Source organism: Aedes aegypti, chromosome 2 (genome assembly GCF_002204515.2).
Source record: "Aedes aegypti strain LVP_AGWG chromosome 2, AaegL5.0 Primary Assembly, whole genome shotgun sequence".
Classification (NCBI taxonomy): Eukaryota; Metazoa; Arthropoda; class Insecta; order Diptera; family Culicidae; genus Aedes; species Aedes aegypti.
Window position 1 is genome coordinate 57,562,021 of NC_035108.1, and position 261,962 is coordinate 57,823,982.

A 261,962-nucleotide genomic window follows, 5' to 3' on the forward strand; every position below is an offset into this window, starting at 1 on the left:
ATCAACAAGCTCGCGAGCGTTTACTCGCGAGTAACCGAGCAAGGTGTGTTTTATTATGGTTTTGACAGACAAATTAATTGTATGACCATCATATCGATAGTAAACTACTAGTTTGTAGTCAAAAGCCCTTGAAAACCATAAATCTCGGAGGGTAAGCAGCTTTTTTCCCAAAAGCACAATATGACTCTGAGCAGCTCCGAACACGTTCGCGAATCACTTTTTGCTTCAGTTACTCGGGAGTTGACAGATGCGAGTAAGCCAGCGTTCTGACGCTCGGGAGCGTTTGGTTTTGTTTTTGTTCCAGTTCAAATGAAGCGTTCGCCACTTTCCATCACTGTCTGACTGTACATCTTAACAAACCAGGTGCCTCCACGAATGTTGTGGGCGGAGATTTGAACTGCATATTGCATGGATTCGATTGTGTGGGTGAGACAAAAAATTATTGCACGGGCCTGAGACAGTTAGTAGATATTTGTGGATTGAAAAATGTTGCGCTATCGCTGAGAAAAAACGAATTCACGTTTCACAGAAACAATTCAGCTTCGCGGATTGATAGATTTTATACCCATGTTTCTTTTATCAGCAATATTAGCGATTTTCGTACGGTTCCGGTGGCTTTTTCTGACCACTGCGGAATTTTGATGAAAATTAGGGTGAACCAAACCGACATTATACCTAAGGGAAGATAAATAGCTCGATTTTGAACAACGAAAATACATCCGAGCAGTATTCCGTTGCTTGTACAGAGTGGAAATTACGGCAAACCCATAATGATGACATCGACCGATGGTGGAAGGAAATTTTTAAAAGTAAAACTAAGCAGTTCTTTAAAACAAAAAGCTGGGAGCTAAATTCAAAAATTCGAGAGGAAAAGAATTATTTTAACGGTAAACTGTATGAATGGATGCATAAAAAACAGAGGGGTGAGGAAACTTGGCTAGATATCAAGATAATAAAATCTAGAATTATTGAAATTGAACATGATCGGCTTAAACATTTGTCAAATTGTATGAATGAGACTTCCTATTTACAAGGAGAGATAATAAATGTTTTTCAAATTGCCGCTCAAATTAAATATAATGATTCCAGTAGATTTTTGAAATTGAAACTAGATAACACGGTGATTGTCGATCCAATGAAGCTCAAAAACATTGCTTTTGAATATTTCAGTTTGCGGTTTAACGACACTGATTTGAACATTACATCCGATGCATCCAATGATCCGATTAATTTTATTACACAGAAAATATCTACCGAAGATAGTCAGAGCCTTGTTGAAGAAATATCCGAAGAGGAATTGAAAAAAGTACTTGCAGATTGTGCTAAAAAGCGTACACCGGGCCCAGATGGCCTTTCATACGAGTTCTACTCCAAGAATTTCAATTGTGTGAAAGACGATATAATCAGACTTTTCAATTCTTATCTTTCGGGAGCCCTCAAGCCTCATAAAGGCTTCTCAGATGGGGTAATAATTTTAATACCAAAAAAAGGAACTCGATCGACTACGTTGGATGACTATCGTCCGATTTCGTTGCTTAATTGTGACTATAAGCTTTTAATGAAGATTATTGCCACTAGAATCATGAAAATACTTGATGAATTGTTAGGACCGGGACAAACAGCTTGTTTAAATAACTCATCATGTATAAATAACTTGAAGGATTTACGAACAATCTTGACGCGTTCATGTGAAACAAAAAGGTTTGAAGGGAGTATTCTGAGTATTGATCTGAACAAAGCCTTTGATCGAGTGGATCATAATTATTTGTGGAGAGTGTTGGAAAAGTTCAATTTTCCACAACAACTGATAATGTGCATTAACTCTCTAATACCCAACCCCGCCTTTAGACGGGGTACACTTTGAAATTTTGTATATTTTTTCGTAGCTCGGAAATTAAAATGATTTTATTTTTGGCTTAAACCTTGACTCGTAATACGCATACAAGAAACGTTTTTTTATGATTTTTGAAAGTTTTTTGTATTATTGAAAATTGTTTGAAAAATTGTATTCTTATATAACCTACAAATGCCTGGGATTCATTTAACGTGTATTATAAAAAATCGTACCTTTTATATTTTTCTATGATCAACCTATCACAGAAGAAGAGCCTGATGGTATTGAAATGATTTCAAATCTGTTTTTCTGTTAGTTACACGGAAAATAAAAAAAATGTTCCAGAAAAAAAATAAAAAAATCATATTTTCAAAAGTATAGTAAAAACTCAAATTTTTATTATTGTCAACAATCAGTAACCAGAAGAGGCTTCAAGAAAAAATTGAAAAGGATAGGGATGTTCAAAAATAAAAATAATAAAAATCAAAAACCAAAATTCATAAATTTGCGAAGAAAAAAAAATCATTGCCCAAACCGTGTTTATAATGATTTTAGATAACGAAAAATAATATTTAGATCGAAAACAAAAATTTGGGTATTAGAGGGTTAAACATATTTATGAAGTGGCCTTATCTAGAGTACAAGTCAATGGATTTTTGACAGATGAAATAAAAATAAGTACTTCTGTGCGACAAGGATGTCCTCTTAGTATGATTTTGTTTGTGTTGTACGTAGAACCTCTTATTCGAGAATTATCCGCAAATTTGACAGGATTCTGGATTTATGATAAATTTATTAAAGTGATAGTCTATGCTGATGACTTCAACATTGTTGTGAGAAATGATAATGATTTTGATTTGGTATTAATGATATTTGAAAATTTCTTAAAATATGCTAGGATTAAAATATTTTTTTCCAAATCAGCCTTTATGAGATTTAATCAGGCGATTTGGACCTCAATTGGTTAAAGAAGTTGATGCACTTAAAATTCTTGGAATAAATTTCCATAGAAGCTGGTATAAAACAATTGTAAATAATTATGATACCGTGATTAATAATATAAAGCTGACATTGCAAAGGCACTCAGTAAGAAACCTGAATTTGTACGAAAGGTGTTGGGTAGTGAATACTTATATTTTGTCGAAAGTTTAATATGTTGCTCAAGTTTTTCCTCCTTTAAATCGACAATTGAGCTAATTGAAATCAGCTTGTGGAAATTTTTTATGGTCCGGGCATATTTTTAAGGTAGAAAGAAATCAATTATATTTAGAATATGAAAAAGGTGGGCTGCAGTTAGTGGACCCAGAGTCAAAAATTAAAGCACTTTTTATTAGAAACATATTAAATAATCTTGATAATGCAGGCGAAAGTCATGAAGAATCCTACCTTTTAAATTTGTCGATGCCCCAGAGGCTCACGAAAAATGCTAGGGTTTGGTTAGAAGAAGCAAATGAACTAAAAACGAGGTTTGATCTACCAAGCATTAAAGTTTTGTATGCTTGTTTGGTGGATAGAAATAATTGTACGCCTAGAATTGAGAATTTGGTAGACGTTGATTGGCCAACAGTTTGGAAAAACTTTAACTACAATTTCATCCCTACCCAGGATCGTGCAAAAGTTTTTTGTTTTGTAAATGACTTAATACCAAACAACAGTAAATTGTGCGCCTACGGCATTTGTAGCGATGATATTTGTAAAAGATGTGGTCACCGTGATAGCAATAAGCATAGGCTAAAAGATTGCCCAGCCTCAAAAAAAGTTTGGGAATGGTGCAGCCAGATCGTTCGAGGTCGCCTAGGTATAAAGTATAGAGATATTGAACAACTGTTATCATGCAATATAAATTTGAACTCTAAAAATGAAAAATCTGCGCTCTGGCTGACAATTCGGGTTGTATCTCACAATCTAGGAGTTTCAGAACCTAATTTGTATGTGTTTAAAAAAGAGTTAAGAGAAATGAGATGGAATAATGGAAAAGTGTTTGCAAAGCATTTCGGAAGTTTTTTGAATATAGCTTAAAAATGCATAAAGACAGTTGTCAACTGCTCTAATTGCTAAAATATAAATGTAAAAAGAAATAGATTAAGGACCTACACAAACATTGCATTTCTAAAACTAAACTCAATAAAAAACAAAAAAAAAATCAAAGAAGTATTTTATTGTTGTAATAAAAAACTGTGATCAATTTTGATGAACTTTTTCACACCAGGTTTCTGCCATCTATCTGAACAAATACTTAGCCAGGTTGAAATTTATTGAAAAGATCTGTAATGAATTAAGCCTTATTTTCCGCCAAAAATGCCGCTATTTATTGTCTAAGAAACTTCTTTTCGTTTTCTCAAATAATATGAATCAAGGTGTTCGGAATATGAGACAGATCGATAACAGTGTTCGGCATTTGAATCAAAATGTTTTTCCATACTTTTACGGAAAAACGCTACTTAACAAGTTTAAACAAACAATTTTAGCAGCAAACTCAACAGCTGACAGTTAGATTTTATGTAGAAATTAATACTTTCACAAATATCAGCTAATTTATGCCTATTAGATGCATTTGAAGTCGCTGTTGGCCTTAAGTGTTCGGGATATGAGTCAAAACGGTAGATGAATTGCTTCAGTGAATTGTTATAATGGAAATTATCTTCACCGGACACCTCGAGCAGGGCATCCTCCATAAACATGGGAAATCACAATGCAGTGTATTGAAATTTAAGCCTCATGCAAAAATTTCAGAAAATATCTTTAAAAGAAAAGAATGACGGGGTGACATTGGGGCTAGGGGGTGACTTTGACCGCCCTTTTCAATGTGTCTCATTATTAGAATAAATGTCAAAAATGTAATCTATGACCATCTAGCAACTATTGATAACGTGATCTTGAAGTTTGTTACATTCTTTGCATTATTACTCTATTAGTTTGCTGTAAAAATAGTGGCCCAAAGTCACCCTTATGGACCAATGTCACCCCGCACGACGGAACCTAATTACAGAAGAGTTTGTTGTCAATAATAAGAGTCATGTAAGTTGATTCAGAAGACTTTTCTTCACGTTAGAATTATGTGAAATGTTTTTTAATACTTATAGGGACGTATGATTAAAATGTAGTATAGTTGAGTTTACTACACTCTCGGTAGTAGAGGTAGTAAACGCTACATGCGGAACACGAGTGGAACATGTTTGTGTCATTTTCCTTTCTACACCTTTCGAACATACTACAAACAACGCGTTGCTATGAGTAAAAGTAGCATTTACTACAAAGCTTCTGGTAGTTAGCTTCAGAGGTTGCTACTCATGCTTTGAGATTGCGGAATTGAATGGAATAATTTACTTTTGCACAAGGGGCCCAGATAGCCGTAGCGGTAAACGCGCAGCTATTCAGGAAGACCAAGCTAAGGGTCGTGGGTTCGAATCCCACCGGTCGAGGATCTTTTCGGGTTGGAAATTTTCTCGACTTCCCAGGGCATAGAGCATCTTGGTACCTGCCACACGATATACGCATGCAAAAATGGTCATTGGCACAGTAAGCTCTCAGTTAATAACTGTGGAAGTACTCATAAGAACACTAAGCTGAGAAGCAGGCTCTGTCCCAGTGGGGACGTAATGCCGGAAAGAAGAAGAAGAATTTACTTTTGCGTAAAAATCATGGGAAAACGATATAAGTTTTGATACTTCGGAAAGAGTTTTGCTGGAATTCTGAGGTTACGACCCGCCAATTCTGAGATTCCGGTAAGACTATCGGTTGTAGCAATTTGTAATATCCGTGTGAATTCTGGCATTACGATAATTATGTTATTTTCTAGGAATTTTGGGATGTCGGTGGGAATTCAGATATTTATAAAGTAATTTTACAGGTAAATTCTGATATCTCAGATTTCCTTTGGAATTCCGGAATTCCTTTAGGAACTTTGGGATTCCGATAGGGATATCGGATTTTTAATAAAATTTAATAATTTTAATTATATAATTCTGTAATTTCAATAGCCATTCTAGAAATATTGCGGAAATATTAGAAATCTGGTAAAAACTCTAGAATTCGGGTGGGAATGGGATTCCGGTTATTAATCTCTTGGAATTCTGTGGGTATTTTTGAGAAGGTATTTCTGTAAGAATCTATGAGATTTCGGTGGGATTCCTGCGAATTATTGTGTGAATATTTGGAATTCTGGAAATCAATTTTTGGAATTATTGTAAAAACCTTTAAGATTCCTTTGGAATTTCAAAGCAAACCTTTCGAATGTCGGTAAATAATTTCTAGATTCCAATGAGATTTTTTGTGAAATCGATAAAAATTTTAATAATTTCAAAGGGAACCCTGGTGTTTAAGGGGAGATCCTCATTGAATTCTAACGACTACCATCAGAGTCACTACAATTTCCATAAAAATCAATGCATTCTACATTCTAGAAATTCCAACGATACTATCAGAAACTCCACCGAAATAACGAGAATATCACAGAAACACTTGGAATTTCCACCCATTGTCTTCCAAAATTCTGGGGGGCCTGCCGTCCTGCCCCCTGTTCCTACGCCAATGCACACTGGTCCAGGAAGCTAATTTAGGCGGACATGAGGTTTTCGTCAAGATTTATTGATTTTAGAGCCATAGTTTCTTCTGAGAATATGTTCAGAATTTTCAGCACTACAAAATGTACGGATCAAAAAATGTTTTACGGTGATCGCAAGAGTGACGTATACGCCAACTTTTTTATTTTAACGAATCGTAAGTTGGTATGTTCAGCAAAGTTGTAGCAAATGATCATAGAAACAACTTTGCCGAACAAACTTTTTCTCGGTTTTGCTTAAGAGCCGAGATAATTAAGTATTTTTAATAAAAAATCGTTTTTTGCTCCTAAGTGTTTTATTTTTTAGTTTTATTGGCCTACTATGTTCTACAAAGTTTTTATACTCATCATTTGCTACAACTTTGCTGAACATACCAAAGTTGTATTTCTTATGGTTTTCATGTTATTTGAGTTTTCCTTCTTAAAATAAGCTATTTTGTATGACTTGTATCTCAACTATGAGCACCTCAAAAAAATATATTTTTCCACTAAATGATTTTGCAGTCTTTCAAGTACCGTCAAACGGGGTGACTTGCAACGGCGGGGTGACTTGCAACACATTGTAATTTACAACTAAATTTCACTATAAAACACAATTTTCAATAGAAAATTCGTTTTAAATCGGTGCTTCAATTCATGTGACAGACAATTCAAGTAAGGGCCACGATTAAAACTGTTATTATAAATATGTTTATACAATAAACATATTTTTTTAAATGTCTAGAAAACTGATACTTGATGGAGGTTCAAAATCGTGACCTGAAAACATGAGATAGATTTAATGTACAAAAGTAATACTCTACATGTTGTTTCTATAACTAATAAGTGATAATATGACGAACTTTATTTTACGAAATTGTAGCAACAACTTTTTAATAAAAATATTTTTTATACACATGTACCTATGCGGGGTGACTTGCAACACTTTATTTCTAAGCAATTTAGAGTTTTATAAAAGTTAAAAACTTTTGTGTTAGGTCTACTTTATAATTAAAAGAGTAATAATTCATCAATCAACTACAAACACTCGTTAAAAATATTGTTCAGTTAAGATATTGGACCTTGATGATTTAACGCCTCTTTTTCCCATACAAAAATAGCTCAATTATTTTCTTACAAAAATGTATTCTAAATGTTCTTGTACTGGTTCGAATGCTTTAAATACATGAATAACAATACTTAACAAGTGTGACTAATAAAAACATCAACATTTTGTTGGAAAAAACTAAATTAGCAGTGAGTGTTGCAAGTCACCCCGCACAAGGACATTTAAAAAATTTCACCTTTTTGATGACTTTTGATATGACAAAATAATTCGATTCAATTTTCTATCATCTCATTCTGTAGGCGAGCCGGCCATTCAAGGTTCTACGAGGAATTTAGATTTTTAGATTACGTTTAGATCATGATTTTGGTTGATTGAAGTTGAAAAGTGTTGCAAGTCACCCCGTTTGACGGTACTTGTGAGCAAAATTTGGAGAAGATGATGTTTTCTATCTCGTTTAAAATCGATGAGTTTGAAATCGATGAGAAAAATCCATATTTATTGAATACTAGTGGTCCCGGCAAACATCGTCTTGCCATCAAGTAGGCTGTTGAAAAACGCTATGGATCGTCTCATACAAAATAACAGTTCCGTTCAAGCTCGTTATTTCGACTTTCCCGGTGATTATCCTGGGATTTTTATACACACAAACACGTCGGAACACTTGACGAACAAAACGGAAAAATAATCATTCAAATCGGTTGACCCGTTCAGAAGTCATTTCGTGACATACAAACACTACTCCATTTTTATTTATATAGATTCATACATGTTCAACTCACAAAAGTCATGACTACCTAAGCACATCAGCCCAGAGATATCACGTGTATTTATAAAACAAGGAAAATTACATAGTTTTTCAATTGGACGTTTCATTCAAAATTCAAATTCAATTTAAAACAACGTTTCCTTGACCCGATGTAAAGTTCAACTAACAGGTTATCGTTTATAATAAAGTTCATATTACAAAAATTGTTTTTGATTAACTTGGAAGCTTCTGCGGGAAATTCATTGTCTTTTTCTCTGCCAGTATTTCGCCTATTCGTAAGCGAGATCACCGGGTCGGAAGTCAACATAAGTCGTTTGAATACATCTTCAAAGTTAACGGTTCGGTTGAATTTTCTGGCATGATTTTCCAGGAATCTTCTGATGGATTTATTCCGCGTTTCCTGCGCTTCTTCACTCAGCATTCCTAATGGTAATGCGGTATGCCGGACAATATCACTTCCATGCAAAAGTAGTTTATGCACCGTTGGAGAGAGTACGTACCAATCGTACAACTGGCGATACAAACAGTACGTTTCTGACAGAAAATGTTCAAATGCCTCCACGTCAATCTCCCGATTAGAGTTGACTACTTTCAAAATGATTGAGAACCGGAATAGGAGGTTTTTGCCAAGTCCCGTTATATCCGCTACTGTATCTACTTCCCGGAAAAAGCGACGTGCCGTGTTTCCATCGTTTGAGTTCCCACCACCTGGAAGAGGTTCGTTCAATCTCAGTCCCAACCGTTCTTTGAAAGCTTTTCGTATGGAAACCTGGCGATCCTTTAGAATGCTACTGCTCTTGCTGACACGCCACGTAGGCTTGGGCAACGTCAATCGGTAGCTTATGTTAAGCAACAATTCCATAGTACGAATTTGAGCATGAAGGGGAGAAAATACACATTTCAATAAATCAGGAGCGTTGAAGATTTGATCCCCAAGGGAATCATTCAATCGCTTTCCTGATCTTAGACAAATAAAACATTGTTGTGTACTTGTCCCTGCTAAGTCAATGACAACCTTTGGGTCAACTATTGATATAATTAGTTTGGCTGAAACATCCACAACAACTCCCTTTACGTTTACTTGAGTTGGGACAAGTTTCTGAATGTGACTGTCCATCTCCCTTGCTTCAGCTCTTGTTAAATTAGTGTTTTCCTTACGGAACAGCAGCTTAACAGGTCGGCAAAGTGACACCGACGATGGAAGCTCATTTCTCCAGATCACATCTTGATCGTTGTTTTCTGGCCGCCGACGTAGAACTTGTATAGGAACCAATGAAATCGCAAATATATGCGAATCACCATCGCTGTCCTCGTTTAGAAACACTTGTACCTTAAGTGATCAAATAGACGTATAAAATATTGAGTTACAAATTTATTATACTTTAATACCTTGAATGATTGCTACTGCCATTGCAACCCCATTCAAAAACCACCTGAATTACATCATCCAAAAGCATGTCGATGTTTAGGAACTTGATGAGTCGTTGAATCGTATGATCAATCAAATTTTGCAATGGAACCTTAGCACCAGAAGCGTTCACAGTGATACCTAGTATGGTTGAAGAATGAAAGAATGAACAAAACTTATATCTTATTTAGACGCCTTTGGCAATTACAATCATTCAAATTGACACATTACCTTCCGGATATGTATCCTGTTTGGCCAGTAGAACTTTGTTGTAACTAGGATACAACGAAATTCCTTTTTCTAACGTAGTCATTCGGACATCTTGATACTGCATTCTTGAAAAATTGTTCCGGCATATGAAACACAAGGCTTGTTCCGGTGAATATTCCCCAAAAGTAGGTATATTTCCGGTAGGCTCTGATGCAGACTTTGACGATTGTGCAAGATGTTCTATTCATTTACCTGTGTTACGAGAACCATCGCGTGCAACACTCATCGCAGATGCCGTAACGAGCTCTTGAGCCGTGTGATTTTCTGTCAATACTTGTACACGCCGCAGTTTGCTCCTCCGGCACAGTTCGGAAAATGCCTTAAGTTTTCTTTTTTCACTTTTTCTTTCCTTGGTTTCCAGCACCACTGTACCATCCAACCAAACTGTATTTGCACCAAAAAAAAACGTTCTTTTGAACGACTACTTTTTCTCCAGAGATTACGAAAATGTAGCGTAAAACATCTGAGCTGTTTTCTAGTATTTTTATTACTAGTGTCAGCCTTCGGAAATCGTTGGCGAACAAAATCAATCAAACTTTGAAATTTTTGTTCTTGTATTAGAAGAGCAGCTAAATCTCGACGTGTCACTTCCATGCTGATAACTGACTAAGACAAGCTTTTTAATGATTACTATGACATGCCGTTTTACCAGTTAATAGTAGAATCAATGCGAAGAGATAAATATATTCTAAGGGCTTTGCTAGAATTCGTTTTTGAAATGTTGACACATAGAGCTCGTGTTCCTTTTGGTCTGATGTGCTTGGGTAGCCATGACTTTTGTGTGTTGAACATGTATGAATACTCAATAAATATGGATTTATCTCATATCGTCTATTAGTAAAATCGATTTTAAACGAAATAGAAAAATATCATCTTCTCCAAATTTTGCTCACAGGTACTTGAAAGACTGCAAAATCATTTAGTGGAAAAATATATTTTTTTGAGGTGCTCATAGTTGAGATACAAGGCATACAAAATAGCTAACTTTAAGAAGAAAAACTCAAATAACATGAAAACCTTAAGAAATACAACTTTGGTATGTTCAGCAAAGTTGTAGCAAATGATGAGTATAAAAACTTTGTAGAACATAGTAGGCCAATAAAACTAAAACATAAAACATTTAGGAGCAAAAAACGATTTTTTATTAAAAATACTTAATTATCTCGGCTCTTAAGCAAAACCGAGAAAAAGTTTGTTGGGGAAAGTTGTTTCTATGATCATTTGCTACAACTTTGCTGAACATACCAACTTACGATTCGTTAAAATAAAAAAAGTTGGCGTATACGTCACTCTTGCAATCACCGTAAAACATTTTTTGATCCGTACATTTTGTAGTACTGAAAATTCTGAACATATTCTCAGAAGAAACTATGGCTCTAAAATCAATAAATCTTGACGAAAACCTCATGTCCGTCTAAATTAGCTTCCTGGACCAGTGTGCAATGGTCACATCTTGAGTTTAGTTCAGGACAATAAATTTCTTACTGTATTTATCTTTAATTGGTGTAACTTGTTACCTATTAGTTTTTAAAAATTATCTTTAAATGTATTTTTTGGGAAATCCACTACTGAAAACGGTTTAAATTAAGTAAGACAATGTAAATTAAAACAAACTAGCTTTTTTGTAGAGTAGATACAGAATTCTAGGTTCATAATAAATATTGTTTAATTGTTTTATACTTTTCCTTATTTTCGAACACGGTGCATCGGTGCGTCGCGAGTGCAAATTTATTGGAAAAATCATTAAATTTGAAGTATTTTTCTAAATCCTAAGAGAAATGCCTCAAAGTTGTCAAGATAAACTAGTTTCTGTAACTACTCGGCCAAAAATTTTTGAATGAATTTGTTGATGCAACAGAAATAACACTTTTAAATGGTCAAATCTCATTAGAAAAATGCAATTTTGCACTGCAAGTGTACTTTTGGCAACTTTTACGTTCTAATGAAATATGACTATCAATTTATTACTCAAAATCCCAAAATAACAGAATAATTTATTAAATGCTATGATAAAACCTAAACACTCATCTTGCCCCGCTAACCCCTAAGTGTTTAACTCCGAAAAATAAGGTTCAATGAATATAGGGCAGCATAAACTTAATATGCTATTAAATGCAACGTAGCCGATTTCTATTAATATTAAGGGGTTCAGTGTTAAAACCTTTTCCAAAAAAATTCGACTCTAAGGACAAGGGGGTTTAACAGTAAAACGCCCATCGTGGGTACACCACTGAGTCACTTCCAACCAAAGGCCGCAGTAATACCCTCCCGTCATGATGATGGCTGATCCTGATATCAGTCCACCCCGGAGCAATGCCTACTACAACTGGGAACTGCTGAAGGACCTGACTGAGATGGAACCCTCCATTCCGAACTCGAAACGAACGACAGCAGCAGCATCCAGATGAAAAGTGTATTGTGTATCCAGTTTGAATATTTTATTCGATTTTATGCATATTTTCTTAATATTTTATTCATCATTGCTCGAAAGGCTGATGCCGTTGTGGTACTGATGCTGGTCTCCCCTCACCCAGCATCCATCCATTTGTCGCTTTGTCTGCAGAGAGGAAGGGGGGTAAATGTATACAGATATTATCCTACCAGAGGGAAGACCCCAATGCCGAAGGAAGTGACATCGAAACCGGAGAGGGAATGTCCTACTGAGAAGCTGGCGCACAGCGTCAAGGCAAATCATCTTTTCGGTAGATCCTTGAAGAAACAAATTGAACAAAATTTTCATCAGATCGATTACATCTTGGACTGCCAAATTAGATATGGTTTGATTTGATATTTGTTCAACACCAGGTCTGCCCAAAATTTTGCAGTAATCTGTCAAATCGTACATTTCAGGTTAATTATCAGAACTCTAAGTCTGAAAGAATTCCTGTAAGAACAGCTGCTCCTCGAGGTACCATTTTTGGACCAATACTATACAATATTTTCACATTTGACTTATTCGAGTTACCTCAGAAATGTCAAAAATCTTTGTTTGAGGATGACACCGGCCTTTCCGTCAAAGGACAAAGCCTGCGTGCCATCTGTATTATATTGCAAAAAAATATTTTATTTTTCTTCTTACTGGCAAAAAAACAGCTATGAGGAGAGTTTTAAAGCTCTCCACGGGCCTGTTCTACCCCATCACAAAGCTTTTACTCGTGCAATTCACGTTTACAATGATGCCACACGACGAATGAAATGTATCTCATTAGGACGTGGCTTTACGTCCTGAATTGCACATTTAAATTATCACTTCAACGAGAAACGAGATTTACTTCAACGGTACAGAAAACAATGTCACATCCTGGAAAGTAACGTTCTACTTTTCCATCCTTACTGTCCTGTTGGAAGTAAATGTGGCAAAGCACGTGAAAGTAGGTTGGCTAAAAATAGCCTTCCATTACACCTTTCCACAGAGATGCCGTATCTAAGAGGGAAATGGCATCCTACCTACAGAAGGGAGGAAGCGGCTCTGAACTGGTTTCCCATTATCGTTGGGTGCCAATTCGACCCAATGCACTAGAAAGGTACCTTCATATCGGGTGAGAGTATAACTGGCATAGGATAACTTGCTCTGGTGTTTGAAATCTTTCGGCTGCTAATTGACGTTTTCGATTGAGTAATTGATGTGCTACTCTGTTGACAGAGATAATAGTGGGTGATATGTTTCTAATTTGTTATTTACAAGAACATTTTACCTCATTTTTTTATATATAATTAAATATAAATTTCATCACTCTTATATTTTACCTTCGATCTCACTGTACCTTTTCGATCACAACTTATATTTATGTAAATCCCAAGTAACAATTCCACAGCAATTTGGCATTCGTGTGAATTTATTAATGTTTTATGACAGTTACGTGAATGCTGTAATAGCTAGAGGTGACATTTAACGTTGCTAAAAGATGATATTTTGTAAGTCAGCTCTCAGTTGTTTTCAAAACCTTTTATAGATGAAACACAAAGTCAAAATGTTGTGGCTACAAAACTAGCTTTTTTGCAGCATAAAATACCTTATTTAAACTGCTTGCCGTGGCTGAACGACCCTTACTTGTGACGGCTATGATAAAAGACTCATATAATACAGCTTGTTGTCATAAAAGCTGCTTTTAAACTGATTAAGTTCCACTTGAATCTTGATAACTTACCTTATTTATGCCTCCCAAATCATTATTTGGGCTCGTAAGATGCGATAACACCGTCAGCATTGCGAATTCATCACTCACCACACCAACATAACATCATAAACATTGCGTTATTAGCGTTAGCGTTAGCGTAGTTACGGTATACTTCGTAGATTGGATACTAGCAACATTCATGATTATTTTTAATAATCTCATCCTGACTACTTTCAGGAACAAGGCAGGAGAATGTACCTTGTTCAAATCATAAACAAGAATACTAAAAGCATGAATATCACTATTCCCGGCCACGCCCATCTTTACCGTAACTTGGGATAGGGGAAGGAAATGTTGATGTAGCACTTACTTAATGAGAGGCCACCGACTCAGCGACACCCTCATAAGTGCTACGGAGTTGGAGGTTGGGGAAGGTATATTGTCAGGATTCGCCTAGAAAGCTGGCGATAGACCATAAACATTTGTTGTTTAAGTGTTTTCAATTTAATCTTTTGAATGCCGGCATTCAAAAGAGAAAACAATAGTAAAATAACGACACGTAAAAAAAAAATCTTTGGCGACAAAAACACGCGTGAAACCGTGAGCAAAATCTATCGGACGACGCAAAACCGAACTGTCCTGCTTGGGCTTCACGAAGCACTACTCAGCAAGACGCTCGAAAACAGGAAAAAAACCTCCGGCGACGAAAACACGCGCGAAACCGTGAGTAAAACCTATCTGACGACGCAAAATCGAACTGTCCTGCTTGGGCTTCACGAAGCACTACCCAGCAAGACGCTCCAAAACAGGGAAAAAAATCTCCAGCGACGAGAACACGCGCGAAACCGCGAGCAAAATCTATCGGACGACGCTCCAAAACAGGAAAAAAAATCTCGGAAATTGTATAAAACAAGCATAATGCCGATACTTATAGTGACGAACCATACAAAGTTTGTTTTAATATTACAAAAAAGTTACGCTTTCAAGAAAAAATGTGTTATCATAAGCATGAAACGAACTCACCAGTTGGTAATCCATACTCGACTAAACACAAATATCTCTTCGCACTCACACAGTGCGAACAGAAAAACTTCTTGGCGTCCCGAAAACAAACCGTCTTGTTTGGGCTTTCCCAAATACCTACCCAGCAAGACGCGCGTAAACAAGGAAAAAAAAGTTCTCCGTTGACGAAAACACGCGCGAAACCGAGAACAAAACCTATCCGACGACGCAACAACGAACCATCCTGCTTGGGCTTCACGTAGCACTCAACATCATAAACATTGCGTTATTACTCAGAAACACCTATTCCGGATAGAAAAACGCAAAACGAACGTCTGTTTTCATTGTTTTTGCATAGATTCTTCAAAACAGCACCCTCAAACTGTCAAAGTTTGTTGAATGCTGCTTAGTTACCACAAAATGCGAAAAAAGCTGAATCATCTTGGATCAGCATTTATTAAGGCAATTTTACATCCACAAATGTCGAATCATAACAGTGTGCCCTTATTTGTGTGTTTATGATGACAAAACAGCATTTGTCGATGAATCAATCAATTATGGTCCCGCCATATTAATTTCGGTTGCCACAATTTCACTTTTTTCAAATCACATTATATCCATGAATTCGCTCATAAGATGCTATGGTGTGATTATTAAACTGGTGTGATGTATTGAACTGTTTTCAATCTTATTTTGTTTTGTTTATTTTGGAATAAATCCGTCAAGATCGACGTTACGATAAAATCATTTTCAAGATGAAGCTTTATGAAGATTTATCTAGAACGGGTGGCCTCAACATAGCTACCACAAATGCTATTTTGCTTTATTTGTGTGACATAAATATGCACTTCATAGCCTCTTTCAGAGTGGGCCAACTCGTCACGTTCTAATCTACAAGAGGTTTTGGGGGATGCGATGAAGGTAGAAGTACCTTGACTGTGGTTTTATGGGCGTTTATTTATAGCGCCCTGGAAGTAATTCGTAAATCTAATATTGTTACTTGGGATACTTATCACGATGTTAGTGCAATCCAAAATCAAGCTAGGTACCTAGTAACAAACTCCTAATAACCTAATAACTTCATCAAATAATAATCGTAGAACAGATTGTTTGTAACCGTTTCAAAAATGCTAAAATCTCGTCAATTTTCAAAACTCGAATATGAAGCCTCAAATCCACTAAATTTTAATAAAACCAGCTTTGACATAAAGTGACATACTGATACTCTTTACTAGTATATTCGTTTTGCTAAACTGATTTACAGAATATATGTTATTTCATTTAGCATGTTGCGTATCCCGAACTATCAAAGTTACCCGCAACTGAACTTTTGCCCCACCTCACTTAAACTGATCAGAACTGATTTATTTTCAATAAAAATCCCGTTTTACAGTGTTTATTAAAACAAATGTTTGTAGAGTAAGGTGGGGCAAAAGTTCACCATTAGTGGAATAATCAGTATTTCCATGAAAACTATAACAGTTAAAAATAAATAAATACCACACAGTGAACCTTCAATATATTGACTGCAATTTTGCTGAACAAACTTATTTCAAAACATTTACCCATTTTTAGATATAACAGTTTTAAAGTTGATTGTCTTAAACATCATACTCGGTAAGTAGGCCTTGACCTGGCTAAAAGGTTTTTTTCTTCGCTTGTCATTTTTTTCCCGTTTCAGATTCGAATTTTCCGAGGCTTCGATTTCCGATTTTGACGAGTTGGTTTGTGGATTTTCCCAGTGTGGTTGCTTGAAGAGTTGCTGTTCAAGTTATTTGAATTCAAGTTTCCACCTTTTTTTCCGTCCCTGGAGTTTGGCGCACTGGAAAACCTTGAGTATAATTTTATTTTATTAATTTATTTCTTTTTTTTTGTTTTCTTTTGTTCATCTCACATTTGATCTTGTTGTAATATTAATCTTTTTGTTTCCGTTGTAGAAATTGATAGGGATGAGGGGGGATCAAAAGAGAATTCTGTGCATTCTGCCACCACTTCAATGACCAAATCTTTTCGAGTGAAGGTTTACCCTTCTAGTTTCTCTGGACCCTTTGTTGTCTATTTCAGGAAAAAAGAGAAACCTATAAACGTGTTGCTTATTTCCTCAGAGATTTATAAAAAGTATAAATCTGTGAAGGAAATTAAAAAAAATTCTCTAGATAAATTAAGAGTAGTTTTTGGATCACGCGATGATGCGAATGCTCTTTTAGAATCCAGATTATGTTTTAATTCCTATCGTGTGTACGCACCTTGTTATGCATGCGAAATAAACGGAATTATTTATAATGAGTCTTTGAACTGTGATGTCATAAGAAATCATGGTTCAGGCTTATTTAAGAACAAGTCCATTTCTCCAGTTAAGACTTTGGATTGTGTTCGTTTATCTCAATTATTCATTGATGGAAACAATTCAAAATATGTACATTCTAATTGTATCAAGATTACGTTTTCTGGATCTGTACTTCCAGATTATGTAATGGTTTATAATGTTTTTTTTTCACGTGCGGCTTTATTATCCAAAGCTTATGCACTGTGATCGATGCCTTCTGTTCGGTCACACTTCTAATTTTTGTTCAAACAAGCAAAAATGTTTGAAATGTGGAGAACTTCACGATTCTTCCACATGTAAAAATCAATCTGAAGTTTGTATTCATTGTAAACATAAACATAATTCTTTAAATGATTGTGTCGTTTATATTGAGAATCAGTCGAAATTTAATCAAAAAATTAAAAACAAAAACCTTATGTCTTATGCTGAAGCTATGAAATCTTCAGATAACATTGCTTCTCTTAACACTTTTGGAATTTTATCACATGATGATAGTGATGAATGCCAGGAAAATGTTGATAATTATATTTACAAACCTCCTAGCAAAAGAAAAAGAACCACCAATAAAATGCAGAACCAAATTTTTGAACCTCAACCATCTACCTCGTTTGATTTAAATTTTCCCCCTTTGAATAACTCAGCTTCAACTAAATACATTCCTGGATTTCGTAAAATAGAAGTTGACGCATCCAATAATAATAGCCAAAACTCAAACAATTCGCCGAATGAAAGACCTAAGGAAAATTCTGATAATTCAATTCTAGACATTTTAGAAGAAATAGTAGATTTTTTAGGATTAAATGATTTTTGGAAAAAGTTAATCAAATAGTTTTTACCCATTTTGGCTTCCTTTTTAAATAAGTTGAATTCATTTGGACCCCTCATTTCGTCATTGTTTTCGTCGTAATGGCTTCTATAACCATAAATAGCATGAATATTTTACAATGGAATTGCCGCAGTATCATTCCCAAAATTGATAGATTACAAGTGCTTATTAACCGTCATAATATAGATTTGTTTTGTTTAAATGAAACATGGCTAACTCCATCAAAATTCTTTTGCATTCCAAAATTTAATATAATTCGAAAAGATAGGGATTCTTCATATGGAGGAGTACTCATTGTAAATCACGATGATATTGAATTCAAATATTTAGACTTAGCATTGCATTCGCAAACTGAATACGTTGCTATTTCTATAACAAAAAAAAATTGCGAGTTTTCTATTATTTGTTTTTATATCCCTCCGAATGCTAGTTTTTTTTGTCACAAATTAAAAGTATTTTAAATTAAATTCCTCCTCCATTTTACATATTAGGTGATTTCAATGCTCATAATTTTGCTTGGGGTAGCGAAAAAACAGGTGGTAGAGGTTCATTAATTATGGATTTAATTGATGATTTAAACTTACATACCGTAAATTCGGGTCAAATTGATCAGTAGGGTGAAATTGATCACCGTATCACACGATTTGATTTCTTCCTAATGGAGCACAAATATCAATGCAACCTGCTGTAAATGAACGTTGTTTGTCGGAATTATTGTCGAATTGTATGCTGTGATGTTTTTTGCGTTAAAGAATGTTTATTTCAATGAAAATACTAAAAAATTTCAATATCATGTACGGTGCAGTATTGACAAATATCCATAAACTTCTTGTTCTAAACAAGGTTATAAACATGGTATAAACCTGAAAGTTTGTAAGGATGCTAAAAATATATTCCCAAACCAGATTTTATCATCAAAACTGGTACCAATTTACTCAATCGTTTGAAATAATTGAATTTCTGTTCAATAACTGAAAATTCCATAAGAAATTGCCTACATTTAGGCGTTTTCCGCATAATTCTTCAAATTTAATCATTCATTATTTCTATAAATATTGTATTGTTTAGAATTTGGCAAGCATATTCAGATTCAGAGAACTCAAGTTCAGTATGTGGAGTTGTTTTAGAAACTAACAATAATCATATTGACAAGTGATCAATTTCACCCCAAAACGGAATCCGCCGATTTTTTTATTGTGGAGATGACTTTTAGCACTAAAATCATATATGTTAAAAAATTTCGGTACACGAGTTAATGAACCTCACCGTCGTACTTGTTTCTATATACTTAGTTGTTTGTAATTATCAACATTTTGGAAAACAGACAAGGAAAACCGGGAAAAATGATCAATTTCACCCGAAATTACGGTATTCTTAATGATGGATCTTTTACTAGGATTGTTGTGCCACCAAATCATCAATCTTGTATTTATTTATCTCTTTGTTCTAATAGTTTGTCAACGAAATCTTCTTGGAAAACTATTGATGATCCTAATGGTAGCGATCATTTACCAATTTTAATTGAAATTTAAAATTCAGGTCACGGTAATTTATTACATAATTCTTATGTTCCTGACCTTTGCCAAAATGTTAATTGGACAAAATTTTCTGATCTTGTTTCCTTTTGCTTAATTAATATAACTAATCTGGCTTCTACTATTGAAAATTACAATAATTTTTCAAAATTACTAATTGATTGTTTGCACATATCTCAAAATAAAAAAAAAAGCGAGTCATAACAAAAAAAAGCGTCTTTGCTTCTGGTGGGATAATGAATGTTCCATAGCTCTAAAAACAAAATCTGATGCTTTTAAAAAATTTCGCAGATCAGGCTCCAGAAATCATTATTTTTTATATTGCAAAGCTGAAGCATTGTACATAAGACTAACTAAATCCAAGAAGAGAAATTATTGGAAAAATTTTGTTCAAAATCTAGATCAAGAAACATCATTATCTACTTTGTGGTCAATTGCAAGAAATTTAAGAAACTATGATTCGACTGTTTCTACTGTTTTGGAATATTCTGAAAAATGGATAGACGAGTTTGCATCTAAAATTTGTCCTGATTTTGTTCCTAAATCCATTAGGTTTAAAAATAGAAGTCAAGATCATTTTCCTGAACTTTGTAGTCCACTTACATTAGCTGAATGTAATTTAGCATTGTCAATTACTAAAAATACTTCTCCAGGAATTGATAATCTTCTCTTCTTCTTCTTTCTGGCGTTACGTCCCCACTGGGACAGAGCCTGCTTCTCAGATTAGTGTTCTTATGAGCACTTCCACAGTTATTAACTGAGAGCTTTCTTTGCCGATTGACCATTTTTGCATGTGTATATCGTGTGGCAGGTACGAAGATACTCTATGCCCTGGGAATCGAGGAAATTTCCTTTACGAAAAGATCCTCGACCAGCGGGATTCGAACCCACGACCCTCAGCATGGTCTTGCTGAATAGCTGCGCGTTTACCGCTACGGCTATCTGGGCCCCACCAATTGATAATATTAAATTTATTGTTTTGAAAAATTTTCCTGGTGATGGAAAGCTTCATTTACATTCAATATAATGATTTATTATCTCAAAATATAATTCCCTATGAATGGCGTTTCATCAAAGTCATCAGTATTCTTAAACCTGGTAGAGATCCATCATTAGCTGATAGTAGGAGACCCATTAGTTTGTTATCCTGTTTGCGTAAAATTTTAGAAAGAATGATACTGAATCGTCTAGAATTGTGGGCAGAGAACAATAACATTTTTTCATCTTCTCAATTTGGATTTAGAAGAGGTCGTGGTACTCGTGACTGTGTTTCACTTTTGGATTCACAAATTCAACTTTCGTTTAATAAAAAACAGGATGTAGTTTCCACTTTTCTTATTCCTATGATTCTGTACTTATTGAATTACTGTTCGAAACTTGAATTATCTAAATCTTCCAAATTTAATGTCCATTTTCATTTATAATTTATTTTCTTTTAAAATTTGGATTTTTTTTCATAATGGATCCTCACAATTATCAAGATATAGTTATTTTGGACTTCCTCAAGGATCTTGTTTGAGTCCATTTTTATATAACTTGTTCACCATCACTTGCATCAATTTTTCCAGATGGTTGTTATTTGCTTCAGTTTGCCGATGATAATGTCATTTCTATTAGCGGCAAAAATAGAGAAGTCATTAGACATTTTATGCAATGTGCCTTGAATAATATTGATTCATGGGCTCATGAGAATTTTCATTTCAGTTCAAAAAACTAAATATATCATATTTTCAAGAGAACATTCTAATATAACCATTGATTTGTACCTCAATGGAATTGAAATTGAACAAGTTGATGAGTATAAATATCTTGGTAGGTGTACCAATTATGGCCATAGTGGTTCTCTAATTGGCCATACGTAATAACTTGAATGTCTCCACATTTGGAAAGTTTTGTGTGTTTTAGCTGTAAGATATAGGATATATCTTGATGTTAAAACATTCAAAAAGATTAAAAATGTGAAAGTCATCGAAATTTCAAATATGACCAAATAGGGAACCACTATGGCCATAACTGGTACACTTTCCCTATATGGTTTGATTCTAAATTGACTTGGAACATTCATATCAAACGAATTCAAAAAACATGTTCGAAAAGAATTAATTTTCTTCGCACAATCACGGGTACTTGGTGGGGTGCAAATCCATCTGATTTAATAACGCTTTATAAAACTACTATCCGTTCAGTTATGGAATATGGTTGCTTTACTTTTGGAAGTGCTGCACAAACATATTTTGTTAAACTTGAAAAAATACAATTTCGTTGTTTAAGAATTTGTTTGAGACTTATGAATTCAACTCATACTCAATCCACAGAAGTTCTTACTGGTGTTGCTCCACTTTTGCAATTCGTTTTCAAGAACTAAATTGTAAATTTGTGATGAATTGTTTCTCAACTAATCATCCAATTATCAATATTTTGAAGTCACTATTTGAAATTAACCCGACGAGCAAAATATTGGAACCTTATATTCTTTGCTCCACTGAAAATATAGTACCAGTTCCATTGAATGGCTTTTGCATTTGTAAAATTGATGTTCATACTAATCAACCTTTGATTGACTTGTCTTTGTTTTATGAATAGAAACAATTTCCAAAACATTTACATCCTTATTTTGCCAATATCTTATTTGAGCGTAAATTTGATGGAATCACCCCTGCACAATTTTATTTTACAGATGGTTCGTTAATTCAAGATACCGCGGGTTTCGGAGTATATAATGAATTTTCGGCCCACTTTTTTAAATTGCAAGCTCCTTGTTCTATTTTCTTAGCAGAATTAATCGCTTTATACTTCGCTTGCACCTTAATAAAGGAGTGTCCACCAAATATTTACATTGTTTGTTCTGATAGCTTGAGTTGTCTTCATGCTTTGAACACCATTTCTTTCAATTTCAAAACTCATTATATATTATTTATGTTGAAAAAACTTTTATTTGACTTACACTCTCAGGGATTTATCATAAAAATAATATGGATCCCTTCCCATTGTAAAATTTACGGTAATGAGCAGCCTGATTCATTGGCCAAACTTGGTGTTGCTCGAGGGCTAATTTATAACCGTCATTTTTCCTTCTGAATATTATCCCAAATTAAAACAATATTCCATTAGTAAATGTCAAATGTGTTGGAATTCAAGTGATAAAGGAAGATGGTGTTATTCAATTTGTCCAAACGTCAGTCTTTTTCCGTGGTTTCAGAATATACCAGGTAAGAGATATTATATTTGCTCTTTTTCACGACTGATATCGAATCATTATTCATGTAACAGTCATTTATATCGCATCAATATTAAGGATTCCAATTTTTGTGAGTGTGGAATCTATTATGAATGTTCAAGATCCAAGAGAAAAATTATTTAACAATATAATCAATTTTGGTCATCCAATTCCTGTTTCAATTCGGGATATATTGGGTACAAAGCACTACCCTATACTTAAACATTTATTTAAATATTTAATCGTTATTTCATATATTGTTTGATACTCGCTTTTTTTGTATTTTTTTTTTTTATTTTCAGATATTAAGATAGCGTTTGGATGCTTAGAACAACCCCCCCCTCCCCCTCATCCCATTTTTTCAAGATATCAATGGTCACTCAAGTCTAGATTATGTTGCAGTTTTCGGTTCTGTTATGGTTCTTTTTTGCCGTATGAGCCTATAATTTAAGTTTTTTTTTGTTGTTTCGTAACGTTATAAGAAAAGATATAGAGGTTTTGTGCCTTTTTGAGAAAGATTTCGAAAGGAAATCACTCAAAGGGGCTTTTCCCTCTTTCAAAATTATCAGTCAAAATAAATAAATGTCTTAAACAAACTTTTGATCTTATGGATTTTCGATGTATTTGATTATTTTTTTCGCTATATTTTTAGTTGATTTAGAATTTAAAAAAAAAATATTTGACGCTTTAATAATGATGTCGCACAAAAAGATACAAAAAGATGAGTCCTCCGAAAATTACGCTTGGCTTGACCTCCTCCTTGACCTTGATTTGTGCATGACCCCTTAGTACCTTTGAAAACGAAAGCTATTGTGGCAGCCCCTTTGAATTCCGAGATGTTTCACCTTAAAGAAATGAATTAAGACTTTTTTGATTCAGAGATGAACATTGGCGTAGGAACAGGGTGTGCCAGGGGATGGGGGGGCAGAGTCATCCAGGCCCCCCTCCCCAGAAATTTTGAAGAATAATATATAACAAAATAAAAATAATAATTTACTTGATTCCACCATGAAGAAACATTTTCAGAATCAATTCACAAATTCAGTAGTTAGGGTGCTGAGCTACTTGGGCACTTCCATGATTCACTTTGGCATGGAGGGTTTTTGTCGGTCGACTTGTCTGAAACTTTGCAGCCGAGTGCTAAGGACGATCTTTGGCGGCGTGCAGGAGAACGGCGTGTGTCGGCGAAGGATGAACCACGAGCCCGCTCAACTCTGCGGCGAACCCAGTATCGTGAAGGTAGCTAAAGCTGGAAGGATACGCTGGGCGGGGCATGTCGCAAGAATGGCGGACAACAACCCTGTAAAGATGGTGTTCGCTACGAATCCGGTCGGAACAAGAAGGCGTGGGGCGCAGCGAGCTAGGTGGATTGACCAGGTACACCAGGACCTGGAGAGCGTGGGTCACAGTCGAGGATGGAGAGAAGCGGCCATGAACCGAGTGAATTGATGATGATTATTTAGCCACCATCAGCGCAAGGATTACCTATGGCTGCAGAATCATACCGGGATGGAATGATCTACCTGATGGTTTGTTGTAGCAGGGCTAGTTAATATCTTTGAAGACCTTTGGAAGACAACACTAAAGGCTCAAACGCAATGATAGCGGAACGGCAACGGAATGCGGAACCGGTTCTCCAGCATAAACTATAATCAGCTTGTCGACTCAGTGTTGATCCAATTTCATTCGTTGTCAGCTCAGTCGAGATGTTGTGATACATGCTGGCGAACCGGTTCCGCATTCCGTTGCCGTTCCGCTATTATTGCGTTTGGGCCTTAAGGCTGTTTTCTCATGACAAAAGGCTGGCGACCCCACGCACTTTCATCCAGTCAACAGTTCAATTAACTCCCTTATGCTACCCCTCCCCAATACCCAATATATAGTAATATATCATATATAGTGTTATTAAAGTATCTTACCTCTTTGTACCCATGTTCGTTGGCTTCGTATTAAGATTCATCATCCGTGGTCAGAAGTATATCATAACAAATCTTACTGTTTGGTTCTTGGCAGTAAGTTAAATCACATTCAATTATTTGTGTACATATGTTACTCTATATTTATTCTTGTATATCGTCTTCTTTTCTAACAATGCTTCCCTGTCATCACATATCTACTCGCTATCTTCTCCATCCGAAATTTCACTATTGCTGTCCTTATAAATTTCTTCTGCTTTCTTTTTAAGTTTTTCTCTATCCGTTGCTAGTTCTTTCCACTTGCTATTTGTCATGTCTCGATATCTTGAAAAATCTTGCTGTAACGTATCTTTCCATGTGAAACTAGGTCTTCCCTCCTTTTTAAAACAGAACTTAAATTTAAAAGCAGATTTCAGTGGATGCTTATTTGGCCTCCTGATAATGTGCCCATAGTAATTCAACCTAGCCACTCTAACTCTTCTATTGATAGTTCTTCCGCTCATCTCTTTCCTCACATTGAATTTTCTCTTTACTACTCTACAGTTATTCCATATCTCTTTCAAAATTAGTTTCTCATATTTGGCTAATTGTAATCTACTACGTTTTGTAAGAGTTGATACTTTTGTACCGTATTGTATAGCTGGAGCAATAACAGTTTTGTATATTAGTTTCCCAATATCCCATGACGGTTTGAACGTTTTGCAAAATTGTACTATGTTCTTAGCCGATTTTATCGCGTTTATTGATCGTTGTCTGGTAGTTGCTGGTCGATTTAAATCACTAGTTAAAGTGACTCCCAAGTACTTAAGCGATTTGCACGTCTTATATTCCTTTCCGTTCAACATAATTTTTTCAGGCGGAGGTTTCGTGGCATTCGGTATTCTTATAAGAACCTGACTTTTCTTACTATTTATTTCTAGACCTACTTCACACAAACAGTCCTCTAACGCTGCAATGATTTTCTCCAACTCATCCTGATCCTCCGTCAATATAAGAATATCGTCTGCAAAAGCGAGTATAATTGGTAAGGTGAACACTCCAACCTCCAAAAGTTTTAGGTTTGAGACTTTCTCAGCTACTCTCTTCAATATGTATTGTATGACGAGATTGAACAAAAAGGGCGATAATGGACACCCTTTTTTTATACCTTTTCCCCGCTTAACTGATTCCGAATACTGCCCTTGCCATCTAATCATAGCTCTATCTTCCTTGACACAGAGAAGAACTCTATCAATCACATGAGTCGGTACTTCCAGATCCATTAAAATATCCTTCAATTTGTTTAGATCTACATTATCGAAGGCTTTCTTAATATCAACTGATGCTACAAACAATGTTTTCCCCGCATTCCAATACTCATCCATGACTCGTTTTGCAATAAACACGTGATCATCTGTTGAACGTCCTTCAGTATACGCCGCCTGATGCAATTCCGGTTCTCCAGTAAACTGCTTTAGCCTATTCCGCAACCATTTTGCATAAGGCTTATACACAGCATTGCATAAGCTTATTCTCCTGAAATCATCCACTGATTTCGGATTGCCCACTTTGGGAATAGGTACCTGTATCGACTTTGTCATCTCTTCAGGCATTTTGTTTTCCATCCAAATTCTTCTCCATATCTGTACAAGACTTTGAAACGTTTCTTCATCTGCATATTTTATATGCTCCATTCTTATTCCGTCAGCACCTGGTGACTTCCCATTACAAGACCACTGTATTATACGTCTCATCTCCTCTGCTGTTGGCGGTTCCGTTATCGGACAAAAGTCTTGCTCTTCAATAAGCGCGATTTCTGGTCCAGCACTACTTTTTAAAATTTCATTCCATATTTTTGTAGTCACTTGAACCTTTTTTTGGGATTTTTTCTTTGCATACTTCTTTAGAAACGCATATGACTTTCTTATCCTCACTCCGACATCAAAATCATTTAGGTTCTGATAAAAGCTTTTTATGACTTTTTCTTCGTGTTGATTAACAGCTCTCCGATACTCCTCTTTTCTGTTATCTACTTTCCATTTATAGGTCAACATGTATGGCTTTTTCCTGTAAATTGACAATGCTTTGTTTAATCTATTCAATGCATTTTTCCTTTTGGGCGTCAACGGTTCCTTGGACGATTTTAATGCTTTTGACGCTGATATTTTCATTATTTTCGTTAGTTTGTCATAACTCTGGTCTAAATCTAATCCTTCATCATGCTGGAACTTCATAAGCTCATCGTGGTACTTTTTCCTTACCACGTCATATTTAAGAGCATTCGCATCTAAGATTTTATGATCTCGATTTGTTCTTTTCTTAACTGTTGTATCTTTCAATTTTACATCCATCAACATAAGAAGATGATCAGTACTTATCGTAGTCCAAAATCCTTGAATAAATCTTATTCTTACATCGCTACAAAGAGCTTTGACAACATGGTCAATTTGACTTCTCCTGTTACCACTCTTCCAAGTAACCTCTGTGTTACTTCCAATTTTTGAAGATAAGTTTTGAAGATTGTGTAGTTGTAAAAATAGCTTAAATTCCTCGCCATTTTCATTGCATTGGTCGAATCCTAGCTTTCTGCCCACATGTTTATAATCTCCTTCTTCTAACACCTCCAGTCCGATTTGAGCATTCCAGTCTCCTAAAATAATTAGTTTCCTTTTTATATGTTCTATGTCGATTTCTTTACTCAACGTCGAGAAAAAGTTGGATGCTTTTTTATTTGGACCATGAACATTCACTAGAATAAGCTTTGTTTTCTTGTTGATTTTAACAGCAGTCGATATGGTAGCGCTTCCAATGTTCCTAATTTCTCCTAGTTCTATACCCGTACCTTTTCTGAGCAGAAACGCTAGCCCTCTAGCTTTGTTGTTTGTGTCCCTCTTTACAAACCATTTATAGTTCTTTGTCTCAACTATACTACCTAAAACATTAACCTCTTGCAATGCTGCTATATCAATGTTTTGCTCCACCAACAAATCGTTTATTTCTTCTCGTTTTTCTGTCTTCATGCAACCTCTCACATTCAGTGTGGCAATTCTAATGAATTTAAAGTTGTTCTCATCTTTTCCTACATTTTGATTTTGCATACAATGAGAAGTTTTTTCTAAATTCCTTTCCATATCGCCTATGCTCTTGTCCTTTTCCATTCGTATACGACTGTCACTTCCATCAGTTTCTTCCCCTACAACCAATTTTTCGGTTTGCTCTTGATTATCAGTATGCTTATGTCCTTCCATTCCTATATATTTTCCGTCCAAAATCTCTACCACACTGTCATAATGATTTTTAACGTTATTGTCACCACAATACCAAACTCGCACAACATTATTATTACCCATGTCATCATTTTCTATTCTTATAACTGGTTCATCCTCCTGATAGATTTCTACCGATGTGTTATGCATTCTGCCAAAGGCAACCATGGCTTCATGGCCTAAGTGAATGCCTAGTGTTCGGATTTCCTCCACAAAACGTTCAAAACCTCCTTCCTCTAGCCCTTCTACCAAAAATGGTTCAAATTCGTCTCTGTGATGCAAAATATAATTCGCGATTTTATTTCTAGTGTCTTTTACGTCTTGAAGTGTTAATGAATTAGTTTTATTCTTGTTGATTTGATCAAGTAAGGCCCATACCAAACAATTCCCGTCGCCTAACATTCTCTTTATTTTGAGTAATTTACTTGAATTAAATTCTTTCTTGTATATGACATTTTCTCTTTTAAACTTGTTATTGTCCTTTGTTTTGATGATATTAACCTTTCTTTTCTCTACATTTTTGGTTTGTTCCGTGTTATTCTCCAAAGCATTAGTATTATCATCTAAAGCCAATACACTACCATAATGTGTTTTTTTACCCTTATTTAACCATAGAATTATGTTGCCTTTCTTTGCATCATTTTTCGTGTATTTTATCTCAACATTTCTCACACTTTCTGTTACTAATATTACCGTTCTTTTTAAAGTACATACTACTTGCTCCCAATATAATTTACTTTGCCCTAGTTCACTTTTATCTTTGATTTCAATTTGATACAAATCATTCATAATCTTTTCGATTTCCGACTCATTTTCATCATTCCAAAATAATTGATGATATATTGCCTCCTCGATACAATCGTTTTCTGTCCTGTTACGTATCAATACTCGCCTGTTCATTTTTACATCATGTTTTACAGTGTATCTTTCGACCAAACCTGATAACCCCGTTATATCTGAATCTTGCACATGGATCATACTACTGAACTGTACACTTTCATCGCCAATATTTGCATAAATGTTCAATTCCTTATTAATCTCGTTTCCAGGTATAATTGGCTTTATAATAAATTTATCTCCATCATTATCGAAAACATTAATGATACTATTCACTAAAGCTGCAGTTGCTTGCAATATCTCCATCTCTACACATTTCTCTCCTGTTTGTATTAAATTAATGTATGTTTCCAATTTATTACCCCAAATACTTTTGAAAACCAATCTGTTTTGATCAACATATTTCGCTATTTCTATTCTGAATGTATTTACATCTTTAAACTGCCGAGTATTATTTGGGTAATTGTATATTTGATCAATTAAAGAGTGTGCTAGTGAATTATCGTCAAAAAATAGAAGTGAGTAATTTAAATCCATCGTGGTAATTGATAGTAAAATAATGAGATAAGAATATTATAATTATATATACATTGATTTACTTACGCTAAATATCAAGAAAACAGTAAAAAGAAATCATCAATGGATAATGATGGTGAATATAGATGACCCAATGTAATTGAGTATAGGAATAAAATATAAATAAGCAACTTACCCTAGTGTCTTTAAAAAGAAATATGAATTCATTCAACTTTTCAACTTTTGTGCATTGAGACAAATTCTCTATATATTTATACACAGCATACAGCAATCCATCTTCGATACTTACAGGAATTATCATTCAAGTTTTCCACTTTTTTTTTCTATGCACAGTTTTGTCACCACACCATACCCCTCACCATACTCTAGTGTGTGATCCTTTGACCATGACGCTTGCTCCTGCGGGGGCGGGTGAAGCGATCATGTTATGCGCGTAGTGCAGTGAAAAAGTGTATAGTATTTTGCGGTAAGCTCAGTGTGGCGACGGAAAAAAACAGCCTTACATCCAGGTAAAATCGTTCTTTATTCTTTATTATTATTTACTCACCTATTACCACTTGAAACTAAATACGTGCCAGGGTCGAAAATTTAATTTTCGATTCGGGAAGTGTAAAAACATTTCATATATCCATTTGATATCTGGGTGTTTTTATGCGGGGCTTACTGTAAATGAAAATGACCTCAGAATGTGTGTGTATTTACTGCCATTCTTGAAATGGGTCGTTGGAATTTCAGTAGAGCTATCACCTTTCATCTCCCGGGCTAAAATTGTCTGCATATATAAAGATATCGAAGGGTATCAATAAATACATGCATACAATTTTCTTCCATAAAAGCACTGCCGGTCAGTGGGAGGTGGATTGTATACACACACACACACACACACACACACCATACCCCTCACCATACTCCTCACCATACCCCTCACCATATCCCTCACTTCCTCCTTTCACTCAAAAATGCCTTAGGCCGAGGGCATAGTTACGCCGCGCGTCAAGCGATGCGTAACGCGACGCGTTTGCGTCTGAACTGTTCTGGCAGGCGTCGATGCAAAACGCATGGTGCAGCGCGTATACATGACAAAGTGAACGCGATGCGATGCGCGTGCAGTCGCGTCGAACCATTCCGTGAAGTGGTTTGACGCGCGTCCGATGCTGTTTCATTTTGTTTATGATGGCGTTCGCTGCAAAAACTTTAAGTTTATGGTTTTGTTAGCTAAAAAGCTTATCGTGAAGTATGTGTATATAAGCAGGACCATCGTTTAAATCTCGTTAATAAAGATAATAATAATAACCATCGTGTACAATTTCTGGAGATAGGTTTCAGCGGAATTTGATACTATTGCAGGTCGCATGATATAAGAATCATGGTACACCAAGTGGCGCATCAGCTACAAGTTTTATGGGACAGACCCCCCTGTTGTTAGTTGATAGGTCATACTCGGCACTATTTTTTTTACTTCCGTACAAAAATCTTACCATGGGAGAATGTCAAAATAGTCGTAAGTACGTGAATTATGACCGGCCTGAATTCTATTTTTATTTAGTTAAAATGTTGTTAATGATAAAAAATGTTGAGCTAGCTTGCCAAGACATTTATTTCTTTGATTTTTCTGGTGGATATTCGATTATGTAGCTGTGCCCCAAGCGATTCAAAACGCGTCACTATGTCATACTTCGCGTCACACAACGCCTATCTGAAAATCTTACAAAAACGCGTCACGCACTGCTTGACGCATCGCGTTACTATGCCATCGGCCTTACAGTCGTTACCACTCTTCTCAATTCTTTATTCACCACTTTATTCCTTCTCGCATTGTACCCTCCACATCAGCAAAATTCACATCTTCACAACTACCCCTTTACAGCAGCACGGCACGCAGTAATCATTCAAGTTTCCATTCACAGTTTATTTCGATACCAGTCACATACCTCAATTTCCCATGTCTCACTGTTACAACACAACCACATCAGCACACTACACTAACCCTCTCCAACGTGTCAAACACTCTCACCATATCCATCCCCGATTCACCCTTCCACTCTGTGCACGCTTTCATTCTCCCGCATAAGGGCGCTGCCATAGTAAACGCGTCGAGCGACGCGTCCGCGTGTGCGAGCCCACAAAGCAGAATATCAACAACAGGAAATCCTTTGATCGCATCGCGTTCGCGGACGCAGACGCGTTACTATGGCCTCACCGTAACTGTTTCATACGTTTTCCCAGCTCTCCCTTCCCAGGCGGCAAACAGCAATGTTGCATCCAACACACAACTACCCACACCAAAAACCTAATGGTTTATCGTCAACACACCCCGACAAAAACACACACCGCAATGTTGCATCACATCCGACGACATACGAAGACCAGACACCCATCTCTCCCCAGCCCACATCCAACAAACATTCGTTGATCACCGCTTCATCCAACACCAACACTAGCAATCACAACCAGCAACCCAGCACCACCACTGCCGTCCAGGCAGTCGACTGATCACCCCTTATTTCCTCTCTCCGTTCTCAACTCACACCCCACGCGCTTGTCTGCTCCAAGGTTCTCACTTAACGTTCACCTACCTCGTTCTCACTCAATCCAAGCAACACAATTCTCTCTATTTTCTCTTCCCTACCACTTCAACATCAACTGCCATTTTTTTTTCTTTTCCTCCTCTTGAGCCGGATCTTCCCAACAGAACTTTCGGACGCAAAATTTTCACTTTTCCAAGTTCCCCAGCTTCAAACAACCGAAAATAATTTTTAACAACCGTCAGTACACTCCGGGAGACTGACAAAACCACTCAAAACCGGCAATCGACAACACGAAAAACGAATCAAACTCACGTCACACTCGACACTTCCGTTTCTCACCGCGTCTCAGAGCCAAATGCGGCCATGAACCGAGTGAATTGGCGAAATATTGTTAATGAGGCTTAAGCAAGATAATTGATGTAAAGCCAAATAAGTAAGTAAGTAAGTAAGTGATCAAACATCAAATTATCAAAACTTGTATATTGTCAATTTGTACACTACTAAGTACTGCAACTGATAGCAAACGCCTCGAAAGACATATTTCTATCGTTTGTGTGGTACGAGGCACGTTTTTAAGCATTATTTCAATGCAATCTAACGTTTAATATGATTTTCACCCCCAGCAAACCAATCAAAAAATAAATAATACCCAAACCCTCTTCAAAATCTTCTGTTGTATACCTATGGTCAATAAATGACTTAATAAATTATGATAATTTGACTAAATGCTGAACGAAACGACAATTCGGTTACATGTCGAAGTGTTGCAAGCTACCCCGTTTGACGGTAACACTGCTTCCTAGGCGGGTCCTGTCGCGCTCGGTTCCGCCTATCAGCATGTACTTCATTTTTGGCGCATTCACCACCAGGCCGACTTTTGTCGCTTCACGTTTCAGGCGGGTGTACAGGTCTGCCACCATTCCAATTTGGAAATTTGTTCTGCCGACAATATCCATATCATCCGCGAAGCAAACAAATTGGCTGGATCTTGTGAAAATCGTACCTCGGTTATTGAAACAGGCTTTCCACATGACACATTCTAGCGCGATGTTGAACAGCAGACACGAAAGTCCATCACCCTGTCGAAGTCCTCGGCGGGATTCAAACGAACTGGAATGTTCGCCCGAAATCTTCACGCTGTTCTGCACACCGTCCATCATTGCTCTTATTAGTCTTGTGAGCTTCCCGGGACTCGTCCATGATTTTCCATAGCTCTTCGCGGTCAATGCTATCATAAGCCGCTTAAAAATCGATGAACAGTTGATGCGTTGGGACTTGGTATTCATGGCATTTCTGGAGGATTTGCCGTACAGTGAAGATTTGGTCCGTCGTCGAGCGGCCGTTGACCAGCTTGATAACTTCCCACAAACTCATTTGCTATTGGTGATAGACGACGGAAGAGAATCTGGGATAGCACTTTGCAGGCAGCATTTTTTTTTTTAATTTCTTTATTAGTATCATTCCAAACATTACATTCATTATTTCTTATATCTAGGTGTTCTGTGTTAGGGGTCATGCACAAATTACGTCACGCTCCAAGGGGGGGAGGGGGTCGAGCCAAGCGTGACAAGCCTTACAAAATTTTCGGAGGGCTCATACAAAAAGTTTGACAAAGGGGGGGGAGGGGGTCGAAAAAGTTGAAATTTAGCGTGACATAATTTGTGTACCATCCCTTATTAGACAACACTATCATCCTAATTTGGTAAAACAATTCTAAGATTTTATTAACATTTTATTAATAACATATTACATTTCATTTGCCGTAGCAGTTCAGATTTTTTACAGGTGAGTTGATTTCACCTGCTTATAAGAGAAAAAAAAACGCTTGTAGGCAGCATTCAGGATAGTGATCGCACGATAGTTTTCACATTCCAGTTTGTCGCCCTTCTTGTAGATGGGGCAGCTCTAATGCCATCCTTACCAGCGGCCTTGTTATTCTTGAGCTGGTTGATGGCATCCCTAACTTCCCTCAATGTGGGGGCAGGTTGGTTTCCTTCATCCGCCGTGCTGACGTAGTCACTTCCTCCGCTGTCGTGACCCTCTGCGCCTGTGTTCTCCGAGCTATTCAGGTGTTCATCGTAGTGCTGCTTCCACCTTTCAATCACCTCACGTCCGTCCGTCAAGATGCTTCCGTCCTTATCCCTACACATTTCGGCTCGCGGCACGAAGCCTTTTCGGGATGTGTTAAGCTTCTCGTAGAACTTTCGCGTTTCTTGTGAACGATGCAGCTGCTCCATTTCTTCACATTCCGCTGCTTCCAGGTGGCGCTTTTTGTCCCGGAATAGGCGGGTTTGCTGCTTTCGTTTCCTTTTATATCGCTCCACGTTTTGTCGCGTTCCTTACTGCAGCTTTGCAGCCCGCGCTGCATCCTACTCCTCCAAAACCTGCCTGCATTCCTCGCCTCCTTGCGGCGGCGACGTTCGGGTGTTTCAGCCGCTCGAGATTGTACCGGGGCGGGCGTCGGTACCGTACATGGTTGATGACGAATAGTTTTGGACGCAGTTTCACCATCACTAGATAGTTGATCAGAGTCAAAGTTAGCGCCACGATTCTGACGTCGGTTATATCGGAGAAGTGCCGTCCATCGATCAAAACGTGGTCAATTTGTGATTCTGTCTGCTGCGGTGATCTCCAGGTGTATCGATACGGGAGGCTGTGCTGAAAGTAGGTGCTGCGAATGGCCATGTTCTTGGAGGCGGCAAAATCTATCAGACGTAGGCCGTTCACGTTCGTCAGCCGGTGGGCGCTGAACTTTCCAATCGTCGGTCTGAACTCTTCCTCCTGGCCAACCTCAGCGTTCAAATCTCCTATGATGATTTTGACGTCGTGGCTTGGGCAGCGGTCGTATTCGCGTTCGAGCTGCGCGTAAAATGCGTCCTTGTCATCATCAGTGCTTCCGGAGCGAGGGCTATGCACGTTTATGATGCTGAAGTTGAAGAACCGGCCTTTGAGCCTCAACTTGCACATTCTTTCGTTAATCAGTCACCACCCGATCACGCGCCTTTGCATATCATCCATTACTATGAAAGCTGTTCCCAGCTCACGTGTGTTGCCGCAGCTCTGGTAGATGGTATGATTACCTCTAAACGTTCGCACCAATGCTCCTGTCCAGCACACCTCCTGCAGCGCTACGATGTCGAAACCGCGGTCCTTCAGTACATCGGAGAGTATGCGAGTACTTCCAATGAAGTTGAGAGATTTGCAGTTCCACGTACCGAGTTTCCAATCGCTAGTCCTTTTTCGTCGCTGTGGTCTTTGCCGATTGTTCCTGTCCGTATTCTCTCGTTGACGTTCCTGTGCTGGTGTATTTTTACGGCTGGCTTGCAGGGCCTGACACCAACCCCATAGATTTCCGGAGGACCATTCCCCCTAAATGTTCGGAGGGCCGTAGTGCGCAGTTTAGCTTAGAGTCCTTTTCTGGCACTCGTACGATGATCAGCCGCCCCTGACATGGGGAACAGACGCTGTTGTGAGCCGCTCCTAACATGGAGTACAGACGCTCAAGGTTTGCAGAAGCAGAAGCAAAAGCAAAACCCCCCTTCCCTGACATCATACGACCAAAGTTCCCACCGGGGGTTGGTTACCCGATCTTACCCAAGGTTACTCGTACCCCGGCCAGCACCACGAGGAGGTAGGGATAGGAGTTGCTGGGCAAGAGGCTAAGGACCACACAATGGGGTCTATTTTATTCCTGTAGGTACGCGAGGTAGCAATGGTACGCCATGCCCAGCCATTTATCGCGCCCACTACGTAGCGTTTTCTTATATAATAATTCAGGGAAAAATCTAAAACTAGTGATGCATAACAAAAAATGACTCCAAAAATTATGTTTGAAAATGTCATGTTATGGTCGCCTCGTTATACCGTTCTATGACACCATTTACCGTGCACACTAGTGCATCATTCACCGTGCGTATAGTTTTCGCCAAGATTGAATTTAGTATCTTGAAGAAACGTTGTTGATGGAGGAACTATGTTGCTAGTAGTGTGCGCACTCATTTTTAAGAGTATTCAAATCTTCACTTATAATAAAACCATAAAAAGTTTAAAAATTGGCTAAATAATTATTTTTTTATTTAAAATCGTTATAGGAGGTTTGACCATGCCATATTCACTCAAAAACTAAATTTGAAGTATTTTAATGACGTCATAACAATAAATCTTATATGACCGAATAATTGCATGCCTTTTACACTAATGCACGGTAACAGGAACCATGTATATTGAAAAGGATCCATTCACCGTGTATTTGGGTTTCAACTGAAACAAAATAAAAAAAAAATCTAATTTGCATGAAATCTCATTGCTCATACGATGAAATACATCTTACTAATAGTATCCACGGTGAAAACTTTTTGAAATTTTGAAAAAATTTCATACTCTATCGTTAAAATAAAAAATGTGAATTTTTGACGTTTCCACTAAGAATGTTGAAAAATCTCATTATCAAATAGAATTCACATGATTTTGACTACATAAACTAGGGTTTTCAAAATGCTATGTGACAAAAACTACTTCATTTCATCAGTTTTATCTTATTTTGCTGACAAAAGAATAATTTGTGAAAATTGTATGGATATTCTGTAAGAATTTGTATATTTGCACGGTGAATGGAGGCCGCACAGTGACTGGTGACTTAACGGTACAAGAAAATAAATTCGGTTTTTTTAACCAGAGTTGCAGTATTTATTACTAGAAATATTATTTATTTGACAAGGTTGGCAATATACTTATGACTATATTGTGTGGTACGGTGGATGTCACAGATTGAAATACTATGCTTGGTAGTGGATGCTACTATGGGCATGGTCACAATTACTGCAGTACTCAGTGATTTTTACCAGATTGTAGTAGACTTAACAGATTTTTGTAGTCGGTTGAAAATCGTTGGTGCAGTTCTTAATTCTACCATGCATTCGGTAGATTATACAACAAAATTTGTTTGCGTGTATGCAAATAAAACCAATTTCATTGAGGAACAACTTCGAAGACAGGACATGTTCCGATGTAAATGTTGTGCCAAGAAATAAAATATGTATTATATTGTATGTAACTGAAATGGTAGTTTTCGCTGAATACAAGATTAATAATTGATAATAGTTTAATATTTAATTGTCAGACGTCCCAACTGTACTGGGAATAAATGAATGTTTGACTACCCTCGACTATTAACAATCGCTTGCGCTAGACTATAAAAATAATTGACTTTTGATGGGTCGCAATTATTTACTCACCACTTACGGTAACATCTGATTTCTCGCGGAGGTAAAATACATCAGACATGGATTCAATCACACGTACCTGGAGGCAGTGCTTCCAAACGTTCCACTTCGATTCCGACTATTTCTGGTTAGCAGATGCTCTCTGCTTGATATCTGGTAGGCATACATAGAATCTAACGGTTTGGACACTAAAACGAAATTGTGCGAATTTCAGAACAACGTCCTCCTCAAACAAAACACTTTTCAATACGAGTTCTATGGACAACTCTGAGCATACTCCACGCCTTTCAATACAGTTGCTTCGCAATCCAGTTGATCAAATGCTACCAGCAGTCCCCGTTGGTCAAAAAAAAAATTGCGGCGATCGTCAATCTGATGATCCCACTTGGAGTTGCCGTTCGGCGAGGAATGTGTCTGGCCTATCACCGTGAGGCGGTTCTGAAACTGAAGAAGTACATTAATTCAAAATCTTGCCAACGAGAGGACGTCGGTTCGTTGGAGTTACGAAGCCAACAATATCGAAAGGTCAATCGGAACTTGGCAGTGTTACATTGTGTAACTACAGCGAGCAGCGTTCTTTGGGTTTAACAACTACCGAAAAGCTAAACATTACATATAATTTGCAATTGGATTAGATGGACAAATTGATGTGAAGATTTGCGAAAAAGTTACACGTCTTCTCAGTGAGAATCGAACTCACGACTCCCCGATCTCTAGTTGGGGCGCGTTAACCACTACGCCATGAGAGGACTCATGAACGCAGAAGTTAACCTGAATTCGATTTCAGCTCAATAATCACGTGGTCCTCTTTCGCAAAGTGCACCTCTTTCGGAAGAATTAGATGCCCATCGGTAGTTGTTAAACTTCCACTCGGCTGGTTGGCCGTAAACCACGATTCATAATTAAAACAAGTATTTATCGAGCAACGGACTCATGTTCCGTAACCGGTCGTTTGAGAACGTCGCGACCCATTGGAAGCCCACACAATAGAAACCTCAGCCAGCGCAGTTGCTGGCTAGTGTAGTGTTCTATTCCTATACCTAAAAAACAATGCGCTCTCGGGCTAGGCATTGGATATATATAGAAAGCGTTGTGTTTGGATGGGCATCTAATTCTTCCGAAAGAGGTGCACTTTGCGAAAGAGGACCACGTGATTATTGAGCTGAAATCGAATTCAGGTTAACTTCTGCGTTCATGAGTCCTCTCATGACGTAGTGGTTAACGCGTCCCAACTAGAGATCGGGGAGTCGTGAGTTCGATTCTCACTGAGAAGACGTGTAACTTTTTCGCAAATCTTCACATCAATTTGTCCATCTAATCCAATTGCAAATTATATGTAATGTTTAGCTTTTCGGTAGTTGTTAAACTTCCACTCGGCTGGTTGGCCGTAAACCACGATTCATAATTAAAACAAGTGTTCTTTGGGTGTTTTCTACGGGATTCGACGGAGACCAAGTCCATTCAATGCCTTTAAAAATGACAGAATGGCCAGGTGATTAACACTGGCTATGCCTTGGATTCGGCCCACCGTTTATTGCGGAAGTTGTCCACGAGGCTGACCCTTCATTGGTCGAAAGAGGCAGTCGTTCACCAGAATGTGCGTAGATGTTACCGGACTCCCTGGATTTCTGATTTTGGGAGAATGATTTTCATCATAATTGACACCGTTTAAGCATAGGGGAGCTAAAACTTCAAAATTTGCATCAGTCTATTGCAAACATTGTAGGTGAAACCGATCAAGATTTTCAAATTGTCATAAATTATTAAAGATCACGTTCAGCCGCCCTAATGCACACATACTGCCGTTCTACGCATATTTGTCCCGCGGTTCATAAGGTTCACATAAAACGTGGGACTAGTAAGCGTAGAAAGGCAGCCTAGCTCTAAGGCTAGACGAAGCAAATTACGTCGATTATAAAAAATAAACACTCGATGCATATTTTATTGCATCAATTTATTTAATCATCGCATGGTCCGGATTATAAAAATCGCCCTTCGGTAGATCGCAACTATTCAATCGTCACTAGTCATAGAAAATCACTTCTTGTGGAAGCTAAGTAAGCTTAACAGCAATCCCATAAACATGAACCCAATCTCACGTACCTGGAGACAGTCTTTTCAAAAGTTTCACATTGATTCAGATTACTTTTGGTTGGCAGATGCCCTCTGCCTAATATCTGGTAGGCATGTATAGAGTCCGATGGTTTAGACACCTAAACGAAATTGCGCGCATTTCAGAACAGCGCCCTCCTCAAACAAAGCATCTTACAATTCATGTTCTATGGACAGCTCTGAGCGTACTTCACGGCTTTCAATACTGTTGCTTCGTTATCCAGATGATAAAATGCTACCAAAAGTCCCCGTTGGACAAGGAAATGTTCACGTCAATGGTGAACCTGGTGTTCCCCTTTGGAGTTGCCGTACTGCGAGGAATATGTCTAGCTTATCACCGTGAGGCGGTTCAGAAACTGAAGAAGTACATCAATTCGAAAACCTGTCAACGAGACGACGCCGGTTCATTCGAATTGCGGAGGCAACAGTACCAAAAGGTCAATCGGAACTTGGCAGCCTTTCATTGTATAACTACAGCGAACAGCGTTTCTTGGGCACTAACCATTGGATTGCACGGGGATGATGTGTTCAAAATTCCTTTCAAATCTTCAGGATGGATCGGGAAAACGATTGATGTTGTCTATGCATTGCTGTTGATTCCGTGGTGTTTCACGCTGTGGTACAGTCCGACACAATTTGTGCCAATTTTGAGCTTTTTCAACACCGAGCTGCAAATAGTTGTGGCTCAGTTTGAAAGTCTGTTCGGGAAAGTTGTCGCAAATTCCTCTTCTATCAGGTAAATTTTTCAGGCTGCTTGGGCACGTCAGGAGTTAATCATCAATATTAACCTCCTTTTCCCGAGCAGCCTAGATAGCCGCGTAGTGTCGGTAGCGGTTGTTTCAACTGGCTAAGAATTAACACTACGGATTGCCTGTTCCGGTGGTAAAAGTCCACCTCACAGGTGACCCCTAATTTATGGTGTGATGCGTACCGTGCCTAAGAATGAATGGTTAGGGGGGTCTAAATAAAACCTAACCGCAAACGGAGCCTGTGGGGTACCAGGGCGCCCTCCACAGTATTGAGTCCTTCCTGTGCTACCCGGAGCAATGGTGCAGGTGACCTTGTGTTTCTCCGAGATAATCGGCTGCCCTTCTTCAGTCTCTATCTTGAGGCTTAATAAGGGTGGGATTATGAATATGTTGACATCTAATTTACTGCCCATACTCGCATAACAGTCCCATTTGTATAGGCAATTCCATAGAATATGGGACTGTTATGCGAGTATGGGCAGTTTAAATTATCACCTATATGGATTCGCATTATGCGTTTTACACAGTGTATTCTGTGCTCTTTCGCCTTTGGCGACTTTAAATAGATACCGATCTGGTTTTTTCGTTGCTGGTCTTTTTCGTGCTGAGATTGCAAAAAGCTTAATCCTGCCTAGTTTGGGTAGTGGCTACGGTTAGGTTAGCTCAGATCAATCTTCAGCATAAAAGAACAGCAACGATCAATCTTTGCAGACTCATGCAAAATGGTGCAGCCCAAGTGGCGCTAGTTCAAGAACCCTACTTTCGTAGAGGGAACTTCTATCTAGGTAACCTTGTGGACCTAGTTTTTGCTACTTTTAGCAAGCTTGAAATGGCAAACTCGCGCTCCATGCCCCGCGCATGCGTGCTCGTTAATAAAGCAATCGTTGCTACACTCATTTCTGAGTTAACTACCAGAGATGTATGTGCTGTCACAATCGATGTTTCTGTTGGTGACCTCAACAGGAAATACGTCTATTGTTCGGTATATTTACCACATGATGAACCATCCCCAACGGATGACTTCAAACGAGTTGTCGTACACTGCGTAACAAAAGGCCTTCCGCTGATTGTGGGCAGTGATGCCAATGCTCATCACATCATCTGGGGCAGCTCGGATATCAATTTGAGAGGCTCCAGTCTGATGGAATACTTAAGTAGTACAGACCTTGGATTACTTAACATAGGCAATCGCCCAACCTTCATGGTTTCTAATAGAGAAGAAGTGTTAGACATAACGCTCTGCTCGAATAGAATCAGTCACGAGTTGACGAATTGGCATGTATCAGATGAGGAATCATTATCTGATCATCGCTACATCTTCTTTGAACATTCAAATGTAACTGCGCAGACTTTGCGTTTTAGGAATCCCCGGTCAACAAACTGGGAACTCTACATTGAATTGGTTGCGACCAAATTTCATGGATATTCTCCGTCCATTGAAAATCCAAGTGATCTGGATGATGCCGTTGATACTACAACATCCTACATTATGGAAGCTTTTGAAGAAGCATGTCCTCTGCGGTCTGTAAAGACTACAAGAGGGACCTCATGGTGGAATTCCGATCTGACTAGACTCAGGAAACAATGTAGAAGGAGTTGGAACAGACGCCGTTCAGCTGGATCAGAGTCGTTCAAGTCAGCTCGCAAGGCTTACAAGAAGGCTCTTCGTTCTGCTGAACGATCCGGCTGGAAAAACCTTTGTACAAATGTTTCCAGTTTGAGTGAAGTCAGTCGGTTGAACAAAATTCTTGCTAAATCTAAGGATTTCCAAGTGAACGAAATTCGCTTACCTAATGGTGACTTTACTTCTTCCGATGAAGAAGTTTTAGAATGTTTATTCAATACACACTTCCCCGGATGTGTGGACATAGCATCTACGGATGAACCAAATGTCTTTTCATGTAGTTACGAGTCTCTGGCCTCGGCTCGCAGTATCGTAACTACTGAATCGATTCAATGGGCACTTAATAGTTTTGCTCCTTTCAAATCTCCAGGTGCGGATGGGATTTATCCTGTTCTGCTCCAAAAGGGGTTTGAGTTTATCAAACATGTTTTGAAAAAGCTACTTGTAAGCAGTTTTGCTACCGGGTATATTCCCAAATCCTGGCGTGATATTACTGTAAAGTTTATCCCGAAAGGAGGACGTGCGTCGTATGAAGAAGCGAAGAGTTTTAGACCAATCAGTCTGACCTCTCTTCTTCTGAAATGTCTGGAACGCATTATCGATCATCACATCCGTGATGTTTATTTGGCAAACATGCCTCTTCATGTGAATCAACATGCTTACCAATCTGGAAAGTCCACTGTGACTCTTTTACACAAAGTTGTATACGATATCGAAAAAGCATTCGCTCAGAAGCAATCCTGCTTGGGTGTTTTCTTGGATATTGAGGGTGCCTTTGATAACGTGTCTTTCGATGCCATATTGGAAGCAGCACGAAACCATGGGCTACCTACAATGATTACCAATTGGATTCATCAAATGCTCAAAAACCGACATTGCGTCAAGCAGCGATTCGAAAATTGAGTGTTTGCGGATGCCCCCAAGGGGGAGTCTTGTCACCACTTTTGTGGAATCTCGTAGCAGATACGCTATTGAGGCAACTCAATAATTGCGGTTTTCCAACTTATGGATTTGCCGACGACTATCTAGCTCTGATAGTTGGTATGTGCATAAGCACCCTATTCGACCTGATGCAAAGTGCTCTTCAGGTAGTCGAGAGTTGGTGTCGCCAATATGGCCTTTCGGTTAACCCGAATAAAACATCTATTGTTCTTTTTACGGAAAGACGAAACCGCGATGGAATTCGACCTTTACGTCTTTTTGGCACTGAGATTAATGTGACTGATCAAGTAAAGTATGTCGGAGTCATTCTAGATTCCAAACTTTTATGGACAGCTCACATTGATTTCAGAGTCAAAAAAGCTTGTATGGCCTTCGGTCAATGCCGGCGAACCTTTGGTAAAACTTGGGGCCTCAAACCCAAATATATCAAATGGATTTACACAACAGTTGTTCGACCAATATTGGCATATGGATGTCTTGTGTGGTGGCAAAAGGGCGAAGTGAGAACAATCCAATCAAAATTGGGCCATCTCCAAAGGATGTGCTTGATGGCGATGTCTGGTGCGTTCTCTACAACTCCCACAGCAGCGCTCGAGGCCCTTTTCGACGTTGCGCCACTACACATACATCTTAAACAAGAAGCACTTTCTTGCTCTTACCGTTTATGGGTACTGGATCTACTGAAGAAAAATCCAGTGAATCGTAGATCTACACACACTTCGTTGTTTCCACTTTTGGTGAATTGAGACAAAATTGTCCTTGCTCCAAGTGATCTCACAATTGCTTGTCACTTTCCTTACAGGACATTTACCACACAATTCCCTTCACGGGAAGAGTGGACGTCTGGCTATTTGGAAAGAAGTATATCAAACAATGTAGTATGTTACACTGATGGCTCCCTTCTTGAAGGTAGAGCTGGTGCAGGAGTATATTCTCGTGAGCTAAGGCTGAATCAGTTTTACTCACTTGGTAGAAACTGCACCGTTTTTCAGGCGGAAATATTTGCTCTTATGTGTGGAGTGCAATCAGCACTTCAACAGCGCGTAATGGGTAAAGTCATATACTTCTGTTCAGGTAGTCAGGCTGCTATAAAAGCTCTCGCTTCGGCCAACTCAAGGTCGAAGCTTGTTATCGCATGTCGAACTCAAATTGAGGAACTGAATTCAGTCAACTCTGTAAACCTTGTATGGGTACCTGGCCATTCTTCCATCGCTGGAAATGAATTGGCTGATGAGCTAGCTCGCGATGGAGCATCGCATGACTTCATTGGCCCTGAGCCGGCTATTCCTATTTCGAAGTGCTGGGTGAAGCTTCAGATAAACTCTTGGGCGGCAACTCAGCACAAGCAATATTGGAATAGTTTGGAGTCGTGTCGTCAAACAAAATTGTATATTACTGAGCCATCTCCAAAGGTGGCGAAGTATTTAACAAATCTGTCAAAGCAGAATTGCAGTCTCTTGGTCAGAGCGTTGACAGGCCACTGCCGACTCAACTATCACATGGCAAATATTCAGCGTGCTGACTCATTTGTGTGTGATAGTTGTGACTCCGATTATGGAACTTCGTATCACCTGATATGTAACTGTCCAGTTTTTGCGCAAATGCGATTCCAATTACTTGGTAAACACTTATTAAGTGAAACTGAATACAGAAGCCTGAATCTTCAGGACATCCTGTTATTCTTAACCCGCTGTGGTAATGAGCTATAGGCTCTCTTTACGCTCATGCGTTTTGCAGTGCCCTTTTTAGGGCGCTGTTCGAACCCATTGTGGTATGGAGCTACATGCTCTCATTTCGCTTATGCGATCTTCCCTCTTCAAGGGACCCCACTCCTATTTCCTCCCATCTTTCCCTTCCCTTTCCTCTCCCATCGGGTAGATGATGAAATAGGCTCAAATATGGCGATGGCACAAATCTCCCAACTGGTGGGGAACGTGCCTTTGGAGCCGGCCTTCTGATACCTGATACCTTGGGCACTAACCATTGGATTGCACGGGGATGATGTGTTCAAAATTCCTTTCAAATCTTCAGGATGGATCGGGAAAACGATTGATGTTGTCTATGCATTGCTGTTGATTCCGTGGTGTTTCACGCTGTGGTACAGTCCGACACAATTTGTGCCAATTTTGAGCTTTTTCAACACCGAGCTGCAAATAGTTGTGGCTCAGTTTGAAAGTCTGTTCGGGAAAGTTGTCGCAAATTACGCTTTGGATCCAAATGAAATAGATGAATTGACGCTGGAGCATCGCAAACAATTCTGGGTAGATCTGGATACCGCTTTTAAAAACGCTATTTTTCATCATTCCTCTTCTATCAGGTAAATGATATGCAATGGCACGTGCAATTCACATAAGAATAACTAAAATTTCTGATAACCAGTCATTTCGAGCTACTCAGGAAAATATCCGGGCTTAATTTCTTCGTATTTCTTTGTTCGAGCGCCGTTATCATAACCATCAACATCATTCCCATTATTATGAATCCTTCGTTCGAACATTTACCGATACTATTATGTTCTATAGAGTACGCATCCGAAACCTACCTGTGTTGCACAATGTTCGAAAGTTTACGAAATGAGGTATGTAACATGAGATTATTTCATAAGAATTTAGATGACATCGGTCATTTTGTCCCCCACAGAATCGTCGAATCGCCAGATACGTGTATGGAATCGATTGGCTTTGTGCGGTACGACATGACAACGAATCCGACGAAATTCACCGCAAATCAATCAAACAAAACGCCCTTATCCTTCACCAAAGGATCAACAAAGATTTTGCCATCAAAGCTGGAGGCATGTTCCCCCTCACCGTGGAGATGTTTGCCACGATGATGAAATCGGTGTACTCGCTGCTAACGTTGCTGCTGCAATCCATAGATTGAGAAATTAATCCAAAAAAGGAATTTCGGAAGGTTTAGAACTATTATTGGAAGCCGATGTTTTTCAGTACATTTATTTACGTGCTAAAGACAATTCACTGTTGCAGTGAAACTCATAACGACACATTGATTTTATTAGCAATTTGATATATTAGAAAGGCCACTCTACAATTGTTATTGCCTACGTCAAACAATTTGAAAAACGTTAATTTCAATTTTAAAAAGAACGCGAAAAAGATTAAATATGCAACAAATTTGTACTGTATTTCACATCTTTGCATGCAAATGTAATTTATAAACAAAAAATAATTAACATTTAAAGAACACAACATAGTTTTATTAATAATGCCGATTTTTTTTGTATAAAGCTGGATGGGTGTCTGCTTGTTCTTTCGCACTCTTTTTATGATCTTTACGTTTAAATGCTTCACCACAAGTTTAAATTTCAGAATGAAGGCATTTTCCGGTAATGGAAATCCTACTGTTACTCTTCCTTTGTTCAGAACTTCATACAAATTTGTATAAGAATACCTTCATAGATTTCCCAAAGGTTTCTTTCTTCCAAGGATTCCTCTAGATATTCAAGATTTTTTTCCTCTAGTTTTTTTTTTTTTGAATTACTTCAATTATTCTTCCGTAAATTCTTCCAGGATTGTTTTCCAACATTGCATGTAATTCCTTCAGAATTTCTTGTTCGGGAATTCTATTCCTCAACGGATTCCTCTAGGAATAGTCTTCCAAGGATTTTTATAGGAGTGGTAATCAATCTCCAGAGATCCTTCAAGGAATTTCACAGTAATTTATTTTTAATTTTTTACAAGTATTTTGCTCAAAGGTTCTCACAAAGATTTCAATAGAAATTATTAAAAAGATCACGAAGCAGGCTCTGTCCTAGTATGGACGTAACGCCAGAAAGAAGAAGAAGGATTCCCTTCAGGTATTTCTGCAAAAAAAAACATTAGGAATTTCTCCAAGATACCGTCACAAATTCAAACAGGAATACCTCCACGAAATGTTCATTGAATTCTGCGAATTTCTACTGCCTTCGTTATTATTTTTCTCGGAATTCCTTCAGGACTTTTCCCAAAAATCCCTTCAGGAACTAATCCAAGGTTTTTTTGTAGGATTTCTCTAGAGGTTTCTACAGATTTTCCTTCAGATATTTTTCCAGATGAGTTTCCTCAAACTCTTCCAAGAAGTTCTCCAAAAACTTTTATTTCTAGGCGTTCTTTTAGGAGTAGCTCCAAAGATTCCTTTAGAAAGAAAAGACTCGATAGAAATTCTTGAAAGAATTGCTTCTAATACATCTGCAGTATTCCTTCAGGGATCTCAGCAGGAAGGAATCCCTTCATGTAGTATTTCAGAAATCCACCCAGGAATATACAGGGTATCTCAACCTTCAACTCTCATATAAGGGGAACTCTGAGAAATGGCGTTTAGAGGATGCCCCGTGGATATTTAAAAAAATATTCCAATTTTCGTGAGTTATGTCAAACAAATATTTCTAGTTCAGCAAAAAAAAAACAAATTGCATAGTTTTTTTTGCAAATCCCTTGGGGTCTAAGCTATCTTGGAAGAATCACTGATTTTTTGAATGGCATGATTTTTTCAACATACTTTTATTTTATAACGTCAAAAGTGAGTACCGACGCTAGTATTATTTTTCATTTACGGGAAGATGGGGAATTGTCCAAGGAAAAACTTTGCCGAAGACCACATACCGCTAATCTTACGCGTTTTAGAGTTATTCACGATTTACTGAGGACAGAAATGTAACTTTTTACGTGTTTTTGCAGAATATCATACAAATGTGATCCAATTTCCAGCATATATCTCCATAAACTGGAGAACGCATCGTATTTCACATATAATTGTTGTTAAGTAAGGCTGGTTTATAATTTGGTGGACATGTTTCAGCTATTTAGTTTCGTACAAGAACTGACTGTTGAAATAACATAAAATTCATCTCTTTCACTTTATGTTAAACGACCATCATGTCAAATGTATTATGCAAAACGGTCTCGTGTAAATATGTTAATTCGAAAAGGGTTACCATTGCACTGTTTCCATTGTTTCGAATACTTAGGAAATAATTTTACAGCTATTGTACAGCATAGAGAATAGTGGCTTAAGCAATATTTACTCAAAAATTCAATTTAAAAAATTAAGGTAAAATTAAACGTAATAAATGCAGTGTTCTTGCGAAGTTTATTAAAAATATTTTTTTTGTTGACTTATAATAATGTTATGAGATTTTGTGCTAAGGCATCATCCACAAGTTACGTAACGCTCTAGGGGGAGGAGGAAAGTAGGCTCAAGCGATACAGCTCATACAAAATTTAAATTTTTTCATTAAGAAAGCGTTACGGAGGGGGAGAGGGCAATACAAATTTTAATGTTGCATAATAAATGGACGCTGCCTAACAGCACTACACTCAAAATAATCCAAACGTCATTGTTACGTGAAAACATACGTGGTTTTTTTCCATCGCACTTTTCACGTAGCTCTTACGTTAATCATAGGTAGCCCAGAATGAACGCATGAACTTTTGATCTTCGTCCATTCCACCGGCGCTACAAGTAAGAGCTACGTGGATTTTCCGGTAGCCTTTACGAAGCGTTTTAATAGGACCTAGATGGTTTTGCATTGAATTAACTAGAATATAGACCAACCTTATCTTTAATAGGCTTTGGAAGAAAACTAATTCCCAATTGGAAAATGTAAACAAATCTAAAAGATTGTGATATTTTTATATTCAATCTGAGCATTGTGAATCTTGTTTCCCAAATGTTGTGAGTATGTTCTGTTTTGTTGCAGCCTTCGCGTGCTGTAATTGATAGAGGTTATAAATCAGGTGTAAAATATGAAGTAATGCAGGGATTCTTCGGTATTCAAAGCATATTTACCTTAAAATCAATCTAACACAGGGTTTAAAGTTCAGCAGCTTCTGAAGTTCTGCAAAAATCAAGCGAGCGCCATCTTAGGATTTGAGTTCAACACCGAATGTAGGGAGTCGATGCCGGTTATGGACCCTTTGCGTATTATGGACCCCCTACAGAAAAACATAAAATTAACCATAAAAGCAACCTTATTCCTATGAAAATCCACCGGGGGAACTTCGATTGCATTGTAAGTCAGCAGTTTCAGGCAAAATATTTGGTTTGAGGCGCATAAATACAGATATTTGAACAGTTTTGTAAATGAAACCACACAAGAGGGTCCATAATACGCATTTCCAGGTGGGTCCATAATAGGCACGTCGGCAGCGAGCCGGATTACATGGGAATCAAATGGAGGGTCCATAATACGCAACGTCAAATTTGTAAACAATCCTATTATGGACCCCGGGAGGGTCCATAATAGGCATTCGGACAACAGTTTTCCAAATGTATATTTCTCTGGGAAAATCGTATGATTTTGTATGTTGCATGGGTGTACTGTGAAGTAAAGACATTGAACTTGTTATTAGACTCTACAAAACGTATATCTGCCTGATATATAATTGTGGAAAGGCGTCGAGAATGAATTTCAGCTACTAAGGGGTCCATTACTAGCATTGACACCCTACGTACAATATGCAGATGTCAAAATGAACTTAGGCACCTACATGAATTTCACGTAAGTGCGATAGGTAACCTCAGTAACAATTATCGATTCACTATTTGATGGTTATGAATGGCTTAGTGATCTTTATCTTAGTCAGGTGAAGTGAAGGCAAAATGAATTTGGAATGATCTACGTGATTTTTCACGTAGCAATGACGTTTGGATTTTTTTGAGTGTACAACACCATTAAAAAATCGAGCATGTGGAAGAAAAAAATCTAGATACCTTAAGGTGAAACATCTTGGAATCCAAAGATGGCCGTCACGATGGCCGACTTGTGCCCCCACTCACGTATTTTCAAAGGCACTAATATGGAGAAATACTAGGCCAACGTTCCTGATCTTATAAGCTTTCTGCTAGTGCACAAAGCTAAAATAAAAAGTGCACTTTCGTTGGATGCTTCCTTCGCGAGATTAGTGGCTTTGAAGTTTTGGTGCAATCTAAGAAGTTTGATTCCAAACTCTTTCACATTACAAACGTCTACCAAATAATAAATCCAGTCATAACAACAATCATATGCGAAATTTGGTGCGCCACTCGATTTTCTTCGGTTTATGAGAACATATGTTGTAAATTTTTAAATAACATTCTTCGAAAAATATCAAAAAAGTCTACTTTCTGCCCGCAGTAAATCTCGAATAACTCTAAAACGCACAAAATTAGGGGTATGATGTCTTCGATCAAGTTTTTCCTTACAAAACTGTCCATCTTTTAGTAAGCAAAGAATCATTCTAACGTTAAGTTTGATACTTACTTTTTACGATATGAAATGAAAATGTACTGAATATTCGAACATTCAAAAAATCAGTGTGCAATATCTTCGTTCAAAATTTTTTAATGATTTTTTCCAGATAGCTTAGACTTCAAGGGATCTGCAAAAACTATGGGTTTTACGAAATTTTTCTAAACTAGAAATATTTGTTTGACAAAACCTTTTTTTCAAAAATCTCGACGGGCAACCTCTAAACGTAATTTCTCAGAGTTCCCTTCATACAAGAGTATGATTGCAACATCCTCCGTTACCATATGGAGATTGAGCCCCCAAGTTTTCTGACAAAGTGAATTTTTGGGACACCCTTTGATTCTGCAGATATTCCTGCAATAATTCTTCAAGAAAAAACATCAGCAGTTACTCTAGGCATTTCTTGGAAACCTTACAAAATACTGCCAAAGATTTCTTTAGAGAATCTTTTTGAACTTCCCCTTTGAAATTTTTCAAGGATTCTTTCAGGCATTCCTTACAAAATACTGCCAAATATTTCTTTAGAGAATCTTTTTGGACTTCGCCTTTGAAATTTTTCAAGGATTTTTTCAGGCATTCCCTCAAAAATTCCTTTAAATATTCTTCTATCAGTTCCACAGGAAATAAGCAATTAAAATGAACAACTCGCTTGAGTGGAAGTTGTGCTGAGTTTACATAAAGCAAGTAAGATCCACATCACAATTGAAGGAATCTGAATTCAATGCAATTTGATTGCTTTATATATTTCGATGATGAGGATTCGTTCAATGATCACTTTAATATATTCCAGTTGAAGCATGAGTTTTGAATGATGAATCCGGATTAGTAGCACAAAAAGTAACAGCTGACTTGAACTCAGATGAACGACCTGTTTAGATTGAGCAAGTGAATTAAATTCCTTCGAGTTTTTCATTCAACAACGTGTTCAACTATCATTAAATTCCACAAGTTGTTCATTTGAATTAGACGAGAAGATTTACACGTTCAATTCGTATTCAGTTCAGATCAGTGTTGATAGACTCACACTCAAATCTCAATCAAATCGCTCTCCCGTGAGAGCAAACTCATTAGAGATCTGCTTCGCAAATCTCACGCTTGGAATTTTGATGCAAAATCACTCAATCAACTCAAACTGTAAAAAAAATTATTCAGTCACAAAACCCGTAAAAAACTCTTGAAACCCTAATGTTGTTGTTTTACGTTAGAAAGGATTATTATGATTCTACCAAACTAACAATAAATTATTGCCGTGTGCGAGTAAACTGTGGAAATACGAGACAATGAGTCAAACAAGTGAGCAACACATCCATGATTTTTTTGACTGCTGGGTTGCGTGATTGACAACTCAAGCATGAAAAATCTCAAGCGTGAGTTATGAGAAACTGAGTTTTTCACAATACTGTTTCAGATGCTCATTTTAATTGCTCTATATAAATTCCGCATTGGGCATGTTCCACTTCTTCGTTCAATTCGTGATGTATTGAGATAATGAGAATCAATCGAACGCTCAGTTGAATACATCTCAGTCAAAACAAGTGTTAGATTGCTCAATTCAAACGGTTCCCGTTTTCAGGCAAGCAAGTTGAATTCATTTAGTTTGACAACTCAGATGAACGACGTGTTTAGATTGAGCAATTGAATTGAATTACGTCAACTTTCTTTCATTTTAACTAAGTTGTTCTTATGAGTTGAACGGAAGCGTTTACACGTTTAATTAACATTCTACACAAATGCATTCAACTGAGTTTCACTTGTAAACTGCGCCTTAGAACCTTTCAACACAACACTTGAGGAAATTCCTCAAGAAGCTTCCTACAATTTCTAACGAAGTTACAAACGAATGAAATTATCTTTATTTGCAATTTTGAAAAATTGAACAACAAGATCAGCCCATAAATTCCTGAAGGCATTCGAGGAGAAATATATGAAAAAATAATGATAGATTTCCAGGACGAATCTTTTAAATATAATCTTTTTTTTTTGTTTTTATCTTCTGATGGTATTACCAAAGACAAATTGAAGACCCCCATGTCCCTTGCAGTTGCCCAAAATTTTATGGCTCATAAGGTAATCTAGAATGCCGTTCAAAGTTTACTGCGATCTGTCAAACTTGGGTACCTTTTGCACTACCGAGGGACCAAATGCAGTACTAGAAGTGGTACCCAATCTGAGCCCGAGTGGGACGGACCTGGTATTACAGAATGAATCATCTTCCTAGACAAGTGTCAGCGCGATATGCCAGAATGATGGAAAAAGCTTATAAACCTTTAGACATTATTATTGGGATTGGCTCTGAATATGATTTTGTTTGCCTACCTGATATATGCTACAAACATAAATTTTCTGATAAGGCTATGCAAATGTAACTAGTATCAATTCGAGGATCCCTTAATAATATAAGTTCACAAAGCCCTTTGTATTTTCAAACGAATAAAACTTATTTCCGTAATAGGCTCTTACAGTATCGGCGACTTTAGGGGGGTCTGTAGCCTTGAGGTTACACTTTCGCTTAATAAGCGGAAGGTCATGGGTTCGATTTCCAGCCCCTCCACAAAAAAAAACCCGTCCAGCCACCAGAAGACGCCTCACGGAGGACCGTGCTTTGGGGAGCACATCCATCCTCCGTCAGTATCAGATGGTGACTGAGACAAACTGACCCTCTTCGCAGGCAGCTAGCCTCACTAACAGCAGAGCTCTCTCCTACCTGCTCGGTGTGAGAGTAAAAGAGTAGGAGAGAGTGAAAGCATATGTATACTGCTTCGCGACTAAAAATGGGTGAACCAACGTGCGAAGTTCGATTTTTGACCAACTTCGCCGCTTCGCAGCTCAATTCTCAATAGTGCGCATAATGCACATGGCGGCCGGCATAGATGCGCACTATAGCAAAGCGACTCGCGACGCGGTGAAGTTGGTCAAAAATCGAACTTCGCACGTTGGTTCACCCATTTTTAGTCGCGAAGCAGTATATATAGATAAGTTGAAAATAGATCTGTATCGGTAAAGAAGCTACAGATCAACTGATTCCGGCACAGTAGTGGCCACGAGCACAGAGTGCCTTAAAAAAAAAGTATCGGCGACTTTGGAATTTATTTCGGTAAGTATCGGGTATTGGCAATCTAGTATCGCTGCGCTTGGATGGTTCTTCCTAACCTAACCTAATCGTAGTGGTAGCTTAACAACACAAATTACAATATTTCATACTATCTACATGCAAGACTTTCATCGACAAAGAAATATAAACTAATACTTACTGCTTATTCTTAGGGTAAATGAACTGCTTTCAGCCTGAATAATGTTGTGTGTATAATACAGTTTACGTGGAACTTTAAGCAGTAAATGGAAAGATGTTAGTGCAGCGTGGAAAATTATATTACTACAGAGAGCCGAAATGCAAATATGAAAAAAAAAATGAAAATGATTTAAGCTCTTCATGACATAGTGGGCGCAAACATTCATAAAAAATATAATAAAGTTTACATTCCCATTCTGCAAGCAGCTATATAGAAAAACACAGCGATTGGGAGGGTGTTGGAAAAACTGCAACTTCGAATAACAAACGTACACTCCCGTGCAAAAGTTTGGGTTCACTCTCTCAAAAACATACCAAAGTGTTCTGTCCATATCTCTGTGATAACGCGTCCAATTGAAACTCTCTAAGACGCATTCGAAAGGCAAAGAGTTATTCTTACTTCGTATGTATTTTTCCAAAAACATTTTTTAATTTTGTATAGGGGAACTTACGTATTCTCGGCAGTCTAAGCCGATGCCGCGCTTCTTTTATAATATTCTCGGACATCAGCAGATGAATTCCGTGTTTGTCTGTTAACATTAATGCGTTGCTCAATTTTCTATCGATTCACACCGACAGACTTGTCAAAATGCTTTTGGAAACGTTTTTACAATGCTGCGAACATCTCTTGTCAGTGTGACTATTGTCGGCAGCCTCATTCTGTTCGGCAACTTTCCCATAACAACTGCTGGTGAATCGCTTCGGCAGCTCCAAATCAGTCGCATTTTGAGGCGTGTTTATTTGAATTGATGACATCTCTGGTGGTATTGTTTGTTTGTCAGTCTCGGAAATCTCGTCAGTGGGAAGCGGACAGAACCAAGAATCATCTGAATGGTTTCAATGACGTGTTTTGATAGAATAATACTGTTAAGGCCGCACGGGACGTCATCATAATCACCCTATCCATTTGAAGAAGCAAATCCCAAGAACCACTCCATACATCGATGCGAAAAATGTATCACTATGATTCTATATATGTAGTGCACAACCTAATACATTTTCAGCTTCATCGGTTCACTAAAACTCGAGATTTGCTTTCACAAAGTTTTGATGATGATTGTTAGAGCGAGACAAAAGATAGGGAAAATAACACGGTCTCCCGTGTCCCCTTAATTTTGGCGTTTGAAATTTGGTTGCCGAAAATAGTCGAATGGTGCCGAAGCCGTAAGTCTCCCTACTAAATTTTTACTTAAGTCGTGACATATTTTTAAAAAACACACTGAAAAAACATAGCTAATTTCCTCAGAATTGGGGATTTTTTTTTATTACCGTACGGGTTTGGGCCGAAGGGTCTCAAAATTGACCATGGATCAGGAACTAAAGAAAAGTACATCCTAAAAGTTACCAGAATTGAAGTTTATAAAGTTTCTTTCTTTAAAATATTTTATTAAAAAATTTCCGCGAGTTCGGGCATAGATTTTCCAGCTTTTCTTTATTAATTTTCCCAAAGGTGGAAAATTTTGTGGAAAACTTTTTCCAGTTCATATTTTGTTTTGGATTTCTGAAAAAAATTTACTTAAATTTTCATATAAAAACTTTGTTTCTACAATGTTTCGTTCTTGAGTTATGATTTTTCAAAAAAAAGTCTTATATGGCACATCTGGACATTTTTCACAAAATTGGCCATAACTCAAAAACGAAAAAAAAAAGTGCATTCTTTACGATTTTCCCAACGGCGGAAAATTTTGTGGAACACTTTTTCCAGTTCATATTTTTTTGGATTTTTGAGAAAATTTTCTTAAATTTTCATATAAAAACTTTGTTTCTACGATGCTTTGTTCTTGAGTTATGATTTTGCAAAGTAAGTAGTGTCAAAGGAAAACAAAAAAAATCCACCTGAGTTTTCCGGAAAAATAGGCGACCCTGATTTTTTTTTTTCATTTTTTTTATTCATATACCCATGAGCCCTGCCTGTGGAAAAAGTTTCATGAAAATCTGAGACCCTTCGGCCCAATTTGTACGATAATAAAAAAAAAAACCCCAATTGGATCATTTATTCCGCAAAAAATTCGTGAGCGCCCTTCAAAGAATATAAGATTACGATTCTAATGACACCTTGTTTTATTTTTTTCACAACTTTAAGAAAAAATGTAGTATACAAAATTCAAAAAATGTTTTTGGAAAAATACATACGAAGTAAGAATTACTGCTACCCCAACGTGCAGCTGGTTCCAAAATGTAAACAACCATACAAAATTACGATCAAACAATGATGAAGGCGTAATAAATTTTCGCGAAAACGTCTCTTTTATGAATTGAGCACAATTTGCTGATCAAATCGCCAGCAGCGCACTGCAGTAGCACGTCGTACACGACTGCTTGCAAAAACTATCTTTCAATCGCATTGATTAGCTGAAATTTTGCGAATAAATATTTTTATTATTATATATATAATATAAATATAAATCCGCAGTAGACCGTTGATTAATAGACCGTTAAGTGAGAACCACAGAGCCATGCCCCATGTGCTTCCCAGATAGCCGGATTAGAAGTGCGAAAATTCTATATATAAAAAAATACATATAAGCTGATGTAAGAGTGGGGTCATAATGGTGTCTAAGGGAGAGGGGCATAATGGACTTCAAGACGATTTAAGAAGGAATTTGATAATAGAGGGATTCCACGGAGGCATGCAAGTCGATTCTGATCGACCATTTCAAAAATATCTGAAACTTTGCACAGTTTTTCAGTTCCATCTAAATCGTCATTTTCCGATATCAAATCTTCAAGTTGAGTCACGACTAACTTTTCAAAAGGGTGTATGTGAAAATGGTTCAAAAATATTCAAAAAGCTGCACAGCAAAAACGGTTCGTTCGATTGTTAGACAACTAAAGAAACAAAGTTAGACAACTAAATAAAGATTCAAAAAAAAAATACACAAAGTAAAAAAAAAAATTTTTGCATTAAAAAACATCATTTTTGTCACAAAAACTCAAATATCTTAAAACCAACGTAATTTTTTGAGGGAAAACGGTCCATTATATTAGCTATCTACCATAAAAATTTGGTGATGGTAAGCCAATAAACAAAAAAGTTATGACATTTCAAATATTTCACAAATTTGACACTTAGTGAAAAAAAAAAATTTTTTTTCATTGTTAATTTTTTTTAGGACCGCAGTTTGTTGCTGAATTTTTTGTTAAGGGTACCACATGAGGTTAACAAGTTGTTTTCATGATATTTTATTTAATTATTCATAACTATTATAGCATCTATTAGAAAGTTAGACGCGATCCAGTGTTGTGATCTAAAGTCTTGATAGTGTCATATTTTTTATTGTACGCAACTGAAGAAAAATTCTCTCAATAGTGTTGAAACCTTTTGATAAAAGAAACCTATAAGAAATCTAATATTGAAGACAAAAACCACAAAAAAAGTTTTCTATACAGGTATACGACTAGTTTACCTGCAAAAAGTTTACCTCGTAGAGAACAAGGCGGGTCTATACCCAGGTGATCTAGTATACGTAAAGCAGGTCGGTTTTCTCGGCGCTGGTTTTCTCCACAAAGTTAAAATCTGATTACACCTGGGTATAGACCCGCCTTGGTAGAGAATAGACTTTGTTAATCATATTTGGGAGAAAGCGAGTAACTTCAACAACATCAAAAACATGATAGGTACATACCATGAACATACTCACGAAAAAGCTAAAAATATACTACCACTATGGTTATAAAAGATTTAATTGTAAAATTTTTCTTCAGTCAAGCAAACGACACCAAACTAGTCAGTAAAAACTTAAAAGTGATTTTGTTTATTAAAATCTAACGAGCAACATGAGTAGTCGCTTTCTCAACTGTTGCAGGCCGTTTGCAGAAAAAAAAGTGTTCGAAAGAGCTACGAAATCTCACCGAAAGCACCATAGATAAACTGAAAGCGGCTGGTTATGCTCCAATGTCTACATTGAATACAAATTTACGCATTTGTACGTCCTGCCGTTTAAACGTTGACAAACGGGCAATCTGTACATCATCGGTGGATCAACAACTGAGGAATTACTAGATGCACCGACAACAACTGAGGAGTTACCAGAAGTACCAAGTGCAGATAGTCTTGCCACGGTACCATCAGCGACATCTGTTTCAACAAATCAATCAGAAGATGAGTGCATCCAGAAGGTCAACATCGAACGCTTCAACGAAGGGATAGCTGGAATAAAAGTGACTCCGATTAAATGGACGAAGATGGGTTACGTCAATTATCCCGAGAAAAAATACCGTGAAATCAACGAAGCTGTACGAAGAAACCTCTTCAAATTAGGACCTGAGGATGTGGAAAATACAGACTACGATGAGGTAATTATGAATATGAAGGAAAGGTTCTCGAATCTAGCCACGACAAGGAAAGAAAAATTATTGATTTTGTCGGTGCTGCCAAGCTCGTGGTCTATTCAAGACGCCATTGATGAGTTCAAAACCAATAGAAATACAGCAAAAGAGGCAAAACAATTCAAAAATAACTGTCTTGCAACCAAAAATGCTAGGTCGAGTACTTCATTAACAGAAGAGACAAAAGAAAAAATAATTCAATATTTTGAAGACGATGAAGTAAGTAGAGCTATGCCTGGCCAAAAAGATTATGTATCTGTAAAAAAAGATGGAAAGCGTCAAGCAATCCAAAAACGATTAATGATGACTACTTTGAAAGAAGCGTATACACGCTTCAAGGAAATTAACGAAAATATTAAGGTAGGTTTTTCCTCATTTGCAAGCCTTCGTCCAAGGCAATGCAAGCTTCTATCCAATTCAGGAACCCATAATGTTTGTGTGTGCACAACACACGAAAATATTAACCTAATCTTACATAGTTTGAAAAGAATCAATTTATCAAAGGATATTAAAATGTTAACTGGTAGTCTTTTGTGTGAAAATACAACATCAAATTGCTATCTACGATCTTGTTCGGATTGTCCAGATTCTTCATCATTGGACTTTATTCGCTGAGTTTGAAGAAAATTATATTGATCAGTTATCATTTGAGCAATGGGTGACCACGGATAGGTGTGACCTAGAAACTATTGTAAAACCTGTAGATGAGTTTGTGTCATTTTTTTGCTTGAAATTAGAAAGTTTAATTCCTCACGACTTATTAAAACAGTGCAATCCCGCTTTTTAAAAAATACGAAAAATACATTACAAGATGGTGAATTTTTAGTCATTTGTGATTTTTCTGAAAACTATAGCTTTGTATTGCAAGATGAAGTGCAGTCCCATCACTGGAACGTACAACAAGCTACAATTCATCCATTCGTTATTTATTTCAATGGAAGTACGCAAATTGAACATTCTAGTTTTATTGTAATTTCCGAAGATTTAAGACACGACTCAGTATCTGTAAATTTGTTCATTGCCAAAATGATTAACTTTTTACGCGTTGATAAGGATAAAGAAATCAGAAAGATATATTTCATGTCTGATGGAGCAGCATCGCAGTACAAAAACCGTAAGAAATTTTCGAGCCTATGTCAATTTAAATCAAAGTACGGAATTGATGCAGAATGGCATTTCTATGCTACGTCACATGGCAAAGGTCCTTGTGATGCTATTGGAGGAACCATAAAGCGCATGGCCACAAGAGCAAGTTTAGCCAAAGAACGTGAGCATCCAATTAAAACTGCAAAAGAACTATTTGATTGGGCGAATCGCAGAAAAGAAGAAGATTTAACAAAATTATTATTTTGTTTTACTACTACTGAAGAGTACGAATTAACGGCATCAGAGCTCAGCGAGCAATATAATAACGCGAAAACGATCCAAGGAACCCAAAAATTTCACTGTTTCATTCCATTGTCAGAAAATAAAATTAAAGCAAAACTATACTCGAACTGTACTGATAATGATGCAAAAGTGTTCGATATTGTAAAAAATTGAATAACAATAAATAAATAAATAAGTATTAATAAAATGTTTTCATGATCTCATAACGCATACCCAAATCCAAAACTTTTAAAGTTTATATATAACATTTAGAAACTCATCGATCGTACTCTAAAAAAAATATCCTGGTAAAAAAAAATTTTATTTTCGTGTAATCTGTTAATTCATTTTAATTTATACATATATGCATATACATATAACATTTATACATATACATAATATTTATACATATAATATACATAATACTAATGAATACATGAAAACGACTTGTTTAATTCACGCAAGGCCCTTAACAATAAAATCAGCAACAAACTGCGGTTCCCGTAATAATTTACACCGAAAAAAAAAAATTTCTACTAAATGTGAAAATTGTGACATGTTTGAAATGTCATAACTTTTTTGTTTATTGGTTTACCATCACCAAATTTTTATGGTAGATAGCTAATATAATGGACCCTCAAAAAATTACGTTGGTATTCCGATAGAGTTTTGAGATATTTGAGTTTTTGTGTCAAAAATTATGTTTTTTAATGCAAAAAAATAATTTTTTTTACTGTGTGTATTTTTATTTTTTGGTAGATAGCTGATATAATGGACCGTTTTCCCTCAAAAAATTACGTTGGTATTCCGATAGGGTTTTGAGATATTTGAGTTTTTGTGTCAAAAATTATGTTTTTTAATGCAAAAAACATTTTTTTTTACTGTGTGTATTTTTTTTGGAATCTTTATTTAGTTGTCTAACTTTGTTTCTTTAGTTGGCTAACAATCGAACGAACCGTTTTTGCTGTGCAGCTTTTTGAATATTTTTGAACCATTTTCACATACACCCTTTTGAAAAGTTAGTCGTGACTCAACTTGAAGATTTGATATCGGAAAATGACGATTTAGATGGAACTGGAAAACTGTGCAAAGTTTCAGCTCAATAGAAAAAAATGAATTAAAAAATTTACCAAATTTTGGTGCTGTTGCTTGGAATCACTCAATAATAAGATGGAAGATTTGACAGGGAAATTGAATATAAAGACCCATTTATAAATTTCGTAACGCTGAAGGGGGTGGGTGGTTTTCCTTAAAATGTTACCATCTCGTATGAAATTGATAAGTAAAATGTTTTATTTTTTAGCGTTATGACATTTGTAAATTAACCCTAATAAGATAGTGGGTGTCAAGGGGTTACACAAAAATGTATAATCAACCCCAAAGCCACTATGCCCCCTACTGGAATACTGCTTGTCCCCTGAAAAGTAACGTAAATGGCATTGGATCGCGATGTTGACCTCCCCTAAGACCCCCATGGACACTTAGTCTTCTCCCGAAACATATAAGCTAGTATAAACGGAGGGTCATAATGGGGCAGGATTTTAATGGGTTATTAGGCGATATGAGAGGGGAATTCATTAAAATAAGATGGAGGATGTGCCGAAAAATGTATACTCAACCCTAACCCCGCCTACATCTCTACTGGAATCGTGCATGCTACCCTGAAGAGTACTGTAAATGGCCAAGAAATGCGAATTTGGTAAAATTTTGCAAAAACTTTGAAACTAATATAAGCTTTTTTCAAATTTTACCAAGTAGTTAGCCAAGCGTACATCAATTATGCTGTATAAATTGTATAAACATCATTCCGAGCACCGTAGTTTTACAGATTTTCAAAACCATTTTACCAAAGAGTTTACTCCTGAGTAGCTGAAACATATGAATCTGAAATTGCGGAAGGCTGAAACATTGAAAGGCAGATTTTTCTTATTATAGTTGGTTCTTAGCCTTAGTTTGAAAACTATCATTTCGTAGCTTTACCGGATTTGGAAGATGAGAGTCTTCCCAGCATTGAAAAATAATGGTTTTCTTTAGTAAATTGCATCTTTTTATGGGGGTGCCCATCTTGCCCCGCAGTTTTTTTGATCGATGATAAAAAAGCTATTTTTTAACGTGTTATTTGGAAAACTATTTATCACTTTTTAAAACTTTTGATGGTTGGAGGTCAAAGTAATAATGTAAAAGATAAGGATGGTTACCAATTTTACCAAAATAAGAAAGTTTAAGTAGGCTTTAATTGTGCTTATCCTTAGGGTGCTCATCTTGCCCCGCCTGACCCTATAATCAATTTGTTCAACCACCCCAATTGATATGATTAAAAGTTAACAACAAGCACTCACATTCGAACGACAGCCTTTGTATCACAACCGTATATTTCCCCACAACCGAGCACATTTTTCGCGTTCATGCACAAACTAAACAAAATCTAAACGATGGATCTAGGCTTTAGTAGTTAGTATGAAGCGATATGGGTGCAAATTAGTAACAGAAATGGTGCGACGATGATCAACGTGATTTCGTCAAACTGGACGAAATCATTGATCATTAGGTAGAAAGCAGTTCACTCTAAAACTATGGGTTCTTAAGTAGCTAAACATTTGGTTCCTGACTGCGGCGTTTTTCTTACTACTCTTAATCTTTATGGTAAAATTATTGCACCACTGTATCATGGTCCCCTAATCTAGCGGTAATCTTAAGTAGTAGAGCTTATATTATAAAAAATAAAATCGATTAAAAAAACAACTTCCAATTCCTCAGAATCGGAATAAGTTAAAAACGTTACCATCCTACCTTAGTTAGTATTTACAACGGAACAAACGGAGCACTTACTCCCTCCGTCTCGCTACAATTCAAGCCCTCTCGCCATGCACCCGGAACCGGTACAGGCACGTGTAGCGCGCATTGCCGTGGTTGGTCTCGATGCGAAGCTCCACGATGCGGAACGTCCGTCCCACCAGCTCCGGTCGCGTCGGATCATCCACCGGGAAGTACTGCAGCGCGGCGCCATTGTCCAGGTACTGGTAGTTACCCAGCTGGATCGGTTCCTGATCGTTTTCGGTCGCGAGACCCTGTGCACGAAATGGGACGAGATTAAATGATGATTAAAAATGGTTAAAGCGCTTATCGATTGCCTGGAGTCATTTCTACACTGAAGAAAATCGTTACAGCAATTCAACGAGAAATGCGTAGCAGTTATCAACTTCGAGTCTTTAAAAGTTTTCGCACATCTGAATGTATTATAAGGCTTTTATACTCCGGTGAAATGGTTCATAATGAGTACGAATCCTTTTCAGTGTAGTTGATGAATCACAATAAAGTAAATAATTTCACTAAACGATTACTAAACGCGTTCATGCGACTCCTATTAAATCATATCGTTTTTCATCAGACGTACGACGGCAGTTATAATTGTTATTAGATTGACATGCAAATACGATTTACGCTACTTTTTTTCTACTCGGCGACAACGATACACATATAGATAGGACAGCATGCATGTCCTCAATGGTCACTTTTTATCAATGTTTCTTCTCTATCGATGTGTGATGAATGCGTAGATAATTAATAGATGCACGTATGTCATGTAGTGGCAAAAAGGAACGGTGGAACCTACCCAAACGGAGAAATTCTTCGGGGCGGAATCAATTTGTCCATTTGGTGCAAGCAGTTTAGAGATATGCTCCAGCGAGAAGCCGGTCACGACGATGTCGCTATTCAGCTGGATGACTGGGGAAGAGATAACGGGAGAAAAGGAGAAAAATAAGAGAAGAAATTTGGAAAGCGTTACAATATTTTAAATCTTTATGGGGATTTTTTATGTGTTTGATTTCTATGAATGACGAGTAAGCGATGAGATGATGAAGCACATGGAGTGACACTTATGGGTTTATACTACGAGTGGGGTGCGGTGAGTATTGTCGGTCTCGAGGTGACAATTCTCGACTCGAGTGAAGTGACTCACCGTGTAAATCAAATGGAGAGTCACTTCACTCGAGAATTGTCAACTCGCTATACGATACCGAAGACAATGAATAGTCGTTAATTGATAGGCAAGTTTAAAAGCTCATGTATTATCTTATGATTGATTGCAAAAACATCACTACCCGAAACTTTTACGAAATTGTGCTATTTAAAAATAAACTTAAACAAATAGATTTTAAATATATGCAAAATATGCCAAAATACTGTTATTTTTTATCATTTCTAAATAATAATAAATATTTATATATGGGTATATAAATTGTTCTATGTATCTACACAAGTATCTACACTACTCATCAAAAGTGTAGAACGTATTGCAATACTCTTACTAAATGTACCCTCTGCTGTTTGTCGAGCGGTAGAATGAATATCAAGAATCATAAAAAATGTGGAATGAATATCGTCTGTCACGATTACATTTTTATAAATCATAGAATGTGCATGAATGTTAGAAATGTCCGATCGAACAGTTCTCGCTTAATTTATGATCTCGCAATAAAAGCCATTGATAGGTAACTAAGTAAGTAGCTTGTTGTTACTGAAAAAAAGAATAAATTTACACGTTATTTACCAATGCTACGATAATGAGAAGATCTTACTCTATCCAGAAATGGCGATAGTTTTTATTTTTATTCATTCATCTGCCTAAAAACACTGGATTAGCAATGACTTTAACCCTCTCTTTCCCATGGTAGCACAGGTCCACTGATCCACTGATTTTCAACGAACGCGGGCTAAACCGAATTGGTACGAGTAGCTCAATAATAATTAGAATAAATGTATACGCTCATTTGTCTTATTAAACATCGAAATAAGTGACCTAAAGGTCAAACTATTGAAAAACAATCAACTGACTATTGAAAAACTATCAACAATTTTTATTGTGGTTTTGAATAATATAGCTTATTTGGAACAAATTTTGTTCAAGCATTTTTTTTAGAAACGCCATTTTGATAGTTAAATTGTCGAACAAAGCTGTGGGAAAGAAAGGGTTAAGGGCGAGATCATAAGTTATGTGTGTCACAGAGAAAGTGACTCTTATTACGAAAAAAGTTAGAAATTAACAAAACCGAGCTGTTTTCTAACCGTGGTCAGCTGCATTCAATTTAATTTACATTTGTCTTTAGCTGTGATGTTAAAGTCACCAAAATAGCTTTGGTGAGCGAATTTGACGGATAGCGCCGACAATTTTTGTCGCATAGGATTCATCGAATGTAGCGCGGTTGTTGCACCATGGCCAGATTCATTTCCCGAGCGCGTGCACGGAAAGAAATAACAATTGTGATTTAAAAAAAAACAGTAGCGGAAAATCAACTGATGATCATTGTCGTTCTACTATTATCAAACATTTTAATAAAAATAAAATGCTTTTAGAAGTGCGCAGCAATGGTAAATCGGTCTGATGTATTCTGCGCAGTTCATATGTATTTTCCACACGTTCTCCTATAATTGTTTTTAATCCACTTCGATACCGTCAATCCGCCCCCAAACTGGATGGCGTACACTCAGCTTAACGCAATTTATAATTAAGTATTGAGTTGTATATATTAGTATATATTAGTTGTGGTGCTAGAGGACATATTGAAAATTCACTGAGATTCTTTCAAAAACCCTTCTGAAATTATTATATGTAGTTATTTCTTTGATCGCTCTGATTTTTCCAATAACCTCCTTGGGACTTCCTATTGGACTATCCCAGAAACCCATCTTGGGTTATTATGGAAATCCTTTCAGGATTCTGCTGTAAAATTCTGGAATTATGTCGTAAAATTCTGGAATTCTGCCGAAAATGATTTAATGATTGCTTTCCAGTGTTATGGAATCTATTTTAAAAATCTGGGTTCGGGGATTCTCACAAAATTTATCCAGAATTTTTCCGGAAATTTCTTCGTGATTCTTTAGAATTTTTTTCTAAGATTTTTCAGAAAAAAAAACTCTGTGATTCGTCTGGAAATTCAAAAGGAAGTGTTTTTGATTTTTTTCGTGATTTATCATTGATTTTCCTTGAAAATTTTCTTAAATCCTTGGCAAAATTTTCTAAAAATCCCTCTTGACTTCAAATGGAAATCCTCCAAGAAAACTACCGGACAGCCACTGGGACTTTAAAAAATACCTATGAGATTCTTTGATTACTGATTTCTTTTTCTGAGCATCTTTTGAAAGTGACTTTTAAATGGTTCTGGAAATTCCATTTGAAATTATTTCGTAAATCTTTCTGGAGCTCTTCTGGACATCGTAATTAGGGTTTATTCACAAATTTCATAACGCTAAAAATGGCCTTTTTCGACACCAACCCACCCCTTCGTAACGCTTTTTGTATGAATATTTTACAAATTTTGTATGAGCCATAACATCACGAGGACACCCACCCACCCCCTTCAGCGTTATGAAATTTGTGAATGGGCCCTTATTCTGGAAAATATTCATGAAATCGTCTGGATGTCTGTGACTTTTCATTGAATCTTCAGGGATTCTTGCGAAATAACTTGTGGGATTCTTTTGGATATCACTGTAAAAAACATTCAAAATCCATTCGAAATTCTTCTGAGATTGTTTCAGGAATTTACGAGAATCCTTAAAATAATTCCTTTAGAAATCTCCCTGATAATATTTTAGTGATTTCTCTGTGGTTCTTCTGTAAATCGACCTGGGATTCTTCCGGAAATCCTCCTTTAATTCCAAAGCAATTTCCAGAAGAATTTTCAGAAGGATATTTTTAAGAATCCTGTATATTTTTCCCTAAGAATCTCAATGTAATTAAACAAAATACCAGAACAATTTACGGTTGAATCCCATAAAAACTTCCGGTGGAATTCTTGAATGCTTATTATTCAAGCAGAATTCCAGTCGTATTTCCGGACAAATTTCGGCAGGTTTTACGGAAGAATCCCAGCAGAATTTCTTGAAAAATTCCAGTAAAATTTCTGGAAGAATCTTTGAAAGATGTTTTGAAGTCCTCCAGCAGGATAACAGAAAGAAATCTGGGGGTATTGTAGAAGAATTTCCGAAAGAATCCTAGAGAGATAGTCGAAATAATAACAGTTTTCTTGAAAAAATCAGGATACTCCCAGAGTCTAGAGGTAATTCGGAAAGAATTTCTGCAAGAATCCTTAACAGAAGGATTTGAAGGATCCTCAGAAAGATTTTCTAAAGTATCCCAGAAGGCTTCCCGAAAGAATGCTAGAAAGATATCTGGAAGATTTCCTACAGTATTTTTGGAAGAGTCCCAGACAAATTTCAAGAATATGGACGTAAAAATCTCAGTGGCATTTCTAGAATAATTTCAGAAAGATTTTCGGAAGCATCCTCGAAAGTATTCTAAAGGGATTCCGAAAGCATCTCAGGTGATTTCCGGAAGAATACCAGAGGTATTCTCATAATAATCCCAGAAGTATTTCCGGAAAAAGGCCAGAGTTATTTTCAGAGGAATTCTCGACAAATTTGAAGTAGAGTCGTAGTACATTTTTTGGTAAAATCCTCTAAAAATATCCAGAAGAATTGCATCAGGATTTTTGTTAGAATCTTCCATTGAATTTCCGAAAGAATCTTCGAGAATTAAGATTCGAATTTGATTTCCAGGATTTCAAAAGTAATCCTTAAGGAGATAACCGCAAACTCACATACAGATTTATGCAAATATTCCAATATGATGTCCAGAAGAATCACAAAGGATATCCGAAAGAATCTCAGATATAGTACCGGAATGCTAACGATTTTTTTTAGATGAGTCCAAAAGCGATATCTGGAAGTATTCTGTGATTTCCAGAAAAACTTAGAGAAAAATCAGAAATAATCTCAAGATTTCCAGAACAATCCCAGAGAGGTTTTGAAGCATTCATAAGTGATTTAACGAAGAATCCCAGGAGGGAAATTCCATAGAATTCTGGAGTAATTTCTGGACCAATGTCTTTTTATATGCTGTATCAATATTTACAAGTAATTATAATAAATAAGTATTTATGGAACAGTAACAATTTTAATTTATCGCCATAATTGAACGACAATTTTAATTAGAATGTGCATCCACCACATCATCCCTCTCAGAAGGATTGTGATTCTCAATATTTTTTTTTTTTTTTTTTTTTTGCGGTGATTCAGAATTGTAATCACATACTAGTTTAATTGTATGTGGTGTCATTCAATATTTAAAATAAGATTCGTTAAGCCGAACATGTTGATCCTTCGACATGAACCAACGAGTATTGCTTGAAATAATGAGACTGTTTCGATTACTTTGATTACTGATTTCTTTTTCTGAGAATCTTCTAAAAGTTACTTTCAAATGATTCCGAAAAATCCCGTTTGAAATTATTCCGTGAATCTTTCTGCAGTTCATCTGGATATCGGAATTATTCTGGAAAATATTCATGAAATCTTCTGGATGTCTGTGAATATCCTTTAAATCTTTCAGGGATTCTGGCGAAATAACTTCTGGGATTCTTTTGAATATCACTGTAATTTGGATTTAGAATTTTCATGGGATTATTTCAGATATTAACGAAAATCCTTCATACAGAACTGATGTTTCTGTGAATCGCCTTGGAATTGGGTCCTAAAATGTTTAATGAAATCTTGTTTTTATTCAATAACACGAAAGAGCACCTTACTGCAACTACTTTAGCAATTTTTTCCGCTCAAATAACGGCTATATCATGTTTAAACTTTAATTTAAAAATTGGGTCCATAAATGAACCTTGACACTTAAGATCAAAACCACCACAGGGGTTTTAGTTCGACCACTGGGGTTGTTCCTATCTGACATTTCGGAAGGGACACGGAAAACAAAATACACCCAAAATTTGAGTTTAAGCCAAGGGGTGCGACAAAATTAAAAAAAATGTTTTTTGGGCTCAAATCAACGGAAAACATTAGAAAATTGAGTAAACATGTGTTATTGGCCTAAACTTAAGCGTTTGGCATTAAAATAGGGACAGGGCTTTAGGACCCAATTCTTCTGGAAATCCTTCTATAATCCCAAAACAATTCTCAGAAAAATTTTCAGAAGGATATTTTTAAGAATCTCAATGGAATTTCTGAAAAATACCAGAACGATTTACGGTTGAATCTCACGAAAACTTCCGGTGGAATTCTTGAATGATATCCGGAAGAATGACAGTCGTATTTTTGGATAAATCTTAGCAGGTTTTACAGCACAATCCCAGCAAAATTTATTGAAAAATATAGAATAGAAAGATATCCAAAAAAAAAAAAAAAATCCAACAGGATTTTTGGAAGAGTCCCAGGAGTATTTCAAAGATATTGGCGTAAAAATCTCAGTGGAATTTCTTGATCAATTTCAGAAAGATTTCCGAAAGCATCTCAAGTCATTTTCGGAAGAATACCAGAGGCATTCTCATAAGAATACCAGAAGTATTTCCGGAAAAAAATCTAGAGTTATTTTCGGAGGAATTCTCGAAGAATTTCTAGCAGAGTCGTACATTTTTTGATAAAATCGTCTTTAAATATCCAAATGAATTGCATCAGGATTTATGGTAAAATCTTCCATAGTATTTCGAAAACAATTTTCAAGAATTTCAAAGAATTTAATTTCCTGGATTTCAAAAGTAATCCTTAAGGAGATACACGCAAAATCACATACAGAGTTCTGCAAAAAAAATCCAAAAAGATGTCCAGAATAATCGCAATGGGATATCCGAAAGAATCTCAGAAGTAATACCGGAATGGTAAAGTTTTTTTTGGATGAATCCCAAAGCAATATCTGGAAGAAAATTCAGAAATAATCTCAAGATTTTCAGCAGAACAATCCCAGAGAGGATTTGAAGGATTCATGAATGATTTAAGGAAGAATCCCGGGAGACGCTCCCAAAGAATTCTAGAGTACTTTCTGGAACATTTTTTTTTTCATATGATTTATATATAAAAATACTTTGATTCAAATATATTTCTTGTGTAGCATTAAGTTTAACTACAGACATAGCTCGTAACATCAATAATAAATTAAATTTATAAATCTTTTAATCACATCCAAATTAAATAACAGTTCAAAGAGTAAAATACCATTCTCATGAGTTGTTGAGAATCATATGGTCGGTGTTTAGACAGACCAGACTAGATGAATTTTGGAGCTCTAAGGATACGTAAAGAACTCCATCAATTTTAAATCTTCCATGTTATTTGATACAAATGTATCATCAAATAGATAAGTTCCATTATTACAGTAAATATCTATAATATTTTGATGTTTCACATGTTTGGGGTACATTTTTCTTACTCGATTGAAAAAAACACTTGGTTCAGTCTGTCTGAACACCGACCATATCTATGTTTGCTATTTGATATTTAAATACTTGAATTGTGCTGTATCAATATTTACAGGTAATTATAATAAATAAGTATGTATAGAACAACAACAATTTTAATTTATCCCCATAATTGAACGACAATATTAATTAGAATGAGCCTCCCCCACATCATCCCTCTCAGGAGAATTTTGATTCCCAATATTTTTTTTTTGCGGTGGTTCAGAATTGAAAATATCAAAAGTCTATTGTAATCACATCCTTTTTGTTCAATTGCATGTGGTGTTATTCGATATTTAAAATAAGATTCGTTAAGCCGAACATGTTGATCCTTCCACAAGAACCAACAACAAGCATTGCTTATGTTAAGAGATTTTATCGTAATGCACAACCAGCCTAAACGTTCTTCCCCTTTTGTATATGTACTAATTATAATTTCAAATTATTTTAATTAAATTAGTTGTGTTGTCTACTATTGTACACGGCAATATGTTTCAAATAAGTGGAGCTGCTTTTAAAACAAACTTTAACATCGATCAACCACACCATAGAATATCCAATAGCGAAAAAATAATAATAATAACCGATCATTGCAAATCGAGCCGAACTGGCGCTCTTTCCGTGCGCACGCGCTCTGTCCGTGCGCACGCGCTTTCTGCAGAGCTGTCAAACAGACTTTTGTGCCTTCCTTCTTTCGCTCTCCTTCAACTCAACAACTCAGCACGATCCACCTCGCGGTGGATTGGTGTGCTGTCTGGTTGTTGCAGATGAACACTTATCGTGTAGCGTGACATCATCATTGACAGTAAGCTTGCAACTCACCAGACAAACGATAGGTGTAATTAACAACTGGACTTTTCATACACTCGTTTGACCGGTCGTGCTATGAATGCTGAAAGCAAAGACTTCGAATGTCAACGTTAACGTGTCGCCTACCGTGGTTACTTACAACACTGATCGCAGCACCTTGAATAATTTTCATTTAAAATTAATATTGTTTCTGGATTTTAAAGAGCAATTTCAATATGATTTTGAAGAAGATCTTTTAAAATGCGGCCTCGAGAGCCAATTTTTAGCTTTAGTTAAGAAAACTTCTTCCACTATATGTTTAGTGATACTCAACTTAGAATGCCTGTGATACTCCGTATTGCAACGATTTCATATTTTCGGTGGGTAGTGTACATAAATTCTTGTATAATTCACTATTGAACTAAATAAAGTTATTAGATTGTTTAAGGTGAAACAGTTTGAAATCAACTTCTAAGATTACACTAAAACTTCAAAGGCACAAATCTCACGAAGAAAGGATTCAACAACAGTGCACTTTTTATTTTGGCTTTGTGCACTGACAGAAAGCTTAAAACAAGAAGATCAGAAACGTTTTTCAACTATTACTCCTGTTGTATGCCTTTGAAAACGAGAGTAGAGGCTCAAGTCGGCCATTGTGCCGGCCATCTTTGTATTCCGAGATGTTTCACCTTAATTGTTCAATATAGTATGTACATGTCTTGAATTAGAGGTCGAGAGGTTAGCGGGGCATAGTAAGCGAACATATCAAGCATTTCGTCATGGACAGCAGGGTGTCCATTCAAAATCAGTTTTCCAATTCCCGGATTTTTCCCGGGTGTCCAAGAAATTAAAAAACAGATAGCAAAAATCCTGCGTTTTGATATTTTTGTTTTTCTTTTTTTTATACGATGTGGACAAATTTGGAGGACATAATCTAATTTATTTATGAATTGATTTTAATACAATTCAAAAAACGGTTTACATTTTAAAAGGGTTATGGACAAAAGATTTAAAATATTTCTGCACATCTTCATCGATCCTCTCTTCCGCTAATAACGTTGCTAAAATAAATCTGCAATATTTCTTATTAATGAAGAAGATATATTGATTCTTCATCCTACGACAACAGAATCAGTTTCCTGCAATAACGCAAAGGAAACAACGATGAAGAGAAATCGATGAATGCAGATAGGCCCTTATGAAAAAACAATGCTGATTTTCTGAAATATCTAAAACACCGTTGCCTCCTGGAATTCGTAGGAAGTTCAGAGAAATTATGGAATAATATAAATGACTGCTTTGTGCATCTAAACTTCCACAAAAGGGCAAAGTTCAATAGCCAACCTATTGATTTCTAAGAATGCCTTAAGAATTATGCGTTAGACATGGCTTATGCCTGATTTATGGAGAAATGATTGATCTGTGATGAATCTCATGTTGGATCCAAGAAAAGATCTTTTAACAGAAACAATATTTCCAAATACATGTTATTGTTCTCCTATGAAGCTGGCTAAAACTTATCACATGAATCCAAGATTGCATCTTCCAAGTAATCTTCAAAAGATTTAATGAAAATATTAATAATCTAGTCAAATACTTTACAAAAATCTCACCAAGAATACCTAAAGGACCTCTTTATTTATTTATTCATCAAAGAACTAGCCATGACATTTGTTTTGGATTATTGAAAGAATTCGCTGTCAATCTGCAGAAATCTATACAAAATCTCGTCAGAGGCCTTATAAGAACCGTCTAGGCCAGTGGTTCCCAACCTTTTTGGAGCTGTGGACCCTTTCAAGTTCTACAAATATCCCGCGGACCCCTGCAAACAAAAATTGTAGAAATCTTCTTTTGTTAAATAAATAAAAAAGATTTGATTGGTTTTTGGTTTTTGGATTGGTGACTTAAATGCAGATCAGAAAAAGGAACAGATTCAATTAACTATAATTACAAAAAACATATTCTTTCTCGTTTTTCCCAGCATATCTAAATAGATCTCACAAAGGATTTGTCTATGATCAATGACATTGAAAAAAAAAAAACTGTAAATGAACCAGTGATAAAGGTGGTGAACATGTCTGCGGAACCAGAACAAAACAAAGCAAAATACTCGCGAGTATAAAAGTGCTGTAATCTGTCGATGATAAATCTTTTCGTGTACGTATTCGGAGCTGTTCGAAGTCAATTGGGCTTTTGGTAGAAAAGGCTTCTGAGTTTTCTAGACTTCAAGGGACTTTTATTACAAACTTGTAGTTTACTGTCGATTTGATGGATGTACACTTGATTTGTCTGTCAAAACCATAATAAATCTCACCTTGTTTAGTTGCACGCGAGTAAATGTTCACGAACATTTTAATATTTGTTCTGGTATGTTCTCCCGAGCAGGCGGGTGCAAACCTACTCTCATCAAGTTTGTTCGCGAGTCTGTCGTGTTTGTTTTGCGTTGGTTTACACGCGTAAGATGCTTTGTGATTCCTTGGCAAGGAACCTAATTAGCGGTTTAGGGAAATCCTTCGAAAAATTTTACATTTATCAATAGATATCCTTGACAGGGTCTCACACAGATCACGTCTGCGTTCCATATAACATCTTCTATGGTCTTCTGTATGGATCTACCCGTGAATATATTTTCGCCAGGCAATTTTTGGAAGATATTGTATGGAATATAGCAAGCATCAACTTTGGCGGCTACTGTGAATGTTTCAAGACACTTTCTAATGGGTTTCATAGCCCATTGTATACCGTGGGATGAATTTCACCTGGAACTACCAGAAAAGCTAGTCAGATAACCTTCAAGAATCAAGAATCCCAAGAAGTACTGCTGCAGGAATATATTAAAATATCACAAGGAATCGAATAGAAATCCAGTTAACTGTATGCGAGTTGCGCCAAGAATTTGGGTACAATAAGTAAAAATCCACCGAGGAAAATCAAAAATATGTCAGTAATTTTCTGCGCATTTCTCAAGAAAATATCTTAGTGTAAATTTTTAATAAAACTATTTTAAATCATATAAATTTGTTTGTTTTTTTTTAATTCACAATGAATTAAAATGACTTTTCTCAGAAAACTGCTGTTTAAAAAAATATGTATCAGCATTTATGCAGTTTGAATGAACATTTACTATGTGGTTTGTGATTGAAATTTTGAGTAAAAAGAGCTCCTGTGAGAAAAACATTGAACGGATAATATTAAAAAAATATATTTTTATCCAAATGTCAGAGGGAAATTAACTTCTAAGAATTTGAAGCAAAATTAGCCAAGGACCTTTTCTAGAATCTACTGGAAATCTTATTAGCAATCTACTAATAATACTGGTCGAATATCGGTTCGATTTTTGTTAGGATTCCCGCAAAGATTTCATATGCCATGATATCTGTTGTATATGAGAATGGATATGAAAGTACTCCTTGAATACAGCCCTGTAGCTCTCAAGTTGGGTTTGGTTACCATCATGACGACGCTACACAGAGGCGCGCAAATAGGTACTTTTATCTGTTCTCTTTGTTGTTTCTAAACATTGGATATTGTTTCTCTTATGTACTTCAGACGATATTGTTTACATCTGTATAAATAGTACCTTGTAGGATTGGGCAATCAGTTAGTTGTACCGACAAGAGTAGCATGCAGTAATCAACGTCAGCAGCGGACGCTGCTGACGCGCGTCCGTACCAATTTGTACATTAGTGTAAATAGTTACATTTTAAATAAAGTTGTATCATTGATGTCCGCGAGTGTTCATCAGTTAATCGACCACCAGAAACTCCACGTCAGGACATAAAAATATCAAATGGAAATCGAAAAAGGATCTCGCCAAGAACATTGTCAGAAATCCTTAAGTACCCCTTTAAATTTTTTTCAAAGGTCCTATTCTATAAGTATCTCTCTATCACCTCACCAAAAAATAATCATGATGCGAAGTACGAAATACAGACGGTGGTGCACCCCTTGTTAAAAATTCTAGTTTTACCCCATAGTACTTAAAATTCTAATAAACCGGTAGTCTTATGTTTTGTTTTCCCGGAGTGTTCACCAAATTCCCGGGTATTTCCCGTATTTTTCCCGGTCATTTGTAATTCCCGGGTTTTTCCCGGTTTTCCCGGATGGATGGACACCCTGTGGACAGGCACGGTAGACACAACAAGGTAGGCTATTCCCACGTGTAAACAACGGGTTTCAATCAAAACATGTATCGTCATTCCTATCGTCAAGCATGAGGCTTACAGGATAGTAAAAAAGAGTAAGCCTTGCTTTCTTTTGCACTCCTTCGAGTTTGCGACGTCACTGCCAAATGTCATTTTTCGGAGTGTAATACCTTGCTTCTTTTTACCGTGATAGACAGGGATTTAACCCTGAGAAAATTAAGATAATCTCTCACTCATCGCTCTCTGAAATAATCATGATGTGCAACACATTATGCGAGCCTATTTATCGTATAGGAGGACTGGGAGCATTTTTTTTTTTTTTTGAAAACAGCGTTTTTAGATGTGAAAAACCTTATTTTATGCTTTTTTTAAACTATGATCGGAAACAAACATGCTTTCTATCAAATAGTATAAACAGCTATCTATTTTCCGGAACTAGGATCGTGCCTATTACGGCTTAAACCAACCGACATGTTTTGAATAAAACCAGAAGTTATTATTATTATTATTATTATAATCATTTATTACGCACCTTAAGGCATCTGCCTTTTTAAATGTTACATTGATGTAGAAATATTGATGGTAGATAGCTGAACATAATTTACAAATAACAAATGATACGATTAAAAAGTTAGTAGACACAAAAGTCAATTTGAACAAATTGAGATGTAAAATTGTAAAACATTATGAAATCTATACACTTCTTCTTCAGTTGTTGTGGAAGCGATGTGGGTATGATAGGTTAACAGTTTCGACACTAAATAAATCACACTCGCTCTGCGCGCGTGTGTAGTCTACATGAGATGGTTGGATATGAGCCGAGAGAGAGGAGATAGCTGGCTTAGATCGCGAGCTCTCAAAAGTCAAGGGAACCTGTCACCAACTGTCACTGGAAAACCGCACATTCGTAGAGCAGAGCGAAAAAAATCGTCAAAATTAAAGTGAACGTAATTAAAATTTCTAGGTGTTTTTCACATTCAAGTTTCACATTTTAAAAAGTTGAATACCTAAATATAGTTGTGTGTTGGCAAACTGCTATTGATTTTTTATACTCATATCCTTTTTCATAATGAAACGAAATATCATATCCTCATATCCTTGTTCATAGTTCAAACGAAAAGAAGTGAATATGATTTTGACCAAAATAAGTTATTCCGACCGTTGTGCGCAACCCAAAAATTAAAAAAGAAGTCAAAGAAAGCAAGAAAACATGCCAACTATCAGTGAGCTGTCTCCTCTCTCTCAGGATATGAGTTTCTCTGCATGATCTGTGGGGATGTGAATTCGAAACTTGTAACCTTCTGAGTTATTGTGACCAAGTGGCCGGTAGCTTAGTTGGCAATACAGTTGTCAAGCATACAAGAGTCCTGGATTCGAATCTCAGCTGAGCGCGTGGATTTTTTTTCATACCTTCATCCATTTTTTTTTTCATCTTTACCATGCGTATGAGTTAACTAATTTACAAAAACTAGGTGAGCAATGGTATTCTCCCTATGAAATGAACGATTTCATTTCAATCAATGCAAACATTTTTTGTACAACAAAGAAACAAAGAAACAAAGGGGTTTTCTTCGAAATGAGTGATGAATAAGAGTATTGATTTAAGCCTAATTTGCTGCTGAAAAGGTGTCGCTGAAGAAATTTTACACCGAATTTTTGCAGAAATTTTCTACAGCCACTCCCATTTGAACTAAAATTTCTTTTCAACTGCGTACCGCGATCAGGAAAAAACGTTATCTTGATCGATTCCTTACAGGAATTTCCCATGCATCAAGATATGCCAAGAAATTACTTTTCAGCAACGAATCTGGCAGCCATCTTGGATGTTGATGCCATTTTGATTTTAAGTAATATATGAGTTTTTCAGTTTCTTAGCACTTGTTGAATTTAAAGGCTACCGTAGCGCTTACTCTTCTTGTTTATCTTTTTCCTGGCGTTACGTCCCTACTGGAATCGAGCATGCTTCTCAGCCTTATTAGTTATAAAAACAAATTATTGAGTAGGAATTTTTTTTTTTATAATGCTTATTTTTGGACAAACATTTCAAAAGGGCACATCGACATTGGCAAACAATGGCTTTGCAAGACGCTGTTGAACCCAATTCAACTCGATCGCGCTCAGCAATACCACTTTCAGGAAGAGCTAACACTAATCTTCTCGATAGTGGTGTTAGTTTGCGTAGGCGGGCCAAAATGGGCTCAACAGCATTGTTTCCGAAAAAAGGCTCAAGACCTCTTGAGCCCTTTTCAAATATTTGTCCAGATTAGGTGTCAGAATAATTCTTTGATATCAGGTACATTATTCCGTATAACTTAAAATGGTTAGGCTTCAAGGTAATCACTAAAAGGACAGCTTAGGGCATGATCATTTTGGATACCCACCCATCCCCTCGTGACGCTTTTTGTATTGATACTCTACCATTTTCGTACGAGCCTTAACAACGTTAGGTCACCCATCCACCCCCTAAAGCGTTATGAAATTTCTGAATGGGCCCTTATGACCATGTTTCAGAGGGTCTACCCCCTTTGGCATAATGTCATTTGGCATACACTCTTTTGGCATAACAGCCGTTTGGCATTATTTGACAAAAATGCTACTGCAGTGGTACAGTAATATCGGGAACCATAAAGTGCGTTATATAATCTCATGTGCCTTCATTTTTTAATGTTAAATCTTAACTGACGGAGTTTCTTTCCCATGGTAGCTCTAAATCGAATCAGATAGATGCTATACACAAGCATGGGAAACATTCACTCGAATATTGCATTTCTCTCGCTCACATCCACAAGCGGTCAAGAGCGAGACTGCCGTTTCTCCGACCAAGCTGAGTGTTTCAATTTCCAATGCGCAACAGAATGATTCACTACCGACTCCTTGTGCCGAAGGCATCCGATTGCTGTAGCGAATGATTCTTTACATTCCGATTCCGCACGAGTGGCATTCGTATTTGAGAGCTGAAGAGCGTTCACTGACTGGTAATACACAAGGCGAAATGTTTCAGTGAACGCAAAATCTGTACATTTCGCAGGAAGCTTTCAGTGATCGAATGGCGAACGCGTTCTTTCGTGTCTCCAATTTAAGAGAGGATAGGTGCTCTCTCCACTCCGTATATCTTTTCATTTTCGGTTTATCTCAATCGTTTACGATTCGTCGGGATTGCGCTCACCGTAGTAGCGTTCGGCAGTCATTGAACATTCGGTGGCAGCAGATACTTTGCAGATATTTTATCGGTAGCGTTCGGGTGAGTGAGTGAATTTTCCCATGCTTGGCTATACATAATATGTATTACATATAGTTTGCTAGAATATGATTCCTTACCCATCTAATTAATTCAATAGTCAAATAACTGTTTCAATAATACATATACTTTTTATACAACGCTTTTTTGTAGTTTCTTTACATTTGATAAAAGTCGTCGGAAAAAGAGGGTTAAAAATGTGCCTAGATGACTCGGCAGTAAAGTGCCCTAATTCAGCGCATTTGGTCTAAAAATTGTCAGGGTGTACATTCAAAACCAATTTTCCAATTCCCGGATTTTTCCCGGTTGCCCAAATTATTGAAAAACTGATTTTTGAACCTGATATTTTAGTTTTTTTCTCATGCAAATTTGGACGAATTTAACTGACTTATTTATGAACTATTTATATAATTATTATAAAATAAAATATATATATTATAAAATGCTATAAGCTTCAAATGGTTTAGATTTCGAAAACGTTTGGGATAAAAAGATATAAACTATTTGTTGAAATATCTGAAGACCGTCACCTCACTAGAACTCATAGACAGGGAATCAGACTTCCCATGAACATTACCGATGTTCAACTTAGGTTCGCATCTTTCTACTTGTGTTTAACAGCAAACGCACAACGGCAAAAAACTCGCGAAAGAAAGCAGTTCGAATGCACGCTGATAAAGTTTAACTTGAACTTTATGATACTTCTCGTGACGAGAATCTCATCACATACCACAGATTATAGCTTTAGATAGAAAATTGTAAGCGTGCGTACGAACTGACTAAAGCCGAATGCAAGGCTTACTACACTCAATTAGCACTAGCAAACTGAGCAAACAACGCGTTGCTACGGGAGAAAAAAAAAACAAACAAAACACACTGATGCTGCTGCGTACTCGTGGTTGTACCGAATTCTAAACATAGGTTTGAACTTTGATACTCCAAACATAAGTTCGGGTTTAGGTACTGGTTCGTGAGCTGCTTCGTGGTTTCGGTTTGAACACGATGATAGGGTTCGAAGCGAGTACGAAAACAACAGTACCCAACGTGTTTGATGTTCGTTTGGGAAGACTGGAGGAAATCATATAAACAAATTTCTCTGTTTCTAATTTTAGACTATAGAAGAAAATAATGTCGACACTTGTAGTGACGAACTATTCAAAGTTTGTTGAACAAATAGCTAAACGTAACATTCATACAGCTGTCAGAACGAAAGCATGTGTTATCATATTTTACTCATATGACAAGAAAAATAAACTTGAAAGGCTGGACCATCACAGAAAACTCTTATGCCGACAGTGACGAACTACTTATACACTTATAACTGGTGTCGAACCATTCACAGTATTTTTATTAATTACAAAAACAAAGGTAAAAAGAAAGGGGTGTTTTGAAAAAAAAAATGTATGTGAAACTTGAATAATTTATGAATAAGAGTATGCCGACACTCACTGTGACTCACAGTGAAAAATCATATTTTCGTCCAACCGTTGTAAGGATTAAAAGTGCAGTCATATATATATTTACAGATTTGAAATAAAAGCATGAAACGAGCTCACCAATTAATCCTTCATCTTGACTGAGCAGCCACAATCCCCTTTCAGCTTCACTTACAGCATACAGACTCCGCTCGGAAACAAACGAAGCGTCAACAAAATAAAACAATCACCGGACGCTCGGAGGCGAACTCAAGCGCTCGGGATGGGAAAACACCCAACCGACTCATTTGCTCGGGCTTTTTCGAGGCACTGTCCTGAAAATTGTGCGCGCATATCGAGGGAAAAACACGAAGCACAAAACCGACTCGCTTGCTCGGGCCCTTTCGACGCACTTTTCCACGAAAGGGCAAAGCTCTAGAGTCAAACTATTACCTTCTGAGAATTCCTTCGAAACTACGTGTAATACATGGCCTTTGAGAAGTTCTTGATCTGGTGGAACTCATGTTGAATCCAAGAAGAGATTAACATAAACGATATCCCCAAATACATTTTTTGATCTCCTATGAAGTTGGCTAACTTTTTTGACATGAATAGCATCTTCCAAGAATCGTGTGAATTAAAAATCTGACTAAGAATACCTAAAGGACCTCGCTATTTATTTATCAATCAAAGATCTTGTCATGATTTCATAAAAGAATATTTCAGGAAATTTGTGGAGACGATAAAAATAATTCGCTGTAATTATGAAGAAATCTATAAAAAATCTCTTAAGACCTTTATTATAGATCAAGGACTACTCCAATTAGTAATCGAGATAGGACTTTATCTAGAATCACTATCATCAATAATAATCAAAGAAATCCTCAAGAAAATAATTGGCAAGAAATTTGCCAACTGTTTTTTTGGTTCAGATTTCTACTTAAATTGCAATGCAAGCAATATCAGCCAAGGGTCTATTCTAATACTCCACTGCACTGTGACGTCACACATCAATTTTGACAGGTACTGGTCCTGTTGTTTACAGTTTGGACTTAGTACTTTTTTCGAATCATTCTTAATTTCGTGAAAGTTTGCTGCGAGGAAAGGTCAAATCCACTGCAGATACCCACAGATCGTATTATTCTATCTTCCTACCGTGGAAAATCGTCAGCATCAGCATGCTGGTGATAGAAATGCGAAGATGAAAAAATGACTAAGTCCGAAACGTAAACAACAGGACCAGCAGCTGTCAAATAAGTGAGGTTAGGCTCGTCATACCCACTTAAAATCATGATAGCAATCTGCTGATATTCTTTTCAGTGATCTCTCAGGAAGAACTTACAAGAAATTCATCAATTATCGGTTCTATATCCGTAAGGATTCCAGCAAAATTGGCTATGAATCTAAATGAACATCTACTTAACAAGAATCTCGCCAATAACATTGCCCAGAATCCCTAAATACCCTTCTTGTAATATTTCGAAGAGTTTACCAAGTCACCAAACGTTAGACATGGTGCGAAGTTCGTGTGATAATCAGTCGTACACTTTGTGAAAACAATCTAGTTTCGTCCATAGTGCTTGAAATTCAAACAAATCGGTTTTCCGGAAATACCCCAGGGATTCTTATAAAGTTTCCTCTGGAGTTCTTTCGGATGTTTCTTAAGGAGTCTGCATAAAATCCTATTGGAATTCTTCCGAAAATGTTGATGGGGCTTACTTTTAAAATTGTTCTGAATATCCTTCTAGGACTTTTCCTCTTTAGCTCTTCCGAAAATCCAAGATCAAGATGTCTTTCGAAGATTCTTCCAAAAAATGTCTGCGATTCTTCAAGAAATCCGCTGGGAAGCTTTCACAAAACCTTCTGAGATTTTTTCGTAAATGTCTCTGCAATTCTTGCGTAAATTTTCTCGAATTCTTTCGAAAATCCTGTTAAAATCCTTCAGAATATCTTTCGAGGGGTTTTCCGGGCAACCCTCTGGGATTTTTCCGGTAATCTTTTTAGGATTATCCCAGGCTTCTGCTGGCTTCAAGTTATTTTTAGAAGATTCTTGGAACTCCTCCTAAAATTTCCTACTACAAGAATACTTCTGGAATTTTTCTGAGATGCTTCCGGACATCTCTCTTTGACGTATACTTCCAGAATTTTTTCTAAAATTCATCCGGAAATCCCTTTGAGATTCGTTCATAAATTTCGTTAGGATTCTACTGGAAATTCATCGAGAATCGTTCCGTAAATCCTCCTGAAATCATTCCTCCAAATCCCTCGATGATTGGTTTCCCGGTGTGTTTTCCCAATTCCAGAATATTTCCCGTATATTCCCGCTTTTCCCGGATTTCCCCGATGGATGGACACCCTGAATTGTCAAAGTATTGTATTGAAAATACACTTAAGGCCGGAGCACAATGGATACGTTGCGTTTTGCGTTTGAGTTTGCGTTTATCAATCCGTTTGATCCAGTTTGTACTAAAATGGAAAACGTACGCAAAACGGATAATGAACGCACAATCAATACGTTTGGTTGCAGTTAACCAGTTGAGATCAATCTCTTTTTTTTTTCATTTTTTAAAGATTTGCATCAAGTAGATGCTGAACCGAGTCGAATTAAACACCATCATCAAGGTTCCAGAAAAATCACAGTACAGTTTTGATTGATGCCTTGGAAGGTGTTAGGTGGGATTATTTGATAACTCCTCAATACTTCCAAGATCCCTGAAACAATGCGCAAAGAAACATAGACGAAATTCTGGAGGACGAAAGATTTCTAGAACCGATCCGTAAACAGGTTCTTGGCCAACAGGTTAGATACCATCTTTCGGGTGATATTGACCCACTCGGGGTGACTTTGGGCCACTATTTGTCAAATTGAAGTTTCGACGTTCCATGAAGTAGCGATGCAGATGAATGGAAATTCAAAATGCGTGAATTTACGCAGCGTCGACGCCATGGTGATCTAGCAAGCTCTTGTTTCTATATTTTCCACTAGCGTTTTCCCACAATCTTTAACTTATTTCTTTACCAAATCCACCAGCAGTTCTATCTGTTCATAAGTTCAATAAGGAATTCCTCCATGGATTGTAACATGAATTCCTACAAGGTATTTCACCAGAAATTCCTCCAGGTAACGCTGCAAGAATTTCATTAGTAATTCTACCAAAATTTCTTCTTGAATTTCATTTGTAATTCCAAGTGTTCAATCATGATTTTTACCAGTGATTTAATTAGGAATTTCTGTAAGGATTCCTTTTAGAAATTTCTTCCGAAAGTTCACATGGAATTCTTCACGGGATGCCATCAGGAACTACATCAATATTTCCTCCTTCATCAGGAGTACCTACTGAGATTCCATCAGTAGTTCTTCTAGGGGTCAGCAGATTTTGTGGGTATTTAAACACGAGTTCGTCCAGGAATTCCATCAGGAGTACTTCTCATCATTCTATCATGAATTCCACGAAGGATTTCATCAGGAGACCCTATTGGGGATTCATTGGATGTTCCTCTAGGGATTAAACCGGAAGTTCCTCTAAGAATTCCATCGTAAATTTCGCTAGAGTTTTTTCTGGGGATGTCATAAGCAGTCCTTCGAGGGATTCCAACAGGAGTTCCTTCAGGGATTCCATCTGGAATTCCTCCAGATATTGCATCAGAAGTTCCTTAAGGAGTTTCTCCAGGGATTCCATCAGGAGTACCTTCCAGGACATCTTAAGGAATTCCTCCAAGGATTCCAACAAAAGTTCCTATAGGGATTCTATCAGAGTTCTTATTGGGATTTTATCAGGAGTTCCTCCAGAGATTCCGTCAAGAGTTTCATCGGCGATTCAACTTCCATCAAGAGTTCCTTCAGAGATTCCACCTAAAATTCCTCCAGAGATTCAATCAGGAGTTCCTCAGAAGCTATATCAGGAGTTCGTCGAGGAATTTCATCAGGATGTCTTCTAGGGATATCATGAGTAGTTCCTATAGGAATTCTTTTAGGATTACCATCGGGAATCTTATCAGGAATTCCTCCTGGGATTGCATCACGAGTTCCTTTAGAGATTCCATCAGAAGTTCATTCGAAGATTCCACCTGGAATTCTTCCAGAGATTATATTAGGATCCTCCATCAAAAATTCCTTCTGGAACCTTATCAGTAATTCCTTCAGAAAGTTCAACAGAAGTTCCTACAGAGTATCCATCAGGAGTTCATCCAGAGATTACATTGAACGTTAGTTCAGAGATTTCAGCAGGCACTCCTCCAGAGATTCATCAGGAGTTCTTTTGAAGATTTCATCAGGAGTTCCTTCAGGGATTTCATAAGCAGTTTCTTTAGATAATCCACCAGGAATTCCTCCTGAGATTCTATCAGAAGCATCTACAGTTCCCTTGAATCTTTCAATATCATTTCTTCCAGAGATTCCATCAGGAGTTCCTCCAGGGATTCCATCAGGAGTGACTATAGGCATTTCATAAAGAATTCCTTCATGGATTCCATCAGGAGTTCCTTTGCAGATTGCACCTGGAATTCCTCTACAGATTATATCAGGGGTTCTTCAAGAAATTCTTATAAAATCCTCCTTGGATTCCATTATGGACACTTTTTGGGATTCTATCAGAAATTCTGTCAAGGATTCTATCAGGATTTTTTCTAAACGTTCGTTCAAGAATTCCTCTAGGGTTATTCTGGGCCCATCAGGTCATTTACCACGGATTCCTCCCGGAATTTATTGAGGAATTCTATCAGAATTTTTTTCCGTCGGTTTCTCTAGGGCATCTCTCAAGAGATTACTCCAGGAATTCTTCAATGGAGTCCTCACAGAATACCTCAAAGGATTCCTCCTGAAAGTCCTCAAGGGATTTCTCCCAGAATTAATCAAGGGATGTCTCCTGAAATTCCCCAAGGAATTAATCTCGGGAGGCCTTAAGAAATTCCCCCCAGAATATTTCCAAGGATTCTCGAAGGTTATCTGGAATTCTCCCAGAGATTTTACCAGAAATTTCTTATAAGGATTTCATTTAGAGAATCCTCCCGGAATCCCTTATAGAATTAATCCCGGAAATCCTTAAGAGGTTCCTCCCAGATTTTTTTTAAGGAATTTTCCGTGGAATATCTCCAGACATTCTTGCGGGTATTCAGGAGTTCCTCCAGCGATTTTACTGGGTAATATAAGGATTTAACTAGTGATTTGGGAATCCACCAGTATATCCTCCAGTAACAGTCATATCGGGGATTTGACACCGTTTTCTTTAAAGATTCCACTAGTAATTCCTTCAGAGATTTCACCAGTATTTCCTATAATTATTTCATTATTAGAATTTCCGCCAGAAAAATATACCAGAGTTTCACCAGTAGTTCTACCAGAAAATACTTGAAAGGTTTTAACAGGATTTCTTTTCTTTATTCGGGGGGGTTATCCTCCAAGGAATTCATTAAAAAATGTCCAAAGAGTCCACAAGAATTTTTTTTTTCTGGAAAACCATAAATATTTCCACGAAAGAATCTATCAGGAACTCCACGAAAGATTGAACTATAAATTCTTCCTTTCTTTACCCTAGGTATTCCGGGAATCTTCTACAAAGTTCCAAAAGATAATTCCTCCAGGGATTCCACTTATATTTATTCAGAGTATTAATCAATGGAGCAATATCTTGAAAAATCCTTGGAGGAATCACCAATGAAATCACTGGAGAAATTCCCTGGAGAAATTCCCAGGGAATTCCCTGGAGAAATCCCTAATATAACTTTGGAAGAACTTTAAAGCAATCCCTGAAGGAGCTCCTAAAGGGTTATCTAAGTCGATTCCTGGTGAATTCCTTGGACAAATCGTGAAAAAAATACTGAAAGAAATTGATGGATAAATTCCTTTGGGAATCCTCGGAAAAAATTTTGGTAGATCCTTGAAGTAATTTCTGAAGGATTCCCAGGCGAATGCCTCGTAGGGTTTCTTCAGGGGTACAATGAGGAATTTATAAAATAATTCCTGGTGGGATTTCTGAAGCAACTCCTAGCGGAATTTAAGAGGAATCCTAGGAGGAATGCGTGATAGAATCTCTGGAACTAACTTCTAGAGGAATTCTTGAAGAAATTGTTATAGCAATCTCTTCAGAAACTCTTGGAGGCAGCCTTGAAGTAAACCCTGAAGAATTATTGAAGAAATCACTTGAGGTTTTTTTTAGATTGATCTTTAAAGGAATCATTGGAGGAAATACTGAATAGTTTGTAGAGCAACCTTTGAAGGAATCTCTGGAAGAATGCCACCTGAAGATATGCTTGAAGTTTTTTCCCCGGAGGAATTTCTGGTGGAAACTTCCAGTGGAAACTTTTTAAGGAATTCCAAAAGCATCTTCTTTAGGAATTGCAACAGAAACTTTTGAAGGAATTTCAGAAGCATCTCCTTGAGGAATGCCAGGTCAACTATAAAGTAAATTGAAAAGCAACTTTGCGAGAAATTTCAGAAGAAACTCTCGGAGGAATTCCGAATGAAACTCTTAAAAGAATTCGATAAGCCACTCTTTGGGAAATTCCAGAAACCATCCTCTGAGGATTTCGAGAAGGAGCTCTTGAAGGAATTCCAATACAACAACAACAACTTCATGAGTAATTCCAGAAGCATGGTAGAATTCGAAGAGCGTTAACGTGAGGAACTCCAATTTGAGAAATTTCAGAAGCAACTCCTGGAGGATTTTCTAAAAGGATCCTATAAGTAATACCATAGGGAATTGAAAAAATCCAGGGGGATCTCCAGAAGAAACTTTTGAAGGAATTCCCGAAACGACTCTTTGAGAAATTCATGAAGCAACTCCCACAGGTATTCCAAGACGAACTCCAGACAGAGTTTCAGAAGCAATTTTTGAAGGAAATTTAAGAACAGTTTTATTCAAGCAGGACGGCCAAATGCAACTTCCTGTGAAATTCCAGGAATATCCACTAAATTAATTCCAGAATCTACAACTTTAAGATTTCAGAAGCGGTTTATAGAATAAGTGTAGAAGGAACTTCCGGGAAAATTCCAGATAAACTCAATTAGAGATATTTAATTTTTTAAAAGAACTCTTCAAGGGTTTCAGATAACCCTCTAGAAAGAATTTCAGAAGCAACTTCTGAAACAATTACAAAAGAGTTTGTTTAAAGATTCCAAGAGGCAATTTTTACAGAAGTTTAAAAGCAGCTCTTGGAGGAATTTGAGGACGAATTTCTTGAACAATTGCAGAAAAAACTCTTGAAGAAATTTCTCGAGAAATACCCAAGGACGCCTTAAAGGAATTCCAGGAGACACTATTAGAGGGACTCCAAGAACAACTTTGTAAAATATACTCAATGCAACTTTGTGGGAAGACCTTCAGAAGGACATCCAGGAGCAATTATCTAAGGATATCTAGGAGAATCTATTTAAGGAATCAAAGAGGCAGCACTTGAAGGATTTTCTGGATCAAATTCGCAAAAAATATACTTCAGAAGAAATTTCTGGAGGAACTAATTTTTGAAGGAAATGCAAGAGCACTACCGGTAAAAATTTCAGTAGCAACACTTGAAAAAGCTCCAGAAGCAACTAGTTGCGATTTTTCAAAAGCCTTTTCTACAGGAATTCTAGATGTAACTCTCGGAGAAATTCCAGTTGGAACTCGTGTAGGACTTCCAAAATAAATCTCGGAAAAACTCCAGAAGGAACTCTTGAAATCTTTTACAAGCAACTTTTTACAAATTTTCAGGAATTGAGGAGCAACTCTTTGTGAAATCCCAGAAGCAACTCCCGGAGGATTTCCAATGGGAACTCTTAAAAGAGTTCCAGGAGCATTTCCTTAAGGAAATCCAGTAGCATCTATTGATAAAATTCTAAGAACATTTCCATGAGAATTCATAGAAGCAATCCTTGGCGGAATTCCAGGGGAAAATTTGGAAGGAATCCCAGAAGCAACACTTTGAGCAGTTATAGACAATACCTTCTGGGGAATTCCAATATAAATTCTGGAAGAAAGTGACTGTCTTGAACGATACCCAAAAGCTACTATCGGAGGAAATCCATAATCAAAGAAATTCTTAGAGCAACTTTCGGCAGAAATCAAGTAGGAATCAACTCTATGAGAAATTACAGAAGCAACTCTAGGATAAATTCCAGGATGGTTTCTTAAAGTGATTCTAGAAGTAATTCCTTGAGGAGTTTCAACGCAACATTCGGGGGAGTCCAGGTTGAACCCTGGAAGGAATTTCAAAATCATCTCCCGAAGCAACTTCTGAAGGAATTTCGATAGCGTTTATGTGAGAATTCCCAGACGCAACTCCTTTAGAAATCCCAGAAACAATTCTATGATGAATTCCAGAAGTAACTCCTGGATAAACTCCACTAGGATCTTCTGAAGGATTTCAGAATCAACAGTTGAATTTATTTCCGAAGGAATTTCAGAAGTAACTCTTTCAGCAAGCAATTTCCGGAAAATACTAGGAGAGATTCTAGAAGCAAGAATTCCAGTAGTAGAAATAATCTAAAAGCGACTCGTGGAAAAATTCCAGAGGTTCTCATGAAAAACACCCAGGATTACCTCTTTGGAGAATTTCTGTAGCAACTCTTGTAAGAATTTCAGAGCATTTCTTGATGAAATTTTCGGATATAATTCTTTGAGGAATTCAAGAAGCATCAATCCAAGAAATTGCCTCTGAAATTTGGACTGCCAGAGAAATTCTAGGAATTACAGAAGAAAATTCTGGCGAAAATTGAAAGAAAAAATCAATGTTTGATTCCAGAAAAAAAACTCCTTAGAAGCATTTTAGAAGAAATACTTGAAGCATTTTCTGAAGCAGCCACAGAAGGAATTCTAGTAGAAACTTCTGAAAGATTTCCATTACAAATAGGAGAAATTTTAAAAGGAGACTCTGGAGGATCTTCTAAAATAAAATCAGAAGTCATTTATTGATGAATTTTTAAAGCAACTCCTAGGAAAACTCTTTCACAAATTTTTGAAAAATATCCAAAAGAAATCACAGAAAGACCTCATGAAGAAATTTACTAGCAATTTCAGAGTCAACTTCTCTAGATTAGGTCAGAAGTAACTTCAAGAGGAACTTCTAGAGAAATGAGAGAAGCACCTTGTTGGTGAAATCCAGGAGCAGCTTTCGAATAAAGAGGCATTTCAGAAGGAAACTCTAAAAAATAATACAAAAGGAATTCTTAAAAGAAATCAAAGAGATTTTATTGAAAGGAATTAAAAAGAACTCCAGAAAAAAAACTTCTAGAGGAACTCTAGAAGAAAATCTAGAAGCAATTTCTGGAGTTATTGTAAAAGGAACTCCTAGAGGAATTCCAGAAACAAGCCCTTTTAGAGTTATAGAATACACTTCAGAAAAAATAACATTAGCAACCCCTGGAGGAAATCCAAAAGTTATGCCTATAGGAATTTCAGAAGAATCTACTGGAAAATTTCCAGAGAAAACTCAAACAGGGATTCCACACACAACTCTTGGAGGAACTTATAAAAATCCTGTAGCACCTCCTGTAAAAATCCCAGAAGAAACTCATGAAATAATTTTAGGAGGAAATCATAGAAAAATTCCTGAAGTATCTCCTGGAGGATTTACGGAACCAATAGTATTGTTAATTACGAAGTATGACCCTCGTTGCACTTCGCTACATGGTCGTTTCCTTTATCGACCAACGATGAATAGAACAGAAATAGATTAGAAGACCATAGCTATCCGCAACATCACCAACAGCAGCATCGACTCCATGCAGGAAATGTTCTTCAAACTTCACGGTTAAATTTCACTGTGATGTTCATCACCGCTTTTGTTGCAGCCGAGATTATGCATTGCCCACCAACGAAAATGCTTATCTCACCAGCTCCACAGATCCGGTTGTATTTTAATAAGTGAAAATTGAACTAATTACGTACAAAAATCACTAAACTTAACAACCGTACACTGTAGAAACCGATAAAAACAAACAAGCTTTCCGTAAACTCAAGCGCAAGATTTGAAAATTTTCTATTCTTCCGGATGACTATGCGGTTGAGTTTGCGTTTAGTACAGTTTAGTACCAAACCGCAAAGTCAATCCGGATGCATTGTGCGTTGGCGCATATGATCCCGTCCATTTAAAATAGCTGTCAAAAAAACGGATCGTCAACCGGATCCATTGTGCTCCGGCCTTTAGCGTTAGCGTTAGCGTTAGCGTAGTTACGGTATACTTCGTAGATTGGATACTAGCAACATTCATGTTTCTTTTTAATAATCTCATCCTGACTACTTTCAAGAACAAGGCAGGGGAGTATACCTTGTTCAAATCATAAACAATAATACTAAAAGCATGAATATCGCTATTCCCGGCCACGCCCATCTTTACCGTAACTTGGGATAGGGGAAGGAAATGTTGATGTAGCACTTACTTAATGAGAGGCCACCGACTCAGCGACACCCTCATAAGTGCTACGGAGTTGGAGATTGGGGAAGGTATATTGTCAGGATTCGCCTAGAAAGCTGGTGATAGACCATAAATATTTGTTGTTTAAGCGTTTTCAAATTAATCTTTTGAATGCCGGCAATCAAAAGAGAAAACAATAGCTTATTTATAGTATAAATAGTATTTCGCGAAATGCTTGTCGATTGTGCAGTAATATTTTTGCTCAATAACCAGTAAAAAGCAAAACCGATCCCTCCAGGGTCATCGGATTGTATAAAATAACGATACGCATAAAAAAATCACGCCTATTGAAAAACTGTACTGTGCCCATTGAAAAACTGTACTGGGTGGTACTGTATTTTTAGATAATCGAAAAGCGAAAGGAAGTGCGTTCGAACTAAACACCCTAGGATAACACAGTCGGTTTTTCTGCTCAAAATTATACGAAAAGCAGAATCGATCCCTCCAGGGTCATCGAACGGTTAAAAAGCATCCACAACCGATTGTTAGTTGCGTAATACCCGCCCGGACAGAATGCGCAATCTGAACATAATTATCAAACTCCGAAAATAACATTTTCCGTTCAAGAAACGATCAGAAGTTTCACGACGCGGACAAAAACGATCCGGAAGGCTCACAAAAGAAAAAGTATCATACTGGAACAAACTCACCGGATTGATTCTCTAAATTTATGTGCAGCCTGTCACTTCCGGATGGTTCGGTGAACTTAGGGCAGCCAAAAACCAACAGTACTGAGGACACAAATTAAACAAATCACTTTTTCATTTTTCACTTTTCACTATTCCATTTCTGAATGTAAAAACTGTCCTGCTTGGATTTCACGAAGCACTACCCAGCAAGACGCTCCAAAACAGGAAAAAAAATAAATCTCCGGCGACGAAAACATGCGCGAAACCGTGAGCCAAATCTATCGGACGACGCAAAACCGAACTGTCCTCTATTTAAAAAAATATGCTCTTTTAGCACCATTAACATATTATTAATACATTGGGTTCTAAATCAGGCTAGAATGTGTGCAAGTTAAGGTCTTTCAAGAACTCTTTGAAGTTTGGGCATATGATTCTACATGAGTTAACGAAGATCATTTTATCATTTCTATGTAGAATGAATCCATTTGATGTTTTTTTGATATGGCACAGGCCCTTATCTATCCATAGAAGTAAAATGAGTATTTTTATAATTTGTGCCGATGTCCTAGGTCCTCCAAGAACTCCATTGAGTATAGGCCTTGGAATCTACGACCGTAATAAGAAATTAGAGGTTACTTTTCAATTACTCCATAGGCCTCTAGCCATTCATGTGAGTAAACGGTGTATTGTAATAATTTGTGCGGATGTCCTAGGTCCTCCAAGAACTCCATTGAGTATAGGCCTTAGTATTGTATTGAAAATACACTTAAACCTTAAACTTAATAACCTCAGTCAGCAGACACTAGTTATTTCTAATGTCTACTACATTTGCTGGCATGAAAATTCACTCAAAAGGCAATTTATGCTTCGGTGTGATGCAAATGCATTTTTTTCTGTTTCTAAGATGCTCTCGTGAGGGTTTGAACAGCTTGCGCATAATTGATTTTGTTGGGAGGACAACCCTAGTCCAATAACGGACGCAACCGAAACAACAAGCAAGGCTCTTCCACTGATAGACCCAGGTTGGAACAACTCTGATGGAGTACGATTGGAAAAAGTCGTACTACAAAGGTAAATAAATCGTGTTTATTTCACCATTCGGTAGATTCTACTCAGCTTAATATGTGGATAAGTATCATTTTGATATTAAATTTCTTCAAAAATAAATAAATAAATAAATGACACTTAGGCGTAATCAACACAAACTATGAACTGTAAAAATTTGTTTATTCGTCCTATTGCGCATAAGGTCGAATGCAGCTTAAATCAGAAAAAACGCGTGTTCGACCTTTTGTCTTATATATTTAAGTTTACAAAAACCCCCCAGAATCTAACTGTGTCGTTTTCTAGGAAATAATGTTTTCTTCTTCTTCTTGGCATTAACGTCCCCACAGAGCCGGCTTCTCAGCTTAGTGTTCTTATGATCACTTCCACAGTTATTAACTGAGAGCTTTCTTTGCCTAAGTTGCCATTTTCGCATTCGTATATCGTATGGCAGGTACGATGATACTCTATGCCCAGGGAAGTCAAGGAAATTTCCATTACGAAAAGATCCTGGACCGACCGGGATTCGAACCCAGACACCTTCAGCATGGCTTTGGTTTGTAGCCGTGGACTCTAACCACTCGGCTAAGGAAGGCCCCTAAAAATAATGTTTTAGTGTTCCCGATTATTGAAAATCTTAGGGAAAGGAAACACTCGGCGACACTGCTCTCTTCGTACAAATTTGGTTTAATCTTCGACCGTTATCCTCCATCGTAACTGTAAGGAGGAAAAGTGTGAGCGAAAATATATGCTCACGTTAGGAAGCGAAAAAGCATTCTCCTTACGTGCGAAAAATCGTAGATTTCGCATCATGGATACGAAAATTCAGAACCCTGATGTGAATTAAACTTCGTTCGAGAAACTTCATGAACAGTTGTCTCAGATAATCAAAAATGTCACATTCGACCTTTTCAAATCGAACTCGAGATTCCATGCATGTGAAACAACTATCTTGAAACTTGTGTCAAGAGCTTTGACCATGGAGTGCTTTAACCCAAACTTAAAGGAGTATTTTTCTAATTTGAGATATAGTTCGAATTTACTTAAAAATGCACTCGTTAATCGTCGTATTTGTCAAAGCAAATTAAACATTTTATAGGAATGGCTGAGCAATAACAGCACTCCACATCGATTTTCTAGATTGGAATAAGAAATTACATGAGCATAGACCAATCCAGTTGCCTGCGTAGTAGTGCAATGTTGACAAAATTTTCTTAGTTTGCTGTGAGAACTGTCACAACTTTGCTTTTGTTTGCTGTGAGAATCCAAATATAAACAGAATTGCTGCAAAACAACCACTTCCTTGTTGGCCTGCTGTTGACCGAAAGCTCAATAACGTCAAACAAACATTGATACGTTTTCATTCTGAGGAAATCGACTTGTGTAAGATTGATTGTGCGTTGGTGTTCGTGGTAGTTTGCTTGGGGAGCTCTATACGTCTAGTACCTACGGACCACCACCAGCATAATTCTACTCATTTTATATATCTACGATTAATAGTCTACTTACGGCTGTCATTGCATATAACTTACCAAGATATCCCGGGAACCCGGCGAACGCCCAGCACTGTCCGGGCTGCATGGTCGGCGAAATCACCGTCCGCGGCGTGTTGGTCGGGTACCACAGCGGTATCCCGAAAATGGACATCTGCGCCGAGTGCGTCTGATAGTTCTCCGTACACCTGGTCGACAGAATTTGTCCACCAGCGGACTCCAGGGCATAATCAACCAGCCCCGTTTTGTCCGCATCGTAGATGCGCAATGCATCCCGCACGATCCTTCGAACGTCATCTTCGTTGAGACCACCTCCACCGCTCTGCGATGAGGTTTTTCTTGCCGTGGCATCAACATTGGATTCACGAGACTGTATTGTCACCAGCACTTCCTTCTGGATCTTTTCGCTGACGTCCCTCATCAGCGTTGCAGCAGATCGTTCCATTTCCTGTTGTATTAAGGCACTGACACCCTCCTGGTACTCCTTCAACCGGCTTTCCAAGTAATCCTTGGCCACGAAAAGGTTACTAATCCAGGCCTTGAGATCCGCATCGGAGAAATCTTCCTTCACGTTCATACCCAAAATGGTAACAATGTTCTTCTTGATGATCTTATTCAACCCAGCGAACTGCTCCTGCTTGACCGCTGCCAACCGAGCGTCGATATCCGACATCAGTTGGACGTACTTTTCGTCGTTTTCTATCCGATAGCTGTTGACCTGCTCCGCCAACCGACTCTGATCCTGCTTCAACAGGTTGATGTTGTCCTCAATCATCAAACTGCTGGTGGCCAACTTCTCGGTGAAGTGCATCTTGATCTCGTTGATTTCATTCTTCAAATTCTCAACCAGCGCTGCTTGCGATTCCTGCTGCTGCTGTTGAGGTGCTTTCATCTGAAGCAGCACTCTTGCGTCGATTAGGCCCACAAGCTGACTAGAGGAAAGTATTTTCTTCAGGATGTCCTCCAGCTGTTGATCGCTTATTACAAAATTGTTATTCGTAATACTGATTTGCTGCTTCACCAGCTTTTGAATCTCTAGTAGATTCTCTTGGGAAATTCCCAACGCCTCGGCTTTCTTACCTCCTTCCTCCATCTTCGGATTGAACACATTTGGATAGCTGGCCAGCAGCTCTAGTCGTACCTTCTCGGCCACAGCGTCGACGTCGGCCTGACTCAGTCTATAGTTGTACGCCTGGAGATTCTCCCGCACTACGCTGGCCACATGGACTGTCACTTCCGGACTTATCACCTGCTTTGCCCTCGCTTCTTCCTGTTCTTTCTTCAGATACTTTTCCGTTAACAGTCCTTCGATGTACGCATCGATATGTCGCATCAAATCGTCGTATTCCTGTTTGCTCAGCGTCTTTTGCAATCCGCTTTTCAGGTGTTCGTAGTCCGACCCTCCATTTCCACTGCCGCCGAAGCTCAAACTAAACGATGGCAACAGGGACCGCCAGGAGAAGGACGTTTCCCGGAAGTCTAGCTTTTGAAAGAGACTGGTTTTGATGCTGTCCAGGTCTTGGCCGTCCATCGATGGCAGCATGTGCGAGAGCGAGGCAAGAGCTATAGTGGCACGTTTCGATGCCGGCAGAACGATGGTTTGGTCCTCATCCGCTAGGAGGATAGCTGGCAAAAGAGAAGAATTGGAATAAATATGTGAGGAATTTATGAGAAAAGTTAGTGTGGGGGTGTGGACCACTTCTCAATTTCTTCAAGTCTTGCATTACATTTTACATAAAGTAGGAATTCTCTTTTAAAATTGCAGCTAAAATATTTAGTGGAATGAATGAATTAATTGATGAATGGAAAGTTTTCCCTAAAATTGCAATATCTCATCTTTCAAAACATTCCTCTTACCTTATGCCGAATGACTGTTATCACATGTGTCCTTTATGTGCGATATGGCCTTATGTCAAATGACCCGTACCCCAATATTTCAAATATTCGCTGATATATTTCATACTATGATTTGACCCTATGTCACCCCCAATGACGGTATTTATACGCTTTGACATGTGTGCAATATCAATGCAGTATCAATCAGAGCTTAAAGCTTTAGGAATCAATAACCCCCAAGAATCTTATGAAACAACCCCTTCTTGTAGGATTTATAATTCAGCCATTTCTGAAAAGATTCACTTTCATTTTTCAATCATTGCTGTCAAATCCCTCGTTAATTCTACATTTTACGAACAAGATAAATCCATACACTATAGCGCCCACAGAATTAAAAACTTTTCCCTTACGAATTCTAAATCATTTGCGTTAAGCTGAAATGTCTAGGGATTGATATCTGACACCAACCATCATTTAAAGGTGCAAGGTTTAAAATTTAATTTACAAATATGTCAGATTTAACATTTGAAACAATACAACCTACAAATTTGTTCTCTGCTCAGAAAAACTTAAAAAAAACTTAAACGGGTGCTCTAGAACACCCAAAGGAAAAATCCATAAACGAATTCATGTAAGAATTCCTACATTATTTAAAAACAACTATAACATTTCTTAAGATTTATTACAGGGTAGCATTTTGGAAGAATTGCTCATAAAATTCTTTAGGAATTTCTTCATGATTATAAAAAGATTTAATTCTCTTCCCATGATAGCTCCAGAGCTCCATTGATTTTCGATGAATTTAAGACAACCCGAATCAAATCACTATGCAACAGTTACTAGAATATGATTCCAAACTCAACAGATAAAGCCATTAATAAACTAACTGTTTCAATAGTAGAACTATTGATGATAAATCAATTTACTATTGCAGGGTGTCTACTTATTTACAGAAATGAAATTCCCTGAGTTTTCCAGGTTTTAAAAAATAATTCTAGGTCAAAGAAATTCCCCAAAACATATGTATATATGTATATGTATATGTATATACGAATAGTTCATTTAAGATGATTAAAAACTTTTTTTTATCAAATGAAAGGTATCTTCAAAAATAAATTTATCTAGAAAAATATTCAAAAAAATTGGTGATTTTTGTTGTTTACCACGAAAATCAAGAATGTTTATCCAATGATCTGAAAGGGCCTTTCTCATATATCCTTTCTCTTAAAATGGGATTCATATGTACAGGGTGTCCGCAAATTATCCGAACAGCAAAATATTGAAGCATTGAAAACAATGAAAAGGTCAATGTCCATGTACCATTTATGATTCAACTATATGTTAACACAAAACACAACTTTAAAAAAATTCGAAATAATTGCCTGTAACTGAGATAGGCAAATTTAAATTTTTCGGAGACGTTTTTCCTGAGGGCCACTAGTCATACTGGAGATATGTTATCCCATATTGCTGGAAATTCGTTCATATGTACCCAGTCTACAAGAAAGGTCGCCGCTATCATATCAACAACTACCGTGGTATAACATCATTATGCGCAGTATCAAAATTGTTCGAACTTGTCGTTATGGAGCCACTTTTTTCTCATTGTAAACACTATTTGAGCGAAGAACAACACGGTTTTATGCCTGGCCGATCGACAACCACAAATTTGCTGTATCTTTCGTTCCATATCACTACAAGTTTGGCAGAACGAAATCAAACAGACGTTATCTACACCGACCTATCCGCCGCTTTCGACAAGATAAACCACGCTATAATGATCGCTAAGTTTCAGAAGCTTGTATTACACGGTTCGTTTCTGAGATGGATTGACTCCTATCTCACCGATCGACGGATGCTCGTATCCATAGGGGATTCTCAGTCGGATGTTTTCGTAGGAACTTCTGGAATCCCACAAGGAAGCCATCTCGGACCTCTATTTTTCTCGATATACTTCAATGACGTGAACCATGTGTTGAAAGGGCCTAAGCTCTCGTTCGCAGACGACCTGAAAATATTCCAGCAAATCCGCACGACCGCCGATGCAATTACGCTGCAAAATGAGTTAGATCGTTTTGCATGGTGGTGCCATCTAAACCGGATGCTAGTGAACCCAAACAAGTGCTCGGTGATTTCTTTCTCCAGGAAAAAAGAGCCTGTTCGTTTCAAGTACACCTTTTCTGATGTGGAGATATGCCGGGTTAACCATGTGAAAAATTTAGGAGTAATCATGGATTCCCAGTTTACCTTCAAACAGCATGTAGCGTACGTCGTCGATAAGGCCTCGAGAACATTAGGCTTCATTATGCGATCATGTAAAATTTTTAACAATGTTCACTGTTTGAAATCGCTGTACTGTTCGTTAGTGCGTCCTATTCTTGAATTCAGTTCACTCCAGTTTTTATGGAGTCCAATTTACCTTAATGGTGCGGAACGCATCGAATCGGTTCAACGGAGGTTCATTCGATTCGCATTACGCAGATTACCATGGCGAGATCCTTATCGTTTGCCGAGCTATGAAAGCCGTTGCTTGTTGATCGACATCGAGACCCTTCGAACACGAAGAGACATCTCGAAAGCGATGTTCGCCGCCGACGTTCTACAAAATTGACCTCAACGTTCAACCTCGAGCACTTCGGAATAATTTAATGCTACGACCTCCATTGCGCAGAACGAACTACGGGATGAACACCGCTATCGATGGAATTCAAAGGACTTTTAACCGTGTCTCATCTAAGTTCGATTACCACATGCCCCGGACTACACTACGCCGCCTATACTCAGATGTTCTGACTGAAATCAGAGAAATTTAGTAAATCATGCTCTCTGTTTATCGTTACGTTCATTTTAATTGTTGACAAGCAATTTATGTTTCTTTTAAGTATTTTAATATTAGGGCAGAACCATTGGGGCCACTGTCGGCCTGTTAGTATATCTAAATAAATAAATAAATAAATAAATCCTTAAAACCTAAAAGAGATGAATCCAAATGTCCTATTATTATTTGAAGTAATCTGCTAGTGGCTTCAACTTAGACTGGAAATAGAAAATTGTGCGGTTCAAATCCAGTGAGTTCTATAAACTTTTCTCTTATGTCATAAAGCTCGGAAAACAGCTCCTTTTAAAACATCTCAATACATTTGGGTTTGTTTTGCAATTATTTGAAATCGGAAATGTGTCAAACTTACTTCTTAAGAATATAATAAGCCAATGTTTAAAACAATGCAAAAATATTGAATATATTATGCTTGATTGTATAGAGCCATGTCTTCAAAGTTTGTACGGATAATTTGCGGACACCCTATATGGACTTCATTGACGTACCCACAACATTTTTCTGAAGAGCGTTTTGCATTTTTTCTCTGGGGAAATTAAGGCTGGTAGTATTAGAAATAATTACTTTAGAGAACTTGTAATCAGAAGACACAGTGTGTTTGTTTGACAAATTGAGACATGAATTTGCGAAAAAATACGCTAGACCGGCGCTTTAACCAACTAAGCTTATAGGTATGCGGCTGTAGAGCGTAAGAACTCAGTATCCATAAACAATTCGCTCTCACTTGCGATCGGGAGATACAAACGTGAGCGTGTTGGGGGTTTGGCATCTAAGTCCGAAAGAGACATGAATTTGCGAAAAGAGATGCGTTTATAGTTAGTACTCGGATTCAGTTTGGCTTTCTATTCCGCAGAATCATAAGGTGTTCTGTAGCTTAGTTGGTTAAAGCGCCGGTCTAGCGTACACGGAGTCGTGAGTTCGAGTCTCAATAGAACGCGTATTTTTTCGCAAATTCATGTCTCAATTTGTCAAACAAACACACTGTGTCTTCTGATTACAAGTTCTCAAAAGACTATGTTTCCGACATACCAGCAAAATCTGGTTTATGCCAGTATAGGGCAAACATTCATTAAGGAATTACTTTAGACACTTCTAGTCAAAAAATAACGAGACCATACATATATTATGGATAATAAGAGATACTTAACAGGAGGCACGAGATGAGAGTTTGATTGCTACATTGGACAGACATTTTTCTATGTATAATTCTAAGGGCCTTTTTGGAATTTCTTATGACATTACCAGTATAACGCTTGATTTACTATAGATCTCTTTCACGTATTACTCCGCAGATCTCGTCAGGAGTTTGATTTGATTTTTTTCATGAAATTTCTAAATAATTATTCCAACAAAAATGTTATATACCTTCAATAATTCAATCTGGATTTTTTAAAAGGTAACATCAGGAATCATCCATCCAAAAATTATTTCATTAATTTCTCTAGGACTTCCTCCAGCATTTCCGTTTAGATTATCTTCAAAAACTAATACAGTAATTCCTCCAATTTTCTTTTTGAATAATTTTCATTGAATTCTTTATATATTTTCCAGTCATTTATCAAAATTTCAAGCAAAATTTTAAGATTGTTTTGGAAAAAAAAAATCTGCGTTATTTTTGAAAGAAAATTATGGAGTAATTTTGTGTGAGTTCTAAGTACGACTTCCTTGAATTCCTTCGAGGATCCCTGAAAGACCTCCTAAATGGTTGATAAAGTTCTTCCGAAAAAATATAAACAAATATTATCTCCAAATAGTGTTCTACAAGACGTTTTGATGAAAATTATTGAAGTGTTTGGACCGAATCCCTGAACCTTGAATAAAGTTTTAAAAAATCTATGGAGATTGGGAGATTTTACAGAAAAAATATCAAAGGAATGTTTGAACCGGAATATATTGATGATATGCTGGAGACATTTCAAGAGAAACTTCTGAAGGAACTTTATGAGGAATCCTAGAAACAAATTTATCGAAGAGTTCTTTGAAAAGTTTATAATAGATACCATCGAATAACGCCTGAAGAATTTTTTGAGCAATTACTGAAAGTAATCGAGGATAAATATTTAAAAAAATCCTTATGAAAATGCCTGGAATAAATGAAAAAATCGGCTTAGGAATTATTGTAGGTTTTTGTGGTAAAGTGTAGAAACGAATAAACTTTTGTGGAATCGCTAGAGCGCTCTAAGATTTTTGGATCAAATCCTGAAGAAATCTCTAAGAAATCCTCTAAGCATCCATTGAAAAATCGCAGGTAGCATCCCTGAAGATGTTTATGAAAGTATTCAAAAAGAAATCACTGGAGAAATTACTAGAAGCATTCTGAATATATGAGATAAATATCATTAAAAACTTGTGGAATAATAGGTTTCGTAGGTTTCTCTGAAGCCTCTAGAATTTTGCACCAGATGTTTATTAATTTTGTATAATAGGCGAAAAAAACAATTTTGTATTTTTTTTTTAAGTTTTCAGCTTAGCAACTGCTCATGAACTACACCCAACTGGAACTGTACTTGCCTTTGCCAATTTAGCAACCTTAAGTTCTGAATCCTTGTCTAAACATGTTTTACACTGATTAATTAAAAATCATTAAAAGGACTGACATGTTCGGCGTTTTGCTAGCGATGCAGCCGACAAAATTTATGGTTGAGGAGATTTTTTGTCACAAAAAACACATATTCTACCCAGAGCCGTAGCGTGGCCTCATGGCGCCCTTGGCGAACCAGGATTCAAGCGCCCCTTGTTCAAAACCCTTTATTTGTTGCAGGTTTACGTAAAATTCTAAGAAACGAAGATTCTTTTCAAAATGCTAGAGCATTCCTTGTAAATACTGTTCATTGTAATTAAAAAAGAAAAGACATGATTAAGCTCAAGTGATCTTTAAACATTAACTTACATTGTTAAAACTTATTTCAAAAGGCATACAAAATCTTTCAATTCTCTTTTGAAGATAGATTGTCAGGATAACCAGAGGTTGTTCGAAGTTGTCAATAAAATTACTGTTTATATGGCCAGAGATGAATTTGAAGAAAATACTGGATTCAGTGACCAGAACCTCGTGTCGTGTCTTGTTTGTGCCTCTGATGAAATGCATACTCCTGAAAAGATTATTGTAGACATTGCTGTTTAATATATTTCTCCATAATTTTAAACATACGGTCCAATATTTTAAAGGAAATGTTTAAGAAATCTCGTTGATTTGTCATATTTTGTTGACTTGAAAAACGAGAGGTAATTTCAGAATATATATATATATGCCTTGAACAGGCATTGCAGGATTCGCTCTCATTTGAGTATGAAGCACGATCAAAGCAAGCAAAGAAAAACATCCCATCTGTTGCGGTCCACGATCGTCATTGTATCGCAAGGTGTAACAAGTCTGATAAATGGAAGCAGCGAGCGAGAGCCCCAACGAGAGAGCGATGATAAAATCCATTTTTCTCGCTTGTTTACCGTTGGGGATAGGTGTTTTTCTTTACTGGAACGATAAACAATCCACGAACTTCCAATAGCAATAGTGTCCCCCAGGCTTGGAGCATGTTTAGAGGGGTTTTATCATGCACTACTATCCCCCCAATCTGATCAAAGTTGTAGCAGTATACGATAAACAGTCTCTCATAACGTGCAGCATGTTATGATAGTTACAGAGAGCGATACGTGAGAGATTCTCTCAATTTTCTCAGGATTCAATCCCTGGCCTTGAATAATACAAGAATATTTTCAAAGAATTTTGTTCACTCTAGCGCAGTGAATTTCTATAAAAAGTTTTAAGATTACGCAATGAAATTGAGTAAAAAAGTTTGAAATTTTATTATTAGGAAATATTCAAAATAATCAAAAGAAGATGTTTATGGAAATCATACCAACATATTCTATAGAAGTTTCATTAAAATTTGCAAAAGAGAACTGAATACCAAATATAGACAATCAATAAAATCGATGTTACGAAAAGTTCTGTACGGGTTCAAACATTAATGAGACAGGTCTGATCATTGTTTTGGAGAAACAAAAAAAAATTTTGTTACAAAAATACCTTATTTTATTGATTTTTACTCATATTCTTATTTCAATGTTAAATAACTATGTGGTAATCCTCTTCGGGAATATTTTTAAATCATCAGGGCGATCAGGGTTGAAACAAATTTATCGATTTTTTACAAATCTGGCTTGAGGTTCTGTGAAAACACCAATTCTGCTAAAAATTCTGCCTGGAACTCGCCTTTGAACATTAATAAAGGACCTATGTATGTACAAATAGAAGATTCTCTCCTCTCTCACTCTCTTTCGATTATAACAGTGGAATACTAAAGCTTTTGGGAAGTTTTTCACTATAGATCAATTTCCTTGACTAGCGTTCCATACAAAAAACGCAACAGAAGAGGTTGATGTGACTCAGTTATTGATTCAAGAGAAAGTAAACAAAGAGAGCCTCTCAATGTTAGATAGGTCCTTTTGATACGTTGCGCGAGTATTCTTTAATATATGGGTTATTAACGGTTGTTTAAAGTTTTTTTTTTTAAATTATTTGCCGAGTCGTGTGAGAATCCTTCCAGCAATTATTTTAACCAGCAGTTGATAGAATCTTCGTTTTGTCGATGTTTTATAGATATTTTTAAAATAGGCATCGCGCATAAGCCAGCATCATTGTTATGGAGAACTGTTTTCGTAATTATTGAAGAAATTATTATTCATAAGTCCGTATCAGGAATTTTCTACTGTCAAATTATTCAACACCTTTTAGTGTTTGGATTTTGAGTGTAACAGTTCGCGGACCATAACAGTTTGTGGCACATCACAATCGAAGAGCCCTATGAATGTAAACATTCACTCTCTCGTTTGGTAGGTGGCACGAGAGCGAATGTTACAAGTGTTCATCAGTGAAATGTTACAAGTGTAGACACACAGTGATCGGCGCAAAACAGTGGGTGGTGTATGTCTGTATTGTTTTCGTTCATGGCTCGTTATCTTGCACGAACGATAAATGTCATGCGTGTTGTATGAATGCAGGCGGATAAATTAGATGAGATTATGGCTCGTGTGTCAATGATCGTTAAATTTTCCAAAGCCTGACACCTTTCAAGATGCTCCCAAAAATTTATTCGTAAGATCGTTCCAGAAATAGGTAGTTTAGATCTACCATGTTTATGGATAGAGCTACAGTCAGGTCTCCAATTAGAGGCTACCAACCACTTTCTTCCCACCGCAATTTCTCATCGGTTTTCAATGGAATGAAGCTGATTTTTCATTGATGGCTGGAACATAATATAAACTCCTTAACTACAGTATTTCACCTGAATCCATTGAACGACAGCTAAGAAATTGCGGAAAGCGTAGAGTGATTGTAATAAATTATATAGGACGAATAACGCAACTTTGTCTGTGACGCATTATTAGTCCTCTCCTGTTTATTTCTAAGATTGTTTTTCTAGATACTGTAATTCCACAACGCTATTACTAAATTTGTAGCTCCAAAAACTGTTTCAGATGCAACACGCATTTTGGCGCCCCCTTAGGCCTGGCGCCCTTGGCGGGTGCCAACCTTGCCAACCGCACGCTACGGCACTGATTCTACCATCTATTACTGTTTCAAAATAATTTCCCTGAGTGTAGTCAAAATTCCCTGAGAATTCCAGGTTTTTCCAGGTTGAATAAAATTCCCTGAGAATTCCAGGTTTTCCAGGTTTTTCCAGGTAGTAGACACCCTGTATTGGAAAAAAAACTAAAAAATCACTGGTATCGAAAAAATAGCCCATTTGCAACATTGTTTGTTCAAGTATTTTTTATAAAAACACTTGTTGTATAAACAAATAGCCGATCAAAGTGTTGTGAAAACTCAATTTCTCATAACTCACGCTTGAGATTTTTCATGCGTGAGTTGTGAATGTATTTCCATGGTATTTGTGGATGTATTTCCATGGTATTTCCACAGTTTACTCAGACGGGGTTGGTGGTCTGATGGCTACCGCTTGTGCTTCATAAGCAGAAGGTCATGGGTTCAATCCCAGGCCCATCCCTTTCCTCGTACTTTGTAGTTGTATATCTCTCACTTGCTTCTATCTTCCATTCTAAATCTATCACACTCAAACTATTCGTTCATAGCAAACGCTAGAACCAGAGACGGACAAGAAACCGTTTCCATTCTTCCACAAAAGCAAACCTCTCTGCGTAGATGCGTCGGACTCCACGGTCTACAGTGGGCCAGTATCAGGGCAACATCATTTCCTCCCTCTTCCCCACATTGGTCTGCATTCTGACGTGGCAGGCACCATTGTCGCCTTGAAATAGAAGATCACCAGAATTTATACACTGAGGTTGACTGTTAGTCCCAAGCAGTCATTCGGTGGGTTCTTTGTGTAAGTGCAGCTGATCTGGCGATACTGGAGTAGCATCCACGGGCGCCCAATCAAGCTCAAGGTATTTCCACAGTTTACTCACACACGGCAATAATTTCTTTTTAGTCTGGAAAATTATAGTAATCCTTTAACAACAACATTCGCGTTTCACGAGTTTTTGACCAGTATTGCGACTGAATCATTTTTTTTACGGTTGGAGTTGATTAAGTGATTATGCATAAAAATCTCAAACGTGAGATTTGCGAAACAGTTCAATAATGAGTTTGCGCTCACGGGAGAGTGTATTGATTGAGATTTGAGAATGATTCTATCAACACTGGTCGTAGACAAGGTAGAGTCAATAGGCCCTAGGAAGAATTTATTGATTAACTCGTGTTCATGTACTTCTGCGAATTGGTAGAATATCTGAAATAAATCCGGGAAACCCTTCAGCATTTCATTACATTTCACATTGCAAGAGAAAAATAAAAATAAAAATTGCACAATTATTCCCTTTTCCAAGGAGTTCACTATCCTTCTCTTAGCCTGGAAACGTAAAATTTTAACCCATAATCATCGAACGACAACCATTGCCAACACAAAATCACGTCAAGAGAAGGATAGAGACATCACAAGGAAACTTATCAACTATTAGTATACATTTCCTTACCTGCATTTCCTCTCGTCTAGCATTGTCTTCTCGAAAACTTCTTTAGATTCATCTATTTCAGTGAAACACAGTACAACAACTATATGTTTTTTTAGAAGTTAATCATTTTATTTTTCTTTAAATCTACCTTACAGATGACGTTCACTACGGGTTTTCTTCGAAACTTATTATAAACTTTCCATTTGAAATCGAACAATTTCAACAAGCTAAACGAAAACTACTCAATTCGAACTTGACGATTTACATTGGCAAAACAACACGGTGACTAAATTAGATCTAGATGCTATGGACGTAGTCCTCTCTATCCTTCTCCGACTGATTTGCGGCATTTTAAATGGCAATATGTTGTAATTATATTATCATCGATGATTAAATATTGTTTGTAAATGCTGAGCTTATTTCAAAAGAGAGTCGCACTTTCCCCCTTTTTCGGCTAACAGTGTCCCATCTGGCATGGTCTCATTCAAGCGATTGAAGGGTTGTAGCTAGTGGCTCCATCGTGATGTGAGGCAAGTACCGACTCTGTTACGGACGTTGCGCTTTTTGTTCATGTGATGATTTACTCGGGATCAGAGAGGAGTTTGGGAAGGGATAATAGGAGGGAACGATTCCCCTCAAACGGGAACGAATAAGAAAATGGCACTCAAATCTTGAAGATAGCCAAGTAACCACTAGTCTGCTAATACGTGAGTTTGTGCTTATAGTGCTATTATACTGCTAGTATAGGGCCTGTCAGCTGTATAATAGCACTAAAGTGCTATTTGGTTACTTGGATAGAAGCATATAAGCCCGCTACCACGTGATGAAGCGGTTAAAACAAAACTCTAGAAGGTTCATAAAATCAACTCAAATCAGGTAGGACCACCACCGTTAACCGAAAAGATGGTTGACGTTCTCCTGCCAGATTTTACGAGCTTCCTCAAAACCGTTCTGGGAGGCGAGCTTTAAAGCATCCAAATAGTGCTCAGTGAAAAGGCGTGCCGAGTCCCACTTTTCCAAGACAAATGCCTTGGCCGGTTCAGCGTCGGGAAGATCGAGTTTGAAATCGAATTTGGGGAGCTGGAAGGTGTTTTCTGGGAACCAATGACTGAGATCTACGAAAAGTAAGGTTCCTGTTTCGAAAATTGCAAGAGTCAGTACATGTTGAAAGATTGAGAAAACTGATTGTAGAATGTTTGGTACTTACCACCGCATACAAGGAAAGGCAGTAAAATCAGAAGGAAGCGCAAAAATTTCCTCCTGCGTTGTGGAACGTCACCGGAAGCGCTCTGGAGCAGCCAAGTGTCCATGAACAGCACGGATGAGATCAGGAGGTACACTTTCTTGAAGATACTCGTGACCAGCATATTGAAGAAGGAGTAAATTTTTGCGAAGAAACCTAGAATGAAACGAATTTCAGTTGAATCATACTGAATATACAGTCAGGTTTCCTATAAGACACATGGTTAGAATGCGTTATTAGAATCCGCGTTGTCGGAGACCCAGGGTTTCTGGAATTTCATCGTGTCTTATAGAAGTAAGAATACGCGTTAGAATGCATTTAATACAATACCCAACTGTTACTTCTTCAAATTTCACTCACCTCTCTCATCTTCAATCCTCGTGTAATACAAGTTGTGTTCCGACTGGTTGAATACCCTCGAAACCGAATGCGTCGCACTGTAGAACAGGTTCACAATGGACAGGAAAAAGCGACTCACAAACGAACGATGTTCGTCCACCTGTACATGCGAGGCGGATCTCTTACTGCGGTAACTTTGCGATGCTCGGGAAAGTTGTGATAGATCCAGCGTTTCCTCGCCGGAATCATAGGGGTCAGCCCGGGCGAAACTCCCTCCGGCCACTCCTGAGCTGGAATACTTGGACGCAGCATATCGCTGCCGAATGTACGACTCTTGGGTGGGATTTCGCTCAATCATCACGCTTATGCGCTCGGCATGCTTGGTCAGCCCTGGCCGGGACATGTTCGGCATGGCAATCATCCCCGGGGCAAGCTCGCGCCGGAACGGAGACAACTCCGAATAGGTGTAGTCTGTCTTGGGGAACTTGTTCCAGTACTCTCCGGCTTCTTTGTACTCTTTGTAGGCAACATGCTTCTGCAACTCCTCGGGAGTCAGTGTAATTTTCTTGGACACTTTGGAAGTGGCTTTGGGAGTGCTGGTCCGGAGAACAGCCTTTTGACTGTCTTCCAACGTTCGACTGATCTCACTCTGGCGGATTTCCTTTTTCGAGGGAGACGTCCGCGATGAGGAGGAAGCTGATGTGGTAACAGTGGTTACTGTTGTCTTTGTAACCGTAACGGATTTGTCCTTTGCTGGGTTGGAGGAGACTTCCTTGGTGGTGGCGGGTCTTTCAGGCGATACACCATCAGAAGAATAGTCTGACGTAACGGTGCGGGTTTTGCGGACGGAGCGGGAACCTCCCGAGGCGGAGGTTGACTTTTGCGAAGAGTTCAACTCTTCCTGGATTGTGCTGTAACGGGAGGAGATGTTGATAATTAATTGAAGGCCTAAGGACTGTGCATTTTATAAAGTGGGCAGCTTGTTTATGATAATCTTTTTCTCGTACTTTTTATCTTTCACTTGCTTATATCTTCCACTCCTAATCCATCATACTTAAACTATTCGTTCATAGCAATAGCAAGAGCTAGAACTTGGGACGGACCTGGTATAGTGGTTAGAACACACGCTTCTTACGCCGAATCCCATCCCCGAGATAGTCACTTATGACAAAAAGATTATATTGACTACTTTCTTCGGAAGGGTTGGTCCCGAGATGAACTAGCCCAGTGCTAAAAATCTCGTTAATAAAGATAAAAAAATAGCTAAAACTAGAAACGAACAAGAAACCGTTTTCCTACGCTTCAATTATTCCATTATTATAGCACGCCTTTCCTTACGCCTGATACATGAGCAGTCGGGATTATCACAGAAGGCCGAATTAAAGTTATAAATCTAAAGAATATAGGTAGCTTGGATATGAAAATAACAAGTCCATGCTTTGTTAAATGCAGTCATGTCAGTAAACAGTGCAAATCCAAGCATTTGCCCTGTATAATGCAAACAGAGGATGTTTTTCCATTTTTAGGTCCGACGAGCGACAGCGAGTTCGGACAGCAAGCGTTTGCCCGGTATAATGCCAACATAGTCTTTTACGCAACAAGCAGGAGAATAATTACTGAAATATAATAAGTGTTTAAGTGGTCATGAGAATACTAAGAATATTTTCACCGTACAGTGCCCGTTCGATTTTGACTCGGTTTGAATTCGGCAACACGGAAATCCATGTACTCAAAAAAGGATCATGGTCAGTCACAAGTTCTGTCAATCTCAATGTTTCTGTGGGCCTTCTTAAGGCTTACCATATTCAAAATAGGTAAATTTAATTCGTGGTCATTATTACGGTGATAAAAGTTTTAATAAAAACAGTTGTTATATGTTGGAACGGTTCAATTTAGGCATGTTGTCAAAATTGAACAGGCACTGTATACCCTTCCAGTTTTCGCGAGGTTTCTACACTTATGTTGTACAAAATACAACAGCGCGACTACTTAAGCTCCAATTATAGAATTTTATTAGGGTGTGTCAGCTGAGAATAGACCAGCTGACACACCCAAAAACATTAACCAATGTAATGTTACTTGTGCATCTTGTCCCGCCTTAGCCTACTGTAAAAATGTCCATAATATTGTAGAAACATTTGCTGAATGTGTGTGGCTTTCACTAAAATTTATTTTGAAATTTTGGCCTTTTGTGTTTTCAGCCTTTTGTGTTAGACCCGAGCAGTCTACTGACCAAAAGCAAGCATCTCTGCCATAAAAAAAACACCTTACCCCTATTCCTTCCCGCATGAACTGGCGTATATGCAGGGGTATATCCGGTCTACTATGCACCAGTTTCAAGGGAGCAGGATCCGTCATTGATTTTGCAATTTTCAAAAGCAGTTTTTTCGTTCAAAATCAAGAAAATGTACACGAAAATGTGTTCTATTATTAAAAAAAGCACAGTGAATATATTTTGAACTATAGTTTTAGTTTTGAAGAGATAAAATGCTTATGAAGTTTCGATGATGACGATGATTACGATGACGGATCCTTAAACGTTGAATGCAACATCAATTGCTCCCCTTCCTCACATTGGTTTGCATTCTGACGTTGCAAGCGCCATTGTTGCCTAAAATAAAAGATCACCAGCACTTACACACTGAGGGTGTCTGTTAGTCCCAAGCAGTCACCTGGTTGGTTCCTGGTGTAAGTGCAGCTGATCTGGCAATACTGGAGTAGCAACCGCGGGCGGTCAATCAAACTCAAGATCATATGAGTAGTAGTAGCCTCGTAACTTTTAATGGTATTGGGAAATATTTATAGATATTACTTAGCCAAGCGTTATTTTAATATGAAAATATTGCATTAAAATTCACTAGTCGGTAGTACAGTCAACTCTCCATAACTCGATATTGAAGGGACCATCGAGATAGGGAGGTGTCGACTTACAGAACACAAAATCAGTGCAACTACGATCCAAGGGACCATCGAGTTAGCCATGAAAACCAACTTTTGCTATGGTTCTCTAACTCGATATCGAGATACGGAATATCGTGTAAGGGAGAGTAACTATATTATTAATATACACTAAAATCTCAATTTACAGTATTTTTTACGTAATTTCAATTTACGTTACTTTTTTACGAATTTCGTAAATTGTGTTCAGACGATTAAATGGAAAATTATGTATTGGAATGATAGATTATGCGGAACAAATCTGATTTGTTAGCAACTCATGTTTTGCAGTTCAGCTCAGACGTGTTTAACTTTCATAGGTTATTATATTATAACACATCTCGCAGAACTTGTGATCTCGCCCTAAAACCCTACACCGAGTGTGTAGCTCCTTGTTTCCAAGCAAATGAATGAACCACGATGAAAACAATCACCACTGAGATAGAGGAGGATCTTCTCTTCATCATAGCTTAGTTGATTAACGTGTACCGTAAAGTGCCCTAATTCAGCGCATTACCTAATTCCACGCATTTCATACAGAATTATTTATATATGGAAATACACATTAATACTGCAGCAACTTTTAACGCCATTTAATGCTACTTTGATTTAGAATAAGTTTGAATCACAAATAAAAGCAAATAAATCAGTTTTTTGCGTCAGTGGAGGCCCGTCTAAGTAGACGCCATTTTTTCAATTTCCTTAGCGTCCGTGCTAGGACTGTAGGACACAAACAAACGTGATTTCTTTATTGAAAATGTTTTATTTTTTATGCAATATTCTATGGAACTACTTGCTACAGATATGTTTCATGATGCTTCTATGAAATCTTATCAAATATTTTGAAAAGTTACGCGAGAAATGTTTATCCTTATTTCATGTGATAGTCAAAAAATTATAAAAAAGTCTACGTTACGGCTCATACAAAACTTTACTTTTTTCATAAATACAAAAAGTGTTATGGAGGGGGGTAGGGGGTTGCAAATGTTCAATTTCAGCGTTACGTAATGAATGGATACTGCCTTATACAAAATTAATGTTAATTTGATTGTTTCGCGAGTGTGCGGAATTAGGCATTCTTCTGCGCGGAATATGGAAAAGCGTGTAAAAAAATGCGCGGAATTAGGCAATTTCAACGAGTGAACTGTTTCAAAAAAAAAATCTCAATTGTAACGTTTGAATACAGTCTAGTTTATATTTTTCCCATAATCTATATAAGATTTACTAGCGATTCACCCATAAAGCTTTTTTGTTGATGCAATACTAATTTTTATTTAAGCATTTGAAATGTTTTATTCGTTAACTGCGCTGGATTACGGCACTTTACGGTAAATCCATTCGTTTGCTCGGTAACAACAACCTACACTCTCGGTTACCAATGGTTTTTCGGGCGAGATCACAATTTATGCGATACATTATTGGTCACACCGTCAGAATACTTTGGAATATAGTCTCCAGGCCAAAATAGCCGTAGCGGTAAACGCGCAGCTATTCAGGATGACCGTGCTGAGGGTTTGAATTCCGCCGGTCGAGAATTTTTTCGTAAAGGAAGTTTTCTCGATTTCCAGAGCATACAGTATCTTCATACCTGCCACACGATATACACATGTAAAAATGATCAATTGGCAAAGAAAGCTCTTAGTTGTAAGTGCTCATAAGAGCACTAAGCTGAGAAGCAGGCTCTTCCCCAGTTGGGACGTAACGCCAGAACTAAGAAGAAGAAGATGATCTACAACCATGATCTATGAACCTTTGAAATCTTAACATGTGCAAAGAAGTGCAGAGTAATATGTTAATTTATTTTTGTTGTTGTATTGTTGTATCTTAAATGAAAAGATATGCTCTGAGTCATCCAAGAACTTCTTGGAATAAAGTCCTTTGAATCAACATATGTAATAAGTAATATAGGGGATGATTAATGTTGCAGTGCGTGCTCGTAGTAATTCAATAAAGTATGTTTCATGGAATCTGAATAGAATTCCTTTAGAACAATGTTTGTGGACAATCACGGTCATCCAAGAACTTCCTGAAACATAGGTCTTTAAATCAATGAACATAAGTTGTAATCAAAAACTATTAATGCATCACTGGTTACACTTATAGATCCTGAGGCCTATATTCGATGGAGTCTTTGAAGGACCAAGAACATCCGTACAAATTAATGCAATGCTCTGTTTAGTTATACAAAGGGTTAAGAGTCTAAGCCATTTTTAAAAACCATCGATATACAACTGCTCAGGTTTGTAATCCTAAGGCATATATTTCATTGAGTTCCCTAGGGTCTGTGCCATATTGAAAAGCATCACAAAATTGCTTACTGCACTAACCAGTTGATTAAAGGCCTTCTGAAATCTCCATTTACTCATGTACACACGGTGCTCCCCTGACCGTTATTATCAGAAAAAAATCTCTATCAAATCTGTGCTCACCAGTCGATTTCTATAGCCAAGCTGCATGTCTGGGCAAAATTTTAAAAAAATCGTAGGGCCCGTTTTGGAGTTAGGCCCTTTTGAATGAAGAAATCCGAGATATTCAAACGAGTTTTCATTGGCCGTGATTATCAGGATAGATATAATGTTAAAATTTGAATCAAAGTTGGATTATATGGTTATTTGTAAATTCTGGGGAGAGTTTTGAATGAGAAGATAGACGAAATTTGGAGTTACGTCCTTTTGGAAGTGTAACCATTGAAAGCACTAATTTCCAATACATTAATTAGGTATTCTTATACCTTGAGCATGTTCAAATGTTTCCAATGGCACATTGCACTTATATGCCGCCAAAGTATTTCACATTCAATTGGTTTTCCATAGGCTCAAGTGTTTTAAGGCATTACGGAGCTAATTTCATCATGTAACCAAATTAGTTTTTGTAGCACAATATTCTGGATAGCTTGGTGAATCCATGTACTCACGATTCAGTTTATTTTACATGCAATTATTGTTACCTGTTGTATATCGAAGCGATACGTCAAGCGATCGAAGTATACGTCAAGGAATACTTTACGAGTTAAGTTTTCGATTATAGATAGCAGTGTACACACTTAAATTATTTTACGGATTCCTGTGAAATCTCAACAGCTGAACAGTTCGGTGGAATAAATTAACGGAGTACGTTGAATTTTACAGTATTCGGTAAAAAATCACCGTAATCCGTTAAATTCCGACGAAATACGGTGTTTTATTTCACCGAACTGTTCAGCTGTTGAGATTACGGTGAAATTCACCGTAATGTGTTTAGTGTGTATGGAATAAAATAAAATTAACAACGTAGAAAGCAGCGATACAAAATGGAAGAAAACAATGCAAAGTTTAGAACATCCGTTATTATTTTGTTTAATGGAGTTCAAAATTGTAGCATTTACAGAGCTTAAATGTTTGTCTTTGTCAATTTGGAAAACTTTGTGAGGCTCCCAAAGTATGCTTTTTTTCGTTCGTGATGAGTCATACCAGCTCTTTACTTCACAAGCACAGTCTGCGATCGAAAACAAATAAAAGTGTACATGGAAATCTTTAGCTTGTGTAGGATTGAAACCATATTCTGGTATATAGTCCAGCAGGTTATCAACAGGGCCACAGAACAATTTACGATTTTCCGGTAATCATAACTGGAGTTTACGTAAAATCCATGAACAACTCTGTTATAACCATATTTTATATATCTTTTTAAAATTATACCCCTTGACTTTGAATTCCATTACCCCGAATACTCGCGGACCATCTTCGCAAGTTTTAGTTTCTAGAATGGCATTACTTCGCATTCCATTATCACGGGACAATGTCATACAAGGTAATTATATATACGGGACAATAGCATTCAGTGTAATAGTGCGTTCAGAGTGATGACACTCGGGTTAATGAAATTCGGAGTGAAGGTATAGAATCTTCTCAAGAGAGTTTGATTTTCAAGGAGACATAACATAAAGCTCTGAAAGTGTTATGATTTTAAATTCAACAAAACCAAATAGTAACGAATGTTTCTTACTTTTCTTAAGCATATTTCAAGTACTGAGGCTTTGTTTCACAACATACCATGAGAATGGACTGTTTGACTTATACAATTCTTTCACTATTGTATTTATACAGAGCTCTTACGTGTTTGTGAAATCGAAAAGACCGAGAAACCCAATGGTAAAATTGTAGATTTTTAAAAAATATAAATGCAGTAATGTATGCTACAACTGATCACAAAACTATTGACAGTGGTCTAGAGTTCTATTAGGTCCGTCACACTCGGCCTCAGATTGGGTACCACTTCTAGTACTGCATTTGGTCCCTCGGTAGTGCAAAAGATACCCAAGTTTGACAGATCGCAGTACACTTTTCACGGCATTCTAGATTACCTTATGAGCCATAAAATTTTGGGCAACTACAAGGGACATGGGACATATCGTGTGGCAGATACGAACATATTCTTTGCCCAGGGAAGTCAAGGAAATTTTCATTACGAAAAGGTTCTGGACCGACCGGGAATTGAACCTAATCACCTCCAGCATGGCTTTATTTTGTAGTCGCGGACTCTAACCACTCGGTTAGGGAAGGCCCAAGGTAGCTAGTTGAGCCATGACAATATTTTATGAATAATAATGACACGAAAATTGCTCCGTAATGCCTTACAGCGCTTGAGCCTTTGAAAAAATAATCAATTGTGAAATACTTTGGCGACATATAAGTGCAATGTTGCATTGAAAACATTTGAACATGCTTAACGGAATGCCTGCCTAAAAGAATACCTAATTAATCTATTGGAAATTAGTGCTTTCAATGGTTACACTTCCAAAAGGACGTAACTCCAAATTTCGTCTATCCTCTAATTCAAAACTACTCTCAGTAGCTACAAATAACTATATAAACCAACTTTGATTCAAATTTTAATGTTATATCTATTCTGATAATCACGGCCAATAAAAACTCGTTTAAATATCTCAGATTTTATTAGAATAAGTGGACTTACATATTCAAAAGGGCGTAACTTCAAAACGGGCCCTACGATTTTTTTTTTTTTTATTTTGCCCAGACATGCAGCTTGGCTATAGAAATCGACTGATGAGCACAGATTTGATGGAGATTTTTTTCTGATAATAACGGTCAGGGGAGCACCGTGCGTACAATTATATGCCGAAACTCAAAGGAATTCTTGAAAAACCATAACTTACACACATTTAGACCTAATTAACCCTCTAATACCCAAAATTTTATTTTCGATTTAAGTATTATTTTTCGTTATCTAAATTCGTTCTAAACACGTTTTGGGCAATTATTTATTTTTATTTGCAAATTTTTAAATTTTGGTTTTTGATTTTTATAATGTTTATTTTTGAACATCCCTAGCTTTTTTCATTTTTTCTTGAAGCGTTTTCTAGTTGTTGATTTTTGGCAATAATAAAAATTTAAATTTTTACGGTGCTTTTAAAAACATTAATTTTTTAATTTTTTTTCGGAGCGTATTTTATTTTCCGTGTAACTAACAGAAAAACAGGTTTGAAATTATATTAATTCCACCAGGCTCTTCTTTTGTGATAGGTTGGTCGTAGAAAAATGTAAAAGGTACGATGTTTTATATTACACGTTAAATGAACCCCAGGCATTTGTAGGTTATATAAGAATGCAATTTTTCAAATATTTTTTAAAAATACAAAAAAGTTTCAAAAGTCATAAAAAACTTTTCTTATATGCGTGTTATGAGTCAAGGTATAAGCCAAAAATAAAATCATTTTGATTTCCGAGCTACGAAAAAATACACAAAATTCCAAAGTGTACCCCGTCTAAAGGCGGGGTTGGGTATTAGAGGGTTAAGAACCAAATAAATCAATAATATGTTAAGGATGCTGAAAGAGCATAACTTCTGGAAATAATAAAAACTAATGTCTTACCAGTAGACTCCGAATGACAAAACCTCGTTTTACGAACTAAACTCTCTCGTTTTACGCACTGATTCAATTTACGAACCCTCGTTTTAGTTCATAAATAAGAAAGTACTAAACATATTATTTTGAATAACCCCTGGACACCTGAAGGAATTGGAGCAACCCCTGGGGGTCAATGTGGATGCATTCTATATAAAAATACCTGGAAACATAACTGGAGAAATTAACTTATGCAAATTTGTAGAACTTCCTGGACAATTCCCTCTAAACGAATGCTTTAAAAAACTGTGGAAGGATTCGTTGTGAATTTTCTGGAAAGAACTCCTGAAGGAGTCGTTGCAAGATTTCCTAGTAACAACAGGGGAAATCAGTGGAAGAACTAGTCGAAACATATCCGGAGAAAACCTTGAGAAAGTCTATTGGAAATTTGTTCTTGCTTAAATACCTCTGTAAGTCGATACCTCTCGAACTCGATGTTCCCTAACTCGATGCTATCTGTTTCAGTTTCCCATGTGAGTTTACCTCTCTAACTCGATATTTTCATGAAAAGTTCCAAATGAAAATAAATTTCATGAATTTGAATATTATGATTAAATTGATAGTAAAATTAAGATTTGCTGCCCATTTCAGGGCGATAAAATTTTTAATTTTTGCAGGCCTTTAAAAAAGCACCACGGAGGTAAACGTAATAATTGTATTGTATTATATTCACGGTATAATTACTATTTTGTTAAAATTTTGTTAAAATAATGATAAATTTAAAATTTGGAAAATACGTGTTCTATATCTCGATAACTCCTTAACTCGATAGTCCCTTCAATATCCAGATAGGGAGAGTTGACTGTATTACTGTATGCATTTCAATGTTTTTCGCATGAAATTTCATCGGAAATTATTTCAGGTATTTGCCCAAAGATCCAGATATAACTCCAAACATTTCTTCAGGTTAGATAGATGGATACATATTTTAATTTGAGAGATTTGTATTCTTCAGGAGTTCATTTAGTGATTATTACTCATTTTAAGAATCTTCCTAAGGAATTCCTCCACCAATTTGTTATCGATATCTCAAAATGTAATCTGGATTTTTTCAAAAAATAACCACAGAAATTCTATCGAGAATTACTAGATATATAATTTCAGATATTATTCGAGAAAGCCTTTAGTTCTCAGGGATTTTTCCGGTGATTCTCCCAACGGTTCTCCTAGAACATCATCCAATGCTCCCGTTTCAAACATGTTGGAATATTCAACCAGAAACTTCTCCAGAGATTTCTCAGGATTTCCTGCAGAATTGTCCTTCAGAATTTCTTTCAGATTTTGACTAGGAATTTCTTTAAGGATATTTTCAGGAATTATTCCAAAGATTGTTCCTAAGATTTCTTCGAAAATTCCTCCAGTTGCTCTAAGAAATTTCAAAGATTTGTCCAAGCATACTTCAAGGAGTTTTTTTTGACGAATTTCTAAAGAAAATCTTAGAGTAACCTCTGATAAAACTATGTAAGTTCTTAAGTCATTCTGATAAACAAGGATTTCTAGAGGAACCCTTGACAAAATTTGTTGATTTTCTAGATTAATTGCTAAGATAATTGGAAAAAAATCAATTTTGAATCCCAGTTAAGAAACTCTTTCAAAAAACCTCCAAGAAATTGTGTAGGAATGATCGGAGGGTTTCTTGGAAATATAGCTGTACCTAGTACTAACTGGTGTGGAATCTTAAATTAACGTTTGAATGGAAATTTTTTTCGACAAATTCATTGAGAAATTTTTGGAAGAACTGCAGTAATTCCAAGGAAAAAAAATCTAGAAACACAGATCAAATTTAAAATGTTCCTAATACATTTACTCGAATAACCACTAGAGAATTTGTTGTAAAAATTCTTAGGAGTGAATGTGGACAAAATGGTAAGTGAAAAAATATCGCGAGGAAACTTTTTCTATAGAAATATGTTAAGAAATTCTTTAAGAATTAGTTGTATAGTCTAGTAACAGTTTCTGAATGTTTCTTGAGACCCTGTAGAATTTTGCATCAGAATTCACTGCAAGCAAGATAAGGAAAAGAGATCCTTTTCAGAGACCATTTTGGTTAAAATAGGAACCTTAGAGACTTTTCATCAAAAATAGAGACCAAGTCTCTAGAGAGAAACCTGCTACCAGTCTTTGATATGTGAATCCTCTACCTATCAAATATACCTAGATATATTTGATGTTTTGATCAGTCGATGAAACTTACCCGAAAAGATCCTCACTGAATAGCTCAAGTAGCATTTTGATAGCGAGGCACCAGATTTTTTTCTTTTTTTTTCGAAGAGTTTTTTGGCAAATAGTAGCTATCTCTGGAATTTGACGCAACAATCCATTGTAGTGAACATATTCTACCATGAGCTGCCTTAAAATATTTTCCCTGATTGTAATTCCCTGAGAATTTCAGGTTTTTTTTCCAGATTGAATAAAATTCCCTGAAAATTCCAGGTTTTCAGGTAGTAGACACCCTGTCAAATACCAGGACGTAGAAGCGTTGGGAGTGCTCAAGGGTTTCCTGGCGCAAATTCTGAAGAAATTCGTATAGGCTTCCTTTGTAACATCACTGGAAGAATTAATGGGAGATTTGGTGGTGGGATCACCAGAAGAATTTCTGCATGGATCTGTGGAGGAGTATCTGAAAGTATTTCAGAACAAATTCATGTAGAAATGACTACCTATAATAATTCCGGAAGATTGAATTGCAAACAGCAAAATTAGACCTTATTTCAAAAATAGAGATTTTTAAGAGATTTGCATTACAAAAAAAAGACCAAGTCTCCAAAAAGAGACCTACTACCATCTCTGCGATTTCATTGAAAATTAAAAAGATATAACACGCACAAGGGGTCCATTTTATAAAATGAACAATCCCTAATTTTTGACCATACAAACTTACGTAACGTTTGGAGGTTTCTGGACCTTTTCCGGTTTTGGCGCTTCCCCGCCATTCAAGTCACGTTCGACGCTGACGCGCAGATTCAGCGGGGTTCTCGACCGGGAGCGGGTGGCCCGCACTTCCGGTGGCCCTTCCTTCGCTTCGGATTCCATTGGCGGCGGCGCGTTTGTCTTGTTGTTTGGAAAAGCGAGTGTCACTGTCGATGGTGTTGGATGGATGGTGAGCCGCGATCTAATACATCTGTGATGGAAGGTTTATGAAATCTGAAAGAAGCATAAGAGAAAAAAAAAACGAGAAAGATAAATAAACTGAGAAAACGCTGTGTTCGGCAAACGATGTGCTCGGAATGCGCTTATCTCATTGCGGCGAAAGGTTTGATCCACAACTTTTGCTTAGTAAGAGATATATTACGATTTGTTTTTCCATAGCTGCATTGTGGTTTGGACATGTTTTTAGGTTAACCATTAAAGATAGGAAACATTGTTAAACATGATTATACTGTTTCCAAAACTAATAGTAAGTACCACGCTTCATTGGCAAACCTCGCTTGCAGTTTACTGCCCGAGCGAGGTGATAAAAGCGGTGGATGTGATTGCTACCGCTCTTGAGATAATAATATGTATTGTAATTCGCGAAACAATCAACATGATTGGATCGTGTAGAAATTATTCGCCAATTGGATCCATTGCATTGTTTAATGTGTCACTTTTTCATGAAATTTTCACCAGGTTGGGAAATGTATAATACATTAATTGTTCTTGGTGTGCAATCTCTCAAAATATATGATATTTTTTGCAACAGATTCTGGCACAGAATCGAAATAATGTTTTTGAGCCATCAAGTTATTTCGAACCACCCTAGCACGTACACCATCCGACAGGTTCAAGTCTTGGGGAAGATCAGCTTTCAACATAAAAACTGAGCACCATCGTGATGTAAAAATAGGTGTGAGTTATGATGATGATGCAGCGAATGCTGTACATAACTTAGCGTGAGCGTGACACGAATCTTCAACATTGCCCGAAAAAAAAGCGTCAATAAGGGAAACCTTGGGAGAGACGCACCTTGTTTACACCGGTGTTGAAACCTGACTGCCTAAACAAATCTTCTGCTGCCAACCACCATTACATGAATAACCAAAAAACAAACAATCACGGTGATGTGAGATATTTATCTCCTCTCATCTCTATTTGTCAGCTAAAGATTCAATTTAAGTGCGAGGAAGTTTCCTACGCAAATTGATAACGGTATTATAATAAATTAAATTCAGTGATTCCAACCGACAACGACCCTGGTCACAAATCTCACGTGCTCGACTCGAGAGCCGATATTTAATCTGGTGAATCAAATGATTGGCTGCTGCAAGCTGGTCGTTCTCGGCATCATGCGTTGACGCTTGGCGGCATGGAGCAAAGCGATTCGCATCTATTTATTGCATACCCGGGTAGAGGAGAATAGCAAAAGAATAACAAAATTTACTATTAAAATAGAATGTTCGAATAGCAAAATTTGTTCTTTGTTTGTTTGAAATAAGAGATAAAATAACAAAAATAATAACTAAGTTTGTATGGCATAAAAACTAAATAATAACATATTTTGCCATTGTATTTTTTTTTTTTTTTCGGTAGCGATAGGGGTAGTACTGGCACTCTTGATCTGCCCTAAGCTCCTTCCCAGCATTTGCTTTTATAAGCCTCTATTGCGTTCATCACACAGACGTTCCTAAGCAATGTTGCTCAAATGGTCACTGTGTACGCTAGCAGCAATCAGCCCTTGCCGTAGTTTTGCAGTGTAGTACTAGAACTTCAAAATACTATCAAACTATGATAAGGCCTGAAATGCTACTAGAGTGGTTAAAGTGAAGAACGAAATAGTTTTATTAAAAGGTCCTCATTCCCCATTTCATTTCATCACTCAATATCGTCACTTTTATTTTCGACACTATCACGTATATCACCGATTATCACTCATAAACATTCGTAATACACTTCAGATATACTTTCTATTATATCACTTTTCACATCACACCATTTTCATATAAATCTGTTAGCATTACCATCTGTTAGCATTACTAAGTAATTTAAAAATATTCAATTTAAATGTATCATTATTTTTGTTGCTGTAGAGTCATTACTATTCAAACTACGATTTAGCACTATGATCAAGAAAGTTACATTAAAAAAAATCAATTCGATCCATTCTTCTGCACTCGCTGTCATTATGTATTAATACTTTTATCATGTACGTTTGAAGAACTAGGCAATTGAGTTTATATTCAGAAAAATGATTGCACAATGTATTATGGCCATTATTAAATTAGTAGAGTTCACATCATTATTATTATATTTTTAACAAAACTATCAGAATCACTTCACCTTAATTTTCAAATTTTCATCACTATAGATTTAATTATAAAATCACTATTAGCACCTTCACAATCACTAAATTTATATGTTGCATTATAAAACGATTGATCACACGTTGGCTTCGAAACTTAACCACCATTGCTGATTAGTACAAAGGATGCTACAGCTCGTGTAAACGAATTGAAACATCAAACAACCAGCACTGGTTTATAAGTAACTAATGAGCCCTGGCGGTCCCTCCGTTCGAAGAGGACCTGATAATATGCCGAAACATATTAACAGATCCTCCGCCTGAATGCAGCCGTTTCATGATAAATCATGAACCGTTGGAGGTGTGCCAAAGTATTGGGAAGGTGATATGTTTCACAGACGGGTATTATTATGGTGCACCTTCTACTTTGGCACCGTCAAACCCTGTGATCGTGGCCAGGGAATAACATATTTTGCCATTGTAATAACAAAATAATAGCAAAAATATAGGCAACTGTAAATAACAAAATATGTTATAATTTAGATATTGATAACAAAATAATAACTAAATAAGCTATTCACAAGTAGATCAATATAATGGTAATTTAAGTTCTTTGACTTTAATATCTTAATTTAGCATGATTGAAAAATGAACTTTTTGCTTTCCTGCTAAAAAACTCTTGCTTTTTTAATCTTCAATGAATATCATACGAATAGTAAAATGAGCTATTATGGTAAAATTTGATATTGGTTTGTTCTCATGAATTATTTAAATAAAGTTTTGAAATATCAAAATAATGACATATTTTACTGTGATGGCGATATTTGTTATTCTTTAGATATTTATTGTTTTCTAGTATTTTTTGCACAAATAACAAATTTTACCATGATAGTATATTTTGTTATTGATTAGTTATTACATGACTTTCAAGAATAACATATCAATGATAAATTTTGCTATGATTGTATGTTTTGCTATTGATGAGATATTTAATGTCATATATTAATAACATAATAATGGTTAAAGTATATATGAATGCAAAATTTGTTCTTATTTTACCATTATTTTGTTATTCACCTCTACCCGGGATACTGCCTGTTGCCTCCTACAAAGTGGAGAGCATGTGGGGGCCAACGTGCCTATAGTGCAGTGTAACATGATTTGTTCAGAAATGCGCAAGAGGTTGTTGCAAAAGCGCGAGCAGCCTGGATTAGTTATAAGAGGCTACAAGCTATAGGGGAAATAGAGTAAGAAGATCCACATAGAAAAACTACGATGCGAGCGATTCTAGCGACCTAAGTAACAATAAAAGATTTGTTTCTCTCTCGTTCTCTTTTGTTTATAACAATGAACTACTGAAGCTTTTGGAAAATTTTGCATCTTGTGCATAAATAACTATTTTCTCCACACCGCACTTTCGATTGTAGATCACATTCAGGAGTCCTTCCAAAATTGAGCTTATTTCAATGAAAACTGAAACTGCACAAGCCCTTCATAGTTTGTATGGGAATTACTATTGGAAAATCAAATTTTTGACTATTTTCTATCTATCTCCCTTTCATTCTGCTGTGAATTTTGACACTAACTGTCACTTCGACTGGGTTGAAGCGAATTGACAAATAGCATAAAAATGCTTGCAGAATGAAAGAGAAGCAGGTAGAAATAGTCATAAATTACTAAAATTTAGTAATTATGTGATTTACATCCTATTATGCGTACATAATAAGTGTATCGTTAAGGCCCAAGTAAAATGGTACAAATGTTAAAACTTAAAGAGCAGTTTTACACCTCCATAATGGCAAATCGAGAAAAACAGCTATTTTATTTGGCAAATAAAACGACTGTGTTTTTATTTTTTTCGATTTGCGAAATTGCATTTTGAAAACTGCTTTTTTCAATGTTGACATTTGCTCCATTTTCATTTGGGCCTCAAATCTCGCATTACTTGTGATCTCGCCCTAAAAGCGATTGGTAACCGAGTAGACGAATGGATTTACACGTTATTTAACAATGCCACGATGAAGAGCAGATCCTCTTCTATCTCCCAGTAGTGATTTTTTTTTCCTGTGTTGGGTGTATAATCACTGCGACCATTTGTTTGATCTATTGTGATACACCACCCATTTTAATGTATAACCGTATTCAAGGTGATAGATTACTATGATTAGTTATCCTCAACTCATGATTTCGGTATTTTCAAAATGGGGAATAATATGTCGTATAAACCGAACTACTTTGAATGGAGCTAAGGACCATATATCAGAGGGCTGTGGAAACCCTTGATCAAGATACTTTAATCTCACAGCAAAAAGTGCAACGCAGTTACACAGAAGGTGTTCAGAGGTTTCTGTTTCCTCACTACAAAAGCGACAAACATCATCTTCAATTCTTTTGATCAGTCGTAAATGATATTTTAACTAAACAATGTCCTGTAATTAGTCCTGTGTATGCACACAGGTCTTTTTTTGACAGGGCAAGAAGTTTTTGTGTATTTGATTTATTGGGTGTTATAAACTTTTTAGATTGGCGGGCTTCAACAGTTTTATTCCAATTGGTATTTACCATGGATTTTTCCCAGTTCCTGAGCTCCATTTTAATGGAGCATGGTGAGACTCCACAGAAAGGCTCTGGCCCTTGTAATTGTTGAGATGATCCAACTCTTGCCAGCTCATCTGCTTTTTCATTTCCTTCTATTCCCTGATGCCCAGGCACCCAGTAAAGAACTATAGTATTATTTACCGATAATTTTTGAAGTAAGAGAGTACATTCCCAAACCAACTTTGAAGTACATGTGTATGATTTCAAAGCAGCGAGCGCTGCTTGGCTATCAGAAAAAATGCATATGTTGGAATGCTTGTATTTTCTTTTTAAGCAAATAGAAGCACATTCTAGTATAGCTTGTATTTCAGCCTGGAAGACGGTTGGCCATCTACCCATTGAGACTGATAAACATACACCGGGACCAGTAACACCAGCTCCCACTTGATCGTTTTGTTTGGAACCATCAGTATAGAAGACTATTGAACCTGAGCGAATTTGTGGTCCTCCCACATCCCAGACAGAGCGATCCGGCTCTACTACATTGTACCTACGATCAAAATTAAATGTCGTTTCCATCCAGTCATTGTTTGACTGTAACTAATGGATTAATTAGAACTTTTTTCAAAATTTCCAAATGACCTTTTATGTCACCATCATAAAAAACCGTAGTTCGTTTAAGCCGTAGTGCGGCTTTTCCAGCTTCTAGTTGAACGAATTGATACAGAGGGAGTAGATTAAGCATTGCATCTAGTGCTTTTGTAGGTGTGCTGCGCATTGCGCCTGTTATGGATATAGTAGCCAGCCTTTGTATTTTTTCTAATTTTTTTATTGCACACTTTTCCATAGTCTTCGGCCACCATACTAATGAAGCATACGTAATTCTGGGTCTCACAATTGCCATGTATATCCAGTGGATCATAGCTGGCCGCAATCCCCATTTATTTCCAAAAGTTCTTTTACTTATCCATAGTGCATTTGCTGCCTTATCGAGTATGTTACTTAGATGTAGACTCCAGTTTAATTTACGATCTAAAATGACTCCCAGATATTTAACATTCGATGAAAGTGTCATTAAAGTCCCTCTCATACGAAGATCAGATATCTTGAATGTTCTTTTCTTAATAAACGGAATGATGCTTGTTTTTTGAGGATTGATGTCCAGTCCTTCAGATTCGCACCATTTAATTGTGTAGTTTATAGCTGCTTGCATTCTGCTTGCAATGATATTGTCATGTTTTCCTCTGACTATAATAACAATGTCATCTGCAAACCCAATTACTTCAAATCCCTGTGCTTCTAAACTTGCCAGTAATTCATCAACAAGTGACCAGAGAAGAGGCGAAAGAACGCCTCCTTGTGGACATCCTTTCACTGCTTTAACAGATATTTATGAACTACCGAGTTTTGCTGATATTTCACGTTTTGATAGCATTTCATTAATCCATTGAACGATACATATGTCAAACTCTCGCTTTAACATTGTCCTTGTCATGGATCTATGAGACGCATTATCAAACGCTCCTTCAATATCTAGAAAAGTTGCTAGTAAAATTTCTTTTGCTTCATACGTTTTTTCTATTTTAGTTACAAGTGCGTTTAACGCAGTTGTAGTTGATTTACCAGTTTGATAAGCAAATTGATTATTATTTAGAGGATACTTTCTCATATAAGTAGATTTAACATATTGATCAATAAGTTTTTCCATAATTTTGAGCATCATAGATGACAAACTTATTGGTCTGAATGATTTGGGAGAAGTCTTATCTTTTTTGTTAGCCTTCGGAATAAAAATCACTCGAATCTGTCGCCATGATTTGGGTATGTATCCAAGTATAATACTTGCTTTAAACATATTACAAAGATATGGGGTAAGGATACCATTACTTTTTTGCAAAAATGCTGGAAATATTCCATCTACACCAGGAGATTTGAATGCATCAAATGAATTGATTGCCCAATCAACCTTAGATACAGTAAAAATTTGTTCAGCTATATTTTTTGCGTCACAACAAGAGGTCGAGAAGTTATTACTATGTTCACCATGACTGTTCATCTCGGTTGTTTCATTACCGATAATGTTTTCTAACATGTTTTCATCATTATTACTAATCAGTACAGAATCAGGAAAATGTGTCTGCATCATAACTTCCAACGTTTCTTTTGCGTTCGATGTTAGGCAGTTGTTTTCTTTCTTTACAGTACCTAAACCATTTGTATGATCTTTCGATAGGACTTTTTGTAGTCTTGCAACTACAGGAGTGTTTTCAATGCTTTCACATGTATGTCTCCAGTCCAGTCTTTTAGATCTTCTTATTTCTTTATTATATTCAGTCAGAGCAATTTTATATTGGTCCCATTCCCTGGTCCTCTTTGCTCTATTGAATAGTTTTCTAGTATTTTTTCTAAGAATTTCTAGGCGTTTATTCCACCACGAAACATCTCTGTTTGTGGAACGTACAGTGATTGGGCAACTCGCATGGAATGCCTCTTGGACTGAATGTAACATGACTACCGAAACTTGTTCAAGTTCTTGAACTGTGTTTATGTTCTTGTCAGGAAGTTTACACTCAGTCAAAAGTTTTGAGTAATATAAATCCCAATTTGTTTTACGAGGGTTGCGATAAGCTTCAGTTTGAACATAATTTACTTGACATTCAAACAATATTTGTCTGTGGTCAGACAGGGAAGTTTCGTTTGATACATGCCAGTTTTTTAAATTTTTTGAGATGTTTGCACTACAAAGTGTCAAATCCAAAACTTCTTTCCTGATGGAATTAACAAAGGTTGCTTTACATCCTTTGTTACAAATGTCAATGTTATTGTTGATTATGTATTCTAGGAGGTTTTCCCCCCTATCATTTATATCGGTGCTACTCCAAACTGTGTGATGAGCATTCGCATCACATCGTATTATGAAGGGCTTGTTTTTACGTTTGCAAAAAGAAACAAAATTTGAAACGTCATGGGGAGGAATGTCTTCTGCATCTCCAGGAAAGTAAGCGGATGCAACATACATTTCCGCTACTCCACGAGAAGTAGGAATTTCCATTAAAATTGCAACAATATCTCTTTTGATGAACTCTGTTACCGGCAAAAACTTAATCCTACTATTGACTAGAATAGCAGTTCGGGGGACAGTTTGATTTTCATCATAAATAAGTTTGCTAGAAGATACTGGTATGCCTAATACTCTACTATTATACGTCCACGGCTCCTGAATCAGTGCAATGTCCAGTTTGCTGTGAGTGAACGTTTTGTGTAGTACAGCAGATGCGCCTTTCGCATGGTGTAAGTTTATTTGAACAAATTTAATCTGCTTATTTGCTTGATTATTGAGGGTTGTGTCAGTATCAATGTTGGTATTTGTTATACTAGTATTATTGGTTCGCGTAATGTTATTCCTCAAAATATGTTTATTCAAATTATTGCATTCATTACTTTTCACTTGCATTATTCTTAGAAGTTTCACTTTCTTGGGGTGATTTTAGCCCCCCTATGTTGGTTTCGTGATTACCCAAACTTTTTATGTATTTAGAAATATATTTGTTTTTATGTACAGGGTCTTTGTTGTCTAAAACTGTTTTTGTTTGACCATGATTGACAGGGGAATTTTTAGCATATCGTTTCGATCCCAATAGAGCTTTAGGTTCTGAAGACTCTTGGGAAGTGTTTTCTGATCCTACATCAACGCAGCGAGGTTCTTTAGAGATTTTTGGGTAGCCCAGATTACCTGTACTCCCAATCCCACTAGTACCAGGTTGGTTTAGGTTTGGATTCGATTTATTTCCTCGTGCAGAGTCTCCAGTATCCTTTAAGTGTTCTGTAGGGATCTTCGTCTGCTTATTTTCTCCTACCCCAGACAGAGCAGTGTGCTGCTCTGCTGGTTTCAAATTATCACCAGATTTGTCAACACTTTCGTCCGAGTTATCGGGCGTTTTGTGTTTTAGAGGAAGTTTACGGCGAAGTGGAGCTGTTCCGAACTTATAGTCAAGAAGGAATTCACACTTCTTGATCGTGTCCATTGAAGCTCCATCTACTGTAAAAATTAATTCAACATGCAATTGATTGATAATTCTTCTCTCCTTTATTCTCCATTCGTCAGTATTCAAACCGTCATTTTGGCTTTCCAGGAGAGCTAGAATCTCATCAGTGCTGTCTTCAGCACTCACTGGGAAAAACCCGATAATTATTTCAGGACGAGGAATTTTATTCTCGTCTAAAGCAACAAGTTCTACTTCTCCAGCAATAGATAGTGTGGAAGCTATACTTTTCAACCAGTCAGCTGTTTCCTGGTTTTTGCAGACTAGAATTAAATGCCCGGTCCTGAATGAACATTGACCAAATTTAGGTTTCACCGTTTCTTTGCGTTGCTGTACAACCTTTGCCAAAATAGCTTTTCGTGTTGCTAGCAATTGCTGGGAAGAAAGTTCTACGTCGGGGTAGTCCTTCGGAACGATTCCTACCCTAACGTATTGTACAACGGCACTAAAAGATGGATTGCTTCCGCTCTGTATCGTTTCAATTCGTCCAGAGCGTGCATTTGTATTTATTTGTAAACGATTTTGAACCGAAAATTTTCCTGAGATTGGGCGGTTCAATCCGTGTTTTGGTTCAAGAACAGGACACAATTTTTTCTTTTTACGAGGATTTCCATCACTACTGTTAGAACCGTTAAGATCGTCATTACGTGACCGCTTTTCAGAACTCGGCGGCTGACACGGAATTCGAGCGAGGCGATATGCTTCTTCTGGATCAACTCCAGCATCAATCATTCGCTTATACCGCTTCCGTGCAGCTCCATTCAACTTCGTTTGCAAATTGGGTCTGTCACACTAGTCTTAACAACTGGATTTTCAGTTGTCGAACAATCTTCGAGAAGGCTTTTGGTAGTAGTTGACAATATGGTGACGTTGATACCATCTTCGAAGTCGTCGTCGTCTTCATAGTCATCGTCACCATCAATCGGAGTATCTAAGATAGATGATGAGCATGCTGGAACACTTTCAGCTGAGCAACTATCGACTGCTCCCTCTGTTTCATCAATCTCCATCAGTTTTGCATCGGTAGCACTCATTCTGTTGCTGAAAGCATAGTGTTTTAAACAGAGTTGTGAAATCTAAGTACATTGGATCAAAGAAATTCCACTGCCAGTAGTGAAACAACATATATCATATGTAAACATTGATACTCGTAGAACAACAAATTTTGTTCTGAATCAGAGCCAAGAATGATGGAACTAAGACATGTACTAAACTGTATCCATTTATTGTAAGGTTGGTGGTATTCTTTTTCTCCACAACACAGAAACGACTTGCATGCAAGTAGACGATAGAGAGGGAAAGTATGTTCAAGGTGGAACGCATAACACTTATTTACTATTGTTAGCATCAATGTATTGTGCACAAAAGTATCACTATCAGAACAAAAACTCACTGTCAGGAAAAAATAAGAAGCGTATTTTGTCGCAAAATAACTTCAAACCCTACCTTTTAAACACACTTTTCGTTAATCAGTTCACCAAATAGTATGCCAATAGTGCACTTGCGATTAAATCTTTCGTTTTTCAACGGTAAATCGAGGATAAACACGAGCCGATAAAAATCGCCACTATATCACGGCAGGGTTGCCAAACTAGGATATTTTGATAGTAGTGATAGTTTTCATCCTGGTCCATTCATTTGCTTAGAAACAAGGAACTGCACACTCGGTTACCAATGGCTTTTAGGGCGAGATCACAGGTTATGCGAGAAATATTATTCATCTCAATGCAATGAGGAATAAGCTCAATAATTATCTCCGAGGTAGCTTTCAACCCAACTCTCCTCCATGCAAATTTCGAGTCGCTTCACCCGATCCCCTTCGCCGTGCTTCGTTCCCACAACAAACTCCGTGCGGTTGGTCGCATTCGTTTGTTTTCGTATTAATAGTACGACTACGTCATCGATCCACCAACGGACTTTTTTTATGTCTTTGCTTTTCCTTCCCATCGTGGTATATGTTACGATAAGCCGTTGAGGTGGGCTGATCGTAAATAGTGACCAGGTAAATTGTGACCGCCTGAAGTAGATAAGACTTCGATTTGGAATACAAATCACCACTAGATGAGCTCAAGTGCTCTAATTTCAAACATGAATTAGTCAATACGCATCGTTATGTTTGCAACAGTTCAATCGACTTAATTGATAAGTCGAATCCACTTGAAGGCTTGATGGATCGGTGATAGAGTTGGCCAACGGTTTTAAATGCCCCGATTCGTTGGGACTTTTAAAATACGCTTGCGAGAACATATTCGCTTCTAAATGAAACTATGTGTAGATAGGTACTCAAGGTTATTTTTAGACTTCCCACCGCTGCACTTCACTGGGAAAGCAACCAAACATGTCAAACATGGCGAGCTGGATGAAATTAACAGCGATTTTAACTTGCTCATAGAAAATATTAAAATACACAGGCAACATATTCCGAGGCATCTGCATTGGAATAAGCGTGAGCGGGAAAGAAGAAAAACAAATCATCTTCCCCTTCGTTGTTTCACCACGATGGGCAGACGAACGCTTCTACAGGGTTGGTAGCGACTACCTAATAAGACGGTACCATTCAATTTTTTCCAAGATTTTCTTAGATTAATTTCCAGGAGATCAATGGAAAAATATACCAATCGAAACCCTGAATATGTGATAAACCTCTGGTGGAATCCCAGGACCAATTTGCAAATGAATAATTAGATGTATCAATGGGAAAATGCTGTACCATTCCTTGGTGGACGTAATGTAATGTGCACATAAAATTCAATCTTCTTTTCACTATCTTTCTCACATAAAATCTGTAAACAACAAGGCCAGTAAATGTCAAAATGAAAACAGTGCAGAGCCCTATCCACTCATAAGTTACCATATACATTAGAATCCTTATTGAAGGGCTGAATTCAATATTTACTTGAGAATTTAAAAAGACTGAATCCCTGTATGAAATATTAGAAAATTCTTTAAAGATCCTGAGAAAATATCAGCAACACTTTCACAAGTAATTCGTGGGAGAATCCGTGAAAGAATTTTTGTAGGAATCCCTGTATTTTGAGGAATTATGGAGGGTTTAGAAATTCCTGGAGAAATCTTTGATTTGAGATTTTTTAATGAGATTCTTTCAGAAAGTACTCGGGAAATTCTTAACCCCCTAATACCCAAATGTTTATTTTCGATCTAAATATCATTTTTAGTTATCTAGAATCGTTCTAAACGCGTTTTGGGCAAGGATTTATTTTAATTCAAAAATTTCTGAATTTTGGTTTTTGATTTTTATAATTTTTATTTTTGAACATCCTTATCCTTTTTCATTTTTTCTTGAAGCCTCTTCTAGTTATTGATTGTTGGCAATAATAAAAATTCAAATTTGTACGGTACATTTAAAAATATTTTTTTTCTGTTTTTTTTTTATTTTCCCGGTTATTAACGGAAAAAACAGGGTTTTAATTATTCTTATACCACCAAGCTCTTCTTCTGTGAGGTACGATTTTTTATAATACATTTTAAATGAACCCCAGGCATTTGTAGGGTATATGACAATACATTTTTTTCAAAAATAAAAAAAAGTTTCAAAAGTAAAAAAAAAATTTCTTATAAGCGTGTTATGAGTTAAAAATGAGCCAAAAATAAAATAATTTTGATTCCCGAGCCAAAAAATATACACAAAATTCAAAAGTGTACCCCGTCTAAAGGCGGGGTTGGGTATTAGAGGGTTAAAGAAATAATTAGAAGAAATTCTGATAAAACATGCATCAGTAAATCCTTACACGGAAAAATCAGTTTACCTAATTTTTGAGTTGACTTTACCCAAAATTAAGTATATCGATTATTCTCTCAACCCAAAATCTCTCGGTATTCTCTCTCTTCCCCACCAATGTTGTCAAAAACAGAGAGAGCTGCACCTACTCAATGGGGGTAGTTTGGCCCAATAAGCCAAATTTGGGTAAAATGCATTATTCTCAAGCTTGGGTTGAATGAACTTAATTTTGCGTTGAATCAAACCAAATTTAAGTAAATTTTTCTTATGGCTTCAAAGGCAAAGTACCTAATGGAGGCCTTGGAAATTTAGCCAAATTTGGGTTATTGGGCTCAACTACGGTTTTGCGTTAAAACAACTCAGATTTGAGTAGATCCGAGTTGCCGTGTAAGTAATATTTGATGACTGGTAAACAAAAACTGAGGAACACCTGCAGAAAAATACCATTCAGAAAGTCCTGTAGGATTTCTTAGATTAATTTCCAGCAGAGTAATGGAAAAATACCAAACGAAATCCCAAATCCTTGATAAACCTCTGGTGGAATCCCAGGACAAAATTGCAAGTGAATAATCAAATGAATTAATGGCAAAATGATGCACCATTCCCTGGTGGAGGGACGCTTGCTTGCAATGGAGCACTGCACAAAAATCTAGTAAATTAGTAAATGTCGAAATTCTATACAAAATGAAAACAGTGCAGGTGAGCAGGGTCTCCTATTCACTCAAAAATTACCATATTACAGTCATCTCTCCCTTACTCGATATTGAAGGGACCATCGAGTTAGGGAGGTATCAAGTTACAGAACACAAAAGCAGTGCAACTGCGTTCCAAGGGACCATCGAGTTAGCCATGAAAACCAACTTTTACTATGGTTCTCTAACTCGATATCGAGATACGGAATATCGAGTAAGGGAGAGTTAACTGTATAATAAAATTCTTGTTGAAGAACTGAATTCAGAATTTACTTGAGATATTGGAAAAGACTGAATCTACCTATCCCTGTGTGAAATATTGGCGAAGTCTTAAGAGGAAATTCTTAGTAGAATTTGAAGATATTTCAGAAATCCTGTAGGAATTTATGTAAGAATTCCTGGAAGATCTGAAAGAATTTTTTGAGTAATTTTTTAATAAGTAAAAAAATCCTAAAAGAGTTTCAATGCATTCTCTAGGAAAATATTAGCAAGACTTTCTCGAACAATTGCTGGGACAATCCGTACGAGAATTTGTGCATGAATGTCAGTATAAATGGCTGGAATAATCGGCAAAGGAACATCAGAAAGCATGGTGCGTAAACTCTGATTATTACATCTTTATGGTTTACTGCAGAAATGTGTTTCATTCCTCCAAAACGATCGTGGAAAAGTTATTCTAAGAGTACTTTTCGTGAAAAAAAACTCCCAACAGGAAACTCTTATAGCTTCCTTTCATCATACAGGTTGATCTCGTGCCCGTAACTGGTCAATGCGGTAGATCTAGTCAAGTGGACGTGTCCCTTCAAATTAAGACCCGGTAGAGACGCAAACCAAGATTAAGTCTATTGGAACCACACTAACCTTGTCAAGGACCATTCAACATATCCAAACCGATAATTTGTCCTGTTATTGTAGAGACCAGATAGGCACTAGAGACTGGTTTAGACAAACAAAAACCAGAATGTAGTTTTCCATTTTTTGTTTAAGTAATTCGACTAGACAACTCTCCAATGATATTTGCAACAACGTTTGGAAATGTTTTATGACGTTACGACAAAAATTACTGCTCCGTTGTTTTTTTTTCTGGTTTTCTTCAGTAGTTCATATACAGTTAAACCTCCATGAGTCGTTGTTCTATGACTCGATATCGACTCATGGAACCGTACTAAAAACGAAATTGCATGGTTACTAATGATGGTTCCCTGAAACAGCTTTCCAAAGGATTCCTGTTCCATGTCTCGATATTTCCATAAGTCGATGGTCCGTTCAATATCGACTCATGGAGGTTTGACTGTAGTGATTTTTCACGGACTTTCTAAGAAATTCCTCCAACGCTTTTGTTCAAGATACGTACATAAATTCGACCTGGTTTTGCTTTTTTCCAATGATCATCCTAGGAATTAGTCCAGAGAACGCATCGGAATGTCTTAAGCAAAACCTCCAGATTCTTTCAGAAATTTCTCAACGAATTCGAAAAGCCCTCCAGGAAATAATCCATTGATTATTTTATCAATTTTTCTAGGATTTCCTCTTAAAGTACCTTTTGAAACCCTTGTTTTAATTTTTTTCAAAAATGTTTTACCAACTACAGAGATTTGTTCGTAATTTCAGCCAGAACTTTTTGTGAGAATACCTTCAGGATTCCTTGCAGATATCTCTTCAAAATAAATTCAAAGTATCGATCCAGTGACTATTGCAGGAATGTATCTATTAAGCAAATTGTCAAAGTTTTTTCTATCGAGTTAGACTAATTAATTAACACTTTCCTTTCATCATTATAAAAACACGTTTATTCTTCCCAAAATACTTCAACAAAATGATTTCTATTTTTCTTTCGTAAATCTGTGCCTAATACGATCTTGATTGATTTCATTTTTAGTACTAGACTAGCTAAACAGATCGTTGGTTCACGAATTTTTCTTGTTTCAACTATACTCTGTTTCTAGCTTCTCATAATCCCTGCACGGTATTTGTTCAGCGTATTTCCTGATTAAAATACTAAAGGAAGTGACATGGGAATGCTGAAGATATTTTGAAGAAAATTCCTCATAGAATCCTTTAAGAAATCGCTAAAGGAATTGCTGGCTGCATCCTTGGGATAATTGGCGGAATGATCGATAGAAATCCCTGAAGGAGTTGTTGAGATACTAGAAGAAACCTTTGGAGAAGTATTCTTAAATCATTGCGTAATGCGTGTAGAAATTCTTGAAGAATCTGTGGAACAGTCGTGTAAGAAGGTATCTCTTTGGCCTCTAGAATTTAGCACCAAGATTAAAGCCTGATTCGCTGCTGACAAGTAATTTCTTGGCCTATCTTGAAGCATGGCAGATTCCTCCAAGGAATCGATCAAGGAAGCGCCTTTTTCTGATCGCAGTACGCAGTTGAAAAGAAATGTCAGTTCAAACGGGAGTCGCTGTAGAAAATTTCTGCAAGGAATCGGCGAGAATTTTCTTTAGCGATTCCTGTTCAGCAGCAAATCAGACTTAACTCCAAATAAAAAAGAAAGACTATTTGCCTCAAAAATGAGAATGAGACCATTGAAAACAGACTTGCATTAAAATAGAGACTAAGTCTAAACAAAAATGACACGCTACCAGCCCTGCTTCTATCGCATTCAAATGGAGGAAGTGTATCGGCGAGACGCCGGCACGAGTGGAGCGACGGGAAAAAGCCGTTGAACGAAAGCGGGAACAAAACGGCACGCCCTATTTCTCACTCTTCGTCGTATATCTTCATGTTTATGATTGTTACTCATTGTTGTTTTTGATAATCTCTCCTGCTAGATGGAATATCCTCCGGCAAATCATATCCAAGTAGACGCTTGCAATCCCAGGCAGTAAAATGCCTCACCACGAACATCCATTGCTTCCGCCCATCCAACTACAACCCTGGCAGTGGCACTAGCATCATTCAACACACTCAACCGGTCTTCTTCTTCTGCAGCGCGCCGGCTTCTTGTTCCAACAACAAAAATGCACTTTACTACCCGCATGAAATACTGCACTTTTACCCCTAAAATCAAACACTTTTCCAGCAGAAAACACTTTAATTACCTTGCCCAAACACCAGCCACACGAAACGTACACTTTTTACACGATATTTTGGCGGTTTTTGCCGCTTTTCACGCAAGACAACGCGGAGTGAATTTTTTCCGATACCGATCCGACCAACGAACAAGAACGAAGTGTGAAAACCGTCCGTCGGTCGTCGAGTCGGTGGTGTGTTGCGGCGATTACGAATGCGAGAGCGAGATAACACTATATACGAAGAAAGCCGAAGACGGTTGGTCGCATTTTTGTTGATGCTTGATGATGGTCGATGATGACGGACGACGGTTCGGATAATGACTCACACGCTTAATTATTTTCACACATTGCGATGGATAGGGTATCCGTTAGACTGATGCAAATTTTGAAGTTTTTGCTCCCCTATGCTTAAGGTGAAACATCTCGGAATTATGAGTTGACAGCCTATACTCATAACCGTCGGACGCGTTTTGAAATTTTCCCGTGCTTCATATCAGCAAAATGAGTGGTGTTCGCAAAAACACTTTGGTGATTGATTTTAGTGTCGTTCCTGCGCGACCTGAGGTTCGAAAAGTCGAACAATTTTTGGAACACGAAATCAAACTGAATCTATCCGATGTGTATTCAGCTACACAACACGCGTAACTGTGTATACATCGAGATGGTGGACAGCAGTACAGCGCTGCGCTATGAAAAAGCGCACAATATCAAACGCGTTATTGTCTATAAAGATAAACAGTTTAAAATACCGGTATATGTGGACAGCGAGGCAGTGACTGTGAGAGTGCATGACCTGCCCCCATCCGTCCCTCATGCGACTGTCGGTGACTTCATGATGAAGTATGGGGAGGTGTTTTCAATACAGTCCGAGCGTTGGAAACACTACTTTGCCGGAATACCTAACGGAGTTCGAGTGCTTCAGATGCGAATAAAGCACCCTATCCCGTCGTATCTCACGATAGCCAATGAGGTCTGCTACGTGGAACACCCGAACCAAATCAGGACCTGTCGACGGTGCTCCAAGCCATCGCATCCTAACCAAAAATGTTTGGAGGTGTCCTTAACTGGACGCGAACCTGTTACAGCAGCACCAGCCGCTTCATCAACCGAACAAATTTTCAACCAGGCGGATTTTCCGCCGATTAGCAGTGAGCAATCGACCCCATCTTCCCCTGAAGCGAGTGATCCGTTTGCCAAAATATTGGCAAAAGGTAAACGTGCGCTTACCGAACTGGACAACAAAACACCTATAGAACAACAGAGCTCAAGTGAAAGCGACGACGACAACGACGGGAACGGCAGTTCATCTTCTCCATGCGAGAACAACGATGGCACAAACAAGAGACGGCTGTCAACGAAACGCGGGAAGGAGAAAAAAAAAGTTGTGTGCTATTCAGGGATCACAGAGTAGTTGTGATTCCAATTTGTCAAATAAATGATAATTATTATCAAGGATAATCGGCCCCGTAAAGCCTTTGGGCGTTTGGGCCTGCCAAATAAATAATTTGAAAAAAAAAAAAATCTCGGAATCCAAAGATGGCCGGCACAATGGCCGACTTCTCCCCCTACTCACGTTTTCGAAGGCACAAAACTGGAGAAATAGTTGGCAAACGTTCCTGATCTTCTTATTTTAAGCTTTCTGCTAGTGCACAAAGCCAAAATAAAAAGTTCACTGTTGTGGGATGCTTTCTTCGCGAGATTTGTGCCTTTGAAGTTTTAGTGCAATGTTAAAAGTTGATTCCAAACTGTTTCACCTTGAGCCGGTGTCAATTATGATGAAAATCATTCTCCCAAAATTTGAAGTGAGTGCACAGGCCATATGAAGTTTCTATGGAAATTACTATGGAAAAGACCAACATTTTGTGTTCAGTCCTCTAACCGTTCGAAATAATAATCTATGGAAAAGTGAACAAACTCTAGTCATGTTAAATTTTCCCAGCTACAACTTTGCCGAAGACCACATTTTGGTGGGACTTAAGGATAATTTGTTATTATTGATAACAAAGTGTAAATCATGCCGAGATGATCATTCAATTACTTTCAGAGCAACACTGCTGTTTTGTTGTAGAACATATAGTAGCCTGGATTACTTTGATCTATTCTCCCCGCTAGGAGCACCACTGTTGCCTGCCGAGCAGTTGGTTACACACTTAAACCAAATCACCGACTTCGGTAATTCATTTCGCTCCCAATACGACAATTCGTCCGGTGGGGTGTGCTGCTGTCGTCATGATGATGGTTGACGAGAGCAATGTCAAACTCATTCATGGTTTCAAAACATTCGGAACAAAATATGTATTTTCACCGCTTACTTCACTTATGTATGAAATTGAATGAGATCCAATGGTAGAGAATTCATTTATCTATCCAATGGTATTTTTAGGGGCAGCGGAGAATGTCCCGAAGCGTGTTTTATTCAAGCGCAAAAATCGCTCAGGCGAAAGTTCCAATGAAACTAACCCAAGGGGTGGATCACTTCTTCAGTGTACATCAAACGTACATTTATTTGCATCAAATGCATTTTTTCAACATTCCCATCAACTTAGCTTTGACTTTAACTAGAACAACTTATCAACGTATCCTTCTATAGAAACGCATAATTGTTTGTTGTGAAAGTTTCAAAATGGTTGGTTCTTTCTAATTGAAATTCAAAGCTAAACGTTATTTATTTCAGAATATCAAGCAAGTAGCCTATTGAACCAGAAAAATACTTTGCAATTCGCATTTGATGCCTAATCATTACGCAAATCTGATATTTGAGACATTGTGTTGAGGAATTCTGTAAACATGAACATTGTCTTGCTTCCATACGGAGAGGAAACTACATTGTTGCAAGCAGGAGTAGTCAGAAACCCATTTCCGGCAAGGCCACAGTCTGCTAGGCGACTTGCATGGGCCAGCAACATTTGTACTTGATTGGACAGATAAAATTTCTTATCGAGTATGGAGCCAGCATCCACTCTAATAAAAACATCTAAATATAAATCGAAAGTTTTGACAAAATAAATTGTTTGCTCTGTTGGAAGTACGAAGGACACTTGAAATCAATAATTTTCTTTCCCATTATTCAGCAAGTTCTTGTGTTTATTAGGTGGGCGGATTGAACATATTAAAAATATTATTTAAAAGATTCGGTTTCCGCATAATTTCAGCTAAGGCAGAGGTCCGCAAACACCCGGTTGGGAAACGTGCGCTGGCTTTTTTGCGCTTGCTACTATAGTTTGCCCAGTTTTAAACCTAGAATATACAATCAGTACAGATCAGAACGAGCGGCATCTGGTGACTCTGAAATGAAGCATTGACACAATCTGGAAAATACGGTGATTTACTTTCTACTTCAAAGCGGACACTTACACAAGAGATATCTTCGAAGGTACCAGATTTAGAACTTTATTTCACTAGTATTCGAATTCGATACCCCAACGTCGATAATCTGGAAGTATACGAAATCTATTGTAGATCAACTCTTGGAAAGGGATATTAGCTCTTCGTAATTTCAGGAATAATAAGTTTGACACTTTGACAAGGACAACATCAATTCGTTTGAGCAAGCCATGATTTGCAAATTTTCTGAAAGTGTGCATTTAAATGCATTTGAATGCATCATATTTCCTCGATACATCAGATGCATCAGGAGTGATCCACCCCTTGAACTAACCTCACATATCCTGGTTTTCCAACCTCAAACTAGTGCTCCTACCAGCCGGATCTCAATTTTTATGAAAGTAGTGCAATAATACAAAAAACAAACGTATATAGAACATAGAGAATGGATATTCCTACCTTTTCCGCCTAAAGGCCCAAACGCAATGATAGCGGAACGGCAACGGAAAGCGGAACCGATTCGCCAGCATGAACTACAACAAGCTTGTCGACTCAGTGTTAATTCAATTTCATTCGTTATCAGCTCAGTCGAGATGGTGTGATTCATGCTGGCGAACCGGTTCCGCATTCCGTTGCCGTTCCGCTATCATTGCGTTTGGGCCTTAACTGTTTCACTGTGAACCGTCTTATATCAGGAAAATAAAACATTTTTCCCCACAGCGGCATGTGATGGATGCGTGAAAAATAAAATCTCTCATCATTTGACTACCCGGATAAAAACGTATCATTCAGTGAATGGAATAAACCATTAATGTACAATATAACGTATTGGATACAATACAGCGTATTGTAATTGAATGTCGAAGCAATATTATTCTTGTTTGGATATACAATTCAAAAACAATATAATATATTGTAACAGAACATTGTATTGTTTTTAATTGGTTTTATACCTTACAATTTTGGTCAAATTCCTATTTTCGCGTAAAACAACTGTTGCTTTTTTCTATGTAGCTTTGCTGAAAGAAATAAACAAAACAAGTTCAGAAAGCAAGAAATGCTGGGTGAAAAATATTCAAAAAGTAAAAATTAGTAGTTTTTTAGAAGTCACTTGACATTAGCTGTAACGACGAATGCAACCATGATACAGTTCGTTGAATTGTTTTTGTATTGTACAACAATACACGAATTGCTAATCAAGACAATTCATGAACATTATATCGTATTGTATTTTCAAAATGTTTGTATGAGAAAATATCTATATTTGTATTGTTACGATACTTAACCACCCATACATTATATTGCAAAAATCTCATATACCATACAGTGAACTGTTCAAAACAATATATTGTACTGTAATTGTATTATCATTTTACATATACTGTATTGTATTTCCAATATATTGAATGGTACTGTTACAATGCGTTATATTGTTTTTGTATTGTATTTTTTATTCGGGATAGTTGCGCTACCAAAGTATAGATGGCTAACAGTATGTTGCGTTTTTCGATTGGAAGCGTTTTACCGAAATCTCAACAGCTGAATGATCGGTAACCAGTTCGGTAAACGAAAAAATTACAGATTGTTCGGTAATTCCCATTTTCAAGCTCATTATTGCAGTTTAATTCATTAATGTTTAACAGTTTAACAGTTTATACATAAAAATAACACAATAAGCCATTTTATGAGACGTTTCAAATCATATGGTTTTCGTTTGTTTACCAGCTTTGAAAGTTTCTGGCGGGCCGATTTATTTACGTTTCTTCTAGCGTTACATTTGGAAGGAGCATATTCAACAATGGCGCTGGAGGTAATTTAACAAAGTTTTAAATTTTCGCATGTAAAATTTAAATCAGTATGCAGGGAAGATATTTTTCATCTACGTTACCTCTAATACATGTAAACCGGGTAGAAACATGCGCTGAAAGAGACGGGGACGTCATCGCCAACAAAAATGTGACCAGCGCAATTCAGATATTATGCTAGTTTTTTGAACAACAACAATGAGCGGCCCGCCAGAAAACGTCATTCGAACGTCTCGTAAAATGGCTTATAGTAGCATTAGTAGACAGAGCATTGAAATTGACGCACGCTAAGTATAGAACAGACACGTTAAAAACTGTTAAAAAATTCTTGCGAATAATAACTACCCTTGTTATCTTGTGGAAAATGTTATAAGGGAAAGACTACACAAAATGTATAACACGTTACAAGACAATCAAAACGCTACTAACAACTTTATAACAATACCATACATTGAAGGTTTAGGAGAAAAACTGTCTAGATATTTACGACAACATGACTTTAAAATAGCTTATAGACCAGTTGACAAAATTAAAGATAGACTATTCACAAAAACAAAAGACAAAATAACCAAAAATAGAAACATAAACCTGTGGAGTATGGGAATGGTGAAATACATTTTAGTTGATTTTTAATATATGAACTCAGTTGTTATTACCATTGCAGTTACATTGGCCCTTTTTAAATGTTTTTCTCGAACAAATATTGAAGGTTCGGAGAACGTGCACCTTACGTTCTCATAATTTTGTAGACATTTTCAAACTAGTCGATAAATGAATTGAGAGAAGAGAGCAGATTCTCAGTCATTCGTTTTATTCTCAGAATCATTATAATACAATTGAGTATTTCTCTCACAAGATTTTGTGGCGAGAATAGGTTCGGCTTCAGGTTGAAAGTCTAAGCTGAGGCAGTTTGAAGAGTATAGCAATCGACAACGGACGCAAAATGAAGCGCGGTTTCGACGAGTCAACCGGAGATGGTTTGGCGGGAGCTTACGTGGTTTCGGCCGATCACCACGATAGTTCGGAAGAAAGGGAAACATTTATTGTTCCCTCCGGACACGACAGTGGCGCAGCCGGTAGCTCTACCGGAACATCGAAAAAGTAAGTGTATCTCGAATCCCCAAAATATGAAGAAAAAAAAAATTAAAGTAAAAATAATTGAACATTTTACTGAAAGACAAAAATAATAAATAAAATTAGACTCCGGTGGAAATAGACGGAGATCTAACAAAAAAAAAAACGCGTACGACTCCGGTGGAGATATACGGAGCTCGTCAAAAATCAGACTCCGGTGGAAATAGACGGAGATCTGCAAAAACTAAATCAGACTCCGGTGGAAATAGACGGAGATCTGCAAAAATGACAAATCGGACTCCGGTGGAAATAGACGGAGATCTGTTAATAAACCAAAAACAGTGAAAATTGAGATCATTTCCGGTGGAAAAAACGAAGTTGTTTGAAAAGAATTCATAAAAAAAAAAAAATGGAAATGAATCACAAAAAAAAAAATCGAAAATAAGAGACAGAAATGGAAAAAAAGCAAATCTCTAAGCAAAAATAAATTGTACGGTGCGAGCAAAAAAAAAAATGGTGAAAACAATATTTTGTTAAAAAAAAGTAATGAAATACATTCCGGTAAAAACAAACGGTTTGTTAAAAAAAAATATTTATATATAAAAAAAAAAAAAAAAATTAAGCGGCAAAAAAATTAGGAATGAAAATTTTTGAACCTCAAAATAAACACAATCCCAGCAACGAACAATAAAATTTGATAAAATTCTTTTGATGAAAACTAAAGGTAATAAAAGCCAATATCCATGTAATAATATACAAAATTAAAAAAAAAAATACAATTATGAAATACAATCAAAGAACGAAAAAAAAATACAAGTGGATTTTTGTTTGCATTTCAGGAAACTATCAAAGAAAAAACTTCTAAAAGAACTAAAAGAAGCCGTTGAAAAAAACAACTCCTTACGGGAGCAGGTGACACGGCTGTCCGCTGAGCAAAGTTTGGCAGATAACCTTCGTCAAGTTCGATCAAGCACGATGAGAGAGGATATCTCCGATTCTAGAAGCGAGTCGGTGCTTGTTTCAACAATGAGTAACTGGACATTAGGGACACTGAATATACCGGAATGTGTTCCGGCGGACGGAGAAACGGAAATCGATAAACGCGCGTATGAGTTCTGGAAAGAAACGCTCGTTGCCTCGCTGCAGTTGGTCAACTCGGTGGATGAGCAAGCAAAATTCGGAGTATTCAGAATCAAAGCTGGGGCCAAATTGCGCGAAATCTTCAATACTACCGTTTCAACCGCATCAATGCCAGACGAACGTACATCACCTTTTTCAAACGCTATGGCCCGTCTCGATGACTATTTTGGTTCTCGGACCTATATTTTGTCGCAAAGAGGGAAGCTGATGAATTTACGTCAATTGCCGTTGGAGTCAAGCATTGAATTCGTTCGTCGAGTTGCCTCTGCGGCTAAGTTGTGCAACTATGGCAACGACGAAGAAATGGAAGCGGTCGTAAGAGTAATCACGGCTGGTGCAAGTGAGAGCAGAATAAGAATCTTGGCGCGCAGAAACTGGGTTAAGCAGGGTAACATGAAGGACCTGATTGATTTAGTTCGTGAATATGAATTGGAGAAAGCAAACGAGGAGGACTTCAAAAGGGTTCATCGTCGTGGTGAAGCAGCGACGGTGGCAGTGGTTGCCAAAAACCCCCAAGAAATGCGAACGCAAGGAAATTATCGTACGAATTGGCGAGGAAATTGGCGCGGTAGAGGAAATGCTCGAGGCAGTCGTGGCTCAAGACGAGGAGTAAGAGGTTTCATCCAAGGATTATCGCGAAACCAACGTGATCTTACCTGCTGGCGATGTGGTAGTATTTATCACCAACCATTCACATGTCCAAATGCCAGTAAGGTATGTCACAACTGTGGACGCACGGGCCACATTGCTAGAGTGTGTTCCTCATCAGGCCAAGAATCTCAGAACAGGCCATGGAAGCGTCCAGCTGATTGGGAAGATCGAAGCGTACCTAAGAAAATTGCGGCCATCGAACATCCAGTAGCGGATGAAGAAGTTATCAACGAGGTACGCAAATGCGAGGAAGATCCGGAGTAGATTACTCGTACTAATTATATCACATTTACCATTTGCTTGTTGGACTGAACGGAATTTATAGTCGATTTTTTTTAGCTATGGATGGAATTAAAAATCATTGGATGTTGAAATCCAAACCAAATCAAAATAAAAATGAAATGAATTTATAATTTTTTTTTGACTTTAGATCAGCGACTCTTACTAATTGTATACATTGCATCACATGATTGAAACTAAAATGATGTATACTTTCAAACAGAACCACTTTTTAAATAAATGCTTCGAATGTGACACAATTTAAAACGAAAATAATGTTATGACACTCGTACTGAAATCAATAATCGTCGAACTGAGAAAATGCAGCCGATGCACAGTGGTTCACCTTCCCCCCCTTAGGTCATAAATGCATAAATTCGACTTCAATGAATTAATGATATTGTTCTATGATATCATGTTGAATACCTATACAACAAGGGCCCTTAGTTGTTCTGCTCATTTTTTTGTTTTCACGTTTCGATATGGGTCATTTAAGTGAAATGCGTTAAGCGGAGGTAAAAAAAAAGTCATAAAAATTTAAATATTTTTCAACACCGTTAGAAATGTTTAAGTTGCTTTACAAATACGTTATCAATGGCACTTGTGTTGTCAATAAGAATTTACTTAATTTCTACAAAAAAAAAAGGTTCTCCGTCGAATTCTTTTATGCATTTTCTACGGGACTTGCCTATACAGTTGTTACATTACATTACTTTTGACAAAAGAATCAAATAACATGAATTTATGACTAATTTGTCGACTTTCGTTTTTATGACCGTCCTCCTATGTAGCTGGAACCACTGTGTGACGTTTGAGTTACTGATAACGTTTCATTGTAGTTATTGAAAACAGTTCTCTATTTACTTTTAAAATCTATATTTTAAAACTACAGTTTAAGCAAAACAGTCAATCTAGGTTCAGCGTTTCAATAGAGGATAGTCTAATATCTGTAATTATTTAATTATCAATTATGCTTTCTAGTCATCATTTTGCAACTAGCAAACATCTAATGCATAACAATCATTGAATTGTTCTAAAACTAGAATTTGTTTATTTTATTAGTTCCCAGAAGTTCTTCACTAGTCATGTGGTCTAATGTGATACATCCTTAAAAAAAAAAAAGAAAGAAAAATAAAATAAAATTAATGATTAATTATGATATTTGCAGGAATTGGTTCAAACGTTACCGAGTGAGTCGAATGATTTGAAAATTGACAACGTACGCTCACAGAATACACCAGCATTCTCAGATATGAGCTGTTTAATCAACGCCAAAGTAGCAGGCATAGACATTGAGTTTATGATTGACTCAGGGGCGCAAGTGAATACGGTTACGAAAGTATCGTTCAACAAAATCGTAGCTGACGAGATATCATCATCCAAAATTTTTACGATTAGTAACTTCACTGACCAACCACTTAAAGGCTATGCTTCAAATGATCCCATTGAAGTAGTTGCTGTTTTCACAGCTGAGTTGTTCATATCTGAAGAACGGCCCATAACGCTTGAGAAGTTCTACGTTGTAGATGAAGTGCGAGCACTATTAGGTTTCAATACTGCCGTCAGATACAGTATACTAGACATCGGCCTAAACGTACCTGTGCGGGCGCAACAACTTTTCAATCTAAGCGGATCTAATATTGCTCATATTGAATCTTCAGCACCGTCAGCAGAATTTCCCAAATTCAATGTACCCCCTGTTACGCTTCGTTATGACCATAATATGCCGCCCTCGCGAAACGTTTATACCCATATTCCTGCAGCATTCAAGGAACTAACCAAGCGGAAGCTCAGCGAGTTACTAGCTTCTGGAATAATAGAGGAAGTAACACCTAACATGGACCGGTCATTTTGCTCATCCTTACTTGTTGTGCCTAAGGGCAGGGATGATATACGCCTCGTGATCGATTTGAGGGGTCCTAACAGAATGATTTATAGAACGCCTTTCAAAATGCCAACGTTTGAATCAATTTTGATGGAGCTCCATGGCGCGGAATGGTTTTCTACCATAGACATGAAAAACGCCTTTTTTCATATAGAATTAGACCAAAACTCACGCCATCTCACGAACTTTTTTGCGGGCGAAGGAATATATCGGTATAAGAGACTACCATTCGGGCTTTGCAACGCTCCTGATATTTTTCAGGAAGTGTTGCAAACAGTTATTCTTGCCGGATGTGAAGGAGTTGTCAACTACCTGGATGATATTATGATCTTCGGCAAAAACAAGGACGAGCACGACAAAAATTTGGCGAAAGTGATGGAATGCTTGAGAAATCACAACGTTTTGATTAACGAAGAGAAGTGTAAATTTGGGCAACAATCGGTAGATTTCTTAGGATTTCTTGTGTCTTCCAATGGATGGAAACTGGCAGACGAAAAGATCACAGCACTCAAAAACTTTAGGAGTCCGGAAACCCTTGCGGAGATTAAAAGTTTTTTAGGGTTGATCAATTTCATTGAGAAATTCATTCCCCACCGGGCTCAACGTACGTGGAGACTTCGTGAACTGGCAAAATCTGAACATTTTTATTGGGACCAAGGATTGGAGGAAGAATTTGAGTATTTGAAGAATGATGCATGGAGAACGATAACCACACTTGGTTACTACAGTAGGTTCGACCAAACTGAACTTTACGTCGATGCGTCTCCTTATGGTTTGGGCGCCGTTTTTAGTTCAATTCGACAAGGAAAATACTCCACGAGTGATAGCCTGCGCTTCAAAAACACTAACTGCTGCGGAGCAAAAGTACCCCCAAACTCAGAAGGAAGCGTTGGCGATGGTTTGGGGCGTTGAAAAATTCTCAATGTATCTGATGAGTATATCGTTCACAATAAGGACCGATGCTGAGGCCAACGAATTTATTTTTGGTGGTCTACATAGAATCGGCAAGCGAGCAGTAACCAGAGCGGAATCCTGGGCCTTAAGGTTACAACCATACAACTTTACCGTGAGAAGAATTCCAGGAAACCTCAACCTTGCTGATGCTCTCTCCAGACTGGTAGTCCAGAGCCCACCGGAAAATTCATTCGACGATGAAGCAGATGATAAGCACCTGCTGTACTTACTAGATGTAGGTGCGATGGAGCTGACCTGGGACGAGATTGAAACGGTTTCAGAACATGACATAGAGCTCAGTAATATTAAAACAGCTATTGAAACTGGCAAGTGGGAGAGCGGGCTACGAAAATATGAATCACAAGCAAGCAGTCTTCGAACTATCGGATGTATGATATTTAAAAACGATCAAGTGGTGTTGCCACATCCGTTGCGCAAAAGAGCTATAAACTCAGCTCATCAAGGCCACATGGGAATTTCATCCACAAAGCGTATAATGCGCGAATACTTTTGGTGGCCGGGCATGAGTAGCGATATTGAGGCGCACGTGAAAGGCTGCGAAACGTGTCTTTTGCTCTCTAGGAAAAATCCCCCAATCCCTCTGACCAATAGAGAGCTTCCAAGAGGCCCATGGGAGATACTCCAGATCGACTTTTACACGGATAAAGAATTTGGGCATGGCGAATTTCTCGTGGTGGTAGATGTGTACTCTAGATACCTTCACGTAATGGAAATGAAATCAATCAATGCCGAATCGACAATCGATGCGTTGAACAAAATCTTTCTAGTCTGGGGGTATCCGTTGATCATACAAAGCGATAATGGGCCACCTTTTCAGAGTGATCTGTTCATCAAGACGTGGCAAAACAGAGGCATTTCGGTTCAAAAATCAATCCCAATGAGTCCTCAATCTAACGGCGCAATTGAAAGGCAAAACCAAGGTCTGAAGAAAGCATTGGCTGCATCTAAACTGGATAACGTTAACTGGCGAATGGCACTCGAGAGTTATGTACACAGCCACAACAAGGTAAGACCCCTATCGCGTCTAGGAGTCACTCCATTTGAAATGCTCGTCGGGTGGAAGTACCGTGGCACCTTTCCTTGCCTGTGGGATGCCTGCTCGGGCAATGAGCTGGACCGTGAAGAAATAAGGGAAAAAGACGCGTTCTCGAAGCAAGAGAGTAAAAGATATGCAGATTTAAGACGTGGGGCTAAGGAATCCGATCTGATAGTAGGAGACAGAGTAGTTCTCTCACAACAGAGACGGACTAAATCCGATCCCACTTTTGGATCTGAAAAATACACAATACTGGCCAGAGATGGGGCAAAAATTGTTGTAAGGAGTGACCGAGGAGTAGTATATTCGCGCAACGTCGAAGATGCCAAGAGGGCTAATCTGAATTACGATGAAAGCATCCCACAGGAATCTGGTGTTCTTAGTCCTAACGTTGGTTCAACAGGAGGTACACGTAAATGTCAGTAAAATGTTTCAGAACTTCAATTAATTAAGGGTTTTCTTATAGGTGGAGTAAAAGAAACGAGAGTGGAAAGAGTACAGCAGACAGCAGATAACTTTTCACGATCGAGACCCAAACGTGACATCAAAACACCGACTAAGTTTAAAGACATGGTTCTCTATCAATTATACGATTAACAGCAAAGATCGATGTCTCATGTTAATTTATCATTCATCGAATCGCCGTTTTATCAATCACTGGCAAAAAAGATCAATAAATTGTATCAAACTTACATTTTTTGGCGTTTTGCATTACAGTTGGGAAACTCGAATTTTCCAGATCCCCTTAATGTTCGCAGCTGTTGTTGTCGATTGTAAATTGGCGTCCCAGCTCATCTTCAAACGATGTTTTTGGACTGTAGTTTTTAGGGTTTCGTTTGTCCGCCCGAATGAGCATAACTTCGTGACGTGGATGAAACGGATTGTCCTCTCCCTCTGCTCGCAGTTCCTCCAACAAGTTACTATCCGAGTACGGCACAGCATCTCAGCAATCTCCCGAAAACAATCCGCCAACTGTTCAGAAAGTTACGGCCCAACAGTAACAGCTACCCAGCTACGATAGTTTTCATTTGTCAACAAAGTGAAGTTGGCTGAACGTGATGTTCATAAATTGTACACGGAGAAATCAGACCAACAAAAAAAAAAGTTCCTACTCAAATTTGGGTAAACTGCATTTAGTTTTACCCACGGTTGGGTTGTTTTGCCTCTCTCTCGCAACAGCAACGTTGTCAGAAACAGAGAGAGACGCACCGACCCAGCATTGAAGTTCAATGGAATAAGCCAAAATTGGGTTCTTTCGAGTTTACCTGACTTAATACTTAAAGTTTAAGTTGATTTAACCCACTATGGAAACTTCGTAAGCTAACTCTGGGTAATTTTTTTTTTGGATTGAGTTTTCTCTTTTTCTTTCGCTGTTGTCAAACGAAAACTACCTAATGATAGCTATGCAAGCTAATCTAAAATTGGGTTATCCCGTACACTGAAGAGCCGAATTAGATTAAAAAAAAAGTCAAAGTTGGGTTGATTTGTGGCTCCGTGTAAGGGGTTATGCCGCGGGGGATGACGATGACGCACTGCGAAAAATCCACACGCTCGATCTGTGTGTTTAAAATTATGGATCGATTCATGAACGTCCATATCGATTTGCTATGATTTTCTTGCAAACTTCGTGTGTGTTACACATTAAATTCCTTTGTTTTGCTTCATGGATTGATTCATCAACCGACAACAGGGATTCCATATTTTTTCCACATAAGTTCCCGATGTTTTCTCTTCAGATTCGTATGTGTCAACCTATGGACGCATAGATCATCACTCCAACACGGATTCAGTGTGTTTTGCTTATGGTTATCTTGTGTTATAATCATCATGTTCAAGTTGGTCGATTCATTGATATGCGCAATGAGATTGTTATGATGAAATCGATGAGCTATGCTATCAATTTCCATGTTCAAAGCTTCTAAATTGTTTGTGATCAACCCATGGGATGCATAAAAACTGAATTGCGGTTGGACCTCGTGTCGAACGACAGTCATCATCATGATTCCAAAGAGAAGAAGCAAATTTTGAAGCTGAAAGTGTTAGATGAAAATTTGTGAATTCGATTTTTCTTTTATTAGTGAAGTTGACCGATATACGAGAATTCTACCTTTCTATAAGAGAACATTGATTATAATGTATAGTTTAGTAGAAAAATCGGATTCCAGTAACAGATTTTCCTGGCTTTCAGTTTCGAAAATAATGGAATATGCTTATCCCTGGCTTCCCAAATTATGGATTTGCGGCGCCCCGCTTGTTGCTGGCTCACTGATTTGAAAAAAAAAATCAAGAGAGCTTGCGACAAGCAGAGGAGCCTCGGATCCATATTTTGGGGAGCAAAAGTTCTTCTACCAAATTTCTTCTTTCAGTCCCATGACATTCATGTTCTATCACACATGACTATCTAAAGCTACTACATTTCGAATTCAATAAGCAAATCAGTTGGTTTTCATGATTTAATATTTGGAAATTCATGTTTGTTTCACATGACAACCTTATGTTGATACACATGTTATTATACCGTGAAATCAATGATGAAATCCATATGGCTACCACACTCAAAACATGTGGTTTTCCTCATTGCGCAAATCTATAAGTAAAACACACGACCTTGACGTGTAGATTTTTCTCAGTGCGCTTAAATTTTATACACGGAAACAAACAATGTATACACGCAGAGAAATATATTGTAAATGCAAACGAAATCTGTATAGATTCAACAAATTTTATTATTGACTCACGGCTTATCGGCAATTTTTGTTGACTCAATGATAACTTCCATTTATTCCTACAAAATAAATTGTTGTTTCTAAAAATGTCTCAAAATAGCCAGCTGTCAAAAACAAAAAGAAATGCAATTGAAACAAAAATATAATTTGTTGATTCTAAAAACACCCCATATTGAAGTAACACAGAATGTGTGTTGAAAGAAAAACCAACTATTGTTGTTTCTACAATTCTGTTCATTGATATTAACAAAGCATTTCATTGATTTAAGAATATTTTTTTATTAACATTCCTACTAATTCAATGCGTAAGCTTTACAGATTGTTACGAAACCCCCCTCTCGTAGTGCCGCACCTGCTATCCAGCACCTTGCGCATTAGATCAGAGTGACAGCGACGACAACGGATTGGGTGACATGTATGGCATCAGACAAAGGAAGGAGATTTAAAGATAGATGTTTGTAGCGCGAGGTTAAAATAGTGAAATCTTTTCCAGTATTTTCGGTTGTAATTGCTAATATTTTTACTAAGAATCTTTATACTTTGCTATTAAACTAATTGAACTCTCAGGTGAGAACAAATTTTGAAATTATAATGAATTCATACAGTATATGCCGATTGTTCTCAGGTTTCCCATTTATGAGGTTATCCCTTGAATTTGCTTCGTCACTTCGTTTACTGACATAACTATCATTAAGGTAAAACTACAATAATTATACCCCTGTAAATTCTAAAAATAACTATTCAGTCAGGTCATATTCGCCCTACCCGAGATTCAGTTTGCACTGAGTAGCGAGACAATAATTAGAGTGCTTAATGCATAAAACGTAAGTCTATCTGAAATTGTACCAGAGCAACAAATCTAATAATGTAATTTGTTTATAGGAAACTTTAACGTTACCCGAATAAATTCGTTAAAAAGTTCGTGACGTCTCTGACTCTGTGGATAAGGCCACAATTTAAAGTTTCGTTTTCTCGGTTGAACTGGATCTGGAAATAATGTCGCGTTCGTGTCAAGTTCACGACGAACACAGTTTGGAGCAGAGCTGCTTTTTGTGTGGACAACCGGACACCAGCCAAATGGTTAGCTGCGATGAATGTCAAAGGTGGTACCACTTTGCTTGTGTGGGCGTAACCGACGCTATCGCTGATTATGACTGGAGCTGCCAGAGATGCCAAGGTGCCAGAATCTCTGCTCCAGCGATCACTACGTCCGCTGTTACGTCAATAAGCCATATCGTGCCATCTACAAGTGCAGAAATGCTGCCAGAGGTAACTTCGGAGTCTCATAACACAGCTGGAATCGTAAATATAGCCTGCTCAGTGCCGCCTAATAATCTATCGATGAACCAACGTTTTTGCAAGCGTCTTCATCGAGTATTACATGTGATCCCACACGCACCTACACCAGTTTTATGTCAATTCCAATGATTGATCCGTTAACGACAACTGCACCCTCAACACTCCCGCCGTACGCTGTGCCCCCTCCATCATCACATTCAGTACAGCCTACACCTGACTCTCCTGTGTCGTTAGCTCGGCAGAACTTTATTTCCCGATTGCCGAATGAACTCCGGCTGCGGTTCTTAGAAGAAGAACAGGCTCTAGAAATGAAGCACCTCTTTGAGAGATACCAATTACTATTAGATCGCGTCTCCAATTCGACGACCAGCAACCCTCCACCTGCGGCATATTATAGCGGTACTTCGAGCACAGCTGCGCAGTGTCATCTATTTTCGGCTCATCAACCACGGATGGCAACTGTCGGCTTACCACCTGCTCCCGTTCTACCCAATCCGCAATCCCATTCTTCCCCGGTGATGAATTCTCAGAGCTTTAACAGACCGTCTCGTGGTGGCATTTGTTTCCAGTCACATTCTCCACCGGTGCAAAATCGAGTGAATCAAGAATTTCTTAATGCCAACCCACTACAAATGACTGCATTTGGAAACGACTCAACAGTGCTTAACAGAAGCCAAATCGCTGCTCGCCAGGCCGTGTCCAAGGACCTTCCGGAGTATAACGGTGATCCGGAACAATGGCCCTTGTTTTTCGGTACCTTCGAGGGCACAACGCGAATGTGTGGATACACTGCGGAAGAGAACATGATGCGTTTGCAGAAATGCTTAAAAGGAAAGGCCCTTGAAGCGGTGCGTTCTCAATTGCTCCATCCAGGAAACATTGACAGTGTATTAGCAACACTAAAAATGCTCTTTGGCCGACCGGAGATAATAGTACACTCGCTTATACAGAAGATTCAATCATTACCAGCTCCAAAACCCGACAAGTTGAACACATTGATCGACTTCGCCATTGCCGTTAGAAACATGGTAGCTACGGTTCAAAACTGTAACCTGGATGAACATCTGTGCAATATTTCTCTCCTACAAAGTCTTGTAGATAGACTGCCACCCATGATACGATTGAATAGGGCGACCCATCGACAAGGATTGTTTCGTGTAACCCTCACGGAATTTAGCTCGTGGCTGTACACGCTCGCCGAAGCAGCAAGTACCGTAACTATACCGCAAATCCAGAATGAGCCGGAAAAACCACGACGCCTACGAAGAGACGACGGGTTCCTGAACGCTCACTGTGAGCCTAGCCCAAAATCATGTGAATATGGAGCAAATTCGAGCGAGTGCATAATATGTCAAGGAGGTTGCGAAAGTGTAGGAGATTGCAAACAGTTCTTGATGTTAGATCATCCGTCGCGATGGAACCTACTCCGCGAATTCAAGCTTTGCCGAAGTTGTCTTGCGAAGCACCCCGGACCATGTAAATCGACCAGGACATGTGGTAAAAATGGATGCACATTCAAACACCACAGGTTGCTGCATAACGATGCAAAAGATAATCGACCAATGACCTCTGGCGCGATAGCAGCTGGGAATCATCATGATAGCGGGTGTAATCGGACCAGTCATAACGACGCTGGACTCAACTGCAACACTCATCAAGCAGATAGTAAACCTGTTTTGTTCCAGTATGTCCCTGTTACCCTGCATAACCAAGGGATGAAAATACGAACCTACGCTTTTCTGGATCTTGGATCTTCGGTCACCTTATTGGAGGAAAACTTGGCTTCCGAGCTGCGATTGGAAGGACATAGCTATCCACTATGTCTTCGTTGGACTGGTGATACATGTAGATATGAAGATTCAGCCAAAATTGTTGCTGTGGATATTTCTGGGTCACGCGATGAATCAAACCTACATAGACTTGCCGAAGTCTTTACTGTGAAGCAATTGAAACTACCGTATCAGTCCCTCCGGTTCAAAGTGTTACGATGGGAAATAAGGCGGAGAATTATGACTCGTAACAAACAATAACTTTATTCAATAATTAATAATTAAACGAATTAAAATGTACATGCTCTGCACACAGGTGTACTGCTACTCGTATATGTACGAACTGATGACAGACTTCTTCGGTGACGTAGCAGTTGGCACTGCCGATAGGCGACAGTGTAGAAGAATGGCAGAGTCGGCGATAGGGGTGCCCAACACCTCCCCTGTTTAATAAAGCTGATACGGCTCGTAGCGGATCGGTGCACGTCGTTGCCTCGATGATCGTCGCTGAATAACTTCATCTAACTCAGGTTGCCTAACCGGAGTTCTCTGTCGACGTTGCTGCTGATCTGGTTGCATCAGGTTCCGTAGGAATTCCAACTGTAACTCGTTCAATCCATCAGGCTCAGTTGGCGGTTCTACTGCTTCTACAGCAGCTTCGGAGTTTGTTGGATTTAAACTCCACGTGTCGAGCAGAATATCGAGTGGAACATCTGGATTGGTTACTTCTGGGTTGCTTTTGCTGCCGTAGCGGTTTCGTAACTGGTTGCTGTGACAGCGGATGAGCCGTTTACGATCAGGCAGCCAAATGTTGTACATGACTTGCCCAATACGTTCCACTACTTCTCCTGGTATCCAGCTCCACTCGTTTCCGTGGTGTACTTGCGCATACACTTGTTCCTTGACATCAAAATACTTGGCTTTTGCTCCATGTTTTTCGTTGTACTGGCTGTCTTGTTTGGAGTTCACATCCTTGAAGAATTTGCTTGGTGGTTTCATGAGCTCAAACGATGTTCGAAGAGGTTTGCCGAAAAGAATCTCGGCAGGTGATTTTCCTCCTGGCGCATTTCGACTGGGTGTAGAGCGATAGCAGAGCAAGAAAGTGTCTATGGCTTGGTCTATATCTTCCCCTCCTGCTTGAATTTTCTTAATTGTCCTTTTGAAGGTATCGACAAACCTTTCGGCTAATCCATTGCTCTGTGGATGGAATGGAGCAATTTTCAGATGCATGATACCGTTGGACTCGCAAAATCTCTCAAATGCATCGCTGGTTAGTTGGGCTCCGTTGTCGGAAACTAAGACTTCCGGCATACCAAACCGGCTGAAGATTTTACGAAGAATAGCTATGGTGGCTGCTGTCGTGATTCGCTTTGTTGGAACTACCTCGGGCCATTTGGACAGTGCATCAACCAGCAGAAGATAGTAAGTATCGTTGACGGGACCTGCGAAGTCCACATGAACCCTCTGCCATGGCTTTTCAGGCACTGGCCATGATTGCAATTTAGTTTTGGTGTCTGTTTTGGCCACCGCTGCGCATTCATGACAATTTCGAACCAGAGCGGTGATGTGGTCGTCGATATTTGGCCAATAAACGAAATTTCGAGCTAAGGAGCGCATTCGTTCGATCCCCGGATGTCCCTTGTGCAGCTGCTGAAGCACCTTTTGTTGCAGCTTCTTGGGGATAACCACTCGGTCGCCGTACATCAGGACCTTCTGCGCTTCATACAGCGAATCTCGACGTGCGAAAAACTGTTGTACGCTTGAATGCTCACTGGTTGCTTCGGTAGGCCAGCCTTTCCTGATGAAGCTCGTAACTTTACGCAGTGCTTCGTCCTGTGCTGTCTCTTCCGCTATCATTTTGTATGAAACGGGAAGATGTTCGATGGACTGGCCTACAACATTGCAGATAACCTTTTCGATCTCGATGGACGCAATTACGAAATCCTCATCTGGCTTGATGTGAGAATTTATCAGGCGTGACAGAATATCTGCGTGACCAAAATGGTCCGTAGAAATATACTCGATTTGAAAGTCGTATAATAACATGGTGAGCGCCCATCTCTGTAGCCGGTTGGCTGTGTATGGTGGAATACCTTGTTTCGATCCAAAAATTGCCAGCAGCGGTTTATGGTCGGTCTGGAGAGTGAAGCGTCTTCCATAGATCATTCGATGAAATTTGGTGACCGCGTAAACCAATCCCAACGCTTCCTTTTCAATTTGGCTGTATCGGGATTCTGCTGGTGTGAGGCTTCTTGATGCGTGATACACAGCCTTTTCGGAGCCGTCTGGAAATCGATGAGCTATGCGGGCGCCAATGCCCACATTTGATGCGTCGGCTGATACTACTATATCCAAACGAGGATTATAGTGCGTCAGCATGAGAGGAGATTGCAAGATTTCCTTAAATCGATCAAACGACCGTTGGCACTCATCTGTCCATTCGAAACTGGTTCCTTGCTTCAAAAGTTCGTCCAGAGGGTGGCGAAGCTTTCGCATTTCTCGAATATACTTCCCGTAATAATTTATCGCACCTAAGTACGACCGCAGCGTCGAGACATCGCTAGGAGGTGGCATGTTCACTATCGCTTTCACCTTTTCAGGATCAGGGCGGATGCCCTCCTTGTCTAGAAGTTGCCCCAGATAGTTCACTTGGCGCATGAAGAATCGACATTTATCGATCTTAACGGTGAACCCATATTCTTGAAGGCGTTCGAGTACTTTATATAGGTTCTTCCTATGTTCCTCCTCTGTGCGACCCCCAACGAGAACGTCGTCGAGGTATGGGCAAGTGCAGTCCAGCCCAGCTAACATCGCATCCATAATTTGTTGGAATGCACCCGGGGCGCTTTTGATACCGGGTGATAACCGGTTGAACTGGTAAAGGCCCTTATGCGTATTGATGTTGATCAACTTCCTGCTTTCGTCATCCACCTGGACCTGAAGGTACGCATCTGATAAATCGATATGGCTGAACACTGTACAGTTAGCCATTCGATTGAAAATATCCTCCGGGAGAGGCAATGGGTAATTGTTTGCCTCAAGTGCATTATTCAATCCGGTGGAAAAATCGGCGCAAATTCGAACGGTGCGATCTGGTTTACGCACCACCACAATTGGTGCGGCCCAATCTGCGTACGTTATTGGCGTGATGATACCTTTATCTTGCAGGCGTTTCAATTCATCTTCAACGACGGCCTCCATGTTGTACGAAACCGGTCGCTTTGGCTTGAATACCGGTTGAACGTCTTTTTTGAGCGACAAATGCACCTGCATCTTTGAGCACAACCCCAACTGATCGGTGAAAACGGTCGGGTACTTGGCTTTCAATGCAGCGACTTGGTGGTCTTCTTGCTTGGCGTCAACCAACTTGCAGAACGACGAGAATGGTACGTCCCACAGCCCAAACTTATCGAGTAGGTCTGAGCCTAGAACGTTAAGAGATAGATTAGTTCTACATACGTAACAGTTACCTTCTCTTTGATCGCCGCTGATGGAAATACAGGCACGGAACATAGCAGCGATTCCCAATTTATCGCCAGATGCGGTCTGAACTTCACAGTCCGGTGGCGATGTTTTCGGTGCTCCGATTTTGAGCCAGTTTTGTCTGGATATAATGGTGATATCAGAACCGGAGTCTAGTTGAAGGTTAACCGGAACTCCGTTGATGGTTGTCTCGACGTATCTTCTGCTCCGTGTGACGTTTTTCACGACGACAATCTTGCTTGAAGGTTTGTTCCGATTCGCTGGCTTTCCTTTTCCTGACTTTGGACGTGATTTTGACGAAAAACAGCTGCAATAGCCTTCCTTGTGGCCCGTTCTACCGCAATCTCGACACTTATGATCCTTGAAGTTGCAGTGGTTGGCAAAGTGCATGCCACCACAAGACCAACACGGTGTCTTCGGTGCCTGGTCTTTTGAACGGTTTGATTTCTCCTTTCGATTTGGCTGAGAGTGCGTTCGAACGGCATTTGTTGCAGCCACGGCTGGCGTGGGGGGTTTTCCTCCAATGAGCACCGTATCCTGCTTCAAATTGATCAGACTCTTGCACTCTTCGACGATTTTCTCCAGGGTCATATCGCTGGTCTCGTTCATTCTCGAAAGAAGGCGCATTCGTATGTCCGAATCCTTAGGTGATTTGAGCCCACATACGAAGATAAGACATTTGAATTGATCTTCCTTTAGCTCTTGGAGCTTAAAATCAACACATGCTTTGTTGACTTTACACGAGTAGCTGATAAAATCCTCATCTTCGTCCTTCGTCGTCTGAAGGCACTGATAACGTCGATGGAACGTAGATACCGGTGTACCGAAGATGGTCCTCAGTTTGGCTACAGTTTCCTCAAACGAAAACTCCTTCGACAGTTTGGGGAGGATGAATGACGTGTACCGTTCGTGCGCAGAAGGACTCAGTTTTCGCAGTAACAAGCGCACCTTGGCATCGTCCTCCAGCTGGGCGGCATCCTTCTCAAAAAGATCCGCATACCGTGAAAACCAAGCATCGAACGAGTAACCTTTTTCAAGGTCGTATGCAAATTCCGTGATATTCGTCGCTAAGGAATCCAATATCAACTCGTTGCGGTTTGCGTTTTGGATATTTCCTTCGATTGCCGCCACATGCTGCGACAGCTTTGTCATCAGCGCCTGCTGATTGCTGAGAATTTGCAAAATTGTGTCTTTGAATGGTTGTTCACCACTGCCGGCCAACGAAGATGGCGCCTGTGGCTGCGACATTCTCACACGCGGTTTTCGGCGGCGCGATACTTTCGACCCGAAATTCGGTACTCCGCGAACTTCCGCAGACTCGTCGCCACTTTGTTACGATGGGAAATAAGGCGGAGAATTATGACTCGTAACAAACAATAACTTTATTCAATAATTAATAATTAAACGAATTAAAATGTACATGCTCTGCACACAGGTGTACTGCTACTCGTATATGTACGAACTGATGACAGACTTCTTCGGTGACGTAGCAGTTGGCACTGCCGATAGGCGACAGTGTAGAAGAATGGCAGAGTCGGCGATAGGGGTGCCCAACACAAAGATCTTTTAAAGAAGCATAAACATCTTCAAGGTGTACCGGTGGACTCGTACTCAGAGGTTCAACCGCGAATACTTATTGGGATGAACAACGTTAGACTAGCGCATCGCTTGGAGAGTCGGGAAGGAGGAGAAAATGAGCCCATTGCAGCCAAAACGAGATTGGGATGGATGGTGTTTGGAACGTGCTCTACAGGTGGACACTCCAGCTCGACAACGATTCCACATAGCTTCCATGTTTGCCACCACTTGATAGAAACAGACATGGAGCTCAACTCTGATGTAAAAAGCTATTTTGCTCTGGAAAGCGTGGGCATTTCAAAGCCAGAGAGATTGCTTCTCTCAACCGAGGACGAACGTGCTATGAATATGATGCGTTCTGTGACAAAGTTTGATAATTGAAGGTACTGTACCGGATTATTGTGGAAGTACGACGACGTCCGACTCCCTGACAGCAAGCCCATGGCACTTCGACGGCATGCGTGTCTAATGAAAAGAATGCAGCGTGACCCCGATTTAGCTTCAACGTTGATGAATAAGATGGACGAGTACATCATGAAAGGATACGTTCGTAAAATGTCTTCGGAAGAGCAGCGAAAACAAAGCAACCGTATATGGTATTTACCGATGTTTCCCGTGTACAACCCGAACAAACCCAACAAAGTTCGAATTGTATGGGATGCGGCGGCTGTCGTGGCAGGGACCTCTCTCAACGCTGTCCTGATGAAGGGGCCAGACCAGCTGACAGCTCTACCGTTTGTATTGTATCGATTCCGGGAGAAACGTATAGCTGTTTCCGGCGACATCGCGGAAATGTTTCTTCGCATTCAAATGAATGAAGATGATCAGCAGTGCCAGCTTATTTTATGGTGTGATCGAAATGGCACGATCGGTGAGTACATAGTAACGGTAATGACCTTCGGTGCTAAATGTTCGCCTAGCTGCGCCCAGTACGTAGTTAAACAAAACGCGAATCGGTTTCAACCTGAATTTCCAGAAGCCGTAGAAGTTATTGAGAAGGGCCACTATGTCGACGACATGCTAGCGAGCGTTTATACGGAAGAAGAGGCTATAAAGTTAGCGAAGGATGTGCGTCACATACATCAGCAGGGAGGTTTCACGATGAGAAATTGGATTTCGAACTCAACAGTCGTTGTAAATTGAGGAATCGTAACTTGTTTTTTATTAATCACCGTCGTACTAATTATGCAAAATTTTCTCCTCTAAACCGAATGATGAGTTTATATAATCAACATTGCGAAACAATAGACTTAACAATGTCGCGTAGTAACCTAAGAATATACTTTAACTCTGTAAGATATAACAGTATATATATTTAAGTGTTAACATGTAGTCTACTTTGATTGACGATAATAAATAAATAAATAAATAAATGCTTTAGGGGATACCCACACAACAGAGAAAAGCCTGGATGTGAACAAGGACACGGTATTGGAAAAAGTCCTTGGTATGTGGTGGGACACAAAAACAGATACATTCCGCTACAAGTTATCAACCGAACGGAATCAGAAATTGCTTACTGGTCAGAAACACCCAACGAAACGTGATATTCTGCGCGTTTTAATGTCGGTCTACGATCCCCTTGGCCTGTTGTCCAACTACATGATACTTTTGAAGTTGCTCTTCCAAGAAATTTGGCGAGTGGGTATTTCATGGGACGACGAAATTGGCAGGCAACAATTAGAAAAATGGAACCACTGGCTCGATCTTCTCCCTACGGCCGAATCTGTCCGAATCCCTCGATGTTACCACCTGTCACCTTCGCGAGGAATCGAAAGAACCGTAGAACTCCATACGTTCGTTGATGCTAGCGAACTTGGGTATGCTGCCGTTTGCTATTTCCGGTTCACTGAAGGAGAAAATATCTCATGCTCATTGGTAGGTTCTAAAAGTCGAGTTGCACCAATAAAATTTGTGTCAATTCCACGTCTTGAGCTTCAGGCTGCCGTTATTGGTACCAGGTTAGCCAAAAGCATCGAAGAGGGTCACTCCATAAAAATTACACGTCGCTATTTTTGGACAGACGCACGGGACGTCATGTGTTGGCTCAAATCCGACCACCGAAAATATTCGCAATTTGTTGCTTTTCGCGTCGGGGAAATATTGGAAGCAACAGATGTGTCGGAATGGAAATGGCTGCCAGGTAAATCCAACATTGCCGACGAGGGCACAAAATGGAAGAACCACCCAATTTTCGACGTAGACTCTCGATGGTTTTCTGGACCGCCTTTCTTATCAAGACCGATTGAAGAATGGCCAACAACGTGTATAAACCAAGAAACTAAAGAGGAATTGCGACCAAGGTTAATGCACCACTCCATGTATGGAGGCAATAATATGCTGCGACCTGAATTTTACTCTAGTTGGAGACGAATACAACGAATTTCTGCTTCAGTTCTGCGTTTTCCTGCTAATGTTAGGCGTAAAATGAAAGGCGAACAACTTCTTCTAGGTCCACTCACTAGCGAAGAGTTATTATCGGCTCAAATTTTCCTCTTCAAGCGTGCTCAATGGGAATGTTATGGTAACGAGATGACAACGTTGTCGCGTCACGAGGAATCAAGAACGCCAATCCTACCTAAGACAAGCTCTCTCTACAAATTAGGCCCAGCTCTCGACTCAACCGGCTTGATGCGCATACACAGTCGTATCGATGTGTGTGACTTCGCTGGTGAAAATACACAGTTTCCAATTGTTTTACCACGAAGCCATCCACTAACTAAGTTAGTGCTCCAAGATATCCACGAAAAATACCACCATCAATGCAACGAGACGTTCGTTAACGAAGCACGTAAAAGATTTTACATACCAAAAGTGCGTGTCGAGTGTAATAGAATTCGCAGAGATTGTCAACGTTGTAAAATTCGCCGCGCAAGACCGGAGCTTCCAATGATGGCTAACCTACCCAAGGAGAGATTGGCGGCGTACGTGCGCCCATTTTCTTATATCGGCGTAGATTACTTTGGGCCTTATCAAGTCACAGTCCGAAGACGCCCTGAGAAACGCTGGGGAGTCCTGGTGACCTGTTTGACGACTAGAGCTATTCATATAGAAATAGCTAATTCCCTATCGACTGATTCATGCATAATGGCTCTTCATAACTGCTTTGGTAGACGGGGAACTCCAATAGAAATAATAAGTGATCGTGGAACCAATTTCGTGGGAGCATCCAAGGAGCTGAAGGAAGCGCAAGCTCTCATCGATAGCCATCAGTTGGCGACAGAATTCACAACACCAACTACAACTTGGAGATTCAATCCTCCCGCGTCACCACATATGGGAGGCGCTTGGGAGCGATTGATACAGACTGTCAAGCGGATTCTGACGGAACTGAAACTCAACCATTCGCCCACCGACGAAGTTTTAAGGAACTCAATGATCAAAATTGAAAACATTGTCAACAGCAGACCTCTCACTCACGTCCCCATCGATGACGAGTCGTCACCGGCCTTAACACCGAACCATTTTTTGGTCGGTTCTTCAAATGGTTCAAAACCCCTTGTACCCTATAGCTGTGAAACATTCTTGGCAGACTTCAGACATTCTCGCAAACTATTTCTGGAAACGATGGGTCAATGAATACGCTCCGGAAATTACTCGCAGAACTAAATGGTACAGCCCTACAAAATCGATTGTTTTGGGAGATGTCGTGATCATAGTGGATTCAACCCTTCCGAGAAACTGTTGGCCCAAGGGCAGAGTAATAGCTATCAAAACTTCGAAGGATGGTCAAGTGCGCTCAGCTACTGTCCAAACCATTTCCGGAATATATGAACGACCAGTAGTAAAATTGGCGGTACTGGACATCGCAGGAAACAGAAGCATGCTGGACCAGGGTCCACCTGCTGGGGGGGACTGTTACGAACACCCCTCTCGTAGTGCCGCACCTGCTATCCAGCACCTTGCGCATTAGATCAGAGTGACAGCGACGACAACGGATTGGGTGACATGTATGGCATCAGACAAAGGAAGGAGATTTAAAGATAGATGTTTGTAGCGCCAGGTTAAAATAGTGAAATCTTTTCCAGTATTTTCGGTTGTAATTGCTAATATTTTTACTAAGAATCTTTATACTTTGCTATTAAACTAATTGAACTCTCAGGTGAGAACAAATTATGAAATTATAATGAATTCATACAGTATATGCCGATTGTTCTCAGGTTTCCCATTTATGAGGTTATCCCTTGAATTTGCTTCGTCACTGCGTTTACTGACATAACTATCATTAAGGTAAAACTACAATAATTATACCCCTGTAAATTCTAAAAATAACTATTCAGTCAGGTCATATTCGCCCTACCCGAGATTCAGTTTGCACTGAGTAGCGAGACAATAATTAGAGTGCTTAATGCATAAAACGTAAGTCTATCTGAAATTGTACCAGAGCAACAAATCTAATAATGTAATTTGTTTATAGGAAACTTTAACGTTACCCGAATAAATTCGTTAAAAAGTTCGTGACGTCTCTGACTCTGTGGATAAGGCCACACAGATTATATTTGATCATTGAATTTGTGTTTCGAATTAATAGGTGTAAGATGATATAGTCCCGTACAATCACCGCTGCTAAACCGACCGGTCGAAACAAATTTAGTAAATTCTGAAATAAACAAAATTAAAATAATCAACTTGTCTTGCAATTTAATCAATTGTTTTTAATTACCTATAGCTTTCCTTCCTTTCGAATTTACACCGTCATAACCATCATGAATAGTAAAATCATCTTTTTAATATGATTACTAAAAGAATATTGTATTTAACTACGACGGAAAATATATACTCACCAAAGATATTAAAATTGACAGCTACCGAATATGCCATGGACACTTCTTTTTCAGCTTTAAACAAAATTTAATTTTTGCCTTCAACTTTTCTGTTTATTTCTTAAATACAAAATAACGACCAGAAAAAAAAAGTTGATTCAACAAAATGATATTGTTGAAATAACAATTGTTATTTGTTGAAATGAAAATCGAGCATCAATATTTCATTCGACACAGAATTTTGTAGTTTCAAAAATATGCCGGATTAGAAACAAACCACCAGATGGATTGATTCAATGCAAACAAGAATTGTTGGTTCTAATAGGCGCGTTCTTAGATTCAACCCTACAATATTATTCTGCGTGTAATACTCGTCATAGTTTTTATTATTAATTTTCCAGAGTACTTTTAGAATTAATTTTCATAACAGACAATTAGTGCATCGATGCATCTTAAAGAGTAGATGAGAGAGTGATTGTGGAGTATGGGAATGGTGAAATACATTTTAGTTGATTTTTAATATATGAACTCAGTTGTTATTACCATTGCAGTTACATTGGCCCTTTTTAAATGTTTTTCTCGAACAAATATTGAAGGTTCGGAGAACGTGCACCTTACGTTCTCATAATTTTGTAGACATTTTCAAACTAGTCGATAAATGAATTGAGAGAAGAGAGCAGATTCTCAGTCATTCGTTTTATTCTCAGAATCATTATAATACAATTGAGTATTTCTCTCACAAGATTTTGTGGCGAGAATAGGTTCGGCTTCAGGTTGAAAGTCTAAGCTGAGGCAGTTTGAAGAGTATAGCAATCGACAACGGACGCAAAATGAAGCGCGGTTTCGACGAGTCAACCGGAGATGGTTTGGCGGGAGCTTACGTGGTTTCGGCCGATCACCACGATAGTTCGGAAGAAAGGGAAACATTTATTGTTCCCTCCGGACACGACAAAACCTAGTTTACGAAATACCATGTGGTGCATGTGAGAAATCTTACATTGGCGAAACGAGTCAGTTTTTATATAAGCGTTTAAACCAGCATAAGTACAATGTAAAAACAAGAAATATTTCCGGCACTGGTCTGACACAACACGCTGTAGAAGACGGACATGTTTTCGATTTTGACAAGACAAAAATTCTTGACAAAGTTACGAACAGCTACACTAGACTAATAACAGAGACTTTTTACATAAAGATAAGGGGCGATGAAAATGTTGTCAACATACAAAGAGATTCCGCAAATTTCAAAACAGCGTACAACTCTATTATCAATAAGCTTAAATCCACCCCTAGCACCTAACGAAAATATGTATGTATGTAAAAGATATGTTTGTATGTAATGTATGTAGGGACTGTAATTAGTGTAAAAGTAATAGCCGTTGAATGTAAGCAAACGGCTGGAAGATTGTGAGTTTTTATTTTTGATGTGTTTTATGTGTTTTTTAAATTAAAATATATTTTAGAGTCCGCAGAAGATGGTCGAAAGCCAGTAAATCGACGAAACGTCCGGACAGTCTGGCAAATAAAATTTGTGTTTATTTCTCGCCGAAAACCAATCGATGAACCAATGGAGAATCAAGTTCGCGGCGATTGAACCATAGAAACCACTTTTCCAACATTTGGACGACACCAAGCAAGAATTAGCTAAATCAATTTCCAAATTTTCAGAAACATAACCTCAACTGTTATACGTTAATTGCAGTAGTGCAGTCTTGCACTACATTTCTCGATTACTTTTTCAAATCGACGTAAGTAACTTCCACAATTAAAACAAATTAAATCAGAACAATCACAACCTGTCTTCTAAAACTGTTTTAAAATGAATCACCTTTTTAACATTTTTTCGACGTGTACATTGCTCAAATTTTGCATACAATGAGCTCGCGTTCAAAAACTATGGAGTTCCTTTTATTTCACACAAGAATTTTATGACAAAATGATAAGCCGTTTCATTCAGTTACTTGCGACATTTTTCTACCAGTATATAATCGACTCAAGTAGTGTTTTGTTTTGATTCGTGGTTAAGTCACTTTGTCTCTCCATATATGTATACAGCGGGGCGGCGAAAGTAGTGGTTAGGTTGCGAAAGTTGAAAATCTTACTTTCGTCGTTTTGTAAATTGGAAATTAAACGTTCAAAAAGTGAAAAATCGAGTTGGTTCAGAGCGAAACGTGTAGGATTTCGTCTGCGAAACACGTAGGATCGATAAAGTAAGTTTGTATAATTTTTTGACTTGAGTCTATATGAATAAGTTTTCGAGATTTGTTTTACATTCAACATACATTTAATGCTACACAATGTTTGAACATTGAAATTACAATCCCTCGAAGAACCCCACTATGATTAAAACTATGATTGTAGACTTAGTCATGAGTTTCGTCGAAGTACAGTAAAAAAAGTTTATTAACACAAATTATTTTATGTAATACAATTATGAGTTGGCTTTAACCTAGATCTCACTTAAGCACCCTTCCAGTTAGAAAACGTTTCTTACGGCGAATCGCCGGTCTTGTGCTTGATCGGCGACTTCTTGTTGCTCATGTTCTTGGAGTTCTCCTTCTCGTCCGAGCTGGAGGAATCAATTGAGATTACACTGTCCGCATCGTCGTCCTTCTGTTCTTCCCCATCTTTATCGTCACCATCGTCCTCCTCCTCTTCCTCCTCTTCCTCCCCCTCGCCACTTTCCGATGACGAATCGGACCCCTCATCGTCCGATTCCTCTCCGCTGCTGCTGCTGTCCTCTTCCTCGCTGGAGCTATCGTCATCGTCACTTCCCTTGTTCTTCTTCTGCTCCATGATCTTCTTGTACTGGCTGACGGTGATCTTCTTTGGCAGGATCTGCTCCAAAAACTCCAACGATCCCTCCGACTCCACGTACGAGGCCAGGTGCTTGTAGTTCAGCAGCTGGGTGCCCTTCTTGTACGCGTTCTTGGAGATGAATTGGATGAACATTTCCTGGAAGAGATTTTCGGTTTCCGATTGAAACGGTGATGCGTTCGCTTTGAAAGAAACAGTGACAGTGATTCATACCTATTCGCAAAGGGCGCTGTTTTCACATCAAGTTGGTAAAAACTATCATGGTATATTTAATATAAAATACAGTATCAATAATAAAGGTAATAGGTAACAAACTGTTTCCATTTATTTAAATTTACACTGAAAAAAGTCAAATCACTATAAATCGCTGAATAATAATTCTGGAGGAAACAGATGAAAAATCACTGAAGGGATTTTTCGGAAATACCTGTAGAAACTTTTTTAGAAATCTCTGTAGGAATCTTTTGAAAAACACTGGAGGTATTAAATGGATTCTTTCCTAAGAGCATCACTGGATGCATTTCTATGACAATTCGTGATCAAATCTTCATAGGAATACCAAGAGAAATGTCTAACCCCAGAGGTGTCACTTGAAATTGTTGAAAGTTTTCATCTAGAATCCTACGATTAGCGGAGAAACTTATATGTCCGGACACTAGACTTTCTTCAGATTAGTTTCTGTAATTTCAAAATATATGATTTAAGTATAACTCAACTTTGATGCAGTAAGCAGAGATTGAATCCTGAGAAAATTGAGAGAATCTTTCACGTATCGCTCTCTGTAACTATCATAACATACAGCACTTTTTGAGAGACTGTTTATCATATACTGCTACAACTTTGATCAGATCGGGGGGTTAGCAGTGCATGATAAAACCCCTCTAAACAAGCTCCAAACCTGGGGGCACTATTGCTATCGGGAGTTTGGGGATTGTTTGTCGTGTCAGTCAAACAAAACACCTACCCCCAACGGAAAACAAGCGAGAAAAAATGATTTTATCATCGCTCTCTCTCTCTCTCTGGGGTTCTTGTTCGCTGCTCCTATTTATCAGACTTGTTACAACTTGTGATACATTGTCGATCATAGACCGCAACAGATAGGATGTTTTTCTTCGCTTGGTTTGATCGTGCTTCAAAATCAAGAGAGCGAATTCTGCAATGCCTGACAGTAAGTTAGTCTTCATCAATAATCCAATATCAAATAACATGACCTCGCCTAAGCATAAAATGTAAAAGGTTTACGTATTTTCTAATAAATTAATAAACTTATAATGATAGTTTACCAATTCGATGTGATAACAGCGCCCTGTACGAATATAAGTTATGAGTCACTGTACTTACCGCTGCTCGGCACACAAGGAAGAGTGCGTCCTGATTGATGTGTCCGATGGATGGCGAGGTTTTCATCACCGTCCGTATCCGGGACATGGGAAGATGCTTCGACTTGTCCTGGTCCATTGTTGCTCGTCGTCGGCGTGAAGCGGAATGTATTTCAACAGACTATTTTTGATTGAAACTGAAGCGCTTGTAAATCGCGAACAAGAAGCGTTTAACGTCCGGCGCGCAAAAACATTGTTTTGTTTGGGTGGCTCCGCTGATGCGGTGACGTTTCTTCCATCCGGATGGGGATGTCGAAAATTATGCGATTAATCGAACAATCGTATGACATCGATTAATTCACATGTAGGGTAACGGTCGTATTTTGGACCCTCTAAGGAAGTGATTTTAGTTATTTTGTCCCAATTAAATAATAAATTGCACAGCGTTAGCAAGTTAAAGAACGTATCAAAATGTATAGAAAAACTTCCTCTACGAGATAAAAATGCCCAAACGGTCATGTAGGATCCAAAAAACGTCGAAAATAATTGAATTGTGGAGCACTGTTTTTCATTATTTTGGACACACCACTACATTTTGGACACTCAAAGTATATATTTTGGACCCCCGGCATTTTTTATCGTTTGGCGACAAATTCCATGACACTGGTTGTACAATATGCTCGTCCATAGTTTAATCAATCGATTGACAATTGAAAACCAAAGAAATTCTACGCTTTTAGTCCAGAAATTAGAAAAAAGTTTTTGTTTACATTTGAAAAAAATCTGTAGCTTCAATTTCTGTGTGTAACGTGTTGTAACGGTTGCATGGATGAACCGAATTTATTTAATTATTTTCAGATAAAATAAACACATTTTCTTTGTACAAACGGTTGATGCAAGTGTGGAACAGTCCTATCTTTCCAAATGGCATGCGAATTGAGTTAGTCTTTCGATTTCAACTGGGGAATTTGCAGGAAAATGGCCCAGGGGGTCCAAAATATATTGGTTACCCTATAGAGTGTTTTATGTATTTTGGACAGTTAGTTACGCTTATATATTCTTTGAGTGTTGCCGCACCTTTGCCCTCCAACATAGCCAGGTTCAGAGCTATCCAGGATTTCACTCTCGGTCTGGATAATGGATGGCGCAAGGATACACTGTGACCAAAGACAAATTAAAGACCCCCATGTCCCTTGCAGTTGCCTAAAATTTTATGGCTCATAAGGTAATCTAGAATGCCGTTCAAAGTGTACTGCGATCTGTCAAACTTGGGTATCTTTTGCACTACTAAGGGACCAAATGCAGTACTAGAAGTGGTACCCAATCTGAGCCCGAGTGGGACGGACCTGCTGTGACGCCAACATCATCAGGTATCTCCGGTCAATCGGAATCATTTCAATATTCCTTCCTGCGTACTGCCCTTTCTTCAACCGCATTGAAGTTATATTCGGGAAAGCAAGGCTATACCTGAGAAGGATTCATCGTGAAGGCGATCCTGTTCGTTCAGATGTATGCGAAGCAGTCAATCATTTCAGACAATAGTTAACTCTCCCTTACTCGATATTCCGTATCTCGATATCGAGTTAGAGAACCATAGCAAAAGTTGGTTTTCATGGCTAACTCGATGGTCCCTTAAATTGCAGTTGCACTGGTTTTGTGTTCTGTAACTCGATACCTCCCTAACTCGATGGTCCCTTCAATATCGAGTTAGGGAGAGTTGACTGTATATTCATGCTACAAATTGTTCCAACACTGTGGTTATTTCCCTGGAGAGATATTTTTGCTAGAAAAGGCGCTTGAACAGAATCAAAAGGAGTTTAACTTCGATATTGTTCCTGAATAAACATAATCCATGTACAAATCAGCCCACGTGTTAATCGAACTGCCATACCTGTACCTGTATATGAATAAGCATTAATAATTAAAATCCAGAAATCGTACCAATAAATTAAAGATATTCACATAATATCTTTGAAATATTTTTTCAATTTTTTTTTTATTTGTCCTTGAAAACAAACACTATTTCTCTTTATTAATATTGTGATTCTTATCTCGACATAATATTTGTCTCTGGAATTTTACGAATGGTCCACATCCTGGCAATCCGTTACCTTCTCGGCTAACTCTCGGCTCAGTTCAGATTCTTCAGGGCGAACAGCATCTTCCATCGCTGTAAACAACTAAACGGGCTGCTACCGAACTAATCCTTTGCCGAACGCTTTGCATAATGTCGAAGGTACGGTCCACATCACTTTTCAGTTCCGCAAGTTCTTGCATCCAGCTATCGTTAACAGTGTGAGCAACCATCAATCCTCCGTGGGCTGCATGTAATCTAACAGACTCTGAAAGCCTGAAACCGCAGTCCACCGAAAATATTTTGATTACTGAAGTGGGGGTGCTTCCTCTGCCTTCAGCTTTTCATGTGTGTGGGCTGGAGAAGAATGAATCACATTTGCCCAGAGAAGCCACGAGCTTTGGTGACCCTCAAGATGTGGATGTGTATCGCGAAGTGATTGAGCTAACGCGGCATCATCGCACACAGAGTTGGCTCCAGCACGGTCTTGTGACAATGGTGTAATCAGCTGACGCAATACCAGCTGATATTGGGCAGCCGTCTCCACTTTAACAGAATATGCATAAGCGTAAATCTTTATGCTTTTTTTCTCTCCATGTGGCAAGAACTCTGGAAGTCACAACTGAAGGCGCGTATGTCTTCTTCTTGGTCTCGTCGTACAATGATATAAACAGATCAATATCGTCCGGATCTGGGTGCTGTTTCTCCGACCACTGTGGCATTTCATCGTCGAACACAATCTGACGTTGAATTTGAGAATTAGCTGCAATCCAGATGCATTCGAAAACATCATTAATCGAATTTTCTTTTACGTTGCGTTTAGCGAATTCCCTTGGTCGTAATTGACCGCGATACAAGCGTCGAAAGAAAACTCCCGTGAAAACAAAGAGGTAGTCGGAGCTCTGTTTGGAGGATCCTTCCCCGGCATCACAACTAGTATCGATTTTTTCATTTTAGCATATATATATACACTGAAACAAGCATTGAAGTAATGAAAACCATGAACAAGTTTTTAAATTCACTATTCCAATCACGATTGAGCAAAAAAAAATATTTGAAGTAAATGCAAATTTAGTCTGCACAAATCAAGTGGCGTAGTGTATTCAATTTAATCCTCTAATATAGTAATTTCAACTGCAACGCTGTTCTCAGTGCAGTAACAGATCATTTCAGTCCTGACTACCGTCCAAAGATACACTATGGACTTTCGGTATAAGCCATTTTATGAGACGTTTCGAATCATATGGTTTCCGTTTGTTTACCAGCTTTGAAAGTTTCAGGCGGGCCGATTTATTTACGTTTCTTCTAGCGCTACATTTGGAAGGAGCTTATTCATCAATGGCGCTGGTGGCAATGCCACAAAGTTTTTAATTTTCGCATGTAAAATTGAAATCAGCAGGCAGGGAAGATATTTTTCATCTACTGGTAACATAATACATGTATACCGGGTAGAAACATGCGCTGAAAGAGACGGGGACGTCATCGCCAACAAAAATGTGACCAGCGCCATTCAGATATTATGCTAGTTTTTTGAACAACAACAATGAGCGGCCCGCCAGAAAACGTCATTCGAACGTCTCGTAAAATGGCTTATGATACGAACGTCTAGTTGGCCGAACTTGATTTTCTAAATTTCTCGATTACTTTTTCAAATCGACGTAAGTAACTTTCGAACGGTTTTGAAAAAACTAATTCAAAAGAATCACAACCGGTCTTCTAAAACTGTTTTAAAATGAATCACCTTTTTAACATTTTTTCGCCGTGTACATCGCTCAAATTTTGCATACAATCAGATCGCGTTCAAAAACTAGGTAGTTTCTATTAATTTCAACAAAAATAATTATAACAAAATGATAAGCCGTTTCATACAGTTACTTTCGACGTTTTTCTACCAGTGTAAAATCGGCTCAAGTAGTGTTTTGTTTTGATTCGTGGTTAAGTCACTTTGTCTCTCTACACAGCGGGCGGCGAAAGTAGTGATTAGGTTGCGAAAGTTGAAAATCTTACTTTCGTCGTTTTGTAAATTCGGAAATTAAACGTTCTAAAAGTGAAAAATCTAGTTGGGTAGGAACAAGTGGAATTTCGCCTGCGAAACACATAGGATCAATAAAGTAAGTTTATTCACTTTTTTGACTTGAGACTATTTGAATAAGTTTTCGAGATTTAACCTGTATGGACAATAATTTGGCCGCTTCCGATTTTGCCGTAAATGGCCAAATTATAAACGCGTAACGGTCTGTCCAAAATACTTTGACCACCCTACTATAGAATAAAAGCGTAATTAAGGGGGCAGGATCCGTCATTGATTTCGGAATTTTAAAAAGCAGTTTTTTCGTTCAAAATTAAGAAAATTTACAGGAAAATGTGTTCACTGTAGGGTAAAAGCACCGGTTTCAGCCAGCCTAAGAGAAAATGTCAATAAACATTAAATGGGAAGCCGTATTTATACTACAAATATGTCAAATGCAAGCTTTCAATCCATATTATATGTGTATAAAATCAAAACTGAGATAAAACCATTTTTTCGCTTTTAAAATCCCGTTGGTTTTCTAAAGGCCAACGGAACCAGTTTCGGCCAGAGATTTAACTTCGGTTCCTGAATTGGCCAATTGCATTGATTTCTCATGAGAGTGGCCAAATTAGGAATGCCCTGGCCAAATTAGGTGTATGGAACTTAAAATTATAAAGAAAATGAATTGTTTTCCTTATGTTTTAAATAAATTGGGACGAGTAAATGAATGTAGCTCTATCATATGAATGTGATCTACTGAACACAAAAGGTTTCATGCTGATTGACTTTGTAAAATGGTGTATAATCCACTATGGCTACAACTGGCATATGGCCAAAACCGGTGCTTCTACCCTATTCTATTCTCCAACCGAAACACAGTGAACATATTTTCATCGAATAATTTTTAGTTTTGAATAGAAAAACTGCTTTTGAAGTTTCAATCGATGATTACGATGACGGAGCGTTGATGGTTAACATGACCGATTTCTCTTCATCAATAGTCCATTTTACGAGAAGATTTTGAACAGATGAACGCTTATTTTGGGTTCATTCACATATTTCATAACGCTGAAAAAGGCCGTTTTTGACACCCACTCACCCCCTCGTAACGCTTTTTGTATGATCATTCTGCAAGTTTTGTATAAGCCGTAACATCAACAGGACACCCAACCATCCCCTTCAGCGTTATGAAATTTGTGAACAAGCCCTTTATGACTGAAATTTTGACATTTTTGCTGTTAAATTGCGTCGTACATTGTTTTTCTTACACATAAAAATGTTTTGCAACACTTGTGACATTGTACACCTTTTGAGTATTATAAAATTGTAAAATATGTGATTGTAGCAAGTGTATGAATATCCAAACAATTTTAATTCCAAACATAAAAACTGACATCACTTCCAATCAGTGAGAGCTGCGCATTCGATTCATAAACAATGTTGCCTCAGTGAATTCGCGTTCCGGTGCTGTTTTCGAGCACAATATTGATTTATTGCTCACAGGAGCATTATGCGTGAAAAATCAAAGTGTTTCAAGTATCGCATTAAATTTTTGAATTGCTACGATGAGTAGAAATGCTTATGCTTTAAGTTAAGAAACCACCCAAGGGGTGGATCACTTGTTCGATGCACATTAAATGTGCATTGATTTGCATTAAATGCATTTTGTCGTGATTCCCATCAACTTAGCCCTGATGTTGAAAATTTCATTTTGTTATCATAGTAACGCGTCGTTGTTTGTTTTGAAAGGATTGTACGGAAAGTTGACGGTCTGGTAGAAGGATTGTTTTTGATGACCTGCAGAGAAGAATGGAACAAGAACAGTCGGTATCACCTTCCCAGAAAGTATTAGGCTGTAAAATGTCTCACTAGTAGTTGACTGGGACTGCGTCGTTCGGCTGACAACGCGTTTCAGGTAATAGATCTTCACCTTCCAAATTGTTCAGAATCTCACGTTTCTGAAATTGTATTAGTGTGAACAAATGCAGTTTACAGGATCACTCATATTTTACGTAAAAGATTGTGGAACTATACACTGAACCAAGGAATCATGTCATATTTATCTGAAAACACATATAGTTTTTTTCCATGTAGCTTTTCACATAACGCTCATCAATTTATCACATAAACTTGTTCGATTTCTTTTGAATTAAATTCGTCTGATAAAACACATACATTCAATGCAAATTTATCATACGAACCATTGGATTTTGCCAATGAGTTTTATGTGAAATTCAGATGACAGTTATTGATATTGTTAGTGATTTTTATAAGAAATTATAATGAATTTGAAATGATGCTTTGTCAGTTTTTTTTCCAGTAGAATTGATGAACAATATAATCATAATTTAAAAAAAATACTTTATTGATACATTATCGGCATTTGTGTGAATAAACGATGCATTAATTACATTGGATAACCGATTAATTTAGATATGAAAAATTAATTCTTCTGGGTAGTCTTCTGGATGGTCCTTCCGATCTTGTTCCATTGACTTCAGCTTGCAATGAAGTTTATGTATTCTGTAAATTCAAGTCCAAAAGGATTAACTTAAATTCAGCTTTTTTGTTTATGTATAATCAACTTACCTTTTACTATCCTATACAAAGTTTTATGATTCACGTCTTCAAACTATAATTTATTTCCAAATACACCGATGATTTAAGAGTCAAACTAGCCATCACGAGGATTCCGCTATGGAACAGTGGCTAAATTTTCACATCTGCAAATCCCATAACATTCATCGGATTAAATACATAACTTTTGTTCATATATGTTTCACAGGGTTGATAATTGAATATTATGAGGTATCATAATGAGATTTATGTGTTTTTTACATGACTATCAATGGACACACATGATGTGAATCGGATTTCATTTATCGGGAGAGTATGTGACGTTTTTAATATTTTTTATGATATTTGTTGGTTCAGTGTAGCATAACATTGAATGAGACCTACACTCAGGCAAATGGACTATCGATAAACATAGGAACCCCTTATGAAAATTCGCCACCAGAAATCGGATTGAAATTCATAAATTTGCCCTATGAAACCAAAAGTTGAAAACAAAAAACGTTTTCGCGGCAACATGGAATCCAACCAAGAACCTTGCTATCGATAGCCCCAAGCATACACCACGCGCCTATCGACGCCTTGATGTGGAGTGATGCTAAAACGAAACATAAAGCGTTCGTATTGCAATATTCGTTCCACCTTTCATAAGGCAAAATGTATGAAATTCGATAGTCCAGTTCGATGCGTGTAGTACACTTCAACAGCATATGGAGTTCCTTTTTGGAACTTGAAGCGTGAAACCATCCTCTGAGAGATTTTACACTGGTCCACATTGAAGGACCAACCTTTTTTAAGACCTTATCTATCTATATAAATAAAAATGGAACGGTGTTTGTATGGACGAAATAACTTACGAACGGGTGAACGGATTTGAATGATTCTTTCTCAGTAATTTGAGTCCCCCTCCCTCTTCCATGAATTTTACTTCATAAATACAGAAGTTACAATCAAAGTTATGAATAAAGATTTAGATCCATGTCCACTGGAGAGATTCCCGAATAGTCTCCTGAGGGATCTTTCACAACTGTTTCCATCCATAACAGCACCCTCCGCCAGTGTTGATTCTGGTTAACTCATTCCGGTTTACAATTCATTATTAAATGATGGATTCAGATATTTTCCTTAATGAGTTCGCTAATCATGCCCTTTATTCCACTTTCCCCATTTTGGGTCCTTTTCCCCATTTTGGGACAATTCCTTCACGGTGGACCGTAGTTATATGCGAATCAGATTTATAACCGCTGCGATGAAATATCCTGTTTGATTGAACGATGGATTCTTGAGCCTTAATATTGGATTCCCCTTGAAACCACTCCTCTACTATAAGGTTAGTAACTTTGAATAATCATTTTTTGTGATCGCTCTCGAAAAGACTGTGAGAAGCGTGGGAGGAGGGAGCGGAAAGTGAGTAAGGTGCCATATTGGAGGCCATTTTGGTACTCAAGGAGATATGTCCTTAATCGACATCGATTATCGGACTGTTACCGTTATTATCAACGATTTTGTAGCATCCCTATCCGACGCAAAGCAACGGTTGTTACCAATGTGATGGATTTTACTAAGGTGGCGCAGATGATTGAAGCGTGCCATTAGTTCTCTCTTTCATTCTCCCGCTGTTCTTATTGACGTCACTATTTGCGCTGCATAAGAACAGCGGGAGAATGAAAGAGAGAACTAGTGGCACGCTTCAATCATCTGCGCCACCTTAGTAAAATCCATCACATTGGGTTGTTACAACTGTTGTAATTGTCATTTTTATGAATGAATGATGATGACAATTGTAGGCGCCGATGATGATGATGTGTTTATATTCGTGACGACTGGAAGAAAGATTTGCAATGTTTTGCAAAAAGTCTGCAAGCAATTTCTAGATAATTTTCGTGTGGAAAATCCGTGTTTTTGTGAAATTTGTGTTCTATAATTACACCCTCACCACACAATGACGATCGAGGACCGGGTGGTGGCCCGCCTGAACAAGGAATTGGGCCCAGATTTCGACGCCCTCAAGAAGAACGAATCCGTACTGCAAAACTATCGCACCGATTTGGACCGACTGGCCAGCAGGATTACCCTGCCGGATGAGAACTGCATGCCCGAGCTGAAGAATGCAATCCAGTCGTGTTCCTGGAAGCACACGGAACTGGAGGAAGCAGCCGATAATCTGGAAGCGTTCGAAGAAAAGCTGATGGAGCGAATCGAACGGCACCAGGAAGTTCTGGAACGGATCGATGGCCATCTGAAAAAGATCAAGAAGTTAGATAATATGAAGGAATATTTCAAAATATTACTGGATATCCAGAGTATTGGCCAGGAATTGACCGTGTCCATCAATGGGAAGGACGAGAACAAGACCATTAGCTTGTACGTAGCCTTGAGTGGCCATTCTAATAGCATTTTGGATCGATTGAGTAGTTTAGAGTCCCCACACTTGAAAATGTACGCCAGGAATACGGCGTTCTACTGGCACGACATTCTAAAAGAGAAATTCTCGAAGGAATTCGAAGCAATACTCAAGGCCATCAAATGGCCCAACTTGAACCAGACGCTGGAAGTGTTCAACCCTTCCAAAGAGAATCTACACAAACTGTCCATCCTGGCGGAATACCTATTCCTGGTCAAAATTCCCGGCGATCAAAATCTGCTGAGCGTGAAGCTCACCCCGTCGATCATTTGTCCTCCGATAGCGGCGCCGAACGAGCTGCTGTTGAAACCATTCCGGCACCGGTTCACGTTTCACTTTTCCGGCAACAAGCAAACCAACCGGCTGGATAAACCCGAATGGTACTTCACGCAGGTACTTTCCTGGGCCAAGGAGAACCACGTATTCGTGGGGCAGAACTTCCAAACGCCGGCCATCAAGGCGGGAGTGGTTAATCATAACGTTCGGGTAAGTTCAATGCCTTTTTCATTCAGTTCCTATTTTTAAACCCTTAGTCGCAACTAGCTCTGCTTCTATCGATTTTACCTAAATTTACTAACATTTCACCAATTGCAGCTGGAGTTCATCCGAGGCCTGGTGCAACTGGCCATCGAGAAGCTGATCGACGATATCGATTCCATCTGCCAGGACGAGGCTCTGTTCGGTCATCTGATCGACGAAATCCTTTCGTTCGAGCAGGAGCTCAAATCGACCCTCGGCTATCCGTCGAGTTTCCCGAGTGCCGTATCGGTCCTCATCCAGCCCAAGTACCATGTCAAGTGGATGGCCATCGAGGAAAAGTTCACCACCGACAAGATGGACGCCATGCTGAAGAGTGAGGATCCCTGGAAGTTCCTCGACCCGGCCAACCTGGACGACATGAAGATTCCGCGATGTGCCGATCAGTTCATCCGATTGTTGGATGCGATTCGTGAACGGTACTGCTCACTGCCCCAGCCCGGTCAGCAGTTGCAGTTTCTCGATCTTCAGCTCGAACTGATCGACAACTTCCGGCGAAGGTTGGTCCAGTTGCACAACAGCCCCGGTCCGGACTGTGTCAGTTCGACCAAAATCCTCAACGCCATCAATTACATCACGTCGGTCCTGAGGGAATGGGGCGAAAACGTGCACTATCTGCACCTGCATGCCGCCCGGTATGGACCCTACGCGGACGAAATCAGTTCTGTGTTCGACAAAACGATCGAAGAGATGGACCATTGGCAACGGACGCTGGTCAAGGATCTTGCCTCACGGGTGGTGGACGATTTCAAAGCGAAATCGCGCCCCTACCGTCACGACAACTGGCCCTCGATGAATCAGCTGGATACGAAGGAAACGTTCATGCTGTCGGCCAGCGCCAGCGAAATGTTCCAGATATTGGTCAACCACCTGCACAGCTTGGAAACGGAACTGTCGGCCAACGTGTTCTCGATCGTGATTCGGTTGATCGCTCTCCAGCTGGACGAGTGGTTCATCGATGGGATGGTGATGAACACGAAGTTTTCCACCGGTGGAGCGCTGCAGTTCCAGTTCGATATGACCCGGAATCTGTTCGCTTTGCTGGGGCAGTATGCCCGGAAACCGAGCTTATTGTTCAAGAGGTATGTGGAATTACGGTGACCGATAATGATCAAACTACAAAAAAAAATTAAGTAACACCCCAAATTCGTCCATTTGGACACCCAGAAGCTAAAGTCACCCCACAGTCAACTAAGGGTCATTTTTCAGCAAAAAAAAAATGATCTCAAACCATGGTGACGCTGTACAAAACAAAATAACCTCCCTGGGACTGCAGAATATAGTTGTTTTTGAGAATACATCTTGAAATTCCTGGTTATTTACAATTGCAATTACAAACTCTAGTGGAATTAAATTCGGTTTTCTTTAAAAAAATTTATCGTATTGATGGTATGGAAGATCAGATATTCAAACTATTTCAAATTTTCACCCAAATGAGCATTTCGTAATCTCCAACCAACTATCTTTCTTGATTACGTTCATTCCAAACAGAATAAGCGACACCTGCGTCCTGCTGACGATGCCCCTGGGATCGGCCATGCTGTTGCACGAAACGCTCAGTTCCTCGGCGGAGCAAACGGAGGACACCGTGCGGTCCACCTTGAAGGAGGTTGGCCTGTCCATCTTGAGTAAAACGGCCGCGCTGGAAATCTTGGAGAGGCGGAACGATATTGTTATTTCCTAATCGCGTTGGGCGGATGCACGCACGTTACATTTCGATTGATTCCAGGTGATATTGTGTTGTTTGAAACAGTAAAGCTTATAGTTCCGATTATTCTGTTGAGTTAGCATTAATATATGATTTTAATAAAGTTTTCTATGCGTAAATAGGGTTTTTTGATTCCTATAGGGTGATTATGATTCAACTAGCCTACGAATGGTATTGGGTAAAACTGTATGTAAGAAGTCCATTTAAATCCACTAGAGTATGTATCCTTTGACAGATACGCGTATTTCGACCTCAACACTAAGGCCGTCTTCAATGTTGTGTACTAGACTCGACAGTGAAGACGGCCGCACAGTTAAGGATACATACTCTAGTGCAGTGTTTCCCAAACTTTTTTGACTTTCGCCCCCTTGAGACCAACATATTTTAGAATCGCCCCCCAGATTCTTCTTCTTCTTGGCATTACGTCCTTACTTGGACAGAGTCTGCTTCTCAGCTTAGTGTTCAATGAGCATTTCCACAGTTATTGACTGAGACCTTTTTTTTTTTTTTTTCAATTCGTTTATTTAAAGGCTCACACGCCGTACCCAGCTTAACAGAGCCGATTACTGTTTTCTAAAGGTTCAGAACCTCTATGATCAGATTATGCTTTTTTCACCAGAAGATGAACCGATTTCCGTAAGACCAGTGTTTGGGAAACACTGATCAGCGCAAGTCTTTTTCATTCCACAAACTTTGTTCGCCCGCCTCGATCGCCGTCGCTTGTTTGTCGTTTTATTGTTCTCGGTGGATGAGCTCGATGTATTGTCATCATCAGTCCATTCGTCGTTGTTCGTTTGGTTTTCTTCATCTGGTCCGTCTACGTCAACAAGAGTTGGTGACGTTTGCCGATCATCGTTTATCGGTGGGAAATCATCCTGCGTAAACAACCCGTCGGAAGATTTCGATGATGTTGCTGGTGTGTTGTTGGTTTGGAATGTTATTGGTGATGTTGCTGTTGTGGAAACCGGACATTTCCTGCCGGGATGAGGCGTTTGGCCGCATGAGTGGCAGGATTTTGGCTGGTTGATGTAAGACACCATTGTTGTCTCATTTCCAATGGTAATGACTGAAGGAACATGGCGAAGTAAATTCATCCTCAAGACTCGCACTCCATTTGATAGTCCGGGAAAATAGTGCTTCCACTTTTCATTCCTGATGGAAATCACCTCACCATACTTCAGCATATGATCGGCGATTTCGACGTGGCTCATTGACGGTGGGAGGTCATGGACTCGAACCGTCACCGCGTCACAATCCACGAAGATAGGAATCCGAAACTTTGTGTCTCCACAAAGCATTGTTCGCTTCCAATTATGTTCTGATTGGTAGCGAACGACGATTTCATGAGACTTCATTTCAATGAGCACACAGTTACGTAAGTGATGCAACTGTATGCTCTTGATATCCGCATATTGGAGCTTTAAATCGTTCTCCAAAAATTGTTGCACTTTGGCCACTTCAGGGCGCACTGGGAGAACACTGAAGTCGACTACTAAGGTGTTTTTTCGTGCACCGGGCATTTTCGCGAGACTGCAAACTAGAGTGGAAAAGGCAAAGAATACGTCTGACGCGCGCGGTGTCTGGCTGGCAACTGACTGAGACCTTTCTTTGCTAAAATTGGCATTTTCGCATTCGTATATCGTGTGACAGCCGCCCACTGATACGCAGGGTTGCCACATATACAGATTTATCTGTATTTTACAGATTTTTGCGAATGTTTTATGACCAAGAATCTGTATATACAGATTACAGATATTTAGCAAAAATACAGATATACAGATTCTGTATACAGAATTTTGCAAAAAATATACAGATTTATACAGATTTTTGACCAAATGTGTAAATAAATATTTTTGAAATCCTTAAAATTCAAGCTGAGTTGCGACCTGTTGTGTGTATTCTGCATTTAAGTTACAAATGATTAGTATTTTCTTGAATTTCTTGTCAAATCCCATGATGTAATTACAGTCGCCTCTCCACATCTCGATATCGAAGGGACCATCGAGATAGGGAGAGATCGAGACAAAAAACAACTTTTGGATGAATACTAGATTGAAAAACACTCCGTTGCCAAGAAAGTAATACACAAACAGACGTCATTTTGCGCTCCTAATTTGTTTTGATTCCCAAAACTTTGGTCTAGTAACCTTCGATGTTGGTCATATCGACATATGGAGAGAAAATTGAGAACGAAAAATGAACAGAAACACATCGACATATGGAGATATCGAGATAGGGAGGATTTCGAGATATGGAGAGTGAAAATGTATGCAGACTGAAGGGACCTATGAAATCATCGACATAGGGAGAGATATTGAGATGTAGAACATCGAGATGTGGAGAGTCGACTGTTATTTACAGGTATATAAATTTAAAATACAGATATTTTTCAGACACGAATGCCATGACAAATGGTAAAATGTCATAAATAAAACAAAATAATAATAACAGATATTTTTCTCCAGGATACAGAAATACAGATATTCCAGGGAAAAAAATACGTATTTTAATGTGACAACCCTGCTGATACGTAGTTTAAATATTTAAATTAAAAGCTATGCTATGTTGAAGTTTTTATCAATATCTTAGCATAAGTGTACCGTAAATTGGTCAAAATGTAAAGTCGACTGGTGTAGTACTTAAAATGTGATAAACATGTTCTCGACTCGCATATCTATAAATGAGTCATGTAAAAACTATCACATTTATAGACTTTAAAAAATCAACAAATCTATTCTAATACTTTACTAATTAATATCAACCAAATCTGTCCGAAATACGTTAGCAAAAGTCCGTAGTTTAAAGGCTTTTCACTAAACAGCGATAATCGAAGCAATGTTGCTCTACTTCCTGCTTTTCAATTTCAGGAAATATAAGCCCAGTAACATTGAATCACTGAATCATGCTTCGTAACCTTCGTAACGAAGGCATTTTGCTAGCTGAATCTCGGATGAAATTAAAAATCCGAGATTTACATAGCCAAGCTTGTGCAAATAAACTTAGTGTGACGATTATGATTATGCTTTTAATGATATCTGTAACCATGAATTATTGAGATCAACGTTATCGATCGGGAAAATTCTTAGATGCACATTCGTGTTTTAGAAGTGGAAAAAAATGAATGGATAATACTAACGTATGGTAGCCATTTTTTAAAAAACACCACACCAACACGTTAATGTTTCCAGTGGACGGTAAAGTCATTAGAAGGAAGCACCACTTCTTTACGAAAAGCGGAAATCGAACCCACACTCCTTGACACGATATGGTCAAATGCCTGACGACACTAACCGCACGGCCACGAAGCCGGCATTTTGTCTATGATGGATATCCTAATAGTACCAAATTTTTCGCCCCCCTCTCTACTGTTTTCGCCCCCCAAATTCAGAATTACAAATTATCGCCCCCCTGGGGGGCGAATTCGCCCACTTTGGGAATCACTGCTCTAGTGGAATTAAATTGCATAGTACTAAATTCGGTTTTTTATCTTTCAGCTGTTTTATTAGCGAGATAAAACGGCTGTACTTTTACTTTTTTTATATTTGTCAATTCATTTAAGGAAACTGTTTTTTTTCAGTTTTGACCTTTGCTTCATTTTTACTTGGGTCTTAAATTCGTTTTTCATTGTACAATATAACTAAGAATCCTTCGGGACTACGGACATATATAAAAATGGATCATGTGTCGGTCACCTAATTGGGTTTATTCTACGAGTGGCGTGAGGTGAGAATTTTCGGTGTCGTATAGCGAGGGGACAATTGTCGACTCGAATGAAGTGACTCGCCGTGCAAATCAAATGGATAGTCACTTCACTCGAGTCGAGAATTGTCATCTCGCTATACGACACCGACAATTCTCACCTCACGCCAGTCGTAGAATAAACCCAACTTCTTCTCTTCAAGATGGTTGAGGAGAATTTCGCGATCTTTAAAAGTTTCCGGCTAAACACGACAGTCTCCTTTCTTTGCTATTTGGAAGAAAACCTCTATTCCCCTAATGGAGTTCAAGATATCCTGCCTAAATCCTCCAAATTCGGAACAACTGATAGGCGGCACTATTTGTTTCTTCACTTGAATCAAAGAGTTTGGGCATGATTACTGCAGTATTTGATGGTGTTAAACATCATATGAACTTTTGAAGAATCCATGAAGTTTTTCTGAGAAATTACTCGAGAAATGTTTGGAAGAACTGTAGGAGTAATCTCTGGATGAAATGTTGAAGAAATTCATAGTGAAATATCTAAAGGAACATCATGAGTAATCTCTAGTCGAGTTTATTGGGAAATCCCAGGAAGACAAATTACACCGTCTTCAACCAAAGGCTGCACAGACTGAACAATCACGAACATTAGGCAACGGACAACCGTAACACCCATGGCCCAGTGCTGAATTTTTCGTTTGACGAAAAGTTTCCACCGACTGGAGCGGGAATCGAATCCGCGCTTCGTGGCACAATACGCCTAAACTACTGACGCCGCTAACCGCACGGCCGACCCGTAACGCGGGTAGATCACCTTTTCGTGGTGCGTTACGGCGTAAGATCTACCTATTTGAACCCTAGTCTCATCTTGTTTGTCGGGCTAGGGTAATATGTTCTTGTAATTCAAGGATTCGCGGAACAAAGTCCTTGTTACTGACAACAGTTTCTGAAAATTAATTTATTTTACCTAGCAGATGGTTAAAGACTCGGAGTTGGTCAGCCCCGAGACTACACTTGAAGCCAGGATAACAATCATGAGTATTAACTCAACAAGGACAAGTACTGGTAATTCAAGGACTCACGTGAATTCTGATTACTAAACAAATTTTCTAGCTTGATTCGGTTTTGCTGCTAGCAAAACGCCTCTTTTTTCTAGTATTTTTTTGGGACTAAACTAAAAGCGAAACAAGGATGAGACTAGAGTTCCGTTGCATGGTCAAATATCAGTAGTACCGATTTGGTTTCTCAGAAATTTAATCGATTATGTTTGCTAAGGGGCGCGCCTTCGCTGAGATGTACATTTCTATGAAGGGTGTAAATAACGGGACCTTTCCATCATAGTCGATTTGTATCAATATCTGAGGAATCAAAACAAGAACCGTACAGAAATCGATGCTTCATTACCAATCAATGGAAATGGAGTAATGCGACATGCACTATACACTAAGGATACGGGTAGGGGAATGTGGGGCAAGATGAGCACCCGGGGCAAGATGGGCACCCTTAGTTTGTGTCGTTCTTACCAATTTTGTTCAATAAATTATTTGGGATTCTGATGAATATCATTAAATTGATATAATGGCCATAAAGTTCAGCTAAAAAATCAACAGCACAACGTAAATATTGTCAAAAATACATAGAAGTCCAAAAATTTACCTTTTCATATAAGAGTTGTTCATTTAAAAGTGATATTTTTGTTGCGTAAACAAATTAATTTATACGTTTTTGGCCGTATAGTTATAGAATAATCTTCTGTAGATAATCAGGAGCAAAACTTTAATCAAATTTAAAAAATATTTCAATTGTTTTGATTATATTAATAATTTTACACCCTTGGGGCAAGATGAGCACCATGTTCAAAATTACGTAAAAGTGTGAAATTATAGAACCACATTTAGCTGTAGGCTTGACTTAAGGTATCTTCTATGCACAAAACAATTTTTCTAAAAAATATATAAACAAACAATAAATTTAATCGTTTTTAAGCAAAATCTTAGCAATTTATGAAAAGTTATTTATTTTTTGATAAAAGTTTCAAAAACTAAGCTAGTTGAAGATAAATATTATCAGATATTGAAGATAATATCTTGGGATATTGCAAGCATTGAAAAATAATAGTTTTCTTTAGTAAATTGCATCTTTTTATGGGGGTGCCCATCTTGCCCCGCAATTTTTTTGACCGATGATAAAAAAGCTATTTTTTAGCGTGTTAATTGGAAAACTATTTATAACTTTTTAAAACTTTTAATGGTTGGAGGTCAAAGTAATAATGTAAAAGAAAAGGATGGTTACCAATTTTACCAAAATAAGAACGTTTAAGTAGGCATAAATCGCGCTTATCCTTAGGGTGCTCATCTTGCCCCGCCTGACCCTAATGCCACAATAGATCTAAATACTGGTCGCAGTGGCGCACCCAAACAGAGAAAAAAAAAAAACGCACGGCCACGAAGCCCACAAAGCGTTCTTAATAGATTTCCTGGCATAATCCTTGGATGAAGTATTGAAGCGACTTCACTGCAAGCAGAACAACAAATATTTTAGAGTCTATTTTTAGTTTTCATTGAAGATAGAGACTTGCATTGACTAATTCTCTAAAAAGAAACCTGCTACCAGCCCTTTTGAGGGGTCGCTACTCGTACCGTTGGTTAACGCAAAAAAGCCTTAGAGTGCTTCTAAAATTACCTTCAAGATCGTTTCAAGATTTTTTTTGGAAAGTTCATTAGTCTATTAAAAACAATTTTTCAGAAATTTCTCCATTAGTTCTAGGTACCTCAGGAAGCTGGAAGGACTTTATGAAAAAATCTTTGAAGAATTTATTTTAAAAAACATTAAAGGAATGTCTGGAGTTATTCTTCATGGAATTATAGCTGTTTTCAGAGGAATCGCTGATCAGTTTCTTGGAGTAATCTCCGGATAAATTGTTCTTCTTCCTGGCATAACGTTCCATTCGAGACAGATTAGTGTTGTTTATGAACTTTTCCACGACTGATAGCTTTCTTTGCATTTGTTTACAGTTTACAGCACTAATGTATTCTACATAGAGTAGAACAGATGTTCCAAAAAACATCACAACTAGGAAAGATATGCGACTGGCTTGATTCGAAACCGCATGGTCTCGCTGAATAGCTGCGCGTTTGCCTTTACAGTTGATATTCTTGGGAATATTTAAGCTATTTTTTTGTGGAAATGTTTGGATTGTTGAAACATATCTTTTATACATCTTTAGAGGAATTCTTTTAAGAGTTCGTAACTATCAACGAAAAATTGTAAGGGAAATCTTCGGAAGAAATCCAAGTCAAGAAGTCATATCAGAATCAATGAACAAAAGATTTATTTGTCAAATCGTACACTGTAGGTTAATTATCAGAACTCCAAGTTTGAAAGACTTCCTATTTCCAGCATTTTGGGACCATTATTATACCATATTTTTACATCTAACTTACCTGAGTAACCTCAGGGATGTCAAAAATCCTTGTTTGCGGATGACACAAGCCTCTCCGCCAAAGGACGAAGTCTGCGTGTCATATGTAGTGGATTGCAAAAAAGTTTGGATATTTTTTCTTCATACTTGCAAAAATGGAAGATTTCTCCTAATGCTTCCAAAACTCAACTAATAATATTCCCACATAAACCAAAAGCTCTTTATTGGAAACCTTCAAGTAGACATGTTGTCACGATGAGCGGGGTTCCAATAAATTTGTCAGATGATGTTAAGTATTTAGGGCTCATGCTAAATAAGAATTTATCTCTAAATCAAATTGAGGGCATTAATGCCAAATGTAAACAAAAATCGTTGCAATCTTCTATTTCCACATTCAATGCGTTATATATTTAGGTAAAGTTAGGTTAAGTAAAGCTTTTTTTTCTCTATTAAAAGCAGGTGAAATCAACTCACCTGTAAAAATTCTGACTGATACGGCAAATAAAATGTAATATGTTGTTAACAAATTTATAAATGCTCAATTTAGTTTTACCAAATTAGTATGATAGTGTTGCCTAACACAGAACACCTAGATAGGGGCTGTCCATTAATTATGTAAGGGTTTATGGGGGGAGGGGGGGTTTGAGATTTCTTACGCGCCATACAATTTATTTTTAATTTTCATACAAAAAATCTTACCATGGGGGGAGGGGGGGTTGAAAAATCCCGAAAATTGTCTTACGTAATTAATGGATCGCCCCATATAAGAAATGGGGTCTACCCCATTCATGATTTTATTCTAAGAGTTTTATTGGATATTGGTTCCCTTGAAAAATGTATTTTTTTCCTATTTCGGAGCGTCTTTCTGGGTAGTGCTTCGTGAAGCCCAAGCAGGACAGTTCGGTTTTGCGTCGTCCGATAGATTTTGCTCACGATTTCGCGCGTGTATTTGTCGCCGGAGATTTTTTTACGCGTATCGTTATGTTATACAATACGATGACTCTGGATGGATCGGTTTTGCTTTTTACTGGCTATTGAGCAAAAATATGACTGCACAATCGACAGGCATTTCGCGAAATACTATTTGTGAGATATAGAATCCACTGCGTTGAAGTATGGCAATAGGATTGATCACAGCAATTGGTTTCCTAAGTGAAAAGCAACTGTCACTTGCACACTTGCATTCGTTCTACCTCACTTGTGAACTGGCACTTGCCTGGGTAAATTGTGCGTGCATCGCGTGGAGGGTGATTCCTTTTCCGCGGATAAGTTAAAACTCCACATTGGCGATCCTACCAGTTTTCTGCTAATTTGCGGAAGGATACCTGGTACTTATTTCCATATTTGTGTAATGGAAGGAATCATCCTTCCGCGCTGCAAGAGTGAAAAAATATGTGAAAAATTAGTAGTACAGCGTCATGTGTGCGGAGTTTAGTTTTCACGTGTGAAAAAAAATATCTAAAGCAAAAATAAATGGTTCCGGCACAAGCGAAAAACCGGGGGTTGACAGTGAAGTGTGAAGTGAGTGAAAAAGTAGCAGTTATGTTTGCCGTGGGGAAGACGAGATCCGGTAATGTCCGCTGCCAAAAAAAAGCTTCAGCGTGTTGTTTGCCTTGGGGAAGAAAAGCCCCGGCAATGTTCGCTGCCACAAAAGCTTGAGCGTGTTGTTTGCCGTAGGGAAGACGAGCCCCGGCAATGTCCGCTGCCAAAAAATCTTGAGCATGTTGTTTGCCTTGGGGAAAACAAGCCCCGGCAATGTCCGCTGTCAAAACGTTTAAGCGTGTTGTTTGCCGTGGGGGAAGACAAGCCCCTGCAATGTCCGCTGCCAAAAAGCTTGAGCGTGTTGTTTGCCTTGGGGAAGACAAGCCTCGGCAATGGCCGCTGCCACAAAAGCTTCAGCGTGTTGTTTGCCGTGGGGAAGACGAGCCCCGGCAATGGCCGCTGCCAAAAAAGCTTGAGCGTGTTGTTTGCCTTGGGGAAGACAAGCCCCGGCAATGTCCACTGTCAAAACGTTTAAGCGTGTTGTTTGTCGTGGGGAAAGACAAGCCCCGGCAATGTCTGTCAGCAGGTCAGACAGCGAAAATATTATAATTATATTTTACTAGTAGGAACGTGCACGTAGTAAAAGAAGTTAAAAATATTAGAATACGAAAATTACTTTGAAAATTGTGAAAATCTATTGTATTCCTTGACTTGTTTTTCAACAGTTAGATTGAAGTATAGAAGAATAAATGAATGAAGAAAAGTACTTCTACAGTTAAAAAATCAAGGGATATGGCGATGTGTCAACCAAAATATAACTGTAGAATGAAAATATATATATTTTTTTTTCAAAATAGTATGTATGACCAGCCGACATATGGTATGAAAACTTTATTGTATGGACCGATGATATGCTTAGTGAAATAAAGAAAACTGGAATTTGAACAAATTAAAAAAAAAAATGATGATCAAACTAACTGAATGATTCTTCAAATCCATATGGATCAGTTTCAATGCAATATTTTGTAATAAGTGTGAAAATTTACTAAGAGAAACTTTATTAAAACTTTCAATTAGGTACCATCGAATGAAACAATGCAATTTCTTTGGAGTAGAGGGAGAATGTGAGATATAGAATCCACTGCGTTGAAGTATGGCAATAGGATTGATCACAGCAATTGGATTCCTGAGTGAAAAGCAACTGTCACTTGCACACTTGCATTCGTTCTACCTCACTTGTGAACTGGCACTTGCCTGGGTAAATTGTGCGTGCATCGCGTGGAGGGTGATTCCTTTTCCGCGGATAAGTTAAAACTCCACACTATTTATACTATAAATAAACTATTGTTTTCTCTTTTGATTGCCGACATTCAAAAGATTAAATTGAAAACACTTAAACAACAAATGTTTATGGTCTATCGCCAGCTTTCTAGGCGAATCCTGACAATATACCTTCCCCAACCTCCAACTCCGTAGCACTTATGAGGGTGTCGCTGAGTCGGTGGCCTCTCATTAAGTAAGTGCTACATCAACATTTCCTTCCCCTATCCCAAGTTACGGTAAAGATGGCCGTGGCCGTGAATAGTGATATTCATGCTTTTAGTATTCTTGTTTATGATTTGAACAAGGTATACTCCCCTGCCTTGTTCCTGAAAGTAGTCAGGATGAGATTATTAAAAAGAAACATGAATGTTGCTAGTATCCAATCTACGAAGTATACCGTAACTACGCTAACGCTAACGCTAACGCTAACGCTATATTGGTTCCCTTGAAAAATGAAGATTAGAAGTATGGACGAGAACAGCTTTCCCGGGAAGCTCACAAGATTGATCAGAGCAACGATGGACGGTGTGCAATCTCGGGCGAACACTCCAGTACGTTCGAGTCTCGGTGGGGACTACGACAGGGCGATGGACTTTCGTGCCTGTTGTTCAATATTGCGCTTGAAGGTGTTATGCGGAGAGCCGGACTTAACAGTCGAGGCACGATTTTCACGAGATCCGGACAAATTGTTTGCTTCGCGGACGACATGGATATTATTGGGAGAAAATTTGAAACGGTGGCAGATTTGTTCACCCGCCTAAAACGCGAAGCAACAAGAGTCGGGCTAATGGTGAATGCGTCGAAAACAAAGTACATGCTGGTTGGCGGAACTGAGCGCCACACGACCCGCCTAGGAAGCAGTGTTACGATAGACGGAGATACCTTCGAGGTGGTGAACGAGTTTGTCTACCTCGGATCCTTGTTGACGGCTGACAACAATGTTAGTCGGGAAATACGAAGGCGCATCATCAGCGGAAGTCGTGCCTACTATGGGCTCCAGAAGAAACTGCGGTCAAGAAAGATTCACCCCCGCACCAAATGCACGATGTACAAAACGCTCATAAGACCGGTAGTCCTCTATGGGCATGAGGCGTGGACTATGCTCGAGGAGGACCTGCAAGCTCTTGGGGTTTTCGAACGCCGAGTGCTAAGGACGATCTTCGGCGGCGTACAGGAGAACGGCGTGTGGCGGCGAAGGATGAACCACGAGCTCGCTCAACTCTACGGCGAAGGCGTGGGGCGCAGCGAGCTAGGTGGATTGACCAGGTGCACCAGGACCTGGAGAGCGTGGGTCACAGTCGAGGATGGAGAGAAGCGGCCATGAACCGAGTGAATTGGCGAATTATTGTTGGCGAGGCTTTATCAAGATAATTGATGTAAAGCCAAATAACACAAGTATGTCCTATCAATAACTGACAACGGAATGTATGATCGCGAGCAATTTATCCACACTCCTTTGCTTAATGGATGGAAATTGATGAAAGTCAATGTTTTTCACAATTATGCTAAACGGCTATTATGCCAAATGGCGATTATGCCAAATGGCACAAACATCTATTATGTCAAACAACTGTATGTCAAACGGCATTATGCCAAACGGGATAGACCCTAAGAAATGAATGTAATGTTTGGAATGATAATAATGAAGAAATAAAAAAAAAGAAGTTTCCCAAAACATATACATGGGGGTGCCACACCTTTTTCAATCTATAAAAATCTTTGGAATTTCCTCGAGAAATTATTAGAATAAATCGTGAAGAAAATTATTAAAATCATAGAGTTTGAATGATTTTTTTGGAGAAGTTGATGTAGATGTGTTTTAAAGAATTCCAAGTGGAAAATAACAGTTAGTATTTAAACATTTTCAAGAGAAATCTTTGAAGAAATTCCTGGACGATTTTTTGCGATCTATAAGATAGTTTAAGATCTTTGGAATAGCTTATGTTAATTCTGGAAACAGACACAAAAGTTATGCCTGATAGAATTCCTGGATAATACCATAAAATAATTCTAAAAATATTTACAGAGGTACTTCTACACGATTTTTGTTTGAGAAACCCTTCAACGCATTTAGTCAAGAATTTGAAAAGAAATTCCTTAGAGGAATGATCCATGCAGGAATTATTGATATAATTTAGGGAATAATACGTATAGAATTTCATGAGAGTTACTAGGAATAGTATTCAAGGAAATGTTTTGGATTAAAAATATCAGATTTTCAAAGGAAAAAAAAATTGAGGTAAATTCTACAAAAGTGTTGGAATGCATGCCAGAAATAATAACTATAGATATTCCAAAAGATATTACATGAATTGTAATTTCTTTAAAATGTATTCAATGCTTAGACGCTACGAGTAATTCATAGATACATTTTATAGAGTTCCAGAAAGAAAAAAAAGGATTCCTCTACACGAATCCCGAGATTGTTCTGGGTGTAAACGTCTATGGAATTTATATTGGACTTCTAATACTGTGAAGAACTCAGATTGATCACCAAGGGCTGAAAGTCTCTCTAATAAAGAAAATTCTTCCATTCAGATTGATCCCAGCTCTCTAACTGGACAGGGCAAAATCTACAGTAAATGAGACTGCCAGCAACTGATTATTCAGACTTTTTCACCCAAAAAGGTTACGGAGAGTAACATAAATTATTGTTTTCTGTTGAAATTCGTGGATGAAAGCTGAATTCGTGATGTATTATGTAAGAAATTCTTGAAAGCATCTCTATCGGAATTAATAAAAATAATTTGATGGAATACAGCCAAACATTTTTAGTAGGATTTCTGGTAGAACAAATTTTGAAATTCTAAAATTTGGATGACTATAACTAGCGGGGTTACATTATTTTATAACATTGTAAGCCAAAACAAAAGAAGAGATAAATGTCTGTCAAGCTCTCTGAAGAAATTCTACCAAGATTTTTCATAAAATTCCTTTAGAACGCCTGTTACAAATTTTTCCCAATTTATATGAACGTACTTTGGAGAAAGCTGAAGGATTTTGGAGGAAAAGGTACATTCTCCCCCATATGTCTACGCCAATGCTCTTAATCAACATCATCTATGAACAGTAGAAGGGATTTTCGGCATAATTAAGTTTATCCAGTGACATTCTCCAAATGTGGTATATTCCCTAGGAAATCAGCATCCTATCCCCTTTCAACGAATTTCACCCAAATCCCATTTTTAGACGCCAACAAAAACGACTTGCGAGAAATCTCCAGCGGTAGCTCCTGTTTGTCCGATCCCACCACCCGATACTTACTGAGCAGCGTTGCAATACCAATCTTGCTCTGAGTCAGTCCGAATTTCATGCCCAGACAAATCCTAGGACCCTCACCGAATCCCAAGAACGCATACCGATGGCGCCCCTTACGGTTCTCGTCCAAAAACCGATCCGGCTCGAACCGACACGGATCGGGATAAATCTCCGGGTCCAGGTGGATGGCGTGCACCGGAATGATGGCCGACATTCCAGGCTTCATCGTAATCCGCTTACCAACGTCATCCGTATACTGAGGCGGCAGCTCATACTCTTTAGTACATACCTTCGTCAGGGTGAACACCGGGGAGTGCATTCGCAACGTCTCGTACATGGCCCGTTCCATGTAGGTCAACTTGTTGACGGCTTCGTCCGTTAGCTTGCCGTCGTACTCTTTCAGCACGCAGTCGATTTCGTTCAGCACTCGATCCTGGATGTGCTGGTTGGAGGCCAACTCGTACAGGAAGTAGCACATCAGCGTACTGGACGTTTCGAACCCTTCCGTAAGGAACGTCACGGAATGGCCAACGATTTCGTCGTTCTTGACATCTACGGTTCCCTGCTGGGTGAGCGTGTCGTACATGGCTTGAAATAGGTCCTGCCGCTTCACCTCGCCCTCCTTGCGCTGCCGGATGACTTCGTTGACCAACTTGCGGAACCATCGGTCCACGTATGAGGGAACGAATCTGTATAAGGAGATGGAGACGTTATAAGGAGGATCATATGAGAACTTTTTATTCTGATACCTAAACCGTTTTAATTTAAATTCATAACAGACTCAAATTACTAACACTCGAGTTTTGTATTGAGATTTTGTTGAAACATTTCATTGAAATAAATTTAAAAAAAATCCAGCATAGGACGGTAATTTTCATGTCAACGCTAACGCTAATTTAGACTCTAGCAGTCGTGACGATTCTCGAATCCGTAACAACAAGCTCAGATGATTGTTTTACTATACTTATTACTAATTGAATATGTAATAGTTTGCTGTTCGGATAATGAATCGTAGTACTATAATATCAATATGTTAACTTAATACTTTTTCGTGTTGTCAACCTATTTTAAGCTATTTTTAAGGAAACGTTTTCAGTGCATTGAATAAGTGAAGCATTCAGGCATTTTAATTATAGTGGTCCATGCATGATTCATTTTACGCAGTACGATCGAAACCTGTAAAATTATGACGGATTGAATGAAACAAAAGGCATCCATCATATATGATAGACATTAGAGGGATTCCACGGAGGCATGCAAGTCGATTCTGATCGACCATTTCAAAAATATCTGAAACTTTGCACAGTTTTTCAGTTCCATCTAAATCGTCATTTTCCGATATCAAATCTTCAAGTTGAGTCACGACTAACTTTTCAAAAGGGTGTAAGTGAAAATATTTCAAAAATATTCAAAAAGCTGCACAGCAAAAACGGTTTGTTCGATTGTTAGACAACTAAAGAAACAAAGTTAGACAACTAAATAAAAATTCAAAAAAAAAAAAAATACACAGAGTAAAAAATTTTTGCATTAAAAAACATCATTTTTGTCACAAAAACTCAAATATCTCAAAACCCTATCGAAATACCAACGTAATTTTTTGAGGGAAAACGGTCCATTATATTAGCTATCTACCATAAAAATTTGGTGATGGTAAGCCAATAAACAAAAAAGTTATGACATTTCAAATATTTCACAACTTTGACACTTAGTGAATTTTTTTTTTCATTGTTAATTTTTTTTAGAACCGCAGTTTGTTGCTGAATTTTTTGTTAAGGGTACCACATGAGGTTAACAAGTTGTTTTCATGATATTTTATTCAATTATTCATAACTATTATAGCATCTATTAGAAAGTTAGAAGTGATCCAGTGTTGTGATCTAAAGTCTTGATAGTGTCATATTTTTTATTGTACGTAACTGAAGAAAAATTCTATCAATAGTGTTGAAACCTTTTGATAAAAGAAACCTATAAGAAATCTAATATTGAAGACAAAAGCTACAAAAAAAGTTTTCTATACAGGTATACGACTAGTTTACCTGCAAAAAGTTTACCTCGTAGAGAACAAGGCGGGTCTATACCCAGGTGATCTAGTATACGTAAAGCAGGTCGGTTTTCTCGGCGCTGGTTTTCTCCACAAAGTTAAAATCTGATTACACCTGGCTATAGACCCGCCTTGGTAGAGAATAGACTTTGTTAATCATATTTGGGAGAAAGCGAGTAACTTCAACAACATCAAAAACATGATAGGTACATACCATGAACATACTCACGAAAAAGCTAAAAATATACTATCACTATGGTTATAAAAGATTTAATTGTAAAATTTTTCTTCAGTCAAGCAAACGACACCAAACTAGTCAGTAAAAACTTAAAAGTGATTTTGTTTATTAAAATCTAACGAGCAACATGAGTAGTCGCTTTCTCAACTGTTGCAGGCCGTTTGCAGAAAAAAAGTGTTCGAAAGAGCTACGAAATCTCACCGAAAGCACCATAGATAAACTGAAAGCGGCTGGTTATGCTCCAATGTCTACATTGAATACAAATTTACGCATTTGTACGTCCTGCCGTTTAAACGTTGACAAACGGGCAATCTGTACATCATCGGTGGATCAGGTTGCAGGAAGTTCGAAAACAACAACAACTGAGGAATTACTAGATGCACCGACAACAACTGAGGAGTTACCAGAAGTACCAAGTGCAGATAGTCTTGCCACGGTACCATCAGCGACATCTGTTTCAACAAATCAATCAGAAGATGAGTGCATCCAGAAGGTCAACATCGAACGCTTCAACGAAGGGATAACTGGAATAAAAGTGACTCCGATTAAATGGACGAAGATGGGTTACGTCAATTATCCCGAGAAAAAATACCGTGAAATCAACGAAGCTGTACGAAGAAACCTCTTCAAATTAGGACCTGAGGATGTGGAAAATACAGACTACGATGAGGTAATTATGAATATGAAGGAAAGGTTCTCGAATCTAGCCACGACAAGGAAAGAAAAATTATTGATTTTGTCGATGCTGCCAAGTTCGTGGTCTATTCAAGGCGCCATTGATGAGTTCAAAACCAATAGAAATACAGCAAAAGAGGCAAAACAATTCAAAAATAACTGTCTTGCAACCAAAAATGCTAGGTCGAGTACTTCATTAACAGATGAGACAAAAGAAAAAAATAATTCAATATTTTGAAGACGATGAAGTAAGTAGAGCTATGCCTGGCCAAAAAGATTATGTATCTATAAAAAAAGATGGAAAGCGTCAAGCAATCCAAAAACGATTAATGATGACTACTTTGAAAGAAGCGTATACACGCTTCAAGGAAATTAACGAAAATATTAAGGTAGGTTTTTCCTCATTTGCAAGCCTTCGTCCAAGGCAATGCAAGCTTCTATCCAATTCAGGAACACATAATGTTTGTGTGTGCACAACACACGAAAATATTAACCTAATCTTACATAGTTTGAAAAGAATCAATTTATCAAAGGATATTAAAATGTTAACTGGTAGTCTTTTGTGTGAAAATACAACATCAAATTGCTATCTACGATCTTGTTCGGATTGTCCAGATTCTTCATCATTGGAAAATACTTTATTCGCTGAGTTGGAAGAAAATTATATTGATCAGTTATCATTTGAGCAATGAGTGACCACGGATAGGTGTGACCTAGAAACTATTGTAAAACCTGTAGATGAGTTTGTGTCATTTTTTTGCTTGAAATTAGAAAGTTTAATTCCTCACGACTTTATTAAAACAGAGCAATCCCGCTTTTTAAAAAATACGAAAAATACATTACAAGATGGTGAGTTTTTAGTCATTTGTGATTTTTCTGAAAACTATAGCTTTGTATTGCAAGATGAAGTGCAGTCCCATCACGGGAACGTACAACAAGCTACAATTCATCCATTCGTTATTTATTTCAATGGAAGTACGCAAATTGAACATTTTAGTTTTATTGTAATTTCCGAAGATTTAAGACACGACTCAGTATCTGTAAATTTGTTCATTGCCAAAATGATTAACTTTTTACGCGTTGATAAGGATAAAGAAATCAGAAAGATATATTTCATGTCTGATGGAGCAGCATCGCAGTATAAAAACCGTAAGAATTTTTCGAGCCTATGTCAATTTAAATCGAAGTACGGAATTGATGCAGAATGGCATTTCTTTGCTACGTCACATTGCAAAGGTCCTTGTGATGCTATTGGAGGAACCATAAAGCGCATGGCCACAAGAGCAAGTTTAGCCAAAGAACGTGAGCATCCAATTAAAACTGCAAAAGAACTATTTGATTGGGCGAATCGCAGAAAAGAAGAAGATTTAACAAAATTATCATTTTGTTTTACTACTACTGAAGAGTACGAATTAACGGCATCAGAGCTCAGCGAGCAATATAATAACGCGAAAACGATCCAAGGAACCCAAAAATTTCACTGTTTCATTCCATTGTCAGAAAATAAAATTAAAGCAAAACTATACTCGAACTGTACTGATAATGATGCAAAAGTGTTCGATATTGTAAAAAAATTGAATAACAATAAATAAATAAATAAGTATTAATAAAATGTTTTCATGACGCATACCCAAATCCAAAACTTTTAAAGTTTATATATAACATTTAGAAACTCATCAATCATACTCTAAAAAAAAAAATATCCTGGTAAAAAAAAAAATTATTTTCGTGTAATCTGTTAATTAATTTTAATTTATACATATATACATATACATATATAATTTATACATATACATAATATTTATACATATAATATACATAATACTAATGAATACATGAAAACGACTTGTTTAATTCACGCAAGGCCCTTAACAATAAAATCAGCAACAAACTGCGGTTCCCGTAATAATTTACACCGAAAAAAATTTTTTTTTTCTACTAAATGTGAAAATTGTGACATGTTTGAAATGTCATAACTTTATTGGTTTACCATCACCAAATTTTTATGGTAGATAGCTATTATAATGGACCGTTTTCCCTCAAAAAATACGTTGGTATTCCGATAGGGTTTTGAGATATTTGAGTTTTTGTGTCAAAAATTATGTTTTTAATGCAAAAAAAAAAATTTACTGTGTGTATTTTTTTTGGAATCTTTATTTAGTTGTCTAACTTTGTTTCTTTAGTTGTCTAACAATCGAACGAACCGTTTTTGCTGTGCAGTTTTTTGAATATTTTTGAACCATTTTCACATACACCCTTTTGAAAAGTTAGTCGTGACTCAACTTGAAGATTTGATATCGGAAAATGACGATTTAGATGGAACTAGAAAACTGTGCAAAGTTTCAGCTCAATAGAAAAAAATGAATTAAAAAATTTACCAAATTTTGGTGCTGTTGCTTGGAATCACTCATTAGGTATAGTAACAGCAACACGCCCGAGCTCTCTTGACTGTCCCACCCTCTCAATAGGCAACTGATGGACAAAATCTACCCAAAATGAATATATTGTAAGTTCGCTCAATCGCTAAAAAAATCCATTCGTTGAAAATGGATGTTTCTCGGAATGCATGCGACATACCCTACTTCTGAAGTATGACGCATTAGAGCGTATCCGGATGCGAATCGAATGAATTACTTCCGAAATTAGGTAGGTATATCTGGAAGATTTTGTGAAAAATAGTTACGTTTCTGAAAATTTGAAAATTTAATTAGCTCATTCAGACTTGCTGTCGCCTAAATGATGCTAAATTTGTCAAGATTCAAATAAAAACCACTTCTACATTTTGATCTATACACGCAACGAACTATACTATCGAATTTCATACATTTTGCCTTATGAAAGGTGGAACGAATATTACAATACGAACGCTTTATGTATCGTTTTAGCATCACTCCGCATCAAGGCGTCGATAGGCGCGTGGGGTACGCTCGGGCCTGTCGATCGCAAGGTTCTTGGTTCGATTCCAGGTTGCCGCGAAAAAGTTTTTTGTTTTCAAATTCGGGTTTCATAAGGCAAATTTATGAATTTCAATCCGATTTCTTGTGGCGAATTTTCATAAGGGGTTCCTATGTTTATCGATAGTCCATTTGTCTGAGTGTATTAAAGTTTATCTTTATTTTAGTGGCTTTTCGCCCTTGGCGAGCTCGCCACTGAAATTAGGAGCTGTTGAATGTGGCTGGATTTATTTTGTGGCAGACTCATGTAAATTTATAGCGAATTGAACTGAAAGTATAGTTGGCCCTGATTGATTGACAGATGGTCAGATTTGCTTCAGCTGTTAGTCAGCAGCTTGCTAATTATTCAAATGCCTGCAACAATTACACAGCGTAACAAAGATGACATTTTTGCGTGTCTCAAGGATCAAATTATGTGTCTCTAGTAGATTTGGGGTTGCTGAATCTGGTGCCATTCTCAGAAATGTTCCAGCACGTCACAATTTTTAGCTACAGGTAGCCAAAGTTGTATAAAACACTGGTTTTATTAATGTTTACATGAAATTTAAAGTACAATTTATCAAACTTTTTTGTAATCTAATCCACCAAACATGCAAAATAGAACTTGAACTTTCATTTCAGACATAATTTGATTGAAATTGCGCGATTAAATTTCGATTAAATTGATTTCTTCAACATGCTTGCAGTCTCCATACAAAATTCTTCGTTTGTTCTATATGGAAAAATAAAACAATTCTCAAAACCATCAAAAAATAACTTTTCCGTATCGAAAGTATTACAAACTTTAATGATAAGTATTGTTATACACATAAAGTTTGAATTCTGTTGCAAATTAATCCAATATATTACCTTACAAGCTGGCAAACTTGCATGCAAGTTGGCTGAAATAGTCATTTTTTGCATTTTTAACAGTCGATATCTCAAAAAATAGACGTGCTATGATATTTCCAGGGCTGTTACAAAAATCTTAAAATCGTATCCGCGAAAATCGCGACTGGAGAAATTCGATCCGCGCCTAGAAACACCAATTTGCGCCGAAAAAAAATCTGTTACATTGACATCTTTACTATTCATTATAAAAAAAATGCGAAAACGTGCATGATCAAAAACTAGTTTTTAATGGTACTTAAAGTGAATATTTTCGCCTTATCTTAAAGTATCTACCATTGAGCAAAACAAGTTGTAGAAAAATCCAATAATTCGAGTTTTACATCGGAAAAATCGTATTCAACAATATCACTCGAAATGTATTTGTCATCAACATTTCAATATATTTTTTTGTAGAAAATCGTGCAATTCAATAAATGGTAGCGTCACTACAAGCAGAGAGGAGGCCTAGTTTGCAACTATACTTAACACAATTCGATATGATCTTTGCATACAATAGGAGATGCAAAATGAAGTTATTAATGATAACTTAAGAAGAAAAACGTACACATTAATTTTACAATTTTCTCTCATCTAAGTTCACACTATATTTTAAGTGGTTATGTTATCGAGAGCGAAAAGATTGCCATTAATAAAATTAGATCGTCAATAGTGTATTTTTTTTCATGCAATACATGGATAGGCAAACACCATCATATTGTTTAAGAAAATAATGTTGCAAAAATATTGTTTTATTTATGAGATGTGGACTGTTTTTATTTTTATAAAACTTCAAGTCTTAATATTCAATCAATTTGAGGTAAAAATACTTAAGATTGTTGTGATAATTTAATATTTTTAACCATTTTTTTTATGAAAATTGGCATTTATGTGTGCGTTTGTAATGCAAATATCAAATGCGGAAACACCAAACGCGGTAAGATTATTCATAAGAAATGCGATGTCAAAGATAGATTTTTCTTGCTAGCAGTGATGCCACATACACAGATTTATCTGTAACTACACATATTATTACTTGTTCTTGCCTACAAATATCTGTGATCAAAGATCACAGGTTTTTTAGATACGGATTTTAGGATATTACACAAGTTTGGGACATGGATGTGGAAGATATTGAGAAAAAATGCCATTACTCTGATTATTTTTTTCTTGAATTCTTTAGAATTTTAAATTTTTAGGAACAATTATTTCCTTCTTGGTTTTAGTAGAATAACTTCAAATCAAAAATTGTTGTCATGCCAAGAACAGCCATAATTAGTTTGTAAAGGTTCTTTTTGAAATAAAAAGTTAAATTTCAAATTTTTGCGCAACACAGATTTTTACCAAGATTTTTGGAGGTTGATTTAAGATAAAAAAGATTTTTTCAACCCAAAACACAGATGAAATTCGAAAATAATGTGTCAACACTGCTTGCTAGGGCGGCGGTGATTTATGTAATCGTTGCTAAGTGTCCTTTGATTACTTTGTGCTACCGCATTTGGAGGACGTTTACTCAACATTTGCATCTCAAATGCAAACAGCAATACATTTTTTTTTCAGTAATATTCATTAGTCATTGGTAGTACATTGGACTATACATACCCGTTCACCTTAACATGCACTTTGAAGCACAAAACTAAAAAAACACTTCTTTAAACTATGTTGAGTCCATATCACGCACAATGTATGGAACCTTAAATGTCTCTCACAGCTTCAGAAAATCTTTCTGCTTTTAAATTTGTTTTTAATCCGCCATGAAACAATTTTCCTTTCGCGTTCACTTTTCAGCTCTTCTGAGTTTAATTTTTTGAACTGATCAATGTTCAAGCCTACTTGATCTCTCCTTCAAAAAATTGAACTGGAACGCAAACTGAACACGTTCAAATGCAACACTGTTGCTTTCTATTAACTTCAAGTAATTTTTATCTTCTAGATTTACAATGCTCTTCACTGACAAAACTCCTAATTTGACTGCGGAGCTATATATTGTTTTAAACTTTTCTATTGATGATAAGATTTCATAGGGTAGCCAACTATGACTGCAGCCCCAGACAACCAGAAGTCGCATGAAAGTTCACGTAATAACTCGTTTATTCATACAAATTACATCAAACCCGCAACACACGGTGGGTAAAATCGTCAGATTGATGAGTTTCCTCGCATAAAACGATGTTTTTCCGAGTTCATTTGTACATTTTGTTTCGTCTCGTACACTCGTACAAAGTAAGTCGAATCCAGGGTGTCCATTCAAAATCAGTTTTCCAATTCCCGGATTTTTCCCGGGTGCGTAAACATTTAAAATTGGACAGCAAAATAGCTCTACGACTCCATAGTTTCCAGATGCTTTTTGATATTTGATTTGACTTTAAAAATATTCGTTTTAAAATTATGGGTTTAAGCTACTGCTAGCATAGTAGCTAGGGGGATGCGGTGGGTGCGGTCCGGACTGGGCCCCGAGTTCATAGGGGCCCCCAAATTGTGGTAAAAAAATCATTTAATAATATGATATTGATTTCTAGAAAACTAACACGTAAACAAGCAGATAAAAAATCAGTTTGAAGGTGACCTTGAATGGAACTTGGCAGGGGCCTCATAATCAATGTTATTAGTGATTAGAATAGCCTAAATACCTATTCTAAATTTATTCTTGATAGCTTGGTTTAACCCGTATAGGCCTGAGTGAAATCAAAAATACTGAAACCCTCACCGCTCAGAGAATTCTCAACGGATTCAAATGATTTTTTGCCAGTTTACTGGCCCACATATCTAGTTTCTAGAAGTGGCCAGAGGAACTCGGAAATATTCCTGTGGCCGGAGTTATTCCGGTGGGTCACTGGGTCAAGTCGGACATAAAAGGGCTATTTTTGGGACATGCCAAGTTACCTTCATTTATTTGAAATGACAATAATCTTAATTTGCATATATCATTAAGATTTGACATTCAACATTATAAATGAAGAAATTTGCACCATTCGGACGTAATTCCCGGAAAAAACCGGCTGTAGATTTGTTGCATACTAATTCGTTTGAATTCTCGAAAAGTAGAAATCAAATACAGTACTGGACAGAATAAAGTACGCATTGGCCGTTTTCCCATACAAAATGGTCAAGTTTGGAGATCTGAATCTCAGCTTTTAGTGTTCCGATTGATCTGAAATTTTCACCACAGCCTAGATATAACATAGATTTTACTCAATTAAAATATCACTGCATTTGAAACACAATCTTTTAAATTATTGATAATCTCTCAATTTGCAAAAAATTGCAAAATTTAATTTTGAAAATATTTTGAAAACAATCAGTTTTACCGAAAAATGATGTTCTGCAAATTTGTGTGTCTTATCAAATCGTACATTTTTGCAGAAGGACATATTGCTCTAAATATTTTCATTTAAAAATTATTTTTACTTTAAAATTTTGTCATTTTTATCAAAATTTGAGATTTGCGATAACTTAAAAGTTCGTTAATGAAAAATTATGAATTTCTAGCCTAACAAATTTGAGGTTACTTTCAAGCTGCGGTGAAAATTTCAGGTCAATCGGACAACTAGAAACCGAGATATAAGACTCCACACTTGATCATTTTGTATGGAAAAACGCCAATGCGTACTTTATTCTGTCCAGTACTGTATAATTGTGCATTGAAATGCGTTACCATAAGCTTGGCACAGATGTTCAGATACAAACCGGCAACTTTATCGTAAATTTGAGGTGTCCCGGGACCCGAAAATGGTCATTTGTAGGATTAATCAAATGCAAAACTCATAGTTATCCAATTCAATCGTTTCTCAAAAGGTTTACACTGATGCAATTTTCTTAAAATTCTGTCATGTAGTGGCCACATTATAACCAATTCTGGAAATTATCTGTGACTTGAAATTTTCCTACCTCCAGGGGCACAAACGCACAGTACCCTTCTCACTCGACTTGACCCAGTGATCCACCGGAATAACTCCGGCCACAGGAATATTTCCGCGTTCCTCTGTGCACTTCTAGAAACTAGATATGTGTGCCAGTATACTGACAAAAAATCATTTGAATCCATTAAGAATACGCTGAGCGGTGAGGATTTTAGAATTTTTACTTTCACTCAGGCCTATACGGGTTAATTTTTTTAATTCAGACGGATCTACCTAAATGTGCGGGGCCCATAATTGTATCTAGAACTGATTTGGAGCAAAGGCGATTCCCTAACCTTTAACCTACCTGTTCCACGAATAGAAATTCTTGAATTTCAGCAACAAATTTGCATGTAATGAATAGAGATTTGTTAGAAAGGACGATTTCAATAATTAACTGTTTTGTTTTATAATCTAAATTTGTCGAAATAGTCATTTTTAGAGTCGTACAACAGGTAGAAAGTGAGGTTACGAGTCGCCACGGATTTGGAGGTATGTTCTTTCTTAAAGTAGCCGATTTTCATTGCAATCATAGTTGAACAAATAAATCAGTTGCCATTTTTGGGACATGTTTTGTACATATTCAAGACTAGTAGTAGATTTCATTTCAGAAGTCTAGTCTCTATTTTAGGTAAAATTGTCTTTGAACTCACTTTTTTTCTTTATTCTACATACAGTGAATCTTGCTTCAAGAGGTTTCAGAGTTACCTTCGGAAACTATTACGCGTTTTTACACAGGTACCTACTTCAGAAATTTCTTTTCAGATTCCTCGTGGAAAAAATTAAGGTATTCTTCTAGTGATTTATTCAAAGATGTCTTCAGGTATACTTTTGGAATCTCCTTAAGAAATATCTCCATTCATTCCACCACCTCCCAAAATATCTACCAGTTCCTTTGTTTCAAGGGATGGTTAGAGGGTATTTTTCGTAATTTGCTCCAGGAAATCCATTTGCACTACTTCTCTTGACTATTTTGATTTCCCCAGTTGTAACAATAGAAGATCTTCCAAAGTTTCCTACAAGAGTTATCTTATAAAAAAATAAACGCATTTGGGGATTTTTCCAGGAAGATCTACGAGAATTCCTATGCCAGTTCCTCAAATCATCTTCAATCAGCAATTCACTTACGAAGTCCTTCGAGACTTCCTCAAGAGCCCAAGAGCTCTTTCAGAAAACTTTGTGCGAGTTTCATCAGATGTCACTTTCAGATTTCCTTCTAAAATATCTCCCGGATTATTGAAAAATTTCACCAATAATTTCAGAAAAAAATCTCATTCTGGAGATATTTCTGAGAAAATGACTGGGGAAATTTTTGAAGAAATCTTTGGAAAATTTCTCTATATTTTCTAGAATCACTGGAGTAATTCCTGAAGAAATTTTCTGGTTGAAATCTGAATGATAGCTTTGATGGAAATTTTAGAAAATCTCTGGAGAAAGTAATAGTTGAAATCTCGAAGATGTTGTAAACGAGAATCATAATGGAAGCTTAAAAAAAGATGGTAAAATCATTGGATGCATTTCTTGCGCAACTATGATTTACTTAAAAATATTCTGAAAGAATCTTTGAAGAAATTCATGATGGAATCTCTGAGGTCATTTCTATGGTTACCCTTAAAAAATTCTACGTTGAATTGTTGAAAATCTAAAATGAACTCTTGAAGAAATCATTGGAGTTCATTTGGTCATTTATTTTAAGCAAACCTTGCAAATTTGTCGACCTTAAAGGCATTTCTTTCATCGAGAGCTTCAAAATAAATCCCGACTCAAAAACACAAAATTGAGAAAATATCCAAACTTTTCTTTGAATACCTAATAAAAGCTGTAATGAATCATTGTTTTCTAGCGCTACTTCGCCAGCTAATATTTCCACTCCCATGTCAATTCACTGCAACTCCTCTCAATAATAAATTAAACAAAGAAGAACTGTAGAGTCTTCAATTGCAATTCTGCCAATAAACTACTACAAAACATATCAACATAAGTTCCATCTCTTTAGTCATAATTCTACATAAGCTATTTGTTCAATGTTTATTTCAACATTAACATCGTGCATTTAGATGGCGTTCACCTTAATTTTGAGGGTCTCTTAATCGAACTCCGCACCGGGCCTCAAGAACACTATTTCATTTTTATGAAATTCTGAGATTTTGGAATTATATAAAAAACTCTGTGTATTTAAATTGAAACAATTGTTCCTAAAAACGGCAATTTATAATAAAAATTGTCGATCCATTTGCTTCTCAAAAGCGCCTTCAAAGTTCTGCATGACATGTGATCCATGGCTGATTTCTGTAAAAAATTTTGATCTCATTGGACCCAAGGAGAGATCTTTATGACACTATATTGCCAAAAACACGTGATTGCTCCCTTGCTCAAAAAATGGAATAAAAAATAACAAGCATCTCCTAGGAATCCTTCAAAGATTTTGCCATGAATGTACTGAAAACTAAACAAAAATTAAGGATCTCACAAGAAATTCGCGAAGAATTGCTTGAAAAATCCGCTGTAAATTTGCAGTGACGTATACAAAATCTCGCCTTAAATATCACAAAGACTTCACCATACATCACGAACTAGTCAAGTTAGTAAAGGCTTCTTCAGGAATTAGTATCAGTGTACCCAGGAATCTGCCAAAAATGAATTCTCAATTAATCTGTCCTTATTTATCATCAACCACTCAGATAACCCACAAAATATCTAAAAAAAAAACTTTAAGCTTAACGTTTTACCAATCGCTAGGAATCACAAAGATGCTTGAGAAAAATCAGCAAAGTATCTTTGATAGAACCCAAACAAAATATTATTAGCAATCCACCCATTACCTTTTCAGTGTTTTTTTTTTCGAAGAACTAACTACCTAGTCTAATACCTGGATAATTATCGCCTTGATTCCCGATAAGATTCCTGCGACATCTCATCAATAATATGGCATGAATCTCAATAGGTATCAGGTATCCCTAAGTACCCAATTAAAAAAATAGGATCCTGATGATCTGATCAAAGCATCTTATGCACAAAAACCCTGCCAAAGATCTCTTCTGGAAAATAATGTCAACAATTAATAATGACATGAATTGCAAATTGTCTTCTTTCGCCCATATAGGTTTCCCGGTACGTTTTACAATTTCCCGGGTATTTCCCGTATTTTTCCCGGTCAATTGGAATTCCCGTGTTTTTCCCGCTTTTCCCGGATTTCCCGGATGGATGGACACCCTGCGAATCAATCCGTAGCAGCTGTCAAATCAACATTTGTTATCATAAGTTAAGTCGCTTAAGATCACAGGTTAGTTCGGAAGAAAATTTATACACTAGCATTGTATGTTATTGTTCATCACATAATATATGCACGTATATCGCCTCCACTTTTGTACGTAGAAGGCCTTTTCGCAACATCTCATAAGTGAAATTTTGCACATACAAGGCCTTCAGGTGATTTCGTTACGTACATTTTGGTTGTCTGGGGCGCCAAAACTCAGCCAGAGTGTCCGCATATTATCCCCACAAATTCCTACATGGTTTAATGTCTTGACATATTATATTCATTCATGTCTGATTTCAGATATTTGAAAAACTAAGCCAAATGAGGGCCATTTTCTAAGATTTTTAACGAGAAAGAAATGAAAATTTTCTATTTCCAGTTTAACCTATTTAACCAAAAACCTACCGATCGCCGTAAACACAAATAAAAAATTTAGATTAGTGTCATTAAGAATTTAGGGAAGGACGATCTCTTGATTGCCTAGCGACCCTCGAGAAATATGACTTCAAATAAAATGAGAATGGTTTACAAATAAAATGTTACTGTTTTTTATATTTCCCTGAACAACATTTTCGATATCAGTGACTATACTAACTGAACTTTAGTGCTCTCAAAAATTCATGCCTCAATTTTTTGTTTTAAATAGAAATTTTCTAATTATGAAATCACGACTGTATGTATATAACTGCAATTTTTGTTGCATGATTTGGGAAATCCGCGATTTTCGCGACAGAATTTTATCCACCCGCGATTTTCGCGCTTGGCTGGCCAAATCCGCTACAAATCCGCGAAAATCGCGAAATCCGCGAGAATCGCGAAATCCGCGCCTGTTGTAACAGCCCTGTATTTCTGAAAACGGCAATGGATTCAGCAACCCTTAATTAAGTAAATAGCGGTATGTTGGTGCTGGAGATAAAAACGTGTTCCGCAGTGTTATCCGTCGATGTCCAAATTGCGTGCTACTTAAGGTAACACGGGAGACAGTGTTATTTTCCCTATCTTTTGGCTCACTCTAATAATTTGCATCAAAAGTTTGCAGAAGCAAACCTCGAGTTTTAGTAAACTAATGAAGCTGAAAATATAATGGGTAGTGCACTACATATATAGAATTATATGATCAAATTTTCACATCGATATATGGAGTGATTCTTGAGATTTGCTTCTTCAAATGGATAGGGTGATTATAATGACGTCCCAATATTCAATAAGTTTCTGCTGTGTACCTTAATATAAGGAGAACACATTTCAATCTTTTTAGACTCTTGCAAAATGGAATAGCTAAGTGGACCAAGTGTCATTGATTGTTTTTAGATTCTAAATGCTCCCGAGATCTCTCCAGGAATTTGTCCATACATTTCTTCAGGAATTATTCTCAAGAGTGCTTCCAGGGATTGTTATAATGATTACACTAGGAACTTTTCCAGATCTGTCTTCAAAAAATTTTCCTAAATTCTCACATGTAAGTATCATGGAATTGCTCTACTTTTTTCTATAGATCCTTTTCAGAAGATTCTATACTCGAAAAAAATACTGAAATTGAAATCCTTCCATTCCAGGAATTTCTGCAAAAAAATATTCTCCAACTACCTCACTATTTGTGTTTAAATCTTTCGGAAATTGATCTGATTTTATTTTAACCCGTATAGGCCTGAGTGAAAGAAAAATTACTAAAACTCTCACTACTCAGCGAGTACTTAACGGTTTTTAATTATTTTTTGTCAATATACTGGAACACATGTCTAGTTTCTAAAAGTTGCTAAAGGATTTATGGAATGTTCATGTGTGCCGTTCACCGAATGAGCGTTGAATTCTGTCATAAATCGGTTGTTCATTATTTTTCCATTTTTTTTTGCGCTGGACGCAGGATAAAACATTTATTTTTGTTGGAAAAAAGTTAAAGTGTCAAAAATGTGTATTGGTACCGAATAACATGTATGCCAATGATACAAATTTAGGACGCCTTTCACCGCTCATACTAATTATGAGCATGAGGCCCTGTATATAGCACTAGTTGGAATCAATTTACTTTTTAGCTTCCTTGTGCTGTAGTACGACAACATATTAAACCGTGGCAGCTAAGGAGCATTTTTTGATCTGCCGTGATAAAATCATTCCTCATGTTTGTTTACCGTCTCAAACAGCCAATTTTTCTTTTAATAATATTCAATCTAAAATCATATGAATTTCATTCTAATTTTATCCATTTTGGTATATTAATACATGCTGATTGCTTTTATTGTGAAAAATTGTTCAGATTTTTTTAAAAAATTACACGTCCTTACAGGGGCCCAGATAGCCGTAGCAGTAAACGCGCAGCTATTCAGCAAGACCAAGCTGAGGGTCGTGGGTTCGAATCCCACCGGTCGAGGATCTTTTCGGGTTGGAAATTTTCTCGACTTCCCAGGGCATAGAGTATCATCGTACCTGCCACACAATATACGCATGCAAAAATGGTCATTGGCATAGTAAGCTCTCAGTTAACAACTGTGGACGTGCTCATAAAGAACACTAAGCTGAGAAGCAGGCTCTGTCCCAGTGGAGACGTAACGCCCGAAAGAGAGAGACACGTCCTTACGTTACCTTCAAATTTATCCGATACCACAATCAATACCGCATAAATTGGATAGTGAACTCGGTAATAATAAATCAAAGCACTTTCGTCATTTTCACATAAGATGAATTGGTTAAGCTCAGTGAAAATGACCGGAGCCTTCATTAATGTTTATCTGTTGTTAAGTGCAAGCATGGGAAAATTCACTCACTCATCCGAACGCTACCGATAAAAGATCTGCAAAGTATCTGCTGCCACCGAATGTTCAATGACTGCCGATCGCTAATAGGGTGAGCGCAATCCCGAAGAATCGTAAACGATTGCGATAAACCGAAAATGAAAAGATATACGGAGCGGAGAGAGCACCTATCTTCTCTTAAATTGGAGACACAAAAGAACGCGTTCGCCATTCGATCACTGAAAGCTTCCTGCGAAATGTACAGATTTTGCGTTCACTGAAACATTTCGCCTTGTGTATTACCAGTCAGTGAACGCTCTTCAGCTCTCAAATACGAATGCCACTCGTGCGGAATCGGAATGTAAAGAATCATTCGCTACAGCAATCGGATGCCATCGGCACAAGGAGTCGGTAGTGAATCATTCTGTTGCCGTTTTTGTCTAACTTGTCGCTCGGCGAACAAGAAGAAAGCGCATAGGAAATTGAAACACTCAGCTTGTTCGGAGAAACGGCAATCTCGCTCTTGTCCACTTGTGGATGTGAGCGAGAGAAATGCAATATTCGAGTGAATGTTTCCCATGCTTGGTTAAGTGTATGTTACGTTAATCAGGTGAAGTCAAGCAAAATTCTTTTTTTGGGATCTACCTGTTTTTTCACGTAGATATGACGTTTGCATTATTCATTAGCAGACTTTTGAAATCAGACATTAAATCTAACTTAAGCGAGAAGTTTCAAAGCAGTTTTTACAAATAGATTATTCAAAAATATGCTTCTCAATCGACTATATTTGATACATTGAAAAACATTCACAAAAAATTTTATTCAATTCTCAAATTTATATGAGTTTTTGAATTTTTATCAACAAATTAGTTGTTTGTGTGCAGATTTTTGTTACACAAAATCTCTGCTATTCAAATAAACAGACAGGGGGAAATCTCTCAGTACCGGACAGCACCCAATATTGGATAAAGTCGAAAAATGAAGAAATCATGGTCCAATCAAGATGATGTATTAGAAGAGAAGAAAGCTATTATGGAAAGTAATGTTTGCGTAGAATAACATATCCTTGAAATATGCATACGTTTACAAAAAAAGAGATGTTCGAAAATCGTCAAAAAGTTGACGTATCGCCTTAAATTTGAGCCTAATTTGTAATTAATAATAATTACTAATTCTCGAAAACTTATGCATATAGACTCAAGTCAAAAAAGTATAAAAACTTGCTTTATCGATCCTACGTGTTTCGCAGAGAACATTCTACAGGTTTTGCTCTGAACCAACTCGATTTCTCACTTTTAGAACGTTTAATTTTCGGATTTACAAAACGACGAAAGTAAGATTTTCAACTTTCGCAACCTAACCACTACTTTCGCCGCCCCGCTGTATGGAGAGACAAAGTGACTTAACCACGAATCAAAACAAAACACTGCTTGAGTCGATTTTACACTGGTAGAAAAACGTCGCAAGTAACTGAATGAAACGGCTTATCATTTTGTCATAAAATTCTTGTGTGAAATAATAGGAACTCTATAGTTTTTGAACGCGAGCTCGTTGTATGCAAAATTTAAGCAATGTACACGTCGAAAAAATGTTAAAAAGGTGATTCATTTTAAAACAGTTTTAGAAGACAGATTGTGATACTTCTGAATTAATTTTCTCTAAACCGTATGTAAGTTACTTACGTCGATTTGAAAAAGTAATCGTGAATTATTTATATTTTATGGCGTGGAATTGTTGACGCGGTTTTATTGTAATATCAATGTAATACCAATAAATGTTGTAATTATTTTCAATATTGCAACATGGTTTGGATCACGCAAGCATGATCGAAAAAAATCATAATTTGAAAATGAAAATGAATATATTTTATACCTTGTTCAAACTAAATGAGGACAAATTACTACAAGCACCCTCAGTTTCGGACAGCTTGATTTGTTATATGATGTCTTTGTAATTTTTGCACATGCACTGAAAATAAGAAAAATGAACATTCAGAATATCACATTTTTTATCACATATGGAAGAGATTTTTGATGGAAAAACTTGCAAACTAAGTAAAACTTAAATTGTTCTTGTAAATGATGCAAATGTATTAAATTGGTTATGACATACCATGACCCCCCAGTTATGGATCAAATAGTGTGGAATCCAACCTATAAAATTCAATAAAACGACATGGAAAACGTTAAATTGTAATTTAAAAGCACGAACTCAATCGTTTCAAACTGGAACTTCGATTAGTAAACTGTTTTGAGTATAATATTTACTCAGGACTGCATAAAAATTAAAAATTGTATCGGTATCTGAAAACCATATTATGGATCAATTTTCATATTATGGATCAAATTGTGACATATTACGGATCAGTAAAATGCCCTTTATTTTGTGATACTGCATTGTAGTAACTGAGACATGAATTGTTTTCGTTCCACACCAAGTTTTCCACCCATTTTTGTCTGCTTAAAAATTAAATTTACAAACCTTGATGTTTTTTCAGTTTTATGCTAAGTGTTATTGTCCGAAAATGACGAATCCAATGTTTAGAATGGCAGAAATCTAAATTCTTTGGAAGTGATCCATAACCGTGGTAAACATTTCCTGGTCCATATTATGGATCACTAGTTAGAAGTGCTAATATTCGGTAAGGTACCGTGGGGCAAGTGGGTAATGGAATTCGCATAGTTGAGATTCTTCAATTTCTAGAGACTTTAAATTGAAACAAATGAGGTGGTATATATTTTTTAGCTTGACACCCACCAAATATAAGCAGCATGCTGAAATTGATTTTTATGAAAAATTGAAGAAAAAAATACAGAAAAAGTTTTTGAAAAATGTTTCCTTACTTTTCACTTGCCCCAAAAGTGGGGCAAGTGAAAAGTTTGCCGTTTTGAACAATAATTTCAAAAACAAACAGTTATATTCACGATTTCTATTAGCTTTAACATTTGTTAATGCTTCCCAATGAACAATAACATAAGTAACATGTAAACAAAGAAAATGTTATTCTTTTCACTTGAATTTTCTTCTGTTCAGTTATGTTAGTTGAAATGATTCGACAACATTATAACTGCAACATTTCCAATGTTAGTTCTTACAATATAGGACAGCAATCGCATTTCTACTTTGTAGAATTTCCACCGCTCGTTATTTGTTTTTGAGAAAGTCGGATATGACGTCGGATAACTCTTCGGGAGAAATCAAACGGAATCCTTCAATAACGTATTTAAATTTTTTATGTAAATAGACCTATACCCCATTTTTATGTTTTGAACTAGCTTTACATAGACATTCCACGAGATTTCCGTGTGTTCTCTAATATTGCAACTTTTCAGTCAAAGTCTCCTTTTAATTGGCTGCCCGAAGTAGACATATTAATATTGTAATGTTTGGCAACATATTTTAGAGAAGTTCCATGATTTCTAATAGCTTTTAACGCTTGAGTATAGTGTTTCTTGAATTATCAGCTCGTTATGTTTTTCTATGATAATTGCGAACCATGTTTAGTTATGGCTACTTAAAGAGAAAACACAAATTCAATCTCTAATGATAAACTTTTCACTTGCCCCACCTGATAAGAAAATTGACGGTGTTTAAATTTAGTTATTTTTAGGTCTACGTCGAATTAATTCTAAAACTTTTTTTATTGCAGTTTGTAACTGTCTCAGAGGACAACTAAGAAGTGGTACAGGAAATTATTTTCCGCAACTTTTTTCCACTGAAAATATTAAAATAAGATTGTACGCCGCCAACTTGTTACGGAGTAACAGTTGACAGGTTAACAATTTTTCGCTCTATTATGCAATAATGGCTGAAAAATCTCAGAAATTTCTTACCTATCGTAATGTTCTCAATTGCCTCGAAGGTTTACGCATGAGTTTAAAACGTTAATTCACATATTCAGTAAAATATATCAATTGTTTTCACTTACCCCATTTACCCACTTGCCCCGCGGTACCTTATTTAGAATCAACAACCAAGAAAAATGTTTTCCAAAGGTGAATTCATACTAAATCGAAGGGAACGAGCAAATTTTATGCTATAACATTTGAATTTTACCACCTGTGGGAGCTTATGAATGCTGACGGCACTTCTTACAGAAAACGACCATATAATGATAGCTGTGTGGTAGCAACTAAACATTTGTCAAAAACACCGTTATTTAGTGGTTGAATGTTGTGCTTAACATTATAAATGGTAGAGGACAAATAGTATAATATGGGAAAAATATGTTTTACGTCAACATTTATGTTTCGAACGAGTTATCCGATGTTGAACGCCAAAGTGATCCGTCACTGTGGGTGATCCGTACCTGTGTGGGCATGGTACCACTTTTAGAGTAAAAACTTTCGATGACATACAAATTTACAGAAATCCAGCCATTTCCAGATTATGTCCGGTATTAGGAATCACCTTTTATTATTGGTCAATTTGGTACTAGAATACATCATCAAAATTTAATGTCAAAATCCATTTTTACATATTGAAATTTATTTTTGTACGTTACAAAAATGATAATAGGATCACAGAAAACAAATATTTTTTTTGAATTATGAATTTCGTGGTTTAAGTGTCCGTTACTAGGGAACTCCCCCTACAAATATTTTTAAGCGTCCAGTACTGATCCAATATTGACAAATCCAGCGTTTCTTCTAATTCGGCACATTTGTTAAAAGTACCAAAAATGTTAGAACGCTGTATTAAATTACGGAACTTAACGGTGCTCTCAAGCCCATAAAAATAAGTATTCTGCTCAAAGGTTTCACTTCAACTTCGCCTCTCTTATTCATTGTACCATCAGTGCACCAGTATCCGCTCATGCCCCTATTTCCGCTCACTAGTGTAAAAATTGATTTTTCGTGTCAAAAACCAACATTTTTCGCACGGATATACCGTAAAGTGCCGTAATTCAGCGCAGTTAACGAATAAAACATTTCAAATGCTTAATTAAAAATTAGTATTGCATCAACAAAAAAGCTTTATGGGTGGATCGCTAGCAAATCTGTTTTAGATTATGGCAAAAATATAAACTACACTGTATTTACACGTTACAATTGTGATTTTTTTGAAATAGTTCACTCGTTGAAATTGCTTAATTCCACGCATTTTTTTAACGCTTTTCCATATTCCGCGCAGAAGAATGCCTAATTCCGCGCACTTGCAAAACAATCAAATTAACATTAATTTTGTATAAGGCAGCATCCATACATTACGTAACGCTGAAATTGAACATTTTCAACCCCCTACCCTCCTCCACAACACTTTTTGTATGAAAAAAAAAGTAAAGTTTTGTATGAGCCGTAACGTAGACTTTTTTATAATTTTTTGACTATCACATGAAATAAGGATAAACATTTGTTATAGTCTTTTCCTGAGACGAGACTCGCGAAGACGATCTTCTTATTCTGTCATTGCTGAGTTTTTTACTTATTCCTCTGTGTTTGTATCAATCATGCGCAAACCCTCACATGGGATGTTCCAGCAAATATGCAATTGCGATTGCATCACACCGAAACATAAAAAGCCTTTGAAGTGAAATTTTATGCCAGAAAAAGTTGCAGTTATTTTAAATAACTATAGTCTTGTGTTTAGGTTTATAAGCAGCTTTGGAAAAACTGCTCCGAACACTGAGGTTTTTATAACAGTTTATTCAGTTTATTTGTATTCAAACAATACTTTTCAATTTTTCAGCATTTGGACGTTTCGCGACTGCGGAGACGTTGATATTTTTTCCTTTTCCTTGTCAGCTTTGGGGTTGCATGTTATTTCGGAAGAAATTTCAAAAAATAGGCAGTTTGGCGAAATCGCCCCGACTACCTCTACACACTTAAATTATTTTACCGTAATCCGTGAATTTCACCGTAATCTCAACAGCTGATCAGTTCGGTAAAATAAAACACCGTAATTCCGTCGAAATTCAACGGATTGCGGTGAAATTTTACCGAAAACTGTAAAAATTTACCGTACTCCGTTAATTTATTTCACCGAAATTTTCAGCTGTTGGGATTACGTTGAAATTCACGGATTCCTGTAAAATAATTTAAGTCTGTATATTCGTATTCTGCACTGTTCATACAATAACAAATGTTTATGGACCTTGGTTTTGGACAAACTTTTCCTCCCACCATGAATGACCACGTGGTTTCTGAACGGCCGCTAGTTTCCCTGTGAGTGGGCTTTCCCGATATTCCGGTTGTTTGCGAAACGTATTTATGCATGAAAATACTTCCTCAGATAAATATTCAGCTGTGAAGACCAATAGCATGTTTTACTTGTTTGTTGTTCTGTAAATAGCAGTGCGCGGAATTAGGGACTTATGAAAAATGACGTGCCCTAATGCCGCGCAATACTTTTTGGGATAAATCTCAATAATTATGCTAATATTTGATAAGATTTCATAAAAGCATCATGAAACACATCTGTAGCAAGTAGTTTCATAGAATATTGCATAAATAACAAAACATTTTCAATATAGAAATCACGTTTGTTTGTGTCCTACAGTCTTAGCACGGACGCTAAGGAAATTAAAAAAATGGCGTCTACTCAGACGGGCCTCCCCTGATTATTTTTTTACGCCGCGAAAAATTGCTCTATTTGCTTTTATTTGCGATTCAAACTTATTCTTAATCAAAGTAGCATCAAATGGCGTTAAAAGTTGCTGCAGTATTGATGTGTATTTCCATATGTAAATAATTTTGTATGAAATGCGCTGAATTAGGGCACTTTACGGTATTCTAGCAATATTAACAACTTTCAAAAAAAGTTGTCTGACATAATTTTCATTTAATAAAAAAATCTTTATATTGAAAACACAAGACCTCGTGAGCGGTTATTGGGCCACTAGGTATTTTTGTGTGTTCCAATAACCGCTCATGCAAAAAATTAAACAAAATGTTAAAGAAATGTCGATTTCAGTATACAACCTTCTTTATTGCAGTAGTAGCTAAGGTTTTACCATAAAAAATATCAGGATAAATAACTAAATTCGAAATAATGCATTTTTAGTAAGTTCGTCACGAAATCTGTTTACCATGAGCGGAAATAGGAACACTTTGATGCAGTAACAAATGCAACAAAATATATTTTTATGAAAGTATTTCAAATTCTTTTTATTTCGATGTAGATTATCTATACTTGGAGCTACATTGTGACATAGAAATAGTATTGATAGACGCAATATTTATTTTATAATAAACATATGAACACACTACTTCCCTTAAATGAGCGGAATCTGGTGCACTGATGGTATATAACTCAACAGTCTATTTACTCAATCATTACGCAATCAAAAACAAATTCAAAAGTTTTGGCAGTGCTTTTCTCTTAACAAAACAGAAAATAAAAATACTGCAATTTCATCCAATCAACGTGTCTTAACCAAATGTGTATATATTTGCATTAGATAGACCCATATTGTCATAGATAGCGGAGTGCCTTATCAATTGAAGATGCCCCTTCTCACGCCAGTTATAACCTGTTATAGCGAGGCGAGAAAGCCTCAATCAAAACCGATTGATATTCAAATTTGAACACCATAACTAATTTGAGAACATGTGTAGATACTTACGGTATCCGCAGCAGGGAAGCCAATTTCGGCGCAAACAGGGCCAACAGCGAGCGCACCGTCGCCATGATTGAACTCGGGTTGAACAGCTCGAATCCCACCCGGCGAAACTCGGAATTCGGATTGGTGAACGATTCGGCATCGATGCCGAACGCACAGCTGGCCACCGAATCAATCGTAAACCGGGCGCAGATCTGAAAATTGTAGTACAGTTTGAAATTTTCCATAAATTTTCATTTAAGACGGACGTACATCCTTTGCCTCAAAGTCGGGACTGGTCTTACGCGTCTTGGTGACGTACTCCAGGAAATTATCCGCCACGTTCTTGATGATCGGGAAGCATGATCGGATTTTCGTTTGGGAAAACACCGGCACCACTTGCGAGCGTCGTTCCTTCCACAGATCACCGGATTGGGTGAAAGGATTGATCGCCACCAATGGATCGATGGTCTCATCTACCTCAAAGGAGTTTCTATTGAAGTGCTGAAAGCTGCCCACCAGAATCTCTTTCACCAATTCCAAATCCCGCACGACGATGGCAGGTTTGTTGAACAGCTCGTAGATTCCCACCCAGGCCGCTGTCGGGTATGTCCTGCAGCGTAACGATATTGAATGAGATGTTAAATAATCTAACATTAAATCAATCTTACCGATAGACCTCCTCGAAGATTTCGCCAAAGTGTTTCGCACCGGTGATCTGCTCCAAGCCGTTGCCAAAGATGGGCAAAGGTTGGGGTCCATCTACGTTGCCCACCCGGCGCCAATAGCTGCAGGACCATTTGAAATAAAGACACACGGCGAGTACTGCCAGAGCGATGTACAGTTCTAACATTTTCCCTCCAGCTTCTGCGTAGAGTTTCAAAAGACTGACTTAAAAAACGAAACGGCGATCACCTGAAGGCGAAAATTCAGGATGGTGTGGGTGTGGATGTTCGCTTCGAGTGGATGTGAGTGAAGAGATAAAGTGCCGCTAGCCGGTATTGCATGTGATACGGGCAGGCTATATCAATCAACACTATTTTCGAGACTTAAACGATGCGCACCGCGAGGGTGCCAATGTTTATTTAGAAGTTGTTTGTTTGGGTTCTGATACGGGCATGGCAGTATGAGTGAATTGTACATAGAGGGTAAAATTAGGGTTGGTATCAATTCTTTGTGGGAAAATACAGTATAATAATAAAGTACATAGACACTGTTTTAAATGGAAACATTTTCGTAATTGAATTTTGGTGTTCCACATCAAAGAAATAATACTTTTAAACAGCATGCACTTATTTACATGTAAGTCGGCTGTTTGGGCACGTCAGGAGTTAATCATCAATGTTAACTTCCTTTTCCCGAACAGCCTAGATAGCCGTGTAGTGTCGGTAGCGGTTGTTTCAATTGGCTAAGAATTAACACTACGGACTGCCTGTTCCGGTGGTAAAAGTCCATCTCACAGGTGACCCCTAATGCATGTCGCTTTAAGCTTACCGTGCCTAAGAATGAATGGTTAGGGGGGTCTAAAAAAACCTAACCGCAAACGGAGCCTGTGGAGTACCAGGGCGCCCTCTACAGTATTGTGCCCTTCCTGTGCTACCCGGAGCAATGGTGCAGGTGACCTTGTGCTTCTCCGAGACAATCGGCTTCTCTTCTTCAGTCTCAAACCTGAGGCTAAATAAGGGTGGGATTATAAGGATGTTGTAAATTAGTTTAAATTTTTCACCCTTATGGCTTCGCATTATGCGTTTTTTTTTTGTTGGGGCAGCAGGGACGACAGTCCAGGGGCTTAACGGACCCCCCCCAGGACCTCTGCGAGTTGGGGAGTTGCCCAGGATGTGGTGCAGTTCGCAGTGGGCTCTGATGAACCTTCATAAAAACCACAAAAATCCGAATGCAACTCTGTCACAGCGACCGGTGCCGCTTAAAGTACCCTAGCCCAAACTAACAGGAGTGCCAACCGGCACATCAGGATTGATACCAGTGAGATCCTGATTATGGCATACTGGTCGCGATACAAACGGACAAGGCATGGAATTACGAGTAGGAGTGCTTCGAGCACATTGGGACCAACGCCAGTACGGCCCCAATTATGTATACTGGCAGCGAACGATAAAGGACAAGTAACGGTATATGTACTGGATAATATGCTTTGAGGCTGACAGCGGCGACATTCTACTCCCTTAGTAGGGTCGGGTGACACTGGCCCGAAACGGCGAGTGGGTTAATGGCGCAGGCTGCCCCCGTCCCGTAAAACCGTGGCAGGCCTTAGAGTACGTTCCAAATCCGTCGCCTGGTTGTTCCAACTGGGCGGGAGTAGGCTCAGATGCCATTACCTGACCTGCGCCGATCTGGCTCTGAACATAGTACCTCATAAAGGACTATGTCAACCCTAGCATGGCCTCCCTGCTTGCATAGATAACCATGGGATCATAAAGGCGACTATTCCAGCGGAGATGGATAGCGGCTCTTAGGGGGACCCATAAGAGATGATCAACCAAAACAAACACCCAGCGGAATGTGAAGGAGAGGCTTCTGGACCTATCAGTAACCGGCTAAGGTTCCCGCCAAGGAAGGAGGCGACCAACTTTATTGAAAACAGTGTGGGCAAAAGCCTAGATACTGTGACGACGGCAGGCACTGGCCGCTCCAGTGCAACATGTGTGGTGACCGATGGCCCGGGACTAATCGAGGCCATGGATCGCAATAGGGAGTACCTCCCTAAAATGCAGGTAGCTGCTGAGCAACTTGATGTCATCATCGAGTATGTTAAGAGCAAAACAAATATCAGCAAAGACTTGAAAACAAGTCTACTGAAATTGCGACAATCAGTCCTAGCTGCAAAGCAGGACTACGAGAAAGCCAAGGAACAACTTGGCAAGGTAGAAGGCCAAAAAGACACTAGGTCGTGTCAGACCGAAGTGTTTTCCTTCACAGGCAACGCGAATATATCTGATGATATTATTCGATATGCGATGCGGAAGAGGGAAGCTTCCGGGGATGAATACGTGGCGAAAAGACGTATGGTTGCTAAGGGAAAAGTGACCTACGCGGCCGTCCTCCAGAGCGGAAAAGCTGGCACGAGCCAAGCACCGCGATCAAGAGGACATGGCAACAAAGGAGAGGCCAACACCAAGCCTAAGGCCAAGAAAGCCAAGAAAAAGGAGCCACGGGTTAAGGTGAAGATGAATCGAAGCCAAACCTCGAATTTTCAGGAGCACAAATCTGCAAAACAAAACATCCGTTTGAGCAGAAAACTTAATCGATTAGTCACTAGCTGGTGGTGACCAATCGATTAAATTTTCAGCTCAAGCGGGTATTTGGTTCTCCAGATTTGTGCTCTTGAAAATTTGAGGCTTGGCTTCGATTCATCTTCACCTTAACCGGAACCAGGCAGTGCATCCACAGGAACCACGGGCGCAAGGCAACAGCAACCCGTGGATACGAGTTGGAAATAAGAAAAAACAGAGGAAACCGAAAACGGAGCCCAAGGAGAGCGCTAAACCGAAAACAGCGAAACGTAGGAATTTAGGCGAAGCCCTCGTTAACAAAACGGAGGAAGCAAAATACGCCGAGGTTCTGAAGGCGATGCGAAGCACAGAGAAGCTATCGCCATTGGGCGCAGACGTGCGAAGCATAAGGCGAACTAGGATTGGTGAAATGATCCTAGTCTTAAAGAAGGACGCCAAGGAAAAGGGTGCAGTCTATAAGCAACTGGCACAAGAAGTACTTGGTGACGAGGTTGATGTAAGATCCCTTACTGCTGAAGCGACTCTCCAGTGTAAAAATCTGGATGAGGTCACCGATGCAGCGGAGGTCTCGGCTGCCCTCAAAGAGCAGTGTGACATCGACATAGCCAGTAAGGCCATCCACCTTAGAAAGGGCCCGCAGGGCACCCAGATGGCGGCGATCAGGCTGCCGGTCGCAGAGGCCAACAAAGCGAAGAACTTGGGCATACTCAAGGTAGGCTGGTCGGTTTGCCGGCTGAGCATACAACAGCCTCCTGAAGTTTGCTTCAAGTGTTTCGGGAAGGGCCATAAGTCGTGGAATTGCAATGGTCCCGACAGAAGTAAGATGTGCAGAAAATGCGGCGCTGAAGGCCATAGGGCAAGCGATTGTAAGCAAATCGCTAAGTGCCTAATATGTGTCGACAGAGCAGACAACGGACACTTAACGGGCGGACCCAAATGTCCGGGCACAAGCGGAGTATCAAAGCAGCCAAAACGGAAGTAACACAGTTAAATTTAAACCACTGTGATGCAGCCCAGCAGCTGCTTTGGCAGTCAGTCTCGGAAACCAAGACTGACGTGGTGTTACTATCGGACCCATACCGCATACCAGCCAACAACGGGAACTGGGTGGCGGATAGGTCTCAACAGTTAGCAGCTATAGGGACGACAGGACGATACCCAATCCAAGAAGTAGTCTCTAGCTCAAATGACGGTTTTGCGATAGCAAAAATCAACGGCGTGTTCTATTGCAGTTGTTACGCGCCCCCAAGGTGGTCGATTGAGGAATTTTCCCACATGGTCGACAGGATGATAGCCGAACTAGCTAATCGGCAGCCAGTAGTGATAGCTGGCGACTTTAATGCATGGGCAGTGGAGTGGGGTAGCCGCTGCACCAATCAAAGAGGCCAACTATTGCTGGAATCCCTGGCCGCTTTAAATGTAGAGCTGGCAAATGTGGGTACAGTGAGTACCTTCCGCAGAAATGGTGCAGAATCGATTATCGACGTGACGTTTTGTAGTCCTAACCTTTTAGGTACCATGAACTGGCGCGTTGATGACGGTTATACTCATAGCGATCATCAATCGATTCGCTATAGTATAATACCAGGCGGGCGGAAGGCAGCGCGATGTAACTCGACCCAAGCCCGAGGATGGAAAACAGCGCGCTTCGACGGCGAAGTATTCACTGAAGCCCTGAGGCGCGAACGGAACACTCTGGACCTAAACGGTGAAGAGCTAGTTGCTGTGATATCACGAGCGTGTGATGCTTCCATGCCGAGAAAAGCCCCTCCTAGAGAGAACAGGCCGCCGGTGTATTGGTGGTGCGAATCAATTGCAAATCTTCGAGCAATCTGCCTTCGGGCTAGACGAAGAATGCAACGCGCACGCACAGAAGCACAAAGAGAGGAACGCGGTGCAGCATTCAGAGAGGCAAAGTTGGCTCTCAAAAAGGAAATCAAGAGTCGGAAACGGGCATGCTTTGAAAGCCTATGCGAGAGTGCCAATTCTAGTCCATGGGGTGACGCCTACAGAGTGGTAATGGCTAAGACCAAAGGAGCCTTAGCGCCCCAAGAGAAATCGCCCGAGTTGCTGCGATCGATAATCGATGTACTTTTCCCACACCATCCCATAAGCCCATGGCCCCCAGCGCCGTATGCGGCAGATGAAGAAGAAGAAGTGGCGAGAGTGACGAACGAAGAGCTGGCAGAAGTCGTGAAATCATTCGCGTCAAACAAGGCACCGGGACCCGATGGTATCCCGAATGTTGCCTTAAAAGCGGCAGTGAACACGGATCCGGACATGTTCAGAACCACGATGCAACGCTGCATTGATCAAGGAATCTTCCCGGATGTATGGAAGCGACAGAAATTGGTGCTACTACCAAAGGCGGGGAAACCACCAGGTGACCCGTCGGCGTATAGACCTATCTGTCTACTAGATACGACGGGCAAGTTATTGGAGAGGTTGATTCTCAACAGACTAGTACCGTATACGGAGAGTGCGGACGGCCTGTCCAACAACCAGTTTGGATTCAGAAAAGGTAAATCTACTCTGGACGCCATCCAGTCGGTCGTTCAAACAGCTGAGGTGGCAATCGAGCATAAAAGGAGCGGCATCCGTTACTGCGCGGTTGTCACTCTGGATGTGAAGAATGCGTTCAACAGCGCAAGCTGGGAAGCAATAGCACACGCGCTTCACCGCCTCAAGGTACCGGTGCAGTTGTGTAAGCTTCTAGAAAGCTATTTTGATGGTAGGATTCTACTGTATGACACAGAGGAGGGGCAGAAAAGCGTTCGAATTACCGCGGGAGTACCTCAAGGTTCAATCCTGGGCCCGCTGTTATGGAATGCGATGTACGATGACGTACTGAGGCTGCCCCTTCCGACGGGTGTTAAGATTGTTGGCTTCGCCGACGATATCACCCTAGTGGTCTATGGTGAATCGATGGAGGAAGTAGAGTTGACAGCAGCGCACTCTATTTCCCTGGTTGAGGAATGGATGAAGTCTAGGAAACTAGGACTGGCCCGTCATAAGACTGAGGTGGTGGTGGTCAACAACCGCAAGTCCGAGCAACGGGCGCTTATCTCGGTAGGTGATTGCACCATAGAGTCCAAGCGATCCCTTAGGCATCTTGGGGTAATGATTGATGACAAGCTGAGCATCGCTAGCCACGTTGAATATGCCTGTAAAAGGGCATCTACGGCTATAGCGGCGCTTTCGAGGATGATGTCTAACAGCTCTGCTGTAATTGCCAGCAAACGCAAGCTGCTGGCAAGCGTGGCGCTATCCATACTAAGGTATGGAGGACCAATCTGGTCAAAAGCGCTTATAACGAGAAGAAACCTAAAGCGGTTGGAAAGCACGTACAGGATAATGTGCTTAAGAGTAGCAAGTGCATACCGGACGGTATCTAAAGAGGCCGTGTGCATCATAGCCGGGATGACGCCCATCGGGCTCATCATCAAGGAAGATGCTCAATGCTTCAACCAAAGGGGTACCAGAGGAGTCCGCGACACGTGTAAAGAGGAAACGCTCAGAAGCTGGCAGCAGGAATGGGATAACTCCACTAAGGGTAGATGGACCCATCGGCTAATACCAAATGTGTCAGATTGGTATGGTAGAAGCCATGGGGAAGTGAACTTCCACCTGACGCAGTTTCTGTTAGGACATGGTTGCTATAGACAGTACCTGCACAGGTTCGGGCACTCAGAATCTCCTGCGTGCCCCAATTGTGCTGGTGTAGAGGAAACAGCGGAGCATGTCGTGTTCGATTGCCCCCGTTTCATTGTTGTGAGAGGTCGCATGCTCACTACATGCGGAGGGGACACGTCCCCCGACAATATTATAGAGAGAATGTGTGCGGATGCCGAGTGCTGGAATGCAGTAACTACGGCTGTCACTCACATTATGTTAGAATTGCAGCGTCTATGGCGCGCCGACCAAGAGTTGGCTGCAGAGGATTAGCCCTGCCGAGGCTGGTCCCTCGTAACATTGTTTAAGTCGGCTAGGAGAAGCAGTTTGCCTAAGCTACTTCTGCTACACGTGTTGTGCTATATGCACTGGTCCCTTCCCGAAGAAATACCGTAAGGTGGTTCCGGGGAGATGAGGGTCTGAGTCCAAGGGTCATGTCGATGCACTGTTCACCACTTGAGCAATTCTAAGTGCATAGGCTGGTTTTAGCGGGTCGTCGTTGGTGCGTCATCCCCGCATTCCCTGAGTTATCTTCTCAGGGGATCTGTTTGCAGATTTCCCCCTTGTAAAAAACAAAAAAAAAGCTGCCGTGAATCGCAAATCAGTCCCATCTGCATTTTCGACAAAATTGAGTTGAGTTCAGTTTTCAACATCTCTTCCAATGCTCTTTCAGCTGCACTAATAAAATAATATGATTTGTCCGGAAAAATTAAGAAAAAACAGCAAGTCTAATTGTCCCATAATGAAAAGTAATCGCATATCAGTCCCACTACAGACTTTTGCACCGTGGAACACAAAAATATAACTTGTTTTGATCATCTTTATATTTTTCTCGGAAAGATATCGTAGTGAAAGTTTCTTTAAGATTGGAACATATTCCAATCCTCTGGAATTTTTTGAATATTCGTATGGAGAACGAGTTTGAAAACTTGACAGCCCATTTTCTCAATGCCTACTTTTTACAGATGGGACTGACTTGCGATTCACGGCAGTAAGGGTTTTGACCTGGGAGGGAGAAACCAATACAAAATTTCTGTACGTCATAGTGAGCCGAGATTCCGCTGTCACGAAGTGTCACTGTGAGCCCAGATCTCAAACATTGGACTAACATGAAAAAAGCGCGTAACTGATTAAAACACATTTTCGTATTTCTTCAAAAGTGATAAAAATCGAATGAAAATCAATTCATGCACATAACGTAAGTAATGTCACGTGAGCACCATTTAATCTGATTGAACATAAAGCATTGAAAAACGCATCGTTCTACTTTTTCCAATGAAAATGAATATTTAGTGCATAGAAAACTGTGGCCCTTTTTTCAGAAAGGTCGAAGGTGCACAACAAAAGGAAACTACCGATTTTCTCGAAGCCTGCCTTGATTGTTGTTGGCAAGCTGGAGTTATTTTGCAGTTCAAAATAACGTTGTCTTATATTTCGTGTGTAGTATCGGTGCCTCCCTCCCAGGTTTTGACCATTTAGGGAGGGAATGAGAGGGAGTATCTACAAGTTGTCATGAGGATGGAGAATTTCCAATTCAATCGGAATCTTATATGTGTCTTATAAGAATGGACTGCACATACAAGGATAACCATACTTCTACATTTCCTGGCTACCTGGCGGTGATACGTCGCTTACGCTATGTACGACTAGCGAGGTTGCGATCTTAACAGCCAAGATAAAACCTTCAAGCAAGTCAATTTCAAAGTTGTTGAAGCTGTTACATTTTTTATTTTGCAAAATTTGAACAAGTCAGAGATTCCTAAAAATAGACAATTAATTAATTCATTCATGACATTATATTTTGTTTAAAAAGTGTTTAGGCAAAATTTGGAAAAAATGATACAATTCCATCTGTTAAGGAATAAAATCCAGATGATTGAGTCAAAAGTTTCATTAATATGTATGGGATAGGTATACCAGTAATTACGTAAGGGTTTATGAGGGGAGGGGAGATTTGAGATTTCTTACGCGCCATACAAATCAACTCGATTTATGGGCATACAGTTACATAAAATGAGTTTTTTCAATGTTTATTTTTGGTAAAATAAATTTAGGTGTTTACATAATTTAAAATTTCTTCTCAAATATGGTCACTGAACTTCTACAAGTATGTTTACGCCAAAAACATATGTGTCATTGCTTCAAGTTTATTGATTTTTAGTAGAGATGTACCGAATAGCACTATTCGGCCTTTGGCCGAATACCGAATAGTTAGAAAATTATTATTCGGCCAAACGAATATTCGGCCGAACATTCGGCCGAATAATGACCTAATATTCGGCCAAACTAAATCTTCATATTCGGCCGAATAACCCCCGTATATTCGTCTCATTTCTCTAAAACTGTATTTTTATCCTGGATAAGAAGTAGGGAAAGCTTCTACGGTGAAAATTTGAACGGATTATGAATGAAAATGAATGAACCGGTTGTAGAAATCACAACAATAGTAAATTTCAAAGATTTTTCGTATTTCTAAAGTAAGGGATCTGTATTCTATTGCTAGCACTTTTTATCTATTTCATGTTTTGTTTAAGAATAACCCAATATACGTCACTAGATTTCTCATCCGACTTTTGGAAGTGTTCTAAAGAAATTGGAACAAACAGACTGCAGACCACTGACTAGCATAATAAAGGAATAATGTGAGCAGGTGTCTCAAACCAAACAATATCAAAAGAATGGAAAGTGCTAATATATGTTAACGATTAAAATTAAAAGCATTGAGTTCATACGCATCAAACTAGTCTAGTGGTACCTTACAGCCCCAGAAAAATGATTATGAAGCTATCAGTTCACTATGGCAAATATTTGGAAGGGTTGATACAGAGCCAAACAAATGTTTGTCATCGCATAGATTTGGTTCATGTTGAAACCTATGTTTGTCTGTTGGTTTATGTCTAGCGAAATATTTGCACATTTAGCAAAGCTTATAATGTTAGCTTAAGGCTAATTTGCAGAGAATGCCTTATGTATTGAGCAGCACCGTAGTCAGCTTAATTCCATAGATCGGAGAAGTTCTCACTTCTTTTAAATATTTGGCATCAAATTCCTTTCATATAATGCATGAAACGAAAATTTTAATATATCATCATTTAAATAAATTCTTTGTTTGGTTTTAACTTTTCTTAATTAGTTAATTTTGTTACTATTCGGTCACTATTCGGCCTATTCGGCCGAATAACAGTATTCATTATTCGGCAGACCGAATATTCGGCAAAATCAAAATAATCAAGATATTCGGCCCGAATATTCGGCCGGCCGAATATTCGGTACATCTCTAATTTTTAGGCAACGAGGTTATTATTATTTATTATTTATCTTTATTAGAGTGGCTTTTCGCCCTTGGCGAGTTCACCACTAGGCAACGAGGTTGTAAATCTATTATTTCTTGTAAATTTTTGGTAAAAAATATTTTATGTGTAATCCAAAATAACTATGTCTGTTCAAATACGTTTGTTGGACATGTACAAGCAAATTTATACTGAAAAAGCTCGATATCATGGCTATGAATTTTGATTTACAGTGACCCCACGCAGTTGAATCACCCACAATTTATGAATCAGCAGACTCCAAAAGACAAAATTATTATCAAACTTGTCACAAAACATCACAGAATTGTTTTTACTGATAAGAAACTAAGTGTAAAAGTAGTTTCCAGAGTAAAACACATTTTGAGTGTAATCAATAATTTATATTTCTACCAGAGGCGCGTCCACGTTCGGAACCATGGGTAGGACAAACATTGTCAAATATTTTGTGCGAGATGAAGCAAACAAATGTTTTAACCCTATGGAATCTTTGGTTGGAAATAGAAAGTCACTATATTTCAGGGGCCGAAACGCAAAGAAGTGTAAGTGACATTTTGGGTAGTTTTTCGTTGAGAATACTAACAAAAATCTACTGTTTCCTAGCTTTTCAACAATATCTTCAGGTGATTTTTCCGAACAACAGGAAAAAAACATAATTGTTAGAATAAGAAAATTGGTGAAAAGGCTCAAAGTAGATTTTCTCGAAATTAGGTTTTTGTCCCTGACGCCCCTTTGCTTCTAACCCCCTCATTATCATGTCAGTCATTATCACAAGATAAATAAAGCTTTTTCAGGGTGTCTTTTCATGAACATAATTGAAATTCCCGATAATTTCAGGTTCTTCCAGGTTGAATGAAATATAAACCTAACAGGAACCACGACATATTGTTTTTGAGTTCCATTTGACATTATGACATTTATTTTAAATTCTTTGTGACATTACGACAAGTATTACTACTCGTTTTACTGTAGTTTCCTTTCACATATTACTCCGGATATGTCTTTAGGGGTTTGATAGTGATTTTTCAAGAACTTTTTAAGTAATTCTTTCTAGAATTTCGTTTTCTATACCCTTGAGAATTAAACATAGAATTTTTCCATAAATGGCCACAGAAATTACTACTGATTTTCCTATGTTTTCTTCTAACATTCCCGTACTTCAAGAATAATAAAAATACTTCTATAATTCTTCCAAATCTTTTGATACATTTCTCAATTTTAAGAGATTTACTCCTGGATTATAGTTGTAATTCTTTCTAGGATTCTCTTAAGAAATTGCTAAAATTAGGTCGATATAAAGTTGACTTTGACTTTTTGTCTCCCCCTTTCAAAATGTTGGGCCCAATTTGGTTTTTTGGGGGGGGGGAGGGGGGGTGGTTTGAGGAGGCAGTTGAAAAACTATTTATCAATATCTGTAGGTTTCCACAAAATTTCATAACAAATCCGATGAGTTTCGATATTGGAGAAACTTCTGGAAGAAAATCGAACAGATTTATTTTTAGAAATTTATCTAATGAAAGTTTGAAAAATCCAATGGGTTTGGAAATTTAATTTATTTTTATTTTCTAAGGAAATATTGCTGTGGTAATAATATTTTAAATAAAATGCTGGAGAAAAGCCGAGAGAAATTTCTGAAGTAACTAAATATCGAATCCCTGATAAATTCTTGTAAAATTTAATCGAATAATGTGGCGAACTTTTGACCAATTTCCAAGAGTAATCGTGGATGAATATCTGAAATAATCTTTATGAAAATGCTTGGAATAATGACAAAATCGGTGCAAGAATCAGGTCCGTCCCACTCCGGCTCAGATTAGGTACCACTTCTAGTACTGCATTTGGTCCCTCGATAGTACAAAAGGTACCCAAGTTTGACAGATCGCAGTACACTTTGAACGACATTCTAGATTACCTCATGAGCCATAAAATTTTGGGCAACTGCAAGGGACATGGAGGTCTTTAATTTGTCTTTGCAAGAATCATTGTAGGGTTTCTTTAAAAATTGTCGAAACATTTTTTATTTTCAAGGAGAAAACGGTGGAAGAATTAGTGAAAAAATATGTGTTTTATGAGAAAATAACTGGGGATAATAGCGTTGGAGTGATCTGGTTTGCCTATAAACGCGTTAAGAGAAATTGGTTCCGAATAGTCATAAACCAACGAAATTTCAAACATATGACAGTTAAAGTTAGACCAGACACTAGACAAAAACGATAAATTAATTTACCCTGAAGAAGACACAATCACCTTGTCGAAACGTTAGGTTAAAATAGTGATAGTTCTCTATGGATGTTCCAGTAGCTTCTCAAGAATTACTTCCAGGAATGTTCACGGCAATTTGTCCCAGAACATATAAAGGATTAGTCGTAGATTTTTTTCTTAAAGCATAGCATTCAGAAATGCCCTAGAGGAGTATTCCATTTGTTTTTCTAACCGTTAAAGAAGTTCCTTGTAACGATTCTTAAAGTTAGCTTACCAGGATTTTCACGTCATGCACAAATCATGTTACTAGGCATTAGAATACAATGAAAAACTTTATTGTGTCATCCATACTCCATAAGAACAAGTATCGAGTTTGTATGTATATTGAAAAGGTGCTAAATAGTTTCTTCTGAACATTTTTTGTTGAATCATGGGTAGGACAATCCTTTGACTGTCCTACCTGTGTATGTGCGAAAGAGTTCATTAGTGTGCTCTGAGCTTAACTTCCAGTGGATGGCACTCAATATGAGAGCCATCACAGTAGGCCCTTGCATGCAGCAAATATCGTCGGCTCACTTTCTGCTGCTGACTGATCCAGGTAAGACGTGCTGCGCTTTGGTGCTAAGCTGCGTGCTTCCTTTCCGGCTGATATTTGGATATTCACAATGGCGATCCTTTGCCAGGTGTTGCTTAATTTGAGCAACGCAATTGTAAAACCTACATTTGATACTTTTAACAGTTTCGGAAAGGAATCATCCAGCGTAAAACCAATCTTATGGCTGTTTTAAACGTGCAAACGTGAAGAGCGGATTGAAAAAAAATCGCGCATAGAATCAGCGGGTCAAAATGGCCGCGCAACAAAAAGAGCAAATGACTGGAAACGGAGCGGGTCGAATTGACCGCGCATTGAAAGAGCGGGTCGGTAAAGACCGCGCATTGTAACTAGCGGGTTGACAACGACCGCGCAGAAAAAAAGCGGATCCGAAAGGCTCGCGCATTTGAAAAACAGGTCGAAACAGATCTCGCCGTCGAGAAACAGTGGCTTGAAAAAGCTAGACGGAACGGACCGCGCATTGAAAAAGCGGGTCAGGCAGATCCACAAAGATCGTGCATTGCAATTGCGGGTCAGGAACGACCGCGCATCGGGTAGATCGCGCATTAGAAAAGCGGATCGAGAATGGCAACGAAAAAGTGGAAAAGTGAAAGCTACATAATGAAAACGGATCAAGAGGGCTCGCTTATCTTAAATTGCGTACCACAATGGACAGCAAGTTATACAAGGGAGTCAAAATATCTGCGCAATAAACAAATATGAATCTATTAGTTGCGAAACAAAAATCACTAACAAGGGAAGGTCACGATGGTGTTACACAGGATTTTTAACCGGACTATTTTTGTTAGATTCTACATGTCGAAATATGAAAAAAACCCCAAAGCCTTTCGGGTGATGGACCAGTGGTGTGGCCAGGAGGGGCTCTAAAAGGGGCAATTTTGTACGTACATTATATTACTAAGCTAATTGTAAATTTGACAAAAATATTATTTTAGTATTTATTGTGATGGTAGAGAACAGAATTGACATTAATGTATGTTTAAAATGTATTTTTTTTCCATGCCATGGCTGCAGTAAATATTTTGTTTTCCTACAAAAATAAGCATGTAAAGAAATATTCCGTGATAAATTTGTCACGCAAAAAAAACTGTTCATGTCACATGAAGATTGCACAAAGATGCAGAAACTTTCATGTTTGGTGAGAACCTGTGTTACTCTTTGGTAACTTATGTAAAATATTTTAACTTATATACAACTTAAAACCATTGAATTCAGTTACTTTGATGAGCTAATTACAGGGAAGAGTCCGGCGCCAGAGCCGTTACAAAGAACCGACACCCGCAGTGTGAAAGTAATGGAAAAACTTTCCCACTTTCATTGAAAGTACGTGGTTTTCGCAGAATGACAGAAGTGTGTCTATGTATTCGTGATAATTATCAGGAGCAATTGAACACGATGAGTGTGCTGGCTGTCTAGTCCATAGAGGTCTACAATCAAGATGCTGTTTTTGTGCGTAGTACATGTCCTACCTGCCCTACCCACTTCCCGCGCCACTGATTTCTACCCAAAAATGTTCACTGGACTACACCACTCTATTTCTGCTAAAACTTTATGTCATCGCTTTGAATTTCGTTTTATTGTTGAATGTATTTTCCAAAATGCTAGGAAGTGTCTATTGCTAAATAACTTTGTGTAGACGCATTTATCAGGAACCAACTAAAATGGACGTTGATCTTGCATGATGCTTGGTTCCATTGCTGAAAGAATTTTCGAAATCGCCTCGAAAACAACAAAGATATGCTTTGTCAAAGTTGGATTTCCGACTTTTTCAGGGGGTTGGATGCGCAGAAGTAAGGTAAATTTGATCATGCTGTGGCACCACCTGGTGAGTGAATTCCAAAATATAATTACCACTGAGTGGAAGATATTAGGTCTATGAAGAAGTTCTCCAAACATTATATCATTTTATTTTGAGTCATTTTCAAGTTATTTGCGAAAATCACTGTCCTCAATTGAGGACGCTGGGCGTTAACGGGTTAATTACGTAAGATATTTTTGCGGTTTTTAGAACCACCCATAGTAAGATTTTGTATATTAAAATTAAACAATTTGAATGACATGTAGTTCTTAGTAATAAATTTGATTGTACGAGAATAGTGATTATATTTGAGCAGAAATAGACATTTTTGATTGCACTCAAAATTTGTTTTGCTAAAAAACTACAAAAAAACATGTTTTGAACTTATTAGCATATAAAACGAAATTCAGAGCGATTACTTTTTTTTGTATTTATTTTCTAATAGAATGAGTTTCTTGACCAGCCCACGGAAACGGATGAAATGGAACTAAACGACTCTAATATGTATGAACTAGTGATCCTTTATATGAGACATAAGCGGAACTAAAATGGAATTATTTGGCCAGCAGTGCTGAGTTTGCTCGGCACCGAGAATAATATTGTAACACGGACATGACTTTCTCATTGCTAAAAAGTGTATTTTGTTTCGTTATAGATTTTCGGGCAACATTTCCGAACAAATAAACAGCGGAAAATCAACAACTAAATATCGCATTGACAAACATTCCAAAAACGGAAAATATTTCTTATTTTTGCTCTACGCAAATCAACTTTCACCGAAATTATTTCAAGCGGATTACATTACTCCTCAATAAAAGTTCAAAACAAACATAACGCATGTTCGTTTGGCTTACGCTTTGACAGAAATGTCAGCTTCCGCGTATCTCTCTTATAAAGGATCACTAGTATGAACCTACTTCAGAGAAGGAAACGCAGCAGCAGGAAAGCATGGAGAAATTGAAGGTGGTTGCCAAGCTTTTGAGAACAAAACAGCTAGTAGAGTAAGGTGGAGCAAAAGTTCGACCTTAGTGGTATAATCAAAGTTTCCAGGAAAACAGTAGCAGTTGAAACAAAACAAATACCATACACGGAGAAATCAGACTACCCAAAAAATAAGTTCTTTTTACTCAAATTTGGGTAAACTGCATTTAGTTTTTACCCACGGTTGGGTTGTTTTGCCTCTCTCGCAACAGCAATGTTATCAAAAACAGAGAGAAATGCACCGACCCAGCGTCGAAGTTCAATGGAATAAGCCAAATTTGGGTTCTTTCGAGTTTACCTAACGTTAAGTTGTTTTAACTTATCACAGAGACTTCGAAAGCTAACGCTGGGTAGATTTATTTTGCCTTGAGTTGTTTGTTTTGGCGCTGTCAAATGGAAACAACCTTATGATAGGTATATATCAGTTAACCCAAATTCGGGTTATCCCACGGAAGAGCCGAATTTCGTCAAAGTTGGGTTGATTTGTGGCTCCGTGTACAGTGAATCTTCAACATATTAGCTATAGTTTTGCCGAACAAACGTGTGTCAAAATATTTACCTATTTTTAGTTAAAACAGTTTCAAAATTGATTGTCTTAAACGAACTTTTGCCCCACATTGAGGCAAAAAAAACTTAATAATTTCTTAAGGAATAATTATGATCTGGCGCCATAACGATTATTGTTGAAATTCTTAAGTTTTACTTATGATTTTGGTGAAGAATTTCATTACTAAATTTCATAAGTCAACCAATAAGAATCTGTAACCAATTCAATGAAAATTGCATAATTTAATTTATCAAATATCAATAATATATGCCTTTCATTTTGGGCATGCTCAAAAATTGACATATTTTGATAACATGTGACTTACTTTCGACTAACTTGTACCCAACATCGATAGCGGGGCAGTTTCCCTAGCGATTGCTAGAAAACATATTTCGAGTGATGGCTTATAAATAATTCAAAGCTCTCACTTATGGAACTTATGATCCCATATTCGAAATGGTTAAGCGTTCAATGAAACCATAATTTGGCTGGTTCATAAGTAATGATTTATGGAAAACCTAAGTATTTTTGCCTCAGTGCACAGGTGGGGCAAGAGTTCGAATCTAGTGTGGGACAAAAGTTCGCTGTCTAAAACACAAAATATCGATTTATGACAGGCATACTTTATACCAGACGTAAACTTAAGTTTGTCGAAAAATACACACAAAATTTTCATCAAAAAATTGCCCAAAACAGGGTTAATTGTAATATACTCAAAAATAGCAGTTTTTCGCAAAACTAAGTGGAAATGTTAAATTTTGGTGACATTATTCGCATGATCAGGCAAATTTAGCTAAATTTGAAAATAATGTGTGGATTGTAGACAATTTGCAAATTTTTCCGTGAGTTTATACATGAGTCGAACTTTTGCCCCGCTGATTCGAACTTTTGCCCCACTATGGGCCAAAAATTGTTTCCAAGCATTTGATTCCATGCAACGAAAGTTTGACCGAAAATTACAATATTCACGTCGAAAAATAACAAATAGCCATAACTTTTCCAAATCTCAATCAATTTTTATGATATTTGGAGTAAAAGTCTCTTACTTAAATAAAATTCGAACCACCATGACATTTATAAATTTTGTTTTGTTCAAGTTCTGGTTCCCAACCAAAGAAGAAATCTTCTCGTAGGTCTTAGAATAGAATTCCATTGAAAACGTGTAAAATACTGTTGTCAACATGATTTTCTGCACCGTAGAGTTTGGTATTAAACAATTGAGCCTCGCAAATAAACGATTTAGAAAAAAAAATAGAAAACCCTTATTGTTTTAAATACCGTCAAGCTACCATTTACCGTGCATTTAAGAAAAATCTGCACTTCAAAAAAATATATAACTTTTCCAAATTATTTTAAGCGTACTAGAATACCACTACGCAGCGTGCAATTATATCATAATTCAGGGAAAAATCTAAAACTAGTGATGCATAACAAAAAAATACCTAAAAATTATGTTTGAAAATGTCATGTTAAGGTCGCCTCGTACCGTTCTATGTCACCATTTACCGTGCACACTAGTGCACCATTCACCGTGCGTATAGTTTTCGTCATGATTTTATTTCGTATCTTGAAGAAACATTGTTGATGGAGCAACTATGTTGCTAGTAGTGTGCGCACTCATTTTTAAGAGTATTCAAATCTTAATTTACAATACAAATAATAAGAAGTTTAAAAATTGGGTAAATCATATTTTTTAATTAAAATCGTTATAGGGATTTGACTGTATTGTCCAAACCATTCCATATTCACTTAAAAACTAAAAGTAAAGTTTTGTAATCACGACATAACAATGAATCTAATATTACCGAATAATTTCATGCCTTTTAAACTAATACACGGTAATAGGAACCATACATATTGAAAAGGGTCCATTCACCGTGCATTTGGGTTTCGATTGAGACACAATAAATTTTTTTAATTTGCTTAAAATCTCATTGCTCATACGATGAAATACATCTTACTAATAGTATCCACAGTGAAAACTTGTTGAAATTTTGAAAAATTTCATACTCTAACGTTAAAATGAAAAATGTGAATTTTTGGCGTTCCTACTAAGACTGTTGAAAAATCTCATTATCGAACAGAATTCACATGGTTCTGACTACATAAACTAGTTTTTTCATATTGCTTTGTGACAAAAACTACTTCATTATATCTGTTTTATCTTATTTTGCTGACAAAAGAATAATTTGTGAAAATTGTATGAATATTCTGTAGGAATTTGTATATGTGCACGGTGAATGGAGGCCGCACGGTGACTGGTGACTTAACGGTAATTTACTTGTAAATCTAAACTTGAAGCGATGACAACCAATTTTTTCGACATAAACTTAATGCTAGAACCAAACATTTTATTTTCTATTTAATTTGTTTACCGGCATATCGGTCTATTTTGGTCGAAGTAAGAGGGAGCATGGAGAAGAAAGCAATGAATACTAGATGGATAGGTACCGTAAGGGAACGGCGAGATAAATTGGATTAGATGTTGAAGAGGGCATACCATATGAAACAGTATTACTTTAAACGTCATTCCTTGTGGCTACCGTCCACTATAGGAACGGTTTGGCGTGTTGTTAGAATAACACTACTAAGACAGCCTGAGCTAAAATTTCAACAAAAAACAAAAAAAAAAATGCTGGAAAATTCTATTTAGCAAAAAAAATGGTGATCCAGCGAAAACAAATGTTGGTGTGTAGCATCCGATATGAAGAAATGACGTGTTTTAAGAGAAAATTAACCATCATCGTTCTACAAATTTTCCTAAACAGATTTTTTTGCTCAAGATAGAAAAAAAAATGTTTACAAAAATCTGTCATTGCATTTCACATGTTATGAAGTGAAATAAATTTCCAAAAGCACTTTTTGAAATTACAACAAAAAAAATCTATTTCAACCCGACTCTCTTATTTCTTATATATTCCTAAGAACATCACAAAAAATTTAGTTCAAGATTTCTTCATAAATCAACCATGGGGGTGGGTATGGCCAAAAACACCCCAAGAAATTCTTCAGGGATCCCTATAGTAGTGTCTCTAAATTCTCCCAGAATGTTCTTGAGATTTCTTGGTAAGCTTATCGGGGAAGGAAATTCTCTAAATTCTTCAAGAAATTTCTTGGTAAGTTTATCGGGGAATTGTTCCTGTCATTTCTTTATTAGCCCACTAACTGGATTTTCCTTAGAATTTTCTACGAAATTGAGTTCGGTTTTCTTTTTTTTTTAATTTCAACTAATTTTATATACAACTACGTTGAGTACTCCAGGAATTTTTAGAAGGATATGTCCATTAATTCCTTCAGGGAAGTATCAATGGATTTCTTAGGAAAACTCTACAGTAATCTCTGATTACTTCGATAAATGTACAACTTACAGTCGCCCAAAAATTAGAACCACTCCCCAAAAACCAAAAATTTTGATTTATTTATTTTTTATCAGTATATCATATTTTTTAAGGGATGTTTTCTAGATTTTTGTTGAGATTTTTTTAAGGAATTTTCCAGGATTTTTTTAAGATCAATTTTGTATAGATCAATTTTCTCCAAATTTTTCATTCAGGGTTTCTGGATTTGAACAAAAAATTTCTCTAAGGATACCTCTTCATAAATTTCCTAGTTAGTAGCCATCCTCCATAGTTTCTTCAGGTGAATGTAAATTTTATTTTAAGAAATTATGCAAAACCCGGGAGGTATTGCTAACGGAAACCCTAAAATAATATCTGGTGAAACTGTTGAAGAAACACTTGGTGAAATCCTGTAAGCATAAGCCCTGGATAAAATTCTTAGAATAAAAATCATGATGGAATACTGTAAAATTCCCAGTAAAGTTTGTTTGAAGAACTTGGGTAGGAATAATCGGAGGAATTGCTAGAATAATTGATGCAGAAATTATAATTGCATTTTTCAAAGAATCCTTGGAGAATTTACATTGGAATAATACTTGGATAGGACCAAATGCTGGACAAGCGCATAGAAAAGTTTCTGAACAAACTTAAGAACAAATAGCTGGAAGAATTTATGTAGTAATGTTGATGTTTTCGATGAAGTTTTCCAGCAAATCAAGGGCTATCTGGCAATGAGAATTTAGCCGCTAGGTGGCAGCAGTAAAAAGAAACATAAATCATTTCTCTATTCTTCTACAGTGAGAGGCAAAATAAAGTGCCCACCTTACCAGTTTTCGAATTTCTCTCATTGATTTGGTTCAAATTAAAGTTAACACACCTAAATCTTTTGTGATATTTTATTTTTGATGTTCTTTTAAAGTTGCACTTACGAAATTTTGATTAAAAAAAGAATTTTACTTAAAGAAAAAGAAAATCAATTTGTATTGAAAAAAAAGTAGTGACAAAAATAAGTGCCCACTTCCTTCTTGGCCCCAGAAAAGATGATTTAAGAAAAATAAAAAGCAATTTAATAGTTAATGTGTCCTCCTTTGGCCTTAAGGACTTGCTGGAGGCTCTTCGGCATGCTTTTCACCAGGTTTTGTAGGTGTTGTGGATCTAGTTCTTCCCAGGCGCGCTCCAAGGCTTCAAAATAATTATTTTTGTTGGTAACACCAGTTTTTTCAACCCTAGCATCGAGAATCGCCCACAAATTCTCGATGGGGTTGAGGTCTGGGCTTTGTGGAGGCCATTCCAGCGGTTTAATCCGACAAGACCGGAAGAAAGACTTGGTCTTCTTTCCAGTATGCTTCGGGTCGTTGTTCTAGAGAAATATGAATTTCTCTTCAAGGCCCGTCTGGATCAGCGAAACCTCCAGATTTTCCAGCAAGATGTTAATGTAGGAATCTGCCGTCATTATTCCGTCGATTTTCACGACGCTTCCTACTCCACTCCATGAAAAACACCCCCAGACCATCACATTTCATCACATCACACTTCCATGCGTCACCGTTCCTTGGATGTGGCGCTCCTGAAGCTCGAGCTGTCTAACCGAGAGCGGCGGGCTCGTGTGTGATGCAGAGCACCACATCCAAGGAACGGTGAAGCTGTTGAATATTAGTTTCAGTGTGTTCAATCGACACCTCTCGCACTCGAGACTACCTTTAAAGTTTAATGGACACACCATGATTATTTTGTGTTGTCAAATCGATTTGTTATTGTTTTTATATTGTGAATAAATATTATTCGTTCGTGTATCGTCAAGCAGTACACAAGTGTTTGCTTTTGCTCCGGTCCGTAAAGTTCCTTTCTCGTCCCGCTGTTGTGTAGTGTGTCCACTGTGGTGAAATTCCAACAGGTTATGGGCCCAGGGATGGACGAGAAAGTGAAAGTTGCCGCGTTCGACGGTGCCGGCTTCCACAACTGGAAGTTCCGGATGGAGACCGTCCTCGACACGTACGATCTGCTCGATTGCGTCCACCGGGAGATCGCCGAGATCGACGAGTTGCGTGAGATGGCCACCGATTCCGTGGAAATGAAGATCGAGAAGAAAAGGCAAATGGTGGAACGAATTGCCGCTGAGAAAAAGTGTAAGGCGATTATTATTTCGGCCATCGCGGATAATCAGTTAGAACTTGTGAAAGACTGCGCGAATCCGAAGCAGATTTGGGACACGCTGAAGGCTGTGTTTGAGCGTTGCGGTGTTGCCGGGCAATTATTCATTCGGAAGCAGCTCCTACGGTTAATGTATGAAGAGGGGGCTGCTGGTGGTTTGCCGGAACATTTGCTTACGTTTGATCGGTTGATTCGCGAGTTGAAGGAGAGTGGTGCGGCAGTGGAAGATTCCGACGCGATTTGTCATTTGTTGTTGACAATGCCGTCGTCGTTTGATTCGGTGATTACCGCCATAGAAACGCTTCCAGGTGGTGTGACACTGGCGTTTGTGAAGAAGAGGCTGCTTGATGTTGACATGAAGAGGAAGAACTTTTTGACCCCCGAAGCCGAAAGTGAAGATGTCGCCATGACCAGTTGGCATGTGCGGAGAAAGTTGCGGTGTTTTCGTTGTGGAAAAATAGGGCACAAGCAAGCCGATTGCCGAGTGCGTTTGCCCGTGAGTCCGAGTGAGAGCGAGCTTGTGAAACGACGAAACAATAAAACAGACATGGTAGTTGAAGAAGATCGTTCCTCGGATCGTGCCGGCGTTTGCTTCGTTGCGTCGAAAGAAGAAGAAGAAGAGCTGGTGAAGGTACAGTGGTTCCTAGACTCTGGTGCGACGGACCACATTGTGAAGGATCCCAGTGTCTTCAAGGAAATGCGACGATTGGAGCAACCGGTGCAAGTGAGTGTTGCGAACGGAGAAAAGATGTTGGCGGAATTCTGTGGCGATGTGGTGGTGCACGCTGTCGTCGGCGAGAAAATGAAGAAATGTGAAATGAGAAATGCCCTGTATCTCCCCGGTTTGAGCCACAATTTGTTTTCGGTGAACCGTGTGGCGAGATCAGGAATGCAGGTGAACTTCGCCGGTGATAGAGCGGAAGTAGTGAAGAATGGGGCAGTAATGGCTGTCGGGCACTACACAGGAAGACTGTATGAGTTGGAGGTTTGGTGTGAGTGCAACCGGCGAAAAGTGGTAGAGGCCATGCCGGCCGGAAGAAATGCAGGATCGGAGAAGTGCAACATGGCGGCGAGGAGTCCGGAGCTACCATTCAACGGAGAAGAAAAAGAAGATAAGAATGTGATGAATCCAGGAGAATTTGTAGAACTGATAGTGCAGAGTAGAGAAGACACGAGAACTGGAGCGAAAAGAAGGCGTAGAAGGAGTCGCCGTAGGAAGAAATGTGTTTAGACAATGTAGTTGACGATTTGCTAGATGTGTTTGTCAGACAAGAACTGTTTTGTTAAGAGTAACTTTTTTTGACGTTTTGAGCGTGTACGAAGATGTTGTAAATGTGCCAATATTTGGCGGTCTGACAGTATGTAGATTGTTTTGACGAAATGATTATATGTAGACTATCAGTGATAGGTTCTGTGATAGATTTGCTGTGATACTCGAGTTGTCGACTTGAGAGGGGGTGTTGAATATTAGTTTCAGTGTGTTCAATCGACACCTCTCGCACTCGAGACTACCTTTAAAGTTTAATGGACACACCATGATTATTTTGTGTTGTCAAATCGATTTGTTATTGTTTTTATATTGTGAATAAATATTATTCGTTCGTGTATCGTCAAGCAGTACACAAGTGTTTGCTTTTGCTCCGGTCCGTAAAGTTCCTTTCTCGTCCCGCTGTTGTGTAGTGTGTCCACTGTGGTGAAATTCCAACAGAAGCATGGAGGAGGAAATGTGATGGTCTGGGGGTGTTTTTCATGGAGTGGAGTAGAAAACCTCGTGAAAATCGACGGAATAATGATGGCAGATTCCTACATTAACATCTTGCTGGAAAATCTGGAGGTTTCGCTGATCCAGACGGGCCTTGAAGAGAAATTCATATTTCTCTAGAACAACGACCCGAAGCATACTGGAAAGAAGACCAAGTCTTTTTTCCGGTCTTGTCGGATTAAACCGCTGGAATGGCCTCCACAAAGCCCAGACCTCAACCCCATCGAGAATTTGTGGGCGATTCTCGATGCCAGGGTTGAAAAAACTGGTGTTACCAACAAAAATAATTATTTTGAAGCCTTGGAGCGCGCCTGGGAAGAACTAGATCCACAACACCTACAAAACCTGGTGAAAAGCATGCCGAAGAGCCTCCAGCAAGTCCTTAAGGCCAAAGGAGGACACATTAACTATTAAATTGCTTTTTATTTTTCTTAAATCATCTTTTCTGGGGCCAAGAAGGAAGTGGGCACTTATTTTTGTCACTACTTTTTTTTCAATACAAATTGATTTTCTTTTTCTGAGTGCTTCGTGAAGCCCAAGCAGGACAGTTCAGTTTTGCGTCGTCCGATAAATTTGGCTCACGGTTTCGCGCATGTTTTCGTCGCCGGAGATTTTTTTTTTTTCCTGTTTTCAAGCGTCTTGCTGGGTAGTGCTTCGTGAAGCCCAAGCAGGACAGTTCGGTTTTGCGTCGTCCGATAAATTTGGCTCACGGTTTCGCGCATGTTTTCGTCGCCGGAGATTTTTTTTTCCTGTTTTCAAGCGTCTTGCTGGGTAGTGCTTCGTGAAGCCCAAGCAGGACAGTTCGGTTTTGCGTCGTCCGATAGATTTGGCTCACGGTTTCGCGCATGTTTTCGTCGCCGGAGATTTTTTTTTTTCCTGTTTTCAAGCGTCTTGCTGGGTAGTGCTTCGTAAAGCCCAAGCAGGACAGTTCAGTTTTGCGTCGTCCGATAAATTTGGCTCACGGTTTCGCGCATGTTTTCGTCGCCGGAGATTTTTTTTTTTTTTTTCCTGTTTTCAAGCGTCTTGCTGGGTAGTGCTTCGTGAAGCCCAAGCAGGACAGTTCAGTTTTGCGTCGTCCGATAAATTTGGCTCACGGTTTCGCGCATGTTTTCGTCGCCGGAGATTTTTTTTTTTCCTGTTTTCAAGCGTCTTGCTGGGTAGTGCTTCGTGAAGCCCAAGCAGGACAGTTCAGTTTTGCGTCGTCCGCTAAATTTGGCTCACGGTTTCGCGCATGTTTTCGTCGCCGGAGATTTTTTTTTTTTCCTGTTTTCAAGCGTCTTGCTGGGTAGTGCTTCGTGAAGCCCAAGCAGGACAGTTCGGTTTTGCGTCGTCCGATAAATTTGGCTCACGGTTTCGCGCATGTTTTCGTCGCCGGAGATTTTTTTTTTTTTTCCTGTTTTCAAGCGTCTTGCTGGGTAGTGCTTCGTGAAGCCCAAGCAGGACAGTTCGGTTTTGCGTCGTCCGATAGATTTGGCTCACGGTTTCGCGCATGTTTTCGTCGCCGGAGATTTTTTTTTCCTGTTTTCAAGCGTCTTGCTGGGTAGTGCTTCGTAAAGCCCAAGCAGGACAGTTCAGTTTTGCGTCGTCCGATAAATTTGGCTCACGGTTTCGCGCATGTTTTCGTCGCCGGAGATTTTTTTTTTTCCTGTTTTCAAGCGTCTTGCTGGGTAGTGCTTCGTGAAGCCCAAGCAGGACAGTTCAGTTTTGCGTCGTCCGATAAATTTGGCTCACGGTTTCGCGCATGTTTTCGTCGCCGGAGATTTTTTTTTATTTATTTATTTATTTATTTATTTTTTTTTTTTCCTGTTTTCAAGCGTCTTGCTGGGTAGTGCTTCGTGAAGCCCAAGCAGGACAGTTCGGTTTTGCGTCGTCCGATTGATTTGGCTCACGGTTTCGCGCGTGTTTTCGGCTCCTAAGATTTTTTTTTCTGTTTTGGAGCGTCTTGCTGGGTAGGTATTTGGAAGGCACAAGCAAGACGGTTTGTTTTCGGGACGCCAAGAAGTTTTGCTGTCAGTATCAGTTTTGTGTTCAGTCGAGGATGGATTACCAACTGGTGAGTTCGTTTCATTCTTGTGATAATACATATTTTCTTGAAAGCGTAACTTTTAAGTAATTTTAAAACAAACTTTGTATGGTTCGTCACTATAAGTGTCGGCATTATGCTTTTTTCTTATACAATTTCAATATACATATATTTGTCTCTTTTATACGTTATTAAAAATTATCTTTTGAATTGTTCGACATTGTGAATGTTGACGTATTTTTTAAAACTTGTACCATATCGAGACAAAATGCAACGTAATACTCATATGTAATTTTCAAACAAACTATGTATAGTTCGTCACTACAAGTGTCGGCATTATTCCTGTTTCATATAATTTAAAATATATACATGTAATTTTCAGTTTTCGTCATTAATAAAAACATCTTTTGAATTGAGTAGTGTTTGATCCTTCGACCTTGACACTTGCTCCTGCTGGGGCGGGTGATGAGGGCAGGATCAAAAATGTCGCGCGTCGGTAGTGAAGCGGTGAAAAAGTGATCGGTTCGTAAGTAGTGTTTGATCCTTCGACCTTGACGCTTGCTCCTGCGGGGGCGGGCGATGGGGGCAGGATCAAACTTGTCGCGCGTCGTTCGCTCAGAGAAATGAAAAAGCGCCGCGGATCGCTAGTAGTGTTTGATCTTTTGATCGCGTCGCTTGCTCTTGCGTGGGCGAGTGACGAACACTTGTTCGGCGTTTAATGCGATTATCGAATTATTTCGCGAATCCGGTTAGGCGTGATTATATCATGGCTCGCATCACCAAACATTGGTGACTCCCAGATCTTTACCTTATCCCACTAACCCAATATCCTCTCCATGACAACCGTGGAGATGCAGAGGTGATCTCGGTCTCTAGTAACAACGGTAGTCACACTAACATTCCTTCCCTTCCCCGATGACCGTAAGGACGTGGCCGGCGCCGTTATTGACTTTTAAATTTGAGCTCTCGATTTGTGCACATTGAAGAATGGTAAGCTAATCCCAAGCCCCATTCATTAATTCCCTGTGCAACTTCGATTGTTCTGGTCAATCACGGAGTAGCAACTACGAATTGTACAGTCATTTATGCTTATGCTTATGCTTAATACAAATTGATTTTCTTTTTCTTTAAGTAAAATTCTTTTTTTTATCAAAATTTCGTAAGTGCAACTTTAAAAGAACATCAAAAATAAAATATCACAAAAGATTTAGGTGTGTTAACTTTAATTTGAACCAAATCAATGAGAGAAATTCGAAAACTGGTAAGGTGGGCACTTTATTTTGCCTCTCACTGTATATCTCAAGAATCTTTATAGCGAGAAGGTTAGTGTCTAGCTGATAAGGATCTTGAGTGAGGACGGACCTGGTATAGTAATTAGAACACACACTTCTCACGCCAAGGACCTGTGATCGACTCCCATCCTCGAGATAGTCACTTATGACGAAACGTTATAGAGACGACTTCCTTCGGAAGAGAAGTAAAGCCGTTGATAAAATAAGGATCTTGAGATACTGAGGATTGAAGCGAATTCATATTAGCGCCGCCTACCAAAATAAATTCTCTATCACTCTCTTCATCGCCAGATAGCCCTTCATCTGCTGAACAGTTGTGCCGAAGATACCAATCTTCTAGCTGTTAAGGATCTTGAGATACTAACGATTAAATAAATTTTGTTACTAGCGACACCTAGCGAATGAATTCCCAACCACCAGATAGCCCTTCATGTGCAAAAAAACTTTGCCGAAGACACCAACAACCCACTGATTTTTTAAAGCAAATTTTATAGAAACGGCTGGGGAAATCGGCGTATTCCTTGGAAAAAATGCAGAAAGGATTTTTTGTTTTCAAAGTCTAAGAAATAAACTTTTTCTGGGAAAATTTCTGTTATAGTATTTGGAATAGTATCAACCGGAAAAAAATATTTAGTAGAATGTCTAGAGGAAGATGTCAGGTCATTAGACCGAAGTTTGTCCAACTGAAAAAAACTGAATTTTGTGTTTTATACTTTGGCAAGAATTATACTGAAATCCTCTCTGGAATTGTGTTCTGACGGTGATTGTGAAAATATGTGTCATTTGTTTATTAATTTTTGAAGGAAGATGTTTTCCTAATTTTTTAAATCCAGGGCTGTTAACATCAAAATCGTACCCGCTAAAATCGCGACTTCTGAAAGTAGATCGGCGACTGGAAGCACCGATCCGCACCAAAAAAAAATCAGTCAAATGTACTTCGGCCTAATAACCCAGCAGCACCCTAGAGGAAGACGCTGGAGGAAACCCAAGAAGAATCCCTAGGGAATCTTTGGAGCAATCCCAGTAAATATAACTGGTGTTATCAGCGTAGGATTTCCTGAACAGAAGTTCTAAACAAAATTCCTTTAAACATCCATTGAGATGTTCATGAGATGTTCAGCAGAATGGCCAAGATTTCTTGACTTAGTATCAGTAAGTTTCCTAGTAATTGCTCTTATGATTTCTATGGAAATACATCCAAGGATTCCAAAATCGTCCAAATGTTGCTTATGAATTATACTCATAGTTTATACAGTAATTGCTTCTGAAATGTTTCCACAACTTTTACCAAGAAGATAGGTTCAGGATTTCGAACAAAAAACATTAGAATAAAATATCTAAAGATAGTTTTTTAGAATTCATAGGAATATATCAAAAGTTGTAATGTCCTCGATCGACAGACAGTGAACCAGGACATAGAAGAAATCAAAACGTTCGAGATAAATGGTAAGAAGTACCCTAATAAATAAATAAGTTCTCTACAAATACGCAATGCTATGAAGCGATGATATTAACTACCGTAAAACGGGGTAACTTTGATAGTTTTTTTTTCGATTGCACTTAATAGATTGCCAAAAGATTTATTCTGAATGGATACATTATTTTTCATATAATCGAAAGTCGGTTTTCTGTTTTGGGGTAACTTTGATAATGGAGTATAAATCGAACAAAGTTGAACAAGTTGAATGAATTACGGAACATTTATAGGGCGTTGCATATCTCTAGGCGTTTAACGCTATATGGAAATTTCTGGCTTAGATTACAAAAATGGTTCCAGTTTGTAAAAATGGTTTTCGCTAAGAGATTTGAGACCGAATTCATGTTCTACTATGACCAGACTGTCAAGGATAAGTGCCGAACTCATTATGACTCCATCAAATAGTGATGGTAGAACATATTAGGGGTATTCACTTAAAGTTGCGTAAAATTAAATTCTGCGTAACTTCATATGAAATATTCCTTTTCTGATTCTAGCCGATGTCAAATCAGAGCATTTTAATCTAGCTTTCCATAGCAAATAACACCCGATCACCGAGGGTCACCCAAAATTTTGTTGTCCGAATTCAGAGTTGTTTATTGTTTCGTTCTAAATTCAGTAACAATTTAATAATTTTGTTCCAATGTAAATCTTTTCCAAATCAAGGAGGATAATCCTCCAAAGCTTATGTATAGCATACCGTTTTGACCCATATTCCGAACACTTAAGGCCAACAGTGACTTCAAATGCATCTGATTTGCATAAATTAGCTGATATTTTTGTAAATTTCAATTTAGTCGACTTAACTGTTAGCTATTGGGTGTGCCGTTAAAATTATATGTTGAAACTTGTTAAGTATTGATTTTACGTAAAAGTTCAGAACAACATTTTGATTCAAATGTCGAACACTTAATTGGTTCTGTCTCATATTCCGAATACCTTGTTTCAAATTCCGAACAGCATAAATCAAACGTATTCAAATGAATAATTTCGCAAATAAATTCAATTGAGCTAGTTTTACTGACCACGAACTAGATAATCATCACTACTCCCGAGGTATAATATAGATTTGAATTCGTTAAAATTGAGATGCAAATAACTGCCATTTTCTGATAATTTGATGATATATTTCAGCGAAACATTTCAATCAAATCGCCATACAAAAACCGAGTGTTCGGAATATGAGTATGTTCGGAATTTGAGACAAAACGGTACATCAAGTTTCGTCAATTACACCAGAATCCTAGCTAGAATCCCAATTAGGCCGGAACAAATCTTAAAATCTTCTTTTGTCACCTTTCATCAAATTGTGTCGAGAGGGGGGGGGGGGGGGGGGGTGATTTTTCATAACAACAATCTCAGGGTTTTGCCGTCTTTTTTCTGGAGTTTTTATGGGAGAAAATATTAAACTTTTAAATTGTGTTTAAGCTAATCAAAATTTTAAGAACATTGCACAAATGCTGCACATGGATGCAACTTTAAATTAAATTTAGATTAATTAGATTTAACATATATGCAATATTTTGTTTGTAATTTTCCACTAGATTTGAATAAATTTGAAGAAAATTGGTTCTGTGAAATATATTTCCTTCGATGCCCTCTTGTACCATGTTCTTTGCATACCTTAGCAACTGCGAGATAAATATGCATAGGACGGCAGAAAAATAGGTTAAAAGTAGGGATAATGGAAATTCGCAGTAAAATTCTTGAAATTTCACAAGTGAAGTTTTTGATTTTAGTTGATGAAACTAAAATTTCTCGGCTTTGTCGTGGCTCCATACTTTTGGTAAAATTTTGCACCATAGTATATTGGTTCAGGTACAGTTGAGTCAGTCGTCGGGTGTAGACGCATTTTTAATCAGAAGAAGTTCAAGGTTAACTGAAAGATACGAAAATTGTTGGAGGAATCTTTACTCCAAAATAAATAAACCATTTTCATAGGCAAGAAACTGAAAACTACTGCGTTTTAATATGAATTAACCCTCTAATACCCAACCCCGCCTTTAGACGGGGTACACTTTGGAATTTTGTGTATTTTTTCGTAGCTCGGAAATCAAAATGATTTTATTTTTGGCTTATACCTTGACTCATAACAAGCATATAAGAAAAGTTTTTTATGCCTTTTGAAACTTTTATGTATTTTTAAAAATTGTTTGAAAAATTGCATTCTTATATAACCTACAAATGCCTGGGGTTCATTTAACGTGTAATATAAAAAATCGTACCTTTTATATTTTTCTACGATCAACCTATCACAAAAGAAGAGCCTGGTGGTATTAATATAATTTCAAACCTGTTTTTCCGTTAGTTACACGGAAAATAAAATACGCTCCGAAAAAAAAATTAAAAATTTAATGTTTTTAAAAGCACCGTAAAAATTTAAATTTTTATTATTGCCAAAAATCAACAACTAGAAAAGGCTTCAAGAAAAAATGAAAAAAGCTAGGGATGTTCAAAAATAAAAATTATAAAAATCAAAAACCAAAATTTAAAAATTTGCAAATAAAAATAAATAATTGCCCAAAACGTGTTGAGAACGATTTTAGAAAACGAAAAATAATACTTAAATCGAAAATAAAAATTTGGGTATTAGAGGGTTAAAACGATCAAACGCAATTCGCGGGTTTTCGTGAATTTCGAAAAAAAAATAGAATCATAAAGTTTATATCAACACAATGAAGACAAGGACATTTGATACGCAGCTTGTGGATGTGATTCTATTCTCAAAGGCTACACTGTTACAACAAAATTGGGCAACTTGATTCTAAAAGAAAAAACGTTTAATAAAAATCCAACGAACAGATTTAGGACTTATAATCCAATAAAGGGTGTCCACGATGAAATTGCCACACACAAAATTGATTCGCAAAATTCGAGTTTTCATCCGATTGCCATCAAATTTTCAGGGATTGAAAAACAACTTTTAAAGCTCATTTTACCATTTTACTCGTATTTTATTTACAGTCCATACGCAAATGCCCACGCCTTGGCCTTAACCCCGGCATATGATTCTGCCCAACCTGTAAATCAACCGTTTTTTGCATGTAAACCCATACTTTCTTAACTTCCTCGAGTGTCTTCACTACCTTAGGCAGCGTCCATTTATTATGTAACGCTAAAATTAGCAATTTTTGACCCCCCCCCCTCCGTAACGCTTTTTGTATGAAAAATTTCAAATTTTTGTATGAGCCGTAACGCTTGAGCCTACTCCCCCCCTCCCCCTAGAGCGTTACGTAATTTGTGGATGCCGCCTTAGGTCGTTTAAGAAGGTGCTGCTATAATCGCCTAGTACTTCTCGATGGGGCGGAGCTCCGGAGTGGTGGGAGGGTAGAACATTTTCGGCACGAAATTGGCCTTATTGTCCGCATACCACTTCAGCACGTCCTTGGAGTAGTGGCATGAGGCCAAATCCGGCCAGAAGGTTGTTGGGACGTTGTGGGCCTTCAGGAGAGGAAGCAGCCGCTTCTGGAAGTACTCTTTCATGCACACCTGTGTCCTGGGTCACGAAAGGTGCACTCCGCTTCCCGCACGTGCAGATGACTTGGACCAGGAATTTCTTCGCAAATTTGGACATCTTCTGAGTTCGGACATGCTCCGGAACGCTGAACTTATCCTTGGTCGTGAAAAACAGGTTGCCGGGAATCTGTTCGAAGTCGGCCTTCACATATGTTTCATCGTCCATGATGCAGCATTCAACTTTCGTCAGCATGTTGAGGTACAACTTCCTGGCACGGGTTTTGGCGGACTTGTTCTGCTTCTCGTCGCGATTAGGGGCCTTTTGTACCTTGAACGTTCGAAGCCCAGCCTTAGTTTTGGCCATCTGGACAAAACTTCGGCTTAGGTATAGGTTCTTAGGCACATCCCGAACGGAGGCGTTCGGGTTTCGGTTGAAGGCCCCCACTACGCGGTTGTGATTTTTGGTGTTGTACGGAATACTTTTTCCTTCACTTCAGGGCTTCCGATCGGTGGTCAATCGTTCCTCGAACCGCTTAATCACTCGCGACACCGTGGAATTCGAGATTCCCAACGTTTTAGCGATGGAACGATGCGAGAGATCCTTGTTCTCGTGATGAATGCGCAAGATTTTATCACGCACGAGCTGTTCTTTCGACTCCATTTCCGCGAGTTTTGATCACAGGACTTTAAAACTTGCAGGATGTAAATAATGCACTATTAACTAAATCCACCCAAATTTTCATCAAATTCTACCCAACAATTAAAAAGTTAGAGCAATTTCATAGCGTGGCAATTTCATCGTGGACACCCTTTAACACCTGTTATCTCAAGTAATATCGTACACGGTAAAAATTAAGCACGATGCTATCAATAGTTCTGCACTTGAATTTACACTACTGTTAAATCTTGACAATATCAAGCTAACAGCACTTGAATTCAACGTTGCATGTTTTGATTTGAAATAAAAAAAAAGTTAAAATAAACATTTCCGCCTTATCCGGATTTGAACCTTCAATCTTCGGAGTGCAAGTCTTGCATCTTACCTCGACACCAACTCGCATCTGTTGAAAGGGGTTTAATTGATCTCAATCACTTTCTACAACGAGCTGTCAATGATTGCTTTCATACAAAAGACATGATGTTCAAAATCAACGACTTTTCACTTCAGAGTCTAGTGCTAAAGACAGTAGAGCACATTCAAAGTTAGAACTCTTCAAATCATGGTGATTGGTGTTTTGAATTGAATCAAGTGATGAATCCATTCAATCGAACGTGCTGATTTTTTACCGTGTAAGGACGAATTACAAAACTAGCTAAAAACACAAAAACAATGAAAACCAACACTGAAAATAAGAAATTTTATTTATTTCCCCCCTCTGACTTTTTGAAAAATTTGAAGGGGGGGGTGACAAAAGTAAAATTTCAAATTTGTTCCGGCCTTAGGTAACTGTAAAAAATGACAGACAATGCACTGTAAGTCGTCACTCAGGATAGTTCTACGGGTGTATAATCGCGTTGATGAAATTCTGAGACTAGACTATGAGAATGATATTCAATAGGAATCACAGGGAATCACTAATGGGAGACACACGGCAAAACCAAATATTATTTTTTATCTCACATGCTACAAAGCTTCACGTACACACTTCAATTACGTTGACTGATCTCGAGGCTATCATAAACGGAAACCAAATGTAGATTAATATACATTTGGAGTTTTGATGCAACTGTACGGTATAATTTGTCCAGCATCAAGTATTTCAATCTTTATTCATACTATCTCTCTGCAGTAGATTCTTTGATGATTGGCATACTTCCGCAGAGGTTTTCGGAACATAATATTGAAAATCGAAAATGATCGAGCCAAAATTTAATAACCACTGTCATCCCCGTCGTCTCGGTACCGGTGTTAGGAAAAACATGCAGAGGTCTAAGGCTGCCTCCTCAGGCAAGTATGCGTGGCTTTCGAAGATGACTTTGTCTCTGAAGTTCCCACGGATTACAGCTCAAATTTTATCATAATAATCTCCAAGTAAGAAAGAATGTTTGCTTGTAATTTTAATAAATACTGACACCATTACTGTCATATTGACTACACCAAAGCATTCTTAGATTGATTTTCAATATTCTGAAATATTTCATTGGTTATTTACGCCATAACATGAAACATTTTAAATAATCAATTTAGCATGACTTACGCATCAGTTTACGCTGTTAAGTGAATACCCCTATTGTTTGTAAGCGTTGCAAAAGTCCTAAAATCTTATGAATTTTTAATAATTGCATATAAATCCTCAAATGCACTTGATTCCAACGAAAATAGCTTTGACATGAAGTGTCATACAAATACTCTTTACTTTTGCATTAGTTTAGCTTAACTGATCAACAGAAACTTCGTTATGTCGTTTAATAAGTTGTGGCTGTGCACTATCAAACATCTATGAAATAAAATAATAGAAATGATAATGATTGGCTTGTGATTACGAGTGCGATAAGAAAACAACCAACTTAAACTTTGATTACCTCAATCATTATTTATAATAGAAAAGAGTAAATCAATACACAAATTTAAGACATGCACCAATATGTAGATATTTATAAAACAAACATATAAAATGACAAACCATAAACATTGAATTCGATACACATAACAAACAAAAACGAATTAATACTTTTCAAAGAGTTACACTAATAAACAATAACTAACATCGATGGTTTTCTAACTTATCAAGAACTAAATCTTTCAAACATTCCATCAGCAAGTCTACCACGGAATCTCTAATGTAACCATGTGCTTCGTTCTTACTCTGATCAACTTTGTCGTTTCTCTCCTGCAGTCTGCGACTGTCGTCTTTCATTTTGGAAATTTCCTCTCTACAAAATTGAAACTTGCATAATATCACAACGGAGGCATATGGAAAGAATTCACTTACCGATATATCCCGAGTACATCCGAAATCACGCGCTTGCTAACTCTGTAGTCCAGTTTCGAATTGATATCATTGGGTTTCTCACCTAAACATCCAGAGAGAAGAAAAAAGAGCGTAGATAAATATTACAACCAATTATCGTTCGACTGTCGACGGAGACAGCGTGGGTTACATAACGAACAACACGACAATCCCACCAATTTGAATGGAGCATCTGTTCCTCCCCCTCGGTTGTCCAGAATCAGTGTCGCCTTGCGCCACGAGGTGAAGCGACATAGGGTACAGAACTTTCGATTATTTTGAATCACTTCCCGCTTGGCGGGCGCCATGCCAGGGAAGAGCGCGATGTCAAGGACACTGCGGCGCGATGAGAGGGAGGGTCATAGAAACGATGCGGTGTGTGCACTGACAACAGCTGCAACTAGTACTGCAACGGCAGCAGCAGCAGAACTATTAACATTTAGTGTCGCGTAATTATCTACCCGTTCGCTTACTTCAATGTGTTTAGGGCCAGGCTTGGTAAGCTCGTTTTGCTAATCGATTCCAAAGTAGGAAAATCTATGGCCTATGAAAATGGGGCTTAATGATTTAACTTTGAAACATTTTTGGGCCTTCCTTAGCCGAGTGGTTAGAGTCCGCGGCTACAAAGTAAAGCCATGCTGAAGGTGTCTGGGTTCGATTCCCGGTCGGTCCAGAATCTTTTCGTAATGGAAATTTCCTTGACTTCCCTGGGCATAGAGTATCATCGTACTTGCCACATGATATACGAATATACGAATGCGAAAATGGCAACTTTGGCAAAGAAAACTCTCAGTTAATGATTGTGGAAGTGCTCATACGAACACTAAGCTGAGATGCAGACTCTGTCCCAGTGAGGACGTAATGCCAAGAAGAAGAAGATGTTTAAAATATAGCTTCTTGAGTTTTTCCTCTTCTTCTTCTTCTTGGTATCGCCTCCCAATTATGACAGCCTGTTTCTCAGCTCAGTGTGCTAAGGAGAAAATATTGGAAACGCTAAATGATCATAATACCTTGCCATACGAAATCAAGTGTCAGCAAATATTGCCAACCGAGAGTAATATGAAAAGGGTCACCATGAAAACATTTTCGATGACTTTATTATATTAACAATATTTAATTGTCGAAGTAACGTGATATTTGTAAAGTTCTGTCAAGAGTCTTTAGAGTGCTTTCGGTAAAATCGATATGTATAAGTCTCTAACGAGATGAACTGAATAAAGTAGTTTATTCGATCTTGAGCCGTGATCAAGAGCGGAGTCAAATCTTTAAGTGTTTTATTATAAATCACATTATCACAAAGAAGTTTAATACAATTAATAAGTTTATTTAGTCTGCCACTGTAAAGTTCACTAAATATCAGTTATAATAATCCCCTCTATTATAACTGATATTTAGTGAACTTTACAGTGGCGACGAAAAAGTGAAACGAATCCACAGATAGTGCCCCAGCTCAGACGGAAATTTCCAGTGTGAGCTACGGTAAGTAGTTTGTAGAGCAGATATTGAGTCGAACAGTGAACTTGTAAGCGGAGTTGCTAGAGTATCTGTTGAGCATATCTGTGACTACAGGATCCATTGTAAAAAAAGGCGTTTCCAGCTAGTGAAATTTTGAATACCTATTGAAATTGTGAAATTTATCATTATTTCAGGATCTATTGTTCTACTATAGCGTGGCATCTAATCTCCATTTTGAAACTTTTTTCACAGTCATCATCATTAATCGATCGACATTTTGTCCGTCGGTGCCTTCTGTACAGAGCCGAGAAGAGTGAAGGAAGCAGTGAGAGGAGAGAAGTTTATGCAGAATCCATGAGCTGCGACTGCGAGCAATTCTAAGTGAGAAGTAAGCGACATCATTGGATACGAGAGGAGAGCGTATGTGAAAAGATCAGTGAGCGAAGTGCATGCCGGTTAGCTGAGCAAGGTGCATGAGAACTTGTGTCAGCAAGGTCGAATCGGATAGTAGATCGAACGGAGTGTAAAAGCTACCTCCAGCGCGAAAGAGAAGAGAGAGACAAGCAAAACAGCAGAGCAGAAACAGCAGAGGAGAAGACGACCACTGCGAGATTTTCGGCGGTGAGACTGAGTAGTGAGTCGAGTGAGAAATTGCATTCACAACGTTTGAGTGAGTGTCCAGCATCTAACGTGAGTAAACACCTTTCATTTTCTCATTGGTAGCTTACAGAGTGCATTTGTGCATACAGGTCGATATGAAATGTCGGTACCAGGTATGATTGGGACCATTGATTATTACCATACGGGTAAATCGTTTAGTAATTATGTAGAGCGTTTCGAAATTATGTGTAAATTGAATAAAGTTAAACCGGATGAGAAGAAACAGTGGTTTATTTCACTAAGCGGTGATGATGTTTTCGATGAGATTAAATTGCTATTTCACAAGAAAGATGTTAACGATTTGGATTATGATGAAATGATAAACAAGCTTTAATGTCGGTTTGATAAAACTGAACCAGCTCTCATGCATAGATACAAGTTTTATAACAAATATCAAGGACACGGAGAAAGTGCTGAGAATTTTGTTCTGGCGGTAAAGTTGTTAGCGGAAAGCTGTAATTTCAAAGAATTTAAAAATGAAGCGGTGAGAGATAGGCTGATTATAGGTCTCCGTGACAAGAAATTGCAGCGTAAAATTCTTATGGAAGATGAGATAACGGTTGATGCGGTAGAGAAATTGATTATAACTCACGAAGAAGCAGGAGAGAGAACTAAGGAAATTGTTGATCCGAACGACGCCGGTGCGATTTTATCCGTGAAAAATCGATTAGGTCAAAAGCATGAAGAATATAATAGCCGTTTGACAAATTTAACAGAATTCGTATCGATGATGCCAGTGATAATTCTGATATAGAATGTTTGAAAATCGGAGCAATAAATAACGTTAGCGAGCCTTGTTTAGTCAAAGCAGTAGTTCAATGTCACGAGATTGTTTTAGAAATCGATACAGGTTCCGCGGTGTCAGTAATAAGTCAATGATGTATAAAAAACTATTTCGTTCTTTTACATTGGATCAGTGTAATAAAAGATTGGTAGTCGTTAACGGATCAAGGCTAATAGTATCAGGTCAGCTACAGGTTGAAGTTCAACTGAATGGACTAAGAAGCTCAAAGAAGATGATCATTTTGAAAAGCGACAAGGACTTTACACCTCTTTTAGGACGAGATTGGTTGGAGACCTTTTACCCAGAATGGAAGGCACAGTTTCTGAATCCTGCAATCATCAACCATCTTGGAATTGAGAGATTACGCGAAAATGCAATAGGTAATATTCAACAAAAATTCATAAAAGTATTCAGTAAGGACTTTTCTGAGCCAATTAAGGGGTTTAAAGCTAATTTAACGCTTAAATCAGAAAAACCTATTTTTAAACGTGCTCATCAGGTTCCATACAAGCTTAAAGAAAAGTTTTTAGATCATTTAAACATGCTTGAAGAACAAGGTGTAATATCTCCAACCAATGCTAGTGAATGGACATCTCCAATAATCGCAATTCTGAAGAAAGATGGGGAAATACGTATGGTTATAGATTGCAAGGTTTCTTTAAATAAAGTTATAATTCCAGACACATACCCTTTGCCACTCGCTCAAGATATTTTTGCGTCGTTGGCAGGTAGTAAAGTATTCTGTTCATTGGATTTAACGGGAGCATATACACAACTTGAGCTAACCGATCGTTCAAAAAAATTTGTTGTAATCAATACGATTAAAGGTCTCTACACTTTCAATCGTTTACCGCAAGGAGCATCTTCTAGCGCGGCCTTATTTCAGCAGGTCATGGACCAGGTCCTAAAAGGACTTGAGGGTTTCTGTTGTTACCTAGATGACGTCCTGATAGCAGGGAAAACATTTGAAGAATGCTATGACAAATTAGTTCAAGTTCTGGCAAGACTTGCTAATGCAAATATTCGTGTAAATTTTAAAAAGTGTAAATTTTTTGTAGAATCTTTAGCATATTTAGGCCACTTGGTTACAAAAGATGGTTTGTTGCCCTCTCCTGAAAAATTATCAACAATAGAGAAAGCTAAAACGCCACAAAATGAGACTGAACTTAAAGCGTACTTAGGACTCATTAATTATTACAATAAATTTATACCCAATATGTCAACTAAATTAAGATGTCTATACAACCTTCTAAAAAAAGATGAAAAATTTATATGGACCAAAGAATGTGAAGAGTCTTTTCAACAAAGCAAAAGAAGTTTGTTGTCTGCTAACATACTGAATTTTTATGACCCTTCCAAACCTTAAGTAGTGGTTACGGATCTGCTTCACATCTTTTTCCTTAAACAATGCTCAGAAAAAGTATCCTATCCTGCATCTTGAGGCTTTGGCACTTGTTTGCGCAATCAAAAAGTTCCACAAGTTTTTATTCGGTCAAAAGTTTAAGGTGTATACGGATCACAAGCCTCTCATAGGGATTTTTGGTAAAGAGGGCAAGCAATCGGTTTATGTCACAAGATTGCAAAGGTACACAATGGAGCTCTCTATTTACAATTTCGAAATAGAATATAGACCAGGATCTAAGATGGGAAATGCTGATTTTTGCAGTCGTTTTCCATTGGATCAAAACATTCCGAGAGGCGTAGATCAGGAGACGATAAACAGTTTGAATTTTTCAAATGATTTTCCAATTGACTTCGCTTTGATTTTGCAAGAAATTAAAACCGATAAGTTACTAACAGAAATAATCAAATTTGTTTCAACAGATTAGCCGAACAATATACCGAAGCAGTTCAGGGACTTTTTCGCAGTTAGAGAAAAATTGGAAATTGTTGATGGCATTCTTATGATAGAAGACAGAGTAGTTGTACCAGAGAAGTTAAAACATGATATACTTAAACTATTGCACAGCAGTTAAGATGAAGCAATTGGCTAGGAGAGCTGTATACTGGCCAGGGCTCAATGCAGATATTGAAGACTATGTAAAATGCTGTGAATCATGTGCTAAAATGGCGGTTGTACCGAAAGCCAAATGTACTGAGACGTGGATCCCTACTAAACGCCCTTTTAGTAGAATACACGCGGATTTCTTTTATTTAGAAAAGAAAACATTTTTGTTGATTGTTGATAGCTATTCAAAGTGGCTTGAAATAGAAATAATGCGAAATGGTACTAACGCAAAGGCAGTAATTAAACACTTTATTTCTCTATTCGCTAGGTTCGGTTTACCAGATGTGATAGTCACAGATGGAGGACCGCCCTTCAATTCCAGCGAATTTGTAAGTTTTTTGGAACACCAAGGCATCAAAGTTTTGAAAAGCCCTCCTTATAACCCTGCCAGCAATGGTCAGGCGGAAAGAATGGTACGAGTAAGCTAAGGATGTTCTAAAAAATTTCTTTTAGACAAGAAGACAAAGTCTTTGAATATAGAGGACCGATTGAACCTATTTTTAATCAACTATAGAAATAGTTGTCTTGGTACGGAAGGAAAGTTTCCTTCAGAAAATGTGTTTTCGTTCAAACCCAAAATGTTAGTGGATTTAATTAATCCACGGTATACCTACAAACACTCTCAGGAAAATCCACCCAAACATACGATAGATATCGAAGTAGGAGGAAAACACGAGCCTCCAGATGATTTTGACCATATGGTGGCAGGGGATAAATTATTTTATAAAAACTATGACAAAAGAGATTTGCCCAGATGGTTAGAGGCTAAATTTATTAAAAAACTTTCCAATAATATCTTCCAGATTTCGTTAAAGGGACACAAGTTGACGGCACATCGGCATCAGCTTAAAATGGTGCACAGACCTAGACGTTATGGCAAAGTCATGTTCAACATGAGCGCAAATTCATCGACCAAGAGACGAAGGAGTGTCTAGTCGAAGATGATTTTTTTGGATTCCAAGAAACCGCCAGAGAAGAGACCGAATCACCACCGAAGAAAAGATATCTACAGATGCGTAGTCCTATTCTCACAAGATCCAAAGCTAGCGCAATCCATGATGTTGTCGAAGAAAATAAATAAAATATATGATACAATAATAAGTGCTAATCGTTGAGAAGAAACGAATTCGAAGTTGTTGAAATTATTGAAACACACACAAGTAAGCTTGTAATCTGAAATAAATTAAACAATAAAATTGTATAAGAATTTTCTAGAAAGCGAAGAATTGTAATGTTCTGTCAAAAGTCTTTAGAGTGCTTTCGGTAAAATCGATATGTATAAGTCTCTAACGAGATGAACTGAATAAAGTAGTTTATTCGAGCTTGAGCCGTGATCAAGAGCGGAGTCAAATCTTTAAGTGTTTTATTATAAATCGCATTATCACAATTGATACTATCTAAAAGCGTGGTGGGAACCCCTGTAATGGGAAAACCTATAGGGCAGGGGTTACCAACACACTTTTTCAGGGTCGTTCACAATAGTTTTCTCCCGGTCAATCTTACCTTTTATACTTGGTGACAAAGCGGACAATACAATAAAAAAATGGCGGAAACAAGATTTTCTTTAAACAAAGTAAACTGAAATAATAGTTAGGGTTTAGCAGGCCTTACATTTTATTTAAAAAGAAATTGTTAGTTAATATTCGTGCACTAATTTTTCATAATTTTTATTTTCGGAACTTTTACAGATTTATGAGCTCACCGTTGCGGCCGTTTGATGCGATGGTCGACATGCTGGAACCTCGTGGGGGGGGGGGGGGTTACTCTTCTCCTCGCTGGATCGTCTGCTTCTTTCTTCTACTTATTCTTGATCTTCTGTTTCAATTCTTCTTGCTTCTGTTCCCACACTTGACAAGGGAATTTTCACTTCACTGACGGTTTGGCCAATGTAACGGAGGCCACAGTTCCGAGTCCGGGGAGTGGTACCAATCGCGCGCGCACTTTACTATGTGGTCTTTATCAAGCGAGCTTGCACCATTTTGAGCAGGACAGTATCAGTCTTTACGTAATACCACTTTCACTATTCCTGTCCGCTCGACCACTATTGTTTCCTGCAGTTAACATTCATTGTCCATTGTCTTTCACCACTTGCTCGCTTGATTTTTTTTTGTTGTACGTTACTGATCAACGTGATTTTAACGCGGTTGGGATTAACGTTTCTAACAGGTGCACATTCCTCAACCGTTCGTGGTGATTTTCACTATTGATCCGCACTAATTTAGCTTCAAGGTATTTTTTAATGTTGTGGTATTTTAGCTGATTTATTTAACACCTTTTTTTCGTGAGTTCTAAATTTTATCCACTGACTCTCACGCGGAACAACTACGGTTAGTTTAATTTGTGAACTCCGGACTTTGTAAAAAATACAATACAATTAATAAGTTTATTTAGTCTAAGAGGTGATTATTATAACTGATTTTTAGTGAACTTTACAATATTCATGACATTCAACAGCCCAGGTTCTAAATGCACTTCTACAGTTATCAACTGAGAGCTTTCTTGGTCAATGTTATTATTTTCACATTCCTGTATCGGGTGATGCCTGTATCGTGATACTACTCTATGCTGAGTCAAGGAAATTTAGATCTTGAAAAGATCTTGGACCAAACAGAAAATGAACCCATACATCCTCAACATGGCTTTTCTTTTTAGCCACGTTCAGGGTTATTACAGGAACTTCCGCCAGGAAATAGGTTTTGATGCAACGTTTTATGTAATCGAAAATTATGAATGAAGCAATTGCTTCAGAAGTTTCTTTATATTTTTGTTCAATGGATCTTCTTGGATCTTCGTATTCTTGAATAACTTTCGGTGAACCACTGAAAACTGAAAACCTATATAAAATAAAGACATAAAAAAAAATCCGTATGTTGTACAGTATCTAGTAGTATACTTACAATTATTCCTAGTTAAACTCTTTAAAGACTCGTGACAAATATCGTGGAACGATTCATCCGATATTTTAGTAAAATCGCAGGAAATATTCTTGAAATTCATGTATAGCGCAAATCCCTAACATTTGAGATTTCCGATGCAGATCAAGAAGACAATCTAGATAAAAAGTTTGATTTCATTATAAATATTATTTTATGAGGAAATTCTAGCGAAACTCATAGAGGTATCTGTTTACGCCTCCCTGGAGTTTCTTTGGTGGTGTTGTTCCATAATTTTGGTATTTTTTGAGACACAAACTATTCTTTATTACGGCACTTGCGAACTTGTACAAAACGTATATTTTACTACACAAATTGAACTTGAACTTAATTGAATGACGAATGAACTGTATAAATTGGACACGTAAACAGAATACGAACTAGTGTATCCTTAGAGAAAATTTTAGAATATACCTTGATAAAAAACATACCGAGATTCCTTCAAAAAAAAAAAAAAAAATTCTTAAATTTTTTGATTTTGATAGGGTCAGTGTTCCCGGAGTGGACAGTCCCCTATAGTCGCACTAGTGGCTTTTTACGGCCGTTTGGCTACATGGGAAAAAAATGATTCCCAAATCATGATTTACAAGTCATGAAATTCATAAGTTGGTTAGGTCATGATACCAAGACCACAAATCATGGTTCCTGGAGCCATAATCATGATTTCTCATAAGCGTAACAACCAGACTGACAACACTAAACATTGCATCATTTCATTCGTTTCGAGCACCTATATTCCAACAAAATAAAGTGCTAGTGTGGTACGATACGGGACTCTCAATCCAAAGGTTCTTGGTTCAAATCTCGCTATAGCTTTTTCTATTTTTTCTTATGTTGTCGATCATAAACGGGTGCGCGACTCATGATTTTAGGAATGTGATTCATGATTTCGAGCGATCCGCCACAAAAACATAACGCGTGTGTTGCGTTACGACAATTTGACTCATGATATCATGAGTCCAAATCATGGTGTATTTTTATAAGCTGAAATCATGATATCATTAGTCATAATCTTGTTTTTGGATTCTACCCGGTAAATACGGTTTTGATTAGCATTTTGCCAACGCCGTGATGCTAGTGCTACTAAAGGTACATAAATTAGAAATAGTGCTACTATAGGCACATGTATTCCTATAGTGGCACAAGCGATAATAAATACAAACATATGAATTTTCGTAGTTTTCATACTTTTTTCCTCAAAACCAAGATAAAAAGCTTTCAGATCATGTAAAAATAATGACGCTAGCGTTATTTTTCGATTTTATACGAATATTTGTTCTTAGCTATGCGGCTATTGGTACATCGACCCTACTTCTTATGAAATAAGTCTTAGAAGAATTCTTAAAAAAAAAGACTGGTAGAATTGCTGTTTAGGGCGGAATTAAAAGGTAAAAGGTACTCCAATCTACTTTTTAGTTTCTCTATTGAGACTCTGCTCAGAGCATTCGAATACTGCTTTTATTACTTGAAGAACTATTTGTGATAATGGACGAATCCAAGAAGGGCTCTCTAGACGAAAAATGAAGGACGAATCTGAAAGGATTTCCTATTATCTGAGGAATTTAATCTTCTAAGATGAATACCGGAAAAAATCCTCAGATAAATCTCAAGAGGTATATTTGAACTAAGCAAAATAATTCGTGGAAGAATCACTGAAGCTGTTTGTATAGAGATACTTGAGAAAACCACAGGATTTCTTGGTTAAGGGTACGCCAAGAAATCCCTTCAGTGCATAGTGCTTCCAAGGGCATAAATTCGTGATGTTTTGCACCCGTTTTTAGAGGTATGGTGTCTTCAAAGAAGTTGTTTGGGACGAGAAGCCCTTCTTAAAAAAGTATTATTTTTGTGATGAATCTACCTAGCATTTAGATAGAGAGTTGTGTTTGATCCTTTGCTCGCGTCGCTTGCTCCTGCGGGGGCGGGTGATGTGAGTAGGATCAATCGTGTCGCGCGTCGCTCGCGTGGCATGATTTATTAGTGTCGCGGATCGCGAAGCAGGTTAGTTGTGTTTGATCCTTTGCTCGCATCGCTTGCTCTCGCGGGGGCGGGTGATGTGAGCAGGATCAATCGTGTCGCGCGTCGCTCGCGTGGCATGATTTATTAGTGGCGCGGTTCGCGAAGCAGGTTGGTAGTGTTCGATCCTTAGCTCGCGCCAAATAATTTATCATGGTCTAATCGCTTATCAAAGTGAATCCTGTGACCCAACGATCCTCCCCATTAACAAACATCCCTCCCAGTAACCTTTGTGGAGATGTAGAGGTAAACACGGTCTCCATATAGCAAAGGTTACACACTAACATTCCTTCCTCCAATCCCACCTGACTGCAAGGACGTGGCCGGCGCCGTTATTGACCCTGTATAAATAGAGGCACTGAATTATGCACACTGAAGAAGATTATGGCCAATCCCAGCCGAACTTCTAGTTGATTCTTTGTGCATTTTCACTGACTTCGGTCAATCACGGAATAGCAACCATTGATATGTGTAGTCAGTCTAAGCTAAGCTAAGCTAAGCTAAGCTGAATCTACCTAGCATTTAGATAGATTTTCACTTGTTTGCAAAAGTGAAGATACACTAATGGTGTCTTCGGATAAGTTGTAGATAATTTCATTACCTGAAAATTTGCTGAATACACTTTAGCTTTATCTTTTGAATTTTAAGAGATATGGGTCATTTATTGTGAACGACCCCTAAAACTAGTTTTTTGATTATTTCTTTTTCTGAGTATTTTTTTAATATTTTCTTATGTTCTACAAAGTTGCTTGAATCGATAAAATATGCATTTCTTTAGTAGACATCAAAATTGTATCTCTTATACTTTCAGAGCAATATGATATTTTGTGTAGAGAGTTCTGTCTGATCTTTCGACCTTGACGCTTGCTCCTACGGGGGCCAGCGACGAGGGCAGGATCAAACATGTCGCGCGTCGGTCTAGTAAGTGAAAAAGTGGCGTGATCGGTTAGTTCTTTTTGATCCTTTGACCTTGACGCTTGCTGCTGGGCAGTGCGTCAAGAAAGCCAAGTTTTTTTTCCTTTTCGGGTCGCGCGCCTTTTTTTTCTGAGTGCTTTTATATAGCCGAGCAAACGAGTGAGGCTGAGAGTGGATTGCGGCTGCACAGTGAAGGATAAAGGATCAATTGGTGAGCTCGTTTCATGCTACTATTTCTAATCTATAAAATATGTATGGGCCCATTCACAAATTTCATAACGCTGAAGGGGGTGGGTGGGTGTTGTCATGTTGTTACGGCTCATACAAAATTTGTAAAATGTTCATACAAAAAGCGTTACGAGGGGGTGGGTGGGTGTCCAAAATGGCCATTTTTGGCGTTATGAAATTTGTGAACAAACCCTATGACTGCACATTTAATCGTTACAATGGTGGGATGTAAATATGATGTTTCAACAAACTATGGATGATTCGTCACTGTGAGTATCGACACAAACTCTGATTCATGATTTATTTATGTTAACCATTTTTTTTTTCAGAACACCCCTTATATACCTTTATTTTTGTAATTAAAAACACTTTGAATGGTTCGACACTACAAGTGTAGACTTGCGAAAGGTTCACTTTATTCAACAAACTTTGGATGGTTCGCCACTGTAAGTGTCGGCATAAGAATAAGAGTATTCTATGATGTTCCAACCAATCAAGTTTTTTGTTTCTTTTATAATAAGTAAAATATAATAACACATGCTTTCGTCCTGACAGCTGTAGGAATGTTACATTTAGGTATTTGTTCAACAAACTTTGAATGGTTCGTCACCTCAAGTGTCGGCATAATTTTCCACTACATAGAAATTGTTCATATCAAATGAAAATATTATATTTACAAATAAGCATGTATATATCTCACAAATCATTATTTATCATGGTCTAATCGCTTATCAAAGTGAATCCTGTGACCCAACGATCCTTCCCATTAACAAACATCCCTCCCAGTAACCTTTGTGGAGATGCAGAGGCAAACACGGTCTCCAAATAGCAAAGGTTACACACTAACATTCCTTCCCCCAATCCCACCTGACTGCAAGGACGTGGCCGGCGCCGTTATTGACCCTGTATAAATAGAGGCACTGAATTATGCACATTGAAGAAGATTATGGCCAATCCCAGCCGAACTTCTAGTTGATTCTTTGTGCATTTTCACTGACTTCGGTCAATCACGGAATAGCAACCATTGATATGTGTAGTCAGTCTAAGCTAAGCTAAGCTAGCTAAGCTAGCTATATGATATTTTGTGTTGAAAAATCGACTATTTCACATTCCTCTAACATTTACAGGGGCAAATTTGGGTAACAATTTTAGCTTGGATATAAAATAGCAAATGCATGTTAACTAACACTTGAATGCTGAAAAAATCTAGGTAGAAATTTTCGGAATCCATGTGCTAATTTCTCTAAAAATCCTTATTTGCAACGCCACATAGATTTTTACTACCAATATTATAGTGGTTATACGCCTGAAGCTTTTCTTTTTAGATTACTAAACAAAATCCTGATGGCTTTGCTCTCAATATTCGGTACTGTCCCTACATGCAACTGCTGAAAAAAGTTCCCTGGACTTGTGGCTAATTTTGATTCTGAAGAAATCCAGTTAGAATTTCTGCTAAAATTCCCGAAAGAAAACTAAACGAATTCTTAGAAATATGGACTCGTTATATATGGAAATCTTAGATGAATCTCTGGATACGTTTAATAAAAAAATGTTGGTGAAATCCACGACATAATTTAATATAAATTACCAGGAGAATTTTTAAAAGAAATACTCTAATGAATTATTTGCAGTCATCCGAGAATATATTTGGATTATTTGATTTGAATGAAACATACAATTTAAATTCGTAAAATTAACTTTTCTGTATATTAATAATTTGTACCCAAATATCTCTCCTCGCCTTCAACCTTCTAAGTGGTCACGGGCATAAAAGATAACTACTATTTGCATCAGTGTGAATAGTAAATAAAAAGTCTTTAGCTTACTCATTCTACAAAATTCATGATTATGAATGTATCTCAAACGTTGTAATCTAACAAAAATATACACCTTTGGTCTTTGAGTCACGTATATATGTATGGTACACAACTTCCATTCGTATAGAATAAAAGAAAAATCCATTTTCAGAGATTGCATTTTG

General features: G+C 38.0%; 6 protein-coding genes and 1 long non-coding RNA gene across 14 annotated transcripts; 2 read left to right on the forward strand and 5 right to left on the reverse strand.

Annotated features, from left to right (window-relative positions):
- Nucleotides 1–37,157: 37,157 nt before the first annotated feature.
- LOC110675575 lies at nucleotides 37,158–40,131 on the forward strand. 3 transcript variants are annotated; one of them, XM_021840907.1, is made up of 3 exons: nucleotides 37,158–37,352; nucleotides 37,411–37,721; nucleotides 39,861–40,131. In XM_021840907.1, exons 1-3 carry the CDS (start codon nucleotides 37,256–37,258, stop codon nucleotides 39,903–39,905), a joined length of 453 nt encoding a protein of 150 aa, XP_021696599.1. In that variant the 5' UTR covers nucleotides 37,158–37,255; the 3' UTR covers nucleotides 39,906–40,131. The 3 variants fall into 3 exon arrangements, with proteins under 3 accessions (XP_021696599.1, XP_021696598.1, XP_021696597.1); XM_021840906.1 differs by lacking the exons at nucleotides 37,158–37,352; nucleotides 37,411–37,721 and adding exons at nucleotides 38,548–39,376; nucleotides 39,435–39,745; XM_021840905.1 differs by lacking the exons at nucleotides 37,158–37,352; nucleotides 37,411–37,721 and adding an exon at nucleotides 38,548–39,376 and having other exon boundaries at nucleotides 39,435–40,131.
- A 21,043-nt stretch (nucleotides 40,132–61,174) lies between these two features.
- On the reverse strand, nucleotides 61,175–146,732 carry LOC5569218. 4 transcript variants are annotated; one of them, XM_021840911.1, is made up of 7 exons: nucleotides 146,410–146,732; nucleotides 117,173–117,435; nucleotides 105,471–106,360; nucleotides 105,075–105,266; nucleotides 92,260–93,846; nucleotides 62,451–62,563; nucleotides 61,175–61,905 (listed from the first exon to the last, which is right to left on the reverse strand). In XM_021840911.1, the coding sequence occupies exons 2-7, from the start codon at nucleotides 117,322–117,324 to the stop codon at nucleotides 61,687–61,689; spliced, it is 3,153 nt and encodes a 1,050-aa protein (XP_021696603.1). In that variant the 5' UTR covers nucleotides 117,325–117,435; nucleotides 146,410–146,732; the 3' UTR covers nucleotides 61,175–61,686. The 4 variants fall into 4 exon arrangements, with proteins under 4 accessions (XP_021696603.1, XP_021696600.1, XP_021696601.1 ...); XM_021840908.1 differs by lacking the exon at nucleotides 146,410–146,732 and adding an exon at nucleotides 133,575–133,716; XM_021840909.1 differs by lacking the exon at nucleotides 146,410–146,732 and adding an exon at nucleotides 133,372–133,541.
- A 16,976-nt stretch (nucleotides 146,733–163,708) lies between these two features.
- LOC5569216 (chromatin accessibility complex protein 1) lies at nucleotides 163,709–165,759 on the reverse strand. The gene is made up of 2 exons (XM_001658339.2): nucleotides 165,493–165,759; nucleotides 163,709–164,289 (listed from the first exon to the last, which is right to left on the reverse strand). Exons 1-2 carry the CDS (start codon nucleotides 165,607–165,609, stop codon nucleotides 163,825–163,827), a joined length of 582 nt encoding a protein of 193 aa, XP_001658389.1. The 5' UTR covers nucleotides 165,610–165,759; the 3' UTR covers nucleotides 163,709–163,824.
- Nucleotides 165,760–171,896: 6,137 nt separating this feature from the next.
- On the reverse strand, nucleotides 171,897–172,391 carry LOC110676943. Its single transcript, XR_002500839.1, has 2 exons — nucleotides 172,145–172,391; nucleotides 171,897–172,078 (listed from the first exon to the last, which is right to left on the reverse strand). It is a non-coding gene; the product is annotated as an uncharacterized LOC110676943 (long non-coding RNA).
- Nucleotides 172,392–173,902: 1,511 nt separating this feature from the next.
- Nucleotides 173,903–176,897, forward strand: LOC5569215 (RINT1-like protein). The gene is made up of 3 exons (XM_001658338.2): nucleotides 173,903–175,019; nucleotides 175,128–176,152; nucleotides 176,562–176,897. The coding sequence occupies exons 1-3, from the start codon at nucleotides 174,072–174,074 to the stop codon at nucleotides 176,752–176,754; spliced, it is 2,166 nt and encodes a 721-aa protein (XP_001658388.1). The 5' UTR covers nucleotides 173,903–174,071; the 3' UTR covers nucleotides 176,755–176,897.
- Nucleotides 176,898–189,808: 12,911 nt separating this feature from the next.
- LOC5569214 (probable cytochrome P450 308a1) lies at nucleotides 189,809–215,237 on the reverse strand. The gene is made up of 4 exons (XM_001658337.3): nucleotides 214,835–215,237; nucleotides 214,437–214,776; nucleotides 214,188–214,378; nucleotides 189,809–190,650 (listed from the first exon to the last, which is right to left on the reverse strand). The coding sequence occupies exons 1-4, from the start codon at nucleotides 215,014–215,016 to the stop codon at nucleotides 189,852–189,854; spliced, it is 1,512 nt and encodes a 503-aa protein (XP_001658387.1). The 5' UTR covers nucleotides 215,017–215,237; the 3' UTR covers nucleotides 189,809–189,851.
- Nucleotides 215,238–248,553: 33,316 nt separating this feature from the next.
- LOC110675577 lies at nucleotides 248,554–249,397 on the reverse strand. Of its 3 annotated transcripts, none has more exons than XM_021840913.1 (3): nucleotides 249,146–249,397; nucleotides 248,968–249,049; nucleotides 248,554–248,908 (listed from the first exon to the last, which is right to left on the reverse strand). In XM_021840913.1, exons 1-3 carry the CDS (start codon nucleotides 249,291–249,293, stop codon nucleotides 248,737–248,739), a joined length of 402 nt encoding a protein of 133 aa, XP_021696605.1. In that variant the 5' UTR covers nucleotides 249,294–249,397; the 3' UTR covers nucleotides 248,554–248,736. The 3 variants fall into 3 exon arrangements, 2 of the variants coding, with proteins under 2 accessions (XP_021696605.1, XP_021696604.1); XM_021840912.1 differs by having other exon boundaries at nucleotides 249,137–249,397; XR_002499610.1 differs by having other exon boundaries at nucleotides 248,704–248,908; nucleotides 249,162–249,395.
- Nucleotides 249,398–261,962: the final 12,565 nt, after the last annotated feature.

Coding starts and splice junctions, on each gene's coding strand:
- LOC110675575 (XM_021840905.1), top strand. CDS start 39,280: ATGAACCCAATCTCACGTACCTGGAGACAGTCTTTTCAAAAGTTTCAC. Junction 39,377..39,434: donor TGCCCTCTGCCTAATATCTG/GTAGGCATGTAT, acceptor CGCGCATTTCAG/AACAGCGCCCTCCTCAAACA.
- LOC5569214 (XM_001658337.3), bottom strand. CDS start 215,016: ATGTTAGAACTGTACATCGCTCTGGCAGTACTCGCCGTGTGTCTTTAT. Junction 214,777..214,834: donor ATCTTCGAGGAGGTCTATCG/GTAAGATTGATT, acceptor GTTACGCTGCAG/GACATACCCGACAGCGGCCT. Junction 190,651..214,187: donor GCTTCCCTGCTGCGGATACC/GTAAGTATCTAC, acceptor CTCCTTATACAG/ATTCGTTCCCTCATACGTGG.
- LOC5569215 (XM_001658338.2), top strand. CDS start 174,072: ATGACGATCGAGGACCGGGTGGTGGCCCGCCTGAACAAGGAATTGGGC. Junction 175,020..175,127: donor TGGTTAATCATAACGTTCGG/GTAAGTTCAATG, acceptor CACCAATTGCAG/CTGGAGTTCATCCGAGGCCT. Junction 176,153..176,561: donor CCGAGCTTATTGTTCAAGAG/GTATGTGGAATT, acceptor CATTCCAAACAG/AATAAGCGACACCTGCGTCC.
- LOC5569218 (XM_021840911.1), bottom strand. CDS start 117,324: ATGGAATCCGAAGCGAAGGAAGGGCCACCGGAAGTGCGGGCCACCCGC. Junction 105,267..105,470: donor GAGGATTGAAGATGAGAGAG/GTGAGTGAAATT, acceptor GTTTCATTCTAG/GTTTCTTCGCAAAAATTTAC. Junction 61,906..62,450: donor CGAAGAATTTCTCCGTTTGG/GTAGGTTCCACC, acceptor TTTCGTGCACAG/GGTCTCGCGACCGAAAACGA.
- LOC5569216 (XM_001658339.2), bottom strand. CDS start 165,609: ATGGACCAGGACAAGTCGAAGCATCTTCCCATGTCCCGGATACGGACG. Junction 164,290..165,492: donor TCCTTGTGTGCCGAGCAGCG/GTAAGTACAGTG, acceptor AATCTCTTCCAG/GAAATGTTCATCCAATTCAT.
- LOC110675577 (XM_021840912.1), bottom strand. CDS start 249,293: ATGGCGCCCGCCAAGCGGGAAGTGATTCAAAATAATCGAAAGTTCTGT. Junction 249,050..249,136: donor ATTGTCGTGTTGTTCGTTAT/GTAACCCACGCT, acceptor CTGGATGTTTAG/GTGAGAAACCCAATGATATC. Junction 248,909..248,967: donor GATGTACTCGGGATATATCG/GTAAGTGAATTC, acceptor TCAATTTTGTAG/AGAGGAAATTTCCAAAATGA.